Raw genomic sequence first — 263596 nt, 5'->3', positions numbered from 1 at the left:
AAATAAAGAATTCAGCTGGAAACTCATTCTGCGAAGCTCTTAGAGCAGCTGAAGATAGAGACCAATGGAGAAACATTGTTAGGAACAATGGACGAAATCACGATCCTCAGTAATGGGGAAACGACAAGAGAGAGAGATGCCGATGACACCGTCATTTGTACGGGCGCTGCTCAAGGATTACAGCTTTTAATGAACAAATAGCTGAAATTAGAAAGAAATATGGCCTAGAAGTTAACACCGAAAAAAATAAGGCATAATAATTAGCAGAGCAAGAATTGAAGAAGTACAAGTTTTACCATCAATGAGAAAATGGTAGAACGAATGTCAAAATACACATATCTGGGTACTCTTGGGATCCGTGGTGAGAAAGAATTTACTTACATCGAATTTTCAGCCATGAAATTCTTCTTCTTCCGATGCTTCTTCAGCCATTTATCTTCCTTTGCATTATGAGTTGCAGGACGCCATAATAAGTTATAAAATAATTGCATTCGTGTTTTCGTATTAATTGCATCGCGTGTTTTCCCTTAAATAGGCAGGCTATTGATATTTAGTTTAGAGTTGTGACTGCATAGCTCCACCGAGGACGCATAAGATGCAGAAATAGCTATCTGGAGATGATGGTCCAACTCTGAATCAAATAAAAACAAAAAACTGTCTTTCCCTTTATAAAATAATATTTTAAACTTTAATATGATCAACTTCTGCTTTCATTCGTTTACCAGCAGTGGAAGTATACGGATGTATGTTTTGATTTGTTTTCTTGTGTTTACAAGTTTTGTTATTTGTTTTGATTTATGTGTTGTGAATACTAGCTGTAAGTGTTTCAATTTTTATTACCATCATCACATCGACCTAGTTAATTTTTGCACATCTAACCTTGAAAATGACGTACACTTGTGAACATTGTCTTACACAATATTCTGACTCGGATAAATACAACCAGTTAAGATGTAATGGAGACTGCCAAAGAAACTTCTGTATGAAATGTACAAAATTAAACAAGACCATCACTAAAGCCCTATTGGACCAAAAGTCTTCTCACCTTAGATTCTTTTGTACCGTATGTGACTTTCCAAGTTTAAATTATTTAAATGACAAAATTACAAATTTATCAAAAAATCAAATACCTTTAGAGAACTTTGAGGCCTTAATTCAAGTTACTAAAAAACTAAATGACAATTTGCCTGTTTTCATCGAGACTTATGACCTATTAACTAAAAATGACGGCAAACTGGACTATCTTACGAAAAAAATTGACGAGATCCACAAACTAAACAACCTGCTGAATCCTGAGAAGGTTTTAAAATCTGTAAGGCAGATGGAACACGACACTTTTAATATATCGTCAGTTTTTTTCGGCTCTTCTTCAGATGAGACTATCAAGGTTGAAATCCAAGACACAAATTCAACTGAGATTAAGTTGGGATTAGAAAGGCTCTCTTCAAATATCGGTGAAATGTCAAATCAAATGAGCAGTCTTACAAAAAATCTATCTAATATACCAACTAAAAAAGAGATATTGAAGAAAAATACATCTTATGCCACCGCAAGTACCCAAACTGAAGAGCCCCGACATCTCGAACCAAGTCCAGAGCAAAAGCCAAAAATTTCAGAAGATAAATGTCACTTTGTAGTTATTAGTAACTTGACCCCAACGTACACCCCTATACAAGTTGTGCACTATATCAAAGAGAGGCTAGGCATTAAGGAATACATTAGATGTTACACACTCCTTAAAGATGCCGACACAGCAACTGGCTCTTCGTTCAAAATAGGTATAAAATCTAGAACAGCTATTAACCTATTATTTAATAAGGAAATTTGGCCACCTGGTGTTAACATCAAATGGTCTATAGAATCATCCAATTCTGAACCAACGCTTTCATCTGAGTCACATAAGAATCCGAAGAATCTCAGAAGTCCTGTCACCTTGGAAAATCCAATTACCAATTCTCGCAAGAACAAAGATGAAGTAGAAAACACAAACATACGCACAGACAAGCAGGCCATCGAAGTTTGTAAATCTAAGAATCCGTTCCATTCGCCTGTAAATTTCATTAAGAAGGATACTTTAGAACTTTCGATAAATCTGGATCCTTTGACCCCACCAAGAGTTAGATTAACCAATAACTCGAATAGTCGATATCTTCTAGCCAGATTAAGGGAACCGGATATCTTAAAAGCCATTAAACTTCATCTTGCTTATCTACACGACCAACCAGCTTCAGTGTTTTACGATGGATTTACCAATACAAGCGTTAAACTCTTTTTGGCTTCCGAGGGACTTCCCACTAAGACTGAAGATCTACGACGAATTCTGCTGGAATTTAACAATGCCTATGGGATTGGTCCAGATGAGGTGGAAGCTGATCTTGATGCTTACAGATCCTTTCTCACTTCTGAAAGAATTATTCACCTGCAGAAATCAAGGGAATTTCACCGAAATTACTATTCCGCTGCCTCTCCAAAACGAAATTTTTAAATATCACTACGTGTTCTGAGGGACTAGAATCCTCAAATTGTTTTAGTAATAACAACTTTAGCGTGGTTCTGATTAATATTCGTTCTATAAGGTACAAAACTGATGAATTATTTTTGTTCCTAGAGGAATTAGGATTTCCCCCGGTAGTTGCGGTTACAGAGCACTGGCTTGAAGTCAACGAGCCTTTTTTTGTAGAAAAATACACCACAATTGCTAGGTATGATCGTCCAAGCTCAGCTTACGGAGGCACCCTAATTCTATCTACGAGCAATGATTTTTCTTCGGTAACAAAATATGACTTTCTGCTAAGTGAAGCCTTCTTTAATTTTTGGTTAATTTACAATAAGAATCTTAATCTTTATATTATTTGCATTTATAGATCACCTAACTCTTCCGTGGAACTATTTTTTCAGAACCTGCTAAATTTGTTAGATGACCTGCCCCATAAAAGTAGAAAAATTTTATGCGGGGACTTTAACATTGATTATGCTGCTGCTAGTGCTACACAAATATCCTTGGTCAACATATTTGAATCGTATGGTCTAACAATGCACGTTGATTCGCCTACAAGCATTACAAAAACTTCATCTACCATAATTGATTATACTGTCTCAGATTTTTCACCCCTTGATGTCCACTCTACAATTATTAATGCTGGACTATCTGATCATGAAGCAGTTTATACGAAGTTTAATATCTTGAGCAAACCCTCCTCGAAAACCCGACGTTTAGGCAGGATTTTTTCCACCCGGATCTTTCGTAATTTCCAAAATTTATGCTTAACCTCTGAGTGGCGCTTTCCTGCTATGGACGTGGATAATAATTTCAGTGCTTTTTTGGATAAGCTTGTCCGTATCTTCAATAAAGCATTTCCTTTAATTGCAATTAAGCCAAAACATCGCAAACCCTGGACTACTAAAGGTGTCCGAATATCTTCCAAGAATATGCGTTCTCTTCTCTATATCAGGAAATTTACTACCAACGTTTCTATCACTGAATATATCACCAAGTACAGGGCAACCTATCTTAAACTTATAAAATCAGCTAAAAAGACTACTACCATAACCGTTTGGGAAGCTCAAAAAGTGTTGCAAAAGAAACTTGGTCCATAATAAACGATCTTCGAAATAAAACCCACACTGCTAAAACAATTTCCCTTCCAGACCCTGAAAATCTAAATGAATACTTTGTTAATGTGAGTAAAAATATTACATCAACTATTTTGCCACAACAAGATCCCATTGCTTATCTCCCTAATTCAAGAAAGGTCTCGAATTCATTCTTTATAAAACCAGTCGATAAATCTGAACTGATCCAAACAATCAATAGTATCAAAAGCAAATCCTCCTGTAGTACTGATGGTCTATCGATAAAAATTTTTTCTAATCTCCCAGAAAATGTGTTAGAAGTCCTCATCTCACTAATTAATGATTCCTTTGAGAAAGGTAAATTTCCAGAGTGCCTGAAGACAGCCATCATTATTCCTCTTCATAAGGGTGGTGAAATATCTAATACCTGCAATTATAGACCTATTGCACTACTACCGGTACTCTCCAAAATTATTGAGAGACTCATAAAAGCCCGACTTATGTCCTTTCTAGTTGAAAACAACATTTTATCACAAAATCAGTTCGGCTTTTTAAATAATAAATGCACCACTGATGCCATCTTTTCTGTACTACATGAGGTTTATCAAGCACTGAACAATAATCTTCAAACTGCCACCGTTTTTTGTGACTACGCCAAAGCTTTTGATTGTGTAAATCATAACATTTTGATAAGAAAACTAAATTTATACGGAATTCGAGGTATTTCTTTAGATTGGTTCCAATCTTACTTGGATGATAGGAAACAACTGGTTAGAGCAAATGATACAGACTCTAGTCTCAAAAACATTGTATGTGGGGTACATCAAGGTTCAGTATTGGGTCCTCTACTTTTCCTTATCTTAATTAATGACATCACTAGTTTAAAAATCAATGGAAAAATCTTTCTTTTTGCTGATGATACCAGTATCACCTGGAGCAACTCAAATATTGCAACTCTTCATGCTACTATAACTTCTGATCTACTTACAATAAAAACCTGGTCTGACTCTAATTTACTCTCGTTTAACGTAGATAAAACAGTAGCATTGTCTTATAAAGGAGTCCTTCAACCCTTACCTCTTAATAACAGCCAGATCAGTACCGTTGATTCTGTAAAATTTCTTGGTATTTTTTTAGACAGCAACCTTAAATGGTCCCACCATATCGATTTGTTAAGGAAGAAACTATCCTCAGCTTGCTATGCTATAAGATCTGTTTCGAATGAACTCAATTTAGCATCTTCCAAAATAACATATTTTTCTTTGTTCGAGTCACATCTTCGTTATGGTCTTCCTTTTTGGGGTTCTGGTACAGCTGCCCAATTCGATGTTATTTTCAAATTACAAAAAAGAGCAATTAGACATCTGTTTGGCCTCAGAAGAACAACACATTGCAGAAGTTACTTCAAAGATCACAGAATTTTAACCCTTCCATCTTTGTATATTTTAGAAACTGTTTGCTTAATTCGTAAACATCTACATGTCTTTCCACCAAGACCTAATCATGACTACTTCACGAGAAATTCTACGTTTGACGTCTATATGCCGACCCCGTCCTCTGAGTTAGTAAAGAAATCTATATTATATTCCGCAAAAAAACTTTACAACCATCTCCCTCTACAACTTAAATCTGCAGCATCTTTCCCCAAATTCCGTAAACTGACAAAAGCCTACCTATCTGAAAGACCATAATATTATTCAGTAGAAGATTTTCTTAATCAATAACTAAGAAATTACAGTACCCTTTGCACAAGTAGTATTTTTATTATCATTTTTTTTGTCTATATTTGGGTGTCATATGCAGCAGCTTAACTTTTAAACTTATTAATTACTAGGTAGACTATGCATTTGCAATTTACTTAAATTTTGCAATTGACTACTTCTGTTTAACTTCATTATTATTGTTATTATTGTAAATATATTGACGATTTATGTAATTTTAGTAAATTGGATTGTTATTGTTTTGTTGTCTTGACTTTTTATAAGCTTTGTCGATAAAATTGTACAATTTTTCATGACAATAAAGCATATTTCTATTCTATTCTATTCTATTAGTTAAATAAGTATTGTCTTATGCTTTAAGATATAATATCATATTTCAGCCCTTAAAACCACCCTTGTTGGAGCTATATATAAAAAAATTATTTAACATAAAGAATGATTTTGGCTTGCATCGATTTGCATAAAAATTTGGGATCAGGATCATCTCACCCTGTATTTAATTTTCTATAGGTATCATGCTCAAGGGCGTTGATTATTTTTAGGGATATAAACGTGTAAACTACCCCTTATTGTCAAAAATTATATAAAAAGTAAATCCATGCTGGACGAAAAAATTGCGAGCCAAAATGCTTCATTTTCTGGCCTACTAAGACTCCATTTACTCTTATGCCGACTGTTTCATCTTCCAGAGTTTCTCGCATTACCTCTTCAAAATAAGCGTTAAATAATAGAGGTGATAGTATGCATCCTCGCATGACTCATCTCTTTATTTCAATTTCTACAGATGTTTCTTTTTCAATTCTTACTATTGCCCGCTGATTGTAATAGAGGTATGTTATTAGTCTTAAATCTCTTTTATCTAGGTTTTTATTTTTTAGAATTTCCATGAGTCGATCATGTTTTACTTTATCAAACGCTTTATTGTAGTCTATAAAATAGACCTAAAGAGGACGGATAACATCCAAACATCTATGTGTCCTATTCCATCTTATATTTCCTATTCCAGCTAGTTCTTTGACTTTTTTATGTAGGTTGAAGTTGTCATATCTGTTTTGCAGTTCTTCTATTTCTTTACATTTTTCAGAGAAGTAGGTTTTTTTAGCCTCCCTAATTTTTCTTCTTATTTGGTTTTGAAGCTGTTTATAGCGGGTCTTATTGGTTTTGTTTTTTCTCCTTTCTTACATTTGGTCGTTGTAAATACTTTCTTACTTGGCTCTAATATAGAGGTTTTGAAGAATTGCCACCGCTGTTCTACGTTGCAATTATTTGCAGGGTTTCTGTCTAGATTTGTGTTGATTTCGTGTTTCAGATTTTCTTTTGTTTCTTCTGACTTTAGTTTCTGTATGTTAAGTTTATTGTTGTTGCGGCTTTCTTGCGTCTTTTTTAGTTGAAACCTAGCAATAAGAAGACACTGTTATCAGAAGATGCGTCCGCTCCTGGATATGCCTTTACTGCCTGAATTGAGTTTCGATATCTGTGCTTTATAAGGATGTAGTCAATTTGATTTCTGGCGATTTTGTTGTCTTTGTCAGCTGGCGATTTCCATGTATAAAGGCGTCGCTTAGGTAATTTAAAGAATGTATTTGCGGCTATAACATTATGCTCCTGGCAAAATTCTATTAGGCGATCCCCTTTGTCGTTTCGTTCACCAAGCCCATATGGTCCTACATTAGGGTAGCCTTTTCCTTCGCCAATTTTTGCGTTGAAATCACCCATGATCACTGTTATGTCTCTAGATGCTGTGAGATGTAATGTTTTTTGAAGTTCGCTATAAAATTTTTCTATTTCTGCTTCATTTTTGTCAGCAGTTGGCGCATAAATCTGGATTAGGTTAATTTTTCCATGGGTTGTCAATAACTGCAACATTATAATTCTTTAGGACATCGAAACGAAGCCTGTTACTGATCTCGTTACTTTTTCACTGAAAATCATAGCAACTCCATATCTGTGTTGGGTGTCGCTGCTTCCAGAGTAATAGATTCGTCCGTTGTCTGTATAGTGGAGTCACTGAAGGTTTTCACCTCCGATTTTGTTGAGCCGTCATCGATTTTCATGAAAATTGGTGAGTAGTTAGAAGATACTTCAAGGAACAAAGGTGACATGACGCCAACTTGCGCTTTTACCCTGGAGGTGGATGCCACCCCTTCTCGGGGGTGAATTTTTTTATTTAAAATAAAACCAGAAATCGATAGAGGGGAAACTTCTAAGCAAAATTTGTTATATAAAGTAATTAACATAAATTAATACTTTTTGAGTTATTAAATATCAAAGATTTTATTTTTTCTTAAAAACAATGCATGTTTTAAAGCCGTTTTTCACGTATTACTCAAAAACTATAACCTTTTGTAAAAAAGCTATTATTACCAAAATTAAAGATAATAAAAAAGTTAATACACTCCCCACTTAAAGAACTAAACTAATGTTATTTAAAAGTGAGTTATGGGTAATTGAATGTATATTTTTTTCGACGAGTACTCAAATCTAAGTATTCAAGCTTACATAACGGGAAAACGATGCATTTTATATAATATACTTGTTAACCACTTGTCAAAGCACTTCAGAATACCTATCAAATGAGCTCCAGTAAAAGTTAATAGCATCAAAATTAAGCAAGTTATGATGAAAACGAGAGAACCCTTTCGATTTTTTTAGGAAAAAGTGAAAAATAAAACATACGCCATTTTCACAAAAATTAAAATTTTTAGTAATCCTCACAAGAATTTTTTAGATTAACATAGTTAATGATTTCAACAATTTTGACCGGTTTAGAATGCATATTTTTGACAAAAAAGATATAATTAAAAAAAACAGAATTTTAAAATTATCGTCCTTTTCATTTTCTTCTGATAATAACTCCAAAAATACTTAACATACGTAAAAAATCATATATAACTAAATTTTAGTTTTTTCTGTTCCAAATACTTTATCCATTTTACTATATCCGTAGAGTAAAAAATAACCGAGATAGAAACGTTTAATATTTCAATTTTGCTGCGAGAACCATGTAACCGGGGCCATTTAACCTTTAATTTTTAAAAAAATTAAGAGGTTTAAAAGACTAATTTTGACGTTTTTTAATAGCTCCTGGAATCAACTTTTAATTAGTTTTCAGGTGAACCTTATATCTTAAAAATTAACGGAGTTATTTACAAAAAAAACAATAACATTTTTTGGAAAATTTTTAAAAGATACATTTTGAAACATTTTTGGTGCATAAATTTTAATGCTATCAACTTGTTCGAGGGCTTATTTGATAGATATTTCTATGAACTTTGACAAATGTTTAATAAGTTTATGTTATAAAATGCACGATTTTCCCGGTATTTAAGCTTGAATACTTAGATTTTGTTACTCGACGAAAGAAATATACAGTCGAAGTACTATCACTATAATAGTGATATTCTAATAACCGATCATATAAGCCTAGTAAAAACGATTTGGGGCCTCAAATTTCTATTCCTTAAACCGGGATATTCCTTTAACCGGCATTCTAATAAGCGGGTTCGACTCAATTACCTATAACTTACTTTTAGTTAACATTGAAAGGTTTTTCTAGTAAGGAGTTTATTTGATTTTTTATTAGCCTCAATTTTGATATTAACTTTTTTGCAAAAACTTACACTTTTTGAGTTATTTATGAAAAATCGGTTAAAAACATACATTTTTCTCACGAAAAATTAAAATTTTTGATCTTTAATAACTAAAAAAGTTTTGATTTATTTTAATCAATTTATATAACAAATTTTGCTTATAATTTGTCCCTCTATCGAATTGTGGGGCTATTTTTAATAAAATAGTTTTCACCCCCCAGGGAGGGGTGGCATGCACCCCCAGAGTAAAAGCGCAAGTTGGCACCATATCACCTTTGTTCCTTGAGATATCCTCTAACCAAGTAACCACTCATAAATTTTAATGAAAATCGATGGAGGTTCAACGATATCGGAGGTAATAGCTCATATCCACCTTCAGTGAATGCACTATGTATTGAGTTCGCCAGAGCTGACCCATCTTGTATCGCTTATTCCTAATATATCGATATCTAGTCGCATCATCTCTTGCTGTATATTCCTCAGTTTCCGAGGTTCATACATACTTCTTACATTCCATGTAGCGATTTTGTAGGTGGATTTGTATATATTTAGTGAACAGGAATTTCGCTGACCAATGGCCTGGGAATCCCTGTCGTTATTATAATAACATAATAATTCCCCTGCCGAATCTTGGCATCCGAGAACCATGATTAGTATAGTAGGTTGTTGATTGTCATTTCTGTAAGCCATGACGATTTCTAGGGATACTCCATGAGTATTTAATGCAGTGATTTCCTGTTGCCTTCTGCATTCTTATACCGTTGACTATGCTGGGAATGAAATATTAGAAAACTACATTATCCAGGAAAGCTGTAAAAACTCAAAAATACCAACCAACGCAGCAACAGAAGCACTTAAAAAGAGGCAAGTAACGGACACTTAGACATTATAGTAGACTTGTTTAATACAGTGTACAAAACAGGAAACATACTAAAACAATGGTTACTCTCCACCTTTTGTGCTATCCCTAAAAATACAAACGCTAAAGATTGCAGTGAATACAGAACAATATCATTAATGAGTCCTGTTCTCAAATTATTCTGAAAAATAATACATGGTCGTATAAATAAAAAACTAGAAGAAGGAAAAGATAATAGCAAGTTTGGGTTCAGAAACGGACTAGGAACCAGAGAGGCAGACGCAGAGTCAGATGCCTGACTCGCATGCTGGTAGGCCGGGGCTCGATACCTAGCGCCGGGGAGAACAGCTAAACATTTTTAAACATGTCTATAGGCCCCAGGTCGACTCAGCCTGAATAAAATGAGTACCTTGGGTAAAATCAGGGGTAATAATGGGCGGTTGAAGCGTAGCACTGCCCCTGTTACCTTCCTTGTGTGACATAATTATGTCACCCGACTGTTTTCAGCTCCCTGCTCAATAGACGCCGAAGATGTTTACCAAGTAACCTTTTTTATACAATGATTTATGAGGGACCCTAATTTAAAGAAAGATCTCGATCGAGTTGTTTACACCTTTTTCTGATAATTGTTTTTTTGTTGTTGTACTAGAAATTCGATTTTACGTGCTTTAAGTTATTATGTAAATACTCGTTTATTCTGGATAATTCTTTTGTATTCGAGATGATTAAGCATTGTATAAATAAGAGGGATTTTGAAATTAGCAGTTAGTTGTGAATTTGAAACCGTCGGTGCACTTTTGAATTTGTAATTAGATAAATTAGTAGATTTGGTGTAATAAATAAATTAGATATCGTAGTTTGTATAATAAAAGATATGAATTCAGTGTTGTTCTTTTGTTTAGTTGTAAGTTACTAAAAATAAATAAAGTCAACTAAAATTAAACATTATAGTGCCTAAAAGATCATAATGTTGTTCTGAAGCTATATTTCCTTCTTGGGTTGGGGTTGATTTCATGTAATCGAATTAACTATCTTTCAGTAAAGTCGTCCCAGGAACGCGACTCATAAATATTGGCAATATCATTTTAAAGTCTTCTACTTTAAAATGTATAATATATGTCTGAATTGCTGATATAAATGAGTCAGATTAAATAAATTATTAGAAGAATTTTTTACTAAGCAACAACATTTTTGTTTAATCTAGTAGTATTTTGTATTTTGACAACGACACCCGATTTGGGCGTCGAAACGTTAATAAAATTATTTTTTTAATTTAATTGTGGCTTATTTCCCATCTAAATAGTTACCCAAGTAGCAATTTGTCGACGCGACAACGTTGTCTACCGCGTGGCAACGTTTTCTTACAACGTTGTTATTGCCTAGAAGACGACCCTATTCTGCACTGATTTGGTGGACGATTTTTGAGTTGTCTTGACGTTGCCTAGGCAACCTCCTGTTTAAGCAACATCTTTTCGTAAGCTTTGCATAAGACAACTGAAGCGACTATAAAAAGCACCTGCGCGTGCAATGGTTGCTCAAGGAGTCAGACTAGTTATGTTTTTTACCTATATTTTTAACACCTGTATGGTGAATACGAAAACCAAAAAGTAAACTGTTTTGACATCGTATTGGGTATTTAAATTTATATAAATACATAAAGGACTAAGGACTTATTACCTGATGTGAAATTTATAAACGCATCTCAGATTACCGTCAAATATGGATATTTCACCTTTAAAAAACACACGCGCTTCTTTTTTTATGACATTTTTGACAAAAAATATGCAAATTTAAAAAATCAAATTTTAATATAAATGTCAAAATTTATGTTAAAGATGTTCTGTATAAATTTAATGTATTGATGGTGCTTTTAAAGGTATAAGAAAATGCCTGCATTTTTTATATTCTGTGTTTTCATTTTCTTTACATCCCAAAAATCTCAAGTAAAACCAAAATGGCGCATTAAACAATATTACCCAAGCGGTCTAACTGTGTATAAGTTTACATGCATCTGATCTGCGACGGAACTGACGTCACATACTGTTTACAATTTCTGACGTGAAGTTGGCGTTGACAGGTGTTTTTGTGGTTAATAAATAATAAATATTTTATTTGGTGACATATTTTAATGTAAAATACATTGTAAAACAGGTAACAATATGTATTAAGGCAATATTAAGTCAATAATTTAATGCATTCCTGTTGGTAAATCAATAAATTATTCCGGAAACCAAGAGTCGGCCATTGTTATGTTAAGTTATTAGCTACTTTTTATCAGCTACTTTGGACGCCAGAATTTTGCTCATAGGTTCTATCCTGGGTGTTTTTATATCAATGATATTACCAGTATTACTAAAAAATACCTTATTACCAACCTTAGACGGATAAGACAACTTAGAAGTCCAATCGCCAACCAAACCCGGTCGCGCCGACTATCAAAACCATTTTAGAACGCACCCTCTTATTGGGTGACAGAGGTCATGTGACCAGTGTCAAAAGTGTATCATTCTCATTAACAGCGTTGCCACATTTAGTAGATTTCTACTTTTTTGGTAGATTTTTGATATTTTTTAAAAAATTCTAGTAGGCAATATTTTTTAGTAGATTTTTGGTATATTTCAACAGAATTTGATCCATTTTTTTCGAATCATAAGGAAACTATAATAAGTATTTTTGAAAAATTTAAACGCAGAATGAAAGACTGCATTATTTAGAAAAACCAAAACGTTTCTTTTGAACAAGATATTTGGAATTAAAAGTCATACTAGATTTTTTCTTTTTTTCACCCCTGTAACTTATTAAAATAAACATTATAGAAGTTTTCAGGGACTTTCGGTCCTCGGTAATAACGTAATCTTTCTTTGTGCGTTTAAATTTTTCAAAAATACTTATTAGTTTTCTAAGGATTCGCAAAAAATGAAAACATTTAAAATACATTGAACATTTTAACAGACGACATTTTGCGCCTATCCCCCTAAGTTAGCTGTTGTTATTATTATAAAAAATCCCAAATATATCCCAAAAATCCTTAAGTATATTTTAGTTTTTGATTTAGTAGATTTTAGCTAAAAATTGGTAATTACCAGTTGGTGGTTTGGAATACAGTAGACTCCCGTATTCCCTGAACAAATATGTGTCCATCCACGCTGATTTCTGCGACCGATAATACACTGGGAGAGTTTCCACGTTTATGTTGTTAAGGTCTTGGAAAAAACTTTAGCCAAATATAGAAGATAAGATTGACCAAGCAAACACAACAGCAGATGAACCAAACAACATTCTTGTTAACGAACCTGATGACAATGCACGACCTTCAGCAACTACCTAACTGTGGTCCCATTGTTGAAGAAGACGTTTTGGAGTCGATCAAGTTTGAAAATGGACACAACAAGGTTTTGAACGACGATGAAATCGCCGAGTGTGCCATTCGCCAGGAAAATGAGAAAGATAATGAGGCAGATGCTGCTTAGATAGAAGAGGAAGATGAAGAAAATAAAATCAGCCACATTGAAGATGAAGCAGCTTTGAAACTGGCAGCTACCTATATCGAACAGCAAAAAGAAGCGACTGCCATCGATATAATGTTTATTAAAAAGTGGCGTAACTTTGAACATGAAAAATCATTAAAATAGAAAAAAATAGCAGATTTTATATATAGTAATTTATATTAAGTATAGTAATTTTATTAGCCTACTTACAGTTCTGTAACTTTGTTTTGGAGTGTTTTGTAACTTTCTGTCTTTTCATAAGTGTTAAATATATGACAGAGTATCCCTGTGTTTTGTGTAGGCATCGGTTAGTTCGGCCACTTTTAGATTCGGCCTAGGGTCCAGTCCCGAGGTGGCCGAACTTACGGGAGTCTACTGTAATTAGGTTTCCAATTTTGTGGAATTCCTCTTGGGACATTTAGGACGGATGTGCATATCACTGTATTACTGTATTTACATAGCCTAAAAAGAATCTACTGATTTTGTGAAAACAAAACTACTGAAAGAGTAAAAACTGACCTGGCAACCCTGTCTACCATATCAAATCTCAAATCTACTGATAAAACAATGGAATGGAAACCAGCTATTAAGAAAACAAATAAACAGGTTGTTAAATAAATCGAAAATTTCCATCAAAATAAAATATATAATAATAAGAAAAAAATAAGGTTATAAAGTAAATTCTTTTTCTCCTCTGGAAGTTGCCGCAAACGTGTCACACCTCTAGAACAACACAGGGCCGTGACGTGACAGACAACTACTCAACTACAGAGTCGGCCAGGGCGTAAATTAGTTTAGCAATATAACATTTTTAAGTCGTTGCGATTGTTGAAAAAACTGAACTGTGATATGTAGTTGTCACAATGGTAATAAATTAGTTGCCCGTATAACTAAAGGTTGTAACATCGTAATGTCAGTCGGGGTAGGAGACGTTGGCCGAAACAACTGAAAATGCTCTCGGGCAACGTTGTATACGGTGCATTTGTTTGTACTGACCATTAATGCGTCGAAAATTGCTACTTAGATAATTATAAAAGATCATAGAAAAGTCATGTCAGTTTTGTAACATTGGTGTCGAAGAGGAATAGTTTAAATGAATAAACATAAACTCGGTTTAAATACAATGGGGAATCTTTAATAATAACTAAATATAAATCGTAATAAATAAAGTGTGTGACCATATCTTCACAGCATAAGCATAAAATTACTGACGTGCTCGTTAAAGCGCTACGAAACGAATTAGAAGAGAGAGACATGAACACTACTGGGAAAAAATTACTGTTAAGTTTAATTCTGGTATGGACTGTAATTATTTGCGCTGGAACGGATATATTGCATTAAGAAAACTATATTTAAATTTGAAGTTTATTCTGACAACTTGTTAAAAATTCAATTATTTCTATATTGTTTATCGAGGTGCATGCATCACCATGCAAACGTGTATCTTCTTTTTATTTTCTTTTCATCTTCTACGAAACTGTCACATAACAAAAAAAAGTCAAAAAGTTCCTAACAGGCTGATCTAATCGAACGTCTAAAGAACGTTCTGCAAGAAGAGGGTCAAGATCCAGAAACCTATTTATTTGAAGACAAGCATGCTACTGTGATTTCGTCAATTTCGAAAGTTTTGACAGACATTATATCGTTAGAGAAAAAAGTTTCTGGTGAAATCTCCCAAGTTTTCTCGGATGTTTCGAAAGTTTCGACAGACATTATGTACATCGTTAGAGAACAAAATTTCGAAAGTTTCGGGTGATATTTCATCCCTTGAAAGCAAGATGACTAACGAGATCTCTGCTAGCATCTCTAAAGTCACTTCTGATTTTGACGACAAGATATCATCCCTAAAATCTATGAGAGAAACTGGAGGAAAAGAAAAGGATAAGATTGTAGTAAAGAAAAAAGAGACGTTCTCACAAACAATTTATTTTACAACTGACGACCGGTTTCGCTGTCTACAATATTCACAGCATCTTCAGGTCACGGTAAAAGTAAAATTAAATGCTACAAATAACAAAAAAACCAGAATTAGTTAAGTGGTCTGGTTGAAATCAAAGGGTAAAGATCAAGCCAATATTAAAGTATATATATTTATGCATACATATAAATACTAAAATGTACGTAAATATGGTTTAACAACCCTTACACTCACATACCTGCAAGCATTCAAATGTAGTGGCAACTAAAGTATGTCAAGTATAAGTATAAAATGTACACTTACTTTCCGGTATAAGGGAAGAATATAGTAGTATTCAATATCATACTCTTTTTCTCCAAATTATGCTAAAGGGAGAGATGGTAGAGGGACAGATTTGATTGTAATGTACAAACAAAACAAAATAATTGGCAGGATCTTGAGGGGATTAGTAAGGGATCCCTCAAGATCCTGCCAATTATTTTGTTTTGTTTTGTTTGTACATTACAATCAAATCTGTCCCTCTACCATTTCTCCCTTTAGCATAATTTGGAGAAAAAGAGTATGATATTGAATACTACTATATTCTTCCCTTATACCGGAAAGTAAGTGTACATTTTATACTTATACTTGACATACTTTAGTTGCCACTACATTTGAATGCTTGCATGTATGTGAGTGTAAGGGTTGTTAAACCATATTTACGTACATTTTAGTATTTATATGTATGCATAAATATATATACTTTAATATTGGCTTGATCTTTACCCTTTGATTTCAACCAGACCACTTAACTAATTCTGGTTTTTTTGTTATTTGTAGCATTTAATTTTACTTTTACCGTGACCTGAAGATGCTGTGAATATTGTAGACAGCGAAACCGGTCGTCAGTTGTAAAATAAATTGTTTGTGAGAACGTCTCTTTTTTCTTTACTACAATAGTATGGACTCACACATGCAACCCATTCATTATTTTAAAAGGATAAGAAATTGGAGGAAACGGAAAAAGTAGACAAAGGGGTGGAACCCATCTTAACAGACGTTAAAGATGATGAAACCATATACAAATTGGAGCCACGGTCGATAGTTGAAGGGAGTGTAAGTCATGCTCGTGTTAAGGTGCCAAATTTCGACGGAAAGTCATCATGGAACAATTATATGAAACAGTTCGAATCGGCGGCCAGAGCGAACGGATGGTCCGAAAAAGAAAAGGCTGTAAACCTCACTATTGCTCTTCGAGGCGACGCTTTGGATGTCCTCCAGACCATAGCCGTAGAGGAGACAGATGACTTCGAACAGCTCAAAAAGAGACTGAATATGCAATACGGGCACGAACATTTAGAGCATGTCTATCAGTCGCAGTTTAAAAATCGAAGACAAAAGAAAGATGAAGCAAGAATACGAGGTAGATATTGCCAGGTTAGTACGATATGCATATCCAACAGCTCCCGAAGACATGATGGAAAAGTTGGCTGCTCAAACATTAATTGATGGCATTCGTGATCATGAAATGAAAGGACACTGCGATTAGCTCGTCATAAGACGCTTGTCGATATCTTGTCCGCCGCCCTCGAATATGAATCAGCTACCCAAGCCTCTGGTGGGTACAGTAAAGTTAGGACTGTGAAAGAGGAACAGGATGAGGACAAACTTGATTAGCTTGTTAATATGATGAAAGACATTGCATCCAAGAAAACGAAGACAATACGGTGCTGGAATTGTGGTGAAATGGGACACGTACGGAGTTCATGTAAGTACCCTAGGTACAATGGCAATCAAGAGACTCACCAGCAGGAAAACTAGAACGGGTCGGCCTTAGGGGGCAGCTTCGACCCGCAACTTCTCCAAAGACCCTCTCATACTAATAGCTTCTTTAAAATGTCGTGAAGGTAGTGTATATGTAGATGGAGAAATAAATGGTAAAAAGTATACATTGTTGGTGGATACCGAAGCGACCAGGACCATTATACGACCGTCAGTTATAAACAGTCGTAAGAAGCTCTTACCAACGAGGTTGCGACTGCGGACTGCTACAGGTGAAAATGCCAACATCCACGGAGAAATCCAGATACAATTAGGGATTGGAGCAGAAAAGTTCGCCCATACTGTCATAGTTGCAGACATCGAAGAAGATGTTATATTAGGAATGGACGTAATGAATTTGCATGGATTTCAATTGGATTTTAAGAACAGGGTAATCAAAGTCGGCAACGAGGAGGTATTTCTTCATCCACATGATGACAGCAATGTGCTAGCAGCTATTAAAGAAGATACAGTTGTCCCTGCGAGGAGTGAAACGATCATCGTAGCGCGGCTACAGGGAATTGTAGAAGCAGGAACACCTGTTATGATGGAGCCATGGAACCACGACGAGAAGGTTGGCCGAGGAATCATAATTGGAAATTTATTAGTTACTTCTGCGAAAGAAATTCCCGTAAGATTGATTAATGTCAATGACTACCTGGTGACTATCAAGAAGGAGACAAAAGTAGGAACTTGTGTACCCGTTACGTCCATAATCCGTCAGACGACAACTTCAGATAATTCCAACGACAAGTTTGACCAAATGGTTGAAGTTGCAGGCCAGTCTCTAAACCAAGCGGAGAAAAGGAAATTAAGGTAATTTCTTCGGCAATATCGTGAGATATTCGTACCGAAAGGAGGAAAGACAGGAAGAACTACCATTGTCAAACATAAAATTGATACTGGTACCGCTAGGCCAATTCGTCAAACAGCTCGACGATTACCACAGGCGAAGAGAGAGGAAGCTGAAAGGATTGTTCAAGAAATGAAGCAAGACAGGGTGATAGAACCTTCTACGAGCTCATGGGTCTCTCCGGTGGTGCTGGTCAAGAAGAGAGACGGAACTACGAGGTTCTGTGTGGACTACCGTTTGTTGAACAATGTTACCAAGAAAGATAGTTATCCTCTGCCTCGGATCGACGACTCGTTGGACACATTGGCTGGAAGTAATTGTTTTCTACGTTGGACTTGAGGTCTGGATATTGGCAGGTAGAAATGGATCCAGTGGAGAAGGAGAAGGCGGCCTTCACTAAAGGATCTGGATTATGGGAATTCAACGTTATGCCGTTTGGACTCTATAATGCTCCTGCGACATTTGAGAGGCTTATGGAAAATGTGTTGAGAGGGTTATCTTGGAAACGTGCCTGGTGTATTTAGACGACATAATCGTTTTGGGGGAGACGTTTGAAGACCATCTGAAGATTTTAGAAGCAGTGACGGTTTAAGACATCATGGGGCCCTAGGCGGCCATAAGAAGTAGGCCCCTTTATATCGACCATTTACTTAAAACAAATTTACAGATATTTATGTTGTTTTGGGAAGTAGTTACTCCAAGAATAAATTACGACAATGCAAAAAAGATCATTTTTCTTTTTTTTGCATTTTGCAACAACTTCTCATTAATATTTCATACAGTCGGAAAAATGAAAGAATACCCATGAACGATCACGTCAAACACATGTTTTGTATTTGCTGTTCTTTTTTCATAAATAACAAACGAGAGAGATAGATTATTAATAATCTGAATACCTAATATGTGATTGATGTGATCGGTCATGGGTATTCTTTCATTTTTCCGACTGTAGCTAATATGCTAAAGAAAAAAAGGATATTGTGTCGATATGTGATTTTGCCCTGGGTATGAGTGCCACCTCTTCGGGGGTGAAAAAACATACATTCAAAATAATGGATAACTGATTAATTCTGAGTAACTTTTGTTCTATCGAGTTTTTTCACTAAATCAATACTTTTTGAGTTATTTGCGAGTGAATATGTTCATTTTTCAACAAAAAAAAAACACCTTTTTAGACGGTTTTTCGCAAATAACTCCAAAATTAAGTATTTTATCGAAAAAATATTCTTAGAAAAGATATAGCGTATACAAAATTTAAAAAAAAAATGGTGTATGTATGAAGTATGTAGACCCAGTATAAGCAGAACTGGAGCTAATGAAAAGTAGATTCTTATTCGACAAATTCCAAATCAAATATTTCAACATAAATTACCAAAAAATGAAGCACTTTTTGGTGAAAAATCATCACAACTTTTTTAAAGTGTTAAAAAAGTTTTATTTTTGTTTTTTTTTTAACAAGTTTCAAGTATCAAAATTAAGCAAGTAAAGCTTAAAATAATGTTGATTCCTTTTTTTGGCACAAAAATCTTGAAAATTTATGAAAATCTTGAAAAAATTTTTAAGTATATTATTTATATGATCTGTAAGTTTCACCGGTTCACAGTGCTTATATTTCAAAACATTGAGAATAAAAGTAAAACAATTTTTTTTAATTAAAAAAAAATGTTTTTTTTTCAAAATAACTTAAAAATTATTAGTGGTACCAAAAATCTTAGAGTAAAAAATATAGGTTTTGATTTTCTGAATATTTCAGATTTTTGCTTTTTTGGAAAATAAAAATTGGTTAAGATATGACTGTTCAAAATTTGCATACCCTGGGTAGAGAATTTTTCATTTATTAAAAATTAATAAATGAAAATAGTTTCTATCCTTGTGGAATCGGTACTCACCGGATGGACCGCAGACGTTCGGATACAATTAGCGTCTCTTTGCAAAAACAATGACGACTTTGCTAAGTAACAAGACATTTACTCAACACATACACTACCCACTACACTAGGTACCTGATTGGAAAAATCCACTGTACCATGCCAATGGCCATTAGTTGTCGAGGCATTAAGCCAAATAAAAGAAATTGCATACACTCGTGATTGGTGACTTGTTCAAGCCCTTTCTATATACTTCACTTTATACCAATAAAACTTACAAAGCATATAAACAATAAGTAGTAAAGTAGCTTGTGAAGCGATAAGGATTAATTTCATTTGGGATGCTAATTAGGGGGATATTTTCACCAGTTTTTTTTTACCAAAAAATGATACTTGCTTACTTTTTATGATAGAAATTTTTTTAAAATAAAAATAATGCTTTTTTAAAACATTTAAACAAGTTATGATGAGTTTTCCATGAAAATTGCTTCACTTTTTAATTATTTCACGTTGAAATATTCGATTTGGCATTTGACGAATAAGAACCTACTTTTCATTAGCTACAACTCTGCTTCTACTGGGCCTACAGACTGCACACATACACCATTTTTTCAATTTTTTAAAACTATATTTTTGCTAAGAATATTTTTTCGATAAAATACTTACTTTTTGAGTTATTTGCGAAAAACCGTCTAAAAATGTGATAATTTTTGTTAAAAAATGAAGATATTCACTTGAAAATAACTGGAAATGTATTGACTTGATGAAAAAACTCTATTGAACAAAAGTTGCTTAGAATTAGTCAGTTTATCCACTTCCGGACGTATTTTGACGGTATATTTTTTCACCCTCGAGAAGGGGTGAACTCAACCGTAGAGCAAAAACACACATGGGCACAATATCATTTTTTATTTGACATGTTAGCTATGCTTATACCAAATTTCATGTCAATCCAAGCTCTTGTTTCAAATCCAAAGGTTCTTTAAAATCCGGAGGTTTTGCAATATTTTACCGTGAGTGAATAGACTATAAGGCCCATCGGTGGGTGGAAATTGAAAAAAAAAACGTACCATACCCAAATAATTACCAGCTTTTATCAAAGTTTGCTTGTAACATTGATTACCAAATTGCGGGAATGATTAGAACGTGGAATATAACAATGAATTTGAAGATAACTGCTTAATTTGTCTTGAAGTCGGTTGTATTTTCCTGATATTTGACAGAAGACAAAGCAAAAAACTGAGTTTGAACCATTCTCTTTTTTTTGTTCCAGTTACCCCTATTTGATTTTTTAACATTTTTAATTTTTTTTTGATTACTGCTTAAATATTTCAATATTAATTACTGCATTTGTGTGGGATGCGGGCCCCATCAAGTGCCCGGGCCCTAGGCGGCCGCCTAGTCCGCCTAATGGTTAATCCGGCACTGTTTAGAAGACGTTTTTAATTGACTTAACGCTGCCCAGTTAATGTTAAACCCCAAGAAGTGCCAGCTATTTCAAAGTAAAGTCAATTATTTAGGTCATAGTCAGCAAAGAAGGAGTGGCCGTGGATAAAGGAAAAATTGATTCCATTAAGGAATGGCCTGAATCAACTGATAAACAGCAAGTGAGAAGTTTCTGGGACTATGTACTTACTACCGGAGGTTGATTAAGAAGTTTGCAGATATTGCTAAGCCATTAACGCGACTTACAGAGGAAGCAAGGAATTATTGCTGAGATGGAGACTGCCAAACGGCCTTTGAAACTTTGAAGAGGCATTTAATAACAGCGCCAATACTAGGGTATCCACTGCCAGAAGGAGAGTTCACTTAGACACGGATACAAGTAATGACAGGAACGAGTCCTTGGATATTTTAGTAAAGTGCTTTCAAAACCTGAACGAAATTATTGCGTCACGTGAAGAAAACTTCTAGCAGTAGTGAAGTCAGTGGAACACATCTATCAATACCTCTACGGAAAGAAGTTTCTAATCCGAACCGGCCATGCCGCCCTTAAATGGTTAAATCAGTTTAAGAATCCAGAGGGTCAGATAGCCAGATTGATTGAACGACTTCAAGAATACGATTTCAAGATCGAGCATCGGGCCAGCGTTAGCCACAGGAACGCTGATTCTCTTTCTAGAAGGCCATGCCAAGCGGAGTGTTCCCATTGCAACAAAACAGAGTCAAAGGAAGCAGCAGTACTAAGAACAACAGTGGTCAACGACGAGTGGACGCCTACCAAGATCAAGGAAGAACAAGAGAAAGATCCAGCTTTACAGAAGATTCGAAAATAGAAAGAAGAAAATCGTCCACCATATTGGCAAGAAATATCAAGCCTAGGCTCAGTAGTTAAGACGTATTGGGCCCAGTGGGACTCATTTATTGTGGAAGACAGCTTGCTTAAACGAGTAATGGAAAATGCTGATGGTTCAGCGAGAAGAACACAGTTGGTGATTCCAAAGAGCAGAGTAGCCGAAGTACTTCGTCAGTTACACGATAGTCACGAGGACAGACATGAGGGCATTTTGGTGTAAAGAAAACCCTTCAGAGAATTCGGGAACGATTTTATTGGATGACTAATTCCGACGATGTGAAGGAATGGTGTAAGAAATGTACTACCTGTACCTGTGCTACAAGTAACGGACCCTACCGGAAAAGAAAGGCTCCTATGAGACAGTACAATGTTGGAAGTCCGTTTGAAAGAATAGCTTTGGATATTGCCGGGCTATTTCCAGAAAGTGAAAATGGATGCAAATACATGTTGGTCGTAATGGATTACTTCACGAAATGGGTTGAGATCTACGCAATTCCGGACCAGAAGGCCGCCACTATTGCAGATGTGTTAATCAAAGACTGCATCAGCCGATTGGGCCCAGGATAGAAATAGCAAGAAATGCGTTGAAATGCTAGGTACGTGTTCTCGATATTGCAATATGGACTTGAGAGTTGGACATTGAAGCAAGGACATAAATAAGCTACAATCATTTGAAATGTGGTGTTACAGAAGGATGCTTAGAATAGCATGGACACAGAAGAAAACGATTAAGGAAGTATTGTGAGAAATGTACAAAGAATACGAAATAATAATAAATCTTTATTTATTATTAGAAATAATAATAAATAAATCCTTGTTACTACCGCATACAGCATAGCCCCCGTAACTAGATCGCCATATATACAGCCAAATTTAGCTCCTACTTTCTGAACATACCTATTTCGTCACGTGTCGGTGACCCGTCAATTCAACTGTCATCATAACAGCTGTCAAAACGTAAATGTGAAAATGTTCAATGTTGACAGAAATTTTATCGAAAATTAAAATATACAATTCTATTAACAATTAATTATAATAGTGTGTGCTTACGTGTGATACATGATCCCTTTTTTGCCTCGGTTAAATGTTAAAACCTATGTAAATATTTCCTTAGGATTTTGCAAATCAAAACATATTTTTCATATTTCTACACGTCATTACCACAATGAACCCCTTGGATAATTTGTGGGTTCTTCTAGATTAGGGTAAATAACGGTCTATAAAAATGCAATCTAATTTAAAAACGAAGGAGATGTTTATTTTGCGAGCGCTAGAAAAAATCTTGAATGATAAAGAAATCAAAAGATCCTATCATTCTCAGCTGAAAAGGGCCTGCGAGGCTGCACTAGGTGAGTCTTTTATTTTAAACTAAATTTACATGAATCTTATACAGTTCTACTTATATACTATGAAGTATTTAATTATTTTATCAGCTGTTAATAAGATACTTGACATGTTCTTTCTTTCCCCTACCCTAGTTTTACTGTATAATGATAATACTTGTTTCATAAGCAAATAATTCATTATGCCATAAGATAGAAAGTTTATTTTTAATAAATTACTAAAGTATAGCCTAGAAATATTTGTAATATATCAATGAATTAAATTTTAATTAATTTTAATATTAATTTTTTTTTTAAATCGGAACAAACCAAAAAGCGTAAATGAACCTATAATAGAAAAACCCCAAATAAACATTTTTTAGTGAATATTAAAATCTTAGATCTTATTTAAATCAGTCTTTATTTAAATTAAACTGAATATTGTTGGAACCTTTTTAAGATTTTCTCTTAAATGGCCAATTCTTTTCCTATTAACCACTTCATCATCACGTAGCGCTACAACCCTGGGTGGGTCCTGGCTGACTGTACAACTTTCTTCCAATTTGTTCGGTCTTCCATCAACCTACGGTCAAATGGGATGTTCATTATCCGGAGATCTGCTTGGATGTTATCTCTCCATCGCATTCTGGGACGTCCGAGAGGTCTTTTGCCTGTAGGAATCTTCTCCCATACCAGTCTTACAAGTCTCTTGTTATTGGTGTCATTCAGCCCTGTGATGTAACAAACCCGTTATAAATAACGTGTACATGTTATATTAACATGACGTTTGAGTATAACAGCCTGTATAACGTGTTGCCAAAAATTAGATGTGATGTATCATGTTTTTATCATGCACTTTATCCAGCATGTTATTTTCAAAACGTTAAAGTATCGTCTTGCGCGACAAGAATAACAGTATACAGAAATTGAATACGTTAGAGGAAGACAGACATAAACATGCAGCATGCAACGAAGTACACATCTTGTTCATCGCACTCGCACATCTGGCCTGGCACTTGCACCAAAACCAAGACCAAGATGACTCAAGATGTTATTTGAAATTCCCGGTCCCCGGCCCGTGAGGTGTTCTTTCTATTGTGCATTTTATTTATTTTTTGGTTGTCGTGTTTTTATGTTATAAAATGGCTTAATAAGGATTGAAATAAACTGCAAAACGAACATACAAATAGATTTACCCAAACTGGTCTCTATAGTCTGTATGTTTTCTTAATTGAATCGTTTATTTCAGAAAGGGGTCAAGTCACAAAAACCTGCTTTTGAGAAAAACAAAAAAAACGTGTTTACATTCAACAAAAATTTTATTTATATAAAATAAAAATTCTCACTAATAACCTGTAGTGTTTGTCAAACAGTATTGTATTTTTCAAAAATGTATCTTGTTAATTTGTTTAAGAAAAAAATAAATAATTTTTTGCACTTGACCCCTTTCTGAAATAAACGAGGAAATAAAGTTTGTGTTTACATTCAACAAAAATTTTATTTATATAAAATAAAAATTCTCACTAATAACCTGTAGTGTTTGTCAAAAAGTATTGTATTTTTCAAAAATTTATCTTGTAAATTTGTTTAAGAAAAAAATAAATAATTTTTTGTACTTGGCCCCTTTCTGAAATAAAGTTGGTGGTTTCACAATTTTTAAGCAAGGAGTCATGCGTTGCATGGCCCCTTTCTGCACTAAACGTTAATTTCTCTGCGCTGCCAAGGCAACACCTATGGCAGCAATTGATTCTTTTCTGCAACAAAAGCTGTATTTACGTTTAAATTAAAAAAATCCACCAAAAAGTCATTTTGTCAAAATTAGTCACTTTCTGAAATAAACGATTCAATTTAAGTATATGAATAAAATGTTTTTGTTTACAAATCACATAACCTCAAAAAATAATATACTATTTCTAAAAAATAACTTTAACAAACCTTCTAATAGCATCATATAATTATTTTAATAACCCGACGTTTACAATCTGACAAAATTCTGGACTAAATTGTCCATTTTTTATATTTATTTATTCTTTATACTACACGCTATTTCATAACAAGAGGTTAAATCCATCCATCCAATGGCACTACAGCCCAAATCGAGCCTTGGCCTCCTTCAACAAGCTTCTCCAATCATTTCGATTTACCGCTGTTCTTTTCCATGAACGCGTTCCCAGGAAGTTCCTGGCATCCTCATCGACTTCGTCTTCCCATCTCTTTTTAGGTCTTCTTCCCTGCATTCTTGCATTCAGCAATTTTCTGGGGATTCTATTCTCATGAATGCGGACCACGTGCCCTGCCCACCGTAATCTCTGCAGTTTAGTGTATTGTGCTAGAGTTGGTTCGCTATATTGCTCGTATATTTCTCTATTATACCTAATTCGCCAGTTGTTATTTTCACTTATTGGGCCCAGTATCCTACGTAATACTTTTCTTTCAAACACATCTAATGCATTGGCAGATTTCTGTGTTACCACCCATGTTTCGCAGCCATAACTTACTATGGGCCTGATTATTGTTTTATATACCCGGAGTTTTGTTTTCCGGTGTACGTGGCCCATCACGAAATAGGTTTATTTGCCAGCACAAGCCTTCTATTTATTTCCGGTTCTTCTTCATTGCTTGCAACCAGATCCATTCCTCCTAGGTAGGTGAATCTATTCACATGTTCTATATCGTCAATAAAGTGTTGTTGCGCCGGTCTATTTGATCTGGTTTGTATGAGTAGTTTTGTTTTATTTGTATTTATTGCTAGCCCTACTGCTTCTGCACTCTGTTTCAACTCAACGTAGGTTTCTTCCGCTGCATTCATTGTTCTGCTCATTATGTTTATATCATCTGCGTATGCTGTTAATTGGGTAGATTGTTTGTAAGTATGTTATTTCCGCTCACCGTCAACCGTCTAATTACATATTCAAGAACAAGATTAAAAAGCGTTGGAGCCAGTCCGTTGCCTTGTTTCAGTCCTTGCGTTATCGTAAACGCATCAGTGATCTGTCCTTGAATACATACCTGTGCTTCTGTTTCTGTCATTGTCATTTGCACTAGTCGTATTAATTTTGATGGTATGCCAAATTCTTCCAATATATTAGGTAGAATTGTTCTATCTATTGAATCATAGGCTTGTTTAAAATCTACAAAGAGATTGTAAACGTCCATGTCATATTCCCATGCTTTGGCTAGTATTTGTTTAACTGTAAATAGTTGGTCAATGGTAGATCTATTTTGCCTAAACCCTGCTTGATATTCCCTGATGATTTTTTCCGTGAGAGGTTGAAGTCTTCGATTAAGGATGGTTGTGAATATTTTGTATCCCGAACAAAGTAAAGAGATGCCTCTATAATTCTGACACAACAGTTTGTCTCCTTTTTTATGAACAGGGCAGATTATACTTTTCTTCCATTGTTGGGGGATTTCTTCTTCTATCCATATCTCTCGTATTAGCTGGTACATCTGTTGTGTCAAATTCCTTCCTCCTTGCTTGAGTAGTTCTGCCGGTATTTTATCTATTCCCGGTGATTTATGGCTTTTTTGTATGTGGATTGCCGTTTGGACCTCCTCTAGCGTTGGGGGTCTAGTTAATTCATTTTCTTCTCCATCTTCCCCCAGCTCTTGTTGTTGTATCTCCTGCCGTGCCTGCTGCTGCCTCAGTTGTTGTAATGGTGGTTGTGCCCCTTTGTTTAATACTTCCTTAAAATATGTCATCCAGGTTATCTTAATTTCGTCCATATCGCTAATGATTTCACCCTTCTTATTTTTGCAGAGGCTAGTCTTCGGTTTGTATCCCTGTCTTAAATGTTTAATAAGTTGGTATGCACTACGTGTTTCGTTTTCCTTAAACTCCCTCTCTATGTTTAGTATCCGTTGGTTTTCATACTTTCTCTTTTTCTGCCTGCACAGTTTATCTGCTCTTCGTCTTTTGTTCTCAAATTCTGTTTTTCTCTCTCTAGTACGTCTGAGTATGTAATTCTTATGTGCTTCATTTCTTTCCTGTATAGCTTGTTTGCAAGAGGTTAAATAGGTCCCGTTAAAATGAACATGTTATGTTACCAGATAACGTTTTTGAGAAACGTTATTTGTCATACATCACATCAATTTGTAGAATTTAACGTAAATGCAGGATAACATGCACGTTATTTATAACGTGTTTGATACATCACAGGGGTGATTGTAGAGTTCTTTTAATTTTTTTTTTCGTTTAAGACGTTTTCCTTCAAAATGTCTGAGCTGTTCTTCGTTTGATTTTGTCATGGTCCATGTTTCGCAACCATATGTTGTAGTACAGGTCTGACGATGGATTTATAGATTTTGATCTTAAAACTTCTTGTAAGATTTTTTGATTTTATAAGCTTATCCAGTGCGAATAGACAGCGATTTGCTGATTGGATTCTGTCTTTTATTTTTTCAGTAACATCATTGTCAGCTGTGATTACGGCCCCCAGATACTTAAAATGTTGTACTCTTTCAAAATTGAAGATGTTGACCGTCACATTTTGTCCTATCCTGTCTCTTCGTGTCGTTCTATTTATACACATATATTTCGTCTTCTCTTCATTAATCCTACAGCCCTTCCCTACGATGGAGTCTCCAACGAGATCAATGTCATCTCCGTAAGCTAGTAATAACTTACCACCTTGAACCGATAGCAGTTCTGTTTTTATTTGGGCCGACCTCATGGCTTTCTCTAATACAAGGTTAAAAAGTAGTGGAGATAACGCATCACCCTGTTTGAGTCCACTGTTGATTTCGAAGCTGTCAGACAGTTTATTATTTACACATACTTTTGATATTCCACCCTCCATACAGACTTTAGTCATCCGAATGAGTTTCTTTGGTATTGAGAACTCCGCCATGGCATTCCATACTTGGCTTCTTTCTAAGCTGTCATATGCCTGTCAAAAGTCTATGAAGAGATTGTGTATGGGTCTGTTATACTCCCATCCCTTTTCTAGAAGCTGTGTCAGCGTGAATAGTTGATCTATTGTGGATCTGTTTGCCCTAAAACCGGCTTGATATTCTCCTAGGACATTTTCAGCATAAGAGTTAGTCTACTAAGAATGATGTTTGAGAGGATTTTATATGCCGTGTTTAAGAGTGAAATTCCTCTGTAATTCACGCATTTTATTTTGTCCCCTTTTTTGTGGATGGGCACTATGATGTATCCTTTCTTCTAACCATATCTGTGTTATTAATTGATGGACTTGGCGATGTAGTGTAAGTATTAACCACTTAGGTTTGGTATGTTTGTTGCTTCTTTAAGCAGAATATAGCCATTACAGAAGAAACTAACTGAATTACATATGAACTTTATGTTCCTACACATTTCCTAAAAAGATGTTTTTATAGCTTATCTAACTTATAGCACTTGTGTGTTGCCAAAGTTTGTTGTATGAATTGGCTTTCGTTACAATTTTCTTGCACTTATTTTGATATGTGCATAGTTCCCTCCAGTTTCTCACTTTCAGTATTTTGATATCTCTCATGACCTGGTCCTCCCATCTCTCTCTGGGTCTCCCCCTTGGTCTTTCAGTTTCTGGTTTCCATCTGGTGATCTTCTTAAGGAGTAGGTCATTTTTCCTTCTCTCTCTCTGTGTCCCAGCCATCTCAGTCTCTGCACGTTAATAAATCTAATTTATATATTCTTCCTTCATTATTTCTTAGTTCATGGTTCATTCTTCTTCTCATTTCTCTGTTGTCCATTCTTATCGGGCCCATAATCTGTCTGAGTATTTTCCTTTCAAATATTCTCAATTTTTCTTCATCTTTTTTTGTGAAGCACATTGTCTCAGCTGCGTCATAAGTACTGGTCTGATTACAACTCTGTATATTTTGCAACTTCTTGTCTAACATCCCTAACTTTGGTTTTCTCTCTTATCTACTCGTTTCTCTTTTTATCCATTAGTCTTATGTGCAATATTTGCCTTTCCACTGCTCTTTGCGTTTTTATGATCTTGTCCATGTTTGCTTTTGTAAACGTCCATGTTTGGGAACCATAAGAGGATCGGTACGTATTTTCGGCTGCAATGCTATTCAAATGGGGATTCATTTTTTTCCAGGGTTGGAAAAACCCGGGTTTTTTTAAAAAAGCCCAACCCGGCGGGTTTTTTTGGGTTTTTAGGGTTTTTTTGGGGATTTTCAGTTTTTTATTTAGATTTGATATATAGTTTCTGCTCTATCAAAAGTTTTACAAAAATTATGAATTTTATTGCAAAAATAATAAAATAACAAAATATGCTTACAAAATAAAGCAACTTTTGACATAAATAAATACATTTGGCATCACTGGCCATCAGTGCATCAGCACCTGCACTACGTCATTTGCCTCCACGCCAACAGCCGGATAATGGGGAATCACTGATATTTCTTCGGGATTTATTTAGAGCACAAACCTCCTAATTTTGTCAATTTTAACTGTGCGATGCATTGATGAGTGCGTTTTGCCTTGGCGTTCTGGAGTTGTGAAATTACATCATTCTGAAATTATAGCAAATAACAGTAGATGTGGAAGAAAATTAGATTTCAGTTGAGCAGACGTTAACAAAATTGAAACGGAATGTGACAAAAATACAGATTCTGATTTTCTGATAACTAATATGCTTTGCTGATGCTTTGTTTAACAAGAAGCTTGTTTATTTTTTATTTGTCTATATATCATGTTTAAAATAAGTGTTTTATTAGTTTAGTTTCAGTTTCTCTCGTTTTGTATTCACCTACTACTTACTTCATGGTATTTATGCTAGTTTTTGTTTTTATTCAGAAATAAATATATGTATATGACGTTCATTCAACTGAAAATTTGCTATTTTTGAAAAAACCCCAAAAAACCCAATAATAGTGGGTTTTATCAATTGAAAAAACCCGAAAAAACCCACTGGGTTTTATAAGATGGGGAAATTCTATGCCAACCCTGTTTTTTTCGAATCCTGAGAAAACTAATAAGTATTTTTGAAAAATTTAAACGCAGAATGAAAGATCACGTTATTAGCGAGGGCCGAAAGTCCCTGAGAACTTCTATAATGTTTATTTTAATAAGTTACAGGGGTGAAAAACTAAGAGAAAATTTAGTGTGATTTTTAATTTCAAATATATTATTCAAAATAAACTTTTTATTTATTCTAAGGGACTTTCGGCCCTCGGTAATAATTTAGTCTTTCATTCTGCGTTAAAATTTTTCAAAAATATTTATTGGTTTTTTCAGGATTCGAAAAAAATAAACACAATGCCGTGGTAATATTTTCCAAATCTATCTTTGTCTTACAACGCACTCAGCCGAATATAATATTGTCAGCATATATTGTCAGTCAGACACTGACAATCAGTGACAATTTTAAATATTTGACATTGCATCGGGAATATGTTGAGTTATTGATTAAATATTATTGAAATATAGTGTATTTGATAAATAATTGATTTAAGACGTGAACTTAATAAAAAGTTATTTATTTGTGGAAGATCCAAGCAGAGAATACATCAGGATAATATATTCTGTGATCCAAGTATTTTGTTGTTAAAGATGTTCAAAATTGTAAGCGTTCCATAACAATATATTATTAAAAAATCACTTTAACACTTTTCTTCTTTTCTCGATTGAGTATTAGTCTTTGTTGTACAAATAAATTATTACAATCACTGAATACATAGTTAGTGAAAAAATTATCACATTTATTAACTGAATTAATAATTTCCAATTATAAAAATAACAGTTATCCAAGAACATTCAAAACCCATCTCTTTAAATTAATGATGACATTTTCAAGTAGAATGACATTCTAGTAATGTTTACATATAAATACCAGTGGGAATTTTACTACACGTAATTTGCCGTGTAAAGACAGAAAAAGTAGGGATACATGTAAAATATTTGCGAATTATGTACCCATAGCCCATAAGTGAGAACAGGGAATTTAGTCTGACTCGTCTTTTGATCTCTGCTGTTTGGATTTCCTTGTTGGGTTTTACAATTTGACCCAGAATATAATTATGAACTTGTTCTATTTCATCTTCTCTGATCGTCGTTGTGATGGCCTTATCTGTATTTCTTATGATTTTGGTCTTGCTGTAATTCATATTAAGGCCGATTTTTCCGGCTTCTATGTCCAGTTCTTTCATCATTTCAAACAATTCTTCTTTTTTGAAGAAAAAATCTTCTGTGTAAAAGGTATATTTATTTAAAACCCCAATAAAGGGCTACATTAAAAAACAGAATGTTTTCGCTCTAAAGAGAGCATTATCAGTGTTCTAAGCAAGCTCTACATGCTAAGCCACCAAAAATACATGGGTTAAAACCCTTAAAATGCCGACCAAAAGTCTTACATTGGTGTGTTAGGTATACAGGGTGTCCCGAAAAGATTGGTCATAAATTATACCACACATTCTGGAGTCAAAAAGAGCTCGATTGAACCTAACTTACCTTAGTACAAATGTGTTCATAAAAAGAGTTACAGCCCTTTGAAGTTAGAAAATGAAAATCGATTTTTTTCAATATGTCGAAAACTGTTAGAGATTTTTTATTGAAAATGGGCGTATATCATTCTTATAGCAAGAACATCTTAAAACAAAAGTATAGTGAGATTTGTCCACACCATAAAAATTTTATGGGGGTTTAGTTCCCTTATACCCCCCCAAACTTTTGTCTACGTTCCAATTAATTCATTATTGTGATACTATTAGTTAAACACAACATTTTCAAAACTTTTTTGCCTCTTAGTATTTTTTCGATAAGCGAGTTGTTATCGAGATGCGGCTTCTTTTTTAATATATTTACATAAAAATTGTATGGGGGTTTTGTTCCTTTAAACCCCCCAAATGTTTGTGTACGTTCCAATTAAACTATTGTTGTGATACCATTAGTTAAACACAGTGTTTTTAAAACTTTTTGCCTCTTAGTCTTTTTTTGATAAGTCACCTTTTATCGAGATGTGGCTTCTTTTTCAAAATATACCTAAAAATGTAAATTATAAATAAATTTTCAGATTATAAACAGGTCTCTATAATCGTACTTAACCATATACAAATATGTGGTGGATTTGACAAATATTCAAAATATCTCGATAAACACTGGCTTATCGAAAAATTACTGAGAGGCAAAAAAGTTTTTAAAACATTGTGTTTAACTAAAGGTGCCACAATAATAATTTAATTGGAACGTACACAAAAGTTTGGGGGAGTTTAAGGGAACAAAACCCCCATAAAATTTTTATGGGGTGCTCAAATTTCATTTTAATTTTTTTTTTCAAGATGCTACTGCCATAAGAATGCCACATCTCCATTTTCAATAAAAAATCTCGTAAGAGTTTTCGATATATGAAAAAATATCGATTTTCATTTTGTAACTTCAAAGGACTATAACTTTTTTTGGGTGCACTATTGTATATAGGTCAGTGAGGTTGAATCAACCTATTTTTGAACCCAGAATTTGAGGTATAATTTATGACCAATCTTTTCGGGACACCCTGTATATTAAACCCTGGCGATGGGTGAAATTTAAACAAGATATACCTCAAAGCATCATATGACTATACCACGTGCATGTGGGTGGTTGAGTTGATTTCTCTGTCTTCACAAAGAGAAAGGTAACTCAACCACACACATGCACATGGTATTCGCGGTGTGCAAGTACTTGGAAGGGAATTGAGAAACGATCGTGGGCAAATAGAGGAGAAATATTGCAACTTTCTTAAATAATTCATATTGTCAATTGAAATTGTCAAATTGACATATATTTCAAATCTATTGTCATTGAAGAAGAAAAATTATATGTTGCTCCACAATATTGATATGATATGCAATTATTATATAAAGGTAAATTTAATTAATTGTATTTTGCTTGCAGTACTGCATTTTAGTAACTAATTTTATTTACTACATACAATTGTTTACGTTTTAATAACATAACCTGAATCTTATTTTTTCTTCTTATTATTTTTTTGGACTATGGCCTTGACAATTATCCAGTAACCAGGACTAATATAATTGGCCAATATAATTAAAAGTGCGAATAAAGTTGCAGAGCGTAGAAATAGGTGTCGCTTTGCTGAACTTGCACGGTCCCAATAGTCATATGATGCTTTGAGGTATATCTTGTTTAAATTTTACCCATCGCCAGGGTTTAATATATAACATGCCAATGTAAGACTTTTGGTCGGCATTTTAATGGTTTTAACCCATGTATTTTTGGTGGCTTAGCATGTAGAGCTTGCTTAGAACACGGATGATACTCTCTTTAGAGCGAAAACGTTCTGTTTTTTAATGTAGCCCTTTATTGGGGTTTTAAATAAATATGCCTTTTACACAGAAGATTTTTTCTTCAATTTTTGTAATTAATGGTATACAGCCAGCTACAGGAAATTTTTCCTTATGGATTTCTTCTTTTTTATCGGTTATCAATAGGATGTCATCAGCATACCTTAGGTGGTTCAAGCGTTGTCCACAAATTTTTATACCTTTTTCTTCCCATTCTAATCTTTTAAAAATATCTTCCAAGGCCTGATTAAAAAGTTTTGGTGATTATGTGTCACCCTGTCTCACGCCTCTATTTGAATTGTGTATAAAATATAGTATTACCTCATAATACCCAACTATAAATGGAAAGATTTTTACGTTTCCTGAAAAATTTACATATTGTGAGATAATATGTTGTTTTTGAAATAACTGATTCAATTTAAAATTTAATGTAAATAAACTATTAAATTTTATAACAACTTAAAAAGGAAACGGCTGAGGCTGCAATTGGAGAAAATATCTCTGATGCCCTTCCTCAACCGAAAAGCGGAGATGCCAACATAATCACAACAAAAGTATTTTCTACCCTTCGAACTGGCCTGTCAAAGTAAATCTGTCTTGATGTCAGATTGGTCATAACTTAATTCTTGAAATTGATCTAATAATTTGTTTTTTAGCTTTGTGACACGAGTTTTTAGCTTTTTATTGTTTTGTATTTTGGAATATCTTCTGTGAAGTCTTCTGGCTAAGAAGATCCCTTGCTCTGTGTGTATTTTCTAGGAGCTGTTTGAACTGATGGCTGTTTATTATGAGGGGAGGAGAGTGGGAGTCAATATAGTTTATAAATGGGTTCAGTGAGTTCTATTTCTTGATCTGATGTATTAGCTTTGGGTTTTTTGTTTTTCCGAAGGACTGTTTTGGGAAAAGAGAAAGTATTAGGTGGCGCTTGTTCTTCTAGAGTAGCTGGAGTTCTGGAGTAGTAGTATCTGAATTTTTTTAATACAGGGCAATATAATATACAGGTTAATACAAGATTTTTTCTGAAAACCTTTTTTCTGTCTTGACTGGTTTAATTGTAATTTAATAAATAAATTATTGAATTTTATAACAACTACAAAAGGAAACGGCTAAAGCTCCAAATGGAGAAAATATCTCTGATGCCCTTCCTCAACCAAAGAGTGCAAATGCCAAGATAGTCACAACAGAAAAGTATTTTCTACTCTTCAAACTGGAGTGCCTTTGAGTTTTTAGCTTTTTATTGTTTGCATGAGAACGGAGTTCTTCTAAAATTTGTATTTTGGAATATCTTCTGTGAAGTCTTCAGCAATGCTAAGAACATCCCTTGGTCTGTGTGTATTTTGTAGAAGATGATATTATTGAACTGATGGCTGTTGATTATGAGGGGAGGAGAGTGGGAGTCAATATAGTTTATAAATGGGTTCAGTGAGTTCTATTTCTTGATCTGATGTATTAACTTTGGGCTATTTGTTTTTTCCGAAGAACTGTTTTGGGAAGAGAGAAAGTAGAAGTATTGGGTGGCGCTTGTTATTCTGGAGTAGCTGTAGTTCTGGAGTAGTAGTATCTGTATTTTTTAATACAGGACAATGTAATATACAGGTTAATACAAGATTTTTTCAGCTTTTTTTCTTTCTTGACTGGTTTAATTGTAATTTAATAAATAAATTATTGGATTTTAGAACAACTTAAAAAGGAAACTGCTGAAGCGCCAAATGGAGAAAATATCTCTGATGCCCTTCCTCAGCCAAAGAGTGGAGATGCCAACATAATCACAACAGAAAAGTATTTTCTACCCTTCGAACTGGCCTGCCAAAGTAAATCAGCCCGAATAGTTGTCACTGCTTTAGATTGCCTGCAAAAGTTAATAGCTTATGGTCATTTAACTGCCAACATCCCAGATTCTACCACTCCTGGGAAGTTGCTGATAGATAGAATAGTTGAGACCATTTGTAATTGTTTTACAGGACCACAGACTGATGAAGGTATGTATGTATAAGTAATAGTGAAGTAAGTAAAGCATTGGTTAGTATTTGTAGTCATAGTCTTATTCACAAACCATACATACTCATAGACGTTTCACGACCATGTTAATCTTTCGGATCGAATTAACGCCATCTCTTGATTGGAATGGGAACTAAATTGAAAAATTTTAGTTAGGTGAGAATTTCAAATTATAAATTTTGCGGGATTTTTGATGAAATTTCCCAGGAAATTAAAACAACAGAAAGACAATTCAATGTTTTATTCCATATTTTACTGAAAACTTCAAATATTCCAATTTGTTTTCAAAATGCTAAACACTACTACTATGTGTCACGTGAAAGCACTGATGTGTATCGAGTTGAATGAAAATTTTTGAAAGAATCTTGTAGGATGATTGTTTAGATAAATATTACCTTATAATCTTTTACAAACTTCCAAAAATACATAGGTCCGAAATGTTGATGACACACTTGTCTATTGGAATAAACTGTTTCAGGATCTATTATATGGGCCATTCCACGAACATACGTCTGTTTTGGATTACTTCGACAACGAATATTTTACTGTGTAACATAAGAAGTACGAAAGTAAATGGCGCTAATAATTATTCCAATAAACAACAATGTAATTTGCAATTTACTTTCGTTCTTCTTATTTTGCACAGTAAAATATTCGTTGTCGAAGTAATCCAAAACAGGCGTATGTTCGTGGAATAGGGTATATTGTTTTTTTTTTAATGTGGAGAAACACAACACGGGATGATCAATGTAAACTAAAAATTCTACTCATAAAAATGGAGAGGAGGTTAATACACTTGATTAAAATTGTGATTAAATCTAATTAAAAACGTAACACCACTAAAATAGAATAATTAAGCCGCCACAAACTGTAAAATAAAAAGTAAATAACAAATTAATTTAATTGTCAACTGTCAGTTGTTAAAAATATGACAAGAGAATTGACTGACAGCGACATCTCTGGATTGGAATGGTAACTAATTTGCTGTCTTGACCTTTACAATTTACGTGAAACGTCTATGAGTATGTATGGTTTGTGGTCTTATTTGAAGAGTCTGAAGATCCTTCTGAGGATTTTTTTCTCAAAACATCTGAGTTTTGTGACATATTATGTCTGAGATGTTTGATCTGGGAAGTTTTTTTGTAACTGAAAGTTCTGCCATGGCATTCCTCATCTCATCCCTTTTAATGATGTCGTTTCTCCTTCTTCTTCACGTCCCTTGTGCGTTTCGAACGTTGGCAATTAACATGGATATTCTGATGACAATCCGAACCATTGTCGCAAGTTTTGGAGTCACGAGTGTTTCCTCTTCCCTGGACCTTTTCTGCTGTCTATTTTCCTTTGGATAATTAGCTGAATTACTCAATATTTACTGTGCCTTATAACGTGACCCAAACACTCCCAACTTTAGCTCTCTCTCCTTCATTATGTGGCGTAGTACTTCCTCGTTGGCCACGTGCTCGGTCTAACTGGAATTAACTGTTGTTCCTAGGTAAATGTAATCCACGTGTACAATTCTTTGATTGTCTAGTATCAGTTGTCTTGCTCGTTGTTGGGTCTTGCATACTAGCATCCGTTTGGTTTTTGTGATGTTAAGATTTTGAGCCCGTATTATGTACTATTGTTGCCCCTATCAGGCAACTCAGCTCCTCCATTCTACTCGCGAGAATCACAGTGTCATCAGCATACCTTATGTTATTAATTATTTTGCCATTTATCTTTATGCCCTCTGTTCTTTCCTCTAGCGCTGTCTTAACCCGGGAGTAGTCGCGCTCACTTGTGTAACGTGAATAGTCGCGTTTTATTAAAGCTAATTGGTTCTCCCCATATCCATAAATTCCACAAAGAGAAGAAGAAGAAAAAAAATAAAAAAAAATTCCTACGTATTACTACACCCTTCCTCGAGGCACTTACGAATTTTTTTCAAAATTGCAAAATTTTTCATCACGTTATCGCGAAAAAGGATAAAATGTGAGATTTAGTTCTTCCGAGTACAGTCGAACCCGCTTATTAGAGTACCGGTTATAGGAATATCCCGGTTTACGAAATATAAATTGGAAATTGGAAAAGACTGTAAGACTTGTACACACTTCTAAATAGGTCAAAACGGCAAACAGGTGTATGTTCTCAAAAAACTTTTGATAGTGTGTAAAAAATGTTTTATTATCAGCTAAGTACTTTCAACACATAACGTGCCATCATCAGAGCTTCGTCCTCTTATAAAACCTTCATAGAAGAGTAATTGCTAAACGACACAATAAAATACATGGATACTGGGCAAAAGCCACAGATATCGGGTATAACAACACCTTAAAATGAATAAATCACATCTAAATTCTTTTATATATTAAAAAGACAACATGGCTGAGTCAAACCATTTTGAGCCCACGTGAACAGCTATACAGCAAAAATATAAGAATATTTTTGCTTGGCACGAAGGCTATTCCAATAAGCGGGTTCGACTGTATATGTTAAAGAGAGTAGGAGACAAAATATAGCCCTACCGTACCCCTTTCTTGATTTCAATTTTACTGATCAATGTAGATCCTACTTCCACTTTGGCTGTTTGACCCCAATAGAGACTCGCTATTGTTCGAATGTCTCTGTAGTCGATTCCGATCTTATGGAAAACTTTGTAAAGTACGAAATTATCATTTATCATCGAATATCGTAGTCTTTTTGTTCGCATCTCTGCAGCACGGGATGAGTATCTGTAGACTAAAAAGTGCTTCTCTTGTGTCAAGAGCATTATAAAACCCAAACCTCTACCGGTAGAGCCACCCCAAGATATATACTTATACTCTCCATGCTCTTCCTGTTGATGTATGTCTAGTAAATTTTTGAAATATTCTTGCCATGTTTGGAATAGCTCCTCTTCATTGATTATTAATTCATCATTATTTTTCCTGAGTACAGATACGCAGTTAGATCTGAAGCCTTTTTCGTTTGACACCGATTTGTAAAATGCTCGATTATTTGACTGTTGTATATTCCTTTCCATTTCTTCATATTGCTGTTGTTCATTTTTTGCTCTAATTAGTTTTCTTGTCTCTCGTCGTGATGTTATATAGTTTTCTTTACTTTCTGTTGTTTCTTGTCGAAACATAATTTTTAACTTTTTCTGTCTATCTTGTAGTTTTTCTTGACATTTTTTATCAAACCATTTCATTTTTCTCGTCCTACTTTTTCTGAGTTCTGCTGTCCCTGTAATTGATTTTTCCATTTGTTGCCTTAGCTTTTCGACATCATTGCTCTGGGCCCTGATTCTAATTCAAATTTCGACTCAAAACAGGTCGCAATCAATATGGCGACGTTGAAATGCGACTATGCGATCCTTGTGGATTTCAATTGAACTAACTAAAGGACTAACGACTGTAAGAAGACAAAAATATGCTACCTGTTAGCATACCTCTCACCCCTAGAGAGAGTACAGAAAATATGCTACCTGGGCTGCAACATTAAGGATACTTGGGATCATAGCTACGAAATAAAAACTCTTATTGATAAAGCCAGAAGCTCTTGTAACAGTCTTAAGAAAATTCTCTGCAACTTGTCTTTAAGTATCAATATACGCATAAGAATTCTTAGATGTTACGTCTTTAGTGTCCTCCTATACGGAGTTGAAAGCTGGAGCCTGACAGAAGATGCCATAAAACGGTTAGAGGCGTTTGAAATGTGGTGCTACCGACGTATGTTGAGGGTCTCATATATACACCACACAACTAATATAACTATTCTCCAGAGGCTAAGAAAAGACAAAGAAATACTTAACACCGTAAAGAACAGAAAATTGGCTTACTTCGGCCACATTATGCGTAATGAAAAATACCGACTGCTGCAGTTGATTCTACAAGGCAAGATTGAGGGCAGGAGAGGCCCTGGACGTAGACGTATATCCTGGCTGGCCAATCTTAGGAAGTGGACTGGTCTAACGTCAACTGATCTATTTCGAGCTGCCGTAAATAGAATAAGATGGGTCAATGTGGTCGCCAACATCTCCAGAAGATAGGCACTTTTAGAAGAAGAAAGGACGTCACTAAATTTCGATAGGTCGCAATTAATTTCGACTCCTCAAAAGTGGTTGAAATTATAATTTCGAGTCGAAATTATTGTGACACGGACATGAATGAGATGTGTTGCAAGGAAAACTAAAGCAAAAGGTATTAATATGGTTGGGTTTTATGAAAATTTGCTGGTTTTGGAGGAATTAGATAGAATAGTATTAAATTAGAAATATGTATAATCATTGAAAATGTCCACAACGTAATTATCAACTCAATGAAACATGTAAGGTAATAATCTGGGAAAATTAGTATAAAACAAGGAAAATTATGTACCAGCTATTTTATTGCTGACATGCTGGAATCAAATCTTAAGATTTCATATTAGTAATATAGCTATGCAAAGTGCAAAGTCCGCAGAAAGTGTGCTATTTGGTTTATAAACAAATTAGCGTTCCGAAATCTTTTTTTCAATTATTGCTCTGTATCTCAAAAGATTTTAACGTTAAACCAAAAACACTCACATAAAAATTCACTGTAATTTAATTCTGCACATAGATATTCTTTTTTCGATTTCCTTCGGCGGAAATTTTCCTCGGAAAATTCGGGTTTTCCAAACAAAATCTTTAATTTTCAGCTAAAATTTTAGGGAAGTAATTATTTACCAATAATTAAATAACTTGGTGACATCAATCTTTTTTGTTATACAAAAATGTTTTGTTTTGTGTCTTGAAGATATGGAAATTTGTATGTACAAAGAGGACCGGAATAAAAAAGGTAATGGTTCAAAGATTGAAATCCTGTTGTTTATAACTCTGTCGCAAATTCCGGTCAAATTTGACCGGTTATATCTGGAACCACTCCTCGCAATTCAATTTTTTTTTCTTCGAAAAGGGCACAGAACAACAACGGTGCCCTTTTCAACAGCGTTAACTTAATTTAATTTAATCTAATATTTTCTGAGGGGTTCTGTTTGTTTATAGGCGAAAAAAATTGTTTCTTTATAACATTCCTGAGACCGCTCAAGTAGTCCAATTTCAATTCTGTAAAGTAAGTTGAATAGGTATAGTGCTTTTTTTATACGAAAATCATAGTTATTCTGGTGTACCATAATCTTTCTGGTTATTATTTCGACCGAAATTTTTTAATTAACATTTTAATTATTGCTAAACTATTGGTTAGATTGTCGCCGGCCTCCTGATATATAATCTACTATAAAAAATCTTTTATGTCACCAATTTGTTTAATTATTGATAAATAATTACTTCCCTAAAATTTTAATTGAAAATTGCAGATTTTTTGGGAAAACTCGGATTTTCCGAGTAAAATTTTTGTTGAAAGAAATCGGAAAAAAAATAACTTTGTGCAGAATTAAATTACGGTGAATTTTTATTTGAGTGTTTACGGTTTAAAGGAAAAACCTTATGAGTTACAGAGCACTAATTAAAAAAAAATAAGATTTAGGAGTGGTAATTTGTTTATAAATAAAATAACACACTTTCTGCGGACTTGTCATACCCCATATATTACTAATATATGCAATCTTGAGATTAGATTTTAGCAATAAAATAACTGGTAAATAACTTTTCCCAAAAGTGACATTTTTTCGATAATTTGCCCAGACTATCAACAAACGTTGCGTTGGTTGCATAGCCAATAAATCCAATAAGCAGGAGGACCAACCCAAATTCTGAGCGGTGTCAAAATAATAACGTTAATATCCCCAGTTGGAGCTAATATCGAAATGAATTAGAATCGCTATAAATTGCGACTGTCATGTCGGAGTCGAAATTAAATTGCGACCTCGAAATGAATTAGAATCAGGCCCCTGGTCTACTATATTTAGCTGTATCATTTCCTGTACATAATTTTCTCGGATTTCCTCATTTTGCATTTTCTCAATCTCTTCTTTCTCATAATCCTTAGTGCCCTTCAGGGCGCCGGATGTCAGGTTCCGCCTCTTATCCATTTCTTCCATGCACTTCTATCGGTGACCAGGTTCTTCACATCTCTTATACTCATGTGTCTCCTTTCCCCTATATCTTGGATCTGGTCCATCCATGTCTTCCTCGGCCTTCCCTTTTTTCTTTCGTTTCCCATTTTGGCTTCATGTACCTTCTTTGTTAGTCTCTTTTGCTCCATTCCTTGTATGTGGCCAAACCAGCTCAATTGTTTGTTTTCGATCTTCCTTATTATCATCGGTTCTTGTTCCAGCTGTCTCCTTATATCGTCATTTCTGAATCTTTCAAACTCTGTAACTCCAGCTATTCTTCCCTCTCAATCTCATAAATTAAATAATACGTAAATATTACGTATTGTGACAGTATATGAAAGTAGTTTGGTAAGCTTGAACAAAATTGAACAAAATAGTGTACACACAGTGGTGACGCGTGAATTTTTCTAAAGTGTTACCAAAACCAAATGTAAAAAATCTTATTTAAAAAAATTATTTTGAACCTCCCAAATATAAGTTTTTGTATTCAATCCTTTGGGATAAAATTAAACAAAACACTATTCCCAAAATGTAATAGGTATAACAATAAATAATAAATAAACCAAAGATATTATTCATAGAAGAATTCAATGTAAGAATTTCTTAATGAATAACTAAGAAAATTGGGTTTCATACGCAGTAGCATAAACTTGTCAGTTCCCTATGTATTTTATTTTATTTGTTGTAAGTATGTTCAGTTTGCAATTTATTTAAATTTTGCAATACATTGTTTTTGTCGTGGCTTTTATATCTTATATTATACTGTACATATATTGACCATTTATCTAATTTTAGTAAATTGTAGTTGTTGTTTGTTATTGATATTATGTTTTCTTTTGACTGTATGTAAGCTTTGTCCATAAAATTGTAAAAATTTTCAGTGGCAATAAAGCATATTTCTATTCTATTCTATTCTACCATAAAATTATACTCTACCGACCAGAAACTCTACCGACAAACGAAGACAGGAGATTTTTCAGATAATTTTAAGACAATTTAGCTCAATTTACCTAGTCCGAAAATGCTTACTAAGGGAGCTAGAGCTCTTTGAAAATGACCGGTGCTAGAAATTCGCAATGTATGGAATCGACTTATTTCTGGAAGATAAATATGTGTACCAATTTTTGTTTATCTCAATAGAAGTGTTCTCGAGCTATTTAAGAAAAACTAGTTACTAGACGCCATCTTCAAAGAGATCTAGTTCTCTTAGGAAGCATTTTCGGACTACGTCAATTGGGTTAAAATATCTTATAATTATCTGAGGAATCTCCTGTCTTCATTTGTCGGTAGAGTTTCTGGACACCCTGTATATTATTACCATAAAATTAACATAAAAAAAATGAACAAGTAGGAAAAAGAACATATCGAGGGATTCGAGCGAAAACCCAATAAATACCAAAATTATGAAATCCGGTATTTTTATTTCTGCTGTAGCAAAAACACTTCTCTTACCAGTGGTAAATGTTATTATTTGATATTAACATTTTTAAGCACAATAACTAATAAAAACCAAACATGGTAAAAACCGTTAACAACATCAACCCGATATATAACTTTACTGATAAAAATACTTTGTTGTAAACATATTTATAATATGAGAATCCGGTAGATTCATTTATCTTCTTTTTCCTGTGTAAAGTTACTAATTTTATTAGAAATATTTCCATGTTAAAAACTGATAATTAATTTTATCGGATATGAAGATTACAAAATTGTTCATTTTGACAAAATATATTCATGCGAAAATCCGAATTTTAAACTTTTTTAAACTAAAAGAATTTTAGACTATGATAGTTTATTAAATTTCACTACACTTTTTTCCTGCGACAACCCTGTAAAAGATGGTGTAATTGACAATTGAATATTACGAAACCAAAAGAAAGCAGTTAGAATGGGGCCCATATTTATAAGGAAAAACAAATTCAGAGCTTCCAAGGTACCACAGCAAATCAATTGTAGTAAATTTAAATTTAAGTGTACTGAAAAGTTGTTTGAATACTATTGAAACTCTGTAGAAATTACTGGAGTCTAGTAGTACCTAGTAGTCTAGTCTAGAAAATTTTTTATTTTGTACAATATAACTGTCAAACTAATTAGGACTAGACTTGTTCCTAAAACTTCCCAAAGAAAGGAACGAACATTTAGTAAGAAATGTTTCTTTCCTCTAGCTTACCATGAATGAATTCCAGTGTGTCAAAATTTTTGACAATCTGTAATAGGTACTAAACCAACGTTACCAATCCAAAAAATGGTTGCAATACTGATATACCAGTGATATCCCACATCACTGTGATATACACAGCGTGCCCACGCGCCGTCTCTAGAGCTGTCGCTCCTTCAAAATTTTCAGAAACGAGCTAGTCCCGAGCGATAGCGAGGTTCCTCCTGCGTTACCACTGCCAAATGTGATAACAACGTATAATAACGTGCAACGGATTCACATAATCTCGCCAATATTTTCGTGCGTCTAGTTGGCTATTTACTGAATTAGGTACTATTAACAAATATTTCTGTTGGTTAAAAATAAAAATGGAATTATTTCATAGTAGTCTAAAATATTTATTTGCAAGATTTTTAACAGTGGTTACATGGAAGCTTCGACAGTGTGTACACAACTTAATAAAGTCGAGGTATTCTACTTTCTTACATCAACTTCTTTTTCTGAAGTACCTTTTGTACAATTTCTAGGTCATCTCGGTAATATATTTTTAAATCCTTCTTTCTAGGGGTCCAACTTCAAATAATCAAAGCTCTTCTAACAGTAGTCACCAGTCAGTATGTGGAAGTCCACGAAGGCACTGTCCTCATGGCAGTTCGGACCTGCTATAACATTTTCCTCGCCAGCAAAAACCTGGTCAATCAAACAACGGCTAGAGCCACCTTGACGCAAATGTTAAATGTGATTTTCACGAGGATGGAGAACCAAGCTTTAGAGGCGGAAGTGACTGCTGAAATACAGAATAATGCCATTAATACAAGTCAGAACGAGAAGGTGCTAATTGAAAATGATATTAAATCTATGAAATCTTTGAAAGTTGAAGATGAGGTAAGTAAAATTATTTTATTAATTATCATCATAGCGTCATGATACTAATAAATTACATCTAGTCCGGGATCCCAGGCCAATTTTCACCATTAATTTGTTAACTAACAAGCTAATTTTTCGTGAGTGGCTTCATTTTGACTAGACGCCCAACTTTTTTCCTTACAAGAATTTTTGTCTGTGGTAGCTAACAGGGGTAGCAGGGGTGAAATAAATGTGGATTTGACGATTATCAAAAATTTCCTACTAACTGGGTTTTTTTGTTAATTCTCAACATTAATGACAATTAATGTTTTACAACTTGTCACAGACAACATCAAGAAACAGGTTTAGCAAATATTGAGGTGAAGGTATCAATAAAATATTAGTTAAAATGATTTAAAAAGACAGTTTTATTCATGAAATAATCTCAGCGAATTACACTCGATATCTAAAATTATTATCGACTTGTTCTCCTTGTGACACTTTGACATAATTTCACTCCCCTTCAGGTCGTGAAATTAGAACTGTCGAAAGTGTCACTCGAGAAACAAATCGATAATTTTAGAGCTCTCGTGCAATTACTACTGATAATTATCTCAATTATCCAAAAAAAATATGTGTCGTACAAAATGAAAGGTCTTAAATCAAAGGGTCCCCCCTTTCCAACATGTATCATTATTATCATTAACGAGGTCATGAAAAATAATTACAAGCCATCCGATTTTTTTTTCTGTTCATTAATTAATATTTATATAGGGTGTCCCAAAAGTAGCGGAACGGTCGAATATTTCGCGAACTAAACATCGGATCGAAAAACTGAAACATACGTGTTTAATTATTTTCAAAAATCTATCCAATGACACCAAACACCAATCCCCACTACACCCCCTGGAGGTGGGGTGGAGGGTAACTTTAAAATCTTAAATGGAAACCCCCAGTTTTTCTTACAAATTTGGATTCGTTATGTAAAAGTAGGCAACTTTTATTCAAGACATTTTTTCGAACTGTGGATAGATGGCGCTATAATTAGGAAAAACGATTTATCCTGATACCACAGGTAAAATTATAGAAACGGTCTAATATCTCACGACATGCACTTCCAAATGAGAAACCAAAAAACAGATTTTTAATCTTTTTCGAAAACCTATCGAATAACACCAAGCATGACCCCCGAACCCACCCCCTGGAGGTGGGGTGGGGGGTAACTTTAAAATCGTAAATAGCAACCCCCACTTTTTATCGCAGATTCGGATTCGTCATAAAAAATTAAGCAACATTTATTCGAAACATTTTTTAAAATTTCTGATAGATGGCGCTAATAAATCGTATTTTTCCAATTAAAGCGCCATCTATTAACAATTCTAAAAAATGTTTCAAATAAATGTTACTTCATTTTTCATGACGGATCCGAATCTGTAATAAAAAGTGGGGTTGCTATTTAAGATTTTAAGGTTACCCCCCATCCCACCCCCAGGGGGTGGGTTGGAGGGTTACGTTTGATGTTATTCGAAAGGTTTTCGAACAATATTAAAAATCTGTTTTTTAGTTTCTCATTTGGAAGTGTATTTCTTGAGATATTAGACCGTTTCTATAATTTACCTACGGTATCAGGATAAATCGTTTTTCCCAATTATAGCGCCATCTATCCACAGTTCGAAAAAATGTCTTGAATAAAAGTTGCTTACTTTTACGTAACGAATTAAAATCTGCAAGAAAAACTGGGGGTTTCTATTTGAGATTATAAAGGTACCCCCCACCCCACCTCCAGGTGGTGTAGTGGGGGTTGGTGTTTGGTGTCATTGGATAGATTTCTGAAAATGATTGAACACGTATTTTTTAGTTTTTCGATCCGATGTTTAGTTCGCGAAATATTCGACCGTTCCACTACTTTTGGGACACCTTGTATAATTTAAGACCCACGTTGTCCTACAAATTGCATGGCCTCTTATTCCGTTCTTACAATTAAATACATATTTTAAAATCATGAAATTAAAAATCAATTTATTTTCTGCTATTCGAGCTACAACGCTACAAGGTACAAGATACGTTGTAGCTTGAGTTACACTGCGTACATTAGAGTTACAGTGGTACACGGACGTATGCGCACAGCGTTGTTTACATTGTGTTAGCAACAAATATAGACGCATAGGCCTTTTCATCACCTTTTTTTTTGTGCGCATGATAATTCTTGTTGGACTAGCGATACATACCTGTTTTATTGTAGGATAGATTTGTATGAAAAATACACTTCCTTGTTACGGGATACCTTTGTCCTACAGTTATTAATATAAAATGGTCTTGTGGTATTCACATCTTTTGAACGTAGGAGCAGGACAATGTACCACCCAATTTGTAGGACAATGTGGGTGTAAAATTATATAAATATTAACTAACCAATAAAAAAACATCAGGTGGTTAATAATCATTTTGCATGACCTCTTGAATGATACATGTTGGAAAGTGGGGACTCTTTGATAAAACCTTGTATTTTGTAGGACAACTAATTTTTTCGTCTAATTTAGATAATTATCTTGAATTTTAACAAAATATAGATATTGTGTAACAAGTGCAGAAAGGTACTAATTTCTCACGAGTTTGAAAAGTTGCGGTACGAGCGCAAGCGAGTGCCGCAGTTCAAACGAGTTAGAAATTACCTTTCTGTACGTGTTACACACTATACTTTTTCTACAACCACATCGAAGATTTATTATAACAATAAATTATAAATTTTAAACTGTGTTTAATTAATACTAATCAATTTAAATGCCTTATACCTAAACAAATTACACAGAAATCAGTTAAAAAATTAATTCTCTACCTTAATTTGTTTGAATTTAAACTATTTTAAATAATTATTACAAAACAATGTCACATTTGACGTTATATTTATGCAGTCACGGATTTACACCAAACCTACTTCATTCGACGTATCTTGCGGAGGTTGCTAAATCCTTATTGGTTAATTGATAATTATAGGTTTGTTCGTAGAACGATCAGCAACCGTTGCCAACCGTCAGACGCAAGCGCGTTCGTAGTCTACGAACTCGAACTGTTAACTGCGCAGCGCTAACTGTTAACTGCGCATGCGTCTGATGGTAGGCAACGGTTGCTGATCGATTGGATCGTACTACGAACAAACCTTATAAAATATTTATTAAGAATAAAATTGTCAAATAAAACAGTTGTAACATCCATAATTTAATTTCTATTCGATAATTAAGTATAATAATTGTCTTACAGGTTATATAATTTGTCTACACTTTAACCACAGATGTAAACAGAATATATAACGTTACTCAGAATGAGGTAGTCTATTCTTTTTCTCATGATCATCTTTCAGTGCGTCACAGTTTTTCGATTTCTTTCTAACGCATTAAATTGTATGTGACAGAAAAAAAGGCACGTCCGAGATTACAGACATTTACAACATTTATTCTAGTTGTCGATAGATGGCGCCATAATAAAAAAATAATTTTTTTTAATTAGATAATAATATTACAAATATAATCTGTATAATTTATAAGACTATACAAATCAAAGAAAATACCATTTTATAAATGCAAGAAACACATTTGATTTGTTTTTATTCCAAATTGAAAATAAAATGTGACAACTGTCAGATTTAACTAAAATCTCATGTTAGAATAAATGTCATAAATGTGTATTATCACGGACTTACCCTTTTCCCTATCATTTGTTACGTACTGAAAAATGCTCATGAAAAATACTATACCTACTGTGCAGAAAAGAACTTTTCCGCAAATCGCCAGGAAATTTTGACATTCCTGTCAAAATTTCTTGAATAAAAAGTCAGGACTTCCTTACTGTAAGGAAATGTCATTTCCTTACTGTAAGGAAATGATATTTCCGTACAGTTGTTAGTGTTCTACATAAATGATAGAAAACACATTGCTATTAAAACCTTGTAAATTACTTTAATCATTAAATTTTCTTTATCTGGAGCTTCCTGGATAAATTTTTCAATTTCTTCCTTCGTTAAAATCTTAGATTTCTTTGCCCTATAACCTTGAGCTTGCCGTTTCAATAAAGAACGAAGTTTTGAGTATGTAGATATATCTACATTGTGTTTAAGTGCAAGGGTTGACTTCAGCATTGAATAATTGGCCCATAATGTTGAAGATTTCATCTTTAAACAAAGGTCTAGGAAGTATGCCATTACAACATTTTCTGAGAAAGAACTCGTATTTTTACTCATGCGATAATCCATAAAACGTCTGTATGCATTTTCGTACTTTTCTCTTGATTTCTTTGGCAATAATTCTAATGAAGCAGTATTCACTGCCTCAACCAGCTCTGGAGGAGTCCCAGGAATGGAAATTTCATCATCACTTATCATTTTACTTTCGAGAACACCAGCAATTAAATTTATAAGCGTCAAGTTTGACAATTCAACCTCAATACGTTTCCATAGTAACCCAAGTAATTTTATTAGGAATTTCAAAGCACCATTTATTTGGGAATAAAATTATCGCGTTTTTTTTAAATCAATCAATATCTGTCGAATTTTAAACGATTTGCGGAAAAATAGTATGTTTACCTCGTAGGAAAAACCACATTCCTGGACTCTGTGTTGCTAAGTCTCGGCCTGCGCCTCGACTTAGCAATCTTCACAGTCGTCCAGGAATGTTAAGCTTTTCCTACCCGGTAAACAATGTACTATTCCGGCACAGAAACGTCACCTTTCTGCACACTACTGTGCAGAAAAGTGCATTTTGAATAGTGGTTGTAGAAAAAATCAGTTACTAATAAATTTTTGAGAATCGTAAAGTCAACATATTTTTTATTTTCATCCCTGCTACCCTTGTTAGCTACCACAAACGAAAATTGTTGTAAGGAAAAAAGTTAGGCATCTTGTCAAAATGAAGCTACTCACGAAAAATTAGCTTGTTAGTAATAAGTGGTGAAAATGAGCATGGGATCTCGGACTAATCTTGTTGACATTCTTTTATTTATTTCTGATTTCAAAAACTGCTACAAAAACCCAGAGAAACTATCGTGATATGGCAAATAATGCCGCCATTAAAATTGCGTAAATAACCATAGCCTAAACCTAGAACTTAGAATTTGTATTGGAATCAAACATTAGTTTTAGTAGACGGTTTAGAATCACAGGCTCTTATTATTAAAAGAGAAGTATGGCAGGAATGCCTCTTGTCGCCCCTGCTTTTCAACTTTTACTCCGAAAGAATGTTCAGAAATACACCTTCTGACAAACAAGAAGGAATAATAATTGTGAACGGTAAAGTCATCAATAATTTGCGATACTCTGAGGTCAAAGTACTCCAGCTGCTACTCAGAAGCTCTGTTAGTCCAGAGTAATATGGATTTCTCGGGACACTCAAAGATCCAGGTAGCTGACTACTTTTTTAGTTATTGTAGACCTATAGAAAGGAAACCTAACTGTTTTCTGCCTAGAGTTCGCGTCCGTTTTTTAATTATTAGCAATTTAGTGCAAAAATCGCGATTTTTTCGATTCTTTGCACCCCATTCAAAAGCTAAATAGTTGACATAAAATTACAAAATTCAGTTTTTTAGAACATTGAAATACCTTCAAAATGCGGATTTTTGAAAGTTAAAAAGTCAATTTGTTGCTACGCAAACTGCAAAATAAGTCAAAATCGTTATTTGTTAATAACTTTTACTAAAACTACCTTAGAACATTAGTTGTTCACCCAAAATTGGGTATTGCCGTACTTAACAAACCTTCAAAATTTGAGACCGATCCATTAATTAGTTTAAGAGTTATTCTATTTGTTGATCCCAGAGACCTTTATTTTGCAATAAGATAAGACAGAAAATAATGAAGATAGGGCAATTCTGAGTATGCCAAATGAAAGTAGAAGAGTGATAGTATCAAAATGTATTAAAAAAAGATAAAAAATAATTAATACATACAGTGGAACCTCGATAACTCGGATTAATCGGGACCGCGGCCGATCCGGGTTATCGAAAATCCGGGTTAGCCGGAGAGCATTGTAAAAATTAATAAAATACGGTATACTTATAGATAAAGTCCGTTATATTTAAAATAACATGAAATATATATGCACAGTACACATCTAACTAACTTACCTATTATAGTTGTATATTGTATAGAGTATAGCATATACAGTATAGATAGAGTATTGTTCATTTCTAGGTAAAAAAAACTCAGTCAGTTTCGGTTACGTGTCAATTTCGTCTGCCATCGGAGCGATGTTATGTTATTTAAGAACGTGGCTCTTTCATTGTTTAAAGTTTAAAAGACCATTGTTCTAAAAATAATTTTTTAAAAGACAGTTGAAAATAAATAAAGGAATAAAAGGTGCCTGTTGTTTGCGATAGCCCGATAATGGATAATGATCGTCACTTTGTCGCCGCTACCGCCGTGTGCCATGAGTCATTTTTACCGTATAGTTCAAATTACGAATACCCATTATCTCTCAAATATTATATTATGGTCCAAGCCAAGTTTTATCAATGAAGCTCGATATTTTTAAGACATTCCAGAAGCGGCTACAGATAAAATGTTTTAACATAATACATACATTTTTATTGTTGAAATGTTTGTCTGATGAAAATCGGTCCGGGTTATCGGGGGCCGACTTATCGAGGTTCCACTGTATAGTCAAAAATCCTAATGACAAATTTTTGAAATTTTGTAGTTTATAAACATTTAGAATAAAATTGGAAAAAAATCCTTTGTAAAAGGTATAAAATTTTTTTATTAAAAATCCCTTTAAAGGGCTACATCACAACAAAACTTTTTTGATTTTTTATAAAATCATCATCAGTGTTAAGATCTAAAAATAAGTGTAACCGAATTAATAAATGCAAAGTTGGTATTTAAATTTTGACTAGGGTTATAATAGCAAGTTGGTTATACTTACAAACTTGATGCTAGCTGAGCCACAAAAGAAAAATATTAGGGTAAACACCCTTTAAATATCACATTGATGCGTTATAAGTGCATACTTTGAAAAATTGCCTTGTGATGGTTACATGGCAACTGGGATAATGCCCTAAGGTAATGTATATCCCAACACGTGGGATCCAGAATTTACTTGTTTACATACCGATGACTTAATGGCAAATGAATGCAAAATGAAATGAGTTATGTTTCTGAAAAGTGTCAAAGGACAGACCGACAACGTGACGTATAAGTTACCCTGTATTACCACAGCCAGCTAATTGTAATAAAAGATTTTTTTAAAAATTTTCAACAGTAATAACAAACATCAACAAAGTTGTGGCTATAATTACATTTGAGTACTTTGATTATGAAAGGTGTAGGTAGAGTATAAAATGATTTTTATAATGCAAATAGAGAATTAGCCAGAATGTATGCAGCCATCTATACATAATTCAAATGTAGTCGAATAAATTAGCGAATACTGGATCCATTTATGTTAAAGAACATCTGGGACCAAATAATTAAGTGTAAAATATTTTTGCTAAGATGTTTTAATTTATATGAATAGGTTGATGATTGTGGTTTTTATTCAAAATTGTAGTGAGTCCAACTGTGTTGATGAAAATTTAATTTACTAAGGATTAAAAAGGGGGGTTATTGAGTCTGTAATATATGGAAGTCTAATATCAAATAGTGTTGAAGTTAGGATAAGTAATATAAGTTACAGGAGGAGACTGATATGATATAATGATATGTAAGTTAATTGGTTATAGATAGCTGAGTGTTGAAATTTTAAGTGAAAACAGAATATCAATTGAACTAATAACCCGGGTAAAAGTATGAGGTCCTTTTATGTAACATAGACATCTAGAACTAAAAATGTTTTTGAATTAAGGATTTTTTTTAACCAAGTTACTGAGTTCAACTGAAAAGGTTTAAAAAGGATGAATGTATGAAGGTGTTTTGGAAAAACTAGCATTATTGGTAAACAATGGTAGGTAATGAATAATGAATAGTGTATTGTTTGATATCAGAATTGTTTGCTGTAATGAGGTTTGATAAGAAGGCTGGGCACCCCAGAGACCAGACCCCACACCCTATAAAAAGGATTTTTTTCCAATTTTGTGATTGATGGTATACAGCCAACTACAGGAAAAACATTTCTTTTTCTTTGTGGATTTAGAATAACTTAAAAAATGTTGTCCGTAGAAACAATATTTTTATATATTCGAAAAGATAGTACTTTAACACGAATTTTCAAAAAAAAAATTTAGCCTGGGTTCATTTGGGACAAAGTTAGCCATATGTTTTTTTTAATTCACTGCTAATTTGTTTATAATAATTTAGGAATCTCATTAATGCCATTTTAAAGAATGGGATTTGTATTTTTTCTTAAAAAAATTGTACAAACATTGTACCTTCACAGCACCCTCTACGATTTTTCAAAAATGTAGTTCAAACGATTACTAGGGGGAACCTACAAATCCACCCTGTTAAAATACCGAAAAAGCAATTTCAAACCAATATAATTTTCTGTATCTCCGGATCAACTCAATGGATTTTGATTTTTTGTTTTTTTAATTTGTATGTAATTTCTACGTACATTACAAATATGCAGTTTGTTTATAAATTTATTAATTAATAAACAGTCCAATTTGTTTAAACAATTCTTGAAAAAATATATTTTTTACAAAAATCTATTTTTTTAATCATAGTATCATTAATGATCATAGAAAAAGTTAAAGTACACTTTAATAATTAAATGATTTTTATTAGATAATTATTTATTGAAGATTATTTATTTATTAAAGTATACCTTAACTTTTTCTATGATTAATAACGATAGTATGATTAAAATCATGGATTATTGGGAAAAAATTATTTTTTCAAAAATTGTTTAAACAAATTAGACTGTTTATTAATTAATAAATGTCTAGACAAATTGCATATTTGTAATGTACAGAAAAATTACATACGAATTAAAAAAAGAACGATCAAAATATATTCAGTAGATCCCGAGATATAGAAAATGATAGTAGTTTTAAGTTGCCTTTTTTAGTTTTTGAACTCGTGCATTTGTCGGCTCCCAGCTCCCCCCTTCACTTACCACGACTAGTCACCAATTGAACTACATTTTTGAAAATTCGTGTTAAAATACTATATTTTCAAATATATACAAATAATGTTTCTACGGACAATATTTTTAAAGTTATTCTAAATGTTTATAAACTACAAAATTTCACAAATTTGGCATTAGGATTTTTGACTATATTAGATAATTTTTTTATCTTTTTTTAGTACATTTTGATAGCATCAGTTTTCTACTTTCATTTGGCATACGCAGAATTGCCATATCTTCATTATTTTCTGTCTTATGTTATTGCAAAATAAAGGTCTCTGGGATAAACAATTAGAATAACTCTTAAACTAATTAATGGATCGGTCTCAAATTTTGAGGGTTTGTTAAGTACCCCAATACCCAACTTTGGGTGAAACGCTAAAGTTCTAAGGTAGTTTTAGTAAAAGTTATTAACAAATAACTGTTTTCACTTATTTTGCAGTTTGCGTAGCAACAAATTAACTTTTTAACTTTCAAAAATCGGCATTTTGAAGGTTTTTAATGTTCTAAAAAATTAAATTTTGTAATTTTATGTCAACTATTTAGCTTTTGAATGGGGCATGGGGTGCAAAAAATCGAAAAAAATCGCGATTTTTGCACTAAATTGTTAATAATTAAAAACCGAACGCGAACTCTAGGCAGGAAACAGGTAGGTTTTCTTCCTATAGGTCTACAATAACTAAAAAAGTATTGTCCTTTTCATGATCATTTTTCAGTGCGTAACAAATGATAGGAAAAAGGGTAAGTCCGTGATAATACACATTTATGACATTTATTCTAACATGACATTTTAGTTAAATCTGACAGTTGTCACATTTTATTTTCAATTTGGAATAAAAACAAATCAAATGTGTTTCTTGCATTTATAAAGTGGTATTTTCTTTGATTTGTATAGTCTTATAAATTATACAGATTATATTTGTAATATTATTATCTAATTTAAAAAAAAAATTATTTTTTTATTATGGCGCCATCTATCGACATCTAGAATAACTAGAATAAATGTTATAAAAATGTCACCGACGAAATGTAATCACCTACGTGCCTTTTTTTCTGTCACATACAATTTAATGCGTTAGAAAGAAATCGAAAAACTGTGACGCACTGAAAGATGATCATGAGAAATACTGTAGTCAGCTACCTGGATCTTTGAGTGTAACGAACATGGTCTATTTCTAGCTTATTACCCTGGAGCAGGGGTGGCGAACCTTTTTATATTAGAAGGCCAATTTTCATTTTACCATTTTTGAGAAGGCCGCATCCATATACAGGGTGTAACAAAAATACAGGTCATAAATTTAATCACATATTCTGGGACCAAAAATAGTTTGATTGAACCTAACTTACCTTATTACAAATGTGCACATAAAAAAAGTTACAGCCCTTTGAAGTTACAAAATGAAAATCGATTTTTTCCAATATATCGGGAACTATTAGAGATCTTTTATTGAAAATAGACATGTGGCATTCCTATGGTAGTAGTATCTTAAGAAAAAATTATAGTGAAACTTGGACACCCCATAAAAATTTTATGGGGTTTTGTTCTTTTAAACCCCCCCAAACTTTTGTGTACGTTCCAATTTAATTATTATTGTAGTACCATTAGTTAAACACACTATTTTAAAAACTTTTTTGCCTCTTAGTACTTTTTCGAAAAGTCAGTTTTTATCGAGATATTTTGAATATTTGTCAAATCCACCACATATTTGTATATGGCTAAGTACGATTATGGAGACTTGGTAATAATATGAAAATTTATTTAAGATTTACATTTTTAGGTATATTTTGAACCATATTAAAAAAGAAGTAATATCTCGATAAAAAGTGTCTTCTCGAAAAAATACAAAGAGGCAAAAAAGTTTTAAAAACACTGTGTTTAACTAATGGTACCGCAGTAAAAGTTTAATTGTAACATACACAAAAATTTGGGGGGTTTAAAGGAACAAAACCCCTATAAAATTTTTATGTAAACATATTAAAAAAGAAGCCACAACTCGATAAAAACTGCCTTATCGAAAAAATACTAAGAGGCAAAAAAGTTTTAGAAATATTGAATTTAACTAATGGTACCACAATAATAATTTAATTGGAACGTACACAAAAGTTTGGGGGGGGGTTTAAGGGAACAAAACCCCCATAAAATTTTTATGGGGTACACAAATTTCATAATAATTATTTTTTAAGATGTTCCTGCCATAAGAATGCCACATGTCTATTTTCAATAAAAAATCTCTAATAGTTTTCGATATATTCGAAAAAATCGATTTTCATTTTGTAGATTCAAAGAGCTGTAACTTTTTTTATGTGCATATTTGTACTAAGGTAAATTAGGTTCATTCGAATTATTTTTGGTCTCAGAATATGTGATTTAATTTATGACCTGTATTTTCGTTACACTCTGTATATATACGGTTTAATTAAAGGGATTTATATGCAAAATTAAAATACATAATTTTCTTTACAATTAAATAGTTTATTTTTTAAAATGACATACAATTAATAAATTCCAAAAAATTTGACATTTAATTTTACGATCCAGAAAATTTAATGGGATTTCTGTGGTTGTTTATTGGATGACAAAAAAGAAATATTTGGTTCAATTGACGTGGTACGTAATTTAAGTTGATCTTTCAAAAGAACATCACTTATTTGACTTCTTAGGCGGGTTTCAATTTGAGTCATGTATGAAAATGTTGCCTCGCAACAATATGTACTTCCAAAACATGAAAGAATTCTTCATGCGTGTTGTCTTAGACGAGGATAAATAACTGCAGTCTTCCTATCTCAAATAATTCCATTTGATATTCTTTGGGCGCTACGTCGACATCAACAAGGTGTGGTTCGAAAGTTAATTTAAGTATGACAACAAGTTTTTCAAAATCTGAGAACCTTTTATTATATTCTTCAATTAATATATCCAGAACAGAAACATACTCATCCAAATTTTGAGGGGAACTTTTTTTTATCGTTTAGTATCGTAAAATTTTTATAATTTGTAATTTATGAAAAGGCCACAACTTGAGCAAGAAAAGGCCACATGCGGCCTTAAGGCCGCACGTTTGCCACCCCTGCCCTGGAGTATGTAAACATTATTTGATAGTGTCGTTGAGAGCTGTAAGGAAGCAGGTCTGGATCTGAACATACGGAAAACCAAAATACTTGTAATAAGTATACAACAGAATATAAAACCGTAAATATATGTTAATAGTACCAAACTTGAACGAGCTGATCGAATTGTTTACCTTGGATATCAGCTCAATTGTAATGCAGAGAGTCACGGTGAAATTATTTCTGGAATAGAGCAGGCCAGATCAGCTTTTAGAAGGATGTCTAAAATTATGTTCAGAGTGGAGCGTAGAAAGAGTGCGAGCAAAGAGGCGAAATTTCTCCGTTTCCCAGTAATAGTTTGATTTCGCCGCTTTGCTCTTGGCTTGAATTTTTTCTACGCTCCATTCTGAACGTACACTAAGGTATTATGTTAAAGACACCTAAAATTGGCATCAAGAATCCGCTTACTTCACTGCTACATGTTCTCGCTCTTACTTTATGGTGTCGAGTGTTGGACTGTGAATAAAATTGATCTAAATCCCCTTGAGGCTTTCGACATGTGGTATTATAGAAAAATTTTAGTTTCTTGGGTGGAGAAGATTCGAAACTCCACAATACTAGACTCAGCAACAGTGGCGGCTCGTGACCTCAGTATGCGGGTAGGCTACACATATACTTCGGGTAGGCGACAAAAAATATCCTACAATTTGTAATACATTTTGAGCCGTCTTGCAATACTAAATGTAATCTATGAGCGCAACAATGTGTAAAAATTGCTTTTGGAGCATCTACTTTAATTTTTGATTGTAATCCGTTTAAAGAGCCAGCCATTACACTTGCACCATCGTAAAATTGAGCAATTAATTTATTTTTGTAATCATATGGCTCAAGCACGTTTGAAATTAAACTATATAGAGCGTCTGCAGATCTATTATCGCTAACATCAAAAAACCCTAAAAATCTTTCTGTTGCCTGACCAACTTTGTTAACAAAACGGATTGTTAAAGTACACTGTGATTTTTCGGTTATATCAGTAGTATCGTCAGCTAGTATAGAAAAAAATTGACTTTCATTAATTTCTGTTGAAATTTCATTTTTTACGTAATCGGCAAGACAATCTATTAAATCATTTTGTATTGTTTTTGACAAACCCGTGAACACCCCTTCTATTTTTTAACATGATCCTGGATTTCCTGATCGCGTTTAACTACTAAATTAAAAATTTCTTTAAAATTACCCATGTTTGAAGAATTATGGCTCTCATCACGACCGCGAAATGTAAGTTCTTGTTTTGCTAAAATAATTGTAATCTTTTTCAACTTCTTCATTATATATCTTATTAGATAGAGAAATATTTCCAGCGAAAGCACTGTCAGTAGTTTGTTTATTTTTTTCTAACCGATTTAAATCTAAGCAATTGTTTAAATGTTCTTTCGAAGATTCATGTTTTTTTACACTAGCTGATAAATTTTTCAAATCTGAATATCCCTGACTCACCCAAACATTTTGCTTCAAATTTGAGAGCAACAGACAAGGCCAACAGAAAAGTGAAATTTTAAAATAACTTCCGCTTAGCCATTTATGATTTTCATACCATATTGTTTTAAACGATCTCGAAAATGGTTGATTGTCTTTTGTCTTATCTGTGGATAAAATTGTTAAATTTTGTAAAGGCCGGCCCATTGAAATAATTACTAATCTTTCTTGATTTCGGCGCCTTGAAAAAGGCGTCTCGATCAAATTGCATATTACATCGTTTAAAATATTCATATTCAATGACTAAAGTTTTTCCACCAATAAAACTAACACACCTACGTTTCAACAACGTCAAATATTACTTATTTTATTTATGTATCAAATAATAATTTACTATTCGAATAAATTGATAAGTTAACAATTAACCTCGCTTCAAATTTTTAATTATCTATATAATCTAATAACACATTATTCAGTTTTCATAAACAAATTTAAATGGTCCTACCTAGTTTTATTCAATACTTAACCTACTAATAACAGCCAAAATCAAAAAACAATTATTTTAAAACAGTTTCACAAGACACAAGAGAAGCAACTGATAAAATTTTGTAGGTCCGGCTATAAGACTCTGTGCCTATCCGCCCGTTCAAAATCGTAGAATACGGTCGCTACGAGCAGACCTGCAGCAGGCCTGCTCGCGTAAACAGAGAGAGATCGCACGTCAATTCGGTGTTGGCGTCGTTCTATTTCAGGCTACGTTCCCGAGTGCCTGACCAAGGAGAATATAGAATCTATACAGTACTACTGATACTACAAGGAGCGTACAATAATTATAACTACGGAGAAAATTTTTTGGATATTTTTAAAAATAATTTGGATAATTTTTGCTATTTTATTGTAGATATTGTGTCAAAATTTATAAATTACAATTTTGAAATAAGTAATTTATATTAATAATTTATATTATTGTACTACATTCGAAGAGGGTAGGCGGCGCCTACCTTGCCTACCCCGACGGGCCGCCCCTGCTCAACAAGACTACTGAGATGACAAAGAGCACCAAGAAGATAAAGCATTTTGTATTTCGAAGATGTATTGAGAGGACCCAAATATAGGTTGCTACAAAATATTATGCAAACGTAGTTCAGGACGAAGAAGAACCTCATGGTTAAATAACTTGCGAGATTGGTATGGTGTTGATACAAGCATGCTATTTAGGGTGGCAGTGAATAAAATTAAGATACCTATGATGGTAACCAACGTTCTGAAAGGACATGGTACATGAAGAAGAGAGAAAACCTAGAACCCGTAGGATCTCGGCAGTGCGAGGCGACTATTCAGCCAACCACACTCTATGAACTTTTCGATATTTTAAAATATAAAGGTACACATATCTGATATGGGACATTCCACGAACATACGCCTGTTTTGGATTACTTCGACAACTAATATTTTACTGTGCAAAATAAGAAGAACGAAAGTAAATTGCAAATTACATTGTTGTTTATTGGAATAATTATTAGCGCCATTTACTTTCGTACTTCTTATGTTGCACAGTAAAATATTCGTTGTCGAAGTAATCCAAAACAGGCGTATGTTCGTGGAATGGCCCATATAAGATTGATACAATTTGATATCTGATTGTTGCATCATAGTTTTTAGACCATGCACAACTTTTTATGACGAATAACTGTTTGTCGTAAAATTAATAACAAAAAAGTTTCCCATCACAGGGTTGGCAAAAACCAAGGTTTTTTTAAAAAGCAAAAAAATCAGGTTTTTTTGGTTTAAACCAGGTTTATTTGGTTTAAACCAGTTTTATTTGATACAAAGTATTACAAGTCTAAATACTTTAAAAATGAATAAATTATTTTATAATATAATAGTAATAAACAATAAAAAAAAATATTAAGACAACTTTTCTTTTTACTTACACACACACAAAAAATTAATATAACAAAAAACATCTTTAAACGTAATAATATTCAAATAATCGAAATGTTCGAAAATACAAAAATAGAATTTATTTATCTTTAGTTTCATCATTTGCGGCAGATGTATTAAAAACTTTAAATAAAAACACCAGTTTGGTTTTTTTCTTAAAAAAGCCAGTTGGTTTAAAAGTTTAAACTAGTTTGGTCTTTTTCTTAAAAAAACCAGTTGGTTTAAACCAAGGTTTCAAGCATGTTGGTTTAAATTTGCCAACCCTGTTTCCCATATATTCTAACTTACATAGACACACTGTATATTTCACAAATTTATTAGGGTTAAGATTCGATACAAGCTGTACTAGAAATTTAAGTAAATGCAATCTCTATGATATTGTTTTAGGGCAAAGTGGAAATCATTCCATTGACAGGGGAGGTTGTAGCGGCCGAAATTATGCAAAATATAATAGACAACGTAATATCAGAAGTATCGGAAAATAAACAAATGGATAATTCAAATTCTCACGAAAATGAGACTCAAAGTGTTACTTCATCCATGACTAGGTACTGGAATGTTTAATTATTATACAGAGTGTGTATGTGTATCTTTTTATAGAGATATGAAATCAATTTACGTATCATCAGAACTAGATGTACCTACTGTCTTATACATGGTGTCCAGAAACTCTACCGACAAACGAAGACAGGAGATTCCTCAGATAATTTTAAGACAATTTGACCCAATTCATCTAGTCCGAAAATGCTTCCTAAAGAAGCTAGAGCTATTTAAAGATGGCGTCTGGTAATTAGTTTTTCTTAAATATCTCAAGAACGCTTCTATTTAGAAAAACGAAAATTGGTACACATATTTATCTTCCAGAGATAAATCGATTTCATCTATTGCAAATTTCTAGTACTAGTCGTAGGCGTCCGTTTTGGGTAGGGCAACAGTTATATTATCGCATAACTTTTTTGTTTTTAATTTTTAAGCATTGTTTAGTCTGGATTATTAAAATATAAGGTATTTTAGTATTAAAGGGTACTCTTACTTTAACTCAATAGGATACACCGTTTTCTAGAAAAGTCGATTTGAAAATTTTTCGTTCTTTGAATATCAAAAAAACATTCAAAAAACTATTTAGAAAAACGAAAACTGGTACGTTTATTTATATTCCAGAGAAGAATCGATTTCATTAATTTTGAATTTCTGATACCGGTCATATGCATCTGTTTTGGGTAGGTCAACGGTTATTTTCTCACGTAACTTTTTTGTCTTTAATTTTTAAGAATTTTTGACACTATTTTATTAAATTATGAGGTATTCTAGTACTAAAAGTTACTCTTGCTTTAAGTTGATAAAATACACAGTTTATTTTTGAAAAAATTTTTAATTTTTTTTCTAATTCAAGAAACGAAAAATTTTCAAATTGATTTTTCTAGAAAACGTTGTTAGTCCAGAAAGCCACTGCGCATCCGCTAGGAAAAATATTCTAATTCGGATTATTTGCACAATCTTACTCAAAAAGGACCCCTTTTAACAAATTTGCATGTTGCCAGGACAAAAAGTTGGTCAAAAATTTTTTAAACGTTTTTTTTTGTTTTTTTTTAAATTATTTTTTTTTGCATGGAACAAAATTTTTTTAGGTTTTTTGGATCATTTCAGACAGAAAAGGTCTTTAGTGACTTTTCTCTAAAGTTGATAGTTTTTGACATATAAGCGATTAAAAATTGAAAAATTGCGAAATTGGCCATTTTTAACCCTCAAAAACTATGTGAAAAACTGAAAATTTGAATGTTGCCAAGGTAGATAGATATTCTTTAAACATCGATTGATGAAATCCCGAAGAGTTTTTTGCAATACAATATCAAAAACCCCTTTGTTATTTAATTGCCAATCAAGCGTGCGCGACACTATTTTCCACCGTTGCATGTGTATGCAGTATGGTGCAAATGAAAGGAATAAATTCGTTATTTCGTAAACCGGCGACTTTAAGGAAAAATCCCGAAACAGGTCGATTTTTATTTTTAAGCTATGATATTGTGGCATATATGGTATACTAGGGACGTCATCCATCTGGGCGTGATGACGTAATCGATGATTTTTTTAAATGAGAATAGGGGTCGTGTGCTAGCTCATTTGAAAGGTTCTTCAATTCTCTATTCAGTAATATAAACATTTACATAATTATTTATACAGGGTGTCCAATAATTTAATTTTTTTGTCAATTTGCCAAATGATTTAATTTAATAAAAAATTTTTGGACATCCTGTATAAATAATTATGTACATGAATTGAAGAACCTTTAAAATGAGCCAGCACACGACCCGTATTCTCATTTAATAAAATCATCGATTACGTCATCACGCCCAGATGGATAACGTCACTAGTATACTATATATGCCACAATATCATAACTTAAAAATAAAAACCGACCTGTTTTGGTATTTTTCCTTAAAGTCACCGGTTTACGAAATAACGAATTTATTCCTTTCATTTGACCATACTGTATACACATGCAACGGTGGAAAATAGTGTAGCGCACGCTTGATTGGCAATTAAAAAACAAAGGGGTTTTTGATATTGTATTGCAAAAAGCTCTTCGGGATTTCATCAATCGATGTTTAAAGAATATCTACCTACCTTGGCAACATTCAAATATTCAGTTTTTCACATAGTTTTTGAGGGTTAAAAATGGCCGATTTCGCAATTTTTCAATTTTTAATCGCTTATATGTCAAAAACTATCAACTTTAGAGAAAAATTACTAAAGACCTTTTCTGTTTGGAATGATCCAAAAAACTTAAAAAAAAATTTGTCCCATGCAAAAAAAATAATTTTAGGAAAAAAACAAAAAAAAACGTTTAAAAAATTTTTGACCAACTTTTGGTCCTGGCAACATGCAGATTTGTTAAAAGGGGTCCTTTTTGAGTAAGATTGTGCAAAAAATCCGAATTAGAATATTTTTCCTAGCGGATGCGCAGTGGCTTTCTGGACTATGTGTCCTACCGACTTAAAGCAAGAGTACCTTTTAGTACTAGAATACCTTACAATTTAATAATCCAGTATCAAAAATGCTTACAAGTTAAAGACAAAAAAGATATGCGATAAAATAACCGTTGCCCCACTCAAAACGGACGCCTATGACTGGTACTAGAAATTCACAGTAGATGGAATTGATTTATCTCTAGAAGATACATAATATGTGTACCAATTTTCGTTTTTCTAACTAAAAGCGTTCTGGAGGTATTTAAGAAAAACTAATTACAGGACGCCATCTTCAAAGAGCTGTAGCTCCCTTAGGAAGCATTTTCAGACTAGGTGAATTTGGTTAAATTGTCTTAAAATTATCTGAGGAATCTCCTGTCTTCGTTTGTCGGTAGAGTTTCTGGACACCCTGTATATCGGACTCGTATGTTACAATATCGACAAAACAACCATTTTCTTTTTATGTGTCTGTTTTCTCCGTGGAATTACCCCAAGGCAGCAGCGTACATCACGGGGGTGGATCTAACTATTGCTCTTCCTTCAGGGTATCGAAATCATTGCTTTCCTCCTTGTTTTTGAAATTTAAATGTTGAAAAAATTGTTCAATTTTGCTGTTGGTTTTTTTGTAGCCGGAAAAGTTAAAACCATCAAATACGAGCACAAATGACTTTCACACAAAAAATTACATTACATATTTGATGTTTTAACTTTTCCCGCTACAAAAAAACCAACAGCAAAATTGAGCAATTTTTTCAATAGACAGACAAGGTTTTTTTCCATCATTATAAAAAAACTGCATAAGAAATAGAAGTATTTTTATATCGTACATGGGACCCATCTCTCTTCATAGTGGTATTTTGAACTTTTTGACCATAGTTCTGAAGATGGTTTTATAAGCCGAAAGCGCTCAGCTAGGAATTATTTATTTTACACACTTCAAAAAAACACTTCTCCCTGTTTACCTATCTTCTTCTGTTATTAGTACTCTATTGTGAGTTTCGTCAATGTTTCTTTCATGTTCTCTTTTACTCCTGTTTCATATAATTGCATGAAATGATCAGTCCATTGTTCTTTCGTAATATTATCTATCCGTGCAGATTCATTAATTTCTGTTTTTTGTCTCATTATCATCTTCCACATCTTTTTCTGGGATCCATAAAGGTCGTATTCCACATCTTTGGTAAATTTCTCCCAGTGTTATTTTTGGATGTTATCTGTTTCTTGGTTTACTCTATTCCTGATTCTCACGTAGTTTTCTCGTGCCTCCGGTGCCTTCTCTCTTTTGTATGTTAGGAAAGCTTGTTTATTTTGATGTGCTAGTGCTTTCACCCTTTCGTCGTGCCATGGAGTTTTGTATTCCCGTTTATTTCTGTTGACTTTTCTTTTACCTAAAGCTTCTTCTGCTGCATTTCTAATAATGTTCCTGGATTCTTCTTACAGTTTTTAAGTTCCCTAAAGTTTGTCAGACTTATTAATTACTAACAACCCGTATAAAACATTTATATTAAATTTTTTTTTGGGTCCTTTTAGGATACCCTCTCAAGAAAGTATGGATACTCAAAGTGAAAACGATTCCGCTGTGACGGCGAAATTCACTCACATCCTTCAAAAGGACGCCTTCCTCGTATTCAGGGCTTTGTGTAAATTGTCCATGAAACCCCTTCCAGAAGGAACTCCAGATCCGAAATCTCACGAACTTCGGTCTAAAATTTTATCCCTGCAACTGTTACTGTCAATTCTTCAGAACGCCGGACCAGTATTTAGATCCAATGATATGTTCATCACCGCTATCAAGCAGTATTTGTGTGTAGCTTTATCCAAAAACGGAGTCAGTTCCATACCGAAGGTATTCGAACTGTCGCTAGCCATTTTCTTGGCGCTCTTATCGAATTTTAAGCTTCATCTCAAGATGCAGATCGAGGTATTCTTTAAGGAGATATTCTTGAATATCTTGGAGACTTCTAATTCGTCCTTTGAGCACAAGGTAAGGTTATTTTAAGTAAATGTATGTATGTTTGTAGGTATGTATAAAAGGTGTGTTTGTATGCCTTTCCACAATAATATGTGGAACGCCACTGGATGACTACCATAATAACAACTGCAACTTTGCAACAAAAACCTTAGATTAGAATTGAGAGTAAGAGTTGTGAGATGCTACTCTAAGAGCTAAATGTTTTTCGATACTGCAATATGGACTTGAATGCTGGACATTGAAGCATAAATAAGCCAGTCATTTGAAAAGTGGTGTTACAAGAGGATTGTTAGAAGAGAATGGACACAGAAGAAAACAAACACGGAAGTATTGCGAGAAATGGGCAAAGAATACGAAAAAATAATAAACACAATATGTTAGAAAGTTACAATACCTGGGACACGTAATGAAGAGACAGCGTTACAAAATGCTAAGACTGATAAGAATTTAAATGAACGATATTACCAACACAAAATACAAGGGATAATTGTTTAAAAGACGTGTTTAAAACAAAACATTATAGCATTTTCTTTTATTCATTCCAGCAGATTTTTGAAATGCTATAAAATTTACTGCCTATCTTCAGGTCTCCTCTAAGATCAACTCAAAATTGTGTCAGTTGATTGATGCCGGTTCAAGGAATATAGTAAAATGGAACTTGCTTGATTTTGTATTTATAATCAATGATAAAATAATTGATTACCAAATAGATTTTGCGCTCGATTCTATTATTTTGGATAGGTTAGATTTGTATTTGATTTTGCGTTAAGATAAATTTTAAAATCGAGCTTTACACTCGAAATTTACTACATTCGTTGAACCGGCATCATTTTGGGTTGATCTTACCGGAGCCCTTATAACGATCAGAAGGCAGAAATGTCAATAAAGGCAAAAAATATGATCAGGACGATAATTTTCCTTACGTGGACCAAGGGTGACTTAAGATGGTCAAAATCCGATCGTATACCAAGAAGATTTATCACTGCAGAAACTTATAAATTTGCATCACCAGTCACCTCGAAGATAAGCTGAATAATGCCTGAAATCGTGGCTGTTTTACAATTAATAAGTTCGGCTATTAATTGAAAAGCATTCCAAGAGGTTACTCACAGAGAAGATTATAGTTTCAAGTCAAGTCATTTATTCATGTTAATATACAAAAGTACTTACATACGTCAAAAATAGTACAACTTTGGTTCATAGATATAAAATAAAAATATAAAATTATTCACAGATATAAAATACAAATATAAAAACACAAGGCATAATATGAAATAATACGTACATTAATTTAAGACAAACACTTTCTGGGTTCCTAAAGAATGAACAAAGTACAATTCAACAAAGATGAAAGAAGTTTTTCAATCCTAAAAGCAACATTAATAATATTAAAAATATTACTAAAAGATTTTTAAATTGAAAAACTTATTGGTACATTTACCTGGTGACACCTCCAAGGCTTCTACAATTTGCAAGCCAAATGGATGCTGCAGTGAAGACAAAGGGAAGGAATTCTACACTATGCAATTCACATCCCCCGTCTGCAGCTTGGTAAAGTTCCAACGGAAAATGCACCTAGTTACTCTACGGAGTAATACGAATATAAAATAAAAATGTATACCATTTTTATTATTCAGTTGCAATGCGAAGGCAAAACAATCTTACTTTTCAATTAGAATACGGAGTGCAATCCAGCTCTCTGAATCGCGATTTTCGATTCTTATTGGAATCTCATCGGAGAGAGCGCAGGCTAAATCAATATTATTAATGTTGTTCTGAAGCTATTTTCTTGTGGCATTTTTATAATCAAGTATATTCAAATGGGAAATAAGCCACAATTTTACCTAAAAATGATTTTATTAACGTTTCGACGCCCAAGTCGGGTGTCGTTGTCAAAATACAAAATAGTATTTTGACAACGACACCCGACTTGGGCGTCGAAACGTTAATAAAATCATTTTTAGGTAAAATTGTGGCTTATTTCCCATTTGAATATACCCTAAATTACCCCGAAATTACCCTATTTGTTTCAATTGCAATGTGTGGGAAAAGCTCTCGGTGCTGGTCAGTTAGGATATGGAGAACAAGCCTGCGCTCTCTCCGATGAGATTCCAATAAGAATCGAAAATCGCGATTCAGAGAGCTGGATTGCACTCCGTATTCTAATTGAAAAGTAAGATTGTTTTGCCTTCGCATTGCAACTGAATAATAAAAATGGTATACATTTTTATTTTACAATTCAACAATTCACAACCCAGTTCCAAACATTAAAGCTAAAATTTAAAAATTCATTACTGCTGTAAAATGCTTGACTAATAAGAAAATTTTTTAGTAATTTTCTAAATTGTAAAATTGGCAATTCAGAAATTTCAGTAGGCAACTTGTTGTAAAATGTTACACCATAAGAGTTTGGTCCGTCTCTACTTCTTTGCAGCCTGGTGTAGGGCATGCTTATTCCTGGTTTCATATTGGTGTACATCCTCATGTCTTTGATGACAATCTATATTTTGTTTTACATGAACAATACTCTCTAGAATAAATAGCGAAGGCAGAGTTAGTATATGCAGTGTAACAAATGCTTGCCGACATTCTTTCTGATAGGACAGGCCAGCAATTATCCTTACTATTCTTCTCTGAATACGAAAGACATCTTTGGCTCCAGCACTGTGACCCCAAGCCAAAATTGCATAGCTGATGTGTGAATGACACAGTGCAAAATAGGCCTGTTGTAAAGTGAACTGAGATACACACACAGAAAGTCTTCTAATCAGAAAAGTTGCAGTTCCTAGCTTAGCAACAAGGGACCTTGTATAAGCTTTCCAACATAGTCCTGCATCCAAGTAAGTAAACCCCCAAAAATTTTATTTTTTTGCATCTCTCGATGGAAGCTGTCTTGTTGAAAAAATCAAAACTGGATTTTATTGAGGTTTAGAAGCAACATATTTGCTGCAAACCATTGTTCTGCCTTATCTTGTGCTCGCTTTGATGCCTCTATTGCTGCATTACAATCCCAATCTTTGCAAGTAATAGTAGTATCATTAGCACAAAGAGTAAATGAACTGGTAAGGTCTGTTTGTGGAAGATCATTAATATAAATTAGAAACAAAAGTGGTCCCTATATTGATCCTTGAGGTAATCCGATATTTATAGCTCTCTCTGCCAACCTCAGTTTACCCACCTGCACACTCTGCTTTCTTTTGGAGAGATAGCTGGAAATCATTGCAATGCTACTATCTCCAAACCCATATTTCTCCAATTTCCTGAGAAGCATTCATGTGAAACACAATCAAAAGCTTTGCTCAGGTCATGATTCAATAAAATTGTGTTTTGACTAGGAAAGTTTTGGGGTAGTTCTGATTTCTTTCATTATATATGGATCTTGGGCTGCTGAATCCGAATATGAGGTTTGCGGACAAAATTTCTTGCCGAAACATTGAAAAAATCGCGAAAAAAGCGAAAAATTTCAGCTTTTTTGCTCAAATCTCGAAAACTATTAACTTTTAGTAAATGGTCTGTTAACAGAAATTAAAGTACTTAAAATTATCTACAAATATCACTATATACTTTTTTTTAGACGAACCATTCGGTCTAAAGTACAAGTTGAAAATTGCCAATTTTTAACGGTCTCGGCAAAACCCACTTTTTACATTCCAAAACTTTATTTTTTATTAGAATGCTGTCATTTGATAAATTTCTCCTAGTTTTCTGTACAAATAATAAATGTTAGTTCATAGGTATGGTATGTCTCTTGTGACAGCTTCCATGAGTCCATTCCGTCCTAAGAGGCCGTGAATGTCTCTGCTTTTCCCTTAGAGCCACAGAAGATCAGGCACAGATGGAGTCACAGTTTCAGTTGGTGTGAACATTTCCTTCGGATCTGTTATTTTGATTTCTGATAAACCTTCAGGTTTTGTCCTTTTAAAATGAATTAGTTGAACAGCTCCCTGACTTCCATAAACCTCAGGCGCGGGTTTCTTTTTTATCCGAGGAATGGATTGCTTAGGAGCTACTGCTTGTTTTGGTGCAATACAATAAATGCCACATATGACGTGAAAAGTGTGGTATTCGTCGATTGTATGTACGTTAAAATCAGCGTTATCGTACACCTGCTGTGTAAAGCACGGCAGGTCAATTTTATGCGGATCGCCTGCGAATGCTGACACTTCCAGGCGAACAGCTTCTGTATAGGATGAACAACACTCCAAAGAGGAAACTACATCAACCTATTTTCTTGAGCCGTACTTTTTGTAGAGAAAACGGCCAACCCTGCAAGAAATGGTGAGACCAACTATCTGGACCAATAATCTAACATTTTCGGACATATTTCTACGGCATTGGGACACCAATGAGTCTAAAATTTTATAAGCAACGCATATTTTCGGCTTTGGTAAATTGAGACCATAACAACTTGAACGTATATATAGGGTGAGGCAGATAACTGGCCTATTAGAAATATCTCGAGAACTAAAGGCAACAGATTCATGAAAATTGGAATAAAGGGTTTTTGAAGGATGATCTATTAAATGAAAATATTTTCATCTCTTTGCAACTTCCGGTTATACCGGAAGTTGCTTATAACTTCGTTTTTTTAAATGGGACACCCTGTATATTTTTACATATTTGGATTATCTTCGATGTCTTCTTTCTTAAAATATGAGGTTTTGTAATATTATACAGGGTATTTTAAAAGATAATTACGTTTATTTATTAATTTCGTAGCAATATTCACACCCTGTAGAATTGTAGTAGTTTGACACCTAAAACTCTACTTACGTTCAAATGATTTTTAATATACTCTACTATTGTTCGGAATCATTACTATAGCTAAATTTTTAATTTTAGTATACAGGGTTGGTCGAAACTCGGAATGAGTATTTTCTGAGTTTTCTTAAATGGAACACCCTGTATTTTTGTATTGCAATGAAATGATATTTTACAGTACTTTTTTATTTCTTAAGCATTCCTTATACTTAACTGCTTTAATTTGTGAGTTATTGGTGATTCAAACTAAACATTAATTGCAACAAAAAATACGTAAAATTTTATAAGGTTGGCCGTGAAAATACTCAATCCCAAATAATTTTTCAGAAATAAATACATATTAATCCAGACTGGTCCTTAAAATTACCAATAATGGTTTAGCTATCAAAATACCTACGTAGTTAAGATTGTTGGTGCGATTAACAATTAAGCACAAATTAAAGCAGTTAGGTATAGGGAATGCTTAAGAAATAAAAAAGTACCATAAAATAGAGAGAAGAAAACTCAGAAAATACTCATTCCGAGTTTCGACCAACCCTGTATACTAAAATTAAAAATTTAGCTATACTAATGATTCTTAACAATAGTAGAGTATATTAAAAATCATTTGAACGTAAGTAGAGTTTTAGATGTCAAACTACTACAATTCTACAGGGTGTGAATGTTGCTAGGAAATTAATAAAAAAAACGTAATTATCTTTTAAAATACCCTGTATAATATTACAAAACCTCATATTTTAAGAAAGAAGACATCGAAGAGAATCCAAAAATGTAAAAATATACAGGGTGTCCCATTTAAAAAAACGAAGTTATAATCAACTTCCGGTATAACCGGAAGTTGCAAAGAGATGAAAATATTTTCATTTAATAGATCATCCTTCAAAATCCCTTTATTCCAATTTTCATGATTCTGTTGCCTTTAGTTCTCGAGATATTTCTAATAGGCCCTTTATTTGCCTCATCCTGTATACGGCGGCTGGGAATACAGACCCACTTTTTCTTTCAAAAACATATATATGCAGCGTTGGGACAGAAAGGGTTAACGTACATACAATCGACGGATAACTTTTTACGTCATGGGTGGCATTTCTTGTATTGCACCAAAACATGCAATAGCTCCTAACCAATCCATTTCTCGGCTAAAAACTAAACCCGCACCTGATGTTTATGGAAGTCAGAGAGCTGTTCAACTAATACATTTTGAAAGGACAAAACCTCAAGGTTTATCAGAAATCAAGATCCGAAGGGAATGTTCACACCAACTGAAACTATGACTCCATATGTGCCTGATCTTCTGTGGCTCTAAGGGAAAAGCAGAGACATTCTCGGTATTTTAGGATGGAATGGATTCATGGAAGCTGTGAGAAGAGACATACCATATTCATATTATGAACTAACATTTATTGTTTGTACAGAAAACTAGGAGAAATTTATCAAATTACAGCATTTTAATAAAAACTAAAGTTTTGGAATGTAAAAAGTGGGTTTTGCCGAGACCGTTAAAAATTGGCAATTTTCAACTTGCACTTTAGACCGAACGGTTTGTCTGAAAAAAAAAGTAAATAGTGATATTTGAAGATAATTTTAAGCACTTTAATTTTTGTTAACAGACCATTTACTAAAAGTTAATATTTTCGAGATTTGATCAAAAAAGCGGAAAAAATGGTGAAATTTTTCGATTTTCTCGTGATTTTTTCCAATGTTCCGGCAAGAAATTTTGTCCGCAAAACTCATATTCGGATTCAGCAGCCCAAAATCCATATATAGTGAAAGAAATCAGAGCTACCCCAAAACTTTCCCACTAGGGAGCTCGTAGAGTACAAATTGACTGAATCATCACAGAATATAGCCGACAGATAGCAGCTCTGCTCAAAAGCCTCTTGAGTCTTCATCACTAAGTCCATGATGGCTTTTGTTGTATTTAGACCCCTTCTAAAACGAAACTGACTATTTGTAAACAAATCTTTGAGATAATTACCCAGACGTTTTAAATTATAAGAGGGAGATTGGAAAGTAGTTTGTGTCTAGTAATAAAAATTGTATATATGTATACGTAAAAAAAGTTTTCAATGAGAATGGACAGTCTCAATTTTATTTCTACAATCCATTTGGAATGCACTCACATTTGCAAACCATTCATCATTGTAAAATCTAAATACTAAAGTTCTCATTTTCTGTACAGTGGATGGTGATCCAAGCTCTGACCCGTATCTGCGGCGACGCTCAAAGCGTCGTCGACATCTACGTAAACTACGACTGTGATCTTTCGGCGGCCAATCTCTTCGAACGCCTCGTCAACGACTTATTCAAAGTAGCTCAAGGCCGCCATTCCCTAGAACTAGGCGCGTCTCCGAATCAAGAGCGGGCGATGAAGCTACGCGGCTTGGAATGTTTAGTGTCCATATTGAAGTGTATGGTGGAGTGGAGCAAGGATTTGTACGTGAACCCCAATCTGCAATCGACTGTAGGCGCAAGGGAAACTAGAGAAAACGACAACGTGTCTATTAAATCTCACGGCGGGTCTTCAAATAGCTTGCATTCGAGCGAGAGTGGGAGTAACAAGGAGAATTTGGATTCGCCTGAGCAGTTAGAGGTGCTGAAACAGCAGAAGGAGGTGAGTAAATGTTTGTGATATTATATACGATCAATCTTTTAACAATTTAACTTTAAAGAATAACTGATATTGTATTCCAAAAGTTTTGGTATCACTTAAAAAAAGAAAAATTAAAATCCATCTATTTTATAAGCCCATCCGATATATTGAAATATAGTGTGATATATGTTACGGGTAAAGTTAGGTAAACGGGCGATTTCAGGATTACCCCGGTTAAGTGCGAAGTACTCGCGAGGTATCGGTAATATCCGATAGTAAGTCCGAAATATAATTTAAATAGTTCAAATTTCGGGCTTTACTCGAGTAAAACACATTCTACCTGCTGCCTCTTGGTGACATGTTTAATTGGGTATACTAGTAATGAAAAGGCCGTAATTGTTTGAAAGATATCTTAATGTAAAACAAAAACGCATTTTACAAAAGTAAGGAAAGTAAAACTTACTTCAGAAATAAAAACTTTAATCTATTTTGTTAAAACAAGACAAGCTGCTGTGGCATTTGAGGTACAAATATTTCGAGCAGCTTTACATTTGCATTTATTTTACTTTACCAAATCCTGGAGAGTACTTCGCACTTTACCCGGGTAATCTTAGGATTACCCGTTTACCTAACTTTACCCGTAACATATACACCAGTCATAAGTAACTATAGAAACTTATATTTCAAAAAATTCAATATTTTGTTCAAAAGCTGTTAGATGCCAGCACAAGTACTTATTGGACGGAATAGGATGTCCATAATCGTGGACAATGTGTTACAGCATTAGAAGGGCAAAAACATATGGAAAGAGTTATGTAATTGAATTATTGAAATTTTTGGTAGTTATGATATCGTAAAATTATATTTCTTGACACAATTGGACGGGTTTATAAAAGTAGATCGAATTTAATCTTCTACTTGAAAAAATGCGTATTTTAACGGATTGATCTAAGATACCAACTCGAACATTCTTGTATATATTATAAATTAACTTGCAAGCTTTACTATCATACTTTTTTCTTTATTTTTATTATTCTTTTTTGCACTACTAGTAGTAACTATAACCATTGTGTATAAAGTAATAGTTGGTCAACGTAACAAGTAAATTTGTTTGATTCTAATTGAGACAGTCACCAGATGCATAGACACCAAGTTGGATACGACCCTATTCGTAACACACCAACTCGCATAAATATTAAGAAAAATAAATATATGGAAGAATATATTTCGAAACTGAATTAATGTCATGATACTATAGATTATACATATAATAGCATGACATCATTAATTCAATTTCTAAATATGTATATTCTTCCATATATTTATTTTTCTAAATATGTATGCGAGTTGGTGTGTTATGAATAGGGTCATATCCAATTAGGGTGTCTATGCATTTTGGATTTATCGTAGTTACGCCTGACATTGCAACCCTGACAGAAATGGTGGTGACATCTGGTGACTCTCTCAATTAGAATCAAACAAATTTACTCGTTGCGTTGACCAACTATTACTATTTAAAAAATGCTATAACTAAACTTGTCGAGTATTGCTAGATCTTCTAGTTTAGTAGCCTTGTTCCAGCTTAGCTATTTTCAATTTTCAGCATCTGAAACTAACGAAAACCCATACAGCATGCTTACCTAATTATTTCGGGACGGTAAGAATAATTTTGATTAGAATCATCTCAGATCTTTTCGTAGTGTGGAATACATATTTCGAAGTGGTTATGCAAGGTTTCTGGTGTTGAGAAAGGCAATAGCTGGATGGGATGGTAAAATGTGCAATCAGCTGAATTTTTATTTGGGATTGGGCACTCGAAAGTACATATTTAAAAACGCTTTAACAAAGTTTTTGCTCCCTAGGTGGCGCCTAAATGTATTTTTTCAAAAAAAAAAAGAATCTTGAGCGATTCTTTGCTTTAACAAATCTGAAGAAACTTCATGAGCATACATTTTGAAAAATTAAAATATTTTTTTTATTCAGTCTGTGTCAATCAAACCGTGAAAAGAACCGTGTGTTTTATTCGAACAAGGAAACCATGTTGCTCTTTAAGAATTTAATATGAATCCATTATCATCGATCTAGGGTCGCATTACTTATTATAAAACCATATATTTTGATGTCACCATTACAACTATGTAGTTTCATTTACTATACGGAATGCACTGAGGATGATCGAAAACGTTCTGTTGTTTTAATCCACATGGATGACTTCTTCAGCCTTAAGTAATCCAACTTTGGACATAGGCCTCCCCCAATTCATTCCAGGGTTGTCCATTTTGCGCCACTTGTTTCCAGTTGTGTCCTCAAATCTGTTAATCTCATCAGTCCATCTCATTTGTGGCCTTCTTCTGCTTTTTCTTCCTAATCATGGTCTCCATTGTTGTATTTTGTGATTCTATATTTTATCCTTCAGTCGGGCATTGTGTCCTGCGAAGTTCCATTTTAATTTTGCAACATGTCCTCCTGCATCTTTTACTTTGGTTTTGCTTCTAATTCATTTGTTTGTTTTTTGTCTATAAGTCTCACCCCCATCATTGATCTTTCCATCTCTCTTTGTGCCTTTACTATTTTATCCATATTGGCCTTGGCGATTGTCCACGTCTGTGAACCATACGTTAGTATAGGTAGGATACACTGATCGTAAACTATGGTTTTCAGATATTGTTCTATTTTAGTGTTTCTCGAGAGCCAACTCAGTTTTCCAAATCCTGCTCACGCTAACCTTATTTTTCTGGTAATTTCGGCAGTTTGATTTTCTTTGTTAACTTTCATTATCTGTCCCAGGTAGCTTACTGTTTCTAAATTTATGTCGTTCAACGTTATTTTTCTAATGTTCGGTGTATTCGTCATTATTTTTTTCTAGGTTCATCTTAATACCTACTTTAAGCTTCGAAAAAATTAGGTCTAATTTGGACGACACTTCTTAAAAAAGTTTTAATAAAATTTTTATACCATTATACAAATTGAACTTTTTACTTTTATTTAAATTTTATCACTATGGTATACAGCCAGCTACTGGGATTTTCTCTTTAATTTAAAAAAAAAAATTCATCAATTTTGATTAAAAAAATCAGAATCTATGTAGGCATGAAAATGTATGTTCATAAATTTTTTAAGCAAAGGATCACTCAACAGTTTTTTTTTTCGAGAAAAACACATTTTTTACCATACGGGACCCCTGGGCCAACCTATGGAGCTAAAAATGTGGCTAAAGGGGTTTCTAAATATGTATTTTCGAGTACCCAATCCCAAATAAGAATCCATCCGAGTGCAGGTTTTACCATTTTATTCCGCTATAGCTTTTTGCCACACCATGATCTATCAAGAGACTTGGATTTTTATTTTGATTTTGAAATTATGCTATGCTTTTAGCTTTTATAATCACTAAAACAAACGCCTAATAATACGAATTAAATTAAAGAATAACAATATTAATAAAAAATAAAAATAATAAAATGAAAAAAATATATGACATTAATAGTAAGTAGGTAAATTGACATAGCTTACAGTAAAAAATAAAAATAAAAAATATTGTTATGTATTATTTAAGTTCAATCGCGCTTATCTTGCACTGTAAAAAATCTGAAGCTGATTTAGAAATTGCTTTTTTTCGCTTAGAATTTCGTCTAATACTACTAAGGTATGGATCTGAAGTCAGCAAGAGCCTTTTTATCACGTCCCCATTTCATTTCTTTCGAGAAAAGTTTTTACAGCTTTCCCTATACTGACGGTAGTGTTTACTCCATATTTCTTCTGCTTGTCTTAACTGACTAATCGTCCACAGAGCAGGGTAAATAAATATACTCGGAATATGTATCAAAATGGATGTACAGTGTCCATTGCATAACTATCCAATTTCTCCACAGCTGTGTAGAATTCTGAAGTTAATACTTCTAATCTTATTTTAAATATTTCAATTAGCTTAAGAGCAAACAGTAGCGATCAACAGGTAGCAACAAACGCGTTCCAAGATTGCGGCTCTAATTTTGAATATGTTGTCGAGATATTTGGCACACTTATTCGTAATATAATAAAGAATGGCGGTACAAAGCCCAATTTCAGAAATATGTTAGTATGTGGAAATTACTCTATAACTAAATAAAATATTGAAAAAAGGAGCCTGTATTGTCATTAAGAAAGACAAAAAAATACACTTTCTTCAAATAAACTTTTTATCCCGTGCCTACATTTTGTGTCACATTGGAACTACTAAAAATTTATTTTTTTATAACAAGAAATCGAACGTCACTGACCTGGCAACATTTCGCGCCTATGTGTATAAAAATTATTGATTTTGATAGTATAAACGTCACTGTCAGTGTCGAATTACCGACGCACTGTTGCCTCACTTTTTAATGTTCGCAGAACTTTCGCAATCTTGGACCGCGTTTATTGCTACCTGTTGATCGCTAGTGTGTGCTCTTAATAAAAATTCCGTTATTTCTGCTGCTTCGTTCATATCGTTGAAAAATTCGCAGAATGTGTTCCGTCATTAGTATTATCAAACCCAGTTTTTGGTGTATCCACCAGTAATCCTATGGTTTCCCTAAATTCCTATTGCATTTCTTCTTTTTTGTTATGTATGTTATCATTTTTTTAATACACGACTTAGTTTAACTTCTACCTTTACTTTATAGGACAAATATAGAAGGCATTAAACATATCTTATCCAAGCATGGAGGATTGATAATCCAAATTTGAACGTCTTTAGATCTTCACTTTTTTATTTCCAAATTATTGAAACTCCTTCAATGTTTTACAGCAAATATAGCACCACATGTCATGTGCATATCTCAATCAGTTTCAGAGCAATGAAGAAATCGTCAGTTTGTAAGAAATATTTCAACAGCCCGTATTCCGGAAACGAAGCATTTGCGAACATACGTTTATTTAGCAAACTATCAATATTTTTTCATGCAGAATTACCCCCTGAAGTTTGTCGCAGTTATTTACTAACACTCTGTATATAGAAAGCATTAATGTTGTTTCGTTAAAAACTATTTTGTAGTGAAGCTGAATATTAGATGATTTTTAACGTTAATACAGTGTGCGTGTAGAGTATGGAAACAGAGATATCTGTGACACCCCGTATGCTATATGTATTGTCCTTTTCATGATCATTTTTCAGTGCGTAACAAATGATAGGAAAAAGGGTAAATCCGTGATAATACACATTTATGACATTTATTCTAACATGACATTTTAGTTAAATCTGACAGTTGTCACATTTTATTTTCAATTTGGAATAAAAACCAATCAAATGTGTTTCTTGCATTTATAAAATGGTATTTTCTTTGATTTGTATAGTCTTATAAATTACACAGATTATATTTGTAATATTATTATCTAATTTAAAAAAAATTATTTTTTTATTATGGCGCCATCTATCGACAACTAGAATAACTAGAATAAATGTTATAAAAATGTCACCGACGAAATGTAATCACCGACGTGCCTTTTTTTCTGTCACATACAATTTAATGCGTTAGAAAGAAATCGAAAAACTGTGACGCACTGAAAGATGATCATGAGAAATACTGTAGTAACAAAATGTTGGCTATGTATGTTAGATGGACGAGCGATTTAAAATTTTATATTTTCGACATTGCCAAATGTACAGTTTCTGAGATATACGGATAATATGCGTATTTTTAAATAGGACCACTCTTATATTTTACAATCTTCTGTTACAGTTTTTTATTTCCATTGCAGCATTTATCGTGGTAATGTCCAATATTGACCGTTAATATGCAAAATTAGAAAAAACTGAATTAGGAAAAAAATGCTGTATAAATAGAGAGCACCTAAAAAAATTAAAGGTGGTGTTCAATATGACCACCTTGTCTTTGGATACAGAAATACGTTCTGAATGAAAATTGATCTCAGACTTTTGTGTTTCTGTAATTCTGTTTTTCAGTTCTTGGATAGTGTATGGACTATTTACATACACTTTGCTTTTTAAATACCCACATAAAAATAATCTAGAGGTGTCAAATCCGGAGTTCTTGCTGGCCATTCGATAGCTCCCCTTCTTCCAATGCAACGATTTTGTTACTATTTCATACGGGGAGTCACAGCTATCTTTATATTTCCATATTTTACGCGCGCGCTGTATATTATATAGCAGATTTCTATTATTAACTATTCCAAATGGGAAATAAGCCACAATTTAACTAAAAAAATTATTTTATTAACGTTTCGACGTCCACGTCGAACGTCTTTGTGAAAATACCGTCATTGTCAAATTACGACGTCCGACGTGGACGTCGAAACGTCAATAAAATCATTTTTTTTTTTTAGTTAAATTGTGGCTTATTTCCCATTTAGAATAGTTAATTACAAAAATGTCACAAGGAAATAGCTTCAGAACAGATTTCTATAGTTCAGATTCAACGAATAAATGTTTATAATCACGAAAATATGAATTCCACATATTCACTGTCACCTTCATTCGCAACTTATATCATACTGTATGTGTACATAGTCGCTTACCTCTCGCCCTTGGCAACAATGTTTTCTTCTCTTTTAGGTTTGGGAGACTGGCATCGACGTGTTCAACAGAAAGCCGCGGAAAGGTATTTCCTACCTTCAAGAGCAAGGTTTACTGGGCCCTAGTCAAGAAGACGTTGCCAAGTTTCTGCATAATGACGAACGTCTAGACAAGACGTTTATCGGCGAGTTTTTAGGCGACAACGACGAGTTTAGCAAACAATGCATGTATACTTACGTGGACCAAATGAATTTTACCAACATGGACTTTGTAGCTGCTCTTAGACATTTCTTAGATGGATTCAGGTAAGAGCTTTGATATTGTCCTTAGTTTGGGGATGTCCTTATTGTCCTTAGATGGAAAATTACTTATTAAACAAAACATTAAAATTAACAACCAAAATGATAACAAACAAACTGAATGAAACTATAACATTAGCAGAAGAACAACAAGGTTTTAGGTCGGGAAGATCATGCGCCGACGCTATATTTATAATGAACACAATAAAAGTAAAAGTAGACGATGAACTAATTGATCCAATTGAAGCTGGTAATGGTATAAGGCAGGGGAATTCCTCGAGGTATTTACTGTTCAACATGATCTTGGATGAAATAATAAAAAAGTAAGAACTAAAGAAGGATACCAAATGGGAGAAAAACAATTTAAAATAATCTGTAATGCAGACGATGCAATATTATCTCTCAAAGTGAAGATGATTTACAACGTATGCTGCGCCAATTTAATATAACTGCCAGAAAATTTAACATGTTAATTTCCCCAAAAAAGACAAAATGCATGGTTATAACAGCAGATCCAATAAGATGTCTAACAATAAAACACTGAAAACGTTTGTTTTCTATACTTCCACAAAATTTATTAATAACTATGTGACTACAGTTGTTTCGGCAGAGTGCCTTTCTCAAGTGATTTAGTTTACTATGTGTTTGCCTTTTTAAAGTCTTTAACTGAAGAGGTTGAGGAGTGGGGAGCTGTTTGTCTCGAGTTGGTCATTCAGAATTATATCTGTATTTTTCAATTTATTAATTTCCATAGGATCTAATAAAGATAGCTTAAGGCCTTTATTTTGAATATGCAAAATTTGAAAATCTTCATTAAAATAATGATTATGATTTAGAAGGTGGAGTGCGTATGTAGAAGTGTCTGTTTTTCTATTGTTGAAAGCCCTTTTGTGTTCTGCTATCCGTTTGTCAAAGATTCTGCCAGTTTGACCGATGTAAGTTTTCGGACAGTCACCACAAGTTAGTTTGTAAACACCACTCTGTAGTTGTTTTCTCTTTCGGCTCTTATTGTTCTTAATATATTTGCTTAAGTTGTTGTTATTTCTGGAAGCTGGTGTTATTCCTTTCTTTTTTATGTATCTGGCTATTTTTGTTGATATCTTGCCAGTATATGTGATAGATCAGATCGCACTGGGTTCTTTCAATCGTGGTGGATAGACTAATTTAAGGGCTTTCTTATGGAGTTTTTGGTTTAAAATTTTGTTAATTGTTTGTTCGTTATAGCCATTGTGTACTGCTATTTGTTTAATGATGTTCAGTTGGGATGATGAATTGTGTATAGTTGTGTCAGTATGGGTAGGTTTATGATATACGGAGAACTCATGTTTGTTGTGTAGTCTGGTAATTGTTACATCTAGAAAGTTTATGGACTTATTCTGTTCTGTTTCTATTAAGTGAATTAATGTATGATAGAAATTGGTCAAGTTGCCTGTTAGTTCCTGTAAAGCATACTAGTATATCATCCACGTATCTCCACCAATATAAGAACTGTTTAAATACGGGATGTTTAGAAATTGTTGTTTCAAGCTGGTTCATAAATATATCTGATAGCAAAGGGCCTAGATAGCAAAGATAATAAGTCCTGCGCTGTTATTTGTGTATATTTGATAATTGAATTCAAAATAGTCTTGATTTATGCAAATTTCAAGAAGGTGTAAAATTTGAGATGTGATCGGAGTTGTACTATTATGGTCTAAAACAGGGGCTCTCAAACTTTTTGAGTCATGTACCACCTACAGTTCTTTTTATTATTTTTGGTAAGTACCACCTATATTTTTAGATTGTATTATCAAGACTTACTAAGCACTACTATTTTAATTTTTTTTTGTGTCTTGTGTACCACCGCAAATAATGAGATGTACCACCAGTGGTACATGTACCACAGATTGAGAACCGCTGGTCTAAAAGATTTTTAACTAAAACAAAAGTTTCTGTAGGAGGAACACTAAGAAAAAGATTTTTTACGTCAAATGAAATTAGTCTGGAGTTGTTGGGCAATTGAAAATGTTATATTTGATTAACTAGTTCTAGTGTATTCTGTAATAATATCTGACAGTTTTTTTTGACAGTTTAAATGACGGAGCTGTATAATACCTGACCACCCAATAAGGCCTGTAGCTTCTTTTTATACAGCTCCGTCATATAAACTTTCAAAAAAAACTGTCAGATATTATTACAGAATACACTAAATTTTCACCTAAATTCACCGTAAAATATACACTAGAACTAGTTAATCAAATACAACATTTTCAATTGCCCGACAACTCCAGACTAATTTAATTTGACGTAAAAAATCTTTCTCCTAGTGTTCCTCCTACAGAAACTTTTGTTTTAGTTAAAAATCTTTTAGACCATAATAGTACAAATCCGATCATTGCATCTCAAATTTTACACCTTCTTGAAATTTGCATAAATCAAGACTATTTTGAATTCAACAATCAAATATACACAAACAACAGTGCAGGACTTATTATGGGTAATTCTCTACCCTTTGCTATCAGATATATTTATGAACCAGCTTGAAACAACAATTTCTAAACATCGCTTATTTAAACAGTTCTTATATTGGTGGAGATGTTACCGGCCAAACCCGATTTCAGGACAAACTAGTTTGGCCTAGGCCAAACTAGTTTATCCTATCGCGCATAGGCTAAACTAGTTTATTCTAGGCCAAACTAGTTTATCCTGATATAACTAAACACACTTCAGGCCAAACTAGTTTATCCTGATATAATAAAGATTCACACTTCAGGATAAACTAGTACGGCTTTCTTCTTCTTCTTCTTGTAGTGCCTATCCGTTTCGGATGTTGGCGACCATCATGGCAATCTCTACTTTTCACACTGCTGCTCTAAAAGGTCTTGTAGTGGTTTTGTTGAACCACGTACGTAGATTTTTCTAGGTCTTTTTTAGATGCGTCTGTAAATACGATATGATGATTTTTAAAATAATTTTGTATGTCTGAATTAAACATCATATTTCTCGCGCGCAAAACGCGCGCCTTATGCGTGCGTTTTGCCCGCCTTATGCGCTCCTTTTGCGAGAGTTTTGCGTGTTTTGTGCGCTTTACGCGCGCGTGAGAAATATGATGTTTAATTCATACATAGAAAATTATTTTAAAAATCATCATATCGTATTTGCGGACGCATCTAAAAAAGACCTAGAAAAATCTACGTACGTGGTTCAGCAAAACCACTACAAGACCTTTCAGAGCAGCAGTGTGAAAAGTAGAGATTGCCATGATGGTCGCCAACATCCGAAACGGATAGGCACTACAAGAAGAAGAAGGCCGTACTAGTTTATCCTGAAGTGTGAATCTGAAGTGTGCGTCTTTAGGATAAATTAGAATCAGGATAAACTAGTTTGGCCTAGGCCAAAAAATGTCCTTTGGCCTGAAATCGGGTTTGGCCGGTAACAGAGATACGTGGATGATATACTAGTATGCTTTACAGGAACTAACAGACAACTTGACCAATTGTTATCATACATTAATTCACTTCATAGTAATACTGAGTTTACAATAGAAACAGAACAGAATAAGTCCATGAACTTTCTAAATGTAACAATTACCAGACTACACAACAAACATGAGTTCTCCGTATATCATAAACCTACCCATACTCACACAACTATAGACAATTCATCATGCCATCCTACACAACACAAATTAGCAGCCTACCATAGCATGATACATATGCCGACAGAAATTCCCATGTCAAAAAATAACTTCAAGATAGAACTGAACATCATTAAACAAATAGCAGTAAACAATGGCTATAACGAACAAACAATTAACAAAATTTTAAACCAAAAACTCCATAAGAAAGCCCTAAAATTAGTCTATCCACCACGACTGAAAGAACCCAGTACCTTCTGCTCTATCACATATACTGGCAAAATTACAACAAAAATAGCCAGATACATAAAAAAGAAAGGAATAACACCAGCTTCCAGAACTAACAACAACTTACGCAAATATATTAAGAACAATAAGAGCCGAAAGAGAAAACAACTACAGAGTGGTGTTTACAAACTAACTTGTGGTAACTGTCCGAAAACTTACATCGGTGAAACTGCCAGAACCTTTGATAAACGGATAGCAGAATACAAAAGGGCTTTCAACAATAGAAAAACAGACACTTCTACATACGCACTTCACCTTCTAGATCATAATCATTCTTTTAATGAAGAGTTTCAAATTTTGCATATTCAAAATAAAGGCCTTAAGCTATCATTATTAGAATCTAAGTAACAGTCGAATCCATCATTCCAATAAGATGTAAATTGGACCTGGAGGTCTCAGATAATAGAACAAATGATGCAGTTTAAATATCTAGGCGTCACACTATCTAGCTATGGAAAGCTCGAAACAGAAGTGGAAGATCAAGTAAATAAAGCAAATAGAGCCGCAGGTTGCCTGAATAACACAGTGTGGAGAAATAAAATTATCGGAATAGAACTGAAATGAAATACGCAGAAGAAACACGACCCGACACAGAGAGGACAAAAAGATTGCTCGAAACAGCTGAGATGAAAATCCTTCGAAAAATCGATGGTAAGAATCTACAGGACATAGCTAGAAGTATATATTATACAGATATACGACGGAGATGCAAGGTGGAGAACATTAATAATTGGATAAGAAACAGAAGAGTAGAATGGAATGACCACATAAGCCGAATGACAACAAATAGAGCAGTAAGGACAGCGAGAGACGGTTCTCCAATAGGAAGACGATCAGTGGGAAGACCATTGAAAACGATGGAACGACAACTTACTAGAGGCACATTGAAAAAACAGACAGTCATGTCTATACAAAAAGAAGAAGAAGAGAATAAGTTTTCAACTAAATTATAATAAAATCTTTAATGGAAAGGGGTTTGAGTGATACCTCATTTTAAAGGTAGTTCAACTACCATTTCAAAAATACCACATAGATTATAATATTTCTTTTTAGTACTTTTTAAAAAATCTTGGGACTTAATATTCCAAAAAATTCTCCAAAATTCGAGTTCTGAACTCAATATTTAATATATTTACGGTTTTACTTGATTTTTCCAAAAAATACTCCAAAAAATACTCAAAGTACTCCAATACTCCAAAAAAAATCAATTTTTAGTTCAATACTTAAAAAAATTAGAAGTTCTGAACTCGATACTTAAGGGTAGGCGCAATATCTTGGTTCTATGCTATTTAAATGCATTCATTTTTTGAGAATCCTGAAAAAACTAATAAATATTTTTGAAAAATTTAAACAGAATGAAAGATTACATTATTACATAGGGCTGAAAGTCCCTTAGAATAAACAAACATATTCTTTTGAATGAAATATTTGAAATTAAAAATCCCACTAAATTTTCTCTTTTTTTTCACCCCTGTAACTTATTAAAATAAACATAGAAGTTTTCAGTGACTTTCGATCCTCGGTAATAATATAGTCTTTCATTTTGCTTTTAAATTTTTCAAAAATACTTGACCAAAATACTGGGCCAATATTTTGCGCCTACCCCCTTAATATCTTTACAGTTTCACATATATTTTCCAAGAGTACTAAAATGAAATATAATATATATGGTATTTTCGATTAGGTAGTTGAATGACCTTTAAAATGAGGTATCACTCAAATCCCCTTTCCATTAAATATTTTGGGGGTTGTGTCCGCCCCGACTAGAGGGTTAGTGTAATTTAGTTGAAAGCTGGTCTACAGAATGTCCCCCTCACAAATTAATTTGACGTGTTTTTGCATATTTTTAGATTTTTTATAGGGACCAAATTATAGAGGATCATTTTTGGAGTTATAAACTCGATAACTAATATCTTTACTGTATTTTTCCAAAATACTAAAAAAAATACTCAAAATACTCCAATACTCAAAAAAAATAAATTTGGAGTTTAATACTCCAAAAAAAATTTTAAGTTCTGAACTCGATACTTAAGAGCAAACAGTAGCGCGTCATCAATATAACTTCGGGAGATAGTATCATATTGTCCTTTTCATGATCATTTTTCAGTGCGTAACAAATGATAGGAAAAAGGGTAAGTCCGTGATAGTACACATTTATGACATTTATTCTAACATGCCATTTTAGTTAAATCTGACAGTTGTCACATTTTATTTTCAATTTGGAATAAAAACAAATCAAAAGTGTTTCTTGCATTTATAAAATGGTATTTTCTTTGATTTGTATAGTCTTATAAATTATACAGATTCATCATTCTCTTTGCCTTATCCCTATGCGGATTCGGCTTCCCTAATTGCCTTTCTCCACACAATTCTATCTTGGGTCATATCAATGTTAATTCCCTTTACCAACATGTCCTGCCTTATCGTCTCCCCCCAGGTCTTCTTTGGTCTTCCTCTCTTACTCCTTCCAGGAATCTGCACTTCAGCTACTCTTCGTATTGGATGATTAACGTCTCGACGTTGAACATGACCAAACCATCTTAACCTATGCTCTCTCATTCTGGCATCAATTGGTGCCACATCTAGACTTCCCCTAATATACTCATTTCTAATTTTATCCTTCTTTGTCACTCCACTCATCCATCTAAGCATTCTCATTTCCGCCACATGCATTCGTTGTTCCTCTTTCTTTTTCACTGCCCAACATTCAGTTCCGTACATCATAGCCGGTCTTATGGCTGTTTTATAGAATTTTCCCTTCAGCTTCATTGGAATTTTTCTGTCACACAACACACCACTCGCTTCTTTCCACTTCATCCATCCAGCCCTAATTCTGCTGCATGCATCTCCATCTATTTCTCCATCACTCTGTAATACCGATCCCAGGTACTTAAAACTATTGCTTTTCACAATCATTTCACCATCCAAAGATACCATTTTATTTGTAGTAGCTCCATCTTTAAATGAACATTCCAAATACTCTGTTTTTGTCCTACTAAGTTTTAAACCTTTTTCCTCCAGAGCTTGTCTCCACTGTTCCAGTTTTTGTTCCAAGTCTCTTTCACTATTTCCTACTAACACGACATCATCAGCATACATTAAGCACCATGGAATGTTACCCTGTAGTTTCGCTGTTATCTGGTCCAAAACTAATGAGAATAAATATGGACTAAGCACAGAGCCTTGGTGCAATCCTACTTTCACATGAAATTTATCAGTCTCTCCCACACCTGTCCTAACACTAGTCGTTACTCCCTCATACATATCCTTCACAATCTTTACATATTCACCAGGGACTCCTTTCTTATTGAGTGCCCACCACAGAATCTCTCGAGGAACTCTATATGCTTTCTCAAGATCAATGAATACCATATGAGCGTTTGTTTCTTTACTCCTGTATTTTTCCATCAACTGCCTTATGATGAAAATTGCATCTGTTGTTGATCTACCCTGCATAAAGCCAAATTGATTCTCGGATATTTCGGTCTCTTCACGTATCCGTCTATCAATTACTCTTTCCCATATTTTCATGGTGTGGCTAAGCAGTTTTATAGCCCTGTAGTTTGTACATTGTTGTATATCTCCCTTGTTTTTGTAAACAGGTACCAGTATACTGCTTCTCCATTCGTCTGGCATTTGTCCAACTTCCATAATTCTATTAAATAGACCTGCTAGCCACCTTGTTTCTATCTCTCCCAATGCTCTCCATACTTCCCCAGGAATATCATCTGGTCCTACCGCTTTTCCTTTCTTTATTTTTTGAAGCGCTTGAGCCACTTCCTCGTTGCTTATTTTGGTGACCATTGCTGCTACTGTCTCCGTTGACTCTACAGGCTGTCTGTCAAATTCTTCATTTAATAAGCTGTCAAAGTACTTTCTCCATCTCTTTTTGACATCCCTTTCGTGAACTAGTATTTTATTATTTTCATCTCGGATACATCTAATCTGATTAAAATCTTTTGCTTTCTTTGCTCTCTGGCTATTTTATATATCTTCGTTTCGCCTTCCCTGATATCAAGTTGATCGTATAGGTTTGAATACGCTTCTGCCTTGGCTTTTGCTACTGCTACTTTCGCTTCCTTTTTCGCCACCATATAGTTTTGAAGATCTGTGTCGGATCTGGTTTCTTGCTACTTTTTATATAATTTTCTCTTCTCTTTTATTTTTCCTTGTACTTCGTTTGACCACCACCAAGTCTCTTTATCCTCAAACTTTTTTCCTGACGTTTTCCCAAGTATTTCAATAGCAGTCTCTCTAATACTACTGGCCATTTTTCTCCAAATTGTATTAGGGCTTCCTTTCATGTTTCAACATATTTTTTCTACTATTCTTCTCCTGAATAGACCTTCTTTCTCATCTTTCAGCAGCCACCACTTGATTTTTTGTGGTCCTCTCCGATATTTTTGTTTAGTTTCGCTTTTTAATTCGATGTCCAGAACAAGCAGCTTATGTTGTTGGCTTACTGTCTCACTAACTATTACCTTGCAGTCCTTGCATTCACGTATGTCTTTTTTCCTTATCATGAAGTAGTCTATTTGGGATTGATGTTGTCCACTTTTGTAGGTAATAAGTTGAGTTTCTCTCTTTTTAAAGAATGTGTTAACAATCGCCATATCCAATGCTGTTGCCAATTCAAGCATGTCATCTCCAGCTTCATTTCTAGTTCCAAAGCCTAATCCCCCATGTATTGTTTCATATCCTGTCTTGGTTTGGCCCACATGTGCATTGAAATCACCTCCTATTATAACTTTCTCCTCTGCTGGAATATCACTCAGTACGTCTCCTAATTGATCATAGAAAGCTCTTCTTTCATTCTCACCCAGACCTGTTTGGGGAGCATACACACACACAACATTCAATAGCTCTTTATCAATTACCAATTTCACTGACATCATTCTATCACTCGTTCTTACAACTTCTACTACGTTATCTTTCATTCCACTATCAGCAATTATACCAACTCCATTTCTAGTGTTACTACTCCCTACATACCACAATTTGTATCCTTCACCTAGTTCTTTCGCCCTTTGTCCTTTCCACCTAGTTTCTTGAATACAAGCAATTTGAACTCTTCTTCGTTTGAGCGCATCCGCTAACTCCAGACTCTTACCTGTAAGACTACCAAGATTCCACGACCCTATCCTGATTTTTCTAACCTGCAATGGTGTTCCCCCTGAGATAGTCCTCACCCGGAAATCCGAACGGAGGCTCATTTTACTTCCGGCACATTTTACCTCAGGAGATGCCATCATTTCAGTGTAAGTTTTTTATCATTGGAGAGGTCTTTTCATTATTATGGCCTGAAAAGATTTTGTTTGGATATTTGATGCCTGAATGCCTTTTCTATCAGCACCATACCCTGCCCTGCACGTTTAGCCAATACACCACCAATGCAACCAAAGTGCAGTATTACCCCACACCCGCCTGTATTTTTCTGTATAGGCCAGGATCCCTACTGTAAGGACTGCCCTATAAGCCAATGTATTGTTGCCCGTATCCCGCCACTAGGAGGCACGTACTTTGTTCGGATTATAAATTATACAGGTTATAAATTATAAATTATACAGATTATATTTGTAATATTATTATCTACTTAAAAAAATTTATTTTTTTATTATGGCGCCATCTATCGACAACTAGAATAACTAGAATAAATGTTATAAAAATGTCACCGACGAAATGTAATCACCGACGTGCCGTTTTTTCTGCCACATACAATTTAATGCGTTAGAAAGAAATCGAAAAACTGTGACGCACTGAAAGATGATCATGAGAAATACTGTACCTTTTTTCGTAAGGTCTGCGAAACTTTGGCAACAGTGGTAATCTTTGACAGTATCTAAGATTAATATTTTGACAATTTCACTCATAGGCGCGCTAAATGGAAGTAATAGAAAACAATTTTGTTGTTAGTAAATAAATATTTATAAAAATAAACCAAAATCGGTGAAAATTTTATGTTAACATATGTATTTGCACGAAATAATAGGTAATAATAAATAATCATTTCGTTGTGAAGCGAAACAAGAGCTGTGTTTTATTTAGTTCATAATTTCCATGTTCGCATAATTTTGGCACGGTTTTTAATGGACTGTTTTCTTGGAAGGTTTCACTTTATTTTTCGTTTGATTAACTTTTCTCATTTTGTTAAACTATTAATAATATTTTTAGAATAAAAGATCCTCCTAAAACTTTATATACTCGCATTAGAATTCGAAATATTTTTACGTAAAATATACTTACCTACCTACAGACCTACATACAGTGAGGACGTTTGAGTTGGAATAAATTCATTATCTCGAGAATGAACGAATTTGAAGAGAAATCCTGAGACAGTTCGATTTTTATTTTTAAATTATGACTTTTTGGTATATATATCATACTAGTGACGTCATCCATCTGGGCATGATGACGTAATCAATGATTTTTTTAAATGAGAGTAGGGGTTGTGTGATAGCTCATTTGAAAGGTTATTTAATTCTCTATTCCGTCATATAAACATTAAATTAACATAATTATTTATACAGGGTGTACAAAAAAATTATTTTATTTAATTAATTTACACAAAAAGGAGAATGTAAGCAATTTATTTAATTCAAAATACATTTTACTGCTGTCATGAAAACACGTAACATTGTTTATTTTACAAATAAACATTGCTTTTCGCTTAAATTCAATAAGAGACCGGTGGGTGGCAGTTTTAACAATGTTTAATTGTCGAATAAACATTTCTTTCTGTTTTCTGACAGCACTCAAATGTATTTTAAAATAAATGAATTACATACATTCTTTTTTTTTATCTCAATTAATTTAATTAAAAATTTTTTTTTTGGAATCCCTGTATAAATAATTATATTAAAGTTTATATTACTGAATACAGAATTAAATAACCTTTCAAATGAGCTGTCATACGACCCCTGATCACATTTAAAAAAAATAATCGATTACGTCATCACGCCCAAATGGATGACGTCACTAGTATGACATATATGCCAAAAAGTCATAATTTAAAAATCGACCTGTCTCAGGATTTCTCTTCAAATTCGCCCCTTCTCGAGATAATGAATGTATTCCAACTCAAACGTCCTCACTGTATAACTAAAATTCACAATTAACAATAATCTGTTTTTTCAAATAGGCGAACAACTTAGTTCTATTATGCCGCGTCCGCATTGGTAAATTTTTCGTGCGTACCAGATGTTGGTCGCAAATATTTGCGTGGAGTCCGGTCCTGAACATGGTAACACAAACTGTGTTTACATTTCAGTCCCAAAAAATCATCTTTTTTCAAGTAGTTTATATCCAAATAAACTTGAAAATAAGCAAAAAGTAATAGTATATAGTGCAGTTACCTTACGGAATAAACCAGTGAGTTTTTATTATTTATTTATTCAAAACATTACAAAGCATACCGTTTGTAAGGTTAAGTGACGGCCGAAAGGCCAGTTCTCGGAACTAGTTCTGGTTCTGAAACTGGTTCATAATTACTAATGAGTATACCAAATGATACCAGATCCGACCTAACTAATTTGTCAACAATCATGACTGAAGATCATCAACAACCTCAAAACAAAACCTCATATTCAACTGTGCTTAACAATGCTTCTTCAATTCAATTTCCTTCAAAGCTGCAAGCAATTTTATTTAATTCGCTACCTGATACTAAAATAGAAGAGTACTTAATAGCACTTGGTGAAGTTGTTCATCCACGGAATATTTTATTTTCATCAAGGCTATCAAATAACAGAATATGTATTTATCTCTCCAGCGAATCCCTGGTGGAAAAATTTATGTCCGGTCCAGCAGAAATAACAATTAAAGGCGAAAATCTAAAAGCACGAAAATTGATAACTCCAAACGAAAGACTGTTACTATCGGGTGTTTGCCCTTCTATTCCACATATTCTAATAGAGAATGAGTTAACCAAATTCGGTCTTAAATTAATGTCACCTTTAACCTTCCTTAGAATCGGTAGTCAACTTCCAGAATTTCAACACGTCCTCAGTTTTAGAAGACAAACTTATATTCAACCACTTGCAGATATAGACCTTCCCTCTTCTTTCTTAATGACATATGATCAAACTTCGTATCGCATATATTTAAGTTTAGATAAACCTTCATGTTTTATCTGTAAGAACACAGGTCACATTGCAGCAAATTGTTCAAATCATAATCAACAAAACGATTCCTCTCATATCCAACACCAACCGCAACAACCAATACAACAACAACCAATACAACAACAACCAATGCAACAACAACCAATACAACAACAACCAATACAACAACAACAACCAATACAACAACAACCAATACAACAACAACCACAAGAATCCCCCAAGTCTATTCCATCACCCCTAGAAATGGAACCAAATCATCCAGTCGGTAATTCTAATGCCGAGCCTTCACTTAACCAACAAACAGATACTAATTTAATGCCCCCCGTATTAATTATGGAAACTAATTGTATATCTAAGGATCAGTCAACGACCAATAAGAGAACAATTTCGGAAATTAATACTACTCCATCTCCCACTGAAGAATTAAATAAAGAATTTAAAGTACCAACACAAACCAAAAAGAAACAAAAAAAGCAAACTGAATCTACCAGATCAATTCAGGAAATAATGATGCCAACAAAAACAGTATTTCACGATATGTCAAATAATTTTAACTTAACATATGAACAAACACTTGACTTTTTTGAAAATTATACTAGCTCGACTGATCCCATTAGTTTATTACAAACATACACAACGGATATACCCAACTTTATTTACATGTTATCAACAATTAAGCCATATTTTACAGAAAAAAGCATGAAAACCAAATGCACTAAATTAATAAACAAAATCGAAAAAATGCTAGACGATCCCGCTTATCAAGATAGTGATTGTTCGACAAATTCAGCTCCAGAAATAAACTAAAATCTTCGAACCGATACTACAAACTCCTCCGCCCTGGACCTTTCCTCCCGCAATATGTGATCCAACTCTTTCTAAATACAATAAGCTTGATACCCCTTATGCAACAATTAATCAATCTTTTCTCAACATACTTGCTTCTTTCCCAGATCATTGTTATATTTATACAGATTCATCTAAGACTGCTGATGGTGTGGGATCGGCAGTTGTAGACAAACACTATATTACAATTTAAATTATCTTCCACTTGCAGTATTTACTCTGGAGAACCATATTCAATTCTGCAAGCCCTCATTCACATTCGTACTCAAAAAATTCAAAAATCTGTCATAATTACCGACTCTCTCAGTGCATTACATACGATAGAACAGTTATATACAAGTAATCCTATAAGTATTTTAATAAAAGAACAATTACATTTACTGAAGAACACGATGCAGCAAGTAAGCTTTATATGGGTTCCATCACACATTGGACTTCAAGGAAACGAAAAAGCAGATTTCCATGCCAGAGAAGCAATACACAGTGCGTCTTCAGTGTTAGTGAACTTAGTGCCTGTTTCCGATTACAAACCATTCCTTAAAGAAAAAGTGTTAAACAAATGGGAAAACGAATGGAATCTTTCACAATCATCTCTACACACAATAAAGCCCTCAATTGAACCTTGGTGTGAGATAGACCTAAATCGCCAGCTGTTTGTGAAGCTAAATCGTTTACGCATAGGGCATAGCAGACTTACTCACAGCTACCTAATCTCTAAGTCAAATCGCCCTATTTGTGACCTGTGTAATTGCGACATCAATGTAACACATATATTAATAGAGTGTCCTAAATATCTTAATGAAAGACAAAAACACTCCATACCTCTCAATATAAAAGCGGCCTTAGGATCACACTGTAAGCTTACGCATTTGTTTAATTATTTGAAAGACATTAATGTTTTAAACAAACTATAACCACTGTTAACATTTTATAAACCCCATTCTTAATTTGTAAATTATGATATTGTTACCTAAATGTGAACTTATGTAATAGGTACCTAATCAAAATGCTATTAGATTTAAGTAACCATGTATCAATGACAGTACAGCTAATAACCCAAAGTGGTTGATGCTGATAATAATAAAAAAAAAAAAAAATATTTGCGTGATCGAAGTAAAATGTGCTAGTGTGGTCGTGTTCGTTGTATAACTCGAACGCAAGAATTTTCGACGCACACAACGCACACGCTCCATCGGTTATCGTTTTCGAGCGAAGATCACATGATCTGAGCACCGCGTCCTCACTTGGACGCAAATTCTTGCGACGAACCATTAATTCAAAATGCACGAAAAATTTACCAATGCGGATGCGCCATAACACAAAAATATAATAAATTGACTATAAATAAACACTACTTTCCTATGAAACAACAATAACGAATTCTTAAAATAACACACTACTGCACTGAACAGATATCGACAAAGATAACAGAAAAGAGAAAATCTGACGCAGGTTTGTCAAAATGACAGTGACAATTTCTCTATGTTGCCTAATTAGTTATTAGTTATAATATGCGATTAGTTATATTCGATTTCTTGTTAGAAATAAAAAATTTTAGTAGGCCCAAAATGACACAAAATCTAGGCATGGGATAAAAAAGTTTATTTAAAGAAAGTTTATTATTTTGTTCTTCTTAATGGCGGTACAGGCTCGTGTTTTTAATATTGTATTTAATTACTGAGTAATTTCCACATACTAATATATTTCTCAAATTGGGCTCTGTACCGCCATTCTTTATTATATTACGAATATGTGTGCCAAATATCTCGACAAAATATTCAAAATTACAGCCGCAATCTTGGACCGCGTTTGTTGCTTCCTGTTGATCGCTACCGTAGCCTCTTAATGTCTGTACGGTTTCATTTGATTTTTCCAAAAGTACTAAAAAGAAATATTTTGTATGCGGTATTTTTGAAAAGGTGGTGAAACGACCTTTAAAATAAGGTATCACTCAACCCCCCTTTCCATTAAAGATTTTGGGGGTTGTGTCCGCCCCTGCTAGAGGCTTGATGTAATGTAGTTGACAACTGGTTTACAAAATATCTCCCTCACAAATAAATTTGACGTGTTTTGGTGCTACTTTTTCAAATTGATACACTGTATACAGATTATAGATACAATATAGATTACACAAATATTTAACACAAGGGTAAAGATGATATCCCTAGGGTAAAATTTTCCAGCCATATGCACGCAGTTGCCTACAAAATCGAGGCCAAGTTTGTCAATTTTGAAAAGACATAATCAATAACAAACAACTTGGTTATACATTTTCGCAGACTTTTAAAACAATCTGTTTTGGGAAGGATTTCCGGAGTGGAGAAGTCGAAACGTCAAACATTAATTAGTTAAAAATGTAATTTGATTACAACCAACAATTATTGTGGCATGTAAACGTAATATTTAAATTAGACATGTCACAATATACGCCAGTCAATGGGAGCAAGAATAGGATATTACCTCTGAATTCTATCCTACAGCATGGATTTTAATGAAATTTTGGGAATAGCCTCTACTTATCTCCTAATTCAAAGTCTACCCTATGCCGATGTGTGCTTTTATCTTAGGGGTGGTTCCCACGGAATTTGCTAGAGAACCTAATTCTAAGCAAAAACTCTTGTATATATTTTTTTGAAAACTCAATACTTTTTGAGATATTCGTGGTTAAAAAATTGGCCATTTTCATTGAAACATAATACCTTTTCGAACGGTTTTTTGCGAATACCTTAAAAACTATGCATCTAACTAAAAAAACTATATTAAACATTTTTGTAGGTTATAAAAAAAAACAAAGAGACACTTGCCTTCATAAGTCTTCTAGTTATAATACAAAAAGAGATATGGTAGGTGAAAATAGTTTGTTTTTTGGTACATTCTCAAATTGGTGTATTCAACTTGAAATAACAGAGAAATGGTCAATTTTAGGTGTATAATGCTACTAATACCTTTTGTAGTCCTTGAAAATACCTTTAAAATGAGCTATATTAACGGTCCATTACACTAAAACTAAGCGAGATATATTGCAAAAAAAAGAATGTGTGTGTAATTTGTACGCACGTAAGAAGTTGTACTTCTATTATATGATTTCAACGAAATTAATATACTTTAAACAGTTTATATTTTATTTAAATATTAAACTAATTTTAATACTTACTACTTCTCAAAATATTTTAATTAAAACAATGCCAAAAATTAAAATAATAAAAGAATAAAGCACACACAAACAAACACATTGAAAAATGCCACAAATGATTACTGAACAATGTAGGAAAAATTTTTAAATAAATACGTATTTTCTGAAAAAAAAATTATATAATAAATAAACTTACAATCATAAAATGTATAAAAAAAATAAGTTTCCATTGGGGTTCGAACCCGCTTATCAGCGCAGTTAGTATTGAAATTCATTCACCTTAAACTTTTACCCATGTCATCATGTGCGAAGATCAACTAACTAAACGGATTAAACATTTGACGGTTCTGAATTTAACCAAATTATTTTCATTTTGAATTGAAATTATTTTTTAGAATTGAAAGAAATATTAAATTACAACGAAACATAGAGTAAGAAAACAATATATTAGGTGAATATTGATAGAAATTTTGATGGTAATCAAAATATGTAAATCAAAGCATTACATACTATTTTAGTAGGTTCTTTTTAAATTTTCCAAATAGGTAGGTATTCATACCTATGAAATGTTTTATTAGGATACTGAAACATTTAGAATTATTACGCACCTGTCGCTTTTAAAAACTATTTAAAAAGTCATTACAATATTATAAACTTGCTTTTTTTCTCTGCCATCACAACAATAAAAACTAATATACACAACATTAATTTGTTTATCCAAAATCCCCATATTGAACAATTATTGACAGATGATTTTAACACCCAATCAGATCCTGTATAACGTTTATACCATACTGTAAAATGAAAAATTTACCCTCGTGCCTAAAGAAGTATAACTTCAAAAAAATTTATAACTAATGTATTTTAAGAAAAAATAAGAAGTAATTTTAACCTCCATCCACCAAAATGTATGGTTTTTGAAAAAAAAAGATCAAATTATAGAGAGCATTTTTAAATTTTCTTAAAATCTTCCTTTTTCTCCATGTAACTTGGAAATGATAAGAGATACAGTAATGAAAAATAAAAAGGAAATTTTTATCTGAAAAAGCCCTACATTTTTGTGTGGTATCTTTTTTTCGTATCTTTTATCTTTTTCGAGTTACATGTAGAAAAAGAAGATTTTTAAGAAAATTTAAAAATGCGCTCTATAATTTGATCTTATTTTTTTTTCAAAAACCATTCATTTTAATCCAGTCCAACCTTTTGAACATAGAAATAACACTATAATAAAAAGTATTGTAGAAGGAAAACGATGTATTTAAATTCTGATGGATGAGGGGTTAAATATACTTCTCATTTCTTCTTATAATACATTAGTCATAAACTTTTTTGCAGAATATATCGCTTAGTTTGAATGTAATCGACATTTAGTATTGCTCATTTTAAAGGTCTTTTCAAGCACTACAAAAGTTATTAGTATCATTATACACCTAAAATCGACAGATTCTCTGTTATTTCAAGTTAAATACACCGATTTGAGCATGCAGCAAAAAACAAACTCTTCTTTCCTACCATATCCCTCTTTGTATTTTAACTAGAAGATTTATGAAGAAACGTATCTCTTTGTTTTTTTATAACCTACAGAAATATTTTAAATAGTTTTTTTGTTAGATGCATAGTGTTTAAGGTATTCGCAAAAATCCGTCCGAAAAGGTGTCATTTTTCAACCACGAATAACTCAAAAAGTATTGAGTTCAAAAAATAATTATAGAACAGTTTTTGCTTAAAATTAGGTTCTCTAGCCTCATCCGTGGCTATTTTTACCAAAATATTTTTCACCCCCCGAGAAGAGGTGGGAACCACCCCCAAGATAAAAGCGCACATCGGTATAGGGTAGACCTTGTTTCTTGAGCTATTCCCTACTTACTGTGAAAATATCAAGTAAATCGATATAGTAGGATGGAATTCGGAGCCAAATACCCTCATTGACTGCCCTAATAAAGAACCTTGTCACCTTTTTATTACTTATTGTTTTGGGATCTTCTGTCTTAAGAAGATTGTAGTTCTATAATTAATTAATGTCATTCAATAACTGTGTTTCAGGTTACCAGGTGAAGCGCAAAAGATCGACAGACTGATGGAAAAATTCGCCAGTAGATACTGCGAGTGCAACCCCAACAACGGTCTCTTTGCAACTGCCGATACGGCTTACGTCCTTGGTTTTTCAATAATCATGCTCACCACCGATCTACACTCTCCTCAAGTCAAAAACAAAATGACCAAAGAGCAATACATCAAACTGAACAGGGGAAACACCGAGAGCAAAGACGTACCCGAAGAATACCTCTCCCAAATATACGATGAAATATCGGGACACGAGATCAAAATGAAGAATCCGGTTAACAAGCCCGGCAAGCAACAGATCAACAGTGAAAAGAGAAGAAAAATCCTTTTTAATATGGAGATGGAAGCGATTTCCACTGCCGCTAAGAATCTGATGGAATCCGTTTCACATGTTCAAGCACCATTTACTTTAGCCAAGCATCTTGAACATGTGAGACCGATGTTTAAGATGGCTTGGACGTCGTTTTTAGCTGCCTTTAGTGTTGGTTTACAAGATTGTGATGACCCGGAAGTTGCCGCTTTGTGCCTCGATGGAATAAGGTAATTAGTACAAATTAATACAATAAGTTTTTAATCGGTTATTTAGTTTATTACAGTTGTAACCGTTGGAAGCTTTCTCGCATCCTAGCTTCCAACCCTTACGATCATTTCCAGTCATCTGCTTATAGACACGTATCTTTCATTGCACCATTTACTGCGTGTCTCCACGATCTTCTATGTCTTCTTTTTTCCTGTCGTTGGCGGAGATCCACTATAACATTCTCTTTGGCTATCTTTGATCATTCATCCTTTCGACATGGCCATATCATTTCAGCCTTTTGCATTCTAAATTTACAGGATGTCAATGTATTTGCCCATACACTCTCTGATTTCAGTATTCGTTACTCTGCCTCTTCTAGTTAGTTAACAATATCTACGCCAATAATTCACTTCCATTTATGTATTTTGGATACATGTACATATATGTATATCCTAATTCGTGAGTTTCGAATGATGTGGTTATTCCAGAGTATAATATTCAGTTGAGTTATTGCTGAGATACCTTGACCAATTCTAGTAGCTATTTCTTTTTTATTCCGATGAACGTTTGTAATGCTTACACCGAGATATTTATAGCTATCAGTAATTTCGATTTGTCTCTTCGTTGTACCTTTTTTTTTCATCTTTAAAGAGGGGGGGGGGTCTGGAATCTTCAAAAGACATCTCAGTCCAGAACGCCGCCTGACTGACCTTAGTGCAGGATTCATTCTTCGTAGCCCCAGCGATAGTTCCCGAGGTACTTTAAAACGCTCTCTCGTCGCCGAGGCTACGCCGAATGCCTACCTGCTAAACCAGACCCTCCTCTGCCATCCAGCGCTCCGAAAGCGGAATGGCCGCTGCAAGGTCGACATCGCTTCCGAAGCAATTTACCTTCATTTATCCACAGACTGTAAGCAAGGAGGCCCTTCCTTTTCCCCGTTTCCCCCTTTTTTGGTCCCAAAATTGTGTTTTTGTTTGTATGTTTTTTTGAGCTTCTTTCTTACAGTCTGTCTCATACAATCTAACTCACCTATTCGCCTCTCATCAAAACTTATTTCCTCTACCTTCTACTTACAATATATTTCCCTCTCATCCCTATCGTTGGTACAGCTGTTTTTCCTCCTCTTCTTTCTTCTTGATCACTACACGGATATAGTTGTGTATACTAGTCCAACCAGATTTATTTTCAATCATTCTCTCAATCATTTCTCGCACTGTCACAAAATTCACACATGTCTCTCTTTCCATTCTGTTTCTTTCTACTATCCATCTGTTGCACTCTAGCATCGTATGTGTAACGGTGTCCGGGTGTCCGCAGTATAGACATTCATCAGTGTCAGCCTTTTCAAATCTTCGTTGTACCTGCCTTCCTCCCACTACCTTCTTCTTCTTCTTTAAGTACCGTGCCCAAATTTTTAGGCGTGGGTAGCTTCCATAACAATTTGCCGATATCGTTCTCGATCTTGTGCGGCATGTAACAATTGATCTGCTGATAAGCCAGTCCATTGACGAAGGTTTCGGAGCCATGAATATTTCTTTCGACCAATTCCCCTTTTTCCGTCGATCTTTCCATTGAATATTAACTGCAGCATCCTGTATCTGCTATTCCTCATTATATGCCCCAGATATTCAAGTTTTCTCTTTTTTATCATCTTCATTAAGTCACCTTCGCCTTGACCTACTCTGTTTAAGACTTCTCTGTTTGAAATGCGTTGAACCCAAGATATTCTGAGCATTCTACGATACGACCACATCTCAAAGGCTTCTAATTTGTTCATCATGTTAACCTTCATGATCCAGGTTTCACATCCATATAGTAATACAGGATACACATAACATTTTAGGAACTTGATTCTTAGTTGTAAGTTCAGCTGAGAGTTGCTCAGAATAGATCTAAGTTTCATAAATGCTCCTCTTGCAATTTCTATACGAGTTTTGATTTCTTCATCCGGATTTAGTGTCTCGTTTATCCAACATCCTAGGTATTTAAAATGGTTAACTTTTGTTATTGATTCATCATTGACAATTAGTTGCATAGGGCCGACGTCTTGTTTACTAACCACAAGTAACTTTGTCTTTGTTGCATTTATGTTAAGTCCGTTATTGGAGCATTCTCTAGTGACTCGATCTATAAGGAATTGAAGATCTTCGATATTTTCAGCCATGATCGCGGTGTCGTCTGCATATCTGATGTTGTTAATAGTTTCTCCCCCGATTCGAACTCCACATTGTCCTTCCAAGGCTTCATTAAAAATTATTTCTGAGTATACGTTAAACATTGTTGGGGATAACACACAACCCTGTCTGACACCTCTTTGAATGCAAATTTTGTCTGTTTCTTTGCCGTCTACCAGAATAGAAGCTTCTTGATTCCAATATAGATGTTGTAAAAGTCTCAGATCTTTATCGTCTATTCCAATCATTTCTAGATATTCAAACAACCTATCATGTTGAACTCTATCAAACGCCTTCTCAAAATCTATAAAGCAGACGTAAATTGGTTTCTGTACTTCCCATGATCGTTGAAGTAATGTTAACATTGAGAACAAAGCTTCCCTTGTTCCCAATCCTTCTCTGAAACCGAATTGTTTGTTTCCCATTGTCTCTTCACATTTCTGCTTGATTCTATTAAGAATTATCTTAAGAAGTAGCTTGAGAGAGTGGCTCATGAGACTAATTACTCTAAAGTCTTTACATGATGATGTATTAGACTTTTTTGGGAGTGGAATAAATGTAGACTCTAACCATATCTGTGGCATCATGCCAGTCTCGTATATATGGTTATAAATGTTTGTTAGTTGTGAGACATTGTCGTCATCCAGAAGTTTGAGCCAGTCTGATGGTATTTGGTCAGGGCCTGGAGATTTCCCATTTTTGCTCTGTTTGATGGCTTTCTCTACTTCCGCTTTTAAAATACTAGGACCAGTATTCGTATACTTTGTGGTGTTAAGTGGTGGCCTCGTATCCAGGAAGAGCTCTTTTATATAGTTAGTCCATTCTTCCTTTTTTTCATCCAAGTCGAGAATTATTTTACCTTTGGAGTTTCTCATAAAGTGAGGAGTTCTTTTTCTCTGAGTGTAGGTAATTTCTTTAAGCTTTTTATGTATATTAAACTCGTCATGTTTTCTTTGTAGTTCTTCCATTTCACGACATCTTTGTTCCATCCAGTCCTCTTTTGCTCGCTTAACCTCGTATCTTATTTGTCGATATATCTCTCTATACCGAATCTCGTCTTTGTTTTTCCAATTTCTTCTTTGTTGAATAAGGTCTAGTATTTTATCGGTCATCCAATCCTTTTTCTTTATTGGGTCTTTTTCTGGTTTCAAAACTTCGTTTGCTATGGTGACCATGGCGGAATTCATGATATCTAGATTTTGACCAATATTTTCTTGTCCAGATCTTTCTAACTGTTTTTTAATCTCACGATTTATCTTATTTTCGAACTCATCTGATATTACGGCATTTCTTAGGAGTCGAGTATTAGGTTTCTTCTGCGTTGTGGGGGCTTTTATTCTTTTTAGTTTTAGTTTGAATCCAGCACAGAGCAAATTATGGTTAGTTGCTGCGTCTGCACTTGGGTATGTTTTTGCAGATGTAATACTGTTTCTAAACCTTCTATTAATGATAATGTAGTCAATTTGATTTCTGACTATCTTTCCCTCTTGATCAGCTGGAGATTTCCAGGTATATAGTCGTCTTTTAGGTTGCTGAAACAAAGTATTTGCTATAATGCATTTCTCTTCTTGGCAGAACTGTATTAGTCTTTGCCCTCTTTCGTTCCTTTCTCCAAGTCCATACTTTCCGGTTATATCTTGTGTGATTTTGGCACCAACTTTTGAGTTGAAGTCTCCCATAATAATTGTAGCTTCATGTTTTTTTGTGCTCCGGAGAATTTGTTTAATTTGGCTGTAGAATTGCTCAATTTCTTCATCTGATACGATCATTGAAAGGGACGAAATTTCGGATACAGTTACGAATTTCTTCTTTGACAATGATTGCGACTCCGTTACGTCTGGGTCCTTCTGCCTTTCCCGAGTGGTATACAATGTATCCATTACTCTCAAATATGTTTGACCCTAGCCATTTCGTCTCGCATATACCTAGGATAGGAATGTCTAGTCTGGCCATTTCTAGCTGAATATTTTGTAATTTCGCACCTTCAAACATAGTTGTTACGTTCCACGTAGCTATCTTGTGCATTTCCACGACACGGGGTTTTCGTGTGTTGACGACCTGAGAGGCCCCGTGGTCTGGTTGTGATCTTCCTCCCCTGTCGGATCTTGGATTCCGAAGTCCATGATCATTAAATGTATCTATAGTTTCCTTATCTGTCATGGGAAGCTGTACTAGAGATATCCACAAGGATCTTTAATGTAGTGGTTTCTCCTGGCCTTCTACATCCTGATGCCGTTGACCATTTCCTGGTTCCTCCGCCTTTGAGACCGATTTCTCGGTCTCAGGACAACAGAGTGCCCTACCTCTCACCAACTCATCCGCCCGAAGACGTTGGTCAGTAAGTGGGGGATTGCTTATACCGGCAATCATTCGGTGAGAAGTATTGATAGAAGAAGTGATAGAAGTAGAAAATAGTGACCCGTCTGCCCTCGGAAACCTAATAGCCATTCGGGGTCGGAAAAAGTAAGAATTGGCCAAGTGAGGCCGATAGGAAAGATTAAAGAAATTTTACTCAAGACAAGTTGAAAGAGAGTAAAATGTGAAGGCCCTCATGACTCGCCAGATGCGACTCATGAGAGTATGAGTATTTTTCACCTTTTGTTCCCGCTCATACATCGGGGTGGTGACTACAGACTGTATGGCTTGTCCAGCGTACCATAGCATGATGTAACGAAATGCATGCACTCCCATATAATTTTGGAGCCCACACACTCCGTGGCAACATGGCCTGACTTACTATGGCCTTACATGGCCTCCCACTACCACATACACTGTTTTTCATATTATTTTTTTATATTCATCATTATTCAGCCTATACTTGTCCACTGCTGAACGTAGGCCTTCCGTAGTTCACCCAATATTCCCTGTTCTGAGCCGCTTGCATCCAATTTTGGTATGTCCGCTTTAGGTCATCTGTTCATCTGGTTGGTGGTTATCCTCTATTTCGAAAGGCGTCTTGTCTAGGACTCCACTCGAGAACACGTTTTGTCCATCTGCCATCCTTCGTTTTCGCGACGTGTCCTGCCCAGTTCCCTTTCAAGGTCGATATTCTTTTGATTGCGTCGGTTACTCCCAATCTACGGCGTAATTCTGTTAGTTATTCGGTCTCTCGGGATTAATCCCAACATTGACCGTTCCGTAGTGAGCGTTAGCGTTTTCGCATCATAGATTAGAACCTGCAGCACACATTGATAAAAGAAAGGTAAAGTTTTCAATCCTAATAGCAAAATTAATAATATTGAAAATATTACTAAAAGATTTTTAAATTGAAAACTTATTGGTATATTTCCCTGGTGACACCTCCAAGGCTTTTACAATTTGCAAGCCAGATGGATGCTACAGTGAAGACAAAGGGAGGGAATTCTAAAAAGTTGCAATTCACAACCCCCGTTTGCAGCTTGGTAAAGTTCTAACGGAAAATGGACCTAGTTACTCTATAGGAATAATACTAATTAGTAATTACTAAGTTATTAGTAACTACCTAGTTACTCTATTGAGACCGTGCAAGTTCGGCAAAGCGACACCTATTTCTACGCTCTGCAACTTTATTCGCACTTTTAATTATATTGGCCAATTATATTAGTCCTGGTTACTGGATAATTGTCAAGGCCATAATCCAAAAAAATAAGATTTAGGTTATGTTATTAAAAAGTAAACAATTGTATGTAGTAAATAAAATTAGTTATTAAAATGCAGTAGTGCAAGCAAAATACAATTAATTAAATTTACCTTTATACAGTGCGTCCATAAAGTAACGCATAAATTCATTATTTCGTAAACCGGCGATAATCGATGATTTTTTTTTAATGAGTATAGGGGTCATGTGATAGCTCATTTGAAAGGGTATTCAATTCTCTATTCACTAATATAAACATTAACATATTTATTTATTCAAGGTGTTCAAAAAAACATTTTTTTAATTAAAATAATTTAGACAAAAAGAAGAATGTATGTAATTTATTTAATTCAAAATACGTTTTACTGTTGTCAGAAAACAGGAAAAAAATGTTTATTTGACAGATAAATATTGTTTTTCGCTTAAATTCAATGTTAAAGCTGCCACCCACCTGTTTATTGGCAGTTTGAACATTTCGTTTAAACGAAAATCAATGTTTATTTGTCAAATAAATTTTTTTTTTCTTTACTGACAGTAGTAAAATGCATTTTGATTTAAAATAAATTACATATATTCTTCTTTTTGTCTCACTTATTTTAATTAAAAAATGTTTTTTGAACACCCTGTATAAATAATTATGTTAATGTTTATATTATTGGATAGAGAATTAAATGCCCTTTCAAATGAGCTATCACATGACCCTTATTCCCATTTAAAAAAATCATCGATTACGTCATCACGCCCAGATGGATGACGTCACGAGGATGATATATATGCCAAAAAATCGTAATTTAAAAATAAAAATCGACCTGTTTCGGGATTTTTCCTTAAAGTCGCCGGTTTACGAAATAACGAATTTATGCGTTACTTTATGGACGCACTGTATAAGAATTGCATATCATATCAATATTGTGGAGCAACATATAATTTTTCTTCTTCAATGACAGTAGATATGAAATGTACGTCAATTTGACAATTTCAATTGACAATATTGATGTAAAATTTCCGGGAACATTTAAACGCCGGAAAGTTTCCGGAAACTTTCCGGGAATTTTGGAAACTTTCGGAAACTTATGGAAATATTGTATTTTTATTTAAATTATTAATAAATTGGACAAATCTGTAGCTAGCTTTATTTATTGTTGTAGTATTCCGACTACAGAAAAAATCTGTTGAAAATTAAATGTTCAAAAATTCTTTTAAAATTTATTTAACTTAATTAAAAAAATACTCTAAAATTTGTTATTGGTCATTATAACTAAGACTAAAAAAGTTACTTTATTAAAAAAAAGATAACATAATAAATAAACAATCCAAAATTGATTACATAGAAACTTAATTCAGGTAATCTGTATTCCTATATGGTATTAATGCATGAACTTTTTTCTATTCTTGTGAATAGAGTAACACAAGTAAGATTCTTGTGAATCAGAGAAATTTTATTCACACAAGCTGGACTCTGTATCATGAAGACAATATGATGAAGAGTCTCTCTCCGTGTCGCTTAATCTGTCATTTTCTGATATGTATTTAGACCCTTACCCTAGTTCCAACATATGAGTTATAGAAGGACTCTCATCAATATACCATTTTTCCATGTTTATGATATTTTAGAAGTTTTTCATGATGAGCTCTATCTATAGTCAGTCTATTTCTCCTTTTATTATGTATGAAATAGTATGTGCTAAAACTACGCTCTGTTTCAGCGGAGGAAGCTGGTAACCCCAGTATTGTAATTGAAAAATCTTTTAAAGAAGTTTTGGTGCACAATCCTTGCCACCAGCTTACACAATCTACTGATCGTGCTAAAAGCCAAATAAAATCCATTGACCAAAGGTCTACTTTTGCACATAACTCTGATAGTTCTGTAAAAATGTTTTCTTTTTTGTCAATAAACTTGGGATGGTTAGTTAAAATCTTGTCTATACCCTGCATATATTATGCTCCTTTCCAGTGAGGCTTTGTCCTGTTAAAAGGATCAAGTAAGTTTGCAGCATAGTGCACAGGCTTCACTGCCATTTTTTTCTTTTTTCAAATTTAGATAAGCATTCCTTTTCCTCACACTTACTGATTGGAAGTAATGGAATATTCTCGGTAAAAATATTTTCTATATACTCAAATGCCTCGACAACCTGGGATAGTTTAAACATATTGCCTTCTAATAAAGTAATCCAAGTTACAATTATTGGTGTTAGCACAACTGCTACTTCTTGCAACTTTATCCAAAATATTTCATCATCCAGACAGTTTTATTTAAAATTCCATGAAGATTATAAATTTTCTTCCTCTACGACCATAAACATCTGTACAGCACTTTCAAACACAATAAGGCTATTTTTACAATTAAGGATTGAACCCCATTAGTTTTTACAGGAAGTTTTAATGAACTTTATTGTAGTTTTGAAGCTGGATTGCATTAAATCGGGCAAGAGATATGTGGGAACTAGTAACCTTTTTAACAATTTCTTTACAACATGCCTCAACATTTTTAAGAGAATGTAGGGTCATCAAATGAATGTAGGGTGCAGCACCAGGAAATTTAATTTATGAGAAACACAGGAATATGTTTAAATATGTAAAATTATATTTGTTTTCTATCGATCATTTTGCTTTTTCCATTGGTGCTGCATTGTCTGTAACAATCTTAAAAAAATTTTCTGGGCCGACTTCCTTTATATTTTTTATTATTTCTTGTGAAAGATATTCAGCTGTGTGCCTTTCGCAATCTGTAAAAAGTGTTAAGTATATGTAAACATTACTGGTTCAGGTGTTGTCAGTATAAAGTTAATAACACATTGGTTTCTTATATTTGACCAGCCATCACACTGAATGCCTGATGTAAATGCTTTATATTCTCAAAAGTTCTCGGAAATATTCTCGAGAATTTTCCATTGAAAGTTACCGGGAATATTCGCGGTCAGGAGAATATTTCCATTTTTTATAGGCGAATGTTCTCGGAAACTTTCCAATGTTCGCGAATATTCGCTTGGAAATATTCTCAACTCACATCACTAATTGACAATATGAATTATTTAAGAAAGTTGCAATATTTCTCCGCTATATGCGCACGATCGTTTCTCAATTTCCTTCCAAGTACTTGCACACCGCGAATAGGAATAATACTAGTTAGTAATTACTCCTATAGAGTAACTAGGTCCATTTTCCGCTGGAACTTTACCAAGCTGCAGACGGGGGTTGTTAATTGCAACTTTTTAGAATTCCCTCCCTTTGTCTTCACTGCAGCATCCATCTGGCTTGCAAATTGTAGAAGCCTTGGAGGTGTTAATAGGGAAATCAACCAATAAGTTTTCAATTTAAAAATCTTTTAGTAATATTTTTAATATTTTTCAATATTATTAATGTTGCTATTAGGATTGAAAACTTTACCTTTCAATTGCCAGATGACGCTAGTCACCTAATCCATACACGTCAGTTGCAATGTGGGGATAAACTTTCATGGTTTGGTCACTTCGAGCAGAGAGCAGCAGGCCTACGCCTCTCCGATGATGACTTCAATAAGAGTCGAAAATCTTCGATTCAGAGTGCTGGACTGCGCTCCCTGTTCTGTGAAAAAATAAGATTGTTTTGCCTTCGCATTGCAACTGAATACAAATGGTATACATTTTTATTTTATTGATAAAAGGCTTTTCTCTTTAAGCAGATGGGAAGAGCTGATTTGAAAACATCTCTTAGCTTTCCGTAAGCCGCCCAAGTCAACTCTATTCGACATATTATTTCATTGGTCTGGTTATCTCTACTTCAGCGAATTTTGGCTCCAGATATTTATACGCTGATGTTTGTTCTATACTTATTCCAGCTATGTTGATATTCTCACTCAGAACGAGGTTTGTCATCCCTTGTGTTTTTTAGTTGTTCATCTTTAAACCCACTTGTGTAGATAGGTAGTAGAGCCTTTCGCGCATTTCGATGGCATGATCAATGCGATCTGTTGTCAGGACTATTTCGTCCGCGAATCTGAGGCCCAGTGATGCCACAGCTACCGATCTACCTAATTCTCCTTTTTTTCTACCGAAAAATCAAAATTCTTAATTTTCAAATTAATCTGCCGATTTTTTTTCTACCAAAAAATCAAAATTATTAGAAAAATTTTTTTAGCGGATAGATTTGGCAACAGAGTTTAGTCAATTTTCAAGAATTCTTGAATTGCTTTTACTAGCTTGTGACAATGTGCGAACCAGCAGATACGGATTTACCGATATCAATTTTATGACCAGTCCTTTGTCCTTTTATATTATGATTTTGGGAGTAAAATGTATCTACCTGAATCTGAATAGTGAATACTGAAGGATTGTGGCTTATTTTGATACAGAAGATAATTCCAAACTAAAAATAGTATTTACATATATAGTCAAACCTGCCATATCCGGATCGATGTGGTGACAGACCGATCCGGATATGAAAAAATCCGGATATCAAGACCACTACTTCTTTTATAGTCTCTGAAACGTTTTCTCCTTCATACATTCCAGTAATCAACGCCGTCAATAACTTTCGTCGATAGACACGTTTTATAGATTCCATAATATGTACATTATTTCGCCATCTTTTAGTTCTTCTTTTAGTGCACGTTTGAGTACTAGAAAGTTCCTCTTCTGTCCTTTTCCTAGACGAATGAAAACGGAATGTGATTGCAAGGAGTCCTTTTTGTTTTCTATATTCGTCATCTGCGGTCTTATAAATTGTAAAAGTCGCAGATTAACCATGTACCAGAACGAACTTTCAACACGAAGAGTCTCAGATTTAAATAACTACTATTTACCATTTGAATTTTATTGAGTGGTGAATTCTGCATTTGAGACTCTTCAATTTGTTAAGAGATGTCGCTGTATCGGATCCCAATGGGAAATTTAATAACTTTTGAAGTTCCCCTTAAATTGATGGTTGAGCTGTTTTTCGATTCAGAGGAGTGCATGCTAGCGCTGTTTAGGAAGCCTGAAATGGTGGAAACAGCTGTCCAGCGATTGTGCAACCCTCTGGATCGAAAACAAGCAAAACCATCTATTTACTTTTCTATCTTTACACAGATTTGAGTACTAGGAAGTTCCTCTTCTGTCCTTTTCCTAGAAGAATGAAAACGGAATGTGATTGCAAGGAGTCCTTTTTGTTTCCTATATTCGTCGTCTGCGGTCTTATAAATTGTAAAAGTCGCAGATTAAGGATGTACCAGAAAGAACTTTCAACACGAAGAGTCTCAGATTTAAATAACTATTTACCATTTTAATTTTATTGAGTGGTCAATTCTGTATTTGAGACTCTTCAATTTGTTAAGAGATGTCGCTGTATCGCTTCCCAATGGGAAATTCAATGATTTTTGAAGTTCCCCTTAAATTGATGGTTGAGCTGTTTTTCGATTCAGAAGAGTGCATGCTAGCGCTGTTGAGGAAGCCTGAAATGGTGGAAACAGCTTTCCAGCGATTGTGCAACCGTCTGAATCGAAAACAAGCAAAACCATATATTTACTTATGTATTTCATTTAAAATACGAAAAAAACGAAAATTTTAAAAATTTCAAACCATACCCCCTCCCCCCCTTAAAGGGCTTATGATCTTAGATTTTAAAATGCTTTATTTTCCTCGTTTTTAAAAACTCCGTTTCGAGAAACAACTGAGTCTCTTAAATTAATATTTGATTGCAGATGTGCCATAAGGATAGTATGTATATTCCACATGACATTAGAACGGGACGCCTACGTACAAGCTTTGGCGAGGTTTACCCTTTTGACTGCAAACTCTCCAATAATGGATATGAAAGCAAAAAATATAGACACTATTAAAACATTAATCATGGTAGCACACACGGACGGAAACTATTTAGGATCTAGTTGGTTGGACATCTTGAAGTGTATATCACAGTTGGAACTGGCTCAACTCATTGGGACTGGAGTCAGACCGGAGTTTTTATCAGGTAAGTTCATCATCATCATCATAAGTGGCTCGACAATCCGTTGTGGATCTTGGCCTGCTCGCAAAGACGTCAAACACTTCTGACCCCTAGAATCTTTAGGTCTTCTTCGACTTCATCAATCCATCTTCTTCGTAGTCGTCTTCTACTTCTTGTACTTTCTGGTTTTGAGAATGTTAATTTCTTAGTATATTCGTGATCTGGCATCCTAGCAATGTGTCTAGCTCATCTAAGTCCCTGCACTTAAACGAATTTCACAATATCTGGATCGGTTTATAACTGATACAGTTTAAAGTTGTATTTTCGACGCCATAGCCCATTTTCAATTACGGCCCCAAAACAAAAATATTTATAAGAATTTTTCTCTCAAAAATGCCAAGAAGTCTTTTATCATTTTTAAGGTTCAAGTTTCAGCCCCATATATCAAAACCGGTCATATTAAGGTCTTGTATATACTGAGCTTTACTGCACGTTTTATATTTTTATTTTTTAAATGTTTATGGAGACCGTGAACAGGTCTGTTTGCTATTGCTATGCGTCTTTTTACTTCGTCACTTGCCGTGTTTAGTAGTTTACTAGCGATCCAAGGTATATAAATTCTTTGACTTGCTCAAAGGTTTGGTTGTTAATTTGAATTATCTGTTGGGTATTTCGGGAGTTTTTACTGAGACCAACATATATTTGGTTTTTGCTCGTTTACCACTTGCTAATTCACTTGCTGCGTCCGCAAGCCTTTTAAAACACTGCACCACGTCTCTCGTACTTCTGTTCACTATCGTCAGCGAATGCGAGAATTTGCTTATATCTATTAAAAATAGTTTCTTCATCATTCTCTTTGCCTTATCCCTATGCGGGGCCGGCTTCCCTAATTGCATTTCTCCACATAATTCTATCTTGGGTCATATAAATGTTAATCCCCTTTACCAACATGTCCTACCTTATCATCTCCTCCCAGGTCTTCTTTGGTCTTCCTCTTCTACTCCTTCCAGGAAACTGCACTTCAGCTATTCTTCGTATTGGGTGATTAACGTCTCAACGTTGAACATGACCAAACCATCTTAACCTATTCTCTCTCATTTTGGCATCAATTGGTGCCACACCTAGACTTCCCCTAATATACTCATTTCTAATTTTATCCTTCTTTGTCACTCCACTCATCCATCTAAGCATTCTCATTTCCGCCACATGCATTCGTTGTTACTCTTTCTTTTTCACTGCCCAACATTCAGTTCCGTACATCATAGCTGGTCTTATGGCTGTTTTATAGAATTTTCCCTTCAGCTTCAGCTTTTTCTGTCACAACACATAACTCGCTTCTTTCCACTTCATCCATCCAGCAATAATTCTACTGCATGCATCTCCATCGATTTACTCTGTAATACCGATCCCAGGTACTTGAAACTATTGCTTTTTACAATCAGTTCACCATCCAAAGATACCATTTTATTTGTAGTAACTCCATCTTTAAATGAACATTCCAAATACTCTGTTTTTGTCCTACTAAGTTTTAAACCTTTTTCCTCCAGAGCTTGGCTCCACTGTTCCAGTTTTTGTTCTAAGTCTCTTTCACTATTTCCTACTAACACGACATGATCAGCATACATTAAGCACCATGGAATGTAGTTTCGCTGTTATCTGGTCCAAAACTAATGAGAATAAATACGGACTAAGCACAGAGCCTTGGTGCAATCCTACTTTCACATGAAATTTATCAGTCTCTCCCTTCTTCTCTTCTTCTTGTGCCACTCCTATCGGAGATTGGAAATCATCAAGGCTACCCTGACTTTGTTTACAGCTGACCTAAAAAGTTCATTAGTGGTGCAGCCAAACCACTCTCTCAAATTCCGCATCTACGACATTCTTCTACGGCCTGGATTCCGTTTTCCTTCTATTTTTCCTTGCATTATATTTTGAAGTAATGCGTATTTATGACCTCTCATCAGGTCACCCAAATACTCGAGTTTTCTTCGTTTTATCGTTAATAAAATTTCTGGGTCTCTTCCTATCCTTCGTATTACACCCACACCTGTCCTAATACTAGTCGTTACTCCCTCATACATATCCCTCACAATCTTTACATATTCACCAGGGACTCCTTTCTTATTGAGTGCCCACCACAGAATCTCTCGAGGAACTCTATCATATGCTTTCTCAAGATCAATGAATACCATATGAGCGTTTGTTTCTTTACTCCTGTATTTTTCCATCAACTGCCTTATAATGAAAATAGCATTTGTTGTTGATCTGCCCTGCATAAAGCCAAATTGATTCTCGGATATTTCGGTCTCTTCACGTATCCGTCTATCAATTACTCTTTCCCATATTTGCATGGTGTGGCTAAGCAGTTTTATAGCCCTGTAGTTTGTACATTGTTGTATATTTCCCTTGTTTTTGTAAACAGGTACCAGTATACTGCTTCTCCATTCGTCTGGCATTTGTCCAACTTCCATAATTCTATTAAATAGGCCTGCTAGCCACCTTGTTCCTGTCTCTCCCAATGCTCTCCATACTTCCGCAGGAATATCATCTGGTCCTACCGCTTTTCCTTTCTTGAGCCACTTCCTCGTTTGTTATTTTGGAGACCATTTCTGCTACTGTCTCCGTTGACTCTACAGGCTGTCTGTCAAATTCTTCATTTAATAAGCTGTCAAAGTACTTTCTCAATCTCTTTTTGATATCCTTTTCGTGAACTAGTATTTTATTATTTTCATCTCGGATACATCTAATCTGATTAAAATCTTTTGCTTTCTTTGCTCTCTGTTTGGCTATATTATATATCTTCGTTTCGCCTTCCCTGGTATCAAGTTGATCGTATAGGTTTGAATACACTTCTACTTTGGCTTTTGCTACTGCTACTTTCGCTTCCTTTTTCGCCACCATATAGTTTTGAAGATCTGTGTCGGATCTGGTTTCTTGCCACTTTTTATATAATTTTCTCTTTTCTTTTATTTTTCCTTGTACAACGTTTGACCACCACCAAGTCTCTTTATCCTCAAACTTTTTTCCTGACGTTTTACCAAGTATTTCAATAGCAGTCTCTCTAATACTACTGGCCATTTTTCTCCAAATTGTATTAGGGCTTCCTTTCATGTTCCAACATATTTTTTCTACTATTCTTCTCCTGAATAGACCTTCTTTCTCACCTTTTAGCATCCACCACTTGATTTTTTGTGGTCCTCTCCGATATTTTTGTTTAGTTTCGCTTTTTACTTCGATGTCCAGAACAAGCAGCTAATGTTGTTGGCTTACTGCCTCACTAACTATTACCTTGCAGTCCCTGCATTCACGTATGTCTTCTTTCCTTATCATGAAGTAGTCTATTTGGGATTGATGTTGTCCACTTTTGTAGGTAATAAGTTGAGTTTCTCTCTTTTTAAAGAATGTGTCAATCGCCATATCCAATACTGTTGCTAATTCAATCATGTCATTTCCAGCTTCATTTCTAGTTCCAAAGCCTAATCCCCCATGTATTGCTTCGTATCCTGCCTTGGCTTGGCCCACATGTGCCTTGAAATCACCTCCTATTATAACTTTCTCCTCTGACGGAATATCACTCAGGACGTCTCGTAATTGTTCATAGAAAGCTCTTCTTTCATTCTCTCAAAGAACTGTTTGAGGAGCATACACACACACAACATTCAATACCTCTTTATCAATTACAAATTTTACTGACATCATTCTATCACTCGTTCTTACAACTTTCACTACGTTATCTTTCATTTCACTATCAGCAATTATACCAACTCCATTTGTAGTGTTACTACTCCCTGTATACCACAATTTGTAACCTTCACCTAGTTCTTGCGCACTTTGACCTTTCCACCTAGTTTCTTGAATACAAGTAATTTGAACTCTTCTTCGTTTGAGCGCATCCACTAACTCCAGACTCTTACCTGTAAGACTACCAAGATTCCACGACTGCACCATGTCTCTCATAATTCTGCCCACTATAACTACTATCGTCAGCGAATGCGAGAATTTGCTTCGATCTATTAAAAATAGTTTCATTATCTAATATTCAATTTTCTGACTGCCTTCTCCAAGGCAATGTTAGAGAGGAGACACACCAGCGCATCCCCTTGTCTTAGACCATTATTAGTGTCAAGGAACGTAGAGTTTTCTCCCTGAATTCTAACGCACGAGCTTACGTTTTGTATTGTTGACATTGTTATGTGCTTTTTAGAGGTATTCTATTTCTTTACATGGGTTTTCGGGCCAAGATTATTTGTCTTTCTTAATTTTTCTTTTTATGAGTTTGTTGATTTCACGTAAAAATATACTTATACAACACGTTTAGTTTTCGATTAGGTATAGGCGACTGAAGGAAGCACTACAAATACAATAGCAATCATGCTACATGGATTCAATCTGTCTACATAATTACACACACACACTCGTAGACCACCACACTTCAATCCAGTGTGATCACAATCAAACATCCCGCTCACTGCGTTTACAGTTCCGGCGAAAGTCTCTTTACTACAGAGCACTTTCACCTCGGCAGGTTCCGATTCATTCCATCGCATAACTGAGTTGAGTTATTTTCAATTCGGTACACTACTACTAGTGGGGTTGCGCCAGTATGGAAACGCGTTCGGTCCTCTGCTGTTGATATCGTTACAGTATATTTAATTTAAAACTAAATATGCTGTATCTAATACAGAAATACTGTGACATCCGGAGCTTGTTGTAGCTTCATATGAAGATAAATGTTGGCTGCAGTAGCAATGGCATTGGTATAGGCTGTAGTACATTTCACACCTTCGTAATAGTGTTATTCTAGATTATCTTTTATTGTTTAAATGTTAAATTATAAATTTTATTTTGTTTTATTTAGGCCCTGGGCACAAACCTTCGGACCCCAGCTCAAGAGAACACATAGGACAAACAAGTTCCCAAAGCGTAGTTGTAGCAGTAGATAGGATATTTACCGGATCGACAAGGCTAGACGGAGACGCTATCGTTGAGTTCGTAAAGGCTTTATGTAAAGTGTCACTGGAGGAGTTAGCGTATGCGGGGCATCCCAGAATGTTTTCCTTGCAGAAGATTGTTGAGATTTCTTATTATAACATGGAGAGGATTAGGTTACAGTGGTCAAGAATTTGGCAGGTAAGTAAGAATCTTGACATCTTAATATTTTGTCATATACGATAGGTTGTCTTTTTAGTTTTGCATATAGCCGTAAAAACAAAAAATATATAGACTTAAAGTACAGTTACGCTGCATATACTAAACGCAACAGCAAGTCACTTACTGTCACTTGCTGTTGCGTTTACTAAATTTCAATTTCCGACTTATCATCGACTTATTTCGTATGCTTTAAATGATGACGCACGGGTAAAGATTCATGGACTCAACTGTACTTTATTGCTTTTCAAAATATCTCACACCAAGATCGATACACTTTTGCATACGTTCAAACCAATTAATAAAACAGTTATTCCAGTCTTCAGCTGACACCTGCAAAATGGCTGTTTTAAAGGCATCGATGGCTTCTTCTGGCGACTGGAATCGTCGCCCACGCATTGAATTCTTGATCTTTGGGAACGTGAAGAAGTCGTTGGAACTTTGGTCGGGGCTATATGGTGGATAGTTTAACAATTCGATGTTTTGAAGCTCCAAAAACTCTATTGTCTTTTGGGCAGTGTGAGCACTTGCATTGTCATGATGTAGGATGATTCGCCGTTTTGTTGCTTTGTCGGAGTTTCGCGATAACTTCTGGTAAACAAACGGTTATATGTATACCAATCAGAAGTAACCGTTCTTCGATCTTCTAGAGCAATTGTTGCCACATTTTGACACAAAAGTTGCGACCATTTTCTTTGACACACTTCGTGGACGGATCGCTTTTTGTTGGTTTTTCCTCATCTTGAAACACTCACACAGCAGATTGGCGTTTATTTTCCGGTTGGTAGAAATAAATTCAAGATTCATCGCCACTAACAATACTATTCAACGGCAAACCAACTTCCTAACACCCATGTTCTTCATGTGGGATTTTTGGATAGAGGTCTTTGAAATGCCCAATGATGCCTCTATCTTCCGGTATGTTACACAGCCGTCATCTTTAATTAACTGACGAACCGCATCAATGTTTTGCCGCGTGACTGATGTTTTGGGTGGACCTGGCCTGTAGTCGGAGAGATAGAAGCGGATTTTGTGCGTGATAAGTAATATGGAAAAACTATACGGGGATATGTTGAATTAGTTGTGTACATGACTTTCACCAACGGCCGGAAACCAGAGTGGGGGCCGAGGGTAGTTATAAGGGGTGAAAGTCGCGTTTTTTATAATTTTTTTTATGACGCTCATGATCGAGATAGTGCACCAAAATTTGGGAATAAGTAGGTCATGACGTAACTAAGTAAAATCTCTAGGGGCGGAACGCTGAGTGGCCGACAAAGGGGTGGGGGTAGGGGTGAATATAAAAAATATAAAGGGTTTTTTTGCGACGTTCGTGATTGAGATAGTGGACCAAAATTTGGGAATAAGTAGATCATGACATTACTAAGTAAAATCCCCAGAGCCGGAAACCAGAGTGGGGGACGAGGGTAGTTATAAGGGTCAAAGTTGCCGTTTTTAATATTTTTTGTTGTGACACTCATGATCGAGATAGTGCACCAAAATTTGGGAATAAGTAGGTCATGACGTAACTAAGTAAAATCTCCAGGGGTGGCATGCTGCGTGGCCGACAAAGGGGTGGCGCAGGGCTGAATACAAAAAATATAAGGGGTTTTTTGCGACGTTCGTGATTGAGAGAGTGCACCAAAATTTGGGAATAAGTAGACCATGACATAACTAAGTAAAATCCTCAGAGCCGAAAACCCGAGGTGGGGGCGAGGGTAGTTATAGGGGGTCAAAATAGCCGTTTTTATTATTTTTTTTGTGACGCTCATGATCGAGATAGTGCACCAAAATTTGGGAATAAGTAGGTCATGAGGTAACTAAGTACAATCTCCAGGGGTGGAACGCTGCGTGGCCGATAAAGGGGTGGGGGTAGGTGTGAATATAAAAAATATAAGGGGTTTTTTGCGACGTGCTAGATTGAGCTAGTGCACCAAAATTTGGGAATAAGTAGACCATGACTTAAGTAAAATCTTCATAGCCGGAAACCAGAGTTGGGGATGAGGGTAGTTTTAAGGGGTAAAAGTCGCAGTGTGTATTATTTTTTTGTGGCCCGGCACAACATTTGTCACCCACGCAGCGTTCCGCCCCTGGAGATTTTACTTAGTATTTCATGATCTACTTATTCCCAAATTTTGGTGCACTATCTCGATCTAGCACGTCGCAAAAAACCCCTTATATTTTTTATATTCACACCTGGCGCCACACAGTGTGCGCCACTAGCGAGAACTACCGTTCTCTGGGATATGATTTACCATCTTTAAGTGGACCATAATTTTAGTTGAACGTTTCGATTTCCAGTTCCATTCTCAAAATACAAATTTTGTTGTGAATTTTTTGTAGAACGTTTCGATTTCCAGTTCCATTCTCAAAATACAAATTTTGTTGTGAATTTTTTGTACCATTTTTGTTTTATACCTTCGTTTTTATTTTTATGATATGGTATACGGCCAGAACCTGGAAATTTTCCCTTAGTTATTATATGTTTTGTACTTAGTCTAATAGAGAGCTTCGAAAAAGACATTACATTTTGGACGCCCTAATTGTAGATAAATTATAAGAAATAATTAAATAAAATAAATCAATAAATTAACTATAACATTTTCTTTTTCATGTAGGTCCTGGGCGAACACTTTAACACTGTTGGCTGCAGTAACAATGAAGAAATTTGTTTTTTCGCCGTCGACAGTTTGAGACAGCTATCGATGAAGTTCATAGAGAAGGGAGAATTTTCCAATTTTCGTTTTCAGAAAGATTTCCTGCGTCCATTCGAGTATATTATGAAAAACAACATATCACCCACTGTTAGAGATATGGTGGTGAGATGTGTGGCGCAAATGGTCAATTCTCAAGCGAAAAATATAAGATCAGGTGAGTCAGTAAATAAGGTACATATACAGGGTGAGTTTTTAGTGCGGGATCGGTCGATAATTCCATTACGGTATAGAATATCGAAAAAAGTTATTTAGAAAAAATGTAGGCAATGATATTCTGCACGCTTGGAAAATATGTCCATTTCTACAGGGTGATCAATAACAGCGTGGTATATCAAACATATAATTTTTTAAATGGGACACCCTATATATTTTTTCATATTTATATTCCCCTTATAATTCTTGTTCATATAATATAGGGTTTTGCATTACTATACAGAGTATTTAACAAGTTATGACTATTTTTATTTCGAAATCCCTATGAGATTAACACCCTGTATATAAAGAAGTAATTCATAGACAATGATTTGTTTTATGTAGTAAGATAAACAATATACTGTAGTTTTTAAATTAGGTCCAATTGAAATCATTGACGAATGTTTGTATACAGGGTGAACTACAAAACCAAATTACGATTTTCTCTATTTTTTTAAATGGATCACCCTATATTTTATTTTTCAAAAATATTGTATTTATTATACTCTTTCATTTTTAAATAGCATTCCCTATATCTAAACTTATTACTTTCGGAGATATTTTTAGTTTTCTTCAACTTTCGGGAATACATTCAATTTTTCTAGTAGAAATAAGTTGGTATTGAATGATAATTAAACAAAATTATTTTTATTCAATAAATCACTAACACAAAATATAAACCATAGCAATATGCAATGAATGTATCAATAAATGTGATATTAAGGAATTATCATATTTCCCTAATATACAAGAATCATACAATTCCTACAAAAAAAATATAGGTATGTTGTGTATAATAAAATTACAAGATTATTTTTATTTAATAAACAACTCACACAAAACATAAATCAAAACAATATACAACTAATTTAATAGTTTTTAGATTATTATATCAACAGCATTCTAAGCCAAGAAGGTTTTAGTAACACATTCCTAATAGCAGATTGTGACCCGCAGGTACTAATAATATAATTTTCATATTAAATTTCATTAATATGCATCAATAAGAAATCCCTACTTTGTTAACACTCAAACTAGGTGATCTATAAATGTTTAAGGTGATATTGTTAGAGATTATGTGATTGGTCCACATTTTTTGACGGTTGAGGTTTTTATACGGCGGTGCTCCAGTTCTTCCAAAATTGATTTTTTTCAAGTGGGGCTATATACAAAACCTTGTGTACCAGAAGCATCCAACAACGCTTGATGATATGAAAAATAGAATAAAAGAAGCTTTTAATAATATTGACTTACAAAAATGTTAGAAATGTGGCTCGGTCATTTGAATATCGGTTACAAAATTGCATAGATGTTGAAAGTGGTCATTTTCAACATTTACTTTAGACTTATATCCTTAACATCACATTAATTGGTACATTCATTAAATTTTGTTATGGTTTATTATTTTTTTGTTAGTTATTTATTGAAGGAAAATATTTGTTATATTATTACATAATACTTATTTGTTAAGTTATTTATATTTATAAGAATAATTGAATGTATTCCCGGCAAATGAAGAAAACTAAAAATATCTCAGAAACTAATAAGTTTAGGTATAGGAGATGCTATATAAAAATGAAAGAGTATCATAAATACAATATTTCAAAAAAATAAAATATAGGGTGATCTATTAAAATAAAAATTGAGAAAATCGTAATTTTGTTTTGTAGTCTAAAAGTGCTTATAAAAATGAATGTTCTACTAAAAAATTCTTGGCTTAGAATGCTGTTGATATACCAATCTAAAAACTGTTACATCAGTTGTATATTGTTTTGATTTATGTTTCATGTAAGTTATTTATTGAATAAAAATAATCTTGTTATATTTTTATATACAATACAAAGTTTTTTTTGTAGGAATTTTACGATTCTTGTATATTAGGGAAATATGATAATTGCTTAATATCACATTTATTGGTATATTCACTGCATATCGTTATGGTTTATATTTTGTGTTAGTTATTTATCTAATAAAAATAATTTTGTTTAATTATCACTCAATACTTACTTATTTCTACTAGAAAAATTGAATGTATTCCCGAAATTTGAAGAAAACTAAAAATATCTCGGAAAGTAATCAGTTTAGATATAGGGAATGCTATATAAAAATGAAAGAGTATATTAAATACAATAATGTTGAAAAATAAAATATAGGGTGATCCATTTAAAAAAATAGAGAAAATCGTAATTTGGTTTTGTAGTTCACCCTGTATACAAATATTCGTCAATGATGTGAATTGGACTTAATTTAAAAACTACAGTATATTGTTTATCTAATAATAATATCGTATGGCATTTTTGCCGGGAAGATCCTTTCGGATAGTTCCAGCGCCAATTACATCTTTACCCCTGTTTCAAGTAACTAGTGTCGATGTACACTAGCCCAGGGGGACCGACGGCTTAACGTACTCTCCGAGGCACGGTGAGACGGCTCGTGTCATTATTGGAAATGAAAATGGTTTGTCTTTGGCAGGGATCGAACCCACGTCTACTGGCGTATGAGGCCAGCGTTTATGCCGTTACCCACGGCCGCTCACTATTGTTTATCTTATTAATATAATAATATTGTTTATCTTATTACATAAAACAAATTATTGTCTACGAATTACTTCTGTATATACTCATACTTTAATCTCATAGTGATTTCGAAATAAAAATGGTCATAACTTGTTAAATACTCTGTATAGTAATGCAAAACCATATATTATATGAACAAGAATTATGAGGGTAATATAAATATGAAAAAATATATAGGGTGTCCCATTTAAAAAATTATATGTTTGATATACCACGCAGTTACTGATCACCCTGTATAAATGGACATATTTTCCAAGCGTGGAGAGTATCATTGCCTACATTTTTTTTAAATAACTTTTCTCGATATTTTATACCATAATGGAGTTATCGACCGATCCCGCACTAAAAACTCACCCTGTATTTACATACTAAGGATTTTCAGTTTTCACTCTATTCCTTCACTCAACCGTTCTCTCCAGTTCTTTCTGTTTTGCCAGTCCCCTTCCTATAGATTTATTCTCTTAATTGCTTCGTCCACTTCATCTCTGAAGGATCTTCGGGGCTGCCTCTCTCCCTTCTTTCTATCGGGCTCCACTCTGTTATTCGATTTATCCAACGATTTTGGTCTGCTCTTCTGACTTGTCCTTCTTCTTAAGGTGCCGAGACCGCTTGTCGATCGTTGGCTCTCATGTTGCCCAGCATATTAACAATCACTGTCTTATTTACAGCCGCACGAAATAGTTCAGTACTAGTTTTCCCAAACCATTTTTGTAGATTTTTAAGCCAAGAAGTTGTACGGCGGCTCACACTTCTTTTTCCTATTATTTTACCTTGCATCACAAGGTGAAGTATGTCATTATTTTTCTGGGTGACGCATTATATGACCAAAGTATTCCAATTTGCGCCTTTTAACCGTGTTCACTACTTCGAAACTGTATTCAAACGTTGCTAAACCCTTTCGTTTGTGACTCTTTCTACCCAACTGATCTTCAGGATACGGCGGTAGACCCACATTTCAAATGCTTCTAGGTTTTTTAAAAGCGATTCTGTCAGGGTCCATGCTTCAACACCGTAAAGTAGCACTGGGAATATATAACATCGACCCATTCTTATGCGAAGTTCCAAATTTAGATCATGACTGCACAGGATTTTCTTAAATTTCATAAAACTTGTTCTTGCTTTGGCAATTCTACTTTTTATTTCTGTACTAGGGTTCCAGCTTTCATTAATATGAGTACCCAGATATATAGTCTGTTCGCTAAACTCAGACGCAACTTTCTAGATATTTTAGTCGGTAATTTTGCCAATTTTAGTAAAATTGGCAACAAATAATTACTAAATAGTTAACGATCACTAAATAGTTAGTAATTTTGCCAATTTTTGCAAAATTGGCAAAAAACAAAAAAATTATCGACTAAAATATCTAGCCAGTTGCGTCTGAGTTTAGCGAACCGACTATACAAGATTACTCACTCGTTCAATTGAGTCATTACCGATTGTTACGTTATAGTTATTATTATTTACGGCTGCCTGTTTACTATTAACCATAAACTTTGTTTTTCTTGCGTTGAGTTTGAGTCCATATATCGCGCAGAACGCCACCATTCGGTTCAATAATGCTTGAAGATGTTCAATTGATCCTGTCACTTATAAGGTGTCATCTGCGTATCTGATATTGTTCATAAGCATGTCATTAATGAGTATGCCCTTTTTGCGTTTTCCAACACTTCATTTAAAATTGTTTCAGCGTAAAGATTAAATAACATTGGTGACAATATACAGCCTTGTCGAACTCCACGCTTGATTTTTACTTCTTCAGAGCACTGATTCCCAACCCTAACACATGCAGCCTGGCCCCAATACAAATTTGCGATTATTCTAATGTCCCCACCGTCCAGACCGGTAGTCTTAAGAATATGTATCATTTTTTCATGGCGAACTTTATCAAAGGCCTTTTCAAAATCAATCGCGCACATGAAAACGTCATGATTTACATCTCTGCATCTTTGAATTAAAACTTGGGTTGCGAATAGTGCATCACGCGTTCCAAGGCCACAGCGAAAACCGAATTGAGTACTTGAGATTCTTTCCTCAATTTTTCTATATGTATTTCCTAAGCCAGTTGTGCGATTTGAGTTATTTTTTAGTATGTTGTAGCCTTATTATTTAAGAATATCGTTGTAATAACATGGTTGCTAGACAAGTAAATGTCATTTTATACCGGGTGTAACAATCATACTGTGTTTTTCCTTAAAGGTTGGAACACGCTGTGGAATATTCTAGCATATATAAAATATTGAAATTAAAACCCAATTGTAGCATTAGGCTTTCTTAACATTTTCTTTTTTGACTCATTCGCTTATGTTGGATAATAAAAAAGTTAGATACTTTAACAACTAGCCATGTTCTTCATCAATACATGGTGTTTCTAAATAAATGCGACAAACTTTAAGGGGTAATTCAAATGCTTCGTTTCCGAGATAGGGATGTTGAATTTTTTCTTAAAAACCGACGATTTATTTATTGCTCTAAAACCGGTTGAGATATTCAAATGAAATCTGGTAGGTTTTAATAGGAAGTTATTGCGCATTTTTTTGACATATTAAGAATTTTATATTCACCATTGGCGTGGATACGCGATATATCTAAAATGTTTATACCCGTATACACGCCAATGGTGAATATAAAATTCTTAATTGTATGTCAAAAAACGCGCAATCACTACCTCTTAAAACTTACCAAATTTCATTTCCATATCTCAACCGGTTTTAGAGCAATAAATAAATCGTCAGTTTGAGAAAGAAGAAAATATTGAACATCCTGTATCACGGAAACGAAGCATTTGAGGACATATGTTTATAAAGCAAACGGTCATTAATTTTTCATGCCAAATTACCCCTTAAAGTTTGTCGTATTTATTTAGAAACACCCTGTACTGATGACGAACGTGGCCAGTAGTTAAAGTACCTAACTTTTTTATTATCCAACATAAGTGAATGAATCAAAAAATAAAATGATAAGAAAGCCTAAGCCTACAATTTCAATATTTTATATATGCTATAATATTCCACAGGGTGTTCCAAACTTTAAGGAAAAAACACAGTATGATTTTTACACCCGATATAAAATGATATTTACTTGTGTAGCAACAATATTATTACATCGATATTCTTAAATAATAAGGCTACAACATACTAAAAAATCACTCAAATCGGACAACTGGCTTAGGAAATAAGAGACATCAAACATGTCCCATTTTTGAGGTGTTCCTTTCATTTTGCCGGTGTGTGTATTTCGGTACAATTTTTATTATAATCGCTTGTACCATAATGATTTATTTTTAAGTAAGTGGCTGCACTTTAAAAATACTTTTTATAACTCAATCCGATATTTTTTGGTTATTACAAAATTCTTTGTGTAAAAATTAAGTAAGAAACTTAATAACAATGTGATAAAACAAAAAACAGTGTCACATAGTCACATGATAATTTATAATGTGGGAAACCATTTGTTGGCTATTTCATGCAAATTGGGAGTTGTCATAAAGTATTAAACATTGGTGTCTATTTTTTTGAAGGTATACAAATCTTCAAGTCATGGGAAACACACTGTGGGCGTGGCATAGCTAACATTTCATTGGCTGGTTCACCTGCTTAACTCATGGTTAATAAAATGTATTAAAAAACAGGGATTTTAAAATTGTTAGATTGGTTTGCCCCATTCTCATTGCTTCAATGTAGTGAATACGAACATTTTCATTAAATTTGATCATTGAGTTGCTCTGGATATCTATGAATTAACTCTAGCGCCATGCCATAAGTTGTTTTATTTATATTCTGTATTGGTTCCATTATTTTCAACCCAGATTCAATAGGATTATTTGAATCAATTCCTATCTTTAGTATTTTTAAGGAACTGATAAAGTTTTCCTTTTTTAAAGTTCCCAAATGGTAGTTAATTATTGGAAGTGTTATCCACAGCGATGCAATGGAATTAGCACCCAAAATTATCTGTGACTCACCACTGATAACTTTCACAGCTGACATGTGGGGTAGTTGCATGAACTCTAGTTGTACTTTATCATCATTAATCGATTGTTGGGGATTCCCTGCCATGAAACTGTCAATTACACTTATATTCGATAAAAAGTTCAACCACTCAGCTTCACTAAATAAAACACGATCTTGTTTGTTAACACATAAAAACTATCGGTTCAAAATTTAATTCATGTGCTAGGCAAACAGAAACAAATTTTGAGTTCGATGGGTTCAGGTAAAACCGGCGTTCACAAAGGAATACGTTTCGAAATATAGCATTCATTTTGGAATTCTGATCTATGTCTACAAATTTCGGCTTCTTATACACGGTTTTCCTGCCCTTCCCCTACTCTATCCATTGCCACCACTTCTCGATGTTTCGTGTCAAGACTTGTTAAAAACACTGTGAGTAAGACTATTGGTCGAATGCTATTTTGTAGACCGGATATTGTCCAGACATGCCCCCCCCTTGCACTATTACGTCACTCACTCCTCATTTTTGAAGTTATACTTCTTTACGCGCGATATGAGGGTGAATTTTTATATGTTAAAACGTACCATCCGGGCGCATGCGCATTATAACTTTGTTCTGATTGGATGTTCAAATGACATGTCAAAAATTATCCAATATGGCAGCTGTAGCACAGCTGTGGTGTGGACGGTTGACGGTTTGGTTATGTATGGTTGTTGCGTTTTAAAATTTGTGGGAAGAGAAACAGCAAAGGTTAGTTAATAGTTATACTCCTTTTTTGAAGTTATACTTTAGACGCGATTTCATTGAGGGTGAAATTTTAGTAATCTGCGCACACAGGCAGTATGGAGTTCGTTACTAAATGTTTTAATTTATGTATTTATCACTCCAGAAAAGGTGTGGAAAGAATATCTTAGTGTTTTTAAATATATTTTTCTACAAACGTGTTAAAAATGCAATTTATAGCACTCCATAGGAGCGTTAAAAATGCTAATTTTAAGGCACTGCAGTTAAAAGTGAATTGTCAAATTGTGAAATGTCAAAATATTTATATTTCATTTAGTAACATTAATAGATATTAATAATACCTATTTTCGAATGTTTCTTCTAAAATTTAGGAATATATTAATTTTATAATACATTTAAGTATGTAGTAATTTTCTTTACAATTTTTACTCACCAATTTGTTTTGTTTATACCTAATATCGCCGTTGTCTAGCAAGTGTCTGCGTAGATTAGCGGTATGTGTATTTAGCTACGGTACCTGTACAAGTACCTGTTAGTACTTGGTTCGATTCCCACATCAGGAAATTTTTTTTGTTTATTATTAATGGTTATTGACATCTTAGGCTATTATTATATGGACTTATAAATGATTAAAAATAATTAAAAATAATTAAAATAATTAATCGGAATGTTGCCCAACTATTTACCGGGTTGCAAATTTATAATAATTGCCTATTTCAAAATTCACTTTTGAAATGAATTTTTCTTATGCACAAATGCAATTTCAGATTTCTTATTCATTACAATAGTTCACAAAATTTCCTGACATTCTCACGAATCCAACGCACCAAACTGCATTAAAATCCGTCTTACTGCTTTTTGTGCTTCAATGCCTCGACTAATTCGGCCAGAGATCGAGAGGTCGTGAGTTCGAATCCAGTGCAATCCTATACTTTCTTTTATTTTTTTGAAAGCGGTAAGCACAAAATTAGTTTGGTGTTTAAAAAAAAATTAAAACAAACTGTTTAAAGTATATTTATTTTTAAGAAATCATATAATAGAAGTATAACTTCTTACGTGCGTACAAAGTACACACATATTCTTTTTTGGATACAGTATATATCATGTATTCCCCCACTCTATTTTTTAGATCACCCTATTACTAAATGTTGTCTATACTAACTATCTATCTATCCAGGTTATTGACCTCCTCCTCATTTTGGTAATACCATATATCACTACTAGCATAATTAGAGAAGTTGCCCGTTTAATTTAGTGATACCCTGCGCGCCAGAGAAAACGGGCGGCTCATTGCTCCTTTTTGATGTCTTGAATTTTCTAAACCTGTTGTCCGATTTAAGTGATTTTTTTAATATGTTATATCATTATTCTTTAACAATATCGCTGTAAAATATTGTTGCTAAACAGGTAAATTTTCATTGTATACCGTGTGGACCAATCAAACAGTGTTTTTTTTCTCAAATTTTGCAACACCCTGTGGAATATTCTAACACTTATAGAATACTGAAATTAAAACCCAACTATAGCCTCAGGTTTTCTTAACATTCTGTTTTTTTATTCATTCGCTTATGTTGGATAAAAAAGTTTGGAGGTACTTTAACAACTAGCCATGCTCTTCATCAGTACAGGGTGTTTTTAAATAAGTGCGACAAACTTTAAGGGGTAATTTTGCATGAAAAAATATTGACAGTTTGCTTTATAAACATTTGTCCACAAACGCTTTGTTTCCGATATACGGGATGTTGAAATTTTTCTTACAAATGGCGATTTATTATTAATAGAATTAAGAGTATTAATAGTATTAATACAATTAAGAATTTTATATTTGCTATTGGCGCGCAAACGGGTAATATGGCCCGTATTTCTCCCGTTTATAATACTATTTAAATGTTATGTATCAATACTATTTAAATTTATTTTGAACCAGGTTGGAAAAACATTTTCTCCGTCTTTCATCTAGCAGCAGGTGATCAGGAGGAGGGAATAGTCGAATTGGCGTTTCAAACCACTGGTAAAATCATTATGGAGTTGTACGAAAAGCAGTTTCCTACGATGATCGATTCCTTCCAAGACGCTGTCAAATGCCTGTCAGAGTTCGCCTGCAACGCGAGGTTTCCGGATACCAGCATGGAGGCTATTAGGCTTGTAAGAGCTTGTGCCTGCAGTGTTAACGGTGCCCCCCACTTATTTGCTGAACATGGAGGTAAGTATATCTTTACCGTTCTATATCCGAACTTTGATATACATTGTGTTTGGTAAATAATGGGCCATAGCTTAACCTTAGATTCCTGAGCTTAAAATAGGTCGATTTAAGTTAACTTACCTTGGTACGAAAGTTGATAATAACCGAAATACAGGGTGTCAAAGTTAAACTTTTATTTTGTTTATTCTTGAATATTTCCTGACAGACATGGAATAACAACACGAAATTTGGTAGGTGGGGAGTTTTTGGGACGAGAAATCTAATTTCGTCACTAAAAATTATTTATTACTCAGAGGGCGCATACCTCTTTCAGCGCTCATTTAATACGTTCATTTTTTTGATTCCCCACTCTACATACTTTTTGAGTCAAAACTTTTATTCTCTTAAAGAAAATACAATGAAAAAGATGAATTATATTTGAAAATCTTTGTTATCATAAAAAAGAACCATTCTTCGATGGTACGACCCTGTTTCATTATATCGCCTCACCTTGCGACTGATGCTGGATTGATGTCTTCCTAACAAACTTACAACGTATCGCATTGAATATCCTTCATCTAGGAGAGTGGATGCTCGCACTGCCTCCTCCATTGACAAATTTCTTTGGCGGTTTATTTTTTTATTTGATTTTTATGCAAATGAACTTCCAAACATGCATGTGATGAAACATATCACAATAAAAAGTTGTAACTCACTTTTAGTCTAAAACGAAGTTTAATACAAATTAAAACAAGACTCTTATTAGCTTACATAACAACTGTCACTGTCAAGCAAGGTCCGTAGGCAACTGGTCGTACAGTAAATTATCAATAAATAAAGATTACTGAGAAAAATATGAGTGGTGCGTTAATTGTGTCCAGGAGTTTATTTTAACATCAGGAATCTAAGGTTAAGCTATGGCCCATTCATTGCCAAACACCCTGTATAAAAACTACTTTAAATACGTAGATAGGTAACCTTTTATACGTAGATAATATTATGTATATATTGTGCTCTTTCCATCTGTCTCTGTCTTATGCGACTTAGACGGCTTAGAAGGTAAGGAGACGACGAATAAAGGAGACGAAAGGGACTCTACAATATGCAGTCACATTCCGTCTATTCGTCTAAGAAAAATTCCAACGAAAGTTGGTTCCGTGTATTCAAAATAAGAGGAAAATTAAAAATTAAAGACAGCTTATGTTTCATTTAGGTTCAGAGATGATCCACAATCCCCATTGAAGAGTTGGTTCAACAAAATCATTTTTTAAATTGTGGCTTATTACCGATTTAGAATAATAAACCCCATAAGTCCGTATGGGGATGGTGGATCATCTCATTTTACTCATATTTGGATATGGTGAACTGGAATGTGACTGCATATTGTGGAGTCCCTTTCGTATCCTTTAATCGTCGTCTCATTGCCTTATAAATTATAAAAGGCAGAGATTAAGGATGTTACCAGAAGGTGTTTCCACGAGATTTTTTAGATTTATTGTCAACGAAAACATTTCGTTTATAAATTCGCAAAAGTCTGTGTGTTATTGCGTTGCCGCTCCTGCAATACTCAGATCAGATTTATCGATGGATTCTTATGTAGTTTTTTCTTCTGAATCCAAATCTGAAAACGGCATTTCGATATTTCTAACCGTCTTCGAGATAATCGACCTCAAAGTCTAAAATGTGACGTCACAATCGTTTTATTTTCTGCCGACACACTACACGTCCAGCTGAAATCGTTGCTATTAAGTAGGCTAGTTTTTTAATCTCGATTTGTTAAGCAAAGCATAGGTTATTTACATTTGAGTTTGACACTTCGTGAATGTCAAACTAAATTTTAAATTAAGTATTAATAAAACATCAATGACATTTGATAGTGAATTTAATTATTATGTAAAATAAATAAGATGTTCAAAAATACAATTTGAGTATATTTTAAAAGCAATAATTTATTAACAGCTTTAAAAAGGTTTATACGAGTATACGGGCTCCCCTTTATGATAAATGGACTGTTCCATTTGCTATGAAATTAAAATATAGTCGGTTTGCTAAACTCGAGACAACTGGCTAGTGATTTTAGTAGGTATTTTTTTTTGTTTTTTGCGAATTTTGCCAGAATTGGCAAAATGACTAATTATTTAATTATTACTAATTATTAAATTATTACTAATTAGTAATCATTTTTTTTGCCCAATTGGCAAAATTATTGACTAAAATCACTAGCCAGTTGTGTCTGAGTTTAGCGAACCGACAGTATATGAAATAATATTGTTGGGTATAAAAAATTATGGTCTGATATGTGCAATTACATCCTTCTAATGGAAAAAAATATTTGAAGATTTTTCTCAAATTATGGATACCAACAACATTTTCATTTATAACTCTTTTATTTTTAATTTGACGAAGAAAAGTTATTCTTCATAAAAAGCTCTTCATGTTCTAAGATTTATGATGCAACCATCATATATAAAATTTTATTAATTTTATACGAGGTATATAAAAAATATGAATTTCGATCAAGAGTAAACTACCTTTATAGTTCATAACATTTAAATTATAATGATATAATTGCACATTAAAACATAATTATTAAATCTAAACTACTTTTCATAATAGCAATTTTCCATATTATGAATTAAAATACGTAAATAAACAAAGTTTTCGTTATGATAATGCTCGCATTTTCAGCTTGTTTAAATCTGGGACTTCCATTTCTCTAATAGATGTCGCTACAGCGTTCAATACGCAAAATTATTTTTGTAATTATGCTTAAATAGGCAGCATGGTTTCGATTCGGAGGTATTCATGTAGCCCCACTGAAGAAGTCTGGAGAGACCGAAACGGACATATGGGGTGTAGCCAGCCTAGACACGTTAAATTAAATAAACAAAAAAGTATTTGCCATAACGCTATTTGTGTAAAATATTAAGTAGCGTTAAATAAAAAAATATATTAAAACAATGTAGTTATGTAGGTCATGGGCGTGATGTTCTTTTGTACTACTTTTCGGGATGCCCCGGTAAGCTACGGTCTTCAGAGATTAAAGGGGTGGGTTTTTAAAATAACATTTATAATTAAAAGATATTATTGGGCGCCATTAATAACTGAAAATAAGAATACTGCAATGTGCTTATCCAAAATTAAAGAAAGTTACTTGCAATGTCGTTCCATTTGATGTAGGTTGGTACTTACCATTGCGGTCGTAAATTTGTCTGTACTCCTCTCCAACCCTAAGGATAAGAGATGAAGTGTGCAAAAGAAAAAATACTACTGAAAGTTATAACATAGTAGTCGTTTATTAAAAAAATTAAGAAAGTAAAAATGAATTGAAATGATTTAGTAAAATTAAGTCCTTTGCGAGTATGATTGTTCGAAAGAAAGAATGAACAGTTTATTATTATGAGTACCTGGTGACCTGGACTGCATTGATGATTAGAGCTAACATGGATCTGGTTTAGCTCAACTGGAACTGTTGTTGCCCAACACTTTCCACTTAACACTTTACAATTGTTTGAACTAGAGTACTATTTCACAACATTTTATAATATGAGAATAAAATTCCAAAGTTTTTGTTTTATTTTAGCAAAAAGGTAACTGCTAAGTATTGACTGTTATTGGAAAATTCCACATTGGAACGATGTAAACACTGTTCAATTGAACATAGTAAAATTTTGTTTCAAAAAAATTAGTTTTTTATCTTATTATAAAGTTGGAGAAACTCGCTCCGCGAACTTGTATTAATTTTTTCTTAAGAACAACTTAACGAATCTATTCCTTCTAATACACTAGACAACTAGACACAACACATACTATCGTGGTATTCACTATAACCAACATTTGTTTTCTCACCAAGAAAACATACTGAATAGGAGATCACTCCATCTGATAACTCACAAGACCCAATTCGGTCCGCGACTCTACACTCTCGTAGCTAGATCTTGACTTCTCGTTCTCGTCCCAATTTTAAGACAAGATTCCTTCTCTCAAAACTCAGAATTTACCGCCCATTCTGGCTATCACCAGATCTTATCCAATCAAAAGAAACCAGAAATTTCTTCTGCCAATAAAATAGCTAGAGTATGTTCCCAAGAACATCCCACTAACAGTTGTAAACCAATAAGAAAATACCCATTATCCGTAAACAGTTTGTTCGGTTCTCACCAAAATGCTAGCTCAGCTCTAATGACTAATCTTGAGAATTCAAAGACACTTGAGAATTTGTGTAAACATTCTGGCTCTAAAATAAATAAAACTCAGACTCTCGTCTCGAAAAATCATTAAATCTCTTTGATAATTAGCCGAAGATAAACAAATGCTCTACTTGATACTTGAACGGCAAACGAAAAATATATTATATCATATACAGACCGTGGTACATGTAAAAAAATCTCGCGGTATAACACATGCGTTTAATTTATTCGTCACTACAGGATCGGACCTGATATATTTATACGACGATAAACTGAAACCGTTACAGGGGATGGTGGATCATCTCTGAACCGAAATGAAACATAAGCTGCCTTTAATTCATTTTAATATTTACTAATTTCTTTCTTTTTGTTTTTAGGTCTTGAAACTGATATAACCGTGTCGGAGGATGATAGAGTTTGGGTACGTGGTTGGTTCCCACTTCTATTTTCCCTCTCTTGTGTCGTCAATCGATGTAAACTAGACGTGAGAACTCGAGCCCTCACGGTACTTTTTGAAGTAATCAAAACTTATGGAGATACCTTCAGCCCTCATTGGTGGAAAGATCTTTTCAAAGTTTTATTTAGGTTAGATTTGGTTATGTTATTAAACTAAAAGTCAAACAAGGAATGCACGTCATAGATTTAATGACATCATAACCCACCGGTACAAACTGCACGGCAAACAAATTTAACAAATTTTTCTTCATATACTAGTTTTTTCGCTACCGTCAAGTTTAACGGAAAAGCGCTGTTGCCAAATAAAAAACATATATGTAATTACCACAGCAGCTATCGGCAATACTGTTTCTCTTTGCCTTTAAGAGTGTGAAACAAAGATAACTATCTGTACTATAAGTGTCAAACTGACATTGTCCTAAAGAAGTTTATGTAAGATTTTTGTTTATTTTTTTTCTTCTTTTATGGCCTTTGGGAGCTGTGCCAATTTAGCCAGCAACATTTCGTAAAATTAACGCCTAACTAAACCTACCACACAACAAAACTATTCGAATCTAATCGATCAATCAAGGATAGGGAAGGGAAAGTGAAGTTGGTTAAAAAATAAACTGTCATTAAAATATAAACTAAACAAATAAAATATAATTTGAAAACATTAATTTTACATTATATTTAACCTCCAATATTATGACAGATGTCAGTTACCATTTACTATCTCACCAAATATAATAATGACGTCATATAAACTCATCACTAATTATAGCCAATGAAATGGTTGCTGTAATGAGAATGGCATTTTTCAAATGGGGTTTTCAAATTTAGAATATGGCAACAAGGGGAAAATTACGTGTATTCCTTATTGTTTGGACTTTTCCTATACTGATTATTGTGTTAAATCACATTATTTGACGAGTCCATGGGATAGAAGGGACATGTCAAAATATTTGTTGATATTTATATAATATTGAAAAAATCTCAGTCATGTACATAAAATAAAATACAGAAACTAATGAACATATGATCCGGTAAGAAGAAAGTGGCGTAAGTCATAGAATTTCCAAAAGCGAAGTAAACAACAGAAAATGAGCAGAAAACTTTTAGAAAACCAAAAATGAATATAATGTATTCAATGTGCCAATAATGTAACACTATTCACGTTAAATGTCCAATAAAATACATTGTTTTTACAGATCCAAGTCGTTATCATTGAATTAATCTTGCTCATGTTAGTTAAAGTAGCCATGTGAATCTAGTCCAATTTTTTGTAGTGCACTTTATATGAATGAAGTAGACTTCATATATCTAGATTAGATTGACCACGTAAATGTAGAGATTTTTCAATTATTTGTATTGCAATATCGTTTTATTTGATTTTTTTTTTCAAACAATTTTAACAAACCACTGTCTTTCAGAACAATAATAAACGATCGTATTCCTCAAATATGACTAAAACTGACTTGTTCCACTGTCATTTTCACCGGCTCAGATCATCATCTGATGAATGTTTTTACAGAAATCCTTGATACTTATCAAGAAGACTCGAGGGAAACTGCTCAGTGGGCAAATTAGGGATGGCGTATTGCCTGGAAGTCCAATATATGAGGGACAATATACGTAGAGGGTAGAATTCTCTCTTAAAACGGTACCTTGTCGTCTTATACAGAAGATCGAGTACATTCTGGACAACCAAGAGATAGTGCTAGATGCATTTCTCGATGAGAAAATCAAAAGAACGATTCGGTTGAAAGGAATTAGCTAGGCTAAAGGCAGTTAGATAGATTGCAAACTGAGGAGCCGTGTGATATACACTTAACTGAGGGATGCAGTATCAGCACAATACATTTAGAATCTTATCTCGTCCCTTGTGGATCTGTTCGTTGATGGGTTGATAGCTACTATTACAAAAATGCAAAGGGTTGATAGTCCAATGTCATTGGTTTCCGAGTCATACAAAATGCAAATGTACAGATTTTTTTGACCAGGAGTGTATTTGTTAACGGGATAACCCCAATAACAGTAAACTTCTTCTTCTTTAGGTGCCGTGTCTGTATTCAGACGTTGGCCGTCATCATGTTTACAATTTCTTGAAATCTCTCTCTATCGGCTGCTGCGCGAAATAATTCTTCTACTGTGCATCCACACCATTGTCTAATATTACGCAGCCATGAAAGTTTCTTTCGACCAATCCGTCTCTTTCCCTCCACTTTTCCTTCTATTATAAGGCGAAGCAGATGGTATTTAGGTCCTCTAATTATATGGCCGAAGTATTATGTTTTTCTCCTCTTTATGATGCTTATGAGCAGACGTTCTGAATTCAGCATTTGAAGAACATCTTCATTGGAAGTGTGCGAAACCCACGATATATTTAGGGTTCGTCGATAGCACCACAATTCGAATGCTTCTATTTTGTTTAGCATTGTGGTTTTTAACGTCCATGTCTCACAACCATACAATAGGATAGACCACACATAACATTTCAACACCTTTCGAATATTCATAGACAGGTTTCTGTTACATAAAACTGGTTTCCAGGTCATAAAAGCCTTCCGTGATATTTCGATCCTAGTTATTATCTCTTCATCAGAGTCACAATTTACATTTAACCAGCTGTCAAGGTACTTGAAATGATTTACCTGTTCTAACTCCTCTCCATCAAGAGAAAGCTGACCTTGATCTATATTAATCTTTCCAACTGCCATCCACTTTGTCTTTGAAATGTTGATTTTAAGGCCTCTCCGATATCTTGCTTCACTGAATAGATTTAGTAGTGTCTGAAGAACTTGTAAATTTTCAGCAAGAATGGCTGTATCGTCAGCGTATCTAATATTGTTGATTACTTCTCCGCCTAGCCTTACTCCCTCTTGTCTGTCATCCAAAGCCTCCCTAAAGATTTCTTCAGAGTACAGATTAAAAAGGGTGGGTGATAAAACACAACCTTGTCGTACTCCACGTTTTATCGGCAGTTTTTCAGTAGGACTGTCTCCAATTTGGATAGAGCCTACTTGATTGTAATATAAGTATTTCAGCAATCTTATATTGTAGTGGTCAAGTCCTGCTGCCTGCAGGCAATCGAAAAGTGTATCATGTTGTACTCGGCCGAATGCCTTCTCGAAGTCGATGAAACAAACATAAACGTTCTTTCGGAATTCACAACTTTTTTGTAATAGAACGCGCATACAAAATAGTGCTTCTCTAGTTCCTAGACCATTTCTAAATCCAAATTGCTTATTACCCATTCTAGTTTCGCACAGAAGGAATACTCGGTTTTGTATAATACGTAAAAGTATCTTAAGTGTGTGACTCATCAAACTTATTAGTCTAAAATCGCTGCATTTGGTGGGCCTGCTTTTCTTTGGTAATGTTATAAACAGTGACTCCAACCAATCATCTGGTATTTTTCCTTCGTTGTAAATTTTGTTAAAGAAAGTAGTCAAGTAGGTAATGTTTTCCTCATCTAAAAGTTTAAGTAGCTCAACAGGGATTTGATCTGGTCCAGGTGCTTTATTGTTTTTGGCTTGTTGTATTGCTTTTATGACTTCTGACTTCGGTATACTGGGACCTCTGTCTAATTGGTTGTCACAAGTATTATTTGGAGTATTTTTTCGAGAAGCATCGTCAAAAAGGTCACTGATGTGTCTATCCCATTCTTTGCAATGTTGTTCGTGATCACAAATTTTTCCGTCTGCGGTTTTAAGTACGTGAGCATTTTTCTGTTTTCTAATTCCGGAAGTATATTTAAGTTTCTTGTGGAGGTTGAAAGTGTCATGCTTTTTTTGGAGGTCTTCTATTTCTTTACATGAATTCTCGAGCCAGGATTCTTTGGCCTGTTTAATTTTTCTTTGTATGAGTTTGTTGATTTCACGGCATTTGATAATATTTCTATTTTTGTATTTTCGTCGAACTTCCATCAGGTTTACAACAGTAAACTACAATAAATAAATAAAACTATTCTAGATTCACTTTACTTTAAATAAGTATTAAATAATTACCTTTAAAACTTTCTTTTAGGATATTCGATAACATGAAACTTCCCGAAAAACAGCCCGAAAAAGACGAATGGATGACAACGACCTGCAACCACGCCCTCTATGCTATAGTTGACGTTTTCACACAGTATTACGACGTACTAGGTCCTCTGCTTCTGGAAGAACTGTACTCGCAACTTCATTGGTGCGTTCAACAAGACAACGAACAGCTCGCCAGGTCCGGAACCAATTGTTTAGAGAACTTAGTCAATTCGAACGGTAACAAATTTACGGAAGAGACTTGGGAGAAGACGTGTCAGTGTATGTTAGATATATTTAATTCGACGGTGCCATCTGCTCTGCTGACGTGGAAACCGGAATCTATGAAGACTACGGCTGTGATTGAACAAAATGGCGATATTGGACCTAATAAAGGTATGCTACATCTCTGTCTCTATCTATCTATCTAATTAACCTCCTTCGGATCATCTTTGGACATAGGCTTCCCCAACCCTTTTCCATTCTTCTCTGTCTGTCGCTACAGTTATCCACCTAGAGCCCACGTCTAGAGTTGCACAAGTTTGACTTGAATGTTTGAACTTGACTTGAGTTTGACTTAATTTCAAGTCAAATTCGAATAAATATGTTTTATCCTTGCCTAGGGAATAGCCCGATATTCCTCTACCAGGGCCACAACTGTACTAAATTTTCTGGAGGCCTAGGATGACGATGAATAGCTTTTTTTAGTTCATCCCATAAATTCTCAATAGGATTGAGATTTGGGCTGCAGCGGGCCATTCTAATCTGATCAATCCAACCTCTATTTTATGAGTCAATCAGTGTACTTATTTACAAAAAATGGTACAGCTCTTACAAGAAAAGAGATATTCGGATAATTCAAGAAACAAAATTTTAGTGATGCCTCCGGGATAATATGACAGGACTATGAAACAAAATCAGCTATTCCGTTTTTCCACAGAACTTTTTAAAGTTAGGAGAAAATACAACGCCTCCATTCACCCCTGTATGATGCCATGCAAGCAAAAATTTTTTGTTACCGGAATAATACCAAACGATATCGATACATCGCACCCTCAGTAATAAAAGGTCCTAACTCAAAATTTGTGTAAACTGTGATTTTAAATGATATGGGCACAAAATGAAATTCTCTACCGGTTAGCGCTGACAGGGAGATAAAAAGAACATTAAATGGTTCAGTAACTATATTTGTGCCTCTCTCTTAAGGTAGACTTCCGCACCAAGCGACCGCGACAGGCGACAGATAGGCGAGGTCTCCCCACGACTGCTCTCAATGCAATTATATCAGGGTAGTTCTGCAGCCCGCGACCGAGACCAGCGAGCAACTATCGTCTATTCGCGACCTATCTGTCGCCTGTCGCGGTCTCCTGTCTCGGTCGCTTGGTGCGGAAGTCTACCTTTACTCTCCCGCCCACCTCTTGTTTTTACTGTTACAAGGTAGCAATCGGTAACATGTCTTTCTATGACGAATATCCTGGTGAGTTTGTGTTTTAACATTTTTTATTATACAGAACAGTTTTTAGTTGAGCCGTTATATTATAGAAAATATAATAAATAAATGGGTATAATTCATAATAGATCGCTATTTTTCATAAACAGTGACAGAGCATTCATAATATAAGGGATCAAACTTAATGAGTTCTTTATTTCTGTTATGTTTTTTGTAATATATGGGACTAACTTGAAAGTATTTTTTTCCATTACATGTAATTAATGTAATTTATTTATATCATTATTTTTTATCATGGCTATTTATTGTGTAATTATCAAGTAACAAATCTGCCAAATTTCACATTTATAACTTAAATAATAAGCATGTTATTTGAAAAAATAGCTGTAATATTGGAAACCAGAATCTTTAAACGGGATTTCCCAACAATCTGCTTTTTTGAATTGTACCTCTATATTACTGAGGGTGCGACATGTACTTACAAACTGGTGCAAGAATATTGAAAACCGGAGCAAAAATAATAAAGTTATAAATTGTCAAACTTAATCAAAAATTTTGGGTGGCGGAATTTTGTGCCGGTGAGTGTATTTAAAAATTGTCTTTTTTCCAATTTAGAAAGTAACTCTTTATTATAACCACTTTTTTGTACAAAGGTATTCTGAAGAGATCCAGTTATCATCAAGATATCAACGTTGACAATACAGAAGTGTTTAATAGCTTAGCAATTAAGAGCGCTGTCCAGTTGGAACTGATTCAAACGATCGATAACATAATTTTCTTTCCGGCGACGTCACGGAAAGAAGACGCCGAAACGCTGGCATTTGCGACAGCGGATATGACAGGAGGGGGATCCTTGACTGAATGTCAGAGAGATGAGCAAGGAATGTACAGGTTACTGAGTAGTCCGCATTTGTTGCAGTTGACTGAGTGCCTTCTACAGTCTCATAGGTAAGCTAATAGTAATTAAACTAAAAAGGGGTAGTTCCCTGGGTTGGCTGTATACCTTATAGTTAAACAAACTGGAACATGAAGTAAAAACCACTTCTATGTAAAAGGTATATTTACTAAAATTTTTTTTTTAATTTTTAGTAAATATACCTTTTACATAGAAGCGGTTTTTACTTCGTGTTTTAAAAAAAAATTTTTAGTAAATATACCTTTTACATAGAAGTGGTTTTTACTTCATGTTCCAGTTTGTCTAATAGTAATTATTAATATATTTTACAAAGAGCTTATAGTTGAGTATCAAAATGTAGGCACTAATGTGTGAGAAATGATGTGATTTTTAAAGGCAACACTGTTGCCAGGTCGTGATTATACAGGGTGTCTCATTAGTAATTGGAAATATGTATTTTAACTATAGATTCTTGGGCCCAAAATATTAAGATTTGACCCAAATCACTTAAATGAAATGTGGCTCCTTAGTGAGTTACAGGGTGTCATATTTAAAAAATGAAAAACCATTTTTTATACCCAGTACTTTAATAGCGTTGGACATATCCTTGTCATACTTGGCAGCAAGTGTAGGTACTATACACCCTACTAAATTATGTTAAACTACCAGAGGCGTACGACGGAGGAAAGTCATTGGTTAGCCATTCCCATATTTTACGCCACTTTTCCCAATTTTACCAAAAAAAAATGATTTTATTAACATTTCGAAGCCCAAATCGGGTTTCGTTGTCAAAATGCAAAATACTACTAAAATAAACAAAAATGTTGTTGCTAAGTAAAAAAATTCTTCTAATAATTTATTTAATCTGACTCATTTATATTGGAAATTCAGAAATAATCGAAACGTTAATAAAATAATTTTCTTTGGTAAAATTGTGGCTTATTCCCCATTAAAAATAATTGACATATCTGAAGTTAAAAATGAAACGGCACGGTTATTTTGATTAATGTATTATGCCCCTTCGTTTTGAACTTCAAATATATCTAAAACTAATGTTTTTATCGTTACGAATGAAGAGTATATTATTTACATAGAATGTATTGGAGAATCTATGAATTATGCTAAAATAGCAGTTCCGTCAGTGGCGTAGAATTTGGGAAGGACCAACCAATGACTTTCTTCCGTCGTACGCCTCTGGTAGTAGCCAGATTAACATAATTTAGTATGGTGTACAGTACCTACACTTGCTGCCAACTATGACAAGGATATATCAAACGGTGTTAAAGTACTAAGTACAATTATTTTTTCAATTTTTAAATAATACACCCTACTCAGGAAAAGTCACATTTTATATAAGGTGTTTAGGTCAAATCTGAATGTTGTGATTCCAAGAATCTACAGTTAAAATATTTCCAATTATTAATGAAACACCCGATAGATAACACAAGTCTACATTTTTTTTTCATGAAAAAGTGTTTAAGTTTAATAGGTGTCCTATAGTAAATGGGATGTGCAGATAACGAATCTGTGATTAGTTTTTTTTTTTTCATCATGTCAGGTTTTCAAGGAAAGTGTGTTGGAAATTGTTCAAGTGCCAAAAATACTGAGAAAATATTTATTGAAACTATATTTAATACAAAATTACACTGCACAATTGAGTTGTTCATAAAAAAACAATGCTGTATAACCTAAGTTAGACAATCGTTGGTTTTTTTAATAAAATCGTTCTCTTTTTCCGTGAAAACTGCATTTTGTAGGTTTCTTTTTATGGATTTTTGTTAGCGAGTTCCTCTTTAAGGTCCAGCAGTAACCATCCATCATTCTTATATCCCATCTTTCTTGGTAACGTCTCTCCATCTCCTTTATATCTGGATGTCATCTCTCTCGCTGCTCATCGCTGACAGCTCCAAGATTTTCGGGCAAATATGTAGTCAACCTGTGAATCCAGAAAATGGAATTTGACGCTCATATTGCATCCCAGTCTTTTATAATTTTCGACCATGTTGGCTACAATTTCTTTGTAGTTTGGATACTTGTTGTTTCCATAGAAAGAAATCCATGCTTCAGATTCATCCTGGCTCATTGTATTCAGGAACAGTCTGTCCAATTTTAAGGTTTGAAGTTGAAGGCCTACAAAAATTCCTTCTTTAAACTTAGCTTCAGAAAGCGCTGGAAATTTGTCGCACAGGTATTTAAAGCAGTCACCTTGTTTATAGAACTAAAAAAGGATACCAAATGGGAGAAAAACAACTAAAATAATCTGCTATGCGGACGATGCAATACTAATCTCTCAAAGTGAAGATGATTTACAACGTATGCTGCACCAATTCAACATAATCGCCAGAAAATTTAACATCTTAATTTCCTCAAAAAAAGACAAAATGCGTGGTTATAACAGCAGATCCAATAAGATGTACATTGGAGCTGGAAGGTCAGATAATAGAACAAGTGATGGAGTTTAAATACCTAGGCATCACACTATCTAGCTACGGAAGGCTTGAATCAGAAGTGGAAGATCAAGTGAATAGAGCAAACAGACCCGCAGGTTGCCTGAATGACACAATTTGGAGAAATAAAAATATCGGAAAAGAAATGAAAGGCAGAAGTTACAAAACATTCATCAGACCAATAATGACATACGCGGCAGAAACACGACCCGACACAGAGAGGACAAAAAGATTGCTCGAAACAGCGGAGATGAAAGCCTTCGAAAAATCGATGGTAAGACTCTATGGGACAGAGCTAGAAGTACAGATATACGACGGAGATGCAAGGTGGATAACATTAAGAACTGGATAAAAAACAGAAGAATAGAATGGAATGACCACATAAGCCGATTGACAACAAATAGGGTAGTCAGTACAGCGAGAGACGGTTCCCCAATAGGAAGACGACCAGTGGAAGACCACGAAAACGATGGAACGACAACTTACTAAAGGCACATTGAAAAAACAGACAGAGTCATGTCTATACAAAAAGAAGAAGAAGAAGACCTTGTTTATCTAAAGCTTGGACACACTGCTTCATTAACCCTATCTTTATCTGAAGAGGAGGCAAAACAACTAATTTTGGATTAACTAGTGTTGATCACGCTGAAATTTTTTTATCCCGATACAAGTATGTTTATGTGTGGCCATTCCTTCTTAATGTAATGTAAATTTCGTACTCGACTGTCCCACTCGCACAAAAAACATGGATACTTGTGAATCCAGACCGCCCCGACCCAAAAGCGTGGATATTATTTTGAGATTTACACAGTGTTACCAATAATATTCGCTATATTATTTTATTTAACAACAGTTCAAGATTCTCGTATGTTTCTTTGAGATGCACGAAGTGAGCAGCAGGCACTTAGGCATAAGTATTACCATTGTGCAACAAGACACCCCTCATACTTCTCTTAGAAGAATCAATAAATAACCACAATGATGTGGAATTGTAATTTTTAGCTCCCAGTTTCATGACTACTTCAGGAATATTATTACAATACACCAGTGAGCCCTCTTGAGAAAAATATCCCGCGAACTCTTTTTTACGATGCCTTGTCACGAAAATGTGGTACCTGGAGCCAATAGATTTTTATCTTCCAGCCGTGATCCTAAGATTTGTGCAGCATCCTTCAATATGCCCAAGTTTCTCACTAAGTCATTTAGTTCAGCGTGGATAAACTTTTGAGGTTGGTCTTTATCAGGATTGAATTCGCCTTCATCGGTTTTTTCGTTTGAACTTTCATCTGATGATTGCTGTAGGATGGTGTGAAGAAAAGCTGGAAGAATGGGGATTCCTGGTCCATGAGATAGAGGTGTAAGAGTGGCGTAGCTCAGAAGAACAAATTAAATGGGCAGAGAAACACCAAATCTCAAGTGAGTATTCAGGCTAGCTTCAGTACCCTGAATATTGGCTTTAGAGATATAAAAACAGATAGACGGGATAATGAACTGATGGAAACAAGGAAGAAAATGAGACCTGTTAATACAAAACTTAATAAAACTAGATAAGACCACTGGAGATAAATCGATATAAAAAGGACGATAAAGAGAGAAGAAGAAGATAAAAATCTAATTTTATTTCCAATCTATGACGCACTAAACACTCATAAAACAAAACGCAAGTAGACGGCATAAATACTTTATGAAATAATTTTAGAAAAACACATTTTTACTCTTATATCAACTACCTTTTTTGTACATTATTGTTCGTATTAATATATTTTGTATGTTAAGGTTTGCCAAAGCATTTAACATCAACCATGATCAAAGAAATCTCCTCTGGAAAGCTGGATACAAAGGGTCTGCCAAACCCAATCTTCTCAAGCAAGAAACCCAGAGTCTTGCTTGTTTGATGAGGATACTCTTCAAGATGTACTGCGACGAAGATAGACAGGAACACTGGTCTATCATCGAAACGAAACTTATAAAGGTGTGCCAAGAAGCTTTAGAATACTTTTTGAGACTGCAGAGTGAAAACCACAGGGAAGCGTGGACTTCTCTTCTATTGCTAGTCATGACTAGATTATTGAAGATGCCTGATAATAGGGTAAGTATACTTAGTCCAGTCAGTCTACATATTATCGGTTTATAACGTTCTCCGTCTTGCGATACCCGTTTGCCATTCCTCTCTGTCCGCACATTGATCTGCTTGCAGACCCGTTTCATCCATGGCTTTGTTTATTCCTGCCTGCCAACTTTTCCTTGGTCTACGTCATCTTCTTCTACCTTGCGGTTTCCAGCTTTTTACTTGTTTTGAGATTCTGTCCTCATGCATTCTTTGTACGTGACCAAACCATCTTAGTTGTATTTCGTTGATTTCGTCATTTATTATATGTGTGATCTTCATTATTTCTCGTATCCGTTCATTGGTAACATGTTCTCTTCTTGATCTTCCTGCAGCTCTTCTCCAGAAATTCATTTTGGTGACCTCTAACATTCGCTTTTTCCTTCATAGGTAGTGTGACTAACTAGCCCGAAAAATCCGGGACATGGCCCGAATTATGAAGTTGTGTCCCGCCGTCCCGGACAAGGCTTCCGGGCCATCCGAATTTTCAACTTTTTGGTAAAAATGTATATTTTCGTTTTTATTCTAAGAATTTACATCAAATTAAATTGTTAGACGAAAAAAAAATTTTTATCGTGGTATAAATTTTAATAGTTCTATGAAAGAACACGAAAACTGTGGAATTTTTTTATTTGTGTGTTTTAATTATCGTCTTCCGAAAAGAACATTCAAAAACAATAATAATTCATGTCACAATGAATCATGCCTAGGCACGCATGCCGCATCGAATGATGTAATGTAATGATTGCTGATGCATCTTTTTTTTTTCGGTTTTGTCAACCACTTTAGATAAACCTCTTGATAAGTATCTTGATAAGTATATTTAGTAGATAAACCTCTTGAGTTCCTTCGCGAAATATGATTAATTTCCAAACCGTTGCATGCTTTGAGCCAAATTCAAATCTGCTGCGTTGCAATATGATTTTTTTATCTAAACATTTATTTTATTGTCAGTACAGTACAGTAATCAGTTTGAATCCGAAAATCGATTAGTGACCATCTCGGAATTATTGTTTTTGACCTGACTTTTTCATTCCAATATACACACACCGGCAAAATTAGCCGAACACGTTAAAAATGGGACATGTTTGATGTCTCGTATTTCATAAACCAGTGGTCCGATTTGAGTGATTTTTTTAGTATGTTATAGCCTTATTATTTAAGAATATCGTTGTAATAATATTGTTGCTAGACAGGTAAATACCATTTTATACCGGGTGTACCAATCATACTGTGTTTTTTCTTAAAGTTTGGAACACCCTGTGGAATATTCTAGCATATGAAAAGTATTAGAATTAATGCTCGATTGTAGACTTAGGCTTGCTTAACATTTTCCTTTTCGATTCATTTACTTATGTGAGATAATAAAAAAGTTATGTGCGTTAACATCTATCCATGTTTTTCATCAATAAATCCTCATAGTAGGGGAGGAAAGTATACTAAATTTGCAGTTACTCGAGCGCTATGAAGAGCATGTGCTAAAATCCGAAAGAGGTTAAGTTAAGTTTTCCATAAAGTGGGGGACTTTTCATTTTTTAATTTAATTTTCCATTTGAAACAATCATTTTTCTCCGATTATAGCGCTATCTATCCATAATTCGAATAAAAGTCGAATAAAAGTTGCTTATTTTTACGTAAAGAATCCAAATCTGCAATAAAAATTGGGGGCTCCTATTTAAGATTTTAAATTAAATCCCCCACCCCACCTCCGTGGGGGCTCATGACACCACACGGAGAGGAGTGGGGGGTAAATTAAAAATTATAAATACGAACCCTGCGATAATTTGCGAAATGAACATCAGATCGTAAAACTGCAAAATACACCTATTCAATATTTTTCAAAAATCTACCGAATGGCACCAAACACGACCCCGCACGGAGGTGCAGTGGGGGGTTACATTAAAATATTAAATAGGAGCCCCCAATTTTTATTGCAGATTTGGATCCTTGCCGTAAAAATAAGCAACTTTTATTCGCAATATTTTTCCTATTATGGATAAATGGCGCTAAAATCGGAAAAAACGATTGGTGGAAATGGAAAATTAAATTGAAAAATGGAGAGTCCCACACTTTATAAAAAACTTAACTTAACTTTTTTTGGTTGTAGCACCCACTCTTCACAATCCACTGCAGGTCTCAAGAACGCTCGGGTAATTGCAAATTTAGAATACTTTTCTCCCCTACTATGAGGATTTATTGATAAAAAACATGGTTAGTTCTTAAAGCACATAACTTTTTTATTTTCCAACATATGCAAATGAATCAAAAAAGAAAATGTTAAGAAAGCATAATTCTACAATCGAGTTTTAATTTTAATATTTTATATATGCTGGTATATTCCACAGGGTGTTCCGAACTTTAAGAAAAAAACACAGTATGCTTGTTACACCCGGTATAAAATGACATTTACCTGTCTAGCAACAATATTATTACACCGGTATTCTTAAATAATAAGGCTATAACATACTAAAAGAATCACTCAAATCGGACCACTGGTTTATGAAATACGAGACATCAAACATGTCCCATTTTTAACGTGTTCGGCTAATTTTGCCGGTGTGTGTATTATTATTGTTAATATGAATATGGAACCAACACAAGAAAGTAAAAACAGAAAACGATATTGCACTTTCAATAAAATATTGGAAGAAGAATTTCTATTTTTGAAAAAAAAAGTAACTCTAACAGTGACATGAAGTCTGATACTTGTGGATCGGAATTTTCGATGCCCACAGTGGTAGAGCGGATATACTAAGTCACATCAAAAGTGAAAAACACCGAAGAGGTATCTGCTCCGCGTCCAGCAGCAAAAAATTGACTCAATTTTTCAAGCCAACAGCTTCATCGAGCATTGATTTAGAGACAGCAGCTCGGGAAGGTGTTTGGGCGTATCATTTGATTAAGCCCATCAAAAATATCATTGTCAACATAAAAATGTTAAATAACCAATAAAATGATGATATTAGAGTCCTATATTTAAAAAATAACAAATGGCCCGATTTTCATCAAAAGTCCCGGATTTTAGCTATTTTTTCAGCATTGTCCCGGATTCGACTGAATTGGAGTTGGTCACACTATTCATAGGCCATACTTCGCAGTTATAATGCTTTTCACTACTGCGCGGAGTTACAGATCTTTTTCTTGTTTTGCTTGTTTATCTGCTTGTCCAAAGGTACTGAGTTTAGAAGCATAATTGCCAGGATTTCGTTCTTTAATGGCTCCATCCAGTGTTCCATCATTCGTGATTTTCATAGCCAGGTATTTATATTCGTTACATTTACTAATTATTGTTTCTCCTCCTTCTAGTATCAAGTCCTGCTGCGTTCCACCGATATTCATATATTTGGTTTTTCCTATGTTGATCTCTAGTCCCCATTTCTTGTATTCGTCTACTAGTTTTTTGTCATGTAACAGATATCATCGTAGTCTTGTGCTATTAGTATTTGGTCGTCTGCGAAACAAAGAGTATACAGGATGAGGCAAATAAAGGGCCTATTAGAAATATCTCGAGAACTGAAGGCAACAGAATCATGAAAATTGGAATAAAGGGGTTTTGAAGGATGATCTATTAAATGACAATATTTTCATCTCTTTGCAACTTCCGGTTATACCGGAAGTTGCTTATAACTTCGTTTTTTTAAAAGGGACACCCTGTATATTTTTACATTTTTGGATTCTCTTTGATGTCTTCTTTCTTAAAATATCAGGTTTTGTAATATTATACAGGGTATTTTAAAAGATAATTACGTTTTTTTATTAATTTCGTAGCAAAATTAACACCCTGTAGAATTGTAGTAGTTTGACAACTAAAACTCTATTTACGTTCAAATGATTTTTAATATACTCTACTATTGTTAAGAATCATTAGTATAGCTAAATTTTTAATTTTAGTATACAGGGTTGGTCGAAACTCGGAATGAGTATTTTCTGAGTTTTCTTAAATGGAACACCCTGTATTTTAGTATTGTAATGAAATGATATTTTATGGTACTTTTTTATTTCTTAAGGATTCCCTATACCTAACTGCTTTAATTTGTGCTTAATTGTTAATCGCACCAACAATCTTAACTACGTAGGTATTTTGATAGCTAAACCATTATTGGTAATTTTAAGGACCAGTCTGGATTAATATGTATTTATTTCTGAAAAATTATTTGGGATTGAGTATTTTCACGGCCAACCTAATAAAATTTTACGTATTTTTTGTTGCAATTAATGTTTAGCTTGAATCACCAATAACTCACAAATTAAAGCAGTTAGGTATAGGGAATGCTTGAGAAATAGAAAAGTACTATAAAATATCATTTCACCACAATACAAAAATACAGGGTGTTCTATTTAAGAGAACTCAGAAAATACTCATTCCGAGTTTCGACCAACCCTGTATACTAAAATTAAAAATTTAGCTATACTAATGATTCTTAACAATAGTAGAGTATATTAAAAATCATTTGAACGTAAGTAGAGTTTCAGATGTCAAACTACTACAATTCTACAGGGTGTGAATGTGGCTACGAAATTAATAAAAAAACGTAATTATCGTTTAAAATACCCTGTATAATATTACAAAACCTCATATTTTAAGAAAGAAGACATCGAAGAGAATCCAAAAATGTAAAAATATACAGGGTGTCCCATTAAAAAAAAAGAAGTTATAAGCAACTTCCGGTATAACCGGAAGTTGCAAAAAGATGAAAATATTTTCATTTAATAGATCATCCTTCAAAACCCCTTTATTCAAATTTTCACGATTCTGTTGCCTTTAGTTCTCGAGATATTTCTAATAGGCCAGTTATCTGCCTCACCCTATATAGTGTATGGTCATTTAAGAGGAAACAGTAGCGATCAGCAGGTAGCGAAAACGTGTTCCAAGATTGCAGCTGTAATTTTGAATATTTTTTCGAGATATTTGGCACACGTATTCGTAATATAATAAAGAATGGCGGTACAGAGCCCAATTTGAAAAATATATTAATATATGGAAATGACTGTAATTAAAAAAAAACGAGCCTGTACCGCCATTAAGAAGAACAAAAAAATACACTTTCTTTAAATAAACTTTTTTATCCGATGCCTAGATTTTGTGTCATTTTGGAACTACTAAAATTTTTTATTTCATTAGTAGTTCCAAAATGACACAAAATCTAGGCATCGGATAAAAAAGTTTATTTGAAGAAAGTGTATTTTTTTGTTCTTCTTAATGGCGGTACATGCTCGTTTTTTAAATATTTTATTTAATTACAGAGTAATTTCCACATATTAATATATTTTTCAAATTGGGCTCTGTACCGCCATTCTTTATTATATTACGAATACGTGTGCCAAATATCTCTGAAAAAATATTCAAAATTATAGCCGCAATCTTGGAACGCGTTTTGGCTACCTGTTGATCGCTACTGTATCACCTTAATGAGAGTCCCATGTTCTTGCATTTCCGTTTCCAATTTTTCAGAGCTTGTTCCTAATAAATAATTTTAAAAAGTGTTGGAGATATTTGTCCTTCTCTTTCTTATTATTAGCGTCTTTAATTTTGATTATTTTTTGAACGCCCAGTGTGAGTCTTAGACATTTTAAGCAGTATTTTAAAATTACTTAATATGTATTTATGTACATATTAGGAAAATAAATGTTATTACTGACCAGAGGCGTGCGGTCCATGGAAGCGGGGGAAGCACCGCTTCCCTAATCTTCCGTAATAAAAGAAAATGCATATATTATTAATTAGTATTTAATTATCAACAATGTTTCCCTAATCTAAGTAATCTACATATTATGTAGACAATAGGCATTGAAACATTATTAAAAATTGATCGCATATGAACGGGCTCAAATATGCACACAATTCAACGATTCAGTCGGCTCCTGACGGAAGCGCATCTCAAAATCGCTGTTTGTCATGCATTTGTCCCGTTCAAAAATTGGTCATGGTTTAATCAGGTCCCTCACCCGCTAGTCATGTTCCTTTCACGCGAATTTTGATACCCCTGGAAAACGAGATGCGGAGACTGTTACTGCTGCTATAAGGGGTAGGTATTTAGGTACAATGGCTTAAAGAAAATTTCGATTTCAATTTTTTTGCTTAATATTTTTACTAATATTTTATTTGACGTTTTGAGATTTTTCCTTTTACTGATATTTTATAGTACGTACGACATTTTACAGACGAAGTCAAGTGACATTGCACTTTGTATAAGACAATGTGATGACTTATGATTATTAAAAAATGAGCTGTTTAAAAATATTTGGGATAAAGCTGAAAATATGGGCTTCGAACCTAAAAGAAAAATAATGATGATTGATATTGTCGGCGAAAGAGAGGCCTATCGACGATTATACATCGAAATTTTTGTTAATATTCTACAACAAATGAATTATCACCTTGAAAATTTTAAATAAATAAAATATGTAGAATTATGTAATTTTAATATGTCTAATTATAATTCATCAAAATCTCCCACAGAGGTATTTAATTCAGTACGATTAAATTATGATTTTTTTTTATATTCTAGCTGAAATTAGTGATAAAGAAATACTTAGGAATCGGTTGAATTTTTTAAATACTACTGGTTTAAATAAATCTCTGTGTGAAGTGGTCAAGTTGTGTGAATTAGTAGGTACTAACTATCCCAGCTACAAGTGCATCAGTTGAACGAAGTTTTTCAGTATTAAAACGCATTAAAAGTTTTACAATAAATTTCACAAGCGAAGACAGTATTTCCAAGTTAGCCCATTATCCATTGAAAAAGAGTGCATTTAAAACAATTATCTGAAAATCCAAAATTTTACGACGATGTTATCGACAAAAAATTTGCATTGGTTGATAGGAGGATAGAACTCAAGTATAAGTAAATAAGTGTCATATTGTTGAAAGTTGTGTGTTGTGGAAGGTGATTCGAAATCGGAATATAAAAACAATTTTGAATAGAACTCTAGTTTTTAAGTTTAAAGAAACCAAGCCTGGAGCAGGGACTCGAGCCTGAGCAAGCAGTATAGATCGATGACAAGTCACTAGATATATACGATATACTAAGTCACTAGAGTCACTAACCTGCATTGATCGGGGTAGGATTTCGTTTGTGAGTCCTTGCATCCAGGACTCCCACATAATAAGCACTTTGCTAATAGAGAGCCCCTATAGCGCATCAGAGTGCTATCGGAGGTGAACTGGATAGTATGAAGCATTGGGGCGGGATGGAGTGACGCCCACTTATGAGAGTAAATCCTCCTTACCTCAATGAATTTGTATCACCCGAATCTCATTCTCAGACTCGGTTAAGCACTATACCTAATTTTTTAAAGTTCTTGTTTTAGTCGATATAAGCTAACAGGTAATACATTAGGTATATACCTATTAAGTAGGTATATATTTCGATCTCGACCCTCGTAAGAAAATATTTGTTAAACCCTTATTGAATCGCTTCTTCTTCCGAAAATGTCACCGCACGCCACTGTTACTGACAATGTTTTAGTAAGACTACTAATCTTAAAATTTTATATTTTCAGTTTGCCGTACACATTTCAAGGTACTACCCACACCTTTGTGAGATAGTTTGTTTCGACTTGAAAGCCGAACTGAGGTCGATATTGAGAAGAGTCTTCCTTAGGATAGGACCCGTATTTCACATTACCACCACATAGTCGAAGAAGACGTAGCCTTAGTCGTTATTAAAATTATTTATCGTTTCAATTACGAGAGTACCGGCTCACGCATCCACAACTAATAATGTTTTACCTAAGAGTACAAAAGTGATATGTTCGTAACTCGAAATGCGTGGTCCGGTACCACTTTGGTACTTTGATGATGGTACTTCAATGGTAATTCGGTGAAAAATTGTTTTCCTCAAGGATCGAAGAAGCCAAACAAAGTAGTCCAGGGAAATAAGGTTTTTGTAGGGGCACTCACTCAGCCTGGTTGCAAATGTGTTTCGTGGGTACTATCTAATACATTATAAATACAAAAATGCCCGTTACTGTTAGGAGGCATAAAATAGTTATTAACAAATAAGGGTCAAAAATGGCAATTTTTCCTTTAAGGGCGTAGGTCCAAAAATTCGCGCCAATGTGTATTACATGTATTTTTTTCGAAGCCTGAGAAAACTAATGGTATTTTTGAAAAATTTAAACGCTATATGAAAGATTGCATTATTACCGAGGGCCGAATGTCCCTGAATACTTCTATAATGTTTATTTTAATAAGTTACATGGTTAAAAATAACGAGAATATTTAGTGTGATTTTAATTTCACGTATCTCATTCAAAAGAAACTTTTTGGTTATTCTAAGGGACTTTCGGCCCGCAGTAATAATGTAATATTTCATTCTGCGTTTAATTTTTTCAAAAATACTTACAAGTTTTCTCAGAATTCGAAAAAAATGAATTCTTTTAAAAGACATTGGCGCGAAATTTTGCGCCTATACCCTTAAATCACTACAGGTAAAAATAGCGTAATTAAATATATTATTTTGGGTATTCATCTTTTAGAAGAGGGACAAATGTCTAAAATGGCAGTTTTTAAATGTTGGTCAGATCATTTGTTGCTTTTTGTAAATTGCAAAATAAGGCTAAAATTGTTAAAATCAAAAAGTAGCTAAAACTTTTTCAGGAATAAACGTACCACTTTGGTGTTGCATGAAATGTTGAGTCAAGTAGTCCTTATAATGCACCCAAAATGTCAAGACGTTTCTTTAATTAGTTTAAATTTATTAATTTTTTTTTATCTCACAAAGCTTTTCTTGCAATGTTAGTGAATCGCGAGACAGCGATTCTGCGAGAACCACATGAAAGAAGAAGACTTATGCTTTCAACATATTTTAAAAATGTAAAAATCAATAAAAAGTAAATTTTTACCAATGCAAAAACATTTTACTAAAGTAGTCATTTTGGTATAAATAATATAATTTGAATAACTTTGTTAATATTGACTGTAGACTAAAAATCCTCTTTGGTATTTGAGAAGCTGGTATTTTTACACGAAGTTTAAAACATTTTCGCCTAGGTCAATTAGGATCAAAGTTGACTTTTTTATTTAAACAGCTACTTCTCTATACATAAAATTCTCCTGTCACAGTGTTAGTTGCCATACTCCTCGGAAACGGCTTTATGCTTTTATGAAATTTTATACGTATACATGTTCGGTAGGACTGAGAATAGATTGTAATCTATTTTTCGTACCCATAATTGATAAGGGGGTTGCCCTCTGACATTATTTTTTATTTTATTTTTTTTACAAAATTTTCTATCTTAATTTTATATTGTTCTGAAGCTATTTCTTTGTGGCATTTACGTAATTTATTATTATAACTGGGAAATAAGCCACAATTTAACTTGAAAAATGATTTTATTGACTTTTCGGCTTCCAACTAAGACGCCGTTTATTAGCAAATTACAAAATATTACTAAATTAAACAAAAATGTGGTCGCTTAGCAAAAAAATTCTTCTAATAATTTAATTTAATCTGACTTATTCATATCGGCAATTCAGACATATATTATACTTTTTAAAGTAAAGGACTTTAAAGTGATATTGCCAATATTTATGAGTTGCGTTCCTGGGACAACTTTATTGAAAGATAGTTCATTCGATTACATGAAATAAACTTTAACTCAAGAATATCCGCCACAAAAATATCATAGCATGTGATGATCTTTAAAAAGACAACCACATGCGAAGGTGACAGTAAAATTCTTGTTAGTGATTCCATAGTAAATGATTAAATAAATAAATTTTTAATTTTATAAGATGTATCATTAAAATGCATACAACCGTTAATTTTTACCCTTCTATCACCAACCCCTATTTTTTAATATTTTTAATAAATTTTCCTGTCATAGTGTTAGTTGCCATACTCCTCCGAGACGGTTTAAAAGTCATAAATGACTTTAGTAAAATGTTTTTGCAATGCTAAAAACGACTTTTATTGATTTTTGTTAAACGGATTGAAAATATAAATCCTCTTCTGTCAGGTGGTAGCCGCGGAATCGCTGTATTATTATTATTTTCTGAGCAATAACATTGCAAAAAAGCTCTGTGGGATAAACAAATTTAATAAAATTTAAACTAATTGACTAATCGTCTTTAATCTATAATTAATTCAATAATGATCTTTATAATTGTGCATTATAAAGACTACTTGACTCAACTTTTCATGGAATATCAAAGTTCGTTCAAGTACCCAAGTACCCAAGTTCATTTTTTCAAAAGTTACAGCAGAACAAATGTTCGGATAAGAATTCAAAAACTGCCATTTGAAGTCTTTGCCCATCTACTAAAAGATGAATACTGTGAATAATATATATTTAATTGTCCTATTTTTACCTGTAGCGGTTTAAACAAAAACTGCCATGTTGGACCCTTATTTGTTAATAACTAAAATTCTCGTCCGAACTGTGACGAGCATTTTTGTATTTATAAAGTATTAGGTATATGGTAACCAAAAAACGCATTTGTAACCTGGCTGGATCAGTATCAAGGACATGGTATATTTTTGCCTTATTTCCCTGGAGTAAAGAGCGAATTTTCGGATATGCCCATATGCTTTACAGTTGAGGCTAACAGTAGTGATACCATAGATAAAATAATTTAGACAAATGAATGTTATCCGCCTCAAACTTTTTTATTGGAGCAAAACGACTGAGCCATGCTGAGATTCGAGCAGCATATTTTTTTTTTCAAATAAAGCCGTCTAGGAGCCAGAGGGTTGAGTATGCACTTTTATGCATTTTTTCATGCGTAGATTCGATTTTTCGAGTGTACCAGGCTGAAAATCTGTCAGATAATTTGTTATTAATAATTTAATTGTTTAACGGGGGGAGGGGGGGAGGTATGCTTTGATAATTTAGAAATTTTTGACATTTTAAATGACAGTACATAGTAATGAATGGGTTGCATGTTTGAGTCCATACTATTGTAGTAAAGAAAAAGAGACGTTCTCACAAACAATTTATTTTACAACTGACGACCGGTTTCGCTGTGTACAATATTCACAGCATCTTCAGGTCCCGGTTAAAGTAAAATTAATGCTACAAATAAAACACCAGAGTTAGTTAAGTGGTCTGGTTTAAATCAAAAGTTAATGATTAAGCCAATATCAAAGTACATATATTTATGCATACATATAAATGCTCACATGTACGTACGTATGGTGTATAACCCTCACACTCACATACATGCACGCATTCATATGCAGTGGCAACAAAAGTATGTAAGTATAAGATATACACTTACTTTCCGGTATAAGGGAAGAATATAGTAGTATTCAATATCATACTTTTTCTCTGTACATTTACTAAAGGGAAAGTTGGTAGCGGGACAGATTTGGATGTAATATATTAACAAAACATTGGTAGGATCTTGAGGGGATTAGTAAGGAACCACGACATTAAACCGTGAAACTAAAAATTGTTAGTTATATATAAAGAGATGTTATTTTTATTTTTTAAATTAATAGTATAGATTTCATTTATATGGGATTATTAGATGTTGTTCTGGATGTTCAAGAACTTATAGCTGTAAGATTGTGTGTGCAATTTTTTAAACAAGATTGGTCAGTTGTGTAATAGTTGTGATCTAATTGTAAAATTTTTGTTTGATTTGTTTGAGAAATTGAAATTGAACAATAGTAATTTGCTAAAATTTGCTAAAATTTTTTTAATATTAAAAAGTGTCAAACAATAAAATCATTAATAACTAATTCAGACTTTAAGTCAAGTGTAAAGGTAATGCAGTAAATGAAATTAAATTTACTGTAATATAAAGTTATAATTATCTGTACAGCAATAAGACTTTATGGAATATTACTAAACAAGTTGAAAAAATTAATATATGAAAAAATAATAATAAATGGAAAAATATTTCATTTATGTTAATATCTGTTGAATTTAATAAATAGTTGAGTAGATTAAATTAAAAATTAATTTTAATTATTTTTAATAATAAAAATAATAATAATTAAAAATTAAAATAAATTTTTAATTTAATCTACTCAACTATTTATTAAATTCAACAGATATTAACATAAATGAAATATTTTTTCATTTATTATTATTTTTTCATAAATTAATTTTTTCAACTTGTTTAGTAATATTCCATAAAGTCTCATTGCTGTACAGATAATTATAACTTTATATTACAATAAATTTAATTTCATTTACTGCATTACCTTTACACTTGACTTTAATTCTGAATTAGTTATTAATGAGTTTTATTGTTTGACACTTTTTTAATATTAAAAAAATTTTAGCAAATTTTAGCAAATAATTCACAATCAGATCACAACTATTACACAACTGACCAATCTTGTTTAAAAATTGCACACCCAATCTTACATCTATAAGTTCTTGAACATCCAGAACATCTAATAATCCCATATAAATAAAATCTACACTATTAGTTTAAAAAATAAAAATAACATCACTTTATATATAACTAACAATTTTTAGTTTCACGGTTTAATGTCGTGTTTTCTTACTAATCCCCTCAAGATCCTGCCAATGTTTTGTTAATATATTACATCCAAATCTGTCCCTCTACCAACTCTCCCTTTAGCATAGTACAGAGAAAAAGTATGATATTGAATACTACTATATTCTTCCCTTATACCGGAAAGTAAGTGTATATCTTATTTGTTGCCACTTCGTATGAATGAGTGCATGTATGTGAGTGTGAGGGTTATACACCATACATACGTACATGTGAGTGTTTATATGTATGCATAAATATATGTACTTTGATATTGGCTGGATCATTAACTTTTGATTTGAACCAGACCACTTAACTAACTCTGGTGTTTTGTTATTTGTAGCAGTTAATTTTACTTTAACCGGGACCTGAAGATGCTGTGAATATTGTAGACAGCGAAACCGGTCGTCAGTTGTAAAATAAATTGTTTGTGAGAACGTCTCTTTTTTATTTACTACGAAAGTACATAGCTTCAAGAATACTCTCTGAAAATTTCAGAATCGTCGAAGCAAAATTACCGAAAATATAGCATGTTGAATAGCCCCTACCTTCGGGTCGCTTTGCAGGAGCTTCGCGTCAGCGCGCTTAAGCGTAGTGAGAAACGTTTAACAGCTGTTCCGCTTCTCTTTTGTAAATAACTCCGCGATTCAAAAACATATTCCGGTGTGCATCACTTTACGATTTCATAGACAAAAAAGACGCATTGAAAGTTCATCACACGTATGAAAGCCGAGTTATACTTGTGAAAGCCCCATCGAATGCGTATGTTGTATGTTGCAATTGTTTTTCAACAAATTTTTTATAACTTCGGTTTTAACAATCGGATCAGTTTACCAAACGCCATTTTGTTGATTTTTTTGAAAGCAACAATTTTCGTTTTGGTAAAATTAAACATCTGTAATCGTTTAGGACACATAGAATTATTAAAACAACTTAATTTGGTATTGACAAATTATCTGAAGAGTTTTCAGCCTTGTGTTCTCGAAAAATCCACGCGTAAAAAAACATAAAAAACTTCAAGGTACCGAGTACATAAAAGTGCATACTCTCCTAGACTAAGAATTAAAAGGAAAAATTTATACAAGCAAAATAAGCAACATGATAAGTCAGTATAATGGGGATATACAGGTAATCCAAAAATTTTAGTTCATTCATGGTTAAACTGAAATATCTTTTTTTTTTGTTCAAATGACAAATGTCATAGCACTGACGTTAAATGCCCTTGTTTGCATATACTGCCTGACATTTAAAATGTCTTCTTTAGGTGACGTGTCCGTATTCCGACGTTGGCTGTCATCATGTTTACTAATTCCTGAAGCCTTTCCCTATCGGCTCTGTTCGAAATAATTCTTCTATTGTGGAGCCACACCATTGTCTAATCTGACGCAGCCGTGAAAGTTTATTTCGATCAAACCATATCTTTCCCTACATCTTTCCTTGTATTATAATGCGATGTAGATGGTATTTAGGTCCGGTAATTATGTGACCGAAGTGTTTGGTTACCGTTACGGTCATATTGAATCCATACTGTTGACTGTAATACGCGATTTTTTTTTATAAAGTCAGGTAGATTTCTAGGTTGTCAGCAAAAATACTATTGTACCATCTGCATGTCTGATGTTGTTTGGCCGGCACCCGTTTAGTAGACTGCCATTTTTGGTTCCATGCAAAGCTTCGATAAATATTCTTTCAGAGTAGAGATTGAACATTAGAGCAGACAAAATACAGCCTTGCCCCACTCCACGCATGATTTTAACATAAATAAAAAATACTGGATCCTTTGTAAGGGGTATATTTAAAAGACCCTAATAAGGGTTACATCACATTAACAAAACGTTTTCGGATTAAAAAATCCATCATCAGTGTAAGAATGCTGCGATGCTACATCTTCTCTGTCCTTTTTTATGGCGTTAAATCATGGACCTTGAACCAAGATATGTGCCGAAAATTGGAAGCATTTGAGATGTGGTTATATCGGAGAATTCTTAAAATTCCGTGAACTGACCGGGTCACAAATGAGGAGATCCTTAGAAGAATGGGGAAGAACCGAGAGGTACTAACCACCATCAAATCTCGAAAGTTGAAATACTTTGGACACATTATACGAAATTAATCCAGATATGCACTCCTACAGGCCATCCTGTAAGGGAAAATATTTGGAAAGCGAAGTACAGAAAGAAGAAGAACATCCTGGTTAAAGAACATCAGAACCCGGTTAAAGAATATCAGAACACAACATCTGTGCAACATTCGTCACAGATAGGCACACCAAGAAGGAGAAGAAGAACAGTGTTATGTTATTGAATATATTTGTGATTATCCCTACCAAGGTTCGTTGTCCATTTGTTTATTCCTAAATTTGAAAATTTCGCTAGATTTTCCGTACTGTATCACCCCTGCCGTTTCTACTACCTCTTTTTCGTTGCTCAAGTCTCGTTTGTTTTCTAAAATTATATTGACTGGAGTTGAAACTAAAAATAGAATAGAATGCCAAACAGAAAATGTAACTGCGGCATCAATGTATCATGTATAAATTTTTCCAAATGCTCTATTATTAATATATTTATTTGTTGATAGCATGGTCTGAGAGTTTTTAGTAGAACTGTAAGGACTGTGCCCTATTCTAGGGGTTACAATTTTTAAATATACACGAATTATATATAAAACTATTATTTTTCCAGCGATTAGTAAGATCAAAATAGTTGAGGCTCGTATTTTTTGCTCAATAGATTACCTAAGCTCTGACGTCACAATGGGCGGCAATTTGCAAACCTTTCCAAATATTTCCAATTCCTCTGTGTTTGTCCCATAAGTAGTTGACAATATTGGTTTTTTAGCCCGATCAAAGAACAATCTGACCCCAAAAAAAAATAAAGGAAGTTGAAATTGTCTATTATTATATAAGAAAAAGTTTACAATTCTACATCCCCTCCGTTTTTCAAAAAATGGAGGGGAATACACCCTCGCGAAGGTGAAAAATATACATTCAAAATAAGTCCGGAATTGGATAAAATGACTAATTCTGAGCAACTTTTCTTCTATAGAGTTTTTTCCCTAAGTCAATGGGTCATTCCATTTCAAATCACTCAATTTTGGAGCAAAAAAAATTTTGGACCTCCGATTTGTCTGAAAATTGGTATATAGCTTCTGCGGGACGTGAAAATAAGATATTTAAGGTCAAAAAATCTTCTTCTTTTTTTCTCAAAATGTTATTTTATGCGATTTTACAGTGATTTGGTGTGTATTTATACAAATTTGCATTTTCTATCGTAAAGTATCAATGGAAAACATAATATTTTAATAGAAGGGACTCAAAAATGCCATTATATCGCATTATAACAAGTTACTTTGATTCAAAACAAGCTTTTGATAAAATTTTATAGTGTAGAAAACGTTAAAATACCGTTTTTTGCATTTTTCTCCATTCCCAAAATACACCATAATCGATTTGGCTGTAAATTTGCTCACAGATAGACAAAACATAGGACTTTAAGTGGTGAGAAGGATTTAAATTATATTATAATGCCAAAAAAGTTACATGCAATATTATAGTAAAAAATATAGGCGTCTACTGTAAGTACAATTAACTCGAAAATATCGACCTCACGACAAAAATAGTTAAAAAGAAATTGTAATAATTGTAAATACGATTTATTTGGAACAATTTCAGTTCCTACCATGTTTGTCGAAAAGTTAAAAATGGCGGATATATTGAGCAAAACAGGTTCTCCTTTAAAATCAAGATGGCGGCTAACGTAACGGAGGAATTCATTCGTGATTTTAAATTTAGGCTACTATTGACTCCCCTAAAGATCAGAAAAATAAAATTTTGGGCAGCTCGGCATTCAGTGTCAAATGCTATCCCGACTGGACTAATATATACTTTTGAGTCTGATATTACTGCATGTAACTTTTTTGGTATTGTAATATAATTCAAATCCTTCTAACCACTTAAAGTTCTATCTTTTGGCTATCTGTGGGCAAATTTTCAGCCAAATCGATGATGACGTATTTTGGGAATGGAGGAAAATGTAAAAAACGGTATTTTAACGTTTTTTACACTATAAAATTTGATCAAAAACTTGTTTTGATTCAAAATAACTTGTTATAATGCCATATAATGATATTTTTGAGTCCTTTCTATTAAAATATTATGTTTTTCATTGATACTTTACGACAGAAAATGCAAATTTGTTTAAATAAACACCAAATCACTGTAAAATCGCATAAAATAACATTTTGAGAAAAGAAGAAGAAGAAGAAGATTTTTTGACCTTAAATATCTTATTTTTACGTCCCGCAGAAGCTATATACCAATTTTCAGAAAAATCGGAGATCCAACATTTTTTGCCAGAGTGATTTGACGTGGAATGTACCCAATACTTTTCGAGTTATTTGCAAGTGAACATCTTCATTTTTAACAGACAAAAACATGTTTTTGGACGGTTTTTCGGAGATAACTCAAAAAGTAAGTATTTTAGCGAAAAAAATATTCTTAGCAAAAATATAGCCCATTAAAAATTGAAAAAAAAAATGGTGTATACATGAGGCCTGTAGACCCAGTAGAAGCAGAGTTGCAGCTAATGAAAAATAGGTTCTTCTTCTTCAAATTCCAAACCGAATATTTCAATGTGAAATAACCCAAAAACGAAGCACTTAGGGAAAAATTCATTTTAATTTTTTTTAAAGTGTTTAAAAAAAGGTTTATTTCTGTTTTTTTAGAAAAACTTGTAACATTAAAAGTAAGTGAAGTACGCTCAAAATATTGTTGGTCCCTTTTATTTTTTGGTAAAATAATCGCGAAAATCATCCCCTAATTAGCATCACATATACATTTTAACATTACCACTTCACAAGTTACTTTGTCTATGTATTATTTATATGCTCTGTAAGTTTCATCGGTTGAAAATGCTTCGTTTTGAAAAAGCTGTAGTTAAAATGGCTTGAACGAGTAACTAATCAGGAGTTTAGGCAAATTTTGAACAGCCATAGCATAACCAATTTTTGTCTAACAAGAAAGCAAAAAATCAAAATTATTCAGAAAACGTACATTTTATCACTCTTCGAGATTGTTGGTATTCCTAATTGTTTTTAAGTTAATTCCATAAACAATTACGATTTTTTTCAAAATTAAAATGTTTTATTTTAAACCCAATGTTTTTCAAAACTGAGCATTTTGAACCAATGAAACTTATAGATAATATAAACAATACATAAGTAAAGTAACTTGTTAAGCGGTAACGATTAATTTTATTTGAGAAGCTAATTAATGGGTGATTTTCGTCATTTTTTTTACCAAAAAATAAAATGGGCCAACAATATTTTGAGCGTAACTCACGTACTTTTAATGTTAGGATTTTTTTTAAAACAAAAATAAACCTTTTTTAAAGACGTTAAAAAAGTTGTAATGAATTTTCCCCGAAAAGTGCTCCGTTTTTTGGTTATTTCACATTGAAATATTCGATTTGGAATTTGACGAAGAAGAACCTACATTTCATTAGCTGCAACTCTGCTTCAACTGGGTCTGCAGACCACACGTATACACCATTGTTTTCAATTTTTTATAAGCTATATTTTTACTACGAATATTTTTTTCGCTAAAATACTTACTTTTTGAGTTATCTCCGAAAAACCGTCCACAAACATTTTTTTTGTTAAAAATGAGAACACATTCACCTGCAAATAACTCGAAAAGTATTGACTTAGGGAAAAAACTCTATAGAACAAAAGTTGCTTAGAATTAGTCATTATATCCAATTCCGAATTTATTTTAAACGTATTTTTTTTCACCCCTGAGAAAAAAAATTTCACCCCGTATTTTCCAATTTGTGTAAAATGGAGGGGATGTAGAATTATAAAGTTTTTCTTATATAATAATAGACAATTTCAACTACCTATTGTCAAATTTTCATCCTTCCTTTATTTTTTTGGAGGTTTTCGTAAAATTTTGCGTTCCCTTATCGGGCTATTTTTAATTGGTTCAAGAGTAAATAAGGACTTTTGGTTATGAAAATTCATTGTATGTGGTTGGTATTATTTGTTGTTCGTGAATTTGTAAGGTAAGAATATCAAATTATTAAGATATTTACTGTCAACGGGCCATTCCAAGACTGACTTTTATGACACCAATATGGCCGATGGGAGACAAACATTGTATTTGTTTATATTTGTACCACATTGTGTTTCTTAGGTTTTTTATGTTTAATAGTTTTATTTTCCGAACATTTTGTTGTTGATTTGATAAATATAGATCCATTTTCTCTCAAGGAGTCTGAGTTAACCTACAGTGGAGCCAGTTTTCAAGCGTAACTAACATGGGCATAATTAATTATCTAGTGCTTAGTAATATTTTATACACAAGTCAACAAGTGCAGTGTTCTTTTTACTGATCTTTTAGATCAAATGGACTGATCTTTTAAAGTGTGTGTTAATGTTACTGACAGAAATGTATTAGTTAATTTTTCCATTGTAATATCTGTTTGACGGTTTTTACTATTTGCCAAAATGTTGTCTTCTGCTATGCTAACTTCTTCATTTTTCACCGTTTCTAAATCTACTGAGATAACAATGCTTTGCTAGTACGAAGATATGTCCGGTTTCTCTAAAAAATCGTCTTCATACTTATAATGGATTTCTGTCAAAAATGCCTATTTATGGATATATCCGCTTTCTCTTCTCACCGATTCTTCTTATACTTGTTGTAGATCTGTCGATCTGTTAATTCCGACGTTACAGTCTGTATTTCTTGAGAGGTAGACTGCCAGCTATCTCTCCATCTTTTTGGTGGTCTACCCGGTGGACGCTTGCCAGCTGGTTTTCCTTCTAGCGCAATTCTTGGTAGTTTGTGCTCCTCCATTCTTTTTACATGACTGAACCATTCTCTTCGTCTTTTCCTACCCCATCTTACTAAGTCTTGCACGCCAAATTTTTCCCTGATAATGTTGTTTCGTATCCTATCCTTTCTTGTATAATCTTACCTCACAAGTTTACGAACAACAAATAATACCAATCTCACAGAAGAAATGTTCATAATTAAAAGTTCTTATTTACTGTTTAAACAATTAAAAAAAAAAACAATATTTCCAACTGCTTATGGGACAAACACAGGAATTAGAAATATGTGAAAAGGTTTTCAAATTGCCCGCCCATTGTGACGTCAGGCTTAGGTGGTCCATTAACTCTTTCGCTGTGGATGACACGAAAGACGAACTTTCGCTAAATTAAGTTATATGCATAGACATAATAAGAATAGACAAGGTAAGGTATGGGCCGCTCTGTGCATCGAGGTGTAACGCCAATATCACGGACGTCATTGGCCATTATTCACTTTGAGTGGTCTAGCCTTCTTTATCTGTCACATGGGCAGGACCACTTAGTAAAAAGAGATGGATAGACCACCGTTCGACTTTCCGCGCGTTACGGTATTTTGCTCAGTATGCCTTGTCTGTTTTTTGTTATGTCTATGGTTATGTGCCCGTACCGATGGCGTTGAAAGACGTCATCCGCCTGTGGCTTAAGAAACGAATGACGTCTTTTGACATCATCTTGATAATGAAAACTTTTTAAATAGTTTTAGAGTAGGGTGGGAAGATGTGATATCAAATAAAGAGCAGAGCACGATCATTATCCCAAATCGTCTCTAAATATTCGAGAAAATTATAAAAAAGGCAATAACAAATATTGTAATAAATATGGCTTATTTATAAATTATTAAATATATATTTATAAAATTTGTTTCCAAAATTAATTAATTATTATTGTCCTAATCTATACCCCATAAGTATAATGGTCTACCCTGGTATACCCCATAAGTATAATGTCAGATATAACAGATTATGTCACAAAAGTTGCCACCCTGTACAATAGTGTAAAGTCGAATTTACTTACGAGATTGACAGTTGCATTGTGGACTTCTTACTATAGAATAGAATAGAAATATGCTTTATTGTCACTGAAAATTTTTACAATTTTATGGACAAAGCTTACATAAAGTCAAAAAAATAATAAATACAATATACTAAAATTAGATAAATCGTCAATACAGGGTGTTTCAAAAAAAGGTAACACCGTCTCTAGGATAGGTAAAAAACTGAAAAATATTTGAAGTTTGCTTAGTAAAAAATTTTTGTAACGCCATCCGTTTTCGACATACAGAGCGTTGACGACAAAAAAATACACATTTTTTATGATTCTGCCGAAACAACTGGCAACATTGTAATGACATTTGGTGGGTTTTAAGAGGTAGTTATTGAGCATTTTTGTATACAGGGTGTTTCATTAATAATTGTCCATATAGTAACTGAAGAAACCTTAGCACAAAATACGAAGATTTACCCTAAAACACTTAAATAAAATGTGCTTCCTTACTGAGTTACAGGGTGTTTTATCTAAAAATTTAAAAACTATTTTTGCTTAGCATTTTAAAACTATTCGACGTATCCTTTTCATACTTGGCAGGAAGTATAGGTACTGTACAAACTACTAAATTATGTTAAACAAACTTTACTGGCTATTACCAGAGGCGTACGACGGGGGAAAGAGAATGGTTGACCCTTTCCAAATTCTACGCCACTGGCGGAATTGCTGTTAGTTCAATTTTTGGATTCTCCAATACTTTCTATGAAAATAATATACTCTTCATTAGTTTTCGAGATCTTTGAAGTTAAAAATATGAAACAACACGGTTATTTTGATTAATGTATTGTGTCGCTTCATTTTTAATTTCAAATATCTCGAAAACTACTAATCATTTTATCGTTACGAATGAAGAGTATATTATTTACATAAAAAGTATTGGAAAATCAAAAAATTACACTAAATTGGCAATTTCGTCAGCGGCGTAGAATTTGGAAAGGGTCAACCAGCCACTATCCCCTGTCGTACGCCTCTGGTAGTAGCTAGAAACGTTTATTTATCTTAATTTAGTAGGGTGTACAGTAACTACACTTTCTGCCAAGTATGATAAGGATACGCCAAATAGTTTTAAAATATTGGTTACAAATAATAATTTTTAAATTTTAACCATATGAATCATATAAATTATTAATCAAAATAACTATGCCGTTTCATATTTAACTTCAAATATCTCGAAAACTAATGACTTTATAGTTACCAATGAAGAGTATATTATTTACGTAGGAAGTACTGGGGAATCTTAAAATGGCACTAAAATATTAATTCCTCCAGTGGCGTAGAATTTGAGAAGGATCAACCATTCACTATTCCCTGTCGTACGCCTCTGGTAGTAGCTACAAACGTTTGTTTATCATAATTTAGTAGGGTGTATAGTAGTCGCACTTTCTGCCAAGTATGAAAAGGATACGTCGAATAGTTTTAAAATGCTGAGCAAAAATAGTTTTTAAATTTTTAGATAAAACACCCTGTAACTCAGTAAGTAACTCATTTTAAGTAACACATAAGTAACTCATTTTATTTGAGTGTTTTAGGTTAAATCTTCGTATTTTGTGCTAAGGTTTCTCCAGTTACTATATGGACAATTATTATTGAAACAACCTGTATTGCATTAAGAATTTTATATTCATAATTGGCGTTCATACGGGCAACGGTCTGAATTCTTAAAAAAATAGTACGCCACTGACATATTTGAAATTAGAAATAATTTTTGAATTTCTCGTTCAATGTGTGACAAAAAATCTATCTTTCTTTTTATTTCATACGACGCGTCGTTTTCATGCAACATGCAATAAAAAATAAAATAGCTTAACGCTTCCGAAGAATTCTAATTAAGTTTCTACAGGGTGTTTCAATGAAAGATAACACTGTCTCTAGGATAAGTAAAAACTGAAAAAGAATTGGGGGTTTTTAAACATTTTTTACGAATATACATTCATTAACAGTGCACAGATTCTAAACGTGTCAGTGGGGGATTACGTCTATGCTCAGTATTATAGTCGGTGTATGAGAGAAAAAGTATTCGAAATAATGTAAAATGTAATAATAAAAAAGAGAGGTGGATAATAAAAAAATTATTAAATGAGCCCTTGGTATATGTGGCGCCCTCTGGGCAATACATAATTTTTGGAGGCTAATTGACATTTCTCGTCCCAAAAAACCCCCGCTTACCAAATTTCGTGTTGTCATCCCCAAAAGTTTAACTTAGACATCTTGTATTTCGGATATTATCAAGTTTCGCACTAAAGAAGTTAGCTTAAATCGACCTATTTTAACCTCGGGAATCCAAAGTTGAGCTTCGTTACCAAACACCCTGTATATTGAAGGTCATCCCACAGAGGACACCTTTCCGGTTAAAACCTAAAAAATACGAGCCTATACTAGCCTCATATGTATATACCATCGTTTTATAAATCATTCCATTCTAAGTGATAATGAATACATATTTATAGAAAAAAATTATTACGTGCCTTCATTATTGATGTTTGTCATTTTTAACTAATTACGGATTTTTGTTGTCTCGTGCTAGTTTTTGCTAGCTCACGATAATCAGCGTGATTTGTAATATATTTAATTTTACGTATGTACATTGTACATATACAGGGTGCCCCAAAAGTAGTAGAACGGTCGAATATTTCGCGAAATGAACATCGGATCGAAAAACTGAAAAATTCTTGTTCAATAAATTTCAAAAATCTATCAAATGACACCAAACACGACCCCCCACTCCACCCACTGGAGGTGGGGTGGGGGGTAACTTTAACACATTGTCTACCACGTCACCCAAAATTGACTGACAGAAATTTTTTGCTGTAGGCCGTGTTGGTCATATACTCGTATGAGTGACAACGTTGTTTCACTGGGGGCCACAGACATTTTCTAATAAAGTTCATGGGAGACCACAGCAAAAAAAGAAGATATATGGAAAGGTTTTTACGTCTAGATTATCATGTTTTCAGGAAAAAATGATTGCATGATAAAAAACATTAGTTTTGTTTATTTAAAATCGTCACCCAATTGTGACTGACGTGGCCTGCCCGAAAACTTATTTTGGTAGAGGCCATGTCATTCGCATTCACAGCTGCATAGAACAGCTGGTTCAACAAATGTTAGACATAGAACCAAGAGAAGAACCCATGAAAAAAAAAGACAAAAGACAAAAAAAAAATTGTCGTATTTGCAAGCCTTGTTACAGGCATTTGATTTGAAGCCAGAAAGAAGGTGAAAAAAGTAATGACTTGCTGCTGTGGTTATCTTGATCAACCATATATGAGCATGGATTGCTTAAAAAATATTCATACGTAATAAATTTATATTTTCCTGTTTTTGTCTCACTTTTAAATGGCAAAAATAAAAACTATTTTTTTTGTAGTAAATAAAAGAGAGACTTTCTCAGAAACAATTTATTTTACAACTGACGACCGGTTTCGCTGTCTACAATATTCACAGCATCTTCAGGTCCCGGTTAAAGTTATTTAATTTTTTTAAATTTTTTTTCTTGGAGCGCCACCAATGTTTTAATGAAGCATCACTGGAGGCCACAACAACACAATTGCATATAAAAATCCATATACTCTCACGCAAATTTGAGTGATAGAAGGGTATTCAAAAGCTATCATGTTAGCCATGTATCACCGACATGGCCTCACCGTAAAAATTTCGGTCACTCATATCTGTCTGACATGGCCTCCAAGAGTTGAACAACTGTTTTGGTGTCGCCGCCCCATGAAACTTTTTGAGAAAGGTTTGTGGCAGCCAATGTGTTAAAACCTTAAATCGAAACCCCCAGTTTTTATTGCAGATTTGGATTTCCTATGTAAAAGTAAGGAAGTTTTATACGTGGCTTTTTTCGAATTGTGGATAGATGGCGCTATAATCGAAAATACGATTTATTATGATGTCATAGGTAAATTATAGAAACGGTCTTATATCTCTAGAAATACGCTTCCAAATAAAAAACCAAAAAACGCGTGTTTAATATTTTTCAAAAACCTTACAAATGACAGCAAACACGGCCCCCACTCCACACCCTGGAGGTGGGTAACTATAAAATCTTAAATAGAAACCCCTGTTTTTATTGGAGTTTTAGATTCCTCCTGAAAGAACAAGTAACATTTATTCGAAGCATTTTTTAGAATTGTTTATAGATGACGCTAATAAATCGTATTTTTCGGATTACAGCGCCATCTATCAATAATTCTAAAAAATGTTTCGAATAAATGTTACTTATTTTTTCATAAAAAATCCAAATCTGCAATAAAAATTAGGGTTCCTATTTAAGATTTTAAAGTTACCCCTCATCCCACTTCCACGTGGACGGGTAAATAGTCATGTTTGGTGTTATTCGATAGGTTTTTAAAAATATTAAATACGTATTTTTTGTTTTTTCATTTGGAAGTGTATTTTTCGAGATATTAGACTGTCTCTATAATTTACCTATGGTATCAGGATTAAGCGTTTTTTCCGATTATAGCGCCATCTATCCACAATTTGAAAAAATATCTCAAAAACAAGTTGCTTCCTTTTTCCATTTCCTCCATTTGCTTTCCTTTTCCACGAGTTTCCATTTAAGATTTTAAAGTTACCCCCAACCCCACCCCCAGGGTGTGGGGTGGTGGTTCGTGTTCGGTGTCATTCGATAGATTTTTGAAAAATATTGAACGTGTATTTTTTTAGTCTTTCAATCCCATGTTCAGTTCACGAAATATTTGACCGTTCCGCTACTTTTGGGACACCCTGTATATAAATCTAGCATTAATCTAGTCTAAGTAATAAAAACGTATATTTCTTGTTGTTTTTCTCGTTTATTATTTAACGTAGTCTCCCTTTTGTTAGTTTCTTAATATTTCGAATATTATTAAACTTTAAAACAGGCTTTTTATCCTTTTTTATTTTAAGATATATTAAATTTACCGTCACGAGTAAGGACTCTCATAAATCAGGGATCTGAAGTACTTTTCACTATGGATCACTACTGGATGTAAGATCTATGAGAGGGGCAGATGTAGGGTCCGATCATATATTAGTAAGAGCGAAATTTACAGTTAAGCTGCGAGCAGCAGCAAAGAGAACACCGAATAGAGAAAAATACAATGTCCACTGGATCAGAGATGGAAATGACGTACAGAATGAATTCAGAGAGCGAATGCAGCATAATTGGAGAACGGCCAGCGACATAGAGGAAGCCACTGTTGAGGAACTCTGGAACAAGTATAAAGAGACGATAAAGAAAACGGCAGTGGAAACAGTTGGCTACAAGAAAAACAGTAACAAACCCTGGATGACAAAAACAACATGGGACAAGATACAAGAACGTAAACTCGTAAAAAAATTAAAACACGCAACAAGACATGACGTGTTTGAAATTATTGACTTAACCCAATGATTGTCAATGTCATTTTTTACGTTTTCATTAATTATTGTTTGTTCCTTTAAAATTATTTTAAAGCATCCGCTCAAGAAACTTATTATTCTGACGATGATTAAAGTAATAATTGAAACGTCACCATGAATTTTAATTTAGTTATGGGTTTTATCTTGTAAGTTTATTATTTTTATCAAAAAAAAAATTAAAGTCAAGTTACTAGGAATGAAAGACGACGATGAGAAGCAACGATTAGAACAGAAATACTGAAAAAAAAACAAAGAAGTCAAAAGAAGCGCAAGAAATGACGAAAGATCATACCACAACGGACTCATTAATGAAGCTGAAAATGCGGCAAGAGAAAACGACCTAAAAAAATTGTATGACATCACAAGAACCTTGATAAGAACAAGCCGAAATGGTACCACTAAAATAAAAGATAAAGATGGTGTCGTACTGAAAACAGAACAACAAATTCTTACTAGATGGATGGAATATTTCAAAGAAATGTATGAAGAACAGAATATAATAAACGAAATAGAAGAGGAACCTAACAGACAACCAATGAACATGAATACCGAAGAATTTACCCATGAAGAGATAAAAGATGCAATTAAACAATTAAAAAGAGGAAAAGCTGCTGTAATAGACAATATCCCTGCTGAGTTAATCAAAGCAGACATCGAAACGTCCACCTCTATACTGTACACACGTTTAAATAAAATTTGGAGAACCGAAGAGCTACCCAGAGAATGGACGCAAGGCTTTATTAATTGTAAAAATTCCTAAGAAGGGCGACACATCCAAATGTGAAAATTGGAGGCCGATCAACCTGCTATGCACAACAAGCAAAATAATGACCCGAATCATGCTTAAAAGAATGAAGAAGGAATTTGATACAGTTATAAGAGAAAACCAAGCTGGATTCCGGGCACGAAGATCCTGAATTGACCACATTTGTACGATGAGAACGATTATAGAGCAATCATTAGAGTGGCAGATCAAGCTATATGTGAAGTTTATAGACTTCGAGAAAGCGTTTGATTGTGTAGATCGCAAAGCCTTATGGAAATTGCTAGAGAAATACGGAATGCCTCCCAAATATATCAGAATTATAAAACTGTTCTAGTTAACAGAACAAGTAGATATTGGTACAGGAGTAAGGCAAGGCTGTGTGCTCTCTCCAACCTGTGTGTGTGTGTGTTTAGATTTATGACCTTGGTTTGAACCAATTGGCCAGCTCAAATTTTTTTTTTTTTTTATTTTCATAGACACAATTTCCTAATTTTAACTGATATACATTATATTTTAATAATCACAAACATATATTACATACATTACATTAAAAATACATACTAATAAAACACTATTACTAAATACTTATACTAAACCACTAATTGATATTAATTTTTTTTTCTTTTTTTTTTTTTTTTCGCGCTAAGACCTAAACCCGATTCATCCTCGCGGAGATTTAGGCCTTCTTTGTGATTTTTTTGTTTTTTTTTGTTTTTTTTTTGTTTTTTTTTGTTTTTTTTATTTTGTTTTTTTTTATTGTTTTTTAATTTATTTTTTTTATTATTATTTTTTTTTCTTTTTTTTATATATATATATTTTTTTTTAAATATCAATTTTCATATTTTTTAAGTGGTTATAAACAATTTTATACAAATTTATATTTCGTGTACATAAAATGGAATTTAAATTGGTGGGGAGAGTAACTCCTACTGTTTGTAGATTCTTATATAACTGTTGATTCAGCATCTGGAAGTTTGCGCAATCGAAAATCACATGCTCTAAAGTACCCAACTCCCCGCATGTGCAGTTTTGAGAAGTGGCCAACCCTAGTTTATTTTTGTGAACTGGATATAAACCATGTTTGTTCCTTGCTCTATTTAAGGTTTTAATGAAGTGCCGATTTGTAATGTCGTTAAACCACGGTTTTCTATAAATTTTTGGTTGGATATCATGAAATCGTACACCTTTAAGAGATATATCATATTCCAGTTGCCATTGCTCTATTTGTTTTTTCTTAAACCATTGTGGTAGATCAGTGACTGGCATTAATGGTTCTTCTATTGTTTCCCCTGTTGTAGTAGCATCCTTGGCAAGTCTATCCACTATTTCATTTCCGTTAATTCCATAATGAGCCTTAATCCAAACCAAAGAAATTTGTTTACCTGTATTCGTAAGTAACTGGATTGTTTCTAAAATTTTTATAATTACTACTGATGAAGTGCTTGATAATTTAGTTTGTACTATTGTGTCTACCGAACTTTTGCTATCTGTTAATATAACAAACTTATTCTTGTGATGGATATTAATATACCTCAAAGCTTGAAGAATTGCGATGAGCTCAGCAGTATAACTAGACATTTGATTTGAAAGTTTAAATTTTTTGGATAGATTTTCATTTGAATGGTAAAAGGCGCATCCAGTTGACTCAGCGAATTTGGATCCATATGTATCAATACAATCGGACTCCGGCCATCTTTTCAGAATTGTTTTCTCAACAAACGTATTTATGTTAAATTGATTAACGTGTGGTTCAATATTAAGATAATAATAAGGAATTTGTAGTTCTAATAGGTTATAATCACAATTATAAAAGGGAAGGATGTCATTTCTGTAAACCTCGCTATTAAATTGGATTAATAGCTGATAACTGCTTATTATTTTGGGATGAATTTTACGTCGCCAGAAGGGACTATCTATTTTTGAATTGAGGTTTTGTATTTTCTCAGATCTTTTCTGTGCTAGGAGTTTTGACATAAAAACATCACACAAAAATTGCCGTCTAAGATGCAAAGGAGGCTCTGCTGCTTCAATTTCTAAAATATGTGTTGGTGTGCTTTGTATACATCCAAGACAAAGTCGTAAACACTTATTTTTTATTTTTTCCAATATCTCCAATTGAGTTAAATTTGCATTTCCATATAAAATACAACCATAGTCAATCACTGAACGTATTAGTGCTCTATAGAAGATTAGTGATATATTTGGATCGGCTCCCCACTTTGTGTGGCTAAAAGCTCTTAGTATATTTATTGCGTTTTCACATTTTTTTGACAAATGATGAATATGTTCTTTCCAAGAGAGCTTTTGATTTAAAATTATGCCAAGGTATTTAACAGATGTTTTATATGGGAATGTGAAAGGTCCTATATTAATTTGGTTTGGTGGTTGATAACGTCTTCTCGTAAATGAACACATGACTGATTTATCTTGAGAGATGCTGAATCCATTTCTTTGTGACCATTCGGCAATTCTTTCTGTGGCGTTTTCTAATGCATTGATTGAAGCTTCGATCGACTTCTTTTCCGTATAAATGCAAAAGTCGTCTGCGTACTGAAGTATTCTAGTTTCTTCGGTAATAGAACTAGTAACATCAGCAGTGTACAGAATAAACAATAATGGACTTAAAATACTTCCTTGAGGCAATCCAACTGATGTTGATTTGGGCGTACCTATCACTCCATTTATATTTAAATACACTTTTCTATCACGGTATAACTTCATTAAGTTCGCAATAACCCCTTCTGGAATTCCTATGGCGTATAATTTATCTGTCAATATGTCTAGATTAACTACATCATATGCTCCCTTAATGTCTAAAAATAGGCAGGATATTGAGTTGTTACGAGTAAATGCTAATTGTACATCAGTAACAAATGATGTTGTAACTTCTTGAGTTGAACGTCCTCTTCTGAATGCATATTGGACTGCTGATAATAATTGATTTTTCTCCAGCCAGTGTTCTAACCTGTTTTTAATAAGTCGTTCGTACGTTTTCATTATACAAGACCCCAATGCAATAGGTCTGTAGGAGTCTGCAGAATCTCTAGGTTTATTAGGTTTAAGAATAGGTACTATTAAATATTTTTTCCAATCGTCTGGTATGTTCGACTTGTTTGTATATATACTGTTATAAATGCCTAATAAGCGCTGCTTAGTTATAAATGGAATCTCAGCAATCATTGGGTAATGGATGTTGTCTATTCCGGGAGACGTATTATTTCTTTTCTCTCCAACCTTATTCCTGATAGTAATCGACTGAATCATGTCTAAGGCTACTAGTAATAAGACTGGAATAAGATGGGATGTTTTTAACCAACTTGAGGACTTGGCAGATGACATATGCCTTTTATCAGAAAAAAGACAACACATGCAACGCAAAACTGAAAAAGTAGCAGAGGGAAGAAGGTCGGACTTAACATAAACGTCAGAAAAACTAAGATAATGAAAATAAATACACCAAGAGAAATGGGAATATCACTGGGAGGCACGGAATTAAAAACGGTAGAGAAATTTAACTACTTGGGCCGTATTTTGAACAACAAAGGAGGGACGGAGGAGGACGTAAAACGGAGAATAGGAATAGCCCAAAACGCATTCAATATGCTTAGAAAAATGTGGTCTTCACGTCAGATGGCAAGATAAGATTATTCAACAGCAACGTGAAGATTGTGTTATTATACGGAGCAGAAACTTAGAAAGTGTCAAGAAAATGTATCGGACAGATGCAAGTGTTTATAAATAAATGCCTAAGGAAGATTCTTAACATTTACTGGCCAAACCGCATATCAAACCAAGAGTTATGGACAAGAACTAACCAGGTACCTATATCTAAGACAGTATGCAAAAGGCAATGGAGTTGGATATGGGGCACACACTAAGGAGACCTGATACAGACATAGCGAGTCAAGCCCTAGAATACACACCACATAGCAAGAGAAGACCAGGTGTAGAAACGTGGAAAAGAAGTGTGGAGAAAGAAATCAATGCTATTGGGAAAACCTGGGCAGAAATAACGATTGTGCAAAGGATAGAATAGAATGGAGGCAGACAGTTGACGCCCTATGCTCCGCATGGAGTGACGAGGAATAAGTAAGTAAGTAAGAAGTACTTTTATCCATTACAGTGTCAGAAGATCAGATTTAAAGGAAATGAAGAACCATCGATCGCCTGGTGATGATGGACTCGTTATTGAGGCAATAAAAGCAGGAGGAGAAATTCTATTCAAATCAGTAAGCGAACTGTTTAATAAACGCTTACATGTGGGTAATATTCCAAAAGACTGAAACAATGTAGTGATAGTCTTGTTACACAAAAAAAGGTGATATTACTAAATTGGAAAATTATAGACCCATCAGCCTCTTGACACATATGTACAAACTCTTTATGAAAATCATATCGAAGAGATTAACACCTAAACTTTATTTCTATCAACCCAAAGAACAGACAGGCTTCAAGGCAGGATATGACACCAATGACCATTTGCATACCATAAAGATATTAATTGAAAAATGTATCGAGTACAACATACCACTGGTTCTTGTATTTGTGGATTACGAGAAGACTTTTGACGCTATTTTCATAATGCGACAATTAGTTGAGAAAACAATAGAATTCGACAAGCCCATGTTCACATGCTTTGTAGATCTGAAACAGGCATTCGACACAGTACAATTGAAGGACGTGCTCACTATCCTTGGAAAGAAAAACATAGATAAGAGGTATAGAAACATAACCAAAGAGCTCAATAGATCCAACAAAACACCAATAAAAACCACACACGGGCTCACGGAAGAAATCAAAATGAATGTCGACTTTAGACAAGCGGACAGCCTCAGTCCATGCCTATTTAATTAAATAATGGATGAAGTTATAGGTTCGGAAGTATGGGACGTCACCAAAGCTAATAGAAACAAACTTATGACGACAGAAATGGATTATCTGAGACGAAGCTGCGGTAGATCGAAACTGGAGAGAGTTAGAAACGAACAAATAAGAAACGAAATGAGAATGGAGCGAAATATCAATGATGACATAGAAAGAAAACAATTAATCTGGTTTGGACATGTTAAAAGAATGCCAGAGTACAGATGGCCTAGAAGAATACTGGAATGGATCCCTACTGAAAGAAGAAAGAGAGGACGACCACGGAGAAGTTGGCGCAACGATATTGATGAAGCAATGGCGGCAAGAGACTTAGAAGAGGCAACTGCATATGACCGAAAAAGATGGAAATTGGGGGCGGAGAAGCGGCGGCGACAGCCGTAATCAATCCGTTATAGGTGGTGTTAACCAAATGAATCAGGGACACAAAATGGGTAACCGAACCATGAGAATAATTTGCTACGCAGATGATGCAATATTAATAGCCGAAAACGAAGATAACTTACAACGCCTTCTACAAAAATTTAAAATAACCGCTGAAAAGTATAACCTGACACGATCCACAGAGAAAACCCAATCGACGGTAATATCCAAGAACCCAGTTATAGTCGGTTCGCTAAACTCTGACACAACTGGCTAGTACTTTTAGTCGGTATTTTTTTTGTTTTTGGCCAATTTTGCTAAAGTTGGCAAAATTACTAACTATTTAGTAATTATTAACTATTTAGTAATTATTTTTTTTTTGCCAATTTTACCAAATTGGCAAAATTACTTACTAAAATCACTAGCCAGTTGTGTCTGAGTTTAGCGAACAGACGATGTAAATTAGTATTGGACGACCACATAATCGAACGGGTAATGGATTGTATAGATACTTGGGTGTGGAAATATCTAGCGACAGGCATCTGTGGCAAGAAACAAAATAGCCGCAAACGAAAGCAGCGAGAATATCTGGTTTCCTGAGAGATATAATATGAGCACCGAAAGCAAAGTCCGTACTGACGTATGAAGCTGTTATTATCGATATGTTAGAAATTTTTTTTAACATAATTGCCCCCCGTTAAGAGCGAGGGCGAGAGAGAGAGGGAGAGAAGTGAGAGCGAGAGTGCGTTTTCAGTAAATTGCTTGAGAGAAGAAGACATTATTGGAAACTGTATCTTCAGTTGTGAATTAATTGCAAGTGATATTTACAAATAAACTACGAAAAATCAAGAGATAGTTCTTCACAATGATAAACAAATTTTTTTTCATTTTTCTTAGCGTATCTAATATTTTGTACAAAAGGGTTTTGACCCACATTTACAAATCATCTGTCCAGGAAAACTGTAAATGTGTCCAGTGGCGGCTCGTGACAATTTCAGTTGGTGGGGCCTGGGCCGCATATAAATTTGACGAAATTACAATAAAAAAAAAGAAAAAAATTACTAAAAAATGTTTTATACAGGTACTGTACTGAACTGACCCAATAGCACGCACACACACACATACTCGTACAACCCCAGTCTCGAGGGACATGTGTGTTCCAATGGAACAGTGGGACCCACATGTCCGAAGATCAAACCGGTCATACTCCATAATGGAGTGGTACCTATCTGACCCCCCAAGCTATAATACCACCTCTCCCCATCGAAGGACATAACAAATGGGGAGGCTTTGTACTGAGTGTTACTTTGGATGCCCTGGGTCATGGGATATCCTCTTATTACTTTATGTGGTTAAGCCACCTGACTTTATGGATAGCTATAAAAGCTTTTCTCCATATTATTGACTTAGTTTTGTTCGAATTACAACAATACTTAAAACAAGAGTGTTTGACCAGTGCATCCAGTGTTTGACCATGACCAGTACTCCCAATTCTTACAGACGCATGCCAAACATGGACCTTGGCCAAAGCAAACATGGATAAAATAATGAAGACACAAAGAGCCATGGAGAGAGCAATGTTGGGAGTAAAATTAACAGAAAAAAAAAACAAAAATCAAAGACGCAGGACAACATATAGCCAGGCTAAAATGGAGCTTCGCAGGTCATAACGCCAGACAAACGGACCATAGGTGGAATACCACGATACAACAATGGAGACCATGGACAAAAAAAAAAAGAACAAGAGGAAGATCCCAGATGAGATGGGGAGACGACCATTAAAAAGATAGGAGAAACGCAGTGGAAACAGAAGCGAATGGAGGAAACTGGGGGAAGCCTATATTCAAAATTAGACGAATTAAAGGGCAAAAGAAGAACGAATGACAGTTTATTTTTTATTACTTAATCTTTTATTTATTTATTACACCTAATCGTTTAATTTCATTCTTTTTCTCTATCCCTAACGTATGAAAAGGACTTTGTAATAAATAGTCTACTTTGTTCATTTTAAATTAAGGTTATCACACCCAAACAGCGAATTAACTACACAGAAGGGCCACACAAAACTAAAGAAAAAACTTATAGGATTATTGACGACAGCGGAAAAACATATGCAATGAAATACAGCCGATACCTACGTAAAGAGGAAAACTGACGGAGCGTGTTGCGACATTATGAGTGAAATAAAAAAATGTAACAGAAAATGATAAAAACTGAAGACGGGATTCAACCCAACGTGAAAATGATTAAACGCAAGAAGAGATAGAGAAATTTCTGTCAAAATTTGGTATTTATGACCCTTAAAATAACACCAAATGCTAAAATTTATTAGCCTGTGGATAGTGTGGATGTCTCATCAGCCGAGGATACGATCAGTGGCGTGGTAATTTTATGGTCAAACTACGTTTTCTTCTAATTTTTATCATTGTGAGAATTTAAAAAACCAACTAATATTTTTATCTCCACCGTTGAGGGCGGTCAACTTTTTGGTTGTCTGTATTCTTCGCGACATTTTATCACAAAGTAAATATTACTAATTTTACCGTCTTTTAGGGTATCTGCGTTCTCTTTCTTTTCCACTATTATATATATTATATCTCTCTTTGCCGACGTTTAAATTAGGACCCACTTGAAGCTCGCTTCAACACGCGCCTCGACCTCGTCGTGAGAATTCCCCATAACTGCAACGACTAGTCAAAGAAATACTGTTTGGACCACGGGCCCATCGGACGGTTCCATGCGGCCAGTGCACTCTGCAGTGCATGGTGTCAATTTATTAATAGAGAAGTACGGTGCGTGATTGTGCAATATATTATTTTTAAATCACTGGGGAAAAACGATATACATGAGCAAATAAATTACCTACTTAATGCATGTTTATATAAAATATGTATTATATAGAATCATAACTAAAAATTTACATATGTGTATTATGTACTTATTTTTTGGTGGGGCCTGGCCGCTAAGGACGCTCCGCCACTGCACTGATTGTGTAATAAATTAAATGGTGCCTTGGCCTGACGGATGCGGCCGACAATGTTGTCTTTGTTGTGTTTATTTTTCAAATTTATTGTCAGTAGTAATAACCCAAGGACATTGATAATTGTTCGAAAAAATTTTATAACAGATTTCGAAAGCTTGTTGCTTGGAAACAGACCGACGCCGTAGGCGGAGGTCTGTTGCCTGTAAGCAACAAGCTTGAGAAAGTTGTTAAAAAATTTTTGAGCATTTATCAATGTTCGAGGGTTATTCGGATAAAAAAATTTTTGCTGATTATGAAAAAAAATACAGAGCAGAAACAATTTATTTAAATGTGCAATTAACAAAGGAACAATTAGAAAAATTTAATGAAGATCCAGACATGTTAGTTTCTATAACTGATGAAGATGTATTTCCACTACGCATGCTGTTAATAATTTTATTATGATGTTTTATTATAAATAATTTTTATGTATTACAACCAAATCGTGACATTTTGAAATATTGAATATTTGAAATGTCAAAATCGAAATGAAACGAAATGTGAGTATCCATAGCTACATGATTGAGTGAAAACAGCCCATGGGATCTGTTTTCAGTATAATGTTGGTCTTATTGGTTGTATTCAATCAGATGACCACAAATTAATTGATTTCATTGGATTTCTAATTGAGCAAAAAATTTTCATTAAAACAGATTGTAAGGGGTGACAACTAGTGGCATTCAAAGAATGACTTGTGAGGTAATATTTTGAGGGTGAGAAGAACATGGGTTATTGAACTGTCTTTCAAAAGGGAAGAATTATTATATAATTCTTGATATAGAAATATTGAAATATAGAAATTGAAAATGGATATTCATTTTGGAAGAATTATTATTATTTTTTTAATGCATTTTAAAAGAAGATTTGCCACACTTTTTTGTGATAGGAAATGATTCATCAATATGGAAATGCTCGTATGGTGTTGTTTTATGGGTTAGATTGGTGGCTCTAATGGCATATAAAACAACATAATGCTATTCTACACCCCACCAGAATGAAAACAATGGGAACCTTCTCTGGTTACACCTCCGAGGCTTCTACAATATGCAAGCCATAGGGATGCTGAGACTAAGGAAGATGAGGGAATTCTACAATTTACAATTCACGTCCCATCTGCTCAGCGCGGTAAAGTTCCAACGAGAATGGTTCCCTTCGTACTCCAATCAGAGTAAATGAACCAGAGAAGGTTCCCATTGTTTTCATTCTGGTGGGGTGTAGAATGTTGTTTTATATGCCATTAGAGTGAAAACTTAGTCTTGTTGTAGCAGTTGCCGCTAGGGCATCTATGCCATTTCGTTCGTTGCAATCGGGGACTGCACGCTGGGGTTTTGTTTTGGTTGGATCAGGGAGAGCAGCATATGTGCCTCCTGATGAGAGACTAATAAGTTTCGAAACCGGTAGAGGTGCTTGATGCACTCTCTGATTGGACTAGAATATGGTTCGGCTGTATTTTCATTTTGCAACGAAATTGAAAATGGTTATTCATTTTTGATTTACATTTACTCTGATTGGAGTACGAAGGGAACCATTCTCGTTGGAATTTTACCGCGCTGAGCAGATGGGACGTGAATTGTAAATTGTAGAATTCCCTCATCTTCCTTAGTCTCAGCATCCGTATGGCTTGCATATTGTAGTAGCCTCGGAGGTGTAACCAGAGAAGGTTCCCATTGTTTTCATTCTGGTGGGGTGTAGAATAGCATTATGTTGTTTTATATGCCATTAGAGTGAAAACTTAGTCTTAAATATTTTATTCTTTAGAATGGGCCGCGTTTGAAATATTACCTGCGATTACCCATCTAAATATTGTATTGAAGAGTGTGGGTAGATTTTTTCCTGATTTTGTCACGCCCGGTTGTAGGATTTCGTAGTAAGCATCTGCTCCTATCAAAATTTCAATCTTTGATTTCATATAAAAATATTTGTCAGCAATTTGCATCAAGGTTCTGTGCTTAGTCCGTATTTATTCTCATTAGTTTTGGACCAGATAACAGCGAAAATACAGGGTAACATTCCATGGTGCTTAATGTATGCTGATGATGTCGTGTTAGTAGGAAATAGTGAAAGAGACTTAGAACAAAAACTGGAACAGTGGAGACAAGCTCTGGAGGAAAAAGGTTTAAAACTTAGTAGGACAAAAACAGAGTATTTGGAATGTTCATTTAAAGATGGAGCTACTACAAATAAAATGGTATCTTTGGATGGTGAAATGATTGTAAAAAGCAATAGTTTTAAGTACGTAGGATCGGTATTACAGAGTAATGGAGAAATAGATGGAGATGCATGCAGTAGAATTAGGGCTGGATGGATGAAGTGGAAAGAAGCGAGTGGTGTGTTGTGTGACAGAAAAATTCCAATGAAGCTGAAGGGAAAATTCTATAAAACAGCCATAAGACCAGCTATGATGTACGGAACTGAATGTTGGGCAGTGAAAAAGAAAGAGGAACAGCGAATGCATGTGGCGGAAATGAGAATGCTTAGATGGATGAGTGGAGTGACAAAGAAGGATAAAATTAGAAATGAGTATATTAGGGGAAGTCTAGGTGTGGCACCAATTGATGCCAAAATGAGAGAGCATAGGTTAAGATGGTTTGGTCATGTTCAACGTCGAGACGTTAACCACCCAATACGAAGAATAGCTGAAGTGCAGATTCCTGGAAGGAGTAGGAGAGGAAGACCAAAGAAGACCTGGGGGGAGACGATAAGGCAGGACATGTTGGTAAACGGGATTAACATTGATATGGCCCAAGATAGAATTGTGTGGAGAAATGCAATTAGGGAAGCCGACCCCGCATAGGGATAAGGCAAAGAGAATGATGATGATAAAAATATTTGTCAGCCAGGGTGAGATCTTTTGGAATTTTAAGAAAATCAGGGTTGACATATAATTGTGGTAGCTGGCAAGAAATCTTTGGAATTATTGCACAGTTTAAGTTGAAATTACGTTCGAAACTAGGTGTCTAAATCATGATATTTGCCATTTATTTCGAAGTGAGAGAACCTTGGGAAATGCCACAATTTTGTAGTTATAGTTAATTGTGAGAGATTTCCGGATTAATTTTATTAGCGAGATCTTTTGTTATAAAAGAATTTTGACCAACAGAGTCAAGTATTGTCTTAGCAAATATTATGGCATTTCCAGATTTATCAATTAAAATTACTTGAGCGGTGGGTAAAAGAGTCGAAGAGTGTGTAAAAGATTTATTTGTAACGCTTAGAGTTACCTTCATCTTCCTGAGAGTCATTAAAAGAAGATAGCTGGGCAGTACCTACTTGCGTGAAGTGAGTTGGTGGAAATTGTGGCATTTGTATTGCGGTATGAGAGACCGCGAGAATCAGCAACTAGGGACAAATCAAGGGATATATTTCTCGGTAAATCTATCTAAAGATGGAAATAACGGCAATCCATCATTGCGTGGAAGAAATAGAAAGGCAAGAAAGAATGATCCGTGCAATATCCATCTTCAGAGATAGTCAGGCAGCGCTTAAGGCACTTATTCTGTAGAGGGCAATTCTAATATTAGTCCATTCTTTCACGGTTTTTGCTCTAAATTTTAAAGAACCGCTTGGATAGACATCAAATTTGGCATGCATATAGCTTACATGTCAAAGAAAAAAAGTGATATTGTGCCGATGAGTGCTTTTGCCCTGGGGGTGACTTTCACCCCCTCTTGGGGGTGAAAAAATATATGTCCAAAATAAGTCAGGAAAGGGTAAACTGACTAATTTTAAGTAACTTTTGTTCTATAGAGCTTTTTCGCCAAGTCAACACTTTTTGAGTTATTTGCGAGTGAAAATGTTCATTTTTCAACAAAATAACCACATTTTTAGACGGTTTTTCGCAAATAACTCAAAAAGTTAGTATTTTGTCGAAAAAAACGTTCTTAGCCAAAATATAGCTTATTACAAAGTAAAAAAATGGTGTACGCGTTAGGTCTCTGGATCTCGTACAATCAGAGTTATAGCCAATGAAAAATAGATTCATATTCACCAAATTTCAAATAGAATATTTCGACGTGGAATATCCAAAAAATTAAGCACTTTTTGGGGAAAACCCCTCATAACTTTTTTAAAGTGTTTTAAAAAATCTTTATTTCTGTTTTTACAAAAAGTTTCTAGCATTAAATTTAAGCAAGTTACGCTCAAAATAAAGTTAATCCCTTTTGTTTTAAAAAAAAAATCGGGAAGACCAACCCCTAATTAGCAACTTAAATGAAATTAATCGTTACCGCCCCACAAATTATTTTACTTATGTTGTGTTTATACGATCTGTAAGTTTCATCGATTCTAAGTGCTTATTTTTTAAAAAATTTGGTTTCACAGTAAAATTTTTAAAAATTTAAATTTTGAAAAATATGTTTTTTTTTCAAAATAACTTAAAAATTGTTAGAGACACCAAAAATCTCGAAAAACAAATAAAGTCAGATTTGCTTTTCTGAATATCATGTATTTTTTTGTTTTTCTATTAGACAAAAATTGATTAAGATTTGGTGTTTCTAAATTTGCATAAATTCGTGATCAGTGACTCGTTCAACCCCTTTTAACTACAGCCCTTTCAATAATAAGGACTTGATGAAACTTACAGATCATATAAGCAATATATACACGAGTCAAGAAACTTGTGAAGTCGTAACGATTAAGTTCATTTAAGATACTATTTAGGGGGTGATTTTCTCGATTTTTTTACCAAAAACAAAAGGGACTAACTTTATTTTGAGCGTAACTTGTTTAATTTTGATGCTAGAAATTTTTTTTATACAACAAAAATGAAGCTTTTTTTAAACACCTTAATAAGTTGTAATGAGTTTTCCCCGAAATGTGCTTCATTTTTAGTTATTTCACGTTAAAGTATTCTATTTGGAATTTGACGAATATGAACCTATTTTTTATTAGCTATAACTCTGCTTCTACTAGGTGTAGATACGTGATGTATACACCATTTTTTAAAAATTTTTACAGGCTATATTTTTTCTAACAACGTTTTTTCGACAAAATATTTACTATTTGAGTTATTTGCGAAAAACCGTCTAAAAGCGTGGTTATTTTGTTGAAAAAATGAACATATTCACTGCCAAATAACTCGAAAACTATTGACTTAGTGAAAAAACTCTATAGAACAAAAGTTACTTAAAATTATCCAGTTTATCTATTTCCTGACTTTCTTTGGACGAATATTTTTTCACCCCCAAGAGGGGATGAAAACCACCCCCAGGGCAAAAGCACATATCGGCACAATATCACTTTTTTTCTATGACTTGTTAGCTATGCGTATGCCAAATTTCATGTCAATCCAAACGGTTCTTTAAAATTTAGAGGTTTTGTAATATTTTACCGTTAAAGAACGGACTATAAATATAATATGTAGTATGCGATTGTGTGTGTGTGTGTGTGTGTGTGCCCTAAATAAACTAGGAGACCGTAGCAAGTTTACAGAGATATCATCGCAGAGCGTCAGTGGCGACGCGTGACTTTTTCTAAAGTGTTACCAAAACCAGATATTAAATATATACCAGATATATTATATATTAATCTATATATATAATGCATTTTATAAATATTTTTATATATACAGTGTTCCCATACATCAAAGTTTGTTCGACTAGACACCGTGAATTTTTAGCTTGCTATTAATCAACTTTTTTTTGGTACGCGCGATCCAGGTCTATTATAAAAATAGATGAAATAAAATTCAAAAATTAAAAATTTAAGAAATTATATAAAGTATCTACAAACTAAAAACATATTTGTTGTTTTTAGGTAAAATATGTATTATATCACCTTTATACTTTATTAAAAAATCCAAATTGTATAATTAGTATACTAATCAGTACATTCATTTGTCATTTTTAGCCTAAAATATTAAATAATTTTTATTTTATTGATTATACACTACAATGTATTGTATAATCAATATTATTATATGTCATATTATAATAATGTTGTTGTTAATTAATATATTTCGACAAGTAATTAAAATCGATTAATATGATTTATATAGGATAAAAAGGTATAGATATATTATCTGTATAATAAGCAAGTACAGTTGTTACAAGTTATAAATTAATAATTAATAATGCATATTATGCAATAATCGAATCCAAAGGGCCGGTACGGTTAACTAACCGGAGTTTAATCGAGAAAATACCGGCCCTAAGAATAACAGACTTCATAAATGGAATTATAATTATTACCTATAATTATAATAATAATTAAAATTGCATTTATTAAGCTGATATTCTTACGGTCGGTATTTTCTGTCCCGATAGACACCGGCCCTACATAGCGTCACCAAATTAAAATTTGGTAACACCAATACGCGGTTTCAGAGCCATCGTCCCCGCAAAATTTTCAGAGACGATCCAGTCAAAGATCCTACTATCGTTGCCACTCACAGAAGTGGTAAACGGCGCGGCGCACGGTATAATAAATATGGAACCTCTTTATACTGTGGTAAGGGCGTATTATAATAACGTGCAACCGATTTTACATAAACTCGCTGATATTTTCGTGCGTCTAGTTGGCTATTTTACTGAATTAGGTAGATACTATTAACAAATATTTCTATTTTTTAAAAATATAAATGGAATTATTTCGTAGTAGTCATAAAATATTTATTTACAAATTTTAACTGTTACCAATGGTAACAATGGTTACATGGACGCTTCGCCAATGCAGAGCGTGTATTTTAATTTTTTAAAGCGAAAATATCGATTCTTGTAAGCAGACACCGCCACGGCATCCGTAATGTGTTATTTTGTTGTAATTCGGTACTAGCAGTCGGGTTTCTTTTAGTTCATTCAGAGAAAGTCATATATACACTCTCTGATGATGAAATCTTAGGAGCTTGAAACCGTTAGGGAGTTTATGGCATTCTCTAAATTAATTGAAATATCAGACGTTTCTAGTTTTCTTTTTACAACAAGATTATAATTGATCTGTATTAGTTTACTTCTAACAAAGTATGGGGGAACAAGTTTTCGGTGGAATTTTTGCCACGCTGAGCAGGTAGGAAGTGAGATGTAATTTATATATCTCCCCTAGCCTTCTGTGCCCTCAGTATTCGTATGGTTTGGTAAGAGCCTCAGAACCCTCAGTAAGAAGTATCAGCCGACCGCGCAAAAGATGGAGTGACAGCTTTCCATAGGGGTATCAATCCGCCAATGAACAAGCACAATTGTAAATAAAGAGGAAGAAGAAAAAGAGAAAGAAGAAGAAGAGACATACATATTGTGTCTCTTGTTGCTTTTGATAACAGCCGCGTGACACACGCGGCTGTCTCGGTATAATTCTGCATTAGAGACGTGTGAGCCAGTTGTTTTCTCAGACCTATACAGGGTGTCCAGAAACTCTACCCAGAAATGAAGAAAGGAGATTCCTCAGATAATTTTAAGAGAATTTAGCTCAATTCACCTAGTCCGAAAATGCTTCCTAAAGGAGCTAGAGCTCTTTGAACATGGCGTCTTGTAATTAGTTTTTCTAAAATACCTCCAGAACGCTTCAATTTAGAAAAAAGAAAATCGGTAAGTATATTTATCTTCCAGGGATAAATCGATTTCATCCATTGCGAATTTCTAGTACCGATCATAGGCGTCCGATTTGGGTAGGGCAACGGATATTTTATCACATAACTTTTGTCTTTAACTTTTAAGGCTTTTTGACACAGTGTTATTAAATTGTGAGGTATTCTAATACTAAAAGGTACTCCTGTTTAAGTCGGTAGGACGCACAGTTTTCTAGAAAAATCAATTTGAAAATTTTTCGTTTTTTGAATTTGAAACAAAATTGAAAAAAAAAAATTGAAAAAGAACGGTGTATTTTACCAACTTAAAGCAAAAGTAACTTTTAGTACTAGGAAATTTCATAACTTTGTAATCTAAAGTCAACAATGCTTAAAAATTAAAGACAACAATGTTACGCGATAAAATAACCGTTGACTTACCCAAAACGGACACATATGACCCATACTAGAAATTCGCAATTAATGAAATCGATTCATCTCTGAAATAAAAATAAACGTATAGTCGATTTGCTAAACTCAGACACAACTGGCTAGTGATTTTATTAGGTATTTTTTTTGTTTTTGGCCAATTTTGCCAAAATTGGCAAAATTACTAACTATGTATTTAGTAATTATTAACTATTTAGTAGGTATTTATTTTTTTTTTTGGCAATTTTAGCAAATTGGCAAAATTACCTACTAAAATCACTAGCTAGTTGTGTTTGAGTTTAGCGAACCGACTTTACCAGTTTTCGGATTTCTAAATAGTTTTTTTTTAATTTTTTTTTGGAAATTCAAGAAAAGAAAAATTTTCAAACCGATTTTTCTAGAAAACGATGTATTCTATCGACTTAAAACAAGATTACCTTTTAGTTGTAGAATACCTCCAAATTTAATATTCCAGAGTCAAAAATGCTTAAAAATTAAAGATAAAAAAGTTATGCGATAAAATAACTAATTGATGGATTCGACCGTTACTTGATGAAAGTTCATTTTTTCTAAGAATAAAACACTGAAAACGTTAGTTTTCTATACTTCCACAAAATTTATTACAACTAAGTGACTACAGCTGTTTCGGCAGAGTGCCTTTCTCAAGTGAAATAGTTTACAATGTGTTTGGCTTTTTAAGTCTTTAACTGAAGAGGTTGAGGAGCGGGGAGCTGTTTGTCTCGAGTTGGTCATTCAGAATTATATCCGTATTTTTCAATTTATTCATTTCCATAGATTCTTAAAAAGATAGCTTAAGGCCTTTATTTTGAATATGCAGAATTTGAAACTCTTCATTGAAAGAATGATTAAGATCTAGAAGGTGAAGTGCGTATGTAGAAGTGTCTGTTTTTCTGTTGTTGTATAATTCTGAATGACCAACTCGAGACAAACAGCTCCCCACTCCTCAACCTCTTCAGTTAAAGACTTAAAAAGGCAAACACATTGTAAACTATATCACTTAAGAAAGGCACTCTGCCGAAACAGCTGTAGTCACTTAGTTGTAATAAATTTTGTGGAAGTATACAAAACTAACGTTTTCAGTGTTTTATTGTTAGATAAAATAACTGTTGCCCTACCCAAAACGGACGCCTATGACCGGTACTAGAAATTCGTAATGGACGGAATCGATTTATCTCTGGAAGATAAATACGTGAACCAATTTTCGGTTTTCTCAATAGAAGCGTTCTGGAGTTATTTAGGAAGCTCTAGCTCCCTTAGGAAGCATTATTTTCGGACTAGGTGAATTGGCTTAAAATATCTTCAAATTATTTGAGGAATCTCCTGTCTTCGTTTGTCGGTAGAGTTTCTGGACACCCTGTATAAATTATAAGGGACTGAAGGATCACGACTCTATTCCACGACTGTTTTGAATTATCGCGACAACCAATATTTTTCCGCAAATCGCCAGGAAATTTTGACATTCCTGTCAAAATTTCTTGAAGAAAAAGTCAGGACTTCCTTACTGTAAGGAAATGTCATTTCCTTACTGTAAGGAAATGATATTTCCGTACAGTTGTTAGTGTTCTACATAAATGATAGAAAAAACTACAAAAAACCTCAATACGTTTCCATAGTAACCCAAGTAATTTTATTAGGAATTTCAAAGCACCATTTATTTGGGAATAAAATTATCGCGCCTCGGCTTGCGCCTCGACTTAGCAATCTTCACAGTCGTCCAGGAATGTTAAGCTTTTCCTACCCGGTAAACAATGTACTATTACTGTGCAAAATATGAATAACGAAAGTAATTTGCAAATTACATTGTTGTTTATTGGAATAATAATTAGAGCAATTTACTTTCGTACTTCTTATATTGGACACTAAAATAGTCGTTGTCGCGATAATCCAAAACAGTAGTATATTCGTGGATCAGCCTATAAATGTTTAAAACAATACTGTTTTTATAAGTTACCTGACTTTGTTTTTTAATATTATGGCAGTCAACGTGTTAAGCTACGTTGAGTGAAAAGGCTTGAAGGTTGGCGACACTGGTTGAAGGAATCCTCACAACGTGCGCAAGCGTACCGGAAATTACCCCCCGAGAACTTCAACCAACATGTAACGTAAATACGTACTTTCTAGAATTTTCCTTTCTCATTTCTTTTGCTGCATTTGTGCAGTTTGCACATTTGTGTTTTTGCAACGATGACGCTATGATGTAAGAAGTGTTTGTGTGAAGTGAAATGGTGCTGCTGAGTTAGAATTTCGTGAATGTAAGTAATATATTTCGTTCATGTTACTGCATTTTTCTGTGTATTTGTAACATTAATCCTATTCTTAATTGAGGGAATTTCCGCACGTAAAACAATGAAGTATGGCCGATCAAGATTGCCCTAATTATGATTCACATCAAATTCCCAAGCCGCTTTGTGGAGGACATTCCGTATTATTTGTTAAATCGTGATTTATTTAATTTGGGGAATAGTTAATTGATGCTTTGGTCTAGCTAGGAGACCTAGTTCTTAAAATTTTCATCATTATACTGCCACACCCTTTCTTTGTGCTTGACCACTGGTGACGTGTATCTTGTATGTTGCAGTTGCAACTTGCTGCAACGCTCATAATTATTACATATTTCCTAAATATGGTAGGAAAGGAAATGAAACCAACATATCTTTTGTATAGAATACATCAGTGAATATTAAAATTATTTGTTTTAACGAACTCTCCACGACATCTTGTTAATTTTATCATGATGTGGCAAATCGTCATGGTCAATGGTCATTTTAATTAGTATTCCTCTGAACTCCAAGCGTCTAGATAAACTTGACCAAGAGCAATTTTAACTTTCTTGTTTCTTCTTCAGATTGTTCCTATTATGATTTCGTCATTTTTGTCCTCCACCAGCACTCATTCTCCCAGTCATCTTCTCTTAGGTCTCTATCTTTCATTCCTTTCATAGCATTTCCTTTGTACTTGTACGTTATCCATCTGGTAGCAGGTGTTCCTGACAGGTGCCAGACCAATATTCTTTGTGGCCACCTGTCGCACCTGTGATGTGGCATTCTTTGTATATGCCTCCAGTGGCGTAGCTAGCATGGGCAGCACTCATTCTCCAGTCATCTTCTCTTAGGTCTCTATCTTTCATTCCTTTCACAGCATTTCCTTTGTACTTGTAGGTTATCCATCTGGTAGCAGGTGTTCCTGACAGGTGCCAGACCAATATTCTTTGTGGCCACCTGTCGCACCTGTGATGTGGCATTCTTTGTATATGCCTCCAGTGGCGTAGCTAGCATGGGCAGCACTCATTCTCCAGTCATCTTCTCTTAGGTCTCTATCTTTCATTCCTTTCATAGCATTTCCTTTGTACTTGTACATTATCCATCTGGTAGCAGGTGTTCCTGACAGGTGTTAGACCAATATTCTTTGTGGCCACCTGTCGCGCCTGTGATGTGGCATTCTTTGTATATGCCTCCAGTGGCGTAGCTAGCATGGGCAGCACTCATTCTCCAGTCATCTTCTCTTAGGTCTCTATCTTTCATTCCTTTCACAGCATTTCCTTTGTACTTGTAGGTTATCCATCTGGTAGCAGGTGTTCCTGACAGGTGCCAGACCAATATTCTTTGTGGCCACCTGTCGCACCTGTGATGTGGCATTCTTTGTACATGCCTACAGTGGCGTAGTTAACATGGGCAGCACTCATTCTCCAGTCATCTTCTCTTAGGTCTCTATCTTTCATTCCTTTCATAGCATTTCCTTTGTACTTGTACATTATCCATCTGGTAGCAGGTGTTCCTGACAGGTGCCAGACCAATATTCTTTGTGGCCACCTGTGATGTGGCATCCTTTGTACATGCCTCCAGTGGCGTAACTAGTAGGGTGACACCCGGGGCGGTAATCGATGGTTTCACCCCAAATCCTAAAACTAAAGATTGTTAAAATCAACGAAAATGCGATAAACGTATGTTTTGAATAATGAAAAAATTAAGAATTAAAATATTTTTTTTCTAGCTTTATTAGCGGAAAACTCTGAAAACACATTTTCTATATTTATGTTTTGTGTTGCTTCATGTTCAGTAGTTAAGGTGATTACAGTAGCAATCAACAGGTAGCCAAAACGCGTTCCAAGATTGCGGCTGTAAGTTTGAATATTTTTTCGAGATATTTGGCACACATATTTGCAATATAATAAAGAATGGCAGTACAGAGCCCAATTTGAAAAATATATTAATATGTGGAAATTACTCTGTAATTAAATACAAGATTAAAAAAACGAGACTGTACAGCCATTAATAAGAACAAAAAAATACACTTTCTTCAAATAAACTTTTTTATCAGATGCCTAGATTTTGTGTCATTTTGGAACTACTAATGAAATAACCAAAATGACACAAAATCTAGGCATCGGATAAAAAAGTTTATTTGAAGAAAGTGTATTTTTTTGTTCTTAATGGCGGTACAGGCTCGTTTTTTTTAAATATTGTATTTAATTACAGAGCAATTTCCACATATTAATATATACCTCGTCCAATTTACTTACTGTTGCACGTCATCCGCGCCATAGCCTGTGACACGATACCAACACGAAGTATCTAGGCGGTAGGTGTGTTCCCCTTTAGAATCATTTTGATTCTAAAAATAACACACCCACCGCCTAAATATTTCGTGTTGGTATGGTGTCACAGGCTATGGCGCGGATGACGTGCAACGGTAAGTAAATTGGACGAGGTATATTTTTAAATTGGGCTCTGTACCGCCATTCTTTATTACGAATATGTGAGCCAAATATCTCGAAAAAATATTCAAAATTACAGCTGCAATCTTGGAACGCGTTTTCGCTACCTGTTGATCGCTACTGTTTCCTCTTGATAAACCGAGGTTATTTAGCCTTGTTTGCATCATTGTTGCTCGCAAGTAATTCTTGATTAATTTTAGCTTACTAAAGCTTCTCTCGCATGAAGCAACCGATACACAAATGGTCATAAACAATTTTAATACTATACACAAATGGTAATAAACAATTTTAATACAACCATTCAGGGATTCCATGAAATCCCATTCCACAATGAGTTTTAAAAAGTCTACAGCTAACCACTTAGAGGCTGTACTATTCACGCTTTGGGCGGCTTGTAAATGTTTTCTGAACCTTGGTATTTCTAGCAGGTGATCTGCTTCTGATACCTCTTCATGGTAAAAGTCACAAAATGTTGAAACAGCTAATTTCAACTGTTTACTGTTAGCGAAAAGCAAAGTGTGTGTCTGCACAACCTCGAACAATGAAGTCACATCATGAATGGACTTTGATCTGGTTTTGAGTTAAACATTGAATAGGTCAAAACATTCCAACATACCATTTTGAAGTTCGTCTCGAAGAGTGAGTCCTATATTGGTAGCTAACTTAACATCCATTCGTTTTTTGAAGTGGGAATGTCGTCATCCTCATTTATTTTCGTGGCCAGATCTATTGCTTTATATATGTTACAGTTCAAGTTGATTCTCAGTCAGAGTTGACTCCAACTAGTTGGAGTCGACTCCAACTAAAACGAGCAGTAAAAGTTGATTTTAAAAATTTAAATCAACTTTTACTAGTTGGAGTTGACTCTTCCTAGATCGATTCAGTAAATGTTGATTATACGAGAATCTCAAGTGCATTTTTGATGAGTGTGCGTTTCTTTGTTTTGACCGTTTCAACTACTTATTAGTATAGTCTGTAACGTCGCCCCCGTTAGGTAAATTATTCTGATTCGATTTTTTGCACAAACTTACTCAAAGAAATACATCCGTATAACAATCCTTATAACAAATACACAGGGTGTCACGCGGTAACGCGGTCGAAAAATTGTTTAACCAATTTCAGTAAAGACGTCAGTAAAGTGACTCTTTATCGAACAGGTCTGATATTACGAGCAGAGGAACAGACGCGTTCGATAAAGAGTATTGAGGTGGTAAAATTGTATCGTCAATCATAAAAAACATTAACACTTACAACTTTGAGGAAATTTTTTTAATTTTGGACGAAATAAAAAATTCGTATGACTAATGACAGATGAGATGACTTTTGCATGATGGCCGGTTTTGATGTTTAATCGATAGTTATCAATATTGTATACCTACCTAATTACTAAATCTGTAAAGTTTTGGTTTATTTTGTATGAATATAATTGCGAAACACTATAGAATTTTACCTTTTGACATAAATTTTATTAATAATAAGATAAATTTTGTACAATATTTTTAATAATTAAAGTAAATAAATTTTAATTTCACTTAAATAAATAATCGATTGCTGCCATTGACCACTTACATTCAATCTCGGTTAATTTGATTTATTATCGCGGCAGGTAAAGTAACATTCTTCTTTCAATACAACAAAGTGTTACTTTACTGCCGAAAATGAGGGCAAATGAGTACAATAATGACTGATTTTAGTGAAGTTTGGCGATAAACAATGATTTTAAACAAATTCGCAAAAATACATAATTTTTTCACTTCGTACAATTTTTTTTAGATCCGTTGGCTCTTTTTTTCTCTACAATTGACTGTTGTCGAGTTATTAGCGACTTAAGATTTGAAAAGCGCCAAAATAACCATTTTCAAGGTTTAATAACTCGGTTAAAGATAATTATTGTGAAAGTCGAGCGAGCGGCCGTGGAGTAACGGCATAATCGCTGGCCTCATATGCCAATGCACGTGGGTTCGAGCCCTACAAAAGACAAACCATTTTCATTATCAATAATGGCACGAGCCGTCTCACCGTGCCTCGGAGAGCACGTTAAGCAGTCGGTCCCCCTGGGCTAGTGTACATCAACACTAGTTACTCGAAGCAGGGTTAAATATGTAATTGGCGCCGGAACTGTCCGAAAGGCAAAAATGCCATACGATATTATATATTATGAAAGTCAGAAACTAAAAAAAAATCAAAGATTAAAACTACCTCTATAAGATCCTGAAAAAATTTTTGTCATTATTTCATTAATAAGATATTATTTTTAACTATCAACAATGACCGCTAACCGTGTATTGAGGCGGCCGTCAATGTGAGTGTGAGTGAGATTCACCATTGGACGGCTGGAATGGTGCATCTCTTTAGCACTCACCATTGACGGCCGCCTAATACGCACTTAGCGCTCATTGTTAATAATTAAAGATAAAGCTTAGTAATAAAATAGTGACAAAAATTTCTGCTGGATCTTGTAGAGGGGTCTATATATAAACTTTGATTTGGTCACTTTCTGACTTTCATAATAATGGATTTTAATCGAGTTATTAAGCCTTGAAAATGGCTATTTTCGCATTTTTCAAATTTTAAATCGCGTATAACTCGACAACTATCAATTTTAGAGAAAAATCACAAAATGCCTTTTTTTGCTCAGAATAACACAAATGATAAAAAAAATTGTTCGAAGTAAAAAAATTATTTTTGTGAATTTGTCTCAAAAAAAAATGTTTTAAACAATTTATCGATCAAGGTACTGCCTGGCACCCAGTAGATTTGTTATAAGGACCTCTTTTTGAGTAAGTTTGTGCAAAAAATTCGAATCGGAGTAATTTACCTAACGGGGGCGACGATACAGCCTAGACTAATTTGAACATATTCAGTAACATTTAATTTCTAGAATCGGCTGTTTGTGTAAATCAGAATCAACTTTTACTAAATGGCATTGGGAAGAGTATACTTTTCCTAGTTGGAGTCTACTTTTACTAGTAAATGTTGAATATAAATCTTCATTTTATATTTATAATCAACTTTTACTGAAACCAGCCGTTAGAGTTGACTCCAACTAGTTGGAGTCAACTCCAACTGGATAATCAACTTGAACTGTAACATATACATATAATATGACCACCGTTTTTCTTCAATATAAAGACGAAGTGCTCCTATTTCTAGTAGTATATCATTCCAAAATAAACAGTAACAAAGAAAAAATATGAAATTACACACAGCGGGCAATTAACGTTATGTGCATAACCTCTGGTGTCTAAATTTTCTTGTTCAGGACATAATTCCTCAATTAAAGCAACAACACTATCAATATGTTTTGCCAAAACTTTAACTGCAGCTTAGTGAGAACTCCAATGCGTTGTGGAAAGTCTGGAAGCAGAAAAAAAATTAAAAATTGCCTCGACAGTTCTGAAAAATGTTACACAAGCTGTGTTTTGAGCAAAAGAGTGCTGGCCATGTAAATTAATTAAATGATCAAGACATCCAACGAAAATGGCCTTTTTGATTTTAATCAAACTGATTTGATTTAATAATAGCTTGTATTACCTACTCCATGTAAGCCGCTCATACCAACTGCATTATCGTATCTCCGTGAACGGCACTTCATAATATCTAATCTAAACCATCAATTTCAAGCTTCTTGAGAATTTTGTTACATAGATCAACTTTTTTTTCATTTTAACGGAAAAAACCCAAGTAATGTCTCTTTGACCTCGACTTTTCTCGGTTTCGTGTGTTCACAAAATAATATCGAATTGTATTTTGATTGTACAAAAGTGAGTAAAGTTACAAATTATCAATTCATTCTTTTGTGATGGGGTCTCCTGGGTGTCACCCCCAAAAGGGTGACACCCTAGCTACGCCACTGCATGCCTCTACCAATGCAGGGCTTGTTTTCCAACTGTATTGTAATTGACCATTCTACCAATGAATGTAGTCGCATTCTACTAACGAATGTAGACACATTCTACTAACGAATGTAGACACATTCTACTTCCATTCTCTTCGTTAAGTGGGAAATACACCATTCAATTCAGTTGAACAATGTAGATGATTCAACCAAAATGAACCCTGTATTTTGCAATTCAATAAAAGCCTTCAATCAAATTGAATGTTGAAAGAAGTCCAGACAATTTCTACTTTTGTTCAACTTCGTTGGACAATGGGGACAACTATCTAAGAGAGTCATTAATATTCAGCTCGGTGGGGTGCTATTGGGCCTTGGGGCCTTTACTTTTTGTTATGTTCATAAATGACATCACCAATTATATAAAATTTGCCAAGTTTCTTCTATTTGCAGACGATTTAAAATTATTTCTTACAATAAATAACGAACATGACTATTAATTTACAACAAGATATTCGAGGTATATCCGCATTCTGTAAAAATAATGACTTGAACTTAAATGAGTCAAAATGTAAACTATTGACTTTTTCTAGAAAGCGAGAAATCATAAGAACAGATTATTTTATTAACGAAGTAAAACTTGAAAGGTTAATAAAAATCAGAAATCTAGGGGTGTTATTCACTAGCAACTTCTCCTTTAATGAGCACATTCTCAAACTAATAGCCAGGGAGGTAGTGTCAAATTTGACCGGAGCATTTTAGCATGGCTGTTTTTTTTTTACTTAGGTAGGTCGTAGGTGTTCCAAAGCTTATTAACAAATGATGTGTCAGCTGGCCCAAAACCAGGGATTTTAGACAAGAAAAGGTAAAATATGAAAGTTGATGAACAAACGCTACAACTTAAATGTCAAATATTTATATACGTTACTCAGAACATTTGATAGTCTTGCTTACTTGGCTCCTACCTTTCACTTAGAAGATCCGGGTTCAAATCCTGGCGCGGAAAATTCTTTTTGTTTTTTAAATTGACATTTTATTTTGAAAAATAGTTATACCACGGCATGTCCACTTGGCCAGCTAACATTTTTTGCAACGTACATGATGCAGCTGACGCTTTTTTATTACAATCTAAAATTCATAAATTATTGATTTATACTTTTTAATCTTTGCCACACTAGTCCAAGAATATTTTTTTATTATTAACTAGCTGACCAGGCAAACTTCGTACCGCCTTAAAACTAAATAATGTTTGAAAATTTAATACCCAAAAATTACCAGAAAGCCAAAAAATACTAAAAAATATTGCGTACCTATACTTTTTTCTACCAAATGCGTAGTTTACGATTCTATAAGGGACATAGGTACAGACAAACAGAGAATAGGGAAATATTTAGATTGCTATTAAAAAATGGGGGTTGGTGAGAGAAAAGTGAAAATTTAGGGTTGTATCTTTCGGTTCTACAACATATAAAATTAAAAAAAAAACAGTTTGTCCAAAAAAATAACAAATAATGTCTCCCTTTCCACTTAGATTGTTGGTCTTACCAACTCAGGAACCTTCAGAGGTTCATGTACAACAAATTTGCTTATTAAGATCAATCATAATATTATGACCAAGAATGCATAGTTTGCGATTCTATAAAAGACAAACAGATTTTTTTTATATTGTCTCGTATAAATAATAAAAACGTGGTATTATAAAAATAATTATTTTTCAAAATAAAATGTCAATTTAAAAAACAAAAAGAATTTTCCACGCCAGGATTTGAACCTGGATCTCCTGAGCGAAAGGTAGGAGCCAAGTAAGCAAGGCTATCAAATGTTCTGAATAACGTGTATAAATATATGACATTTAAGTTGTAGCGTTTGTCCATCAACTTTCATATTTTATCTTTTCTTGTCTAAAATCCCCGGTTTTGGGCCAGCTGACACAACATTTGTTAATAAGCTTTGGAACACCTACCTAAATAAAAAGAAACCAGCCATGCTAAAATGCTCCGGTCAAATTTGACACTACCTCCCGGGCTATAATTAATGATTGCTATAGACAGTTAGGCTTTATCCTAAGATCCAGTAAAGAATTTTATTGTGACACTACAATTAAGCTTTTTAATGCATATGTGAGGTCAAAACTCGAATATTGTTGTACCATATGGAGAGGATTCAGAAGAAATTTTTGAGGTCTTTATATCTGAGGAAATTTGGGATTTATCCTTTTAAGGTTTCCTATAACTTGCAGAGAATGCTTTTTGACACTGTGTTGTTGAGTGAAAGACGTAGAAATGCCCAAATCATTTTCATATTTAATATAGTTTATCAAATCATAGATTCTCCTACGTTTCTTTCATTTATAAATTTTAATGTACCAGACCAAAGACTTAGATGTAGACACACTTTATTTAAAATAACTCCAGAATATGCAAACTCCCACTGTGATACCCTTATTTATTGTTTTAACATGTATTTATTTTATTGTATTGTATAAATTATTGTATGTTCTTATTACCTTGTATTGACCAACTGTGCATTTATAATTGGCGTCATTGCTGTAAATGTGCAGTATAAATAAATAAATAAAAAAAAATATTGATAGAAATTTGTACTTAAATAAATAAAGGGATTATTCCATAAAACAGGTAGATTCTTTGTTCATAGAATTTCACACCTTGAAGAATAGCACCCCCTGAGCTGAATATTAATGACTCTTTTATATTATAGTTCTGTCCAGTGGGGTGCCATTATCAAAGTTGTGAACTTGTATAAACAAAGGTTTAATTTTATAAAACAGGTAGATCCATTGTTTATGGAATTTGTCAACTCTGACAATAGCACCCCCTATGCTGAATATTAGTGACTCTTACATAGTTGGCCAGACTTTACATAATATCTGCCCCATTCTTTTTATGGTGCCTATCCATTCAGGATGTTTGCAGTCAGCATGGCTATCCTAATTTTGCTTGCTGATATTGTGAATAGTTGGTTTGTCCATGTATTGGAACCACTTTCTCAGGTTTTGAAGCCAACACAAGTGACCTAGTTATTAAAATTTTTATCATTATGAAGCCACACCCTTTATGCATGACCACTGGTGAAGTGTATCCTGTATGTTGGAATGGTCAGAATTACTGCATATTTCCTAAATATGGTAGAAGGTAGAAAGTAGAAAGGATAAAATTTTCTTTAAATGAAACCAATATCTCTTGTGTATAGATCTCATTAATAAATGTTAAAATTATTTGTTTTCACGAACTCTGCATGGACACGTGCCAACTCGTAACTTTTAATGACAACAATTTTCAAATCAAAATGTACAGCGGCCAATTCGTAACTTTTTTTTTACCTGACCTTTTGCCAACCCTACACTTTCTTCAAGTGAATTCGAAACCATTGATTAAATCTAATACCTTAAATCTAAACCGAATGTTTCTTGGTTTGCTTAAAAACATTATATTTGTACTATATGTACCTATAAAAAATAGCAAAATTGAAATGTCTTAATGAAATAATTGAAACAATATTATAGTGTTTCATTAACAAGTGTTATAAATATTATTTCCATCAAGTATAGCTCTACACGAGCTTTGTTTTTATCAAGTAATTGCAAATTTAATATTTTTTAAATGTTTAGCAATGATAAATTATTTAAATCCATCTGATAATTTAAAAGCAAAGAGATTTTCCATATGTTTATTTCAAGTCTAAAAGATTATACCTTTATTTAGTTACGAATTCACGGGTAGTTGATCGGTTACCGAAAAATTACCTGAGAGGGTCAGAGTTACCAATTGGCCTGTAATTAGGATGGGGGATTAAAATAGTTACGAATTCACCGGGACCCCTCTGCACAATGGCCGACATCTTGTAAATTTTATCATGATGTGGCAAATCGTCATTGTAATTAGCATCCATACGTCAAGACAAACTTTACAAGAGCAATTTTAACATTCTTGTTTCTTCTTCAGATTGTTCCCATTATGATTTTGTCCTTCCCAGCACTCATTCTCCCAGTCACTTTCGCTGAGGTCTCTATCTCTGTCATATCATTTCCTATGTATGTTTTCCATGTCATAGCAGGCCTTCCTGACAGGTCCCAGACCAATATTCTTTTCGGCCATCTGTACTGTGGCATTCTTTGTACATGCCTCTACCACTGCAGGGCTTGTTTTCCACCTGTATTGTAATTGACCATTCTAACAACGAACGTAGAGTCATTCTACTTCCATTCAGTTCCTTAAGTGGGAAATACACCATCCAATCCTGTTGAACAATATGGATGATTCAACCAAACTGAACCGTGTAATTTGCAATTCAATAAAAGCCTTCAACAAAATTGAAAGCTCAAAGAAGGGTGCTACTTCGGTATGCGGTCTACGGCAGAGTTTCTAGTTTGGTATGCGGTCTACCGTCTGATATGCGATCTACGGCAGTTTAGCTGATTCGGCATGCGGTCTACGTACAAAAACAAATTAGAGAAACTATTACAAACTTTTTATTTATTATTTATATTTATACTTTACTTTACTTGTCATACTTGTGCTTTACTTCACACTTCACGTGTTATTCTGTCTAGATCCCGAACCGAGGATTAGCGGCGTGTAATTTGGGTTGCCTATATAAACTTGAATCAACGAAATGGGCCTTGAGTGTTAATTTAAAACGCTGAAAAGACCGTTTAGTGATAATAAAAAGGGTGGGTTGTGATTGCGCGCAGCGGTCAAATACCTCCTGCCCTGCGGTTCTCTCACTCTAATACCCGTAAGTTGGGTTTGGACCGAAGGGTTAGGTCTTCCTCCTTTCAGGCAAAAACCGATATTTACTGCGGTTGCATGATATTTAATATTAAAATAGTATTGGATGTGGTAGAATGTAGACTCTTTGTATAATTACCAATTGAACAGTGAAGCTGTTAGTAATAATAAAATAGTAATGTTTGTAATAGTTTCTCTAATTTGTTTTTGTACGTAGACCGCATGCCGAATCAGCTAAATTGCCGTAGACCACATATTAGACGGTAGACCGCATACCGAAGTGGCACCCAAAGAAGTTGAGACAATAGGGCTTTTCATTGATTGTCATTTGTTTCGAGCTCCTGTCATATGTTGTATAATCTGTGTATACAAATATAATATACAGATTATACAACATATGACAGAAGCTTGAAACAAATGACAATGAAAGCTCTATTGTCTCAACTTCTTTTAACATTCAATAATTACAAGTCTTATGACTTAATAGTCTTTTCTAAACTTAGTTCAAATCTACAACCTCAGATTCAATACATAAGTATTTTCTTCACATATTTATATAATTACAGTAGCTCTGTCTGTGATGCACTAATATTTTTCCTATTTAGCAAAATAGAACACTGTAAGAATAAAATGCTTGAAGAATGAAAAAAAAATACTTCTCATATTAGGCCTCTTAACCTGTTCTTAACTGATTTTGAGCTTGTATTCGTAGCTGTGATGTTGACTGCCAGCTCTCTCGCCACATTTTAAAGGGTCTTCCTATTGATCTCTTGCGTGTTGGCTTTGAATCTATGGCTATATGGGCTATTCTCTCACTGTCCATTCTCGTCACATGCTGATTCCACTATAGTCTTCTCTATATTCCGTCTCTTGGTGTTTTCCCAGTTATTTACATTCTCATTTCTGATGTTCTCAGTAGGTTATCCTCTTGGTTTCTGCTGTGTCACATCTTGTTTCTATCACATTCGTCATGATCAGTCTTACACATGATTTGTACATGCCTACTTTCCCTTCCAGCCTCATACCTTTATTTTTCCAGATAACATCCCTCAGACATCCTGACACGTAATTGACTTTATTTGCTTGCTTTCGAATGCTCTCTTTAACATCTCCATAACTACATATTTGAATACAGATATTTGAATCTCGAGTCTTGTTAAATGGGTTCGTTGTTAATTACTATTTTGCATCTTATGGGTTCCCTTGACACTACCAGGGATTTGGTCTTAGCTGTTGATATTTTTATGCTGTAGTTCTTCGCCACTGCATTGAAAGTTTGTGCCATTCGCTGTAGGTTATCCTCATTATCGAAGATTAAGATTGTGTCGTCAGCATAAGAGGATTTATATTTGTTTTTCAGCAACCTTATATCCTTTTCCTGTACTTTTAATGTTTTCTATGACTTACTAAATTAAGTAATGAGCTCAAGCTATCCCCTTGTCTAATTCCCGAGTTGATTTCTACTTCCTACTTCTTGGTATTTCTTGGTATTAATGGTAGTATTGGTACAATATTATTATTGGTACTTCTTGGTATTAATGTCATTAATTATCCTTATCTTGTTGGGATGATTTTTCTCACCACATTCTAATCTTACACAATCGAAGGCTTTAGTCAGGTCTATAAAGCAGATAAATGCATCGACTTTTATTCTGGTTTTGATCTTGGTATTAATGTTTTTAATTATCCTTATCATGTTGTTGGGGTGCCTTTGGATTGCCTTTAGCAATCTTACGACATCTTCTAATCTTACACAAGCGAAGGCTTTAGTCAGATCTATAAAGCACATAAATGCAGGTTTATTATATTCCAGTGCATTCTCAGCAGTTTGTCTGGCTATGAATATGGCATCTATTTTCTGGACCTATTTTTCCGAAAACCTTATTGTTCCTCACTAATTGTGTATTTTTCATTTATTTTATTGGCAAGTATTTTTGAAGAATTGTGCTCAGCAAGGTGATGGTACGGTAGGTGGTAGGGTCTTTGCTGTTTCCTCTCTTGTGTATTGGTATTGTTATACTCGTCCTCCACTAGTCTGGTACACTTTGGCTACATATTATTTCTTGAATAAAAAAAGACACATTAAAAATGTGTGTATAATCAGTGGCATACATGCGTGCTGTCCTCATATTGGTAAAGGCATGATGTGACTCACATGTATGCCATCCTCACGGAGCCTGTAAACATTATTTTTTTGAGACCAATCTTCCACAAAAACAAGTAAAGCTGACTTTTAGGGTTCCAGTCAGGTTCAATGCATTCTGTCTAGGTATTTTTCTGGTAGTAGAGAGACTTAATTAGATATAATGTGTAGAAAAGCCCCTATATCATTTAAGTTCAATTCTTCTGTGTTAGTTCCTTCCCAGTTCTTATCCTCATCCAGTTCAAAGATGTCCACTCACCAATTGATAAAGTATATATGTTACAGTTCAAGTTGATTATCCAGTTGGAGTTGACTTTTCCTAGTTCGAGTCTACTCGGCTGGTTTTAGTAAAAGTTGATTATAAATATAAAATGAAGATTTTTATTCAACATTTACTAGTAAAAGTAGACTCAAACTAGTTAAAGTATACTCTTCCCAATGCCATTTAACAAAAGTTGATTCACGCAAACAACTGATTCTAGAAATTAAATGTTACTGTATATTAGTTCAAATCGTGATACTTATAGTCCAGGCTGTATCGTCGCCCCCGTTAGATAAATTACTCCAGTTCGATTTTTTTGCACAACTTACTCAAAAAGAGGTTCTTATAACGAATCCACAGGGTGTCAGGTGGTACCGTAATCGAAAAATTGTTTAAACTATTTTTTTAAACAAATTCACAAAAAAATTCACTTCAGACATTTTTTTTACATCATTAATTTGGGTCATTCGGAACAAAAGCGGTCTTTTGTGATTTTTCTGTAAAATTTATTGTTCTCGAGTTATACGCGATTTAAAATTTGAAAAATGCGAAAATGACCATTTTTAACGCTTAATAACTCAGTTAAAAATTATTATTCTGAAAGTCAGAAAGTCACCAAATCAAATTTTAACGACCCCCCCCCCCTACAAGGTACTTAACCTAACTACCCGCGCATCAAGTTATAACATAACTACACGCGTGGCATACTTTGTACGCCACAAGAAAATACACTTAAAAACAGCGGACTTGTTTAATTTTTTTTTGAAAAAATACACTTAGTTATTTGTTATAAACCTTATTCGGCATCAGTGAATACTTCGAGTTCCTTTTCAGTAAGCCAATTGGGATTTACAACTGGAATCATGGAATAACTGGATTCCATGATAAATAAAATTACTAATAAAAAATTTTTTTAAATGTGATTTTTTACAGGAGAAAAAGTATTGTTTACAAAGAAAAATATATTTTTTGCCATAATGACTAAAAAACAATTAAAATATGTACTTATATTACGACTTATAGTAATATAATCCTGGGGTATATTGTCCACCACCGGAAACAACAAATAATAAAATGTAAATTACGATCTTTCCAGAACGCCAATTATAACGAAACTAAAACCAAATTGTAAAGCACATTCCAGTGATAGGTTAGAAAAATAAGCAAGGTCAAAAATTAAATTTTTAAATATATTTCCAGTAGAATTCTTGTATCTGGCGTACAAAGTACGCCAGCGCGTGTAGTTAAGAAATATTTGTCATTATTGTATTACTAAGCTGTTATTTTTAATTATTAACAATGAGCGCTAGGAGCGTATTGAGGCGGCTGTCAATGTGAGTGTGACTGAGATGCACCATTGGACGGTCGGAACGGAGGATCTTACTCACACTGTCCCGCCTCAATACGCTTTTAGCGCTCATTGTTGATAATTAAAAATAACAGCTTAGTAATAAAATAATGACAAAAATTTCTTCAGGATTTTGTAGGGCTTTAAACTTTGATTAGGTGACTTTCTGACTTTCATAATAATAGTTTTTAATCGAGTTATTAAGCCTTAAAAATGGTCATTTCGCATTTTTCAAATTTTAAATCGCGTATAACTCAAAAACTATCAAAATTTTAGAGGAAAATCACAAGAGACCTTTTTTGCTCCGAATGACCAAAATAATCTAAAAAAATTTGTCCGGAGTGAAATACTTAGTTATTTATAAAACAGTTCGTGAAGTATACTTTTTGCGCACGCTCGCGATGTTTAGAGCACGAGCGGGCCGAGTGCTATACATCGCCTAAGTGCGCAAAAAGTACTTCACGCAGTTTCATACAATATTTTATCTACCAAAAAACAAATAAAAAAACTGCAACTCTTCGTCACTGGAATACGTTCCTATAATTTTTTAGAACTTTGACATTTAAAAATTCAAATTTCTGTCAAACCACAAAACTGTCAAAACTTTTTTTGTAATTTAAGGCCGATTCTCATTAGACAGTGCAAGGAACCGGCAAGGCACGTGCTCGGCAAAGATTGTTTCGTAAAGAATGTCGCATGCCTGGCACGCATAGTGTGAATTACATCCCGTGCAGTGCATAAGATTTTATGTAAAATATATCTTGCCGAGCCGATGCCTTGCCCATGCCGAGCACATGCCTTGCCCATGCCGAGCACTTGCCTTGCGTTATAATGAGAATCAGCCTTTATTGCTCACATGTCATCACCATGACAAGGCGAAAGTTAAGGATGAAAGTGTGCTAAAAAACAGTGAGAAAAAGTAAATCCCATTTAAAATACATTATTACTTCAGGCACACTTTAAACCCTTCATGTACTGCTATCTATATTTACAATTTTCACACAATAAAAATTTATACATAATGTGAGGTAGAGTAGATAAGAATTATTTTTGTGAATTTGGTTAACAAAAATTGGTCAAACAATTTTTCGACCGCGGTGCCCCCTGGCACTGTGTAATTATTATCAGGATGTATTTGTTTGGGTAAGTTTGTGCAAAAAAATCGAATCAGATTAATTTACCTAACGGGAGCGACGTTACATTCTGGACTAAGTAGTTGGAAACAGTCAAAACAAAGAGACGCACACTCATCCAAAAAGGACGTGAGGTTATACTCATATAAATTGTATAATCTACTTTTACTAACAAGAGTTGGTTAAAATTTGGAATACTCGTAGTGGCTAATAAAGGAAACGAAAATACAAAATTTTAAATTTTTACCTCGAGCTGTTTCCGAAATATGGTTATGTAAAGTTTTCCAAAAAAATCCAAAACACCGCGACCATACTTTATTGGAGTGGTTGTAGAAAGCTGTCCTAATTGAGGTAAAATGCTGGGAGAGGTGTCATTTTGTAGCATTTTTTAAGCTCTTTACAGTGATATATATATATATATATATATATATATATATATATATATATATATATATATATATATATATATATATATATATATTGATACATGTATCCATGTGACTTCCAAAGTAGATTCTCGTAATACGTTGTTACTTCATATATACCGTTATGACTTCCGATTTCGGAAGTCACAACGTTTTGCCTATATTTTTACGAATTTGGCTACTAGATGGTATCAGATGGCTTATATTAAAAATTTCGCTGGAAGTCATATCGTATCTAACATACTCATAAGATCAGATTTTAGTTCGACGGTATATCACCAGCGCTAGTGTCCCTCCCGTGCTACTATACAGGTTATGTACACAACGCGTAGCGTCTTCCGTATACCACACCGCTCGGTGTGACTTCCGTTTTTTGGCAACCCTGTGTAACGGTTTCCAGACATTTATCTGTTGTAGATTCGCGGTCCTAATCGTACTTAGTGTTTTGTGTGCCTTTTGTTTTTAAACATGAATAATAGCAGATCTGCTTTACTTTTAAAGTAAGCCTTAAATGAAGGTACAATAAGTGATTATATATCTCTATAATTATATATTTTCTGTACTTATTTCAATCTATAATATTTACTTACCTATTTACTTATATAAATTCATTTTTCTCGTGTTTTTGTTTACTTCCTTTTTTACAATGAACTTCTAATTTAATCTACACTCACCGGCACGAAAAACGGGCACCCTAAAAAAATGGGTAATTTTTGATGTCTCGTATCTCCCAAACCTTTGGTCCGATTTAAGTAATGTTTTTAATATGTTATAGCCTTATTATTTAACAATATAGCTATGATAACATTGTTGATAGACAGGTAAATTTTCATTGTATACCGGGTGTACCAATCAAACTGGGTTTTTTTCTCAATTTTCACAACACCCTGTGGAATATTCTAGCCTTTATAAAATATTTAAATTAAAGCCTAACTATAGCTCCAGGTTTTATTAACATTCTGTTTTTTTATTCATTCGCTTACGTTGGATAATAAAAAAGTTAAGGACTTTAACAACTAGCCATGTTCTTTATCGATACAGGTGTTTCTAAATATAAGTGCGACAAATTTTAAGGGGTAATTTCTGCATGAAAAAATAATGATCGTTTGGCAAAATAATTTTATATTTGCAAGCATTTGCGGACATAGCTTTATCAAGTAAACGATCATTATTTTTTCATGCAGAATTACCCCTTAAAGTTTGTCGCACTTATTTAGAAACACCATGTATTGATAAAGAACATGTTTAATTGTTAAAGTCCCTAACTTTTTTATTATCCAACATAAGCGAATGAATAACAAACAGAACATTAAGAAAACCTGGGGCTATAGTTGGGTTTTAATTTCAATATTGTATAAAGGCTAGAATATTCCACAGAGTGTTGTGAAAATTGAAAAAAACCAGTTTGATTGGTACGCCCAGTATACAATGATAATTTACCTGTCTAGAAACAATATTATTACAGCGATATAGTTAAAGAATAAGGCTATAACATATTAAAGAAATACTTAAATCGGAGAATAGGTTTAGGAGATACGAGCCATCAAAAATGACCCATTTTTTGGGGTGCCCGTTTTTCGTGCCGGTGAATGTATCTATTAAATAATCTAAATTATTTTTAAAAATCTTATTAAAAGCTTAAATACAAGAAATGTAGGTAAATGTTCTCATTTAACGAAATTTCCGAAAATTGTGTATTTTTTTGACCCAAGTAGGCTGAAAAATCGATTTTATAGTTATTGTTATTTCGAAAGTAATAAAACGTGTAAAAATTACAAAAAAATTGAATGTACAATTACAATTGAATGGCATTAAATACACGATAAAATGAATCAAGAGCGATAAAAAGTTTAAAGTAATAAATTCTAGTAATAATATAAAATACAGTAAACTCTCTCTTAAGGGGGTAGGCGCAACATCTCTGTCCAATGCTATTTAAATACATTTATTTTTTTCGAATCCTGAGAAAACTAATAAATATTTTTAAAACATACACCCAGAATGAAAGAACATGAAAGAAAACATTATTACGGGGGACCGAAAGTCCCTTAGAATAAAAAAAGTTTCTTTTGAATGAAATATTCGAAATTAAAAATCACACTAACTTTTCTCTTGTTTTTTCATCCCATTATCTTTATTAAAATAAACATATATTAGGTATATAAGTTATTAAAATAAACATTATATAAGTTTTCAGGGACTTTCTGCCCTCGGTAATAATGTAAGCTTCCATTCTGCGTTTAAATTTTTCAAAAATACTTATTAGTTTTCTCAGAATTCGAAAAAAATTAATGCATTTAATTAGCACTGGACTAAGATTTTGCGCCTATCCCCAACGAGCACCTCCTCTATACGGACGGTATTTAAAACAAAATTCATTTGCCGATATATTGAGCCTGTACTCTTCCGGACAATCCCTTAAAATGATGTGTACCTAAATGAAAAAAAAAAAAAAAAAAAAATACATAGATATTTTTTCCAAATATTTTAGAATACAAAACTACAATATTTATATTTTATTATTTCAAATTAACACAGAGATGACAACGAGTGATATTTGATAACTCTTTACCTTATCAGCAGTAGGTAATAAAAATCTGGTTCTAGTGTGGGATCCGTCATTAAAATATTTTGTGTGTCGGTCATTAAAAGAAATGTGACACCATAACGCGTTGCTCTAATAATACTTTAACATTGATATTATGTTGTGACTAAAAATGTTAACGGAATGTCTGCTTGGCAAAAGAAAACATCGGCACAATATCAATTTTCTTCTTTGATATGTTACCTATGTGTATGCCAAATTTCATGTCAATCTTAAGTGGTTTTTTTAAAATTTATGGGTTTTGCAATATTTTACCGTCAGCGAACGGACTAATAGAAGAGGATCCGATATAAGGCCGATCTGCATCGATCTATTTAATGGATAACAATAATTATTGGATATGTAATTTAGTATGTTAACAATTATAAAAAACAAGGGGTGCATGATCTAATTTTCTTCTGACTATAATCAATTAATAATTAATAAATGACTTTTATCTACTCTATGTCATATTATAATATATAAATTTTTAGTTTGTGAAAACTGTCATTATAGATAGCAGTGCTTTAAAGTAAGCATGAAGTAACAATGTATTTTAAATGGGATTTACTTTTTCTCACTGTTTTTGACACACTTTCATATAATTAAATATTCTTTCTTAACTTTCGCGTTTCATGGTGATGACATCTTCTTTTTCTTCAAGTGCCATCTCCGCGAAGGAGGTCGGCAATCATCATAGCTATTCGGACCTTGGAGACGGCTGCTCTGAAAAGTTCGTTTGATGTACATCCGTACCATTCTCTCAGGTTGCGCAACCACGATATTCTGCGTCTCCCTATGCTTCTTTTTCCTTGAATCTTTCCCTGCATAATGAGTTGGAGCAAGTTGTATCTCTCTCCACGTGTAATATGTCCGAGATATTCCAATTTTCTGGTTTTAATTGTATTTAAGACTTCCGTTTCTTTATTCACCTTTCTCAGAACCTCTTTGTTTGTGACGTGTTATGTCCATGATATTTTTAGAATTCTTCTATATACCCACATCTCGAATGATTCCAGTTTTTTCATTGATGCCGCATTCAAGGTCCAAGCTTCCATTCCGTAAAACAGAGTCGAGAAAACGTAGCACCTAGCCAACCTTATTCTTAGCTCTAGCCTTAGATCTCTTGTGTAGAGCACAAGAGAGGTGATGACATAATGAGCAATAAATTACAAAAAAAAATTTGACAGTATTGTGGTTTGAAAGAAATTAGAATTTTTATATGTCACAGTTCTAAGAATTGTAGAATAGAAATGAATTCCAGTGACGAAGAGTTACAGTATTTTTATTTGTTTATCGTAGATAAAATATTGTATGAAATTGTGCGTGAAGTACTTTTTGCGAACTTACGCGATGTATAGCACTCACTCCGTTTCATAAATAACTATTTTCATATATTAAAAAAAAAATGTTTCGACCCGGGTAGATATTATTCCAGATTTTCAGATTTGGGCACAGAGTTGGATTGTTGGGGCATATATGGAGAGCAGGTAGCGCAACAACTATAAACTCAATTTTACAATGGAGACCCGGAGTTAGAAGGAGACGCAGAGGAACTAGAATAAATGGTTACAGGAATTAAAGGAAGATTTATATAGGGCAGGAATTAGAGACTAGCAGAAAAACAAAAGAGGATAGAAAGAAATGGAGAAGCATAGTCAATAGTATCGAGTAGCAGATTGGGAAAAATCTGCTCGAAAAAGATGGATCTAGATAGCTTTTTAGCGGGTAATCCCCACCTGGAGAGTTTAGCCATTTAATTTTTTATTACATATTATTATTGGTACATCAAAAATTAAAAGGACGGTGCCTGTAATAAAATCTAAAATATTAAAATTTTCTAGAAGTTCAAATTTATTTATTAACATTTTTGATATAATTTTCGTAAATAAATGACTTACTATTAACACTTTTTTAATTAATTCCAATAAATCCATTTTACAGCAATAATAATATATTAGTATTTTTGTAAAATAAATATCAATCATATTATCATAAATAACACAGGTTTACAAAAAAAACTAAATTTCGGACAATTTGACGAAACCATATGACCATATGACAAGGGGGTTTTTGGAGTGGCTGATCACAAATCCGGGGTCTGCTCACCTCTATCGCGTCAGGTAAAGGTCATTTAAAGGTCAAATCAAGATAAATCGACAGTCGCTCTGAAAAAGTATATTAGGGGGTTCTTGGGGTCGCTGAAGATGAATCCGGAGTCCGCGGACCTCTATCTCGTCTAGTTCAACGTCATTTTAAGGTCAAATCAACATAAATTGACACAATTGCTCTGAAAGTATAGGGAGTTTTGGGGTCGCTGATCATGAAAACTGCGGTCCGTTGAGCTCTACTACGTCATGTAAAGGTCATTTCAAGTTCAAATCAGGAGGAGTTAACAAAATTGATTTGACCTTGAAATGGCCTTTACCTGACGTGGTTGAGCTCAACGGGCCCCAGTTTTGTGATCAGGGACCCCAAAAACACCCTAATATACTTTTTCACAGCGATTGTATTGATTTATCTTGATTTGACCTCGAAATGACCTTCAGCTAGACGTGATAGAGGTCAGCGGGTCCTGGATTCGTTATAAGCGACCTCAAAACCCTCCTAATTTACTTTTTCAGAGCGACTGTCGATTTATCTTGATTTGTCCTTGAAATAACCTTTACCTGACGTGATAGAGGTTAGCGAACCCCGGATTCGTAACCAGCGACCCCAAAAACCCCCCTAGTCATATGGTTTCGTCAAATAGTCCGAAATGTATTTTTTTGTAAACCTGTATAATCAAAAGAATATCAATATTTTAATTTAAATAGACAACTTTAAAACACAGACAACTGTATTCACAGTAAAAGTTTCAAAAGATCACACATTACGCTCAAAATAGGAGGTAAATCTAGCAGACGAGTCGTTGTGACTTCCAAAATATGACAACACCGCTGGAAGTGACAACGCGCCTTGAACTACCCTATATATGGAAGCCATAACGTATGCTGTACGCTTCGGTATATACGTATATATATACAAAATTTATTTTGGTAAATCCTTTCCCCTCAATACGTAGACCCATTTTATAAGCCCCCTTTTACCAAATACACAATTTTTAAAAAATAATTCTTAGTAGAAAAGGTGGAAGTCGGACAGCCTCTTCTGTATACCGGAAGTCACAACTTAACGTGCATCAATATATATATATATATATATATATATATATATATATATATATATATATATATATATATATATATATATATATATATATATATATATTGATACATGTATCCATGTGACTTCCAAAGTAGATTCTCGTAATACGTTGTTACTTCATATATACCGTCATGACTTCCGATTTCGGAAGTCACAACGTTTTGCCTTTATTTTTACGAATTTGGCTACTAGATGGTATCAGAAGGCTTATATTAAAAATTTCGCTGGAAGTCATATCGTATCTAACATACTCATAAGATCAGATTTTAGTTCGACGGTATATCACCAGCGCTAGTGTCGCTCCCGTGCTACTATACAGGTTATGTACACAACGCGTAGCGTCTTCCGTATACCACACCGCTCGGTGTGACTTCCGTTTTTTGGCAACCCTGTGTAACGGTTTCCAGACATTTATCTGTTGTAGATTCGCGGTCCTAATCGTACTTAGTGTTTTGTGTGCCTTTTGTTTTTAAACATGAATAATAGCAGATCTGCTTTACTTTTAAAGTTAGCCTTAAATGAAGGTACAATAAGTGATTATATATCTCTATAATTATATATTTTCTGTACTTATTTCAATCTATAATATTTACTTACCTATTTACTTATATAAATTCATTTTTCTCGTGTTTTTGTTTACTTCCTTTTTTACAATGAACTTCTAATTTAATCTACACTCACCGGCACGAAAAACGGGCACCCTAAAAAAATGGGTAATTTTTGATGTCTCGTATCTCCCAAACCTTTGGTCCGATTTAAGTAATGTTTTTAATATGTTATAGCCTTATTATTTAACAATATAGCTATGATAACATTGTTGATAGACAGGTAAATTTTCATTGTATACCGGGTGTACCAATCAAACTGGGTTTTTTTCTCAATTTTCACAACACCCTGTGGAATATTCTAGCCTTTATAAAATATTTAAATTAAAGCCTAACTATAGCTCCAGGTTTTATTAACATTCTGTTTTTTTATTCATTCGCTTACGTTGGATAATAAAAAAGTTAAGGACTTTAACAACTAGCCATGTTCTTTATCGATACAGGTGTTTCTAAATATAAGTGCGACAAATTTTAAGGGGTAATTTCTGCATGAAAAAATAATGATCGTTTGGCAAAATAATTTTATATTTGCAAGCATTTGCGGACATAGCTTTATCAAGTAAACGATCATTATTTTTTCATGCAGAATTACCCCTTAAAGTTTGTCGCACTTATTTAGAAACACCATGTATTGATAAAGAACATGTTTAATTGTTAAAGTCCCTAACTTTTTTATTATCCAACATAAGCGAATGAATAACAAACAGAACATTAAGAAAACCTGGGGCTATAGTTGGGTTTTAATTTCAATATTGTATAAAGGCTAGAATATTCCACAGAGTGTTGTGAAAATTGAAAAAAAAACAGTTTGATTGGTACGCCCAGTATACAATGATAATTTACCTGTCTAGAAACAATATTATTACAGCGATATAGTTAAAGAATAAGGCTATAACATATTAAAGAAATACTTAAATCGGAGAATAGGTTTAGGAGATACGAGCCATCAAAAATGACCCATTTTTTGGGGTGCCCGTTTTTCGTGCCGGTGAATGTATCTATTAAATAATCTAAATTATTTTTAAAAATCTTATTAAAAGCTTAAATACAAGAAATGTAGGTAAATGTTCTCATTTAACGAAATTCCCGAAAATTGTGTATTTTTTTGACCCAAGTAGGCTGAAAAATCGATTTTATAGTTATTGTTATTTCGAAAGTAATAAAACGTGTAAAAATTACAAAAAAATTGAATGTACAATTACAATTGAATGGAATTAAATACACGATAAAATGAATCAAGAGCGATAAAAAGTTTAAAGTAATAAATTCTAGTAATAATATAAAATACAGTAAACTCTCTCTTAAGGGGGTAGGCGCAAAATCTCTGTCCAATGTTATTTAAATACATTTATTTTTTTCGAATCCTGGGAAAACTAATAAATATTTTTGAAAACATACACCCAGAATGAAAGATAACATTATTACGGGGGACCGAAAGTCCCTTAGAATAAAAAAAAGTTTCTTTTGAATGAAATATTCGAAATTAAAAATCACACTAACTTTTCTCTTGTTTTTTCATCCCATTATCTTTATTAAAATAAACATATATTAGGTATATAAGTTATTAAAATAAACATTATATAAGTTTTCAGGGACTTTCTGCCCTCGGTAATAATGTAAGCTTCCATTCTGCGTTTAAATTTTTCAAAAATACTTATTAGTTTTCTCAGAATTCTAAAAAAATTAATGCATTTAATTAGCACTGGACTAAGATTTTGCGCCTATCCCCAACGAGCACCTCCTCTATACGGACGGTATTTAAAACAAAATTCATTTGCCGATATACTGAGCCTGTACTCTTCCGGACAATCCCTTAAAATGATGTGTACCTAAATGAAAAAAAAATACATAGATATTTTTTCCAAATATTTTAGAATACAAAACTACAATATTTATATTTTATTATTTCAAATTAACACAGAGATGACAACGAGTGATATTTAATAACTCTTTACCTTATCAGCAGTAGGTAATAAAAATCTGGTTCTAGTGTGGGATCCGTCATTAAAATATTTTGTGTGTCGGTCATTAAAAGAAATGAGACACCATAACGCGTTGCTCTAATAATACTTTAACATTGATATTATGTTGTGACTAAAAATCTTAACGGAATGTCTGCTTGGCAAAAGAAAACATCGGCACAATATCAATTTTCTTCTTTGATATGTTACCTATGTGTATGCCAAATTTCATGTCAATCTTAAGTGGTTTTTTAAAATTTATGGGTTTTGCAATATTTTACCGTCAGCAGGACAACGGACTAATAGAAGAGGATCCGATATAAGGCCGATCTGCATCGATATATTTAATGGATAACAATAATTATTGGATATGTAATTTAGTATGTTAACAATTATAAAAAACAAGGGGTGCATGATCTAATTTTCTTCTGACTATAATCAATTAATAATTAATAAATGACTTTTATCTACTCTATGTCATATTATAATATATAAATTTTTAGTTTGTGAAAACTGTCATTATAGATAGCAGTGCTTTAAAGTAAGCATGAAGTAACAATGTATTTTAAATGGGATTTACTTTTTCTCACTGTTTTTGACACACTTTCATATAATTAAATATTCTTTCTTAACTTTCGCGTTTCATGGTGATGACATCTTCTTTTTCTTCAAGTGCCATCTCCGCGAAGGAGGTCGGCAATCATCATAGCTATTCGGACCTTGGAGACGGCTGCTCTGAAAAGTTCGTTTGATGTACATCCGTACCATTCTCTCAGGTTGTGCAACCACGATATTCTGCGTCTCCCTATGCTTCTTTTTCATTGAATCTTTCCCTGCATAATGAGTTGGAGCAAGTTGTATCTCTCTCCACGTGTAATATGTCTGAGATATTCCAATTTTCTGGTTTTAATTGTATTTAAGACTTCCATTTCTTTATTCACCTTTCTCATAACCTCTTTGTTTGTGACGTGTTCTGTCCATGATATTTTTAGAATTCTTCTATATACCCACATCTCGAATGATTCCAGTTTTTTCATTGATGCCGCATTCAAGGTCCAAGCTTCCATTCCGTAAAACAGAGTCGAGAAAACGTAGCACCTAGCCAACCTTATTCTTAGCTCTAACCTTAGATCTCTTGTGCAGAGCACAAGAGAGGTGATGACATAATGAGCAATAAATTACAAAAAAAAAATTTTACAGTTTTGTGGTTTGAAAGAAATTAGAATTTTTATATGTCACAGTTCTAAGAATTGTAGAATAGAAATGAATTCCAGTGACGAAGAGTTACAGTATTTTTATTTGTTTATCGTAGATAAAATATTGTATGAAATTGTGCGTGAAGTACTTTTTGCGAACTTACGCGATGTATAGCACTCACTCCGTTTCATAAATAACTATTTTCATATATTAAAAAAAAAATGTTTCGACCCGGGTAGATATTATTCCAGATTTTCAGATTTGGGCACAGAGTTGGATTGTTGGGGCATATATGGAGAGCAGGTAGCGCAACAACTATAAACTCAATTTTACAATGGAGACCCGGAGTTAGAAGGAGACGCGGAGGAACTAGAATAAATGGTTACAGGAATTAAAGGAAGATTTATATAGGGCAGGAATTAGAGACTAGCAGAAAAACAAAAGAGGATAGAAAGAAATGGAGAAGCATAGTCAATAGTATCGAGTAGCAGATTGGGAAAAATCTGCTCGAGAAAGATGGATCTAGATAGCTTTTTAGCGGGTAATCCCCACCTGGAGGGTTTAGCCATTTAATTTTTTATTACATATTATTATTGGTACATCAAAAATTAAAAGGACGGTGCCTGTAATAAAATCTAAAATATTAAAATTTTCTATAAGTTCAAATTTATTTATTAACATTTTTGATATAATTTTCATAAATAAATGACTTACTATTAACACTTTTTTAATTAATTCCAATAAATCCATTTTACAGCAATAATAATATATTAGTATTTTTGTTAAAATAAATATCAATCATATTATCATAAATAACACAGGTTTACAAAAAAAACTAAATTTCGGACAATTTGACGAAACCATATGACAAGGGGGTTTTTGGAGTGGCTGATCACAAATCCGGGGTCTGCTCACCTCTATCGCGTCAGGTAAAGGTCATTTCAAGGTCAAATCAAGATAAATCGACAGTCGCTCTGAAAAAGTATATTAGGGGGTTCTTGGGGTCGCTGAAGATGAATCCGGAGTCCGCTGACCTCTATCTCGTCTAGTTCAACGTCATTTTAAGGTCAAATCAACATAAATTGACACAATTGCTCTGAAAGTATAGGGAGTTTTGGGGTCGCTGATCATGAAAACTGCGGTCCGTTGAGCTCTACTACGTCATGTAAAGGTCATTTCAAGTTCAAATCAGGAGGAGTTAACAAAATTGATTTGACCTTGAAATGGCCTTTACCTGACGTGGTTGAGCTCAACGGGCCCCAGTTTTGTGATCAGGGACCCCAAAAACACCCTAATATACTTTTTCACAGCGATTGTGTTGATTTATCTTGATTTGACCTCGAAATGACCTTCAGCTACACGTGATAGAGGTCAGCGGATCCGGGATTCGTTATAAGCGACCCCAAAACCATCCTAATATACTTTTTCAGAGCGACTGTCGATTTATCTTGATTTGTCCTTGAAATAACCTTTACCTGACGTGATAGAGGTTAGCGAACCCCGGATTCGTAACCAGCGACCCCAAAAACCCCCCTAGTCATATGGTTTCGTCAAATAGTCCGAAATGTATTTTTTTGTAAACCTGTATAATCAAAAGAATATCAATATTTTAATTTAAATAGACAACTTTAAAACACAGACAACTGTATTCACAGTAAAAGTTTCAAAAGATCACACATTACGCTCAAAATAGGAGGTAAATCTAGCAGACTAGTCGTTGTGACTTCCAAAATATGACAACACCGCTGGAAGTGACAACGCGCCTTGAACTACCCTATATATGGAAGCCGTAACGTATGCTGTACGCTTCGGTATATACGTATATATATACAAAATTTATTTTGGTAAATCCTTTCCCCTCAATAGGTAGACCCATTTTATAAGCCCCCCTTTTACCAAATACACAATTTTTAAAAAATAATTCCTAGTAGAAAAGGTGGAAGTCGGACAGCCTCTTCTGTATACCGGAAGTCACAACTTAACGTGCATCATATATATATATATATATATATATATATATATATATATATATATATATATATATATATATATACAGTATGATGTTATGATAAACAAGTTTTTCTCAAACAAAAAACATGTTTTTTTTCCAAAAAGTACATAATTCAAAATTTTCATAATATTCCTATAAATACATAATACTGTTATTAATAACATAAAAATTTTATCATGGATTGGTGATGGGTTCAACATAAAAAAAAATAAATTTTACACATACAGTATGGTGCAAGTAAAAGGAATAAATTCGTAATGTCGCAAGCTGGTGACTTTAAGGAAAAATCCCGAAATAGTTCAATTTTTATTTTTAAATTGTAATTTTTTGGCATATCTATGAAACTATTGACGTCATCCATATGGGCGTGATGACTAATCGATGATTTTTTTAAATGGGACTATAGGTCCTGTGTTATCTCATTTGAAAGTTTATTTAATTCTTTGTTCAGTAATATAAACAATAACAAATATTTATACCGGGTGGCAAAAAAGTTTTTTTTATTAAATTAATTCACAAAACAAGAATGTATGTAATTTATCTGTTGCTAGCAACAGTAAAATTTATTTTAAATTAAATAAATTACATACCGTCTTCTTTTTTTGTCAATTAATTTAATTAAAAATTTTTTTTTTGCCACCCTGTATAAATAATTAGATTATTGTTTATTAATCAATAGAGACCTAAATAACCTTTCAAATGAGCTAGCACATGACACCTAGTCTCATTTAAAAAAATAATCGATTACGTCATCACGCCTAGATGGATGACGTCACTAGTATGATATATATGCCAAAAAATTATAATTTAAAAATAAAAATCGACCTGTTTCGGGATTTTTCCTTAAAGTCGCCAGCTTGCGACATTACGAATGTATTCCTTTCATTTGCACCATACTGTATGTGTAAAATTTATTTTTTTTATGTTGAACCCATCACCATCCCATGATAAAATTTTTATGTTATTAACAACAGTACTATGTAGGAATATTATGAAAATTTTAAATTATGTACTTTTTAGAAAAAAACACTAATCAAAATATTTTCTTTGATTGAGAAAAATTTGTTTACATAACATCGTGCTGTATATAAGTATATATCACTATAAAGAGCTTTAAAAATGATGCAATAGATACCTCTCCCAGCATTCCAGCTTAATTAGGACAGCTTCTACAACCATTCCAATAAAGTATGGTCGCGGTGTTTGGGATTTTTTTGGAAAATTTTACATAACCATATTTCGGAAACGGCTTGAGATAAAAATTTAAAATTTTGTATTTTTCTTCACCTAGTCATCCACTATGAGTACTCTAAATTTTAACAAAATCTAAATAGGTCAGGAAAAAAATTAATTCAAAGTGTGTTAATTTGACCTGGAATTGTAAGAAAATTTGTAGTAGGTTCTAGCTTGTCAACAGTGTGCATACTGGTATTTTGTGGTTTGGTTTGCCGTTATCCATTGTATGATGAGATTTTAGCCCATTATTTATTAGCATTATTCATATTTAACTGCATTATTTACAAAAATCTAGGTATTTTCATAGCTAGTTAAATATGTCAAGGTTCATGAATCTACAATTATCTGTTTCTTTCTCTTTCTTCTTCTTTTTTTATAGACATGACTGTCTGTTTTTTCAATGCATCTCTAGTAAGAGTTAGTTGTCGTTCCATCGTTTTCGTGTTCTTCCCACTGATAGTCTTCCTATTGGGTAACCGTCTCTCGCTGTCCTTACTACTCTATTTGTTGCCATTCGGCTTATGTGGTCATTCCATTCTATTCTTCTGTTTCTTACCCAGTTATTAATCCACCTTGTATCTCCATCGTATATCTGTACTTCTAGCTCTGTCCCATAGAGTCTTACCATCAATTTTTCGAAGGGTTTTCATCATCGCTGTTTGAGCAATCTTTTTGTCCTCTCTATGTCAGGTCGTGTTTCTGCCGCTATGTCATTATTGGTCTGATTCTGCCTTTCATTTCTTTTCCGATATTTTTATTTCTCCATATTGTGTCCTTCAGGTAACCTTGTAGCTCTGTTTGCTCTATTCACTTATCTTCCACTTCTGTTTTGAGCCTTCTTAGCTAGATAGTGTGATGCCTAGATATTTAAACTCCATCACTTGTTCTATTATCTGACCTTCTAGCTCCAATTTACATCTTATTGGATTTGCTGTTATAACCATGCATTTTGTCTTTTTTGGGAAAATTAACATGTTAAATTTTCTGGCGGTTATGTTAAATTGGTGCAGCTTATGTTGAAAATCATCTTCACTTTGAGAGATTAGTATTGCATCATCTGCATAGCAGATTTAAGTTGTTTTTCTCCCATTTGGTATATTTTTTTAGTTCTTTCTTTTTTATTATTTCGTCCATGATCAGGTTGAACAATACAGGACTCTAGGAATCCCCCTGTCTTATCCCATTGTCGGCTTCAATTGGGTCAGTTAGTTCATCTTCCACTTTTACTTTTATTGTGTTGTTCTGATAGATGTTTTCGATCGTTTTAATTATTCCTAGAGATACCTCTCTTGAGTATAACAAATGGATAACATCCTTTAATTTGACCCTGTTAAATGCTTTAAGGTCCACGAAACAATATGCCGGTTTGTTGTATTCCAACGATTTCTCTTGAACTTGCCTCATTATAAATATAGCATAAGAGCATGATCTTCCCGACCTAAAATCTTATTGTTCTTCTGCTAATGTTTAATTTCATTCAATTTGTTTGTTATCACTTTGTTTCATTCTCCTATACGTATATAGCCCAGACCTACCTAGAAATACTTCAAAAAGTACTATGATTTGTTTTTAAATCAGGAGTAAACTAAAAAGACAGATTCACACCCAAGAAGGTCGCTAGAAAAATCACTAAATACATACATCTTTTTTTTTGTTACAGGCTCATGTTTCTTAATCCATACATTCGTAGTGTTGGAAAATTCTCGAGAATGAAAAATCAGAGAATATTCTCGAGAATATTCTCGATATGGAGAATTTTCTGAGAATGAACCCTATGACGCACTTAGGGATATTGTTGAAGATGAAATAGGGCAGCGGTTCTCAAACTTTTTGAGTCGTGTACCACCTACAGTTTTTTTTATTATTTTTGGTACCACATATACAGGGTGTAACAAAAATACAGGTCATAAATTAAATCACATATTCTGGAACCAAAAATAGTTCGGTTGAACCTAACTTACCCTAGTACAAATATGCACACAAAAATGGTTACAGCCCTCTGAAGTTACAAAATGAAAATCGATTTTTTCCGATATATCGAAAACTATTGAAGATTTTTTAATGAAAATGAACATGTGGCATTACTATGGCAGGAAATTATAGTGAAATTTGTGCACCCATAAAAATTTTATGGGGGATTTGTTCCCTTAAACCCCCCCAAACTTTTATGTACGTTCCAATTAAATTATTATTGTGGTACCGTTAGTTAAACACAATGTTTTTGAAGCTTTTTTTGCCTCTTAGTATTTTTTCGATAAACCAGTTTTAATCAAGATGCGACTTCTTTTTTAATATGTTTACAAAACAATTTTATGGCGGTTTTGTGTCTTTAAACCCCCCAAATGTTTGTGTACGTTCCAATTAAACTATTATTGCGGTACCATTAGTTGAACACCGTGTTTTAAAACTTTTTTGCCTCTTAGTATTTTTCCGATAAGGCACCTTTTATCGAGATGTGGCTTCTTTTTTAACATGGTTAAAAATATACCTCAATCTGTAATTTACAAATAAATTTTCATATTATTATCGGGTCTCTATATAAATCTTACTTAACAGTATACAAATAATAATATGTGGTGGATTTGACAAATATTCAAAATATCTCGATAAAAACTAGCTTTTCGAAAAATTACTAAGAGGCAAAAAAGTTTTAAAAATATTGTGTTTAACTAATGGTGCCACAATGATACTTTAATTGGAACGTACACAAAAGTTTGGGGGGGTGGGGGGCTTTAAAGGAACAAAACCCCCATAAAATTTCACTATATATTTTTTTAAGATTTTCATATGTCCGTTTTCAATAAGAAAACTCAAATAGTTTTCGATATATTGGAAAAAATCGATTTTTATTTTGTAACTTCAAAGGGCTGTAACTTTTTTTATGTGCCCATTTGTACTAAGGTAAGTTAGGTTCAATCGAACTATTTTTGGTCCCAGAATATGTGATTTAATTTATGACCTGTATTTTTGTTACACCCTGTATTTTTATAATGTATTATGAAGACTTACTAAGTACTACTATTTTAATTTTTTTGTGTTTTGTGTACCACCGCAAGTAATGAAATGTACCACCAGTGGTACATGTACCACAGATTGAGAATCGCTGAAATAGGGCATTAAAAATCATGAAATTATATACAAAATTATGAGACTAAACAACAGTGTTCTTTATATATAAACAAAATACAAAAACAACAGAGAACACAAAAAATGAAAGTTTCTTCTTAGCAACAAATAATGCAAGTAATGGATGTGGTGATTTAATCAGAAAAACATGAGGCCTCAGGTTCAGAATCTATTTCTATCATTAGCTCATCCTGGTCATCTACATTCTGCATGTCAATGTACTGATGAGAAGTTGTGGGATTTTATTTTTCATGAGTCGTCAGCTCAGTCATGGATTGGTCTATGTCTAAAGGGACATTTAGATGGGCTAGTTTTTGAAGCAATATGTTGCCGAAAATATATATCTCGTATGTGTCTGGCAACATTACAGCCATCTAATGAAAATTTCGCCGTTTGGCTGAGCCATGTGGCCGAAATCTTACTGGTATTTGAACACTATTGCAGTTCCTAATGAGTTGTCGATAAAGTCGAACTGCTGTGGTTTTGCATGGTTTGCAACATGCAAATTTTGCATGTTGCTCTATATTTCCTCTTTATTTCCTGTACTCTGTTGAAATTTAATTTGGTTTTGTTAAAACATACAAAGAAAAGTTGAATACGTGGTCAAATGAAATCACACTGAAGTCGCAAGGTTTATTAATGTAGTACATTTACGTCCAGAGTTGTGGAACTTGGCATACTTCTAGAACTATGAGACAAATGGAAGAGTAGTGCACCCTGAATAAATACATTAAACTAAAAATGTTAGTACATATATATATATATATATATATATATATATATATATATATATATATATATATATTGTTGTGATCTTGATTATTGATATGAGATAATAATTTTATATGTCATTTAATTTAATCAATGCTTTAATAATAATCTAATTAATTAACCAGATCACATATCAATATGTTTTCAATCTCAGGGCGAATTATAAATTAATTACTTACTTTCGTGGCTTCTAGTATTTCTTAATGGTTCCTAATCGGGATAGAAAAGAAAAGAGTAAAAAAAAATACACATATGGGTTACAATTGTAATCAAAATATTGTTTATTTTATTTAAATGGCAATCACTGCTTAATATTTGCTATATCTTATTATTCTTAAACATAACATTTATACATGGGAATCTTATTTTCTTTTGATTTCCAATTGAAAGTTTTTATTAACATTTAACTATTATGATTTATCAGCAACAATTCTATTTAAGTTTGATGAAGCTTTTCTGATATTATTGATTATGTTTTTTCAATTTTAAATGTGGTATTTACTACGAAAAACCCATACATTCATGTCCAAACAAATGAGACTGACCTTTTTCTGGTGCACTGAGAATGTCTTCACACAAGACCCGTTTCCTGCTATCCTTGGCTGCAATCAAAACCTCGTCCTGGCTTCCAGTAATGTTCTCCTCCGAAACTAGCTCGTATAGCTCTCGTTTCCTGCTTCTGTCGTGATGCTGTGTTCTACCTTTTTCGAAACTGCAATCAGCTACCGGAAACTCTTGGCTCAAGGAGGTTCTTTTACTCTCGACCTGGCCTACTTCTCGTTCCACGATAGATACTCCACACTCACGGAACTACAACGACTTTCTCACTCCTCGAACACTACCGTCTACTACTCGACTTCACTTCTCGACAGCTCAAAACATTCTGATCTCTATTTGTCATTCATTCCCCTCCTTTCTAAATATCCCTTCCAGATTCACAAATCAAAATTCCACCACCAACTCTCATTCGCAGTATTCCTCAAAACCAATTTTTAAACTTTCTAAATATGCTTAATGGATTTCAAAGAAAATAGTTAATTCCCATTCTAAAATTACTTTCTACTAATTACAACATTTAATGATCTATTATCTACTTTCACTAAGTCTTCTTTAGCATCGGCTAATGATTGAACCTTCCGCGAACAACGATAATGACCTATTTTCGATTTCACTTTAGTTTTATTTTAAGCGCATTGTTCCGAGTATCGTTTTAATCACTTCTTAAAATTAAATATAACAATTTGTTGTATACAGGTTGTTCTAAATTTATATGCCCGTGGTTGAGAAAATTGAAAATATTTTATATTAAATTGAATTTTGTCTATAATTATCAAAATTTAATTTTCATATCAAATAGAAATATAACAAATCCCCGCCTTGTATTCGATAAAATTTATCTGCATTTTTAAATAAATTTTCTCGAGGCAAAACCAACTCCCTGTATATTTCCTTACTTTAATCTACGTCTTATATCCTAACTTACTATCTACTTCATGTAATTCTGTCTTTTATTCGTGATATTTGTATACATCGTGAATATTATAAATTCCTCGGATCTTTTCCGAGTTCCTGTGCCTCAACTCATAACTATTTATCCCATTTTCATTATTCACGATGTACGGGCCTTCGAAAACAGGCATCAACTTTGCGCAAATGCCGCCAGGAAGATTTGATACTCGTAATGCCCTCACGAGTACTTTTTCACCCTTTTGGAAAGTCACTGGTCTTCTTTTTCTATTTTGTTCCTGTCTTTGGATATATTTTTCGTTGCTTCGCCGTAATCTTCTCTGTACGGTTTCAATCACCTGTTGATATTCTTTTGGCTCTTGGTCTTCCCATGGCCTTATCGGCATTACACCCTTCATGATGTATTCTGGGGTCTCCTTTGTTACTGTGCTCGGAATTGTATTTAGATACCTTTCTATTTCCGCCATTTTCCTGTCCCAGTGGCGATGTTGACCATCTGTTGCAATGCGAAGAAATTTCGTCACTTCCTGTATGAATCGTTCCGAAGGATTACTCTGTGGATGCCTGATGCTGACAAAATTTGTCTCTATTCCTCGTTCTCGAAGTTGTCCCTTGAAACGATCATTTCGGAAATACGTTGCATTGTCCAGTAGAATCTTTTTTGGTGTTCCTACTATGGCTATAAAATTGTCGATTTTTCTTAATATTTCCTCCCCCTTTGTGGTGCGGCAACTATATAATTTTACGTATTTTGAAAACACATCCACCATTACCAGAATATGTTTGTTCCTTTTAGTGGTCATAATTAGATCGCTTAACATATCTATTGCTACAATGTCTAGTTTGTTTCGGGCTTCAATATTTTTGGCAACATTTTCGTTTTTGAAATTCCGACTCTTATATTTTTGACATACATCGCACTTCTGGGTAATTTCCTTTGCAATGCGGTAATCCTGTCGGCTGATGTAATTTTCCCTAAAAACGAGCCAAACTTTTCTGCTACCGATATGCCCATTGTCCTCATGTAATTTCTTTATTATCTTTTCGGCCAATGTCTGTGTCACTAAATATAGTTCCTTTCCGTCTATTCTCTTAAAATATATGTCATTTTCTACTTCCGCTCTTCTTTTCTCTCTTTCCTCTAGGTCTTCTTGGTTTGTCCTTATCTCATTTAACGAATATATCCCTTCTTCTTGTATTAATCTATTTAGTCCCACCTGTAGAGTAATTGTTTCCTTTTTTCCCGTGTCCTCATCCCGTGTTAGAGCGTCGGCTATTATGTTGTCTTTTCCTTTTATATATCGGAACTCAAAATCATACTCCTGTAATAATAGAATGCCTCTATGTATTCTATTATTTACTAATCTGTTCTTCATGATATGTACTAAAGCTGCATGGTCTGTTTCGATTGTGAATTTTGCTCCCAATAAGTAAAACCTCAATTTGTTTACGCAATATAGTACACTGGCAAACTCCAATTCTGTAACACTATATTTTCTCTCATGTGTTTTAGTCACTCGCGATATGAAACATATCGGCACTTCTTGGTCGTTTTGTATTTGAGACAGAACTCCTGCAAATTTTTGTATGGACGCATCAGTTCGGAGTATAAAAGGTAAATTGTAAATGGGGTGGTATATTTTCGTTCCTTTTGCGAATTCTCGTTTTAATGTTTCGAAAGCTTCCTCCTGTTCTTCTTTCCAATTCCATTTTATTCCTTTTTTAAGCAACTTTATCAGAGGGATTTCCTTTTGGCTCAAATCGGGAATCAGTTTTTTAAAATAATTAATCGTGCCAAGAAAACCTCTCAATGTTTTCAAATTCGTCGGTCTTGGGTATTCATCTATGAGCTTGACTCTATCTTCGGATAATCTTACTGTTTTGGTGTCCAATTGAAAACCCAAATAAATGACTTCTTTTTGAAAAAATTGACATTTTTCAATGTTTAATTTCAATCCCGCTGTGTCCAATTCTTCCAGAATTATTTCTATGTGTTTCAGATGACTCTGAGTATCTTGTGAAAAAATTAATAAATCATCGATATAATGAACTATGAAATCTTCGTGGCGATTCAAAATGGTATGTAGAGCTCGGACGAGTGCAGCACAAGCACTCTGCAATCCAAACGGCACTACCTTAAACCGGTAGACAATACCATCAATAGAAAAAGCGGTGTAGTTTCTACACTTTTCAGCTAACGGTATCAACCAAAAACTATGTTTTAAGTCAATTTTCGAAAATATGTGTGACCCGGTGATTCTTCCAAAAATGGCCTCGATGTTTAGAGGTGATTCATATTGTGATACAGTGTGCTGGTTGATATTCCTGGCATCTAAACATAATCTCAATTCTCCACTGCTTTTCTTTACTATCACAATCGGGTTAACATATGGTGAATCACATCTTTCGATGATTTGAGTTTCCAACATTTTATTTATTTCTTCTTTCACCTCTTGTCGATACTTGTATGGAATCGGGTAAGTTTTTGATCGAAAATTTCCCAAGTTTTTCACCTCAAATGAATGTTCGTACTTTTTAGCCACTCTGTTTTCCTCATTGATCAAATTTTCGTAGTTTCTTAACATCAACCGCAATTCTTTTTCTTTCCCTTCTCCACATATCAATTTTCTGTCTTTTTTCTCAGATTCTTCACACATGTTTACCGTGCATTCTGCATCCTCGTTTGCATATACCTCCTCTTCAAATACCACTGTTTCAATCATATTCTTTTCACTTTCATTTTTTAGCTTTATTTCTTCTTCTCCTGAGCCCGTCTCTTCTTTTGAGGAATCCCAGGTTTCCTTTGTTTCTGATACTCTCAAATTTTCTTCTTCTGGGCTCAACTCTTCTTTTGAGGAGCCACAGGTTTCATTTTCTTTTATCTTTTTCTGACCTTTTCTCCTTTTTCTTCTTTGTCCTTGCTTCGCTGCCAAATTCATTTCCACTGTTTGTTCTTTACCTGATTCGTCCATATTTTGTTTCTCCTGTTCCTTGTCCTGTTCCTTTTCTTTTTCTTCTGTTAGTTTCATCGTATTATTTTTAAAATCTATCACTACATGTTTTTCTGCCAATTCGTCAACTCCTACTATCATGTCATGTGACAGATTTGGCATTATTACACATTGTAGTGCATACATATTCTTACCCAGTCGTACCATTACTCGTATGCCTTCATTTATAGTTGCCAATGTCCGTTTGTTTGCGCCCACTAAATTTACCCTAGGTATTTTGTAAATTAAATTTGTTAAGTTAACTTCTTCTATTAGTTTTCTGTTGACCAATGTTATTTCCGATCCAGTATCTATCATAATTTTAATTGGTGTCTCGTTGATAAATCCATCCACAAATTTTAAATTAATTACATTTTTCTTTTCGTTGTTTCCTGCCAATTTAATAAACTCCTTGGGGTGACAAAAGATTCCTGTTTGTTTTTTTGTTTTTAGTGAGCGCCGTCGTGAAAAGACGCCGGTTGCTCATTGTTGTTTATATTTTCGTCATAATTTCTCTCTCCGTCATATTCTTCTGTCTGGGTATTATTTACCTCTCTTCTATTTTCTCTTGGTCTGTCGGATCTGTTTCGGTTTTCTCGATATCCCTGTTCATTTTGTCTACCATTATTTCTGTTTTCTTGATTTGAGCGTGTGGTGTTTCTATTCTGGTATTCTCGATTTCTGTCCTCATTCCATTGCCTATTTCTTTGTTCATAATTTCCTCTTCCGTTGTCTCTATTTTCGTTTTCCCTTCTGGGATTAAAATCTCGTCTTGTATAGTCCCTCCTATTTTGATTTCTATCTCTGTAATCTTGTGTTTCTCGGGGCCTGTAATCTTCTCGCGACTTTCTTGATTTTCTTTCTCTTAGACGTGATTCTCTTATTTGTAGGAATTGGCATAAACTATCTATGTCTTTGTAGTTTTGCAATGTGATATGGTCTTCCAGCGTTTCCTCGAAATGTCTTGCAATCAGTTCGACTAATTGTTCCGATGAGTAATTATATTGTAAATGTTTTGCATTATTGTACATTTGCAAAGCATATGTCCTTTCTGATACACCCATCCTATCATTGTATTTCCCATTTTGCAATTCCTTGTTAATTTCCAATTGTTGGACCTTTCCCCAGAAATAATTCAAAAATTTTTGTTCAAATTGTTGCCAATTGCCGAATTCTTCTTCTTTGCTATCGAACCATAGGCTTGCTTCATATTTGAGATGGTTTCTGATAGTTTCTTTTGCTGTTTCGAAATTTCCGATGTGCTGTATTTTCTTTTTCAGGCTATTTATGAACGGCACTGGGTGTAATCTTTTTACATCCCCGCCAAACCTTATCTTCACGTCATCTGTGCTATGTATAACCATTTCTCTCTTCACGTCATCTGTGCTATGTATAACCATTTCTCTTCTTTCTCCGACATTCTGTTGCGTCCTGTTTTCGGTGACTTGTTTTTCTATTTCTGTGATTCTTTTTTCCACTTCTTCTCTGTCTACTTGAATAGCATTTTCTAACTTATTTTCCAAATTTTCTAGTTCCTTTTTCTGGCCATTCGTTAACTCCTCCATTTTGTTTTGTTTCCTTTTGGTTGTCATCCATTTTTTGATCCACTTTATCCATTTTCTTTGATGTTTCTTCCATGGCTTGTTTCGTTTCACGTTGATTTTCATCCAGTTTTTGTTCCATTCTTTGTGACTGGAGTTGCATCATTTGTAATATTTTATCTATTCCTGATAATTCTTGCTGTTCTGATGCCATGATTGTCGTGTCTAAAATGTCTTCTTGGTCTGAATTATTCTCTTGATTTGAATGTTCTTTTTGTTTTTTGTTGTCTTTGCTTTGGCTTCTTGTCACAGACATTTGTTTTCAAGAAGTACTGTCCCCGCCAAATATGAAATTTTACTAGTATGTTACCAAGACGACTTTTTCTCACCCAAATATTATAAATTGTCAATAAATATATCAAATGTAATATCGTAAAAATAAAATATTAAATCAGTTATGTAAAATTTGTACCTAAAGAGATCTAAAATTTTATGTTATCAAATGTAAGTATCTCACTTTTTACCACAGGCATATAAATTTTCAAATACCGGCTTTACTCTTTCTATCCTTCAAATTTGCCACCAGAAATACTTTACAATGCCCTCCACGTTGGACGACAGTTGTTGTGATCTTGATTATTGATATGAGATAATAATTTTATATGTCATTTAATTTAATCAATGCTTTAATAATAATCTAATTAATTAACCAGATCACATATCAATATGTTTTCAATCTCAGGGCGAATTATAAATTAATTACTTACTTTCGTGGCTTCTAGTATTTCTTAATGGTTCCTAATCGGGATAGAAAAGAAAAGAGTAAAAAAAAATACACATATGGGTTACAATTGTAATCAAAATATTGTTTATTTTATTTAAATGGCAATCACTGCTTAATATTTGCTATATCTTATTATTCTTAAACATAACATTTATACATGGGAATCTTATTTTCTTTTGATTTCCAATTGAAAGTTTTTATTAACATTTAACTATTATGATTTATCAGCAACAATTCTATTTAAGTTTGATGAAGCTTTTCTGATATTATTGATTATGTTTTTTCAATTTTAAATGTGGTATTTACTACGAAAAACCCATACATTCATGTCCAAACAAATGAGACTGACCTTTTTCTGGTGCACTGAGAATGTCTTCACACAAGACCCGTTTCCTGCTATCCTTGGCTGCAATCAAAACCTCGTCCTGGCTTCCAGTAATGTTCTCCTCCGAAACTAGCTCGTATAGCTCTCGTTTCCTGCTTCTGTCGTGATGCTGTGTTCTACCTTTTTCGAAACTGCAATCAGCTACCGGAAACTCTTGGCTCAAGGAGGTTCTTTTACTCTCGACCTGGCCTACTTCTCGTTCCACGATAGATACTCCACACTCACGGAACTACAACGACTTTCTCACTCCTCGAACACTACCGTCTACTACTCGACTTCACTTCTCGACAGCTCAAAACATTCTGATCTCTATTTGTCATTCATTCCCCTCCTTTCTAAATATCCCTTCCAGATTCACAAATCAAAATTCCACCACCAACTCTCATTCGCAGTATTCCTCAAAACCAATTTTTAAACTTTCTAAATATGCTTAATGGATTTCAAAGAAAATAGTTAATTCCCATTCTAAAATTACTTTCTACTAATTACAACATTTAATGATCTATTATCTACTTTCACTAAGTCTTCTTTAGCATCGGCTAATGATTGAACCTTCCGCGAACAACGATAATGACCTATTTTCGATTTCACTTTAGTTTTATTTTAAGCGCATTGTTCCGAGTATCGTTTTAATCACTTCTTAAAATTAAATATAACAATTTGTTGTATACAGGTTGTTCTAAATTTATATGCCCGTGGTTGAGAAAATTGAAAATATTTTATATTAAATTGAATTTTGTCTATAATTATCAAAATTTAATTTTCATATCAAATAGAAATATAACAATATATATATATATATATATATATATATATCCTACTAATATTACGGACTCAATATACGGAGGCCGTAATGTTTTTCATGTATTTCTTTAAACGGATGGTCATTTTCTACCAAAATTTTGTTGAGGGAGAAACTAGAGACCTCTACCTACTAAACAAATATGTTACAAATATTGTGGGTATCGTAGGATAGCTGCAAATCTTAAAACAAAATGAGTCCGTAAGGTCGCTTGTAATTCAGCTATTTGCCGTTGTATGGCGCTTTTATGAGTATATTGAAGGTGTATATCGTTCATATGTAAAACTAAGAAACGACACTATAGGCTCCGCTCAGCTGGCAACACTGTGGCCTGGATATTGTATCATCCGATCTGACGCAAATTGCTGGTGCTGTTATCGTTAATCTTTATGTGTTGAAAAATGTAATGGTACGCAGTAGGTATGTTATTAATAGTAACTAATAAAGGAAGATATTTTGTTTCACAGACATTTCTTCCACACGTTTTGATTTTGAAATTGCATAATAAACACATCTTTTTATTTAAGAACGAATAAGCTATATAATTTTATAATTCAGAATATAAATGTAACTGTTTATAAATAAAAATAAAATATAGGTCTGGATCCCGCGTATGAAAAAAAAGTTGATTAATAGCAAGCTGAAAATTTGTTAATAGCTTAAGAGTGTCTAGTCTGACAAACTTTGATATATGGGAACACTGGAACAGGGGAAGTTTTAATTGTGGAAAAGGTTAAAAATTTGGAACGGTCAGACCAGAAAAGTCACATGTATTTTGTCCGACAAAACTTCTAATTGATTTGTTACCCTTTCATTAAATTCTCATGCAAAAATCAGACCGCTATTTATCACCTGTCATAATTCCTGTCATTTGACATTTTCTACGTGTTCCACTCATTATAATGCCCATTTGGTGATAAATACCAGCCTGATTTTTACATGAGAGTTTAATGAAAGGGTAACAAATCAATTGGAAGTTCTGTCGGACAAAATACATGTGACGTTTTCGTGGTCTGACCGCTCCAAATTTTTAACTTGTTCCACAATTAAAACTTCACCTGTTCCAGTGTTCCAATGTATCAAAGTTTGTCCGACTACACACCCTTAAGCTATTAACAAATTTTCAGCTTGCTATTAATCAGCTTTTTTTCATACGCGGGATCCAGACCTATTAATGGCTCCGTACATTTAATGCTTGTTTGTAATGTTCATTTCTATTTGTAAGAATGTAGGTACTTAGTTTATTATTGATTTGTGCCAGTTGTGTTGATAAAAGTAGATATACATTTTTGTTTTAATCTTGCATCATAAAGCATAGAAATGTACAACATTAATTCTGTACCTATTCATTTTGTACGCAGAAGTTCAAAAGAGTTCATTTTCTTTTGTATACTTTCATTAATTTTTGCTTTATGCCTAGTATCAGATCATTGCCATTCTTATATTATTTATGTCTACCATAACAATAACTGCGGATGTTTTTGGTATTGCATTTACCACCTCTTGGAAATCTTCATAAAATTTCTCTCTGGCTTCTGTGTGTTTTTTTTTCTTGTCATTTCTGAAATACTCATATTTTTATGAACATTCACTATATTTATAGATCGTGACCAGTCATAAAGACGATAGATACTCATTTCACCATATGATTTAAACATACATATTTTTCAATTTTTCAAAAATTGAAAATGTTATCGACCAAAAAAATATTAATACTTTCTATGAATTACTTATTAGCTGTTGCATATAATAATAATAACCTACCTACGTACTTTCCAACTTAAGATATGACTATATATTTTTGGGGAGAATACTGGGAACAAGCCACAATAATAATATTACATATTTGCATATTATTTTTGACGTTTTGGGCTCCAAACCAGAATTCATTTTCAATGAATATACATTCGGAAAAATTAAAAAATACCAATGAATAAACATATAAAACACGCTGTATTTTCCTATCACCGTGTCACAAAGAAAATTGTCCAGTGCAAGATATTGAAAAATATCAAGATTGCTGAAAAATACTAACCTAGAAATTACAATTGCCATTTTACCATATGATATTGTGAAAATACTGTGACGATAGATTACTTTTGTGTCAAATTATCTTTATTCGCATCATTGATTGGTTATCTATTTAGAGTATTGTAATCGCCAACCAACTATACATCTATAAGAATAAGTCCGTTTTAATATGCAATTACCCGTCAAGGAATATATAATTTTCTAAGTTAAATGTATAATAATCACTAGACTTAGGCTCTCAATGGAAGTAAGGCTTTTTATACTAGGTAGGTAGGTAGGTTGGTCATGGGCAGTGTCTTTCATTACCAGCTGGGGAATGTAACGTCATGCATCTTGGAGTTTCACAGCTTTTCCCGAAGTTGTCAATTGGCATTGAAGTTCTGCAACTCAGCCAAACTTCCTTTGAAAGTCGGATTCCAACCCTTGTGCATCTTAAATAGCGGTCAGGATTGTATGGGCCAGTGAGTAGTCATCTATAAGTGGCAGGTCTTGGTTTTCTTCAGTGACAACATCATGTTTTGCTCTATTGGTACCTCCATAGGCATTTATGAATTCATCAAACATGAAGTTACGTACTTCTTGGACTTGGTTTATTTCCACTTCTTCACCTTTGACGTGGTCTCTTTGAATTGACGCCAGCCGGTTGTTGTGTAGATACTATCATCCGCCTTCCCATCGGAATTTTGCTTATTCGGTAGATAACGTCGTTAATCTACTCCTTACTTAGGCTACGGCTCCACGGGCGGGAAATTGACGCTAGCAGTAGCAGTAAAATGAACTTAAGGTTCCGCGGAACGGAATAGGGATAGCCGAACTGTACCGACTACAGGACTTGTGCGTAGTCGGTTCAGTTCGGCTATTCCCATTCCGTTCCGCGGAACCTTAAGTTCATTTTACTGCTACTGCTAGCGTCAATTTCCCGCCCGTGGAGCCGTAGCCTTAAGGACGGACCTTGTCAGACCTTGGGAGAATAACCCATTCGCTTATTCGAATTATCGAGTCAGACTTTGTGGTCCTTCATAAAACATAAGGGATGTTCGGTTTACGGATCTCCATTCTTCTTCGCAATCCATTTACATAATCTTCACCAGCTACGTCTTATCCATCGACATCCAAACTCTAAATCACAAGGTACTCACATATGTAAGTCATTGCGAAGAATGGAAGTTACGGATATCAATTTCGCTGCTGATTGGACAAAATATTTATCAAATGCTTGTCAACTGCCCTATTTATTCGCTCTACCATTCCATCCGATTTACGAGTAATAGCCTGTAGTTTTTATGTTCTTTAGTGAAGTAATTCAATACGATCAATATAATATCTACTTGCATCCATTTTTGCTTTCTTTTGCTTTCTCTCAAACGGAAATCTAACATTGTATTGCCTCGTAGGAGCCTTCCTTTTCGATAAGTTCCAGTACTCGTGGCAAGTTAGTACATTCCTTACACCATCTCTTTACATCGTCGAAACTATTCATCTAATTAAACCGTTCCCGCATTCTCTGAAGGGTTTTATTTACATAGAAATGTCTTCAAGATGGACTGTCATGTAACATGTAACTAACGAAATACTTCGGCTCTTCTCTGCTCTTTGTAATCATCAATTGTGTTCTCTTCGCTATACCATCATCATTTTCCAGTACTCGTTTAAGCAAGCTGTTTTTCATTATAAAGGAGTTCCACGGACCCAACGCCTCTTAACTACTTAGGCTTGATATTTCTTGACAAGATGGTTGACGATTTTCTTCTTCCAATTTAAGAATTTTCTGTAAAATTGGATCTTTCCCTTGTTCGCCCCTGATCTTAGTAGGCGTCCACTCGTCGTCGACCACCGTTGTTTTTAGCAGTACTCCTTTCTTTGATTATGTTTTGTTGCAATGGGTACGGACTCTGCTGGGTACTAACTTCTAGAAAGAGAATCGGCGTTCCTGTGACTAATTCCTGCCCGATGCTCAATTTTGAAATTGTATCTTTGAGTCGTTCAATCCATGTGACCTTCTGGGATCTTAAACTGCCTTAACCAAGTGGTTGGGGCATGGTCGTTCGGATTAGAAACTTCCTTCCTTAGAGGTACTGATAGAAGTATTCTACTGATTTCACTACTTCTAGAAATTCATTTTTCGTGACACAATACTCTCGCTTAGGTTTTGAAAGCACTTTACTAAAATATCCAAGAATACGTTTCTGTCCCTTTGATCTGAGATAGCACTCTGCAAATTCATATGTTACTTGCATCTGTAATCTGTATCTAAGATAAACTCTCCTCCTGGCAGTGGATACTCTTTTAATGCTGCTGTGATTAAATACTTCATTAAGGTTTCGAAAGGAAATTTGGCAGTCTCCATTCCAATTGTAATCTCTTGCTTCTTATGTAAGTCGCGTTAATGACAATGATACGTGAAAACTTCTTAATGAACCTTAGATAGTAAGTATATAGTCAAATAAAACTCATTTGATGTTTGTCAGTGGGTTCTAGTCATTCCTGAATGGAATCGATTTTTCCCTTATTCACAGCCACTACTTCTTTACTGACTTTATGACCTAGATAGTTGACTTTACTTTGAAATAACTGGCCCTTCTTGGGTTTTGACATCAATAGGGAAGCTTTCAGTCGATTAAAAACGTCTTCTAAATTCTTCAAATGGTCTTCAAAAGAGTCTCCACGAAGACAATTGCGTCGTCAAAAAATACCAGGCACGTTTTCCAAGATAACCCTGTCAACAGGTTTTACGTAAAGCTCTCAAAATGTCGCAGGAGTATTACAGAGTCCAAATATCATAACGTTGAATTGCCACAATCCGGATCTTCTGGTAAAGGCTATCTTTTCCTTATCCACTGGGTCCATTTCTACCTACCAATATCAAGACTTCCAAGTCCAACGTAGAAAATAATTCTCTTCCAGCCAATATATCCAACGTATCATTGATTCGTGTTACAGGGACAGCTTGTCAAACATACGGTGATACTTGGCGATTTTGTCCACTCGCGTAGAAAAATAAGTGGAAGCGCATTCAGTGAATTATGTTTGTGTTGAATGCGCTTCTTAGGTGGAGCCTAATATCAATGGGCCAAGTATGACCGTATATTTGACAAACTGTAACTATCCTTTTTGGTAATATTGTTTAACAAACGGTAATCCACACAGAACCTCGTAGTTCCGTCTTTCTTCTTGACCATAACTAACGGAGAGATCCCTGGCCTGGTAGAAAGTTCTATCACTCCGACTTTCTTCATTGCCTGAACAATATTTTCAGTTTCCTCTGATTGACGTAAAACAGTTCTAAACTGTTTGACGAATTGGTTTAGCGTTACAAGTATCACTTTTATGTTTAACAGGGGTAGTTCTTCCTGCCTTTCCTCCTTCTGGTACAAATATGCCATGATATCGCCAAAGAAATTCCCTTAATCACCTTTTCTCCACCTAATTTATAGACTGACCAGCAACTGCAACCATTTGGTCGAACCTCTCGTTGTGGGCGTCACATCTACACAGATTCCTACTTTCGTATCTTTTTTGATGATCACTGGGTAGTCATTGACCTTAATAAGTCTTATAGAAATTTCTTTAGTAGAAGTCACCAAGTCCTTTCCAATTATGATTCCTCGGTCAACGTCCTCATCGTGGTGCCAAGGCTCCATTATAACAGGTGTTCCTTCTTCCACAATTACCTGCAGGGGCGCCACTAAAATCGTTTCACTCCTCTCAGGCATAACTTGATCCATTAGCAATCCATTAGGCATCCAAACAAATTCATTAAGTCCATTTCTAATATAACATCCTCTTCGATGTCAGCAACTCTGACAGTATGGACGACCTTTTTTTCCCAATTCTTAATTATATCTGCATTTCTCCGTGGGTGTTGGAATTTTACCTGTGGCAGTCCGCAGTCGCAACTTCGTTGGTAAAAGTTTCTTACCACTATTTATAACTGTCGGTCGTATAATGGCCCTGGTAGCTCCGGTATCCACCAACAATATATTTCACTATTACATAATATACATAATATATACTATATTCACGACATTTCAAAGAAGCTGTTCTTGTGACGAGCTATTCGCAGTATTCACTGCATTCCATGATCCCGAAGACCTTTAATAAATGTTTGAGCTTCCAACTTTCCCATCATGTCTTTGGGAGCTGTTGGATACGTATATTGTACTAACCTGGCAATATTTACCTTATATTATTCGACATACTCCAAGTGTGCGTAATCCTATCGCCTGTTTAGTCTGTTCTTAAGCTGTTCGAAATCATCTCTCTAATCTACGGCTATGGTATGAAGCATATCCAAGGCATCTCCTCGAAGTGCAATAGATATAGGTTTTCAGCCTTTTTTATTCGGACCATCCATTCGCTATTGCAGCTGATTTAAACTAATTCATGTAATTGTTTCATGACGACTTTCGGTCCGAAATTGTAACTTGGAACTTAATACGAACAGGACCTCCGCTCCCGTCAAATGTCGACCGTGACTCCAATTTACATTTCACTTTATCGTCTTTTGTCTCTGCTGAAATGGGTTAAATTCCTTTGTCTATTGTCCCTGTTTCCTCTATTAACTTTTCTACCTATTTCATCTTTTTTTGAAAGACAAAATATCTACAGGAACTTTATAACAATGACAATATTTTAATGTCGAAGTCAGAGGTGACCTCAGAGATGTTAATAGAAACCTTGTTTTCTAGAGATGGGATATCACCAGAAACTTTGGCCACATCGGAAGAAACTTTCGAAATATAACAAACCTTATTTTCTATGTGGAAGACGAATTGTGTTTTCCTCAAACACAAGTTTCCGGATCGAAGTCTTTTGACGAAGTGTATTTGGATATTTCAATTTTAACTTCGAAAAAAAAAATGGATCTCGTCTATTCTGAAAACAGGAAGCTGTTAGACATGGGGGAGAATAAGGCCCCTATTACACATCTTTATTTATTTCTCTACGATACAATCTAATTGATATTTTGACATTTTAACTTTGAAAATAGTGTAAAAAGTTCCGTTCATAAATACTAAAGGCTTATCTTATAGTACTTACTCCTAATTCAGTATAATAAATTAAATTTTTCGATCAATGAAATTTCCTTTTCCTGTCAATTTTTTCGGAGCGTATAAATATCTCCAATTTCAACTATTTCGGAGCAGCAAAATACTCACAAATTCAGTTTATTTCAAATCTAGACATAGTCCTGTCGCCAGGGGGGGTACAACGGCCTCGTTAATTCAGATGGACTTACCCAAGTTTTTTTTATGTATTTTGACCCGTAGAACACGAATTTTTTGGGTAACAGTTGATCCGGATGTCGATAAGATTGTTATAGACCAAGAACTTGAGGAATCAAATAACAGCGATTTTTGGCAAAACAAAACAATATTTTGTATTTTTTGGGTCATTTTAAGCAAAAAATATTTCTACAAGTTTTTTAGTAGGATGCACAGTTTTCGAGATAAACGCGGTTGAACTTTCAAAAAATCGAAAAACTGCAATTTTTAAACCCGAATAACTTTTGATTAAAAAATAAAATAGCAATTCTGCTTAGCGCCTTTGAAAGTTCAAGTCAAATTATGTCGGTTTTGATTATTTGCATTGCTAAAAATTTATTGTGTTATTGTTAAACAAAGCTACAAACAACTAGTGCGTGAGTGATGTTTCTATGATTTCTCATTTAAAATCGAACGAGTAGGTAGAATAGGTACTAGTGCAATCAAGACTATTTCTACGTTACATGCGTTAAAACACATGTAAAAGCACGGGAAACCCTACGTGTTTATAGCTTTGTTAAACAATAAAAAAATAAATTTTTACCAATGGAAATAATCAAAACCGATATAATTTGACTTAAACTTTTAAATGCGGTAAGCAGACTTGCTATTTTATTTTTTAATCAAAAGTTATTCGGGTTCAAAAATTGCAATTTTTCGATTTTTTTAAAGTTCAACCGCGTTTATCTCGAAAACTGTGCATCCTACGAAAAAACTTGTAGAAATATTTTTTACTTAAAATGGCCCAAAAAATACAAAATAGTGTTTTGTTTTGCCAAAAATCGCTGTTATTTGATTCCTCAAGTTCTTGGTCTATAACAATCTTATCGACATCCGGATCAACTGTTACCCAAAAAATTCGTGTTCTACGGGTCAAAATACATAAAAAAAACTTGGGTAAGTCCATCTGAATTAACGAGGCCGTTGTACCCCCCCTGGCGACAGGACTAACATTTTAAACTGGATACAATTTTAAGACACGTTGTTGATACATAAATAAACCTAATTATATGTGGAATAGGAATAATTTTCATTTTTGTGGAGAAACCGATAATTTAATTCCTCCTTTTTTTTTTATTTTTTTAATGACATAATCGTGTTTTTTTGATAATAACTCTGGTGTTTTCCATCCGAATAACGTATAGCTAAGCTTGTTTTAAAGATCTTATCAAATACTTTTAAAAATGTTGTGAGCATTTCTGGAAACACCTCGTATTATTTACGTTATTTGATAATAAAGTTTCGATTAAAGGGTAATTTAAATAAACCCTCACCTAATCAGGTTGTAACTCGGCTTCTATCGCCGCTATAAAAATTTAAAAAAAATTAATTCATATTTTTGAATGGTTTCTTTTTGACTTGCATTTTGTGGCTTTTTGCTTAAAATGTACTGTTTGCGAGATATTTTTGAAAAATCACCCAAATCACAAAAAATATTAACTAAGTAAGGGAACAAAAAATGCTAAAGGCAAGTAGAATCTCAGGGTGTCTTAAATACACGATATAGAGAAACATGCTTGAAAATCGAAGCAAAAACGTAATTATACAAATATAAATCCGAACTACCATGACATAGGTATAAAGCAAAAACAAGGCTTGACATAAGTACGATAAGAAGATATTTGGAGAAGAATGATATGAGAATAGTAAGAAGCATAACCGCAAAACACTATTAAACCTATGCAGAATAAACAACATTAAAAAATGAGTTCAACAAACGAAAAAGAGAATGGAACAGCCTCATCAGCAAAATAGAAGAGGACAGCATAGTACGTAGTACGAGATAAGTCTCCATTTTAAAAAAGGACAGATTCACCATTAAAGAGATGGGATGATAATATTACACTTAAAGAAGAAGAATTATAATCAAACTTCAGGAAATGTCCTCAGTATAATATATTATTAATTAGGAATTCTAGATTACTATCCGACGGAAACTAAACGATAGACGAACAAATATTGTTAAAAAAGTATTGCGCTAACTTAAATTCACCATTCCTTTGAATAAAATATCATGTTCAACTTTTTAGAAATCATAAAAATACTTTGTCATTTATAAGTGTTTGTTTAGAAATAATATACTGTTTTAAAATATTCATTACTTAACACTCGAGAAATGCAAAATAAACTTCGTTCGCTTAAACACCAAATTGAAAGGGGAAACCCCGATTTATCTAAATAGGCAGTGAGAGAATTGACAACATTGTATGAGTCTGTAAGGTGGTGTATACGAGGCCGTAATACCAGAATCCTGATAAAAATTATACTAATGAGGCTGTAAAAATAGAACGTCCTAATGAGGTGCTAATGATAAAAGAACCGAACGGAACAGTATATATTGAATTTAATCTTATCAAAATGAAAATTTGTGCATTGAGAATGTTTTGTCACTAGATTTAATATATTCGATATCTAAACTATTATATACACCTCTAAATAGGAGAGGCTGTAAGGTTGCGGTATGGTTTGAGTCCATAGGAATAGTAGGATGTAAATATATATATATATATATATATATATATATATATATATATATATATATATATATATATATATATATATATAAATAACAATTGCTAATCTTGTTGAGATTGGTATTGCGTTTCTCATGTTTGATCTTTCGTCTCTATTCTTGGCCCTATCATATTTATTAATATGTAGTTCGAAATCACTTTTTGATATCTTTGTAAAATTCTTATAACAAATAATTGTCTAGCATTATTTCCATAGTTAAATTACTCATTGTTTCGCGTTTACTGAGAAAAGCCGTATCTACATTTTCCGTTTTTTATTTTTCTTTTTTATGTATCGTCTTTAGCACGATTAAGGACGCAGCAACTCTCAAGAGAATATTCTCGAGAACGAGAATATTCTGGCCGAGAATATTCTGGCCGAGAATATTCTGGCCGAGAATATTCTCGTTCTCGAGAATATTGTCTTGAGAATATTCTCTTCTTACATCACTATGCATTCGTCTCCCCTTCACCTATTGGGGAAATTCAAGAGTTATTAAAATTGCGAAATGTTTTAAAAACACAAAGGAATTTCAACAGTCGGCTGATAAATCAACATTAACATTTAGTCAGATCATGTTTACACTAATCATTATTTTTTAATACATTTCTCCACGAAATGAAGGCACCACCTTAAAAATGGCTCATTTTCGATGTCCTGAATTTCCTAAACCTGTTGTCAGATTTAATTGATTTTTTTAGTATGTTATAGCCTTATTCTTTAACAATATCGCTGTAATAATATTGCTGTTGCTAGACAGATCAACTGTCATTGTATACCGGGTGTACCAAACAAACTGATTTTTTCCCATTCCAGCATTTATAAAATACTGAAATTAAGACCCAACTATAGCCTCATGTTTTATTAACATTCTCTTTTTTAATTCATTCGCTTAAGTTGGATGATTAAGTTAGGTACAGGGTGTTTTTAAATAGGTATGACAAACTTTAAGGGGAAATTCTGCATGAAAAAATAATGACCGTTTGCTTTATAAACATGTCCGCAAATACGGAATACGTTTGCGGACGCAAATGCGTATCTTCGTTTCGAAGATGTTGAAATTTTTCTTACAAACTGACGATTTATTTATTGCTATGCAAATGAAATTTGGTGAGTTTTCTGGGGTAGTTATTGCGCATTTTTTGATATACAATTAGGAATTTAATTAATTAATTAATATTTATTGACGGAAAACTCCATTTTACAATTAAAATTTAAAAGTCAAAATTAAACATCGAACACAAGTTAACTTACATTACTTACAATTAAACTAACGACATCAAAAAATTAAAATCAAATTAAAATAATTCACGTGAAATAGTCCTTTTAAAAGCATTTAGTGTGACTCCAATAAAGTCTATATTTGGAAACTCATTTACACTAGAAACAATTCTATTTAAAGGCATATTTTCTGCATGACGTGTATTGCACGATCTAGCGGATAGCAAGGGACATCTTCTCAAATTCCTAGCTGGAACATAAAAATCTCTTCGACCCAGAATGCAAGGTGCAACAATAATACCATTTAACACCTTAAAATTAAGGTCAAAGTATCGCCTGCGATCCTCTAGACGGTGCAAATGAAACATCTGCATGACCTGACTGGAATTCAATTGCATTCCTCTAGTACCTAATTCGATTCAATTCGATATTTGTGATTCTCATAACTTGGACTCCAAATCACTGAACAATACTCTAGTAATGAACGAACATAACTCAAAAACAATCTCACAATTACAAACAAATTATTAAAATCATATGACATTCTGATGACTAACCCTAATGTTCGATTAGCACGCGCAATAATGGCATCATAATGGTCCACGAAACTTAGCTTACTATGCAGTAACACACCTAAATCCTTAATTACCTGAACCCTAGATAAATCCACATCTCCTATCTTGTATTTAAAATCACTGGTGGTCTTATTACGTGAAAAAATAATATATGAGCATTTCGAAGCATTCAATCTAAGATTATTTTCCTGACACCAATGTACTAAAGAATCCCAAGTCTCTCTGCAAACCCTCACAATCAGATTCTGACCTCATGCATTTAAATATCTTTAGGTCGTCTGCAAATATCAGATATTCAGATTTAAAGTTCCTACCAATATCATTTACCAACAACAGAAAAAGCTTAGGACCCAAATGGGAACCCTGCGGAACCCCTGACACGGCTTCAAATCCATTAGAAACACATCCTGCTGATCTTACTTGCAATGTTCTTCCTTGCAAATACGAAGTAAACCAAGCTAATAAAGAACCAGTGATACCAAAGTTTCTCAGCTTTGTAATTAAGACATTATGATCTAGTAGGTCAAAGGCCTTACTGAAATCGGTGTATATAGAGTGCACCTCGTAACCCTCATCCATTGCTGTACCTATACTATCGATATACAAAAAGAGGTTAGTGAGAGTAAAACGTCCGCCTACAAATCATGTTGGTTATCCGTAATAATGTTCCTAAAACAATTATCCAAACTTGGCAAAACCATTTTTTCAAATACTTTAGATAAGGCTGACTGAATACAAACTGGCCGATAATTTTTGATATCACTATGATCTCCTGCCTTGAAAATAGGACACACGAAGGAATGTTTCCATCTGTTCGGGAAAATTCCCGTCTGGAGAGATTTATTAAGAACATATACTAATGGTTCACACAAGGACACTGCACTTTCTCTTAGGAACAAATTCGGTATCAAATCAGGGCCAGCCCCTTTATTGACATTTAATGACAACAACACATTCAGTAAATTGTCAAAAGTGACTTCGAGGTTACTAATTTCCACCTCCAGCTGTTGTGAGAAAATTTCATTACTCTCCAGGTTATCCAGAGATTTACCATTAAAATTGCTGTATACAGTACCAAAATGTTTCGCAAACAACTCTGTTATTTTTTGTTTGTCATTCTCACTTTCCTCACCTAGAAACATAGAGCCAGGGAGAGCACCATGTCCGTTGGTTTTATTTTTAATGAACTTCCAAAATTCACCAGCGTTCTCATTTATTCTCAATTCCATCTTTGAAACGTAAGCATTGTAAGACTGTTCAGTGAGTGATGAGCATTCATCTCTCAAATTTTTAAATTCAATATAGTGGTGATACTTATTTGTAGTTTTATATTTTTTATGCGCAATCTTTTTGGCAATGACTTTACTCTTAAGTTGAGATGAGAACCAAACAGGAAAAGTCGATCTTTTTACAGATATCTTTGGTACAAAAAGTTCAATTGCGTTCCAAATAATGGAATAAAAAGCATCTAAAATGTCATTTACACCCTCTAAACAGTACAACTCAATCCAATTGATCTGAAGCAAATAATTATTCAAGGCACCATAATCCGCCTTGTGAAAGTTATAATAAATATTAGTTTCCAAACTGATATATTGATTATCAAATAATATTAATGCTTCAAGTGAGGGATGATACCTGTCACACGTCATTAAAGCTTCCGCTTTTTTTTAGATTTAAATAAGTATCAGAGAAACACAGATCAAGAATTGAGTCATACTGGTTTTTAAAATAATTATGTTGACCTAATCCTAAAAAATTGAACTCGTCACAAAACAAAATTTCAGTATCATTACTTATATTTTTAGCAGTCGTCTCACCGTCCCATATTAGATTTGGTAGATTATAATCCCCAAATAATACTAGTTTAGAATCTTTATACTTATTCATAATTAGTTTTACAGTATCAATGTGATTGGAATAAACATCCTATCTAGATCTGGGCGGAATGTAGACACAGCCAAAAACATATTTAATGCAATTAATAGTAATTCCAGCAAAAACCTGTTCTACGTTTGAACTGACAATTTCCACTAGACAAGAACTGATATCACTTCTAACTGCAATTAACACTCCACCTCCTCTTGATTTCTCGCTGGAAATATGATCACGGTCCCGACGGTATACGGTATATAAATCACAGAAAACTTCATTACTTTTAATTTCAGGACCATGCCAAGTCTCTGTTAGGAAAATAACGTCATATGTAGCTGAACAGGATGTCAAATATGTGTCCTTTAGCTTCGTACGCAGACCACGCACATTTTGGTAGTAAAGTGATAGACTATTCATACTTATGTTCGCATTTGGGAGTTTTTTGGATTCTGGTGGTTATATTCACCATTGGCGCGCATACGGGTAATATGACCCTTATGTGAGTCAATGGTGAACATAAAATTCGTAATTGTATGCCAAATAATGCACAATAACACCTTTTAAAAACCACCAAATTTCATTTGCAATCTCAGCCGGTCTTAGAGCAATAAATAAATCAACAGTTCGTAAGGAAAATTTCACCACCTTCTATCTCGGAAACGAAGCATTTGTGGACATAGTTATTGTCCGTCCGCTACAACTTCCCCCTTGCGTCACGGTTCATTTTCAAACAAATTAAGTCAAAACATAAAGTGAAACGAACGTCGATGTGTATATACATTTTATATACTGTATACCAGCGTTTCTCAGTTTTTTGGTCGAGGAGCACTATTCAGGACAGAAATTCTGTAAGGAGCACTTACCACATTGCATCTGAAACATATATAGGTGCCTCATAGAACGAGAGATATTAGTTAGCTGGGGGGGGGGGGGGGGGGGTGATATTAACCGTTACATCTTCTATTCACTTTATTCAATTTCTTTTTCAATCGCAAGCATAAGAAACTTAATTACAAATAAGGAAACTTAATTACAAAATTTTAAATTCGTCTTTGAGTTGACACCAAAAATCTACTAGCGATTTACTTTCAAAATGTTTTTTGTATCGCAGAATCCTATGTCAAATCTATCCGTCATTCATTCTGCTGATATGATAAGGAAGCTGGTTTTTTACATTGCAAGGTATGGATCTGCAACCCAGAAGGTTTCTTTAATATTGTCGTGGAATTCGTCAGGAAAATAATTATGGAAGTTTTCAAGTAAATTTAGCAGATCGAGTGTGGAACTCGTTAAAGACAGCTTCAGGTATGTCCGATTCCAGTTCTTCTCTAAATTCTGTGATTCGTGGAAAGCTATCCAGATTTTTGTTTCACCGATTCTGCCCAAAAAATTTCCTATACTCTTGTATTTTATCATTGGCGTTAAAGACAGTTATTGTCTTTCCCTGAAGTTTTCCTGTTTAACCGTTTATTATCGCCATAATAGCGGAGCTTTTTTTTCTAATGTTTAACCGTTTATTATCGCCATATAGCGGAGCACCTGTAGATGCTTTGCTGAGCACTCTTTGCTCCGCGGAGCAGTTTGGGAAACGCTGCTGTATACTATGTATATGCTACACACATCGGCGTACGTTTCACTTTATATTTTGACTTCATTTGTTTGAAAATGAATCGACGCATTGGAAAAGTTATAGCGTGCGAACTATATAAAGCAAACTGTCATTATTTTTTTCATGCAGAATTACCCCTAAAAGTTTGCCAAACTTATTTAAAAACACCCTGTATTGATGAAAAACAAGGCTGGTTGTTAAAGTACCTAATTTTTTTATTATTCAACATAGCGAATGAATAAAAAAACAGAATGTTAATAAAACATGAGGCCGTAGATGGGTCTTAATTTCAGTATTTTATATATGTTGGAATATTCCACAGGATGCGGTGAACTTCGAGAAAAAAAAAACAGTTTTATTGGTACACTGACAATTTACCTGCCTAGCAACAATATTATTACAGCGATATTGCCAAATAATAATGCTATAACGTGTTAAAAAAATCAGTTAAATCGCACAACAAATTCTAGACATCAAAAATGACCCACTTTTAAGGTGGTACGTTAATTTCTCGGAGTAGTGTACATCGATGTCGATTTACTCTAATTCTATTTTTTTTTTTGTTTCAGGTTAAGAGCAGAAGCAGTGCAATCACAGTATCTGGATACACATAAATGGATTTTTGGTTATTTAGGAGACCTTACAAACACCTCGTGAGGTTGATTTTCAGCTTGCCTACAATATAAGACAACAGGATTCAAAAGCAGAAATAGCCTTTGCATTTAGAAAAAAAGAGATATTGGCGAATAGTATTCCAAATCTTGATCTAATGTTTAAACGGAGTAATGTACTCCCTAAAGTATTATTAATATTAAATGTTTTTGCGTTGTTTTTGTTTATTATTTTTTGTGTTGTTTTTGTTTATTTTTTGTAACCAGTTTCAGGTTTATCAAGTTTTGTTCAAAACATTCAAGTAGATATCTTAACAAGATTTTTTAATATTTCGTTAGTATCTGCTGTATGTTTAAAAAATCGAATGATAATGATACAAAAAGAAGTATAGAACTAAGTGAAATTCAAACGACTCTGCCAGTACCAAAAAAAAAAGATGTTTATTGAATTTTTATAACTTGAAAAATGGTAGGATGACTTAAACTATATAAAAAAATGTGGAGAGCTACTTGGACAGTCTGTAGCAAACTCAGACCAGTTTTTGAACTGAGTAGAGAACTGCAGAGTTTGCTATGGAACTCTGAGGACCTCACTGTCTTATTGTGACTGGCTGATTGACACCTAGTCTATGCCATTAAAAAGAGATGTCATTCAAAGAAAAGGCTTATCAAGTTTTGTTCAAAACATTCACGGAGTAGATATCTTACCAAGATTTTTTAATATTTCGTTAGTATCTGCTGTATGTTTAAAAAATCGAATGGTAATGATACAAAAAGAAGTATAGAACTAAGTGAAATTCAAACGACTCTGCCAGTACCAAAGAAAAGATGTTTATTGAATTTTTATAACTTGAAAAATGGTGGATGACTTAAACTATATAAAAAAAATGTGGAGAGCTACTTGGACAGTCTGTAGCAAACTCAGACCAGTTTTTGAACTGAGTAGAGAACTGCAGAGTTTGCTATGGAACTCTGAGGACCTCATTGCCTTATTGTGACTGGCTGATTGACACCTAGTCTATGCCATTAAAAAGAGATGTCATTCAAAGAAAAGGCTTATCAAGTTTTGTTAAACATTCACGCAGTAGATATCTTACCAAGATTTTTTAATATTTCGTTAGTATCTGCTGTATGTTTAAAAAATCGAATGGTAATGATACAAAAAGAAGTATAAAACTAAGTGAAATTCAAACGATTCTGCCAGTGCCAACAAGAAGATATTGAATTTTTATAACGTGAAAAATGGTAGGATCAGTTAAAAATATATAGAAAAATGTGGAGAGCTACTCGGACAGTCTGTAGCAAACTCGGACCAGTTTTTGAACTGAGTAGAGAACTGCAGAGTTTGCTATGGAACTCTGAGGACCTCGTTGTCTTATTGTAAATGGTTGATTGACACCTAGTCTATGCCATTAAAAAGAGATTACGGTCATTCAAAGAAAAGGCTTATCAAGTTTTGTTCAAAACATTCACGGAGTAGATATCTTACCAAGATTTTTTAATATTTCGTTAGTATCTGCTGTTTAAAAAATCAAATGGTAATGATACAAAAAGAAGTATAGAACTAAGTGAAATTCAAACGATTCTGCCAATACCAACGAAAAGATATTGAATTTTTATGACGTGAACAATCGTAGATCAACATCAATGATTTTCAACTCCATGGACATCAAAAATATATAGAAAAAGACTTCACAACTTTGGGCAACAGCTACGTGCGGATTTATTTCCTTGTGGCTGCCTGTTCGTTCTCCTTAACTATACATTTTGTAAACTGGACTTGGACAGTCCATAGTAAACTCAAACCAGTTTTTGAACTGAGTAGAGAACTGCAGGGTTTGCTATGGAACTCTGAGGACCTCATTGTCTTGTGACTGGCTTATTGACACCTAGTCAATGTCATTAAAAAAGATCTGTAGATTTATTTATAACAATCACTATGATAGTGTTGGCTTCAAATTTGAAAAGTCAATTTATGGTTTGTTATAAAACGAGAAGCAGACAAGTTATCAACCGTATGCTGTTATACAAATTATTTATTTAACCTTACCTTACATTTCTGTTTGGATCATTTTTCTAATTTATCATTGGGATATTAAAGTAAAATTAAACTTTAATGCTAATCGATATATGTATATACATATTATAGAAAAAATGTGGAGAGCGACTTGGACAGTCCATAGAAAACGCAAACCAGTTTTTGAACTGAGTAGAGAACTGCAGGGTTTGCTATGGAACTCTGAGAACCTCACTGTCTTCTTTATATAGATACAATATTTATAATCACCAGCTTTTGAACTGGGTAGTAAGATGCAGAAAAGTTTGGTTTGGAAGTCTGACATCATTGTCTTTGTATAGGGGAGGGTGGTCCACAGTGAGTCAAAAATACTTAACTACGGTTTAGATGTCTATTTGCCAACAACACAATAGGTTAACTGAAAAAAAGACCTAACATAAATTGTGAACAAGCGGTTATTTTTTTTCATGAAAATTCTCACTGTAGCTCATGCGAAGCACAGTGAGACATGGATATTTCAGTTTTCTTATCAAACATCGAGTCCCGAAAATTTTATACCAAATTTAAAAATGTTGCATTGTCACTTAGTGGCGGCTGAAATGGATCTGGAAGCAAAAATACCACATCTGGCTTTCTTATAAAAGCGACATCCACGCCAGGAAAGACAAAAGCATTGTCTATTGCTTTTCCTCAAATACGACACTGAACTCATCTTGTTTTTACTTCTGCAATTAAAAGAAAAGTTTAAAAATATGCAATGGTACGAGGTATTATAGCTCTATTGTTACCTGTAACTTTGCAACATAGTGTACTCTACTAGGGAACCGTCGTTACCCCATACGCTTTGCTACAGGTTTCCAAATACTCTTTGAATTGTAAGAAGAGTGGTCATCAATTTGTGACATGATCCATTTGTTGATTGAGTGTCATGCAATTATAACCTGATATCGGTTCGTTTATCTTTCTGATTTTCAACTATGTACATTACACTAGTGTCATATTCTATGAGAATATTTGACAGTCCTAGATAATCCATTTAAATTCACAATCTGCGCGAGGAAAATAAACTTCCTCTAGCTGGCTTTATACCATAAATCACAAAAATACTAGATTTATTGTTAAAATACCCTTAATAAGGGTTACATTAAAACAGAACCTTTTCGGATTAAGAAATCCATCATCAATGTTACTAAATAACCAAAAATAGCATGTCTGAGCCACCAAAATGTTTTGGGTAAAAACCCTTTAAATATTCACAGAATTTTTGAGGATTAAAACTTCACATATTAAAGTTCAATGGCCAACTGACAATTGAAGACACGAGTGGATGAAGGTGCTATGTTACAAAATTTAGATTTTGAGAAAATTAAGGTTAAAGTTTTTCATTGTAAACTTTTCTCACATTCACTTTTATTAGGTAAAAACTTTTCTATGTCGTTACTAGTATATGGAATATGTTATTCACGGAAAAAAATATCAACAAAAAAAAAATGTGTCTTACCAAAATTTGAAAAAAACAGTACATAACACCTTCATCCACTGTATAATTCTAAAGAAATTAAAACAACTACTGTTTTATGGAAGAATCATGTATTAAAGAAAAACTTATCTAATCAGCTAACAAGATGTTATTGCTTAATATAAGGTAATAACAGTAATATAACGTAATACAATATTTTTTTTCTAAGATTGGTTCATAGAAATATCGATATTCTGGTTTTACAAACTTAAGCTGTTCTTGGAGATTTTTTCTTTTTTCTTCAGAGATAGTTCCATATTTCTCCCGAATTCTTTCGATTTCAATATTCTCTGGCGCTGCTGTTCTATTCTTATTTTGAAGAATATTTACTTTTCTAAAAGGAACTGTTTCGTCATATGATTCTTTATACAAATAGGAACCATACTCTTCCACTCTTATCCATTTAATACCGTCTCTAAATCTGACTGTTTCATTTAGTTCGTCCTTTTTTCTGTTAGTAAGATGAAGTTTTTGCGGTAGATCAGCAATCCTTCTAAAGTGTTGAGCCATGTCGATGACTTGATTTTTTCGGCTAGCCTTTGAAATTATTTCCCGGTACGTATCTGGTACATATACCGTGTCGTGTTTTCGTAAAACCTTCTCGATTCTTCCGAAGTCTCTGTCACAATCTAAGTAAGTATGGCCAACCTCAGGAAACTTGTGGTCAATACAACGGAAGTATCCCTTCAAAATAAGATACTGATAAAGGCAAATCATGTGGAAGTTCTTGTTCTGGCCCGCACATGAATCGGACCAGATGATCAGATAATCCTTTTTGGTGATGCTTTCGTCGACTTCAATATATCTGAGTAGAGAACTGCATATTTCTGCACTTCCTCTGTTTGCAAGATCTTCGGTCCAGGTACAAAAACATGCTTTGTCTAGGCCTTTTGTAGTAATATGCACCCCAAAATTATAAAACCACATTTGCCCAAGGTAAAATGCTTTGGACGTTGTTATTTTTGGCAGTGGCATTGTTTGTTGCATATCGATTGTAATATAGACCAAGTTGTCTGAATCTTTTGCTTTTTCCTTGTCAACTTTGAGCGCTTTAGTTGATGCTGTGTAGTTTTCTTTATGTCCATCGTTAGATTCACCTCCATCACAGATACTACACGTATCACTTTTCGGATACCCAAATGATAAATTAAACTCTCGCGAAAAAATGTTGGAATATGAACATTTTTTAATTCTAAATTTTCCAGGAAGTTGTGCCAGATTACATTCCTCAAGATAGAACTCATACATTTTGCTCACATTTAGTAGGGGAGAAAGATATTTTTTATGAGGATTTCTATTTCTGGAATAGTGCGACTCTTCGACAGGAAATTTATTTATGTGCTCTATCACAAAATCCCTAACATCTTGGCCTATTTTGTGTGGCCTATTGGAGTGCTTACCTCTGCGATCTGGAGGAGGTGCTGCTACACTACTATTTATACGATTCTTTATAACATCAAGTTTTTTTCTGCCTATTTGGTATAGAGCGCATAACGCTTCTTTGCACACCTTTACGGTAAATCCATTTTTTGTAACGTTATACGTATATGACGCAGTTTTATGTTTAACAGCATCTTTTCTTTCCCTCAACACTGGTTTTTTAATGATTGATTTAAATAGTAAAGCATTTTTTGCATTAATATCAAGTCTATAAAATTCATCCAAAAATGCCTTCCTGTCATCTGCTGAAAATTTAGTGCTACAAGAAAATCTACAGCCTTGTCTACAAAGAATACCTTTTTCTGGCTCCTTTCTTGGAACGAGAATGTTTTTGTAAGACAAATATTCTTCACCTTTTGCTCTATCTAAAGCTGCTTTGTGTTTCTTCCACGTATTTGGATCTCGTTTTCGTTTTTTGGAAACTTTTGCTGTCGTTGAAAAAATCTTTTGCTTTCTTTGTTTTTCATTTTCTTGGTCAACCTCGTTAGACCCGTTAGAAGGATTAATTATAGGGTCTAGGACATTTCGGCGTCGCCGTTTCGGCGTGGCCATTTCGGCGTGGCCGTTTGGGCGTAGAGCCGTTTCGGCGTAGGCCGTTTCGGCGTCGGCCATTTCGGCGTCAGAGATTTTATTTTAGTTGACTAAATACCTACATTGGAGTCTATTAGTAAGACATTATTTTGAAAAAAATCTTTTAATATAGTTATTTAAGTAGATACATTGGAGTCCATTGATCACAAAATTTTAATATTAATGGTAGATTTGTATATGTCAATTTTATACTTATGTGTGTGTGCTTGTTATTTAGCTCATAGTTAATGTAATATCTGTAATTGGCTTCTAGCTGTAGATATTATATATAAATAAATGAATAAACAAGATTTTGGAAAAATGAATATTTTATTTTAGTTATTATTTACATGTTATAATTAGATATGTGCTAGTCCAATTAAAAATTCTGAAACATTTATACTTACATACAAGACATTTATATTTAACCTACAAAACTTATTCACGAAATATTAATTAAAATAAAGTACCTACTTACATATTATAATTATGTGCTAGTCCTCTTAAAAATTCTAAAACATCCCCGTTTGCATCAAAATTTCCCACAAGCCGTGAAATGCGATCATCTGCGTCTCTGTATTTTCTTAATTTCAATGGTGGGAGATTACCTGCCACAAGTTGCTCGAAATAGACATCTCGACCTTTCTGCACCTGACGCAGGCCATCTATAAATTTCCATATGGTTGGATGATCTGCTCCCAATTCCATCTTGAGTCTTCTATGGGCGGCCTCAGCGTGATTATTTGTCCGGTCTTCTCCATCCAGAGTTCTCTGGTAGAGGTTCCACATCCTTTGGGGAAATAAACTTGGTCTTCTGCCATTTCCTCTTCTGTTCATACGTCCAATATAGTAGTCTTCAAACCAGTCTACAAGTGGTTGGTGTTCAGCAGGTAGAGCTTCCGCTAGAACGGCAAAGGCATCATCTAAATGTTCGATAGGAACAAATGCTAATGCTGTCAACATTCTGCAATTTAAAGCGAATTGTTGATCAGCATTATACTCTCTCGTATATCCCATAGCAGCCACTTGTTTCTTCATATTTTGTGCCAAATGGAAAAAACATCCATTGATGTCGACGCCTGGAAAACAATCTTCCATTGCCTTAAATGCCGCCTGTTCGAAATCGCAATGGATTGCTCTGGGTTGCAAATTTGGTACAATTTGTCTGATCAATTCAAACATACGGGTATATGTGGATCTTGTTTTATTCGGCAGCATGGCATAAAATATTGGATGGACTCCATTATATTTTGTGGCCATAACTGTGTATACTTGTAAAAATAGAGATGGTGCTATAGCAAATGTACCGTCACCATACCACACATCTGAGGTCTGTAGATGTTGCAGCCACGATTCTCTCCCGAAAATCAAAATTCTTTGCAATCCTTCTCCATCATCTGCTAATAAAAAATTTTCTTCTACACCATCTTGTAACGTGTAAACACGATAAGACTCGGGAATTACTAACTCTTCAACAGTTGTCGGATTTGATGGGGCTGCATGAACTTCGTTACGTTTTCGTCTGATGAATTTTCTCATCGCGCCAGTGTTTGGGAGCCGACCATGACAAGCTTGACTTGTATTTCTCAGGCACTCATTGATTACCACTATTGTCCCTTCGTTTGTTTCTGTAGCACGCTTTTTCATTTTTGTAACAACTTGTGCTACTTCCACGTCCATCGCCGAGGAGTCGTGAGTGTGAACATTTACTTTCTTGATGACTTCACCATCTCTTGTATGTATTCTTGCTTTGCACGTTTGTTTCCTCTCACACCTCCAAAATTTTAGGGATTCATCGCTTTTACTAACAGCGTCAAAAACATACATGAAACCATCAGTGGTAAATTTCTCTCTTCCTCTGGTCGATAAAATTTTTCGTTCCATAGCTTAAAAATTCTTCGTCTGTATATCGTATAAATACTACTATGAAATATTATAAGACACTACATAAACTCTTAAACTGATCTCTGTTCGAGGTATTTCCTAATAATAGTACATTATATACCGCGGGACTGAAGTAGTACATTTAATCCTGAAGGTAAAGTTTATGGCCCGACCGCAGGGAGGGCCATAATTTACCTGAAGTTTTACCTAAGTTTTCGAGGAAATGTTAATAACATTATTATGTGATTTATAGAATTTTGTATTTAAATTTTCGAAGAAACTGCAATAAATATAGGGATAACTATTATTATACTAACTAATGGTAAATATTTTAAAAGCAGATTCCTTTCAAGAAAATATTGTATAATTTAATTTTTTTTAAAAATATACATTCTGCAAATATTTTTGCTTAAAAAAGATATTTTAACAATATTAAAATTCTCCGTCTATATACCATATAATGTATGTCTAATTAAAGTTGAAAAATGTCAGTTATCATCTAATTAGATCTGGGACAATTAAGAGAACAGCAATTATTATTAATATGCATTAATAAAAAATCCAATATAGGTATTTGCAGAATAAAATATAACAAAATGTTTATAAAAGAAATATATTTAGTTTATTTTTCTACTTGACCATTAATGTTAAAATTGTGTGACCAATGAACTCCAATGTATTTAAATAACTATATTAAAAGATTTTTTTCCAAAAAATTGCCTGACCAATAAACCTCAATGTAGGTATTTAGTCAACTAAAATAAAATTTCTGACGCCGAAATGGCCGACGCCGAAACGGCCTACGCCGAAACGGCCTACGCCGAAACGGCTCTACGCCCAAACGGCCACGCCGAAACGTCCCATTCCTTTAATTATAGGCTTTTGAATAATCCCGCTTCCTTCTTTGTCTCCAGAAATGAATGTACCTCCAACAAGGTTTTTTACATGACTGTGGTCCGCTCTTTCTTCGTCCTCCGTGACACTAGTTCCTGAAGAACTGCTTCCTTCATTACTCGGAAAGTATTCAGCATCACCACTGCTGTCTGACAAGAATGGTTGGGTCCCCTCCAAATCTGAAAATAAAAACAGCTATTTACTTCTTACAGCTCCTTCTTTGTCTCCAGAAATGAATGTACCTCCAACAAGGTTTTTTACATGACTGTGGTCCGCTCTTTCTTCGTCCTCCGTGACACTAGTTCCTGAAGAACTGCTTCCTTCATTACTCGGAAAGTATTCAGCATCACCACTGCTGTCTGACAAGAATGGTTGGGTCCCCTCCAAATCTGAAAATAAAAACAGCTATTTACTTATACTTATATTTTAATTCTTCCTAATTATTATTGTTTAAAAATTACTTTTGAAAAGATAGGGGAATCCCCGGAGCAATCAAGTGTAAATATGTATAACAGATGATAGTTGGGTTATGTATTTCAACCAGCTCATTTACACTTTTATATAAATATTATGATCTAAATACCTATTGCCCAAAATATAATAAAACTTAATTATTTCATAACAACAGGATTGCACTTACCTGTTACATTTGAAATTTCAATGTTGAGGTTAGAACTTGCTGTGAATTCATTTTCATCATTTGGCAAATTTTGTTCACAGTTTATTTGTTCCTGCACTAGTTTTAACATTTGTTTACCTCTGGAACTCATAAATGTTAACTAGCATTAATATTATGATATTACTGCAAAAAACTGTAACAATGACACAGAACACGTGCGCGCAATACCAACTCACCAAGTAAAACAAAATGGCCAGTGAGTGGATGAAGGGGTTATGTGTGTCACTTAACACCATCATTCATATGACGAAGGTATACAAAATATTACATGAATGTGGATGAAGGTATTTTGTGCCTATAACACCTTCTTCCATTATTCACTGGAAAATAATGTAACATAACTCCTTCATCCTTTAAAAAACCTAGACTTCTGTTACGAATCTTAGAATTCTAATGTGGCCACGTGATAAACAGGTACATAACACCTTCATCCATACAAAAAAACCGTTTTTAGAAAAATGTTACATAGCACCTTCATCCACTCGTGTCTTCAATTGTTTGTCGACAATGGAATGTCAACCATAAAACTTCACCATGGCTTCGTCGATTGACAGGTTTTCATGCAAAACGCCCTACTGTTGAAATCTTTTTAAAAGTGACATTAGTGGCCACAATTTAGCCATTTTGTCGTGGGTATTCAGATTATCGAATTTTTATACATAACGTGAAAAATGGTAGGATGACTTAAAAATATATAAAAAAAAAGTGGAGAGCTACTTGGACAGTCTGTAGCAAACTCGGACCAGTTTTTGAACTGAGTAGAGAACTGCAGAGTTTGCTATGGAACTCTGAGGACCTCATTGTCTTATTGTGACTGGCTGATTTGACACCTAGTCTATGCCATTAAAAAAAGATGTCATTCAAAGAAAAGTTTTGTTCATAAGATTCAAGGAGTAGATATCTTACCAGAGATTTTTAAGATTTTTAATATTTCGTTAGTATTATATGTATGTTTAAACAATCGAATGATAATTATTATACATACAGAAGTAAAGAAATAAGTGAAATTCAAACGACTCTGCCAGTACCAACGAAATATATAGAAACAGACCACAACTTTAAACAGCTACGCGCCGATTTATTTCCTTGTGGCTGCCTATGTTTGTTCTACTTTTTTTCTTCTTTTATGGCCTTTGGGAAATTTGCTTCTCCTTAAATATACATTTTGATACGCTTGTTTGTATATTGTTATATTTGTGTTGAATAAACATTGTTATAAAAATGTGGTGAGCTACTTGGACAGTCCATAGCAAACTCAGACCAGTTTTTGAACTGAGTAGAGAACTGCAGGGTTTGCTATGGAACTCTGAGAACCTTACTGTCTTGTGACTGTCAGATTGACACCTAGTCTATGCCATTAAAAAAGATGTCTGTAGATTTATTTATAACAATCATTACGATAACGTTGGCTTCAAATTTGAAAAGTCAACTTATGATGTGTTATAAAACGAGAAGCAGACATTTTTTAAACAAAAATATCTTTGAAGCAAATCTAAAGTTTTCTTTCGTGTGCTGTTCAACAAATCATTACCTTACCGTACATTTCTGAGGTTTGGATAATTTTTCTAATGTATCATTGAGATATTAAAGTAAAATTAAACTTTAATCCCATTGATATATGTACGTATATGTATATACATATACAGAAAAAATGTGCGAGAGCGACTTAGACAGTCCATAGTAAACTCGAACCAGTTTTTGAACTGAGTAGAGAACTGCAGAGTTTGCTATGGAACTCTGAGAACCCCACTGTCTTGTTTATATACAAACACATTATTTATAATAATCACCAGCTTTTAAACTGAGTAGCGAGATGCAGAAAAGTTAACTGTGAGGACATCATTCTCTTTATATACAAATATAAATTAATCCTGCTCCAGCCTTGTTTTACAAATTACTGTTTCGTACCAGGCCTACGATTTTTGTTAAACAGTTTTTTAACAAACCAGTTTCTGAACTTAGTAGAGAGCCGCAGACAAGTTTGCTATGGAACTCGGGAACCTCATTGTTTTCTTTATATACAAAGCATCACTTATAATACTCACCAGCTTTTGAACAGAGTAGTGAGATGCAGAAAAGTTAACTCTTAAGACATCATTCTCTTTATATAGAAATATAAATTAGTCATGCTCCTACCTTGTTCTAGTCTTGTGCTGTACAGCTCTAAAATTTTTGTTGGAACAGTTTTTTAATAATCGGTTTTTGAACTGAGTAGAGAACCGCAGAATTTGATATTGAAGTCTGAGAACCTCATTGTCTTTATGTACAAATACGTTATTTATAATCATCACCAGCTTTTAAACCGAGTAGCGAGATGCAGAAAAGTTAACTTTGAGCACAGCATTCTCTTTATATACAAATATAAATTAATCCTGCTCCAGCCTTGTTTTCTCTTTCGTACCAGGCCTAAGATGTTTTGTTAAAACAGTTTTTTAACAATCGCCAGTTTCTGAACTTAGTACTGAGATGCAGAAAAGTTTGCTACGGAACTCGAGAACCTCATTGTCCTCTTTATATACAAATACATCACTTACAATAATCACCAGCTTTTGAACAGTAGTGATAATGTAGAAAAGTTAACTCATAACATTCTCTCTATATACAAACATACATTAGTCCTTCTGCTCCAACCTTGTAATAGTCTATTGTGCTATACAGCTCTAAAATTTTTATTGGAACAGTTTTTTAATAATCAGTTTTTTAACTGAGTAGTGAACTGCAGAGTTTGATATGAAACTCTGAGAACCTCATTGTCTTTATATACAAATACATTTATAATCATCACCAGCTTTTGAACTGAGTAACCAGATGCAGACAAGTTAACTCCGAGGACATTTCTCTTTATATACAAATATTAATTAATCCCTTCGCTCCAGCCTGTTTTTACAAGTCTACTGTGCTAATCGAGCCCTAAATTTTTCGTATAACAGTTTTCTTTTAATAATGGACCAAGCTTTTGAACTTAGTGGGGAGTTTTAGCGAACAGTTTTTTTTTTCAATAATCACCAGTTTTTGAACTGATGGAACTCTGAGAACCTCTTTGTCTTCCTTATAACAGTTTTTTAATCATCAGTTGTTGAACTGATGGAATTCTGACACCCTCATTGTCTTCTTTATATACAAATACATTATTTATAATCATCACCAGCTTTTGAACTGAGTAGCCAGATGCAGAAAAGTTAACCCTGAGGACATAATTCTCTTTATATACAAATATTAATCCTACTCCAGCCTTGTTTTACAAGTCTACTTACTGTTCTATACCAGCTCGTAAGATTTTTGTTGAACACTTTTTTTTTTTAATAAATCACCAGCTTTTGAACTTGGTAGGGCGATGCAGAAAAGTTTGCTATGGAACTATGATAACCTCATTGTCTTCTTTATATACAAATGAAGGATCCACAGGAAAAACGTGTTCAGTCACAGAACATTGTTCAGAAACATTTTGTAACTTTTACCGGAAAGCTAAAATAGTGTTATAACTTGTATAGAAAATTCTAAAATGATAGTAAATATATTATTAAATACCTAATGCATTTTGAAACAATATATTTGTCAATAAAAATTCAATTATATTGTCATATGGCACTTAAAAAAATAAAAACTAAACAAAGAACATTTTGGACTTGCTGATAACGTGTTTAGTCCATTGTGATAACTCCACGTAAGTGATTAGTCCAACCACTATACCCTGAAATGAAGATTGAATTTTCAAAATGTAAGATGGGTCAGCTTTAAATAACGAAACACAAAATATTAATTTTATTCAGAATCTACTTTACAATATTACGTTTTTTGTTTTGTTTCTTTTGATTTTTAGAGTAATATGGGAGATTGGTAAAAATAGTTTCTTGCAGCATCTCCACAGAATTAAGTACTTGTAAATCATCATACTTCGGCTTTGATATCGGTAGGCGATCTGAAAATAAACGAAAACATCACCTATTTTGTTTGAATTTTACTTTGATGGCCCTAAGAAAAAGATCACTAGTATTTAGACGTACCTTGATAAGCCTGATCAGGGTAGAATTCTCCATCCTGCAGAAGAGGTTGTCGATCAGTTTTACGTCTACCGTCAGATGATATCCAAGGCCCATTGTAAGTGTCTATGAAACAATGTGGTTACTTCTTTTGTTAGCCTCACGAATTGGTCTTGTAGGAAATGGGCATTTGTCCTTATATTTTGCTTTTAAAAAAGAGGTCCAATCTCGTATCATATCCTACTGAACTGGAATTATATTGAATGGGGTGGGGTTTGATCGTGCTGCTCTAAAAACGTCATTCCATTCATTTGGGGTCTCGACTATGCTTTTCTTGTTGACCAAGGAAATATTTTTGTCGCATTCCAGATAAGAATGGCCTCTGATGGGAAACGTTATTAAAACTTTGTCTAGTCTATCAATGCCATGAACTAAGTGATACAGGAACAGAAATAGAGGGTAATTTTTGTTCTGTCATGCACATGAGTCACAAAATATTTGAAAATCTCTTACATTCGGATTAAGAACTTCAATCATGTAGTGATTCAAAAAGCTTATGACTTCATTTGCACCCTTATTTTCTATATCTTCGGCGTATGTGTAGTATATTGCATCCCGGTTTGAAAGTTGATGTATATTAAAACTGTAAAAGGACAACTGTCGCTTTCCAATGTAGTAGAAGTACCTTTTTAATGAGTAAGAGTGAGATGGATGCTGACGTCACAAGGAATCTTCCATAATGGAATCTACCATAGTTATTTTCCGCTAGATAGCGCCACCAATTTGCCATTTTTATTCCAATCCGCCATTTTTATTCCATTTCAGTATTTTTATTTAAATTCGCTATTTTTATTCCAACTTCATCTGTTGAACGCCCACGCTATGTCATTGTGGCTTTTCAAACCTCTAAACGAGATGACATACACGCTGATCCAACGTTATTTGATCACATTAGAATGTCCAGCGTGCGATTGGTTATTAATGGAGAATACTGGCCTAACGAGAGAATGCAATTGGATTTTGCAAAAAATGACTACGCTATAGCTCACTATAACTATACGGAATTCTTTCCTAGTTATACTCTTTCCTCAACAAAACATCCCATCTTAGATTATGCTGCATTCAAGAAATATGCCTTATTTGTTTTCGACTGTTCCAAGCAGGATGATACGTCATTCAGATCAGGAACCGTTGATGTTAAACTGGAAATCGAAGCAGATGAAGGTTTTCCGGCAGGCACTCGAGTCTACTGTTTAATTGTTCACGACAGCCTACTCGAATACTTTCCTCTAAGAGAAGTTATCAAAAAGTAGATTCAAAGAATATGTCACTCAGTATCAATCATCACGCTCAATAATGAGGATTGCTTTAGTCGACATACAAGGATTTATGGTAGATGGATGGTTTGTACCCAAAGAACTCAGCATTGAAATTGGTTTTAAACGATGTCATTACATATTTACGTCACCGCAACCGTTTGCTTCATTAACTAATCAAGATAAGAAGACAGTATTCTTCTTGGAGAAAAACGTGCATGGCATTCGGTATTCCAACGGTGATGTTGAATATTCCAAAATAAATCAAATACTAGAATCCAAGTTATTGTATGCTGCCGATTACATTTACGTTCGAGGAGAACAAAAAGCAGATTTTTTACGACAGAAATGTAATATGATTGGAGTTTTTCCTGCAATTATTGATGTCTGCAAATTTGATTATACACCTTGCGTTTGTAAATTTGCCCCTGATGCAAACCCCTGTCACGCCAATGGACTGTTTTTATGCACCGAAAGAAATGTGGATTGCCTACGCCAATGGTTTTGTAATACGATATTACCTGATAATTCTGTTTTATAATAAAAAATATATAAAAAACTATTGACTTTTAATTAAAACTCTTTATTTACTCATCAATTTTTATATTACATGTCAAATCCTCTATTTACAATTTTTTGAAAAATAATTTTTAAAATTATGATAAATACAGGCATTAAAATTAAACATGTCAATGCGAATATATTATTAATTTCACTTTTCATGTTCCTGCTGGTGATATTATCGTCCATGGTTGGATATGTCCTAGTGGATATGTTTTATCACTAATATGTAGGTTCTCTAATTGTTTGATAATTTTTCTTAAATCCTGATATACTTTAATATCTTTCTGTAACTCAACGAGTTTATCTTGAAACTGTTCAACTTTGTCTGTACTCACTCAAAGACATGATGCTACTAACAAATTTGTATTAGTAAAGATTCATATATAATGTCTTTATGGCATGATTAATTTTTCTATATTACTCAATTATATCACGTGATTCCTCACACCTTTCTCTACGGTTAGGTACAACATACCTACAACCTTTATTGTCCATGTCTTTCCTTACGTTTATGCCTCTCCACGTTAAGCCGTTTAGACATACATACAAAGTTTATTGTCCATGAATCTACGGGAAAAGAAGAAGAATTAGCAGTTCCGAAAAGAAGAATAGACAGTTGACAAAAAGAAGAAGAGAGTTCCGTGGCGACTAGCACAGAACGAAAAATTGTTTTATTTTTAATAATATTTTTTAATTTAAAAATAGCGCCAACTATCGGATAATAGCTGAACTATGGCAGATTTCTTCGACGTAATGTCAAGACAAATTGGAATAAAAATGGCGAATTGGAATAAAAATGACGAATTGGAATAAAAAACAATGATATTAATGTCAGGGGAAAAATAAAAAACACATTTACTTTCAATAACAAGTTAAAAGAATATAGGGAAAAAAGTTTTAAAAATATGAGTTTTCGCCTTCCTCATTTTTTTTTTAAATATCTTTAACCAAGCTTTATACCTAGCAAGTTCATAATTATTTTAGGATAATTTTAAAATTATTTTGAATCAAGTTTTTTGTGAACCACGTTTTATACAAATCATGTCTACTTTCTGTATAAAATATCTTCTAGTCTTAATTCAGGTAAGACTTATTTGTCATTTGCATCATAATTCTAAAATCACTTTAAAGTCAGTTTTAATTGGGAAGCAGTAAAATTGTGATTTAGTATTCATTTAGTAAGGTAAAAGTAAGTTAGAGTAAATATAAGTTTGTAAACAGTTTATTATTAATTTCATTTTGGATAATATTAAATATATCAGGTAAAATGTAACTTAAGAGGTTGCAAAGCAGTATAACATTTAATTTAAACATTTATTTAAAGTTCTATTATTGAATCGACAAGATCGGGTGGTATAATCACAGGTTCCCAATAGATTTCCTCATTCTCAGTCTCATTCTCATTTTCTATATTATCGTCAGCGTTATCTTCTTCATTTAATTCATCTTCCGTTCCCTCATCCTCTGAATAAGAGTCCTCCGGAATTGTTGAAAGACTCCATGCAGAACGCAACAGGTTTGTTGTGGAATCGCACGGACCGTAATCAAGAGCGACGACACTACTTGCACCGCAATCCGTGCTGGAATCACATACACCACTATCAACATCTACTAACATGCTTGATGAAGAAGAATGGATTTCCATACAAATCATGTCTACTTTCTGTATAAAATATCTTCTAGTCTTAATTCAGGTAAGACTTATTTGTCATTTGCATCATAATTCTAAAATCACTTTAAAGTCAGTTTTAAATGGGAAGCAGTAACATTGTGATTTAGTATTCATTTAGTAAGGTAAAAGTAAGTTAGAGTAAATATAAGTTTGTAAACAGTTTATTATTAATTTAATTTTGGATGGTATTAAATATATCGGGTAAAATGTAACTTGAGAGGTTGCAAAGCAGTATAACATTTAATTTAAACATTTATTTAAAGTTCTATTATTGAATCAACAAGATCGGGTGGTATAATCATAGGTTCCCAATAGATTTCCTCATTCTCAGTCTCATTCTCATTTTCTATATTATCGTCAGCGTTATCTTCTTCATTTAATTCATCTTCCGTTCCCTCATCCTCTGAATAAGAGTCCTCCGGAATTGTTGAAAGACTCAATGCAGAACGCAACAGGTTTGTTGTGGAATCGCACGGACCGTAATCAAGAGCGACGACACTACTTACACCGCAATCCGTGCTGGAATCACATACACCACTATCAACATCTACTAACATGCTTGATGAAGAAGAATGGATTTCCATAATCGCTACACCACTCGAACTCTTGTGTGTGACTATATCGCATAGAACGAAAAAATATCGAGAAATACTAGAAAAATCAAACAGAAAAAAATATATATCTAAGAGAAAAATGACTCAAAAATATTTTTCTTTAATTTTACCGAAAAAAATGATATATAACAAGGTACGAATATAACTAAAACATCAGAATAAAGTAAACTTACTGCTATGTTGACTGTAATATACCAAATGTACTTAACTGTCTCAAAACTTTCAATACAATAATATTTTCACTGCTTTTCGCATATTTATATCAAAGTCCAGTAATTATATTGATGGGTCTTTAAGTATTGTATTTTCACCATCAATTAGTGTGACGTATTTTTTTTAAATTACCTTCTAATTGCTCCTCTATTAAGCAAAGTTTCTAATATTTTTCCATATATCATTTAGCTATTAAATAAAAATTAAACAAAGTTTATAATATTTTTCCATATTAGCAGTGGCGTATCTACGAGGAAGGAAAATTTCATTTTTCTGTGTCATTTTATTCTAATAAATAATCATGCGGACCAATAGGACTGAAAATACGTAACTAAGGTCCTTTTAACGTGTTGAATTTTTCCATTGGACCAATAGGAGTTCGATTTTTTTACTTGTGTATATATAATTTTCTCAATCGAATTACTCAGACATTTGCTTTGAAAATTTGCAATCTTTTTCTATTAAATATCTTCTAGATTTTTTTGTCTTTGTCAACTCAGTCGAAGTTCTTTTTCATATCGATGAATTCAATTTGTTTATGTATGGGATTTTATTTGAGATCATATTTAGAACGAATTATGGTAGATTCCTTCAACGTAATATCTGTATCAAGATAAATTGGAATAAAAATAGCGAATTGGAATAAAAATGGTGAATTTAAATAAAAATGGACTAAAAATGGCGTCATCTAGCGGCTAATAGGTAAACTATGGTAGATTTCTTCAACGTAATATCAAGGAAAATTGGAATAAAAATAGCGAATTTAAATAAAAATACTGAAATTGAATAAATATGGCGAATTGGTGGCGCCATCTAGCGGAAAATAACTATGGTAGATTCCTTGTGACGTCAGCATCTATGTCACTCTTACTCATTGGAAAGGTACTTCTCTCTCTAACACATTGATTTCCCTATCTCTATAGTCGTAGTAACTTTGGTTATCTACTACTGCTCTTCTTTTATGTAACGTATTTTCATTTCCAAGGGCAGTAATTTCACCCTCAATCACTTGTTTCTGATCGTCACTAGCTTCAGTAAGTTTAAGATTTAAACTCTTAATTTCCGCATTGTATTTGTCATATATTGAACAAGTATCTGTTCGGGGGTATCCAAAAGAAAGATTAAATTTATTATTAAAGATTATTCTGTAACTCATACGATACATTAAGATTGGGATATTTTTAAACGCTTTTCTTTAGTTCAGTAGTTTGCGTCAAATCTTTAGACGTTCATTTGACTGCCTTTTCTCGAATGCAAATGAATGAAAATTTGCAGACATATGCATTCGCGGGAACAATACACGAATATTCAAACAAAAAAGATTTCTTTTGATGTTTATTAATTTTTTAAATAAAAAAAAAACGATTTAAATGTAAATTGCTTAAATACTCTTGTTGCTTACAATGTAAAAACTTGAAACTTTCACCAATTGTAGCTAATGATATGAGCTATACATAATTTCACTTTTTTACGTTAATTGTTTACGTTATGCTTCAGAAATAAACAATAAAGTTTCAAATTTTGAACGCTCATATATTTGTTTATATAAAAATCGGCGCTTATTCGTGCCAAATTTCAATACGATACGAAATAAAAATTCAACCAAAATTCGAATTAAAAAATTCGTGTTTTTAACGTAGTCTTAGAAAAACCACTGGTAGAGACGTTTTGTACTACAATTTTAACATTAGAATTCATTTTGGCGTATTAACTAAACACTTATCTTTAGCTCAATCGTTTGGGTCAAATCTTTAAACGTTAATTTGACTGCCTTTTCTTCAATGCAAATGACTGAAAAAGTCATTAAAACTTTTTTTTATTTTATTAATAATTGTTTAAATAAAAAAAATATTTTAACGAAAAATACTTAAATTCTCTTGTTTTTTACAATGAAGAAACTTGAAACTTTTACAGATTGTAGCTAATTATATGAACTATACATAATTTTACATTTTACGTTAATTGTTTACGTTATGCTTACTAAATAAACAATAAGGTTTCAAATTGTTTGCCGATTCCGACTACTTTTCATGTTAGCACATATCGTTGGTCTAG

General features: G+C 33.8%; 1 protein-coding gene and 2 long non-coding RNA genes across 4 annotated transcripts; 2 read left to right on the top strand and 1 right to left on the bottom strand.

Annotated features, from left to right (window-relative positions):
* Window positions 1–22916: 22916 nt before the first annotated feature.
* Window positions 22917–153811, top strand: LOC114333745 (brefeldin A-inhibited guanine nucleotide-exchange protein 1). 2 transcript variants are annotated; one of them, XM_050662564.1, is made up of 18 exons: window positions 22917–23315; window positions 35204–35506; window positions 44246–44565; window positions 60432–60592; window positions 64544–64997; window positions 71929–72360; window positions 73943–73996; window positions 78872–79137; window positions 97178–97738; window positions 109165–109433; window positions 114268–114539; window positions 117173–117425; window positions 126662–126937; window positions 131484–131691; window positions 135571–135962; window positions 137670–137964; window positions 142135–142447; window positions 149969–153811. In XM_050662564.1, the coding sequence occupies exons 1-18, from the start codon at window positions 23192–23194 to the stop codon at window positions 150101–150103; spliced, it is 5088 nt and encodes a 1695-aa protein (XP_050518521.1). In that variant the 5' UTR covers window positions 22917–23191; the 3' UTR covers window positions 150104–153811. The 2 variants fall into 2 exon arrangements, with proteins under 2 accessions (XP_050518521.1, XP_050518522.1); XM_050662565.1 differs by lacking the exon at window positions 73943–73996 and having other exon boundaries at window positions 149969–153810.
* A 6508-nt stretch (window positions 153812–160319) lies between these two features.
* LOC126892768 (uncharacterized) lies at window positions 160320–162610 on the bottom strand. Its single transcript, XR_007700995.1, has 2 exons — window positions 161651–162610; window positions 160320–161616 (listed from the first exon to the last, which is right to left on the bottom strand). It is a non-coding gene; the product is annotated as an uncharacterized LOC126892768 (long non-coding RNA).
* A 24678-nt stretch (window positions 162611–187288) lies between these two features.
* Window positions 187289–244397, top strand: LOC126892602 (uncharacterized). Its single transcript, XR_007700920.1, has 2 exons — window positions 187289–187456; window positions 244138–244397. It is a non-coding gene; the product is annotated as an uncharacterized LOC126892602 (long non-coding RNA).
* The last annotated feature ends 19199 nt before the right edge of the window (window positions 244398–263596 follow it).

This window comes from Diabrotica virgifera, chromosome 9 (genome assembly GCF_917563875.1).
Source record: "Diabrotica virgifera virgifera chromosome 9, PGI_DIABVI_V3a".
Taxonomy (NCBI): domain Eukaryota; kingdom Metazoa; phylum Arthropoda; class Insecta; order Coleoptera; family Chrysomelidae; genus Diabrotica; species Diabrotica virgifera.
Note: the sequence above shows the minus strand (reverse complement) of the source record. Positions and strands in the feature narration are given on the sequence as shown.

What these genes read in the sequence shown, in the direction of transcription:
- LOC114333745 (XM_050662564.1), top strand. Translation starts at nt 23,192, where the DNA reads ATGCAATCTAATTTAAAAACGAAGGAGATGTTTATTTTGCGAGCGCTA. An exon ending in TACCTAATTATTTCGGGACG is followed by an intron (nt 73,997 to 78,871) that starts GTAAGAATAATT and finishes CTTCTCTTTTAG; the next exon opens with GTTTGGGAGACTGGCATCGA. An exon ending in AGTGGTCAAGAATTTGGCAG is followed by an intron (nt 114,540 to 117,172) that starts GTAAGTAAGAAT and finishes TTTTTCATGTAG; the next exon opens with GTCCTGGGCGAACACTTTAA.